The sequence below is a fragment of the Mauremys reevesii genome, linkage group 3 (genome assembly GCF_016161935.1).
Source record: "Mauremys reevesii isolate NIE-2019 linkage group 3, ASM1616193v1, whole genome shotgun sequence".
In the NCBI taxonomy this organism is placed as follows: domain Eukaryota; kingdom Metazoa; phylum Chordata; order Testudines; family Geoemydidae; genus Mauremys; species Mauremys reevesii.
In genome coordinates this window covers 63,125,045-63,413,402 of record NC_052625.1, presented here as the reverse complement: position 1 = coordinate 63,413,402, position 288,358 = coordinate 63,125,045, and the positions used below count along the sequence as shown (strand labels likewise).

At 48.4% G+C, this 288,358-nt stretch overlaps 1 protein-coding gene and 2 long non-coding RNA genes across 6 annotated transcripts; 2 read left to right on the top strand and 1 right to left on the bottom strand.

The window, feature by feature from the left end:
* Positions 1-58,210: 58,210 nt before the first annotated feature.
* MDGA1 (MAM domain containing glycosylphosphatidylinositol anchor 1) lies at positions 58,211-244,033 on the bottom strand. 4 transcript variants are annotated; one of them, XM_039531597.1, is made up of 18 exons: positions 243,147-243,668; positions 242,683-242,980; positions 179,452-179,591; positions 175,921-176,095; positions 170,864-171,060; positions 166,529-166,661; positions 158,561-158,830; positions 157,778-158,107; positions 151,736-152,029; positions 121,978-122,247; positions 117,377-117,528; positions 94,968-95,145; positions 93,792-93,815; positions 84,922-85,074; positions 83,805-83,939; positions 64,330-64,460; positions 62,505-62,613; positions 58,211-59,670 (listed from the first exon to the last, which is right to left on the bottom strand). In XM_039531597.1, the coding sequence occupies exons 2-18, from the start codon at positions 242,747-242,749 to the stop codon at positions 59,480-59,482; spliced, it is 2,949 nt and encodes a 982-aa protein (XP_039387531.1). In that variant the 5' UTR covers positions 242,750-242,980; positions 243,147-243,668; the 3' UTR covers positions 58,211-59,479. The 4 variants fall into 4 exon arrangements, with proteins under 4 accessions (XP_039387531.1, XP_039387532.1, XP_039387534.1 ...); XM_039531598.1 differs by lacking the exon at positions 243,147-243,668 and adding an exon at positions 243,713-244,033 and having other exon boundaries at positions 59,532-59,758; XM_039531600.1 differs by lacking the exon at positions 243,147-243,668 and adding an exon at positions 243,713-244,033 and having other exon boundaries at positions 59,532-59,755.
* Positions 243,864-248,556, top strand: LOC120401514. The gene is made up of 3 exons (XR_005596500.1): positions 243,864-244,715; positions 245,203-245,476; positions 246,304-248,556. It is a non-coding gene; the product is annotated as an uncharacterized LOC120401514 (long non-coding RNA).
* A 27,428-nt stretch (positions 248,557-275,984) lies between these two features.
* Positions 275,985-279,532, top strand: LOC120401516. Its single transcript, XR_005596503.1, has 3 exons — positions 275,985-276,234; positions 276,731-276,873; positions 278,966-279,532. It is a non-coding gene; the product is annotated as an uncharacterized LOC120401516 (long non-coding RNA).
* The last annotated feature ends 8,826 nt before the right edge of the window (positions 279,533-288,358 follow it).

The following is a 288,358-nucleotide window of genomic DNA, read 5'->3' as shown; positions in this document are numbered from 1 at the left end:
TGGGTACTCAGGTCTGCTCAGGGTCAGGCCTGCTCTCGTCTCAAGGCCGCTGCCCTTATGTTTAGCTCAGTTGCATGGGCACCAACTTATATGGGCTCGTGGAGCTAAAGCCCCAGGAATATTCACAATCAGGGGCTCTGCTCCACCAATATTTGGAGCTAGGTTTCGCCCCTTTAAATCCCAGCCGCGGCCGGGAGTCAGAGGGCTCTGGGCTGCCGGCAGCAGCGGGGAGCCCAGAGCCTTTTAAATCCCAGCCGTGGCCGGGAATCAGAGGGCTCTGGGCTGCCTGCAACCGTGGGGAGCCCAGAGCCCTTTAAATCCCAGCCGCGGCCGGGAATCAGAGGGCTCTGGACTGCCCGCTGCGGCAGGGAGCCCGGAGCCCTTTAAATCCCAGCCGCGGCCGGGAATCAGAGGGCTCTGGGCTGCCTGCAACCGCGGGGAGCCCAGAGCCCTTTAAATCCCAGCCGCGGCCGGGAATCAGAGGGCTCTGGGCTTCCTGCAGGCGTGGGGAGCCCAGAGCCCTTTAAATCCCAGCCACGGCCGGGAATCAGAGGGCTCTGGGCTGCCTGCAACCGCGGGGAGCCCAGAGCCCTTTAAATCCCAGCCATGGCCGGGAATCAGAGGGCTCTGGGCTGCCTGCAGGCGTGGGGAGCCCAGAGCCCTTTAAATCCCAGCCGCGGCCGGGAATCAGAGGGCTCTGGGCTGCCTGCAACCGCGGGGAGCCCAGAGCCCTTTAAATCCCAGCCGCGGCCGGGAATCAGAGGGCTCTGGGCTGCCCGCTGCGGCGGGGAGCCCAGAGCCCTTTAAATCCCAGCCGCGGCGGGGAATCAGAGGGCTCTGGGCTGCCCGCAGGGGCAGAGAGCCCAGAGCCCTTTGAATCCCAGCCGAGGCGGCTGGGATTTAAAGGGCTCAGGGCTCCCCGTGGCTGCCAGCAGCTCAGAGCCCTTTGAATCCCAGCCCCTGGCCGCTGATTGCCCGCACCACTGGTCCTTGGACTCCCATGCCTATCTCTGAACCTCTGCCCCCTGCCGCCTATGCTCAGTTGAGCAGCTGAACTTCCCCCAAGCAGGCAAGTCACTGTCCCTTCTTCCTCTCCCTTGGCAGCTGGCTTCCTGGGCTGGCTGGAGCCCTCTCCTTTGTGCACTCTAACTCCTCACCTTCTTCTCTTCAGTCTGCTTCCCTCTCCTCAGGCCAAGGGAGGTGAGCTGACAGCTTTCCAAGGAGCAGGGAGAGGGGGATGGGAGAAGAGAAGGGGATAGCAAGAGAGAAGTCATGCTCAGGTAGAACCAGCCCTGGGGATTCAGAGTATGGAGACCCAGGCTGCGAAGGACTCTCCCATGGTAAACTGAGTCATTCACATATTCCTTGCAAATTCCAGCACCAACATTGCTCCCAGGGAGGATAACACTAGTTTGCTGTCTTGCCATGGGCGGGGAGTGTATCGGTCCCCTATGTCCTCTTGATTTGCATACTAACTACATCAAAAACCTTTCGCCAACCCTCACCAATGTGCAGCTAATTCTGGGGTAGAACGTGGCAGCTGTTTAATAGCGAAATGACCCAAACTAGAATAGCCAGGATTTAAGGCTAACACCCTCCTCTTGCAAATGCGCCAAGGGAGTGGTTAATTATTTATATTGTAGATCACAGCACCATTAGCTCTTTGAGACAGGGTCTGAAATTTATTATGTGTTTGTACAGCACCTAGTACACTGGGGCCCAACTTACTTTGGCCTTTAGGCACTACTGCAATATAAAGGTTAAATAATAATAATGCTGCTAATAATTGTGCTAGGGACTGCACGTTCACATAGTAACAAACAAATTTTTCCCTGAAGTGCTTATAATTGGAAGCAGTAGAAATTTTTTGTTTGAAAACATTTTTTGGATGAAAAATTGCCTTTTTTTCCCCCAAAGCAAAAGTTTTTGCAAAAATTTTTCATTTCAGTCAAATTTTCTGGGTTTTGATGAAAAAAACCCACAAACATTTTTAGTCCTCTCTTTTTTTTCTTCTTGTCCTCCCTCCCCATCCCCATTTTCTGTTTTCTTATGGAAGGGGGAATAAAGGAGAGACAGGAAAAAACTGAGAAATATTTTGCTTTCTCTCTTTGTTGAAAAACTGAAAAGTTTACAGAGAAAATTTGGAAGAAAAATGCATTTCTTTTTGCAGTTTTCAGCAAAAAAAAAAAAAGATTACTATCTCTTGGCCAACTCTACTTACAATCTAAATGGATGACATGGGCAAAGCGCAGGAGAAAGGAAATACCATTATGTCTAGTTTACAGAAGCAAAGACTGAGGCGTAGAAAGATTAAGTGATTTGCGCCAGCAAGCCCACAGCAGAGCTGGGAGCTGAAGCCAGGCCACTGTCTTAATCACTTCGTAGATTCCCAGGCCAGAAGGGACCATTGTGATAATCTGGTCTGACCCCACCATACAGCACAGGCCAGACAACTGCTCCAGAATAATATAAAAAGCAGATCGTTCAGAAAAACATCTATTGCCAGTGATGGAGAATCCACCATGGCCCTTGGTAAATTGGTCCAATGGTTAATTACTCTCACTGTCAAAAATTTGCACCTTATTTCCAGTCTGAATTTGCCTTGCTTTGACTTCCAGCCATTGGATCGTGTTGTACCTTTCTCTGCTAGCTTGAAGAGCAGGGCCTCCCAGAGGGGGGAGGCAAGTGGGGCAATTTGCCCCAGGCCCCCACAAGAATATAGTATTCTATAGTATTGCAACTTTTTTTTATGGAAGGGGCCCTGAAATTGCTTTGCCCCAGGCCCCCTGAATCTCTGGGCGGCCCTGTCAAAGAGCCCATTATTAAAAGTTTGGTCCCCTTGTAGATACTTTCAGAGTGATCGTCACCCCCAACCCTTCTCTTTGTTAAACTAAACAGATTGAGCTCCTTGAGTCTATCTCTATAAGGCATGTTTTCTAATCCTTTAATCATACTCCTGGCTTTTCTCTGATCCCTCTCCAATTTATCAACATCCTTCTTGAATTGTGGGCACATGGACTGGACACACTATTCCGGCAGCGGTCACACCAGTGCCAAATACAGCGGTAAAATAACCTTTCTCCTCCTATTCGAGATTCCCATGTTTATATATCCAAGGATCATTTTAGCTCTTTTGGCCACAGCATTGGGAGCTCATCTTCAGCTGATTATCCATCATGACCCCCAAATGTGTTTCAGAGTCCCTGCTTCCCTGGATAGAGTCCCTCATCCTGTAGCTGTATTCTTTGTTACTAATGCATACGTTTACATTTAGCAGTAAAAAGCATATATTGTTTGCTTGCGCATAGTTTGCCTATTGATCCAGATTGCTCTGTATCAGTAACCTGTCCACTCTCCCAATTTACCAATCATCTGCAAACTTTATCAGTAATGATTTTATGTTCTCCTCCAGGTCACTGATAAAACTGTTAAATAGTGTAAGGCCAAGAACTGATCCTGTGGGACCCCACTGGAAATGCACTCGCTTGAAGATGATTCCCTGTTTACAATTACATTGTGAGATCTCATCAGTTAGCCAGTGTTTAATCGATTTCATATCTGCCATTTTAGTTTTGACCATTCCTCTTTCATAGTGACAAGATCTTCATAGCCTGCCAGCGAAATGAAGTGCTGGCACATGGGTGGGAAATCACCAATGTATGTCGGAGATTCTTGGAACATAGACTCATCGAAATTCAGGCCTGGAAGGGACCTCCAAAGGGCATCGAGTCCAATCCCCTGCACTGAGGCAGGAGTGCTATCAAATCTACAGCCACAAATTGGGAAGACAGGAGGTGACCTGTCCACTGTAGTTTTGCCTCTTTGCCCAGTGGTCCACTCACATCTCACTAGCTCAGCAGGGTGAGGCCTGGTCAGTGGTGCTGGTCAGCAGTAAGCTGGGCTCTTCTCTCTCTAAACCAGTGCCTAAGCATGTTGCTAGGGTGTGTTGTTCTTTGTTGAGTCAGAACCACTTGTGGTCAAAGAGTTGGTGGTGCTAGCCTGGGTGTTGTGGCTAAGTCTGATTTGGGTAGTTACATTCTTCCAATCTAAATTCCCTGTTGCTGTTTTTCAGCTAGATACAGTATTCCCTTCTCATCCTAAATTGCTGTGTGGCTGTTGAACAGCTCCCATGTTCCACCCTGGAAGTGGCTGCATTTCAGTGGTTGGGACAGAGACCCTTGTCTATGGTTTGTAATCAGTCAGTTGAATCTGTGGATCATTCTGGTGCTGTAGAAATACAAGATACTATTTCCATGGTGGTCTCCTGTCCCTTCCTCAGACACCCTACTCTCGTTCTCACCCCTTGGCTGGCATTTCACCCTCGTCCTAATCACTTCTTGCACTAGGGGGTGCTTGGGAGACTGGATAAGAGCAAAGATGAAAGGAAATGTCTGTAACTGGGTGAAAAATGTGGTTTAATTGCTGGAACTCGGAAAGGTTTCCAGAGCTTGTAACATGAACCTTATCAAACAAGGGAAGTTTTCAGCTTAATTGCTCTCCTGGGCAGGCTTGCTCCTTAATTAGAAAACATTTTAACCCTCTCCCACTCCACTCCCTGCTGATAAAAACACCCTGTAGTAGGAAATAGACAATAGCCATCTTCAGCGCCTTGTTCTATACACACACAGTGTCCCTCTCCCTTTGCATTGAGTCCATGTTCTTCTCTCTCTGACTCTTTTAGGATGCTGTATAGTCTGGAACAATAGACTTCTCCAGAGTCTGGAGGAGTGAGGAGGTTACCCCAAATTGACAGCATTTTTGGTGGGGGTCTCTTCTTTGCACTTCTGGTGCCCTGCCATTCCCTTCCAGCCAAATAGGTGGCAGCTGAAAACAAGATGTTTGTAGGGCTGAGAGGCTGGCTGAATTTGTAGGGCTCTCACAGAGAGAGGGGGGTGGAACCCTGGAGGGCTGCTGGGAGCAGGAGGGCAGGACGAGATTCTTGGCTAGAATGATTCCCTTTCCTCCCTTCGCCTTGCTGTCACAACCCACTCCGCTCTGGGACACGCACTTCCTGCAGGCTGTAATACTCGGGTCTCAGTTTGGTTGCTGGGTTTAGTGCAGGGGTGCTGGGTAGTGGTTTAGTGTGGGGGTGCTGGGTGGCCCTACCTTCTGGCTGCCAGTATTGCTCCCGTTCCCCCCAGATATGTACACTCCGTGTGGCCCTTCCCTACCCCCCAACTCTTTGCTGCTTGAAGCCCTCCCAGAGGACTAATGGCTTGAGGCTGTACTGGGTTAAATGTAAGACATGTCAAAGGGGCGGGGGAAAGAGGGGTAAATCTTATTCACTTTCCATGTTCCTGCCAAATCAATGTCTCTCCCTCTGGCTTTTTCTCTCGAGTCGGTGGAGACGTGTACACTACTGCTTCCTTGTGAAAGCAAAGCCAATGTAGCAGCTCCATTCGGCTGTCGGGAAGCCAAGTGCCCCTGGGCTGCCTTTTCCTGCCCCAGAATTTATCCCAGCACCTGCCTTTCCCTAGCCCAGCCGTGATTTTCCACTCGGCAAGCTCCACAAACATTTTAATTTCATGCCCGGTTGTCGTTGCTGGTTTGTAAAACATCTGAATTATATTAGCACTGTTTAAGAGTGTGTCAGGCAGAGAAGCTGCAGCCTCCAGTGGTTGCCTATTCCAGATGGTTAAGTGACAAATCTCACTTCTGATGTCTTAACTAAAGAGGTAAAGTAGGAAAAAAATAGCAAACAGCAAGCGGAAACCCACCAGATCTGAAACTGCGGCAGGCGGGGCAGGGACAAGATGGCGGTTAATCTAGACTGAAAGGAACACACAGCAGGTGTTGCTTTCTTCAGGGATGTCATGGGGCTTTTTCCCTCCCTGAGACCTGTTGAAAGGAATTGCTTTCTCTCAACGATGCACGAAGCAATAAACATCTAACACACATGCAGAGCCTGGTCCTGTGAGGTCTCATTGACCACAGAACTGTGCAGGATCAGGCCCCATTGTCTGTCTCCAGCAAGAACTGGGGTTTTCTGTTTGAACTTCCCTTTTGTTTGGGTTTTATTTTCAGTCACTATTTGTATTACAGTAGTGTCCAAAGGCCCCCATTGAGAGCCTTACCCAAGGTGCTGTACACACACATGCGGAGTGGAAAACAATCACGGGCCCAAAGAGCTTATCATTGAGATAGACAAGACAGACCAAGGGTGGGGAAGGGAAACTGAGGCACAGAGTAACATGACAAGCCCACGCTCACACAGCAGGTCTGTAGCAGAGCCACGAATAGAAACCAGTTGACTCCTAGCCATTGTCCCATTGACTGAACCACATTGCCTCACTAAGTACAACATTTTTTTGAAATATGACACTTGTGTCCTCGCTAGTGTTTTTGGTGCACTTACAGCACGATAACCTACTACTGCTGCCCACTGCTGAAGTTATTCCTTTAGCTCAACTGGGAAAGATGTGTCTAGTAATGATAAAAGTCCCGGGTTCAAACTCTGCTGCCAATCTATACTAGGAGTCTTTAGATGAGTACATCACAAAATAGTGTGTGTGTATAAAAGGATCCCTTTTTTAACTCTTGAGATGCAGCTGACTTTCAGTTGGAACATGGCAGTTGATTAAATAGCACACAGAGGTTTAGGACAGGAAGTGAAGAGAAATGCTGTGTGCAACTGATACTGCAGAGGGGAGGTAGGACCGGTACTTAATTTGTAATGAAAGAGGTCCCCGGGCTCAAGAAATTTTTTTACACTCATAACTGATGCAGGAAACCCAGAGGTGCCAGGGCTATGAACTGAGAAGCACAGAGGTGCTGCGGCTCAGCCCTGGTGCAAATTGAGCACTGGGTAGGGCCCACAGGGAGGCAGAAGGGAATTACACAGGCTGGAATTTGGTTAGGACACTGCGGGTAACAACCCAACTGTTATGAAAGTGCCATAGGACATGTAGTGATCACAAGCAGTTAGAACTTTGGGGTTGTGTCTGACCTGAAACCAGCAGCACGGTGCCCCCTGTGCTGACTCAGAGTCAAGAGCACTCCCAATGTGTAACCAACACTGCTTCCTGCAGCACCTGGGTTTTCATGAGTGTCCCATCCAGGGGCGGCTCTAGCCATTTCGCCGCCCCAAGCACGGCGGCACGCCGCGGGGGGCGCTCTGCCGGTCGCCGGTCCTGTGGCTCTGGTGGACCTCCCGCAGATGTGCCTGCGGAGGGTCCACTGGTCCCGTGGTTCTGGTGGACCTCCCGCGAAGCCGCGGGACCAGCGGACCCTCCGCAAGGACAACTGTGGGAGGTTCACCGGAGCTGCCTGCCGCCCTCCCGGTGACCAACAGAGCGCCCCCCATGGCATGCCGCCCCACGCACGCGCTTGGCGTGCTGGGGCCTGGAGCCGCCCCTGGTCCCATCCAGGCACTAGTCTGACCATGAGCTCTCACAGAGAGAGTGGCCCATCTCATGTCTCTAACAGCTGTATGGCAGACCCATTGAGAGAAATTTGGACCCCCGGTACATCACGTTCGCTGGGGCCCCACTCCCTCCCATTTCATCCCAGTTACAGATGTTTTGGGGGCCTGCCTGAGCTTGCGGCCCCAATATAATTGTCCGCCTTTCTTCCCTCTCATCAGCCCACAAAAGTGTTCCCGGGCCACAGGGCAGAAAATGCATGAGGTAAATGCCGAGAGCCCGTTTCCTTGTATCCTAACAATACCATTCCTCTTGCTATAGTTACAGTTGTCTGGGTCTGCAAGATAACCCCCCGCCACAAGTGAAATGTGTTTGGGAGGAGCTCAGTTTAAACCACAGTGGGTACTTGGCCACATCACAAAACAACCACGTGATCTGGCATCATTTAGCATGGTTAACAGCTGTTACTGTTCCGAGGGGTGCGGGGGCTAGAATAGCCAGGGGTCCTAAAATCGCCCCTAGAAACCTGCCTCCCCACCCCACACACATTCCCCAGGTACATGTTCAAACTCACCTGCTTCTGGGGGCAAAGGGTGCAGGGCCAGGGTTCTCCTGGACCAGTTGTGCTTTTGGTGTGGGTTGCGGCGCCTCTGGTGGCAGTTCCTCTTGCTTGCCCATGTTGGTGTAGTGGCCTAGGTGGGCTGACTGGCTCTGCTGGTAGCCAAGCGGGAGAGCTACCCACCCCTCCATCCTTAATCTTGTCTTTGCCTCCTGCCTAGAGATTAGGTCACAATCATCCCTGGTGTCACTCAGTGACATTGCGTTAGGGATGAATGTGGCCGATTGGGGTCCACCTTCCTCCAGTGCATCTCTGTCCCTAGCTAAATGGGACAGTTTAATGGCCTGTCAGGTTTTAAACACATAAAATTCCTAGAGCCCCAAGTTCAAATCCTGCCAGGGGCAGCACTGTCTTTCCTCCTGGAGGGGTGAAAAATTGGGTACTGGGTGGGTCTTTTAGATGAGATCTTACACTTCAAAGTCATAGTTGCTCTGAGTCCATGTCAAAGATCCCACAGCATTTATGGGAAGGCTAGTAGTGTTGCCTTAGCTTAAATGTCCTCTTCCCCCTCCCTGCTGCATGGTATGCTTAGTGCTTCATGTTAGAGATGGCTGCATTTCTCCAGAGCTGTATATGCAGCTTCTGAAGTGCTTTGGGATCCTTCAGGCTGAAAGCTGTTTTATAGACAAAATCTGAGCAGGAGCGTTGTTAGCTGTTGCTCTGCACAATGTTAGCTGTTAATTCAAAGGGCAAAGTGTTTCACAGTGAACCCACATGAACTAATTTGGAGCCCACACAAGTTGCTGTTCTCCTTTTGGCTAAACATACCTAGGAATAGTGACAGGTGAGTCACTGTTGCAGCCAATGCTCTGGTCTGCACCTGTGCTTAATGAATGATGGCTAGAGGCTGAGCTGTGAAAAAGAGCAGCTTGAGAGTGACTAGAAGCAGTGCTGGTTGCGAGGATCAGTGAGAGCTCTGTTATCTGCCTCTCTCTCAAATCTATAGTATCTGAGCACGTCCATTGCTTTCTAAAAGTTCCTTGGGTGTCTTGTTCTTAATAAGGTAATAATTGGAGATATATCAATCTCCTAGAACTGGAAGGGACCTTGAAAGGTCATTGAGTTCAGCCCCCTGCCTTCACTAGCAGGACCAATTTTTGCCCCAGATCCTTAAGTGGCCCCCTCAAGGATTGAACTCACAACCCTGGGTTTAGTAGGCCAATGCTCAAACCACTAAGCTATCCCTCCCCCCTTAAATAGAAAGGAGTGTGTTTTGTTAAGAAAATCCAGGTGGGTGCTTTGTGATTCTGCAACCCACAACAGGTGAAGATTGGTGACAAGGATTGGACTGGGCTAAGATCCAGCTATGATTGCTCTGGATGGGTGAGATGATTCCCAGTGTGAACATAAGAATGGCCATACTGGGTCAGATCAAAGGTCCATCTAGCCCAGTATCCTGTCTACCGACAGTGGTCAATGCCAGGTGCCCCAGAGGGAATGAACAGAACAGGTAATCATCAACTGATCCATCCTCTATCACCCATTCCCAGCTTCTGGCAAAACCGAGGCTAAGGATGCCACCCCTGCCCATCCTGGCTAATAGCCATTGATGGACCTCTCCTCCATGGATTTATCTAGTTCTTTTTTTAACCCTGTTATAGTCTTGGCCTTCACAACATCCTCTGGCAAGGAGTTTCACAGGTTGACTGTGCATTGTGTGGTCCCAGAAGAATCATAACAGAACAGATTACCAAGAGAAAACCCAGGAAGAGTCCAGCAAGAGCTCTTAAAATGCATGGGCCTGACTGTCCTTTCACCTATGCTGGTATAAACCCGGAGTATCTGCACTGAGCTTAGGGCAAGGCTACACTTAAAACACTGCACCGGTGCTTCAGTGAAGATGCTACTAAGCCGACTGGAGAGCTGGTGTCATTAATCCACCTCCCCGAGCGGCAGTAGTTATAGCGGTAGGAGAAGCTCTCCTGTTGACATAGCACTGTTCACACCGGGGGTTAGGTCAGTGTAACTTTGTTGCTCAGGGGTGTGGGTTTTTTACACCCCTGAGTGATGTAGTTCTACCAATGTAAGTTTATAGTGTAGACCCGGCCTCAGTACAGGTGGCGAGAGGCCAGTCACACCCTCTGCATTTGACATGGTTGAGCACCAAGCCCTGCAGCGAGAGGCAGCTGGCTACTAGCATCACATAGAAAAGCCTTGGAATTTTTGAAGCCACAAACCGAACTTGGAAGAGTGACGTTTGCAACCCGTTCTGTCAAAGAACAGCAGAGCCCCTTGGGAGAGCAAGGGAGGAAGGCGGCTTTGCCCCAGATGCCTGTCTTGGGAGCCCTGCAGTGGTTTGGGCCCTGTGAAAGACGAGGCTGCTGGAGCTGTGGATGTATGGGATGCACTGCCAGCACCTCCTGTGGAACGTGACCTGCCAACCAGCTGCCACGCTGGGGAGCTCAGAGGAAAAGGATCAGCAGAGCAAAGTACCTCCCTGCAGAACCTGGTGGCCTAGCAAAGACAGCAGTGAAGTTCCCAGCCAGAAGTAAATGTGCTGAGTGGTGCACAGCTTAATCTCCTTATTATGATAATAGGCTGATACCTTACTGTATAGTTAAAATGGAAATTGACAGTGGGGCTGCAGTTTCTCTAACTTCAGAGACTCTCTGTAGTAAACAATCTGGTGAAGCGGCTACGCTGCTTCTAAGTTACCTCTGTTCATGGGAAGCGGGAGGTGTGTGTGGGGGGAACAAAAGGAAACAGGATGAACTGCATGTATGATGGGAACAAAGAGGTGGGGTCGCTCGTTGACCTTGTGTGTCAGGTTTTGACTGGCTGGAGCAAAGCTTTCTGGGATTCATCACTGGTGCTGCAGGACAGTGGGGCAGGCAGGAAAGAGATGCTAGGGGTACAGAGCTCTGAGGACGTTGGTGGACACAGCTCCAGCACATGTCTGGGTCTGGTGCTTTGCAATAGATGGGACCACGTTTTTGTCCTCTTCACTCTGTTTTATTCTTTCTCAGCAGCATTTTTTTGCATCTCCTCCAGGACTCTGGAACGTGGAGTTCACCTCCTGCTACCCTCAGCCCTCTTTGCCCTCCCTTATATATGCCCCTTAATGGGATCATTTGAAGATTCCCTTGAACCCAGGGGTGAAAGTAACTTAAAGGACTTACCAGTATGCTGGAGTCCTGATTGGGGGCGTGGCCTCAACTGGAAGAGGCGTGGCCTCAACCAGAAGAGGTAGGGCCTTTCAAGATTTAAAGGCCCTGGGGCTCCAGCTATGGCTGGGAGTCCCAGGGCCTTTAAATCACCCTGGAGCTACCAGCTGCAGAGGCTGCTGGGAGCCCCGGGGCTCAGGGGTGAATTAAAGGGCCCAGGGCTCTGGCCACCGCAGAGCTCCGGGCCCTTTAAATCACCGCGGGAGCCCAGCTGCTGGAGCTCCAGTGGGGATTTAAAGGGCCTGGGGCTCCCCGAAGTGGGAGGAGCACCGGGCCCTTTAAATCCCTGCCCGAGCCTGGCTGCCGGAGCTCCAGCAGTGCTTTAAAGGGCCTGGGGCTCCCTGCAGCGGCTGGAGCCCTCGGCCCTTTAAATCACCGCTGTGGAAGCCAGTCCAGTCCAGCATGGCGTACTGGCTCTTGCTGGTACGCCGTGCCGTACCGGACTGGCTTACTTTCACCTCTGCTTGAACCTGAGGTGGGGCCGGAATGGCTCCTAAACAGACATGACAGAAAAGGGGCCAGTGGCTGGAGTGGAAGCAAAACACTGCACCTTAGCAGAGACTGGCTGGATGAGAGGATGGGAAATGGAGACTTCCCCCCTTAGTCACTGGTTCCAATCCAGTCCCAGATCAGTAATGGCTAGTGATCAGAAGTTATAACCCAATGACACAGAGGTGGCTGAACTATAGGGTGACAACCTGTCCCTTATTTTAAGGGACATCCTTTGACCATTTTAAACATTAAATTGAAGCTTGTGGTAATTGCATTGTATATTTGAGGGCAGTAGAAAAGTACACTTGATATGCTAAGGGAACTGGTATTTCCCTGAAATGTCCCTTAAAATATGTCCTCCATTTTTCATATGACTTTCCCTTATTTCCCTCCAACACCAGTGCTTGCCCTACTGAAATACGAATTGTTCCCCTCACCTCTTGCTGATGCTGGAGAAAAAACATTAACTTCTTCTTTAGGTTTCCATGCCGTTTCTGAGCTGGTGGGTCCCATCTGGAAGAGGGGACTCTGAAATAACCAGCCCAGCTTTGCCTGGCTGGATAGCTCAGAAAATTTGTCTAATCATTGGAATTCTGAGTCTCCTCTGAACTTCCACAGTATTTGGGAACTCAGCTCTGGTCCCTGATCTGACAGCTGTTCTCTTCTTTATAAGCTTTTATACCATCCTCATCACTGTAGTTTCTGAGCACCTTCCTGTGGTGACTAAAATCTGTCAGGTGTTTGTTCTCTCGTCCTCTCCCTCCCCAGTTCGGTGGCTCATGTGAAACGAGTTGTGTTGGTGTGTGGGGTCCCAGTTGTGTTCTTAGCAAACGCGATCTGAGGGATGAGAAGCCTGAAGGTGACAGGAGTGGGCTGTGAACCTGTCCCCGAAATGCTGCAGGAGAAAAGGAACGAGGCCCACTGCGTAGTCACCTGGCTGAGATTAGCTGTGGCACGCCAAGCTGTTGTGAGTCACTGTGGCACAGTTTGCTGTACCTGTACCTCTTCAATGACCCAGCGATCTCTGGATAATCTAAGCTTCCATTATACAAAGGAAGTTTCCAGCCTTTATGGCTGCAGAGAAAACCTTCGGACGATGCCCTGATATCATACTGTCTGCCTGAGTTTGCAGAGCAGCACCCTGAGACAGTAGACCTGCGTGGCATAGCTTCCCCACTTGATCTGAGTGGGGCACAAACTCTGATGACTAGCGATTGCTGTTACGCTGCTCATCGTCCAGCTATTCCGAGATGGTAGGTGGAGCCTGACCACAGCACTCCCCACATATGATTCCTCCCCAGCTGAGCACTGCTGCTCAGGCAGCGGTAGCTGCTCGTATGTTTCAGTTCCTCTTTTGGAGAAGAAGAATGTTGGTTTGGGTGAAAGGTATCTAGCTGGCAGTCCTGAAGCCTGAAGTCCTATTTCTTCACATAACAGATGCTGCATGGGCAGCAACAGGGCAAGCTTCTCTTCTCTTCTTCTCCAATCCCCTTCCTCCCCGCAAAATGCCTCTGCCCTACCCTGGAGCAACACCCTGCCTCGGCAGAAGGGAGTTGGGTCTCCATGGCTCATGCAATCTTTGGCTTCTCTTCCGAGGCTTCCAACAAGGGGGCGTGTCACTTCCAGTGGGGTTTTGTGAAACGCTACGAATGGAGCTGAGCTCTTCCCGTCTCATTACCTGCAGAGCCTGCCTCACTCCCACACACTGGGAAATCAGGCCCACCTTTGTCTTCGCTGCCCCAGGCCCTACAGAGCTCCTAATCTAGGAACTGAAAGGCTCTGCCTTCCACCCCCAGTAGCTGAACCAAACTCTTCCCCGCCCCCTCACGTACATCAAGAAAAAGCCATGGGCTTCTCAAAGGTTGTTTTTTTAATGATGGGTTAAATGCATCCATGGAGGGGAAAAAATAACCAACGGCATTCAAGGTCTTGGGCAGTAGCAATTTCCTCCCTTAAGCCGGCAGACATGGGGAAATGAGGGAAGGCCTATTGATTGATTTTTAACATGGCCCATTATATATCATGTGGATATTGAAATATTAATACCACTTTGCCATTAAGCAGGAGAGAGCCTGAATCCCCAGGGGCTGCTGTAATGGAGAGGGATGGACATAGTCTACAGGTGGCACTCAGCCCAGTAATGAGGAAAGACGATATCATTTCTACACACTGTAAGGAAGAGGCCGGTTGCACTGGGATGGTTACACCGATAGCTTGCTCTTCCCCAGAAAGGAGATTTACAAACCAAATCACTGAGTTGAAACGTTCTCAGGCTGGCTGTGGTGAAAGGATATTTATGCGCCTGGACTTTTTTCCGGCTCGGTCTGGGGAGAAGGGCTTCTCATAGTGTAGCGGAAAGGCAGTGTGGCCTAGTGGGTGGAATTCTGGTCTACAGGGAAGTCAACATACCACAATCACCCCATTCTTTGGGCTTGGATTTCTATGCCTTCTCTTTAGGAATAGGTGGTTTCCTGTGCATTATGGGAGGAGCATAGCCTCTACTTCTCCCTCCTCTAGAAAAGAGGAATTTCAAGATTCTCTTGCAGATGGTGTTCCCCAGAATTCCTAGGCACTCTCGATCCATATGTCTAGTTTCTCTTAGGGCTTGTCATAATAATATTTATTCCTAAGGTTAGCACAGGGGATTTTGCCTGTCACAGCATCATGAATGAGCCAGCTGTACTTGATTAAAGGGCAATAGTCATGTCAGAATCCTCTGGTACCTAAATCTCTAATGGTGCTTTGCAGATGGGAATGGAAATATTGGCTAACTGAATAGATTAGCAGTGGCTTTAGCTACACAGAACACATTACTGGACATCGGCAATACCAGGAGGGATAAGCTGGAGTGCCGGTCAGAAGGATAGTGGGGAAAGGAACTGAAATACTTCCCTCATGGATAGTATTTCTAAATGGACAACCTACCCTAAATTCTCAATTACTGAGGGACAATCTTCACTCATTGCCATATTTGCTTTCCACAACCAACTCTCTGTATAAACTTTTCATGAGCGATGTACCCGAATATTTGTCTGCTAATATCTAAACTGTATTCTTAAATCTATTCACCTTAATTTGGGTTATTGCTGATTATACAGAATATGTATTTTATGACTTTTAAAACAAACTTTGTATTTGTGGATAATCTAAGCACTATACTCAGATGTACAGACACTCTTTTCTTAACCCATGTACTAAACATTAGCTTTTAGTTTGGAGGTATGTAGAGGGCAGTGAGAGAAGAAGACGTAATGGGCATATTGTATCTTTGCTGGCTGTGCTGTATGAATGTTAGAAAGGAGACAGGTTCAAGGGGACCCCGCTGAGGTGTTCAGTATGACATGGAAACAGATCAGTGTCTCACATTCACCTTGTCCCTAAGTATCTTGAGTACAAGAAAAATTCTGGATGAAGTTAAAATAATTGATTTAGAACTAATCAAAGGCAATAATGCTTTACACAGTATGTGCTTAACCTGTGGAGCTCCCCGCAACAGGAAGTTATTGTCCACAGATCTGGATAATTTAATGCTTACTTATACTTGTAGCTAAATAAGCTAGAATAATACTAAGGGTAATAAAAACTTGTGCTCCAGCTTGTAAGCCAATGTCCATAGGACTTAGGAAGGCATTTCACTCCAGGTCTGAATATGACTTTATGTAGTAATTGTGCAGCGCACAAACAAGTTGATTGCCACCCTCTTCAGAGCTGGCTGCATTTCAGTGTTGCTTGCATAGATTATATAACTGTACAGCGCATTGGGGCCCTTCAGAATGAAAGGTGATCTATGAATTGAAGATATTATTTAAGCCTTTCTCTTTCTCATTAGCTTATGACTAACTCTCAGTGTGCAGAGCTCTGTGATGCTGTGTGTTGAGGATGCTAGAGAAAATCGAATGGATTGCATTGCTTTGCAGGTAGCAAGACACATATGGAGCCTTTGTAGCTGTCTTTGTTTGTTTGTTTTTGCTTTTTCATTTTAAATTGACATGCTAAAAGGGAACGAAAAAGTCTACTCAGAGATGGGAGCGCGCAGTCGGCTTAAATCATTTTTCAAGGGCAACAGGGAACAATGGAGAGTGGATGGCGATGGAACACCACAGCAGGAAAAGAGATTTGAAAGCACTTTTATTTCTGATGTTACGCGAAGGTTTTAAAAGAATGAGGATGAGGGAAGATGGAAAAGCAAGTGGCGACCAGAGCCCTGAGAGAGCCTCTGAAAATCAGGGTGCACTGGAGGCCCCAGCATATTTCAGACTGTGTAGCAAGGTTTAAAAATCACCCTTTTGGTGTATAACTTTGGAAGTGTGAACTTGATTGTGCCAACTCAAACTACTGGTTTAGCAAGCCCAGTATCCAGAGGCCAATATTCACTTCTTCAGAAGAACACCCGGAGTGCATTTGACCTCTTCTGCAATGCTCCACAGGCAGCATGGCCTACTGGAAGAAAGACACCAGAGTGAGGAGCTAGGACTCCTGGGTTCTTTTCCCAGCTCTGACACAGAAATGCTATGTGACATGAGGCTTAACCTCTCTATGTTTCAGTGTCCCCATCTGTCAGAATGATGAATGATCCTAACCAACCTTTGGAAAGCGCTTTTAAATCTACAGAAGGAAAAGTGATGAGAATTATTAGGGGTGGAGGGAATTCCTTCTTGACCTCTCTGGGTGATTATCTGATGCTCTGAAGCATGAGAGCTGATTCTTCCTATTTTAATGCATAACAAAATACATTACTGTTGGCCATACAATTTCCTACCCCTTTGAAACCTCAGTCCCATGTATGCCGCAGCAGAGCGTTCCACCTGTTGTGTGAGGATGTGTGTGCAGGCTGTCAATTTCATCCATCGTCCCCTTATTCTTGGATTATGTAATAGTGTAAAAAGTGGGGAGTCATCATTTTAAAATGTTTAGTAGATCCTTAAAATAATCTGAAATCTATCAGCCCCAATCCTTGTCCCCTGCAGCTGGGATTTCATCAGATCTCACGTACTAAACAGAGTCTTGCCTGGTTGTTACTTGGATGGGAAGACCCAAAGGAAAGCCCCAGGTGCTGTAGCACATAGTGTTGGTGACTGACTTTCCCCTGACTCAGCACTGACCCCAGTTCCTCAGTTTGATGCAAGGGACTCTGTGTAGCTGATTGTACCATCTTTCCGATAAGGCCGAAAACTCAGGTTCTGACCTCTTGTGGCCAATAAAGAACCTGTGGCGGTTTTTAGCCTTGGTGTCCTGATCGTATTCCAAAGTGAGTGACTAGGTTGTGTTGATCTAACCGTGCCCGGAAATTTCACCTCAATACAGTATTCTTCACTTCCTCCCCTAGAGGGTTGTAGCATTGCTGTGTGCTGGGTAAATGTGCTCCCGTCCCAAAGGTGGCTGCATTTCCGTGGCAAGGGAGGCAATTCCGGATACATGTCCTGTAAGGTGCTTGGCTTTTGTAAAGCACTCTGAGACGCACTGATGAAATGTGCATAGAAGTGCTAGGTAGTGTTACTTGGTAATCCTTTGGGATGGCAGGTGCTGTAGCAGTGCCTGATGGGGACATCGGGAAGGGGTTTCATGGAGACTGGCTGCCGTCTCTCCCATTTGAGCTATTCAGTACCATGTCTGGCACCGCACTTCGCTACTTGAGTGCAGATGCATTTTATTAAATAAAAATGTATTTAATTGAATGACGCTTTGATGCTGGCTGGATGCCAAAGGCAGGCCAGCAACTGCCTGCCCTCTCCCTCTGTTTTTCTTTCAGCTCTTTAAAACCCAGTGCCTCTCAAGTACTTTTGTTTACTTATTTTTTTTTATTGAGAGGCTGCTCCTAGAGCCAGCAGGTTTGAACTGCAAAGAGCCAGAGCTTTGACTAGCCTGTGGTGATGCCTTAGTAGATCTACTCCTACACTAACAGCTACCCCCTATGTGGGTGGGGAGGGAGGGCGGGCATGGGACGACAGATGGGGATTCTGCCAAAGAAGGGGGAACCCAACTGAAATTGAACAGGTGTTGGCCAGGGGATGTCCCTGGCATCCTTTGCTGGCCAGAGTTGTGGTGACAGGGAGGCAGCACATCTTGGAGAGATGCTGTGGGGGAGCATGCATGCCCCACCCCAAGTAACTGGGGGTCACGTGTTTAGTCATCATAAAATGCTACCCTTGTAATATGGGAGCCTAGGAAACGAGGGTCTAGCTCAGAGGTAGGCAACCTATGGCACATGTGCTGAAGGCGGCACGCGAGCTGATTTTCAGTGGCACTCACACTGCCTGGGTCCTGGCCACCGGTCTGGGGGGCTCTGCATTTTAATTTAATTTTAAATGAAGCTTCTTAAACATTTAAAAAACCTTATTTACTTTACATACAACAATAGTTTAGTTATATATTATAGACTTACAGAAAGAGACCTTCTAAAAACGTTGAAATTTATTACTGGCACACACAACCTTAAATCAGAGTGAATAAATGAAGACTCGGCACACACTTCTGAAAGGTTGCTGACCCCTGGTCTAGCTACAGGAGCTCGGCACCTCCAGCGACAAAGCACCCCTTCCTGCTGCCCTGGACCACTGGTGTCAATATTGATTCAGAAGGATACTGAGTCATCCACGTCTGTTCCTGGCACCAGAGTGCCCCCTCCCCCAGCACTGATTTTGAAGGAAGACCATAGACGATGCTACTTCCTGCAGCCCTTGGGTTTTCCCATCCCACTCCCACCAGCAAGGCACTTATCCCAATACCCCTGTGTCAGCATGGCTCTGTGTCCCCCATAGGGAGGAGTAGGGAGGGCACCCATGTTGTGGGGTTTCACATGGTTCAGTCTGACATTGCTCATGCTCAGCTGATTCCTGAACAGGTGACCCGTCCATTACAACTGAGGGAAAACTCCAGTGAGTATCCAAAGAGACAGCTAAGTCCCCGTAGCAGGTCAAGTTTGGTTCTGAGCATCTTCTCTATGGGAGCCAAAAAGGAGACTGCTCCTGGATAGACACTGGCTCCAGCACAGTTCCCCCCTTCCTCCTCCTCGGTTAGTTTGCCATATCCCCATCTCAGAGCTGCATGCATTTCCACTCATGCTTCACATGGGACGATCAGTCCCGAGTCCCCATCTACCCAAATTATAACACTGTGGCTATGTAACTGCTTCCTCAGTGGAGGAGGTGGAAACCTGCAAGGAAGAGAGCAATGCTGTTCTTACCAAGGCGGGCGGACTGGAGGGCCTGACAGAGCTCTCTTCTAATAACAGCCATGGTTCTTGTTGTGCCTTTTGCTCGTTGCCTAACAGGAAGGAACAACATAGGCACAGTGGGGTGTTTACTGATTATACACAACATGCAAAGCTTAGCTATATACATACACTGCTGCTGGCAGGGTTCTGGTGGCTTCTGGAACATAAAAGACAGTGAGGTCCATTTGAGGGCTCACAAACTATTCAAAGGGTACTACCCATTGTTGGGCAGTACATATGCCTCCCCCCTTAATGTGTAAAGGCATAATTTTAAAAAAGAGTTACCAATGCCTTACTGCCATTAAATAGACCAAGGTGCTCCACTTTCAATCTGAGAGCTGGATTATGGCTTCTCTCTGGAAAACATCTCTTTGGCATCACACCAGTGTCTGGAGCCATGTCTGCACTTTGTGGTGTAGCTGTATCAACAGCATCTTCCTGCTCTGTAGTATCAGGGTCCCTTTTAGTAGAAACAGGGACCTGAGGCTCACTGGTGCTATCACAAGGCACCAACTGCGGCTGTATTATTGGCTTATTTTCACTAGGCCTCCCCGGGATAGAACATCAGCTTGCAAGCACGCATTCACCAGGGCCTGTATGTCTTCTGCATGACATATTTGGTGCCACTTCTCCCTGCTAAGGCAGGGGTTTCGTCTGCAATGTAATTGCTCCAGGTTTCTATGAATTATCTCTAAAGTATCTTCATTTTCTCCAACATGGAAACTGCGCTCTCGGATGTGACTATTTGTGGCAATTCAATCAGGCTATTTCTGTGAATGTTCCCTTGTAGATCAGCCTTTAACAAGTTCAGGTGAGACCTTAAATTACAGCCGTAACCAACAGAACTGGTGTATAATTTGCAGCAGCATGTGCCGCATTCCTACAGGTGAAATAAAAATCTGTACTCTTGTGTTGTATACTATTTTTATCCGAAGCCAGAACATGAATCGCTGGTTTGAATGTGTGGATAAACCTTTCCGCTAATCCATTTGTGGCTGGATGGGAAGGTGCTGATGTGACGTTTGATACCATTTCTTTTGACAAACAATTGAAACTCTTCAGACATGAACTGAGTTTCATTGTCACTTACAATCTGTTCAGGAACTCCCATCTGTGAAAATAATAGTCTTAGCACTTCCACTGTCTTGCGCTCAATTAGTTGAACTCGTACTGAATACTTCAGGCTATCTAAAATGGGCATCTACTACAATCAAAAATATATGTCTTATTAATGGTCCAGTGTAATCCATGTGGATTTGCCAGCACAGAGCAGTTGGTTGCTCTCAAGGATTCCAAGGAACATGTGTGGGCACGTGTTGTGTTTTGTTGATGACCTTAACATTGTTTTGTCATTTCCTCTATTTGTGTATCAATCTGTGGCCACCACACAAAACTCCTGGCAAAGACTTTCATTTTTACAATTCCCAAATGGCCTTCATGTAATTCTTGGAGTACACATGACCTGAGCTCCATACGAATAACCAGGCTTGGGTCACACCTTGATATATACTCAACTGTGCTTTTCAGGCAGAGAAAGCTGGAAACTGTTGTTTGTGTGCATAAATCCATCCATTCGTAGTAATGTAGAATTTAGTGACTGTCACTGATTTCACTGCCTTCACCTTACTTGCCGCTTCCAATAGCAAATGTAACAAGCTATCCGCATTCACTTGTTGGTTGATGCTTTTGAACTCAGTATTAACAGTGAGTGCCCAGGAATATTGTCCATCCCCATAATTGTGCTGCAGCCATTACTTGTACTGTCATTGGGTTAAAAATTGCAACCAGAGGTGGTTGATGTGTAGCCAAGAATAAATGTTTCCGTGGCCTGGTGGTGGTTGTGCTTTTTGCATTGACCTGCACATGAAAATTTCTGTGTGTGACCCGATTTCTTGCAGTTTCTACAGGGCTTGTCCTTGAACCAACTATTATTTGCATTGTGCGACTCTTTCTCACAATGAAAGCATTTAGTCTTTGAGGGTTGTCCATGCTGTGCTTTCTGCTTGACCCCCCCAGTTAATTTGTTGCACAGATTACATGATGTTGTTTCAGTTCCCTGGCATCATTAGTAGCTGTTTCTATTGATACAGCAATTTTTAGAGCACGTTTGGGTGTCAAATGAGCCTCAGTCAATAACAATTTTGGGTTGTTTCATTTTGAATACCACGCACTAGCTGGTTCCTTAATGCATCATTTAAACGCTTTCCACACTGGCAATGCTCTGTTAATTTCTTTAATCCAGCCACATATTCAGAACTTGTTTCATTTTCTTATTGATTCCATTTCTAAAAGCAGAAGGGCTCTGCAATCACCAGTGGCTTTGGGGAGAGGTGATTTTGTAAAATTTTCCAGCAAACAATCTCAGCAAATGTTTTGTCTGCAGGTTTAATAGGAGCTGTTAGGCTACGTGGCGGGTTATAAATCTTAGCCCCCATTACGCTCAGTAAAACCACCACCATTTTCTCATCAGTTATACTATTAGCTATTATATACTGTTCTAGTCTCTCGATAGAGCTGGGCCAGTCCTCTACTGAGCTATCAAACGAGGCCATTTCCCTCCCCAAAACAGACAATTGTAGTCCTTTTTCAAATTATTTTTCTGTAAATGAGCAGGTTACTCACAGTCCCAGAGGCTGCAGACTAGAGTTTCCTCTTCATGTCCCCTTGGCTTCAGCAGTCACTTTCTAATTCACTGTGTTCCTGGCTCAGGAGCTCATCCGCCTCGCCAATGATTGTGTCTTTTGCTTTTTGCACAGCAAAAGTCACAGGAAGGAGCCAGAGGGCACAGTGGAGTCTAAAGCCCAACTCCAGTTGAAATCAGTGGGAGTTAGGTACCTGAATACCTTGAGCATCTGGGCCCAAATAACCATGTCTGCTAACTCTACACAACATGCAAGACCTAGCTACCTATAGGCACTGCTGCTGCTGCAGAGTCCTGGTGGCATCTCAAACACAGAAGGCTCTGAAGGCTACTAGAGGGGTGACAAACTATTTAAAAGGGTGCTACCCAATTCCTGTGCAAGGAGATTGGGGGCTTTGCAGGGAGCTGCACCAGAAGGGGCGGTGACGCTTCGCTCCCTATGGATTTGGGAGTATCGATGTGGCGCTCAGACAGTCATGTGGTGTCAAGTGTCAGGCAATGAACACCCCCCACATGGCACTAATGCCTGGAGTGGCTTGAGCACTTGCAGATGTTAGTGGCATCCAGCGGCTGAGCCTGCTTGGTCTCCTGGCCCATCCCATGCCCCTCGCCCCTCACATTAGCAACAGTCAGGAAGGGAAGAGATTCCTGTGGAGACGGGGAGGGCAGCAGTAACGTCACCTCGCTAGAAAGAAATGAAATCCTCGGCGGAGTTTCCAAGACAGGCAGGAGGAGGTGGACTGTGCAGCCCCTGAAGGGCTTGGTCTGAATGTGTCTCAATGGCCACCTGGCAACAAATCAAAGCTGCTGCACTTGTCACAGGGCCCGTGCTGTAGTGTCCCACTGAGGCAAGCAGTGGAGCCACCAAGAGGCCCATGCTGTCTGCATGGAATGACACAGGCTTAGTCCTCCTGTTCTGGGATTGCAGATCATGAAACTGCTACTGATGCTGCTTCCCTGCCCCGGGAGCACAGCGCTTGCTCCGAGGGGTTCAGGGCAATCCTTCTGTAGGCAGTGCCCAGGCACTACCAGCTCAGGCACCAGCTCCTGCTTTCACCAGAGGAGGATGCTGAGCACTGAGTCCGATCAGAGACTAGCTGAAGCCTGTGGAGTGCATTACCCTGGGGCAGGGACGGTCCCTTCCCAGCTCTAATCCTTTTAGGAAGGTGGGGGATTGGGTTTGCAAGGGAAGAGAGGGTGCTGAATACGTTTAAGAGGATTACACCCCTGCAGTGCCGATGACCCCCAGGTAGGTTGTCAGCAGTGAGGATCAATCTTGGCACCTCTGGATCTTAATGCATGAGCTTCTCCTGCCTGAGCTAAAAGACCCAGCTCTCAGCCGAGGCTGTAGCAAGCTCATCAGTCTCTAGGGATACGTCTATACTGCAAAGACAAGCCTGCCACACTGCATCCCAGAGCTGAGGTCAATTGACTCGGCTTGTGGGCCTCGGGCAGTGGGGCTAAAAATAGCGGTGTAGACGTTCCTGGTCAGGCTGGAGCCTCCCCCCTTGCCAGATTTCAGAGCCTGGGCTCCAGCCTGAGGGGGAACGTCTACACTGCTCTTTTTAGCCCCGTGAGCCCGAATCAATTGACCTGGGCTCTGAGACTCGGAGCCGCGGGTTTTTCTTTGCAGTGTTGACATACCCTAACCGCCGTCGGGGAGAGACAGGGTGCCACACAGCATGGGCATGGCTCTCACACCCATAACACATCCTCTTGGCCCATACCACAGAGACCAGCCTGGAAGTTAGGATCAAAAGAAACACAAGACGTGATAAGAGCAAAGCTTGCACCAACCCTGTTCCTGGAGATGAGAATGAAGTAGTCTCCGTATCTTCAGAGAGAGGGCGGGTTGCAGGGGCTGTGGCAGACAAGGTTTGGACTAGGTGAGACAATCTCATTGGGCCTAGTTCATCACTGCATTGCTCCAGTTCTACGTCTGAGTAACACAACATTGAATCAGGCCCCTCTCCCTTTAAATTCACCTTGAATAATCTTTTGAGTTATCAGAAGAGTCCTTGTGACACAGACTTAAAAGCCCAGCATTTGCTCAACGTTCTGGAGGCTCCAGGATTTCTGCAACAATAGGGATCGGAGACTTGCTTTATTGAAAGGAAAACGTCAATTAGCTGGCATGGGCCTGGTAGCACTTGCCAGAGCTCTCGGAGATGTTATTCGTGGATGCAGAGATCATTTCTAGAAATTGGAGAAGGACAGACCTAAGTCACAAAGGTCAGATCGGAAGCCAAAAGTTCCCAAAGTTCAGTGGGGTTCTGGTCTGGGGGGGTTGGGTCAGCTCCATCTTTGCTAATGACAGAAAACATCTGCTCTTCAGTTTGTCAAACATCACCCCGGGCAGCAGCTCTCAGTGAGGGCCAGTGCATAAACCACATGGGAAGGTTGTCTATAACGTTGTTTTGGGTGAGCAAATAAAAGCTAGCACAAGTTTTCATCCTTTCCAAACTCTCAAAATGGCTTGTCCCATTAACTGCAAATTTTCTAGACACCCACACAATCCACCTGTCTTCTGGACAGGAGAGAGCACAGGGAAAGGAGCTTTCAAGAAAGTTGCAGGGGAGAGTGTGCAAATCTTGGTTTATAATTGAAACCACCTACAGACTTAGCTGTAGAGTGACTTCAGAACATCCACCAGGCAGTTTTTTGTTCAGAGATATTGAACCAAACCACTTTCTGACTGGTCTGAACCTTTCTTATGCTAGAATCCTGCCAAAAGAGGAAGCCTCGTCTCTGGTGCCAAATGAAATGGCTCCCTCTTGATTTATGGATGGTCCCAGTTTAGAGTTGTGGGCATGGAGGAGGGAGAAAAGACTTGCACTGCAACAAAATCCACTCTTTCCTGTATTCTTCTCTCTCTCTCTCTCTGTGATTTAGAGTGCAGAGGTCCCCCTAAGGGTTTCACTGGGGAGATGGGCTCATCAAAGATCCAACCTTTCAGTTTTGCGTGTGATAGCTCATGGGACTGGAGCTGTTCATAAAATGCCTTCCCCTCCCCCAGACCCTGACGATTCTGTATAAGCGAGGCTGTACTAACACACAAGTTGACAGCTGCAGTTTCCTCTAGCTAGTGGCTCCAGCACCAAGTAATTTCTATTAATTTACCAGGGGGAAGATACAACTGGTACCAGTGGATGCTAGGGATTAGTGTCCAGATTTTTGTGTTTCTATCATGTAAATCTAGATGTACATTTGATGCAGTCCAGAGAGTCATAAGGCACAGAATTTAATATCCCTGGTGCTAATATTGCGTAACACACTAGCTTAATGCATGCAGTCATGTGCCTCTCTCTAGACACTGGCTGGCCTCGGTGATTATAGCAGCCTGCTAGCTATTCACATTTAATGGAGTTACTCTTTCAGCTCAAGTGGCAGGTGCCTGTGCCGAAGGTCTGAGGTTTGATACCTGCTGATGATGAATGTGTGGCCACAGTTTGATACAATTGCATAAAATAATGTAAAGCTGGGGGCTTTTAATGGAACACAGTTAGCAGTTTCCGCTATTCTGTGGGAAGTTGGATGCAGCTAAAGCTATTAGTGATGCAAGCTTCTGCTAGCATAATCCTGCCAAAGCTGCCAATTCGGGATGCTGCTGCTTCTGATACCAGCCTGATCAGATTGCAAACACCACTCAATGGAGGATAGGAAAGGGGCTGCTCTGACAGAATGGCTGGGGTTGGCTTAGCTTTTCTGATCATCCTCTTCCCAAGCCCTTCTACTCCTCAACAGATATTCCTTCTGTTCATGGAAGCAGGTGCTGTTGTTGATTTTCCCCCACTGACATGTGAGATAAAAAGACGCCAAATGCGAAATGCAGAAACAAGGAAAGAAGAAATTATTTTTTTTTATCATGTTTAAATCCTGAAGCAGATTTAGTTTGTGGCCAACATTAAAAACAACATTTTCATTATGTAGAAAAATTAATCTCGTCAGATTCTCAGCTTAATCTCCTCTGAATATTCATGTAATGGTCAGTCTGTGTGCTTTCTGATATTGACATGCCAGCCGCCCACAGCTGAACTCATCAACCCCTAGGATTAGGAGCAGAGGTGCAGAGAACAATGCTGCATTCTCTGTGTGGGAAGGCCAGATGCCCCAATAGATGGTCTCTCTTACCTAACCCTCAGCATTTCTAATATGGCCCATGGGCACCATCTTTAACTTCTCTGATTCTGTGACTGTGGCCCATCTAGTCTGGTATCCTGTCTCCAGCCGGGGCCAAGGCTGGATGCTTCTGAGGAAAAGGTAAAACCTGCAATGTTCCCTGCTTATGCCATCTCAAGGCTCTCTGCTGGGTGTGTCCGGGACAGAAGGACTTCAGCAGACTGTACAGGATAATGCTCTTTGGTTCTCTGCCTGCCGGTTAGTACAGGACTGACACGAGGTCACCTTGGGATTGAATCACCAGACATCAGGACGTGCCATTTGGTATTGAACAGTGCTGGGTGAATGGCAGAAATATAAGCCTGGTGCCAGAGCAAGATGTCTTCACCCCAGCTTCGGAGACTCCAGATTCGGCAGGCACAGCACCTACTAAGGGTTCTGCCCTCTGGATCTGCAGTCAATGAGTGTTCTTCTGATGTAATTTTTTCCCCTGGGGGTTGGCTGGTTGTGGCGTCACACAGTGTCCCTCTGCCATACTTTGAGCTGGTTTCTCTGGCTCAGAGAAAGCACCTGCCATCTTGCTCCTGGAGTTTAATTACATTTCTATTCCAGTTAGTATCTGGACTCAGAAATAGTAAGCTCCAATCACAGCAGTGACAGAAAGCAGCAGCTCAGTGCAAATGCCCTTACATTCCTGTGCCAGCACATAACTGACTAGTGCTCTGGGAGCCTGTTCCGGGAGCAGGCAGAGGAGTTATGGATTACATTGGTCAGTTGCCCAGTTCCCTTAGGTTTAGATGAATGAATAATCCTCACTTCATTCTATTGAGAGCCTCAGAAGATGTCATCACAGGCATGGGGTGAAATATGTCCTCCCCATGTCACTCCAATGAATTGTGATTGGCTGTCTGGTGTATGCCCCACTGCCCCCTACTGGGTAGATCCCACCAGAACGGCTCAAGTGTCTCTCCACTCCGCGTAGTGGCAGAACTAGCTGACTTTCCTCCCAGGTCCATGCGTTTTGGAGGTGAGGGCTGGGAGTTCCGTTCCTGCAGCGACATGTCTACAGTTCTAGGGACCATTCTGTCCGTGCAGCTTTTCAAAGGGGCGGCGCTGTCTACTGGCGAGGGCACTGGGCTGGGAATCAAGAGAGCTGGGTTGTAGTCCTGGCTCTGCCACAGCCCTGGCCACCTTTGTTTCCCCTGACACCCCTTTTCTGTCTTGTCTACTTACAATGCGAGCTCTTCCTAGCAGGGACTGTCTCTGGCTGTGTGTTTGTACAGCACCAATGGGACTCTGATCTCAGCTGGGGCATCTAGTCACTATGGGCTAGTCTACACTTACCAGCCAGGTCGACGCGGTGAGTTCGACTTCTCGGAGTTCGAACTATCGCGTCTAATCTGGACGCGATAGTTCGAACTCCGGAAGCGCCGCGGTCGACTCCGGTACTCCACCACTGCAAACGGCGGTGACAGAGTCGACCTTGGAGCCGTGGACTTTGATTCCGCAGCGTCTGCACGGGTGAGTAGTTCGAACTAGGGTACTTCGAATTCAGCTACGCTATTCACGTAGCTGAATTTGCGTACCCTAGTTCGACCCCGCTTCTTAGTGTGGACCAGCCCTTAGTAATACAAATGATTAATAAGCCGTTTGCAACCCCAGGTGATGCGCTATGGCTGATCACACATGGAATGGCTGAGAATACTTTGATTCTGGTTTTGTTTTAACCGGGGCATCTCAGATCTCCCCTTCAAATGGCTGGGTGCCTGCAAATCAAGGTTGGCCTCACCCACCGCACAGGGGGCAGTGGATATTAACCTTGCCCCTTTTGGCACCAGGGAAGGAAATGGGATCCTTAAAGTTCCTTACACGTGGCTGAGCCAAAGCGCCATGTGAATCTGGTTGTGCTGTAAGTCTTGCTGTCTCCAGCTGGGATCATGCTTTGGGCTCAGAGTTTACTATCTGAAAGCTTCCTTTTATGCCAGCCCTCTGGTCTGAGTAGGGGCCTTTGATCCTTCAGCTGGGTAGATCAAGCGTCTAGAAAAGCAGCCCGTCCATGCCCCATGTTGCTTTCCCCTGCACTTTCTTTCATAGATGGATTTCCCTGCCAGCCTGCTCTCCTCCCACTCCTCCCTCTTTCTGCAGCCTGTAACTATTTCACTAGGGGTGTGTGTGTGAGAGAGAGACACAGAGAGAGAAGCCTGAATGGAGGGGCCCTGGCTGCAAGACGTAGACCTGACTGGCTCAGCTAGGTGGTGGAGCCCATGTAGGACTGAAATCCCAGGCTAGTCAGTCGGCATAGCCCCAGTGCTGCACTTGCCGTACGGTGGTGCCCTGTGCAAAAGGGCCCGTTGCTCCAGAGACATGATGGGTTGGGGGGAGAATTCCCTCAGCTCAGGATCAGGGACTCGCTGAGGTGAGTCTCTTGAGGTTCACCAGTCTTTTGTCTCTGGTAATGTTCTGCCAGGTAAATACAGGTAGGGGTCCCATGTCCTGCCTATGCTGCCAGGTCCAGGTCCTCTCCCAGACCTGCACTAGAATAGCCCACACAGTCTCTGCTGTGCCAGCCCCGCAAGCCAGAGAGCTGTATGGAGACAGAATGAGGCAGAGCACAAATGAGTTGCTGGAGGCCCTGTATCTGTAATGCAGCCGAGTAGGGAGCCAGCCGCAAAAGCTGCTGAATGTTTTATGGTGTATTTAAGACCTGTGCAAAGTCTGGACACTGCTCTGTATATCTCTTTTACTAGACAATAACTCTTACGGGAGAGCTGCCGTGGTGAGGCACTAGGCGGGGGTGCCAGGGGAATGCGTGTGGGGGCGAAGGGGTGGAGATAGGTGAGGTGGAGCTCGGTCCTTGGCAGGATGGTGTGAGCAGGAATGGGAAAGTGGTGCTCACGGCCCAGAGGCGACTCGACAGTTGGCAGGGTTGAGGGATTGCGAGACACGGCGGCCAAGCATCACAACAAATGAGGATGTTGGATCGATGTGGGGGATATTGAGGCTCTCTCTTCGCTGCCCCAAACCACATGATGGTTCACACTGCAAATAAACACCTTTTCTGCACTGAAGACAAAGCCTGAGTCAGTATGCTGGAGGGGTGGTAAGGGTCTGTATTAGCCAGTTGGGGGACCATGTCAGTGGGATGGGGTGTTGCACTGGTGTGTGCAGGGGCACACAAAACCACACTTGTATGTAGGGAGGCTGTTGGTGTTCCAGGAGCTGCAGTGGAGGGGTTAGGTTGTGTTGGTATTACAGCAGTGCCTGGAGTGTGCTATGCCTTATACAGCTACATGGGGGAGACAGCACCTGCCCTGAGAAGCTCACAGTCTATGAAGACAAGCAGTAGAGGAAGGGTATGGGGGGAGGGATAAGGGAGGGCAGTGTTGTACCAGACAAGGCCAATGTTCATCTAGCTCCTTCTCTCATCCCCAACATTAGCGTATGTCTGATGCTGCAGAGAAAGGTCTGAAAAGATCCATCTGGCCACCTGTGCAATGATTTATCCTGGAGCGAAACTTCTCCCAGACCCACCCACTGATCAGCTTACACTTGGAACTCAGAGGATGGAGGGCTCTTGTCGGTTGTGTTCCAGCTGGTGCTGCTGCCAATACAATTCTCACTCGCGGACCTCTCTAGCCTCAGCTAGGCCCTTTTCACTCTGAATCATTCTACGCTGAGGTCAGGAGGGTGAGACTCATCTGTGTGTCATAGGGGCTGTACTGCTAACAGATTCTCCTTTGGGGCAAGCGCTAAGGGCCTATACTTTCATGGCAGGAGGATCTGAGCTCTAGTTCTATTGTCACTGTGGAGTCATGAGAGGCTGCAGTACCTGTGTGCAGCATGACAGATACGATAGCATAGAGAAGAAAGTGGCATAAATACCTGTACAGATAAAAATCCTGGGTCCTAGGTGTGCATGGATCTGTTACAATTTACTCACTGTCCTGTCAGCTTTGCATCTAATAAAGGCAGCTGTTACTTTTATGTCCTGCTCCAGCAAGGGCCAAATTTCAGGGTCCCAGCAAACCCTATGCAGAGCTGTGAGCCAGGGTAGCAGAGAACTCACCCTGTGCGAATCCCTGCGTGCTGCAACTAGATCAGCATCTCACAGAAAGAACTGACTGCTGAGTGGATTATAACAGATAACAAAATGTTAATAAAACTCCACTGCAAACAAAAGAGAGAGGCTCGTGGCCTCGATAGGTCTAATCAGAATGCAGAGAGTTGTGAAACCTCATCTAATACTGTCCAAAATGACCACACAGAAGAGGGCTGGATGGCAAATGTTTACTGGGAATAACTCTAGGCTGCATGTTGAGAGACCTGCTCCTACCAACTTCCCCACATACCTTTCTCCCTACAAAGAGGGAGAGGGCTGGATCAGAACATGTCTGATGTGATACATGCTTGTATTCCCAAGTGCCTTTTCAGGCACAGAATGAGAATGCGTCACTTCACCAGTAAGGCTCTCTTGGTTTCATTCAGAGTAGGACCCTTGCTAGAGCAACTGTACCAAGGACCCAGGGTGTCAGTGCAGTTTAGGACTAGAACTAGTGGGTGGAGAAGAAAAGTGTATCTAGCTCGTTTCCTGTGGGTAACCTGCTAGGCCTAGCTGGTGTGGCAGTGAGCAAGGAATAAGGATCAAAGGGGCTCCATGCAGGACAGCTCGGCATGGACTCCTACTTGCAGAGCAAGGTGCAACCCCCATTGTCCTGGGCCTGTAATAATAGTTGTGATGTCAGGGTTCTTGGGACAAAAACTGCTGTCTCCATCTGGAACAAACTAATCCTGCTCCAATAAGAGATGTCCTGAACCTTTGCCCCAAACCAGAGCCCCAGGCTTTCCTGAGGTTTGGAAAATGCTGGTTGACTTTTATAAAAGATGGGGAGTGGGGGTAGAGTTTAAATGTTTTCCTTTCCTACATTTTTCCATTTTGCAGGGTTGCCGACCTCAAGGTATTTCCAGCATCACTAGAAACAGGACCTCCTGGAGATCTCCCAGCAGAGCTGCAGGCCCCAAATGCTCTGATTGCTTGAGGATGAGTAACTGAACTTTGAGAGGCTTATCAGACAAAGCCTGCAAAGCTTTTGTTCCTGGAACAAATGTCTCAGGCCTGCCTCGCTGATGATATTGTCTGTTTCAAGAAAGCTGGAGGAAACTGCAGAATAGTGTCTGTTAGGTCAGTGAGGGGGAAGCAAATGAATTGGTTTCGTACAGTTTCTGTTGATGCTTCTCTTTGTCGTGAAGGTTACCTCCTGTGCAGACGGCCCCCGCAGGCCTGTGCACCACTTAAGCCCTGACTGAAGGGTGGAGTTTCACCCTACGACAACTATTTGCTTCCCACATCGGGGTGCGTGTGTGCCCTTTGCAATATTGTCCTAGGAAATCTGGTGGCAGATCAGTGACCCCTGCTTGGTGGGATCAACTTGGGTGGGTGGGGTCTCAATCCAGTTCCCAGGGGACAAGTGTTTCCTTCACAAATGTCCACCACCATTGCTGGCCTTCTTGGTGGCCTAAGGGGTAAGATGAAGGAGTGAATTGGGCTATGGAGACTGAGCTCCCCTCTCACTCTTAAAGGAGAAGGTCCCTCCAGTGATCTACGCAAAGCTTGTTACCAGTTCTGCAGATAAATGGGACTTCATTCTCCTGGGAAATTGGGCATAAATTTTTAACAGGGAAGGTAATTAACCACTGGGACAATGCACCAAGGATCATGGTGGATTCTCCATCACTGACAATTTTTAAATCAAAATTGGATGTTTTTCTAAAAAAATCTGCTGTAGGAATTGTTTTAGGGCAGTTCTCTGGCTTGTGCTATCCAGGAGGTCAGACTAGCGGGGTGATCACCGTGGGCCCTTTCAGCCTTAGAGTCGATAAATCTATGACAGTCATTCTAGCACCTTTCATTCAGGATAAATTTGGTGCTGGGGGAAAAAAATTAAAAACATATTTTTAAATTGGAACAAATTGTTTTAAAGCTCTGACGGGGATAAGTAACACTTAGAAAGTGCAGAGTGTTTCACACAGATAGAAATAATGCCCTAAATATACCCGCCTAATTAGATGTACTTTCTCTACAAAGACACAATTCTAATGTTCCTCTTCTCTCTGTAATTAAAGAAGCATTTACCACGCATTAGAACTTTTAATTAGGTCTAACATCTAATAAACTTGGAGTAAACTAAACAAATATGTTCTCCATCAGTGGATAGTTTTTAATCAGTGTTTGGGGGTGTTAAATTTCAAATAACAATCATCAGCCAGTGTCCTGAAGGAGTTGATGAATGATTTCAGTGTAGGCTATTAAGTACCTGGGAATTATTAGGATCAAACAGATTTGAAAATAAAAACCACCCTCCTAAGGGCATTAGTGGAGTACTAAGAAGGAAATCTGACCACCCCCCTCACTCCTTGGTAAAGGCATTTGTTTTAGTGCTAGAGGGTGAGGCTATTTTGCAGTCTTTATTGGAAAACTCCCATTGATTTCAATGGGAACAGGACCAAGCTCAAGTACACAGTAGGTAAACTTCTCCTAGGATGTGGAAATACAGCTGTGTTCTCCACAGGTGAAATTTGCTCCTTCACAGAGAAGCATCATGAGGTCTGTTTCTGAGCCGTCAGCATAGAAGGCCATCTCCCAGGGAAGGGGAGGCTGCAGAGGCTGGGGGCTGAGAGGTGAGGGTCCAGATTAGAATTCTTGCTGTCTGGACGAGAAAGAAGGTCACCTCTTGGAGAGGAGGAAGTCAGGAGTAGTGGCAGGATTTGGACACAGCCTGGGTGTGAGTGTTGAGGGAGATTGAAGAGTCAAAGGTGACTCCTAGGTTACAGGTCTGAGTGAGTGACAGGGAGGAGTATGTGTTCTTGGGCGACAGAGAATGGGAGGAATGGGGAGGGTTGGTAGCAAAGATCAGTTGTTCAGTTTCCACCAGGTTGAGGTCCAGCTGACAGTGAGACATTCAAGAAGAGATGTCAAAGAGGTCAAGTGGCATGATTGGATGGGAGGGACAGGACAGGCAGACCTGTGAGATGTAGGGTCTGATACTTGTGATCGCAGGTGTATGAGCAGATGAGATTGCCCAAAGAAAGGGTGTAGAAGGAGGAAAGGAGGGGGCCAAGGACAGAGCCCTGTGGGATCACCACAGAGAGAGGGGAAAAGAGGAGGAACTGCCAAAAGAGATACTGAAGGACCGACCAGAGAAGGCAAGAGACCCAGGAAAGGACATTGTGACAGCCCAGGGAGCACCATATGTTGAGAAGGAGAATGTGACTGAGCGTCAAATGCCATGGAGAAATCAGGGAGGATGAGGATGGGAGGTAGAGGCCTTTACAGCTGGCCAGAAAGATGATTAGAAACCTTGGTGAGAGCAGTTTTGGTGGAGTGGAGTGGAGAGGACAGACGGCTTCCAAGCTGGAGCTGGAGGAGAGAAACCTAAGGCAATGTCTAGGAAGAAGGTAGCGCCTCCTTTAGCATGAACAGCAGGTGCTTGTGTTTTTAGAACAAAAGGTCATAAGTTGTCTGTGAAGTCTCATTTGTCCAGGAAATAATCATCATATGACTTGAAGTTACACTAGGAGCAGACAATAAGAGTGAGTAGATGCCATTTATAATCATAATAATAAACCTTTGCATTTCTATAGCTCTCTCTAGCCAAAGATCTCAAAGCACTTTAAAGACATGACTACATTAAGGGTTACCACCCCACCCCTGAAGAGGTAGGGAAGTATAATGGGCACCCATTTTACAGATGGAGAAACTGAGGTTAAGTGACAGAGCTCAGACTAAATCCCAGATCTCCTGACTCCCAGTTGTGGGAACAGCCTTCCCTCCTCTCCTTATACAGCATCAACTTCCTGACTGCATCACTGTCCTGGAAGGTGTAGGGTGTTCAGCACCTTACAAGACAGGTGCCTTTGGATTGTAAGTTCTCTGCAGCAGGAGATCTGTCAGCTTATATCTTTGTAAATCATACGCTGTATAAAAAGGGCATGCACCTAGTCATGGTGGTTGGTAGCTCTTTCTGTGCTGTATATATCCCAAGGAGTGCTGAGCTGTGACATATGTTCACACGTGTGCTAACCTCTTCTCTGTGTGAAACTCATCAGCCATTAAACAGAGCAATGTCTTTGGTGCCACTGTTTCAAACCCTCTCATGAGGGGCCCATAGGGCAGGAGCCCTTTAAGAATACGCTGTCAAGCTTAACTGGGATCTGAGAAGTCCTTTCAGGAACGAATCACTAATAATCAATCTGCCGAGGAAAAGCAGGCAGCTGGATTTCCCTCCTCCAGTGCTGGCCAGTCCAAGGCCAGGAGAACAGAGTCTGAAATGTACAGCCATGCTCCTGCCTGAGGGGGCAGGGCTGTGGGAGAACATGGCAAACTCTATTTCCTTTACACGGGTACTCCAGGAGGACTGGCCTGGCTGGTTGCCCCTAGGCCACAGGTTCACATCTGACCCAGACTGGTGGTGACCATTTCAATCTGATGGCTGCTCAATGACAAGTGTGAAATGAGTTGTTTGGGCCTCAGTCCAATATCCCTATTGCTATCGTTGCCCATCTCATTGTGCACTAATGCCCAGATCCTTGGCAGTATTTAGACTTTCACTGATTTCCATGGAAGTTAGGAGCCTTTGAAGATCAGGACCCAACTGGACATGTTCGTGTTGGCAGTCCTGTCGTAGGCCAGGACTGAAGGGGCACGGCTCCCATCACCAGAGTATCTGAGCACCTCCCAGACGTTGATTAATGGCGTTGTCCCCACAACACACTGGTGAGGAATATTATCCCTGTTGTACGGCTGGAGAACTGAGGCAGAAGAGACACATATTTATAGTTCAGTGGGAGCAGGCCCTAAGCGGACAGCGCCTAATTCATGACTTCCCCTGGGCCACAGAGGAAGTCCATGGCAGAATAGGGAATTGAACTCAGATCTCCTGGGTCCTAGTCCAGTGCCTCAACAAGACCATCTCTCTTCTCCCAGCTGTGAGCCCTGAGCATGACATCTGAGCGCCCAGAGGTGTTGCCTTTAGAAGAAGGTTTGGAGGCACACCATGGGGGAGGGCGTGGAGAGGAAACGGTGCTGGGGGAAGCTTGCTCTGCCCTTGCCTAGGCTGTACCTGTTCAGTGTAGCTCAGTCTCCAGGGCTCTCCATCCAGCACCTCAGATCCATGCTAAAAAAATGAAGCCTGTGCCTCCTTCCTCTGGCCGGGGGAGGAGCTGGGGCAGCTGTTGCGACTGAGCTGGGAGTTATTGCTTTGGCATTCGTGGAGCATGTTGCTGCGAATCAATAGCTCACCGTAATTATCTCATTTGCCCGCGTTTTGAATTAGATAACAAGGTTGAATCCTCAACTAAACCATCCTTCATCCTTAGACTTTCCCCCTCTCCGGCAGGGGAGGGGGAGCCCCTGTCTCATTAACTAGCAGGGCTGAAGCGGGTAGGCTGTGTTAATGAAATCTTCCAGCACCGCTGCAGGAATGCCTGGGCATCTTCACGCTACCGTGGGGAGATGTGGGGAGGGACGCCAGGCTGGGGCTGCCCCCGTCACCCCAGCTCAGCAAGGGTAGGCGGCTGCTCGGCCTGGTGTGGCTGCTGTGTTGGGATCAGAGGCAAAGGAGAATGAGATCACACGCTGTTCAGACAGTGACATTTCCACGGGGCAGGGCTCATTCATCATGAAAGCGCTGCTGATGCTATTACTGAGTCAAGCTGTTAACTGCTTACAGCCTGCTGGCTTGTTTGCTGGCTCATTCTCCTGGCTCCTGCTCACTCCAGGAGTGCCAGCCTGGGCCCTCCTGAAGAGGGAATGCCCAAATGGTGCCCATGAGTGAGGCCCAGCTGAGAGCAGAGCCCTCTGGGAATGGCACGGGGCAGGTGTGAGCGGGAGCAGTTCCAGCTTCGTGGCGGCAGGGAGGGCAGGTGAACTGCTACATCTTGGGGTGCTGCTCTCAGCTGGCCTCAGACCCCAACCTTTGGAGGCTTGCCCATTGCTCGTGCAGGCACGTCTAAGTTGGTGCTTGTGTTGCACGTGTGCACGTGGGCTGGGCTGTGTCCGTGGAACACTTTCTCTGCGGGGGTGGAGAGTGTGCATTGATTGCCAGGCAGGCAGGAGACTACACATCTAGCCACTGTTCCATCCCCATCCCCAAAGGTGCCTGGGCTCAGCAGGCCCAGTGATGTTGTGCCAGGGAAGGTGGGGTTTTGTCCCCTCTCAGCACTAGGCAGATGCCTGTTTCACCTCCACTCTTGAATCCTTGTTTGGCAGCATGGCGAGGCAGTTCCAGGCTTCTGCTTCCTCCACCAAGATGCCCTGGCCAAGATCACTGGCGGGTGGGGCCCAGCGCCTCCCAGCACAGGAACAGGGCTCATTGGCAAAGATACTGAGGGGCCAGAAGTCCAGCTGAGGTCAATGGGAGCTGCAGGTGCTCAAAGTCGGGCCCACTCAGACCAGACATAATCCTTGCTTCCATCAAACCCCATGGGGATGTGGATGGCAGGAGGGGAACCTGCCCACACCCACCATTAACCCCACTGACACCACTTTCCCAGGCACTGGGAGCCCTGCCTAAGGCCTTGACTCCTTGATGAAGCTATTAAAGAGCATTAAAAGCAAAGCAAAGCAAATGGCCCCAGTTGAACAGCTCATGAGCTCCTGTTCCTCAGGGACTGGACAGGGTCCTGTGGGACTTTCCTATTCCCCTCTGTTTCCTTTCCTCCCCACTCCCCCATGGGTGCTGGAACTAGGGGTGCTGGGGGGGGGGCTGCAGCACCCTCTGACTTGAAGCGGTTTCCATTCTATCCAGGGTCCACAGTTTGGTTCAATGGCTCGCAGCACCCCCACTATACAAATTGTTCCAGCCCCTCTGCGCTCCCCCGCTGGGCTCAGCAAAGGCCTGCAGTCTGCCTTGGGCTCCTGGCAGCACAAGGTGAGACTCGCTTAGGAGCAGGATGTCAAGTGGCAGTCGGGCTGAGCTGGGGCCCTGAGCTGCAGCGTGGGGATGGCTGGCGTATCACGGACAGCAAAGGGAGCTGCTTAGTGTGGAGCTGGTGACAGGCTCATTGCCCCGCTCGCTGGCAAGCATGCAAAGCGCTTTGCCTCTGTGCTGAGGAGCAGAGCTCGGAAAGCAGCAGCCAGGCTCTTCAGAGACTAACTGGAGCCTGTCAGCTCCTTGCTGCAGCTTCTAAGTGACTCGCTTCACAGTGCAGATGGAAGCAAAGGGGCTAAGCCTGAGGAACAGGCACGAGGGAGGTGGGGAGACAGCTGGGCCTTAGGGGCATGCTGGAGGGGCGGGGACAGGCGAAGGGAGACTGCTGACAAAAGCCTCCCTTCCATGCCCCCTTTCTGCATTACCGGGGAAAGGCCAGTGGTAGGATGTTTCCTGCTGAGCATGGTGTTGGGGGCAGCCCGGGCATGTATGGAGCCTTAGACCCTGCCAGCCATGCGCCGGCCTGGGCTGCTGGTGAAGGCTGCGGTGTTATCTACCTGTTGCCGACCCAGAAATAGATGGTGGTGTGTGATGGGAAGCCATGGGTACAGTCAGCCAGGCTATGAAGTGGTTCCAAATGCCACTAGAGGTCATAGTCTGGGCAAGGACTCATTGGCTCAGACTAACCCTGCAGCTTCCACTTCCAGCTTCAGGGCCTCCCCCCTCATCTCCACCCAAGCCATGAGACTGGCTGCTCCTCACATTCACTTCTTCCACACCGGTCCCCTTGTGCCTGAAACCCGCTCCTGACCCCCATCTCCCTGGCCTTCACTTTCTTCTCACTCTAAAGGCCCTTCTGACAGCAAAGGGTCACCTAGTCAGATGGCCCAGTAGTCAAATTAACCCCCAAACCCAAGCTGAGCCTGGTGGTCCTGGGTCCCCTCAGCTGCTCCCCACTTCCCCCTGCCCATACACACAGTGTACCTGCCCAGCGTCTGTAAGGAGGTTCCATGACTGACTCATAAGAGACAGCAGGCCTTCTTCTGGCCCCTGGAGAGCTCCTGGGGGAAGATGGAGGGGAGGGTGTGGCTGGTGTCTCATGGGCCCATCTATGGGTGGTATGATGGGTGCCCCCAGGAAAGATGCAGAAGCCCACTCCCACCGAGGAAGGACATGGAAGATCCGTCTTCCAAGCCCAGCAAGGGGGATGGTCTGTCCAGAGAACCCTCCTGGGCAGAGGAGTAATGATGGGGTCATTCTGAAGCGCTGTTCTATGTTGCACTGGAGCACGCAACGTGATGCATTTGAGTGGTTGGCTCTGAGCCCCGGGGGTGCAGCTGGATTCAAGCTTGGTTATTAACACCATAAATCATGGAGACTGTCATGAAGAAGGCTGATGAGGCTGGTGCAGGCATCTAGGAACATTGGGAGGGAGAGGTGGTGGGCACTGGAGTTGCATGACTTCTCCGTGCTGCATGTTATTTTAAGAATCTTTCATTTTTACGGCTTTGCTGTCAGCTCCTTCGAAAAAAAGGACCAAATGGTTTCAGGCTCTTTGATTTCCTAACGGCCCAGGCATGAATGCCTAGCTGAGAGCTCTTGATGAAGATTGAGGGCCATTAGAAGAACTGGTGGGGTTGGGGTGGAACTGGAATAGCAGGGGGGGGGGGGGGCTGCAGGTCAGGGGCGAGGGGCACTGGCAGAGCTGTGTGTGGGGAGCGTAGGGCTGGGATAATGGTGAGGTGGGGGGGACTTCAGGTCAGGGGTGAGGGGCATGGGCAGAGTTGTGTGTGGGAAGCCCAGGGCTGGGATAGTGTGTGTGTGTGTGTGTGGGGGGGGGCGGGGGAGTGGCTGGCTGCAGGTCATGGGGGCAGGGCAGGGGCAGAGCTGTGTGTGGGGGCACTAAAATAACAGGGGTGGGTCTGTGAGTCGGGGTTGGGGTATTGGCAGAGCCAGGGAGTGCTGATAATAGGAATTGCTCTTTTCAGGCTTCTTTTTTTTTTTTTTTTGGTTTGTGTTTGTTGTTGTTCCCAAAAGCAAGAGGCAGTTTTCACTGACAGAACAAAGAAAAGATGGATATTAAGAGCGCAGCCCAGAGGATCTGAGTATGTGGAGGCTAAAAACGGGGCAATCCTTGCCCAATTCTGTGCAGCCCTCTCCGATCACACACCAGGCTCTCTCTGAAATGCTGCTGGCTAGCGGCTGGATGAGAGTCCTGGGGAATGCCGCCGTGCAGACAGAAGCCAGCTGTTTTGGTTTGCTTGCTGTCACTTCAAGCCTGCCTCTGACTGAGAGGCCCTGGCAGCTGCTCCCTCCGCCCCGCCCCATCTGGTGCCCCGTGTGGCTGCGCAGGGTGCGGTAGGTCACTGTGTTCCGAGGTAAGCGCCTGCGGCGTGAGGACTCTCGCCCTCCGTGGGAGGTGGCTCGCAGCATGAGGGCGAGGCCAGAGCAGAGCAGAGCCCTCCTGCCACCCGGGCAGGGCAGTGACCCTACACTGCAGGGAGGTAAATGGGCCTCCTTACTTGGGAGTGCAGGCCTCTGTGTCCTCTTCTTTCCTCGGGGGTAATGGCTGGTCTGATATTTCCTGGGGTCTCTGGAATGACCTTAGGCCCCGGTAGGGGGACCACACCCAGCACTACCCCATTGGTACCTACCATGGGTGCTAATGACCCCTGCTGTAATGCATGAGGCAGCAGAGCGCTCTCAGCCAGGGGCCACTAGCACTAAAGGCAACAGCTGGCAAGGGATTCACACACTGCACCTGGGCTTTGCGGGCAGACTGTGCACCCAGCAGGTGAAGCACTTGAACTGGATTTCCAGCATGCACGCTGGCAGCGCTCTCATTCTGTGCACCCCTGTCTGCACGCTAGGGTCCTGCTCATGGGGACTTAGTCCTGTTCAGCCTGAGATTGCAACGTAACCCTTTTGGGCCCAGCACTGAGGAAGAGCTTTTGGAGCCAATCAGTTGCAATAGTGCACACCCCTTAGGATGGAGCTAACCAAGGGGAGCTGTAGTTTGCCAGCTGCTTTTCCTGACAGCCGATGCTGCATCTGTTAGTTGTAATGCCTGATTGAAAATAGGCCAGAGAGAATGGTTTCCCTCCTCCTTTTTATTCTCTTCAAAGGCAGCCATGGCCCCATAGAGGCAGGGAGAGGTGTGGCTGCAGAGAACATTCAGGGGGGTGATAGATGGATATGGCCACCTTAGAAGCTAGTGTCTTTTGCATCCTAAAAGTCAGAGCAACACATTGGCTGTGGGTGAGGGCAGAGATGGAGCAGAGTGGCATGTGTGGCTAGGGCCGGCAGTTCTCCTTTCAGACACTAGGGGACTAACCCAACTCCCTCTGTTTTAGGAGATGCTGGTCATTTTCTGATAATCCATGGGCACCTGTGTAAGTGTAGGAGAGTGAATGTGTGAGAAGGAAGGAAGGTGGTGCCATCATTTTGGTCTCCTGGCTGGTTGTATTGGACCCAGCTTCTGTCTTATAATCAGCTGGCCAGGTGCCTTATCCCCCGATGCCCCATGCTTGCTTCTCCCTTCCCTAGGAAACGGGTTTTGGGACTTGCTGCCAGATTGGCCCAAAGTCCCTTCCTAGAGGTTCGGCTCCGCCTGTGGGCAGATCTGTGCTGCGCTGCTGCTCCACCGCTGTCATTGGCTCTGACAAGGCTCCGAAGGGGAACTTTGCTGGAAAACAGCATGGCGAGCTGAGCTGAGGAAGTAATGTCTGGAATCCTGGGGACAGATGGCAACAGACTGCCACAGCTGGGAGTCTGAACCCAGCTCCAGAGTACAAGGCAAAACATGTCCTACCGCTGGAGTGTTGCACTCCTGGCGCTATGTGCCCCTACTAGCTCTCCAGGGCTGGGTGTGCGGCTGGAGCTCAGGGATGTGGTTATTCCCTGCACTGTACTGCAGAGAGAGGCTCTGCTGTGTGGCAAACCAGTGACTATAAGGATGTGGGATGATCTTGTGTGAGTATTTGAAAAGCATGGACACCAAGAAGGGAGAGGCAGTGGCTGGTGTAGGCTGAGACGAACGGGATGAAACCGAGCAAAGGAAACCATGAGTTGCATTAGGATCCACTCCCAAGGGAAGTGGCTTGCAACAACTAAACCTTGACTAGCCAAAGCTGTGGGTGGGTCATCAGTAATGATTCCATGGTGACTGTTGTATGAGTCAAGGAGTTAGCCCTGCGTAAATTACAGTGCATTGCTAAATGCATCCCGCAGCTCCAATTCAATACAATAGGCTGTTTTACTTCCTGTCCTAAACTGTTACGTGGGATCGCTATGCCCCCTTCAAATCATCTACAGCTTGCTCCGCCCCAGAAGTGGCTGCATTGCAGTGGTGGACTGAGGGATTTGCATATCAGTCTAGGAAGCGCTGTGGGAGCCTTTGAACTTGCCAGTACACTAAGATGCTGGATTGCCAGATGCTTTTGCTTTTGCTAACGCTCCCCCCTCCCCGTAGCCCACCTGCCAGGATTTGCTGTTGAGCCACAGAGGTAACATAACTATTACCAGCGGCTGTGAGACATAGCAGATCGCCTCATCGGGGTGTACCCAGGATGCATGAATTTCTCGCTCTGATTGGAATTGGCATTGCCCTGTGCAGGATATTACTGCACACAGGCGCTTGCTCATGGATGAGGCTTAATAGATCTTTGTCAGTGCAAGGAGCCAAGTCCTCTCTGGCAGGGAGTTCCCCTGGAGCAGGGACAGGGATCACCAGCCTGCACCTGCACAGCCCTCCTAGGTGGCTCAATCCCTGCCAGGAATCTCCCTAACCCCTGCGGATTGGCCCCACTGCCTGAGGACACAGTGCGCAGACACAGCCCGCTCCATTCCCCCTCACAGCGGCTGTGCATTGGTGTCCCACGGCACAGCCCGGATTGTCATGCTTGCCATGCCTCACTTGCAACCAGATGAGATGCTGCTGCCCTTGGCTGAGATCAGCACCCTGGAGTGGGACACATGAACCTCCCTTAAGTTTCTGTGCCCTGCTGCTGTGGGCACATGGCTTCAGTGGGGGTGTACCTGGAGCACAGGTTGTGGAGTTCAGCCTCAGGCATGTGAAGGAGGTTGGGTGAGCCCTTTGTTGTGCTTCCCAAGGCAAATAAGGTTAGGCAAGAATCTGTTTGTCACCAGGCTGAGCACTCTTCACTCCCACTGTTCGTTCCACACTGGGCCTGTGTGACCGCCACCCTTGTGCCCTCACACCAGCAGGGGCGGCTCTAAGGATTTTGCCGCCCCAAGCACGGCAGGCAGGCTGCCTCCGGCGGTTTGCCTGTGGAGGGTCCGCTGGTCCCGTGGCTTCGGCGGACTCTCCGCAGGCAAACCGACAGAGGCAGCCTGCCTGCCGCCCTCGCAGCGCTGGCAGAGCGGCCCCCGTGGCTTGCGGCCCCAAGCATGCGCTTGGCGTGCTGGGGCCTGGAGCTGCCCCTGCACACCGGGGACTGAACTGGGGACCTGCTGACCAAAAAAAGCAACAACTGCTCCAGCTTGAGCTCAGGAACCAGTCCTCCCTGGCTGTCGGCTGTCACAGCTCATAGCCTCTGTAACGTACACTTGCCCATGGGTTACACGTGCTCCTCCCTGGCCCTGCTGGTGTCTTGTTTTCTCTCCCCCATTCCCTGTCCCAATGTCCTCACCTACCCCCAAGCCCAGCATGGCCCCATTGTATGACAGCAGCCGATGGTGACTCTTGCCTGAGACCTATAGGCTTTGCCTGGGGAAACTCCCAAGTAGAGAAGCTGTCTCTGCACCACCCGGGTCTTGACCTGCGTCTCTGCTGTGGCAGCTTGCAGGCCCCATACGCACATACCCAAGTCTGGCTGCTGTGTGGGGGATGCTGCTGCCTGGTCCTGCTAGCCTGGCAGAGAATCAGTATTTCTCATGTATGGTCCAGCTTCAAGGCACTAAGAGTAGCTGGTGCAGCCCCCCCCGTGCATTAGCCCCATGTTACAGCTGAGGCACAGGGATGGGCAGGGACTTGCCCTTAAGGGTGTGCAGTGAATGGGTGGCAGAGTCTGGAGTAGCGAACCCAGGTGTCCTGGTTTCTATTCCTGTGCTCAGTCCCCACCCCTTCTAGTCCAATGCACCACTCGAGGAAGGCAGGGCACCTGAAGGGGGGAGTAGGGATGCCAATTTTCTAATGGCAGAAAATGGAACACCCTTGCCCTGCCCTCTGCCCTGTCCCTTTTCCGAGGCCCTGTCCCTGCTCTCTCCATTCCCCCCTCCCGCCATAGCTCGCTTTCCCCCACCCTCTCTTACTCGCTCATTTTCACTAGGTTGGGGCAGGGGGTTGGCGTGTGGGAGGGTTCCAGCTGGGGTGTGTGTGTGCAGGCTCTGGGGATGAGGGGTTTGGGGTGCAGGAGGGGGCTCTGGGCTGGGGCAGAGGGTTGGAGTGCGGGGTGGGGGGAGGGTTCCAGCTCGTGGTGCAGGCTCTGGGGTGGAGCCAGAAATGAGGGGTTCAGGATGTGGGAGGGGGCTCTGGGTTAGGGGGCAGGAGTGGGTGAGGGCTCTGGTTGGGGGTCTGGGCTTTGGGGAGGGGCCAGGGATGAGGGGTTTGGGGTACACAAGGGGGTGTACGCTGGGGCAGGGGTTTGGGGTGCAGGAGGAGGTTTGGGGTGCACAGTCTGGGCAGCACTTACCTCAGGTGGCTCCCAGGAAGCGGCTGGCATTTCCCTCCAGAGCTGCAGCGCTGGTGCTCAGGGCAGGGGCAGCACTCAGAGCTGCCCCTATGCCTAGGAGCTGGAGGGACATGCCAGCCACTTCCGGGAGCCAGGTGGAGCTGGGTCAGGAGCTTGCCAACCCTGCGCCAACCGGAATTTTAATGGCTCGGTCAGTGGTGCTGACCAGTGCCGCCAAGTCCCTTTTCAAGCGGGTGTTTCAGTTGAAAACCGGACACCTGGCAACTGTAGGGGTGAGAGGTGAGGCACATGCCATACCTCCCCCGCCAGCATCTAGCACTGATTTGCTTGAAGCAGCTGGAAATATTTTCTCTGGTGAATTCCACCCCCACAGACCCACTCAACTTTCCTTCCACCTACATCAGGGTGGGGGAGAGACGGGCTGAGGCACCCGGAGCCCAAGTGAGGCTAGCTGAGCAGGGTGGCAGCATTGTAAAATCTGTGCCCATCCTGCGGCACCTGCACGCTCTGCGGGCCAGGCCTGTTTCCTGGCCATGCCATTTGATGCCTATAACAGGTTTGTCTGTCAGCTCACCTCTCGCTGCAGCCACCTGTGTTTCATGTGCCAGAAGGCATGAGGGCTCTCGAAACACCCCACCTGGTTGCTGGTGTGACAACCGTTGCCCAAAGCCCTCTCTGATGCCAGTGGGGCCTTCTTTACTGGGGAAGAGATTCAGGGAGTGTGAGGGGCCCCGACGTAAAAGAGGCACACACCAAGCTGCTTACAGATAAGAATGGCAGTCGCTCCTCTGATTCGGGGAGCTGGGTTGTAGGGCTGGACTGGGCTTTGCAGAAATGGACTCAGCCACCATTCCTTGGGGGCCAGAGCTCGTTTTACCTATTGTGAAGTGCTCTGTGCATCTGTGACACTGGAGCTCTGCCTTGCAGCCAAACAAAGCTACATTAAAGTGGCAAAATCAAGCACTCGAAAGTTAGGACATGCCTGAATTAAGGTGGCCTGGCCAACCTTAAAGCAGCCCATGCGTGCATATGCATTATGATACAATCTTTAATTACACAATCACCTACTGTTTTTTCTACTGGACCCCTCCATTCTCATTCAGTGCACAGCATGGATGTTACTCAATTAATGTCTAGTTAGTCAATATTTCTTTTTATCCTCATCGTTCAATGTCTGGCCCCAGGCCTTATTTACAGACACCATCCAATCCCTGCCCGGAAAACACACTTAGTAATATCATCGTGGACACTTCTCTGGTGCATTCACACTGTTCACAAACTTTAATGAAATTAACATCACAGCAGCTTTTCGGGGGAAGTGATATTATTAGTATCACCTCCATTTTACACACGCAGACCTGCGGCACAGCGAGATTAAGGCCAAAACTGTCAACGTGAGACGCCCAACATGAGACGCCTTGGCCCTACTGCAGGGGTTGGCAACCTTTCAGAAGTGCTGTGCCGAGTCTTCATTTATTCACTCTAATTTAAAGTTTCACGTGCCAGTAATACGTTAACGTTTTTAGAAGGTCTCTTTCTATAAGTCTATAATATATAACTAAACTATTGCTGTATGTAAAGTAAATAAGTTTTTAAAAATGTTTAAGAAACTTCATTTAAAATTAAATTAAAACTCAGAGCCCCCCAGACCGGTGGCCAGGACCCAGGCAGTGTAAGTGCCACTGAAAATCAGCTTGTGTGCTGCCTTCAGCACGTGTGCCATAGGTTGCCTACCCCGACCTACTGTTTCAGAATTCTTAGCAGTACATTGCAGGTTAGCTGTTCAAAGCACAGCTCCCACTGATTTCGGTTGCAGGTGGCTCAGCACTTCTGCAAATTGAGTTCCAGCTGTATCAAGTTGGATGCCTACCAAATGAGGAGCAAACAATTAGTGGCCACCTGTGAAAATTTTGGTTTAAGTGACTTGACCAGCAACACAGAGGAATTCTGTGGCAGAGGTAGAGAGACAATCCAGTTCGCGAGGGCAGCATTCAACTTCCTTCACCATGAGACCATCCTTTCTCTTCTTACAATCCCCTGCCTCATTCACTAAGCACCTTCCAACTGCTGCAGTGAAGGAGGCGGGGGGGGGGGGTCCTACCTACAACCGTTTCCTTCATTATCCACCCAATTCATCCCCAGAGCAGGTCCAGCCTGTGCGCTGAATGAGGCAGCAGTGGTCCTGTGGGGAAAAAAATAGTATATGATCATGTAATTAAAGATTTCAACTCTCTCTGCAGAGCATGGAGGGACTAGAGCTTCTCAACTAAGCAGCTGTAAGAATTTTTAACCTGGACAAAACAATGTTTTTTCCCTAGCCCCACTCTCAGAAACAGCTGAACTATTTGAGTTGAAATTAAAAAAAAAAAATCTGCCTGAAGCAGACACCCTGCATAAGAAATTTCAGCCTGCACAGTTAACATTTTGTAAAGTTATAGCCAGCTGAAAACAGGGCCTAAAAATGGAAAGTGTTAGACAACCTTAACTATAGGCATCGTGACCGGCTCCACCTCTAAAGATGTAAGTAGTTGGGGTGTGTGTGTGTGTGCATATTTACGCACACCCTGCTGCCCTCTGCTGGATGGAATTAGAACTGCTTAATTGCATATCATGTATCCTGTACTGATAAGAGCTAATGAAGATTTTCCTATGGCACACGTGCTAGTGGGGCTGTGCTTTTGAAGCGGGAGGGTCTGAGTTCTATTGGTGCCAGTAGCTGTGGTGTGTACTAGAGCAAAATCCCAGCTGGCATTGAGTTAATGCATCAATAATAGCAAAGGTAGTCAGCATGGCTATTGCTTAAATAGTCTGCTGGTCCCCAATTGGAGCAGAGATGCCCCTACTGTTTGCCATTAGTCTTGTGCTTGGGCACATTGCAATTAGCAGCTAGGGCTTTGCCATCTACTAAGCCCTGGGCCAGTACTTCCAGCTCCCACTAGCCCAGGGCGTGAGAACCTGAGCACAAGCATCAAGCCCAGGTCTCTTGGGTGGCAGAGTGGAGCTCTGTCCACAGTGCCATAATAAAGCAATGCACACAGAGACAGGCTGGAATAGCCCTGTACTTTTCCCTGGGAAGGGAACAGTCATCTCCCCCTGAGAATCCCTTTTGGGTGCTTGGGCAATGGGGGTGTAGCACCAGTTCCATACAGGTAGAACAAGGCCCAGTGCATATATGAACTGGTCCCTTGGCGGAACCTCCCTGCTGGGGATAGCGCTGCTATAAAGTCAGACAGCCCCATGCTTGTTTCCCAGACTAGACTTGTTTTCAAGCTGCTGCCCAGTCCCTGGTGGGAGAGGTCTGTGTGCAAGAAAGAAAGAGACCTGCTACTGCTTAGCAACAGCAGCAACCTCCGCAGCCTCTGGCTGGGCAGCTGGGGCAGGAGGTGGAGTTTTGGAAAAGAAAGCGCGTCAGCACAGTGTAGTACAAAAGTGTCAGTGATGTGAAGAAAAGGCCTCTGCATGGGGGACAACAGAGCCCCCCCCAATTTCAATGGGGTGACTCAGAGCTAAGCAATCCCCCATTAGCAACACCCCCTCACATTGCAGTGTGGCTCCAGAGCTAATACCCCCCCCCCCAAAACTTTGTGTCCCCCGAACCAAGCGCTCCCATGTGTTTGGAGGTATTAACCTCCACGCACACCCTGACAGACTGACACACATGCTCATTCATTTGAATACTGCAGCTTTATTTGAATGAAACAATCCACACTGAGAATCTATCGGTTACATGGAGGGGAAGAAGGGCGGGGGCGGGCGGGGGATTGTTTATAAAACATCTCACCCTGTTTCAAAGGTTCCTCCTTCGGTCCCTTTGTAATTTGTGCTTTTAGAATTGTGACCTTTGATGTTGCGGTAGGTGCTGGCGCCAGGCTCTGCATGACACCACCCCACGGAGGAGCAGAGTAGGAGCGTGGTCTGATGTGGCTAGGAGACGAATGGCGGTGAAGGGGGCCATTTTCCCAGGATCCACCCAGGACGCCAATGGGAAAAACAACAGACATCAAAGAACCTCCCTGGTGCCCACTGAAACCCCCAAATACACAGAGTCTGTTTGTGGCATCGTCACGGGTTTCTAATGCTTCGGTCAGGTCAACGTGTTCTTTCTACTGGCCGTGATGACCTTGAAGCAGAAGGGCGGGGGCGGCAGAGTCTCCCTGCTCCGAATCCCACTGAAGCGGCTCACGGTTTGGCCTGAGCTGATTCTGTCCGTCACTCCTGCAGTTGAGGACAGGATTTTGGTGTGATCCCCTTTGTGAGACGCAGCAGGGAAGTTTCCCCCGATCTCTCCGGACTGGAAATGAAATGGCTGGTGACACAAATTCAGGAGGAGGGAATGCGGAACGCTGGTTGGACCGTAACCCCACTGCAGTCAGTTCTCCATGGGACAATCGCTTGTTGGGTGACGGCTCTCTGATGCACCCTGCTCGGTGTGTTTGATAAATGGGCAAGGCAGTTCTGACTGGAAAAACAAAACTAACTCCACAGGGCCGATCTTCCTGACCTGAGTGGAGACATTTCTCAGATGCAAAAGCAGGCGGTTAACGTTGTCTAAGGATCATTTTGCCATTTTGGCTGCTGCTGCTGCTGCGGTGCTAGGGTGTGGTCGGGACTCACAATACAAAAAGGCCACGTTCCTGCAGCGTTTCTGGCCTGCACTGCAAATGGCATGAGAGAGCGCGAGTATGTACTGGGGAGAGCTCCCGCTTGGTTTTGCAAACCCCAGGGGTTACAAGAGCAGGGACTATAGGTCGAGCTAATCTAATTGAAAGCATTTCTGCTAGGCAACCTTAATATCAGCATTGCTACGGTTCCACCTATAAGGACACACCCAGGAGATGTGAGAAAAAACATCCAGGTTTGAGGGGAGTGGGGTTGGGGGTCGGGGGGGCAGGATTATCCCTAGTGAATGTTTGGAGATTCCTACTACTCTGTTTAGTAACAAAGTACCCATAAGGACAATCACAAAAATGCATGAGAAAGTTTTGGGACTCCCTGCTGTATGAACATTTCCCCCGGCATGAAAGGCCTTCTAACTCCAGCAGCTGAATGTCCCAAGGGAAATCTCTGGCTTTCTGATCATCTCTGCCTCAGTGGTGTATGCAGAAGATTTACAATATGACAGCTGGCCCGTGTTCACGGCGTTTAAAAGATACGGAAACTGATCGTGCTCTCCCACTAAAATGTGTGCACAGTCTGATGGGAATACTCTGCAGCACCGTCTGGTTTAGTGAGTGATGCAGTAGCGTCTCAGTGTTACTCAGTATACATCAAACAGACATGGCACTATAGTGGTTTCCTGCCACCGCTCTACGTGCCAGTGTTGGTAGGGCAGCTTTCTGTGACTGGTTCCCTACCCTAGTGCCCAGTCATGCAGCGTATTAAGTGCCCTCAGACGCAGTCTTGCCTGGTAAATTGGCACAGGGGCCCTGAATAGCTGCTGACAATGCTGCCTTCGGGTGCATCCTTTCAATCTGCTGCCTGCAGTCCCTCCCCAGTGCAGTGTTAGCAGCAGCTGTCTCCAGGAATGCGGAGACACCCTCCGTCAATTCCCAACCCTGACACCTTCGCATGCTGTTAACAACTCTTCCATCCCTTTACCCATCTAGCAGAAGCAATGGCAATACCTGCACCCAGCAGGTATGACACTGCCTGGGTTCCCAAGAGAAAACCAGGCAGGACTGATCAAGGTGAGTAGTGTTTGAGATGCAGGACAGGGGCAGAGGCTCTGTTCCTGGCTGCTTTGAAACCTGGTTTGTCAGCCTGACTAGACATTCATCTTTTCCTCTGAGAGCACAGAAGGCACCCCTCACCCTAAGGTCTGGCCCATTGCAGCTCCTACTCAGGGCCTGTTCCCCTAGCTTTGCTGAGCCCCATGGCAACAGACCCGGGCTCTAAGCTCCTGGCACCTATGGAAAACTCCCTCGTGTATCACCTAGCGCTGTAACACATCGCTGTTCTGCAAATAACAGCCACAATCACTGCTTGAATCACAGCCAGAGCTGGGAGCCACACTAGAACCCAGTTCTGTCAATTAAAGAACTCCTGGCAGCAGTAGGAGGTCCCTTATCTTCTCGGAAGGCCCAGCCATGAGAGGGTAACACCTCTCACACACACAACCTCAGCTGATGCAGCCCTGCCCTCTGCTCATTGCTTAAGCCAAAGAGTTGGCAGTTGCCACAGCCGGCTAAAGCAAATGATATGAAGGGCTGCAGGCCAGTTCCCTGTCTTGTGCTACCTTCTATGGACCATGCTGTGTCTCAGCCATCCTAGGGGAAGGATCATGCTGTACACTGGCTGCCAGGGAGAAATCCCCTAGCCTATGACTAGAACTTATGGTGAAATGAGGTTCCACCTCATCCCATGGGAGCAAGTGGCTCCTTAGCCAGCCCAAACCTAGCAGAACTGGCTAAGCCCGAGGCCTTCACAGCTCTGCCCTCAGAGCCAACCCCCCCTCCCCCATTGCCAGGCTCTCCATTCCTAACAGCCCTGGCCATACCCTGACTCTCGCTCTTCTGTCCCCCACACAGAAAATCCCCACCATGAAAGGAAGCAGGGTTAGTGAGAGCCTGCCTGTGCCTGGGAGCTCAGCTCGAACTCCCTCTGCAGCTGCACAGCCTTCCCCGAGGACTAGTCTGTACAGGCAGTACGCTGGCGCCACACGCTCGCAAAGGAACCACTGCACGGCTCGCTACCCGGCTGAGTGGGACTCGAGGAGGGGGTGGGTGGCTTATCCAGCAGGCAGTCCCCTGCTCCCTCCTGCGCACTGCCACCCCAGGGAGTGTGACTAGACAGGTGGCACGGGCCCCACTTGCTGCTACTCACTGACGTGAGGCCTGCAATTTGATTGGTAGCCAGCTTAGCACTTAACAGCTAGGCCTGAGCTGCAGACTTTGCTCAGAGCTCCTGCAAGGATGCGGAGTTTGGAGCTGGGAGTTCGGGCTGGCCCATTTTACCGAGAGGGGGCCAGCTGGGAAGTTCAGATTTCCTTGCTGTCCATTGCCTCTCTAATCTTAGAGCTTCACCATTACAAAGCACCTTACCAATGTTCCCTACTCCCGGCACACCCATGGGGGCAGCTACAATCCCCCCTTTTACCAGTGGGGAAACTGAGGCACCAAGCAATTAAGTGACTTGGCCAAGGCCATAGCAGGGGTCAAGATTTGAATGGAGATGTTCCTTGCCACCAGCCCCATTCTCAATCATTAGGTAGTTTAAATGACACCCTCAGGCCAACACAGGCTAAGGCAGGGCTAGGAGGTGAGGGGGAGCTTTCTTGACATGGGGGTCCCACACCAAATGAACACGCTGTATGTGGCTGCAAGCTCACACAGCCTGCGGCAAGGCTGGCAAGCAATCCCTCGCCTGGCTAAACTGCTCTTCCTCTCTCTGGCTTCTCTTCTCTATAAAGGATCTCTGCTGAAAAGGCACCTGCATGCTCAGGCTGTCTCCAGCCTCAGGGGGTGAGGATGGGGGAGCGCTGACTTCCTGCCATGCTGCAGCCCATCAGAGCTGGAGGGAGGTAACATCCAAGTTTAGGAGGGACCCAAAGGTTAAAGCAGGGTTCACTTTCAGATTACGCCCAACCCAGGGCTCTGTTGCTAAGTACTGGGATCCTCAGGGGTCACACCTAACTGGACGGAAACAGAGCAGATTGCTGCTGCTCTCGCAGGGAAGTGCGGCCCACAGAGACGACGGTTCCCAACATGCTACCTTCCTGAGCAGCCTGGAACACGGTTTCTGCAGGCCCCAAGGCTGTGTTAAAGAGGAATGCAGCTCGGGGGTGCCATATACCTCCAGAGGCCAGATATGGCGTTGGGGCCACTCTTGGCTGCTGCTGGGTTAAAGCAACACTGCCAGGCATTGAGTGGCCATTCATGGCCCCCAGAATCCCACTGCACTGAAACAAGGTGATGGACTGGCTGTGGCACATTTCCACTCTGATGGCTGGGTGCCGATTCACTGCACGCCCTTTGAGGGGGACTCAGCAGTACTCAAAGGCCCTTGCTCTCATCTCAGGGCTGCTGAGTGTATTGGTGCTATCAGTTTCCTGTTGCTAACCACCATCTCCTGGCTATTACTGTGGAGCGTAAATTGGGTCCTGTTAAAATGCAATTTCCAAAGCACCGTGGGACTTGTTTCTCTGCAAATGTCTTGCTCATTTATTTAGCATCATCCAAGGTTGAACAGGGCGAATGAAAAAACAATCGGACAAAGGTAAAACGACAAGAGTTGGCTGTTCCAGCCCTAACAGCACGTGCAGATTACCAGCTGCAACGTGCTCCGTGCTTCTGAGAGGCCGGGAGCACTGTATGCGTGGGGCACCTGAGAACAGTGACAGTGTGGTGCAGATAGGGATTGGGATCATGGAGAAGGGGTTCAGGGAGGGATATGGAGTGGGGGCAAGGCTGCTGGGTTGCTTGGGGAAATTGTTATTTAGCCTCCCACCATTGCCACCAAAAAGGCAGAAGAAAACTTCCAGGAACAGATCTCAGTTGCCTGGAGCTGTAATACCACTCCCCAGAGAACCCAGCCTCCAGTGGGAGAGTCAGCAGGGACCGGCATGCCCCATTCCTTCCCTGGCACTGGTGGCATGGGGATGCTGCAGTTTGGGGGCAGGATGGCTGTCTCTCATTGGCAGGGCTGCAGCATACAAAGGGGATCGAAATAACACCACTCTGAGCTCCTTGTTCAGCTCTGGGTAATCTCATCTGCAAACACAAATTCAACTGCCGGGTCCCTGCTGACAACTCTCAGATCTACCTCTGCTCCGAAGATGTCTTCTTCTGTCCATGCGAAAATCTTGACCTGTCCCTTGAACAGCTCCTCATGGATGTCTAGCCATCAGCTCAAGCTCAATGTGTGTAAAACACAGTTCTCAGTTCCCCCTCCTGATCTCGCCTTTCTTGATTGCTGTGAGCAGCACCACCATCATGCCGTTCACTCAGGCCTGTGAGGTGGGTGTCATCTTTAGCTCAGACCTCTCTCCAGGTTCTCACATCCAGGCTACGTCCCAATCTTGTAGATTCCCTTTGCACAGCATCCCTAAGGGCAAGTCTACGCTACAGCCGGGATCGATGCTCTGCGATCGATCCACTGGCGGTCGATTTAGCGGGTCTAGTGAAGGTCCACCAAATCGACAGCTGATTGCTCTCCAGTCAATCCCTGTACTCTGCGCCAGACAAGAAGAGTGAGGTAAGTCTCCCGTCGACCCCCCGTGGCAACTCGACCTAAGGTACATTGACTCTAGCTACATTATTCACACAGCTGGAGTTGCGTAGCGTAGGTCGACTTAACCGCGCTAGTGTAGACATAGCCTAAGATGCGGCTTTTCCTATCCATCCACACAGGTAAAACTCTCACCCAGGCTTCATCCTCTCATGTCTCAGTTACTGCAACATCCTTCTCTCTGGCCTTGACAACTGCTGGCGTGCCCTGCCTGGAGCCATTCAGAATGCTGCTGCACAGATCATTTCCCTAGCCCAGCCCTCTGACCACATCACTCCTCTCTTTGCATCCCTCCGACGGCTGCCCCTTCCCTGTCGTATCAAGCTGCCTGTTTTCACTTTCACGGCCCTTGTCCCACCCTCCCTATCCTCTCTCATTTACTACTGAGACGTCAACTCTTGCCTCTGACCAGCTCATGCTGCCAGCCTCCACCACCCACTTGTTCCATTTTCAGACAAGCCATCATGCTTCCTCCCATGCTGCCCCACATGCTTGGCAGGCTGCTGTCTTTAAACATCCACCCCTGTAGCCTCCTTCCAAACTCGCCTTTGCCAGGAGGCCTGCAAAGCACTTGCCAACGGCTAAGCTGCAGGTGTGCAGAGACCCTGCCTGTCATGCTGATCAATTCTGTTTCCTTGTACTCCCCCTGTTGGTCTGTTGGCAGCAGTTGTCTCTTGTCAAGAACACAGATTGGAAATTCTCAGGGTAGGGACCATCTTTTTGTTCTGTGTTTGTACAACGCCCAGCACCATGGGGGCCTGCTCCATGGCTGGGGCTCCTCGTTGCTACGGAAAAGGAAATAATAAATAATAATTAAGGCAAACGCCCCTCTCTGAGTGGGATGAGGCAGAGATCCATTCATGCCCTTCTACAAAGGGCCCTGGGGGCCACTGCTTTTGGCATCTGTCGATGCCGCTCTGCACAGGGGGTCACTCAGAGCAGCTGGAGGTGCCACCTTTCCCCCTTCACCAGTGCAGGCTCAACCTGCTGCCTCAAATTTGCTGGGAGTGTGGGAGAAACAAGCACTAGCACTCAGCCCCGGCCAATGACTGAAAACAGGGACTGATTCAAAGTGGAGACCCAGTGCTCAGTGGTGGATTTTCTAGCTATATGGCAACAGCCCAATGGACATCTTGGAACAGAACCTGGTCCATAATCGCTAGTGACCATCCCCTCTGCAGGCAGGGCCGGATTAACCTTTTGTGGGCCCAGTGCCAAACATATTTATGGGCCCCCATGGGGGCAATGGAGCATGGTGAGGGGAGATCAGTTCCTGGAGTGAGGGGCTGGCCAGGGGCATGACAGGGGCAGCCCCACTCCACCCAGCCCAGGGTGAGGGCACTATTTACAAACCAGCTATTGCCAGACAAACAGTGTCTTGCCCAGCCCTGTGCTGCCAGCATGCCCCTTCCCATTGGGGGTGGGCCCACGCCGCACCACACAGCTCCCCTGCCCCATCCGCCCCGACTCCCTATGTCCAGAGCCCCTCCCAGACCTTTCCACAAATGCACAGTGCCCTGCACACCACCCCTGCCCAGCGCCCCCCTGCCAACAGCCCCACCACAACTGCCCAGCACCTCAACACACACACCTTCCTCACCCCCTCACAGCCCAGCACCCTCCCCCCAAGAGCCCCCCTCAAGACCCACTCCCCCACGCCCTGCCTCCTGGCCACATTCACCAGCCCTGCTGGGAAGCAACTGTGTCTGCTGGGCTGAGCCGGCAGCGCAGCCACGGCTGGTTCCGGGATGGGGAATTGCTCCGGCCCCTCAGGAGTGGCTCGATCATCCAGGCCAGGGACTGCCCCGGCCAGGCTCCCTCAGGACCTACTTGCCTGGAGGGGCCCAGCCAAGCCCGCCACACTGTCCCCCACATCCCGGATGCCTGAGACTGGCCAGGCTTCTGCACCAGTCCCAGGTGGCTCAGCTCCGAGGAGACAGGTGGGGACCCACAGGTGGTGGGAAGCAGAGACTGCCTGGAGCTGAAGGTGCACTGGGGTCTGGCCAGGGGGCAGAGAGAAGTCCTTGGCAGGCAGGTCGAGAGGAGCAAGTGATGGGTCGGGGGGGAAGCCAGTGGCCTGGCAGGGTATCAGGGTGCAGTGCAAGTGGAGCAGGCCGAGGCCCCTTCTGAGCATGGGACCGGCTCCATGGCACCACTGGCGCCATTGTAAACCTGGTACTGTCTGCAGGCTGAGACGCACAAAAACCAGTCCAGAGGTATAGCAGCTCTCCTGATACTGCTGGCTTGCAGGGACTAAGAACAGACCAGGCTAGGAGGTGAACTACAGTGCTTGCTCTCTCACGGATACTGAAGACTCTTTGCAGCGTTTCTGAGTGGGCTGGGGCCCAAAGGGCCTAGTATACTACGAAGTTAGCATTTCAGTTGCCTTGAATAGCAGCTGAGAATGAAATGCCATTTGTAGCATGATCATTAATACATATACACACCATCAATCAGCCTTGCAAAACTGCCATGAAATGTATCCCAGGCTAAACCTGTGAACAAACATTTGTATTGTACTGCTTTCCCACTCCCCCACCCCCCGATAAAATTGCTTCCCCGGGGTAACATTTCTGCAAGGCTGATAATTAACTGGTGCATTGAGAGACGATACAGAGGTAGATTTGCACACGTGTCAAACAACGTTTTAAACGTCAGGTGTTTTTTTAACTTGTGTGTTAAAAAAAAAGTTTGAATAATTTTTTTAACAATGCAAAAAATACATATTTCTTTTCCTGCTCGCTTTCATTCCAAAGTGGCTGGAACGATTTTCCCTCAGACTTTCCAACGGACTTGCTCAAGACCTGAGATCAAATGTAACATGCCAGTTGTGTTGCCTTCTAGTGGCTGAGCCATATAAAAGGATAAAAGTCTACTACTGCACCAGCCGAAGAAGTTGCACCGGTACTGCAAGCAGTGGGAGTGCCTGCTTGCATAGCTGAAAATCCTAGGTTGGTGACCTGTGACTAGGGCTGTTACTCCAATGTGGGGAATAATAAAAAAGAAATATTTTTTCAGAATGCCCTGAGCGACTGCAGAGAGGTTTCAATAAAAGTTCCTTTGCAAGCCTAACTATACAGTATCACTCACTACATCTGATACCTGCAATCTATGCCTGTGCACGCACATTTTGTTTCATGTACTGAAAAAAAAGGGCTGAATATATATTGGATCACACCCACATAGCAATTGCCCTACTTCATCTCTACAACTACCTACCAAAGATCTCCCTGTGAATAAACACAGTCACTTACATAGATATAGCACCTGTTCTCCTGCAGGGAGTGCCAAACTATAGCGAGTAATAATCTGAAATGCAGCCACCTCTAGAGTGGAACAAAGCAGCTACTTAACAGTCACACAACAACAGTAAAGGTAAGGAAGTGAAGGCTAATGTATCTAATTGAAACTGCATCAGAGCCTGAAGGAAGCACACTGTAATGAAATGTAACGATTATAATTGGCCCAGAACACTGGGTTTAACACCAGTGTAAAGTGCCAGGGGATCTTTAATGACACGGGGTGCAGAATATACCTAGTTTTAGACCTCATCTGAAAGCACAGTGCAGAGGCTGGGGTTAGTACTGACCCCTACCCACAAATACTATTTCCTGCAGTACCTGGAGTTTCCTCAGAGACTCCCATCTATTTAACACCACATAACACAACCCAGCTTAGTTTCTGAGGTCCCCGTCCAAGGTGGCCAAGCCTCTAAGGAATAACAGCACGTCCCCACTCACATGTGCAGTCTCCATCCCCCTGAAGTGAGACATCCCCTTGCTGCTGAACAGGCTCCTTCCTCTGCTCCGCACACTCAGCACTGCTGACAGTGCAATGACTTCCTTCCTTTCATCCTTAATACTCTGACAAGCTGAGGCACTTGGGTTAATGAAGCTCCAGTAAACACAACACCAGCTGCTTTCAAGCCATAGATAAAGGGGAAGGGAATCTAGGAAGGGAGGGATGAACGGGGGCTCCCTGAGATTTATACAAGGGCAAACTGGCCAAAAAGCAGTGATCATTTGAGCCCAATGAATGGATAAGGCAATTGCTGTCTAAGGGAAAATCTACGCTGCTCTCCAGCCCCAATACCATGGACTGGACTGTGACCCCCAGCGTGGTGGGTCAGCTCAGTGGCTCTGGCACATTCCTGTGTGTGTGGTGAATGGGCCAGATGCTGCAGCAGAGCAGGGACCTGGGGGTCGCAGGTTTTCCTTTTTAGAATCAGTCCATTCTCCCTTGCCTCTGCTCAGGGATAATTCTTGCTCAAGACCTTGATCCTTCTCCTCCACCTCCCCTGCCAGCTGTGCAGCATGCCTCCTGTTCCTCCTCAGGGGAACGTAATCACAAGAGCTCACCCCACATTCCCCAAAAACTTCAAAAGGTGGAAATTCATGACCTGCCTCCTCCCCACCCCCACACTGAGAAGAAAATATGGGCTCTCCTGGCTAGCTCTTTTGGAAGGGGACATACTCCACCCCACCCCAAGGCCCACTGCAACATGATAGGGAACCTTGGCAGCTGACCCAAATCATTAGCACTAAACACCCAGGCCCCTGTGCTGCCTGTGGAAAGCACCAAGATCAGACCCCTTGGAAAGCATACAAGGAGGAAAGAAAGCTGCTTCCTGGAGAGACCCCAATTCCAGGGCATAGAATTGAAGGAGATTTTCTAAAATGCTGGGGATTGGTTGGTTGCATTTCCTGGTGTCTGCTGGCAGTGAGGAGAGGTTATCCTGCAAGGGCCCCACTGCAGTACCTGGCCAATGGCAAAGGTACCACGTTCCCCTACTAAATGTTCACTGAGACTAGGAACTGGGCTCAGAAGATGGAGGTGGAGGGACTAAGCAGATGACGAGGGCAGAGTTTTCAGTCCTGGAGAGGAGGAAAATCATCAATTGGAGTTTTGGAACCCCGTGGCTGGACCTTTCAATATCTTTTGGGAAGTCCTCTGTGAAGGATCACCTCAGCCCAACAGCCCAGCACCCTTTTTTTTGGCTGAGAATGACTGGATGGGACTCTCTCTGGAGCCCATCAGCACACCTCCTACTCTGGCCACGAGGGTCACTGCAGAATGACTCAAGATGCCATCTCCTAGAGGCCTGGGGAGTGAGTGGTTGGCTCGAGCACTGGAAGATGGGTCTCTTGGACAGGAAGGTAGAGCACTGAACACAGGCCTCCCCACCGGGTGTGAGGGGAAGCCAAGCCTCAGACATTTTGGGAAGCCAAGCATCGCAGAAGGCATTGGGCAGGTGATACACTGAGTTGATTTAGCTACACGCTATTGTCCAGAGAAGCCTAAATTTATGATAAAGTCATCAGAGAGGGTGGGGTGGGGGCATGTGTGCTGGCAACTCTACACCTGAGACAGGTCAGTGTACCTCTGCTGTGCTCTTGAAGTAGCAAGCAGACTGGGTGTGCCTCAGAGGAAAGAGTGTCACCTCACTGAATCTCCCCCCCTCCCACACAGGTACAGCTAACATTATTCTTCGGTGGGAGGGGTGAGAGCAAGGTAGGCCCAGAGCTGTTTCCAGCTGTAACAAGGTCAACATGGCTCCTACTTGGCTAGCCTAAGGGAGACCTTGCTCCTGGGTTCACCTGGTACAGCAGATGCCTACACACCACATCACCCCCAGGCCAAGCCATGGCTGCGGTAGGGAGCAGGATGGATCTGGCTGGAACAGGTTCAGAGCCAAGAGGCAACTCTCCTGAGACATTGGCTTTATTCCTTCACAGTGGCAGCATGAACTCCATGAAGAAGAAATCCCAACTTTCTCCCTATCTGCACCCTCTTCCCCAGCAGCCAACAGAAGTGAAAACCAGAATGATCCCCTCTTTGGGATCCAGCCACCTGCTTTGCCCAGTCACCCAGGAGCTTCAGGGCCCATTCCATCCCCTGGCTCCTCTGGTTGTTACTCTGGTGAAGGGAACCCAGCTGCCCCCCTGCACCTCCCTTGTGGCTAATACATCCTGGGAAACAAAAGTCCTTGGAGCTCAAGGCAGCAGCTGCAATTTCAGATCCATTCAGAGGGCACAAGGGTTGGAGACTAGGAGAGGCCTGTGGTTTGGGGTGGGGAAGTGTAAAGGGTGCAAATCCATGCCTCTCCCCACAGTCTGAAAGGAAATAGGAGCTTGGGGCAGGGAAGGCTAACAGTGGAATGAAGAAAGAAGTTAAGTTAGTTAACCAAAAAAATCTGAGAGGAGATCCTGGCCTCAAGGCTGCTGCAGCTCCCACTCCAATGTGCACTGACTGACAAGTGCTGTCCGCATGTCACCACCCTGCCAGCTCCATCCCACCGAGAGGCTTCTTTTGTTTGCAGCCTCAGCTCCATCATCAGAGTTTGTGCACCCAGTGGTGGGAAGTGAGAGATGCAGAGAGAGAAGCACCTGGGAGCATTCGGTGGCCGGTACTGCAGTTGGATCGACCCAGGGTTTTTCCACCACTCAGTACAATCCAGATGATGGGTCCACTCCGCTGTTGTCTTCTTTGGGCGGGGTGGGAGGACACAGCGAGTTGGGGAAGGAGTGCGATGTGGATTAAAGCAAATCACACATAGACAATTGAATATATGGAAGTTTGGAAGATGCGGATGGAGACACTGAAGCACATGCAGCATGGGGCGAGAGTCTATGGCCAACCAGCACACGGGAGGTGAGCTGCCCCAAATGGAGACAGGTGGGATGTTACTGTAGGGGTGCTGCAGCTGGTACACGGTAGCCAGAGCCAGCAGGATAAAGGTGGAACATGGAAAGCCAAAAGGGGAGCGCTGCAATACACGGTCTCCTAAGCTGTGGGCTCTGCAGTAAAGAAGGTAACAGTTCTGGTAGAAATTTGTGCTTTAATATATATATATATATTTGTTTAAAACAAAGTTCCCACTTCCCTGAGGAAGTCCTGTCAGATGTTCCCAAGGAAACACGGGGAGGGGGAGTTTCCTCCTTCATTTGTTCTTTACATTTTTGTCATTCCCATTTTTCTTCATTCCTTCTTGTGTGATTGTTTTCTTCCTTCCTCTCTCTCTCTCTCTCTCTCTCATTTTCTGTTTTTATTTTTTTATTTTTTAGACATTATGACTTTCTTGAGGAATCCACCAGGTTCTGAGCAGATCCCTTTGCGTGGTCATGCTTGTCAGTCTTTGGTAACGTATGGACACTTTGGTGTGCCAGTGAGGACGGGGAGGAAGAGGAGCAGAGGTGGCTGAGTAGGAAAGGAGCAGGAATGTCTTGGCCAGAAGACAGGAACGCTTGCTTGCCATCATCTGAGCAGCACATAAAGGAAAAAAGTCAGTGGCCCACCGAGAGAAGACCTGTGCAGGGTTGGGACGCCGCTCCCTGGAAGGGCGACTGCTGCAGGCCAAAGAGAGAGAGAGATTGGTTATGGAAAACAGACATACCCTGTAGAGCAAGTCAACCAACGTCAGTGCCAGCTGGCACCACAGGAAACTGCAAGCTCCACATACACTGGATACCTGCCGTCCCGCCCTCTTTCTTGGGGATCCAGTTGAGACCGTAGCTGGGATTAAGCTCGTGGGACACTAGCATTCGTGCTCAGGGACAGAAGTCAAGGAAAAACCAGCGTCCCTCTTTCCCAGTGCAATGTGGCATCAAACTGGCTATTATAGTACAGCCATGGCTTCACATCCTACAGCCAGGCGGGAAGGGTCCCTATTTAGACACCTTTCATGTCAGGAAGGTATTGTCAAACTGGAGAGGCTTAGCAAAGAGGACCACAAATGATCATGGGGCTAGAGGGGTTTATTTCTGAGTGAAGATGAAAGAACTAAATCTTTCTTGCCAAAACAATGACTGAGGGCGATCTGAGATCCACCTACGTGTATGTGAAAGGTGCATTTCCTAAGGAACGAGAGAGATTTTTCAGAGTGGGATGGTGAAACGAAGCCAAGTAAAACGTAGGCTGAATATCAGAACATATTTCCTGACTATAAGATTAATTAGGCTGGGGAACTGTCTCCCCAGGGAAAAGGCACATTGCTGAGGACATTTAGAATGAGACTGAACAAGCAACTCCAGCGTATACTCTAGGGGACAGTCCTGCCTGGGCCTCAGAGGTGGACTAAATAGGCCCCAATACAGCTACTTCTGTCCAATCTCAAAATTCTAGGGCTCTCGGGTTAGCTGGCACCCTCAGTTCTGATGCAGTCTGTCCCTCATTGGAGGACTTGAGCCTTAAAAGCTCAAAGAAGATCTACTCCCTTTCCAAGGCTACTCAAATGACTAGTGTTAGCCAGCTCCACTGGTACAGGATCTGTGATGCTTCATAAGCCTCTCCAGAAATAGTGATCTTGCAACTGCCCAATACCCTAGCCAAGACCTTGGCATATTAATACATAGTTCAGTGCCCAGTTGCAGGCTTCTGACCAGCTAGCAGATGCAGCGACACCATTGTAGCGGGGTGGTCACCTGCTCCTGGCCTGAAAGGGGTAAAAAGCCAGCCCTTGGAGAGGGTTGGGACTGGGAGCCTTAGGCTGGGCTGATTGGGGAAGTAGCCACAGCTGGGCCACGCCCCAGTCAGGTCACAGCTGGCCGTTATAAGAGGGCAGTGGACCGAGGAGCAGTCAGTCTCTCTCTGCTTTCAGAGAGAGAGAGAGAGAGAGAGAGAGATGGGGGCCTGGCTGCTGGGAAGCTCAGAGTACCTAGAGTGAGAGAGGGCTGGGGAAAGGCCAACGGGGCTGCTGGAGAGCTCCAGGCTGGCAACTCCCCAGGCTGCAGGGCCTTGTTCAAGGCCCCAGAGAGGTACTGGGTTGCAGAGGAAGGCAGCAGGTCCAAAACCCGCTTGCCTGTGATGAGTGGCTTATACTGCAGTCTGCCCCAGGGCCCGGGGGCTTGTTGGTGACTGGCAGTAGCCTACAACTGAGGCGAAGTGGGGATGGGGGAGTGGGGGTTCCCTGGGGAGGGGAGACCCTGAGAGTTAGGTGTTACTGCCAGGGGGCAGTACCTCAGATAACAGGGCACTAGAGTCCAGGGAGGGACATGGGGGCCAAGCGGCAGTGGGACCCCAGCCTGAAGAGGGCGCTCCGGAGGCTGGACGAGCTAATTCCGAGAAGAGGCCAGCAGAAGGTGCTGCGGGGATGAGTCCCACATCGCTACAACCATCCATATGGATTCTGCTTCATTCTTTAAGGTCACATTGATCCTGGACAGTTATTTGCCAGTTCAGGGGTTAGAGGTTCTGGAGCAACTGAACAGCAATGTCACGTGGACCATGAGAGATCTTGGTCCTACCCTGTCAGGGTTTTACCTGATCGGGCAGCTAAACACTCTTCCCCTTTCCTGTTGGAAGACTTTGCTTTAATAATGTGTCATCATACACTGAGCAGTAAGTGTATACTTCCCCATAAAACCCTCCACACCCTCCAACTCAACCCTCCCCAACAGACATCCAACACCCACCCTACACACCACCCACCCAACACAACCCCCCACAGATCCAACCAACATCCAATAGCCACCCTACACACCACCCACCCAAAGCAACCTCCCCCACACCCAACCAACATCCAACAGTTACCCTACACGCCATCCATCCAACAAAACCTCCTTTACACCCAACCAATACCTACCCTACACACTGTCCACCCAACACAAACACCCACACAGACCCAAATGACATCTAACACCCCTCCCAAAACCCACACAGATCTAGTTGATACCCAACACACCCCAACATACCAGACACTCAACTCTACATACCTCCCATTGCACCAGCGTCCACTCAGACCCACCTAACATCCAACACCCACCCTACACAGACCCAACCAACATACCCTCAACTCAAACACCCACACAGACCCCTTTGATAACCAACACCCACCCAACACACCACCCACCTCCCCAGCGCACACACAAACCCACCCACACCAAGCAACACTGATGTAAAAACACCACAGACACAAACATCCCGCTAATACTCACCCAGCGACACACACCGTGTACTTATACTTACACATGCTCCCTCTCTGTTCACCGATACATGCTCATACCAATGCATCAGATCCCCCCCACACCCATTCTTCCTCTAGCAGCCCCCCAGGTGCCCACTCACACTTATACTCAAGCCTGCTCACACACTCACCTTTATTTGGGCCAATCGACTTCCTCGGGCAGTCTCCCCTTTTCAGAGTGACGTCGTCAATGGCAATGTCCCCCTCATAGCTTGTGCCGCGGACGCCTTCAAAGATGATCTGCGGATGGAGACAATGAACAGTGAGGGGGGCTGCCCCAAGGCAGGGGAATGGCCTCACTGACGGGCCAGGCCCATATATACAGAACAGGTAGGACATAGGGTGCCACATCCACAGATGCCAACTGCCCAGCACAGGTGCCGTGACCGTAAGGGGGTTCCACCCCCAGCCCAGGGTCCCAGACTCCTGTGGCCCACTGGTCACCCCCCTGAACAGTCTATGTTCCCTACAGCCACTTGGCTGCCCCCTGGCTGAGCCCCCTGAGTGGGATTTGTTGCTCTCCCAGCCCTCTGGTCACTCCCCTGCAGCCCCTAGGCTGTTTCCCATGGGGCTCTTCTCCCTCTCCACCCCCCCGGCTGCCTGAGCGTGTGGTTCCTTGTGCTTATCACCTGCCACGCCTGCACTGTGCAGAGGGTCACTCTCCTGAGTGCCCTTGGGCAGGCCAGTGAGGGACCTACTGTCACCAAAGCACTGGGGTGAGAATAAGTTGAACTGGGGAAGCCCCTGCTCCCCACAGATAGGAGACAGCGATTCCCACTCCACCTCTGGGGCATCTCCTGCATCTCCATTTGGGAGCTGCAGGGCTCCCCTCCCTATGCCCCCCACCCTGGTCAGGAATCATGGAGAGACTGGCTCCTTCCTTCTCAGAGCCTGTCATTCATCAGCCTGAGCTCCCTCTTCTGTTCCCATGGTTACCAAACTCTGCCGGCAGCCCAGGGGCAGACACTCAATCACTACCTACTGGCGGCAGGGGGGGACACAATTAGTGCCAGCTCTCACTCACTGAGGAGAGGGGTAAAACCCAGCTTCTGGCTCATCCCTTCTTCCTCCCAACCACTACTAGTCCTGCATGGCCACTATAGTCCCTGCCCAGCTACCCTGGAAATAGGGTGACCAGATGTCCCAATTTTATAGGGACAGTCCCAATTTTGGGGGCTTTTTCTTATATAGGCACCTATTACCCCCCACCCCCTGTCCTGATTTTTTTACACTTGCTGTCTGGTCATCCTACCTGGAGAGAGGCCTGCTCACCACCCAGCACCGTGCTGCACTCAGACTCTTATTTGTGATTTTATAGCACCCCAAAGTATAGGCACTTCACGCCTATACAACAAATCAGTGCACGCAGACTCAGCACTCACATGCAACCCTACAACACCAACCCAGCATGCAGGGCATTGCGTTAAGCACCCTACAACAACGAATGGATGCACGCCCCTCCACTCACAAGCCCCAAAAGAGTGCCACGCCCAGTGCTCACAAGCAACCCTACAACAAGAAACCAGTGTGCATGGCTCCAGAGCTCACAACCCTGCCCCCAACAGCAAGCTCACAAGTGCTAGAGTAACAGCCCAGTGCACAGATCCAGCATTCACAAGCAACCCTGCAGTATCAGACCAGTTCCCAGGCCAGTGCTCGCCTCAACCGCAGATTGATAGTAACAAATCTGTGCTTGTGCATGATGGAATTAGGCAAGAGGTTTGCAGAGGCATGAAACCCCATTCTCCTTCCTCCCTAAAACTGGCTGTGACTTTCAGTACACTCCCTCCCCACAAGCTTGGGAGTGGGGAACTGCCCTGTGCCCTCCCATGTACCGTACATACCCTGTGTCCGTTCCCTGTTAGGGAACGCGTAAGCACAGGGCTGTTCTGGTGATGCTCTTCCTGGGCATAGCATGCACCCGAGGGGCGGGGGGCAGCTCTAGCACCTGCTTACCTGAAAGGGTCCTGGAGGGCTGATGGGGACGTGTGCTTGTTTCCACTCGTTTCCTTTGTTTTCGCTGAGCGACCAGACTTGGGTGTCGATGGCCCGTTTGTTCTGCACACGAACCAGAAGATTCAAGGAGCCTGCAAGAAAGAAACTGGACACTGGAGGCCTGGGTCAGGCTCCATCAACTTGCAGGTGTCCCAGAGAGTCCTGCTGAAACTGGGGCATTAAGGACCCTATGTCAATGGCCCAACAGAGCTGCCCATGATTTCAACAAGGGTTAGTTGCCTATATCTTTGAAGATCTGAGCCACAGAGATCACCTGGGACAGGACTATGTTCCTAGAGCAAGAGGACAGAAGGGGATGGGAACCAGAGAGGTCTTGAATAGAATCATGGCATCTCCAGCCCTCGCACTGAAGGGCTGAAGCCACTGCTGCTCTTCCGTGACTAAAAGATAAAAAACCAGCGTGTTTGTGGCCTCCATACCAGAGGTGTCATATCTGAGAGCAGGGAGGCGATAATACCCTCGCTCTATGTGCCTCTGGTCCGACTGCAGCTGGGCTGCTGTGTTCTGACCTGGGTACTTCACTCTCAGAGGCACCAGGCACAGGCTGTAAGGAGCTGAGCCTAGAACTGCTGGGTTGCTGCCCCGCCCTGATTGAGGGCCTGGGCTTAGCTCATTAACTTTGGGGTGCTCAGCCTGCAGGAAGGACCTGAGCCCCCCTGGACCCTTGTGTGCTGCCCGGCCCTGAGCTGGGGCTCGGGCTTGCTGACGTGGTGGCTGCTCCGCCCTGGCTGCGAGGACCGGAGCTGAGAGCCGGTTTGCCGCCCCGCCCTGACTGAGGGCCGGGGTTTATTGACTGTGTTACTGCTCAGCCTGCAGAAAGGACCTGAGCCTGGAACTAGTGTTTGCTGCCCCGCCCTGCCTGAGGGCCGGACCCCTTGCAGTGACCGTGTGCCTTCTGTTTCAGCCCCTGCCTGAGGGCGGGGCCCTGAGGCCTTCAGAACCCGAAGACTGATCCAGGCCGTGTAGTGAGGCGGCCTGGCTCCCGACGGCCCCGTACCGGACTATTACAGGGAGTCTCTGGCAAAAGACAGCTTTTAGCCACGGGCATCCTTATGTCCTCCCTGCCCGCTGGCCTCAGAAACTACCAGTGAAGGAATGTCTGATTGAAGAAGAATGAAGCTTGAATCTCATTGAGGCCGTAGGGTGAATTGATGGTCCAAGCAGGAACTAAATAACCCCATAGATCAATGTCAATGAGACTATGTTGAGCGCAGCTAATTACAGCCACCAGAGCTGGGAAGGTGAGAGGTGCAGAGAGAGGAAAGAATTAGCAGGAAGCTGCCAGTGAGCGAGGATTAAAAACAGCCACCCTCTATTCTAACCTCTTTCAGTGACTGATGCTAGGATCTGCCATGCAAGAGCCTGGCTGAGCAGCCAGAGGTGGGACAAATCGTTCAGTAAATGGACTTTGGTGCCCTAGGAAAAAAGAGAAGGCAAAACGGAAAGAGACTAAGAGGAGCATCTGGAATGTGAATTGGTGCCAGCTATGCACTGACTGTGAACTCCTGATCGAGGACCAAACCAATTCTGGGCACACCCTGGCTGTCAACTCCAGGCCTCTTTCTGCAGTATCAGAGGAAAAGGAGCCAGGCTCTTACCTTTTGCCCAGCAAAGATCTCTAGTAATAAAAATACTAATAAACTAAATATAATAAATAATACACACTTCCCAGGTGAGGATCTTGGAGCACTTTACAAACATCAACGAAGCCTCACAACACCCCTGAGAGGTGGGTCAGTATCACTAGCCCCAGTCTACAGAGGAGGAAACTGAGTCACAGAGAAGCTAAGTCACTTGCCCAAGATTACGTTACAAATCTGTGTTAGAGCTCTGAAGAGAACCCAGGTCTGCTGACTCCTAACCCTGTGCTCTAATTACTAACTCATGCTGCCTCTCTCAGCGTGCCTGGAAAGACATTCCCCTCGACGGTCTCTGTGACTATGGCCTTCTGTTTGCTACTCTGATGGATTCATAGGGCCACGTTCAGACATGGCAAAGAGTGCAAGCTCTTTGAAATCAACAGGGTGGCAGCTACTTATGCCAGCTCTTGATCTGGCTGAGAGCCAAAGAAATGGAAGATTTATGAGGCCTTAGAGTTCATTCCTTTGCTCAGTCAGTCCTGGTTTGTTTCCTATAATGGTCTCCAGGTCCAGCCTAGCTTAAATGCCTCGTGACGGGAGTACCTCCTCTTGGTAATAAACCCTTGGCTCTGGCCTCCAAATGGGACCATCTGGTATTGTTGGTCCTATGCTCTAAAAAGCAGTACAGCTTCCATTCCAATGTAACAGCTGGGAATACTTAGCTGGGAAGATAGGTGGCATGGTGGAGCTTCACTGGGATGACAGTGGTGCCTCCTGCTCCACCTCACCTTGTCTTCTGCTGGGGCAGCAGGGGTGGCATCACACACACACACACACACACACACACACACACACACACACACACACCCTTTGCTGGGATTGTGGGGGACTGAAGATTCTTTCTTCCCAGACCAGACCCCAGCTTACTTGAAGAGATGGAACAACAGGCTGAGAAGGTAGATCCCAGCCAGCCTGAAGATCAGCAAAGGCAGGCCGGCTCTATGCCACCCCAGCAGATAGGCTGTGAACATATGTGGCCTAATGCCAACAAGCTTCTGCCTAGCACCAGGAAGGCACCAGGAGAGGGCCCTGTGTCATGGTCCAGGCTGATCCTGCCCCGAGTGCTGGATGTGATCAATGGAGCCCATGGTGCATGGCCTCGTGCTTTCTAGGATATTCCTCTGAAAACAAACTCTGTGAGCAGGACCCAGCTGAGATCCACAAAGTCCTGACCAATGACCACATGCAGCTCTGGTGATTATACACCTCTGTGCAACAGGAGCCTTCTCTCATCCCTACTAATCCTCCTTGCTTCCTGAATGACTTTCAACTCCCTGATAAATATTTCAGATGGGTTCAGGTCAAGCCAAACACCTTATGCTTGTAAGGGGACCAATGTCCCTCTCCTAGAACAGAGGTTCCATGTCCAGCCAGTTGTTTATAAAGGCTGCCTAACAGCTCCAGGTGGGCATTCCCCAGTAGCAGACACTGTACAGTTCCTGGGGTAAGGAAGGATACGCTGGTGGTTACAGCACAGGACAGGGAATCAGGACTCCTGGGTTCCATTCCCAGCTCTATCCCTCTATGACTTGCTGTGTGATCTTGAGCAAGTTATTCCCTCTCGCTCTGTGCTTCAGTTTTTCCATCTGTGAAAGGGGGATAATGATATTAACTCACTTCACAGAGGAGGATTATGAGGATTAATTGATACTTTACAAATGCTTTGTGATCCTTGGATGGAAGATGCTAGTGAGTGGGAGAGTAGTAATTATACTGACTTTCCAATGGCTCCATGTAGGAGAAAAATCTAACTGGGAGATGCCTCCAGTCCTCAGCTCACAGCCATCAGAGATGGGCACGTTCTGTTCCATTCATTCCCTGGGAGCCAGTGCAGTATGGCTGCCTGCAGTTAGGGCAGGGCAGGAAACTTTTTTCCTATCCAATGAGAATTTTTGACATTTTCCCATCTCAAATTGGGATGCAAAGTTGAAATCTCGAAAATTTTCACAAACATAAAATCTGGAAAAAAATTTGATTCGGGACAATCAAAATGTTTAGATAATTTTGAAAGGTTATTTCGATTTTGACATTTTCCCTTTTTTTAAAGAGTAGATTTACTAATAGTTCCAAACAAAAAGTTGTTTCAACTCAAACCCCTCCCAACCCTTCTGGTTCAACAACCTCAAAATGATTTTAGTTACCAAAACTGCATTGAGTCGAGTGCTTCGCTGACTCTGACCCGGGTTCGCAAATTATGTTGGTCTCAGTGAATCAGCATTTTTCAGCAAAAAACGTTTTGCCGAAAAAATTCCCAACCAGCTGTACCTGCGATCTAGCCTCCAGCCTGGTTTTATCTGACGGTGATGTACAGTTTCTCATTTAGAAATCCACATCCTTACTGGTAGTTTTGCTGCCTCTTTTCATTCCCCCTCCTCCTCCCCATCTGACTGTGGTTTGACCTTTCCTCAAAACACCTGCTCGTGATACACAGCTAAGGGGAGGCCAGGTGTCTGTTGCTAGAGTGCTGCAGCAGGTCGGCGCCCACAGTGACAGAGCAGCACAGAGGAAATCCCTGGGCACTGCCAGTCTCATTGGTATCTCCCTCCAATGGGGCGATCTTGGTATTTTATTTGTTATCTGTATCATCTCATCTTTTCTAATCAGAGGGGAAAATAAAGGCCTGTAATATGTGAGGAGGAATCAATTACCGTGCGAGTAAGCTGTGCCTTCTGCTGGCTCCTTTAAGCCCAGAGCTGGCATTTCAGAAGAGTGGCGTGAACACAAAAGAGCACCAGCTGCGATGCCAGATACAGTAACCCAAGGGGATGCTGCTAAATGTTACCTGCTTGCAGGATGAAAAGGTCTTATTTCCGTTGCCATGGGATAGGAACTTCACTCTGTCGGAACTGCAACAAAAGTTAGGAACAGCTGGCACGGATGGGCCAGTGAGCCAGGGAACGGAGGCAGGCACAGCACCCGAGGACAAGCTCAACCCTGGGAACAACGGCAGCTTAAGCAGCAGTGTGGCATTTTCCACAGCGGTTTTAGGTAACACAGAGCCCTACAGTGAGACTAAGATACTGACCAAAGGGATGAGAGATCTAAAAAGTGTGGCTGGAAGGAAGCAAAGTAACTGAGGTTTGGCTAGGAAAAGGAGCGAGTGGAGCGATACCCACAGAGTAGTATGCATAATACTGTATCCCTCTAGTTTGATGGAGTGGAGCGTGAAGCCAGGTGGTGTTTGGGATCACAGCGCAGACCCGGATTAGCTGTAGGCGGGGGTACAGTTTTGGATTCAATGGTGCTGAAACTCAGAACAGATGTTCCTGTAATATTCCAGCCCCCAAAGGTGGAAATCTCATGAGATCAGCTGTTCACAAGCAATTTCGGCTGCAGCTAGAAGTTAGACTTGGGTCCAACTTCAAACCAATCAGGTCTGGGGATTCAAATCCAAAAACCACCCCAGAAATTCAAAAGGGGTTTGGATCCTAGGTTAGATTAAACAGAGATGGAGATAAGGGGGTGATCTACCATACAGTAGATGTACAGTGTAGAGACAGATACACTACAGCTTTGTAGAGCCAACTGTAAGCCTAACACGACGGTCCCAGCCCAGAGAGGCGAAGCCCTTCCTCCTGTAACCAGGCTTCTGACTGCGTCCCGGGCACGGCTGTTTATTTTAACCCAGCTGATCATAAAGCAAGCCCAAAGCTCCGAGCAGGCAAATCCCTGGAGCGAACTAAAGCCCTCAAAAGGAACCTATTACTGTTCATAATCCCGGGAACAAATACAGGCCTTTCTCTCGCTCATTTAAATGAATGATAATGAAAAGCAATCAGCGGCAGGCTTGTGTTCTCAATTATGGTGCTGTGGTGGAAAGTTACCACTCAGAGGTGAGACACAGAGTGGGGAAAACGATCATATTGGTGATGGAGGGAGAGAAATACCATCAAGCTGCACTGAGCTGTAATTTATAGGAATGTAATTTGTCTCTGTGCCATGATAAGAGGTATTTACTCTTCCATTGTCTCTAATGATGCTTTGTATAGCAACATATGTGTAATAAACACAATTACAGGCTCTCAACAGCCTCCCAAGCCTGCTTGCTCAACGCTTCATTTCACTCCTATTTTAATAGATGGGATGCCATCCAAGCTCTCTCAAGCCCTAGTCCTGTCTGTTGGATCCCTCACACCAAACTCAAGAGCTCATTGCAGACAGACACCCTTCTGCATAGTGAGACTCAGCAGTTTTACAGAGGGCAGGCTCAGTAGCCTAATGAATAGTGGTGCAACTAGATGCTGGCTACATGTGGGAGAGTGCTACCAGAGTCCATAGTCAGTCAGAGGAAAAACATGGCTCTCCAAGCACTTTGCATGCATTAATGAGTTAACCTCATGTGACAGGTACATATTGTAATGAACTGGCTAGTGTGTATACCCACCACTGCCCTCTGTGGAATGCAATCAGAACTGCTCAACTGTGTGTCGTAGGACCTATTCTGCTAGCGAGCAAGGAAGATTTTCCTTTCGCTCAGGGGGTAGGGGCCTGAGTTCTTGGAGTAAGAGGACCAGATTTTCCTTCTTGCTATTGCCATGACTTGCTAAATCAGTATCTAATGCAGTGTAAATGGCAACATGATGTGTTTAAATTGGCAATGTTCCCTCCATGGCAAACCTGTGAAAAATCAGTTACTTGTGTGTAGAGGCAATTTTGTGGGTTTTGCCAGGGATTAAAAATACCCAGTTGAGTATCTGCCTGAAGGAAGGGACAAAGCCTGGCAGGGTTCAAATCTGTACAGTCTCACTGTGGGCTACATCTTCCTGGGGCAGAAACGTGCAAAGGGAAAACAGAGTTGGATTTGCCCAGATCCATGGGAGTGTCTCTTCTCCCCCGCCCCCCCACCTCCCAGGCATACTTCATCTCGGCTGCAAATTGACATCAGTGGACTTGTAATGGAGCTACACGTGGGGGAATCTGGCTCATTCTATGGAAGCTGTAATTAGGGGTAGGCGCTGTGTGTACTCCAGCATAGAGAGCTGAACGACACGAGGCATTTATCAATTGTGCTAAAAATAACAGGCAAAATGCTGCAGTCGATCATGCAAAATGCCCATGAACCTTGTCTGATGTCAGTAGGAGTCCTTCCTGGGTGAGACCGACAGGATTTGACTCAAGGGATTTTTAAATTGTGTAATTTTAAACTAAGAATATTTACTGCTGTGTTTAAAGAGAGAGGCCCACTGAAAACACAGCCAAAACAAAAGAGTGGGAGGGGACATGGTCTAGTGGTTAAAGAACAGGAAGTCAGGACTCCTGGGTTCTATTCCCAGGTCTGTTTCTGATTTACTGTGGGGCCTTGGTTAAGTCATTTCCCCTCTCCCTGCCTCAGTCTTCTCATGTGTAAACAGAGGATAATCAGGGCAAAGGGGGAGAGAGAGAGGATTTGGGGTATGCAAGTTCCCCACAGGACAGGCTGACTAACTGAAAATCCCTAAGCTGATTCCCCTGCACTCAGCCTCCCTGCTACCTCACACATGGGAGTCAGTCGGCCAATTTGCAAAACTCAAACAGAGCTGGGTGAAGTGGGAACTAAATCTGCCTTGATAGCAGATTCCCATTTCCTGTCACCAGCTCAGTCCCATCCTTGGATGTCCTCAGAATAGTGATTTGGGCGTATGAGTCCGTCAGTCTCTCCTGGAGCTCCCCTCCCTGTCAGGGATAAGGAAGGCAAGAGAGGAGGACAGAGCCAGCCACACTCTCAGCTGGACACTTGATTATTTACAGCCCAGCAATGCGGAAAATAAAGAGCAACTTGAACTGAATGAGTCTTCAAACACCTGCATTCCCCCAGGCAGTGTGAGGAAGGGCTGGGAGAGCCTTGATTACAGCTCTGTATCTCAGCTGGCATCTGTGGAGACTGTACCTGCTCTCTACCTCTCTCAATAGGACTATCCTCTACCCCTGGCGAGTTGGAGGTGCTTCCTTCCCCTATGATAAGGAATTGAAGATCAGGGCCCACAGCTCACTCAGGCCTTTGCCCCTACATTTGCAATAAGGTCTCGGATTTGCCTTATGATCTCAATGTCATGATGAGCTGAGCCTCTCCTTACCTTCTCTGTGGACTGCTCTGTCCTGACACAGGCAGGTTGTGTCTCTGCTTTGACTTCTTATTTCCTTATGGACCCCACTTCACACCAGTTCCCCCTAGATGCTTCCAATCAGCTGATGGCAAGCTCAGGACTGGGTCCCAACTGCAGGGCTGCTGTTCTTTTAGTACTGAGCCTACTGGGAGACAGCATCCCTACTCAACAGGACTCACGATCGCCCTACAACCTTGTTGGCATGGTATTTTGGACATTGCTGATAGACCTGTTCCTTAAACATGGCTTTCCGCTATACATTGGACATATGATATTGTATAGCACCTATCTACTAAGAGCCTTATCCATGGTATCCATTACCCTTTTAGAAATGCCATAGTCAGGGAAGGGAAGGCATTTCCATTATAAGGAACTATTGTCCATACACTACAGTAAATAGCCTTTTGGTCTTGCTTGTCTTCAGCCCAGGTCAGTATCAAGGGTCTAGCTGTCACCTTCAGAGCTCTGATGAGGCTAAGGCCTAGCTACTTCAGGGACCACCCTCCTTCTGCATCCCCGCTCAACAATCTAGAGGGACATTGCTTCTGAAAGAGGCCAGGCTGGTATTTGGGCAGAAAGCCCTAGCCTGGAACTCCAGCTGTAAAGGTTGGGAGGAAAGGGCGTCACTTGGTTTAGGGCTTGATGCGATTCCTACTGAAGTCTATGGCAAAGCTCATCCAGCAGGATGAGGCCCTCACATCACAGAGCATCCTTTCCATCCCCCTTCCTCCCTCCCCGGCAGGCTACACAAAGCAAGTATGACTGTTCCTGTCCCTTCTCCATCTAAGCCACAGCCATACAACCTACCTGGGGTGGGGGTGGGGGAGAGCAGAGAAAATGGCCCTTCCCCACACAACGGGAGCTACTTCTCTTAATTACAGTATTGGGTGCCTAGATACCGCAGTGACAGACAAATTAGGCAGATGGTTCAAATTAAAATATTTTTTTTTAAAGGTAAAAGCCCTGGCGTGGACCCATAGTGAAATAAAATATACACCCGGGGGTGCAGACCGTCATGGGAAGCCTGATCATGGTACAGAAGGGAGAAATTGGATTTTACCATCAAAAAGGACAGAGAGGGGCCCATGTTTTAGTCTGCAATGCTATAGAGCCAGGGTGAGAGTCAAAGCGACCCAGTGAGTCTGTTTAGTTCAGATGCGCCTACATGTAGTGTACACACTGAAATAAACACCACTGCCTTCATTTCACTCTGAGTGCCACCAGAGAGGCACCTTTGTACGTCTTTAACAACGGAAAGTGATCAGCACCAGGCTTGTGTTCTCAATTACAGCACCGTGGTGAAGGCGGGCATGGCAGAGGAAGAGAAATCATTTCAAAACACCCTCTGCAGGGCACATATGGTGAATGCTGGGGGAGTGGAGCTGGCTGCCAGCACCATCTGCTAGATCCCCACACGGATAGGGAGTATACCCAGTCCCGGTGGGTTCTGCAGGAATTTCTGTATGGCCCCTGAGAAGATTCACAGGGTGGAGATTTGCATCCCGGACTCCAGTTCTGATCTGCATTTTATTACCCAGCCGGTCACCTTTCCCTGGGTCTAAAGTGTCTCTCCAATGGCACTGCCATCGAACCAATGTGGAGCTCAGCTTTCACAGCTTGTACAGGGTAGCTGGCCAGAACACCAGCTACTGGTAGGCACTACTTTGGTTTTCTCTTCACCCTTAGGCTACTTTTACCCCAGGAGCTGGGGATGCGACTCCCTGCTCATGTAGACGCACTCACGCTAGCTCTCTCATCTGCCGAGTGCTCTGAAAAGGGTAGCGTCACTGCAGTAGCATAGGCAGCAGTGGGCAGGAACCGGGCTGCTGTGGACACAGGGCAGCTAGCCTTGGCCACTGCTATTGATTAATCAGCTGGAGTACAGTATTTTAGGATCTCACCTAACTTGCTAGCTTCTGCTTTTCCAGTTAGGCAGCCCCTCTTTGCCCTGGCCTGGGATGCAGACTCCAGGCTTGCAGTCAAACTGCCTTGCTTTGCCCATCAGTCCTGGATCCAATCTTCCCCTGCACTGGGCAGCGTAGGATTCCTATTCCAGTCTGCTCACACCTGAGATACTTGTTTCCAGTTCAAATCACACAGCTTCCACATGTTCTCCTTCCCCGGCTGTCAGTTGTTAACAGTTAATGGCCAATCACTGGTCTTCCATTATATCTCCAAGGCAACTCCATTCATCTGCTGACAGCCCTCGATAGTTCATTCATACCAACACAGACTGCCTACATGACCAACATCCATCTCTTACGCCTCCACACCCAGTGGGTAACACCACAAAGTGAGTGGGTAAACGGAGTCACACATTGCTTCATAAAACAAATACAGACACGTCCCACCTTCTTCACAATGGGTAATCTGGTTCAGAAATCACAGGAGCCCTTCCCTCTCCCGCACTGGAAGCTTAGCCTAGTTCTAGAACCAGGCCCTCTGGAGGGTTCTGAAAGGTTTATCTTCTCCCCCACTTTGATTGTTCCTGTGTGTTGCACCTCTGCACCGGAAGGTCCCAGAAGTACTGGATACTAGCCGAGAGGAGAGATGTTGGGGCTGTTTCTGCCATGAGGGGAAATGGGCAGTACTATCCCTTTGCCACGAGGGAGCCTGTGCTCAGAGGTTGTCATGCTTTGCAGACTGAAGAGGCTGGGATAGAGCCAAAGGGGGAACGCTGACCCTTCTCAGGATTGCCAGTCGATTGCTCACCCGCTGTTTGTTCCATGACATGTTCAGCTGCCTCCAGGAGAATTCTCCTCGGTGGTGCAGTGCAACACAGAGCCCTCCCTTGCTGCTTTGATAGCCGCCCCTTTCATCTCTGCCATAGGAGATAGCCAGGCCCTCGCTCAGCTCCCTTGGCTAGAGCACTGTGCTGGGCTCGCTCTCAGTCGAGCTGAAACAGAAGTCTACTTCATTAAGATACAGAGGGTTCAAAAGAGCAGAGCAGTTGAAGACAGAGAGAGAGAGAGAGAGAGAGGGGCTTCGCTGCTTCACTTTCAGGCACTGCCTTAGCTGGGTCTTCAGTCACAGAGTCAGAGGGTAAAAAGCTTCCTGAAGCCCCCGATGAGCAGGCAGAGATGGAACTGGGAACATACCACAGACCAGGATGAAACTCACTGACGTTTCACTGGGGAGGATTTGCCCGTGCCTGTTCTCTGCCTGTCAGCATCCTCCTTCCGCCAGTTCCTCTAGGCCTGTGCTATGGGTCACCTAATCGCATGGAGCTCCTGGCACACTCCACCTTGCTTTGTGGGTAGCAGCTCCCTTCATCTTCTGCCACTCAGCCAGCCACTCAGTTGATGCACAATTTACACACTGCTTGGGCTCCCTGTGGTCTCTCAACCCCAAGACCAGAGACCAAGTGCAGGGCAGTTGCTGGGCCCCACGTCTGTAGCAGCTGGTGCATGGCAGACTGCTGGGATGGCTCAGTGCAATGCCCTGGCAGGCAAATAGCAGGGAAGAGCAGGTGAAAGAGAAGCAGAAGGGAGCGCCTATCTTTGCTGTGGAACTGAAGGTGCTGCTCCAAATCCTTTCTGTCCTCCCACTCACTCCCCACCCTCAGCAGCCCATCGGAGGTGAGCCTTGCCAAAGGACTGCATGCTGGAGAGGGTAGCAGCCTCATGGTTCAGTCCAAGGAGGATGTTTTAACATGTTCCAACTTGTTCTACTTCTGATTTTCTGCCAGGATCAGATTATGGAAAAACAGACCCTTCCCATTCTGGGCTGCGACCGGAAATTCTGCAGGAGACTGGCTGTTCTGATGGATTCCCACCCTGCTCCTGCAACCTCAAAAGGTGTTAGGGTGCCTCTCCAACCTCTCAAAGCCTTTTACTATCTGGGCAGCCACGACTGGAAGCGATGGCAGTAGCTGCACCTGCATCAACAGGTTCATGTATTTTAGGATTTTTCATGTAAAAAAAAATGCTAATTCCCAATGCACAATTGTGCCTCCCTAAGGCCTTCTGGAAGAGGCAGGATAACTGGATTTTAGCCTCAGCAGCCAAAAGGCAGTATTGTACTTTGATATGCTGGGGACATCCAGCTGGTGTTCTCCTAAGATGCAGCAGGAATGAACACTAGCACATATGGCTGTTCTGCTGAAAGGTACCTGGATCAACTAACTACAGGATAGATGCAATCTTCATTGACATACCTATGTTGCTGGGCAGTGGCGAAGCAATTAAAGCTCCACTTAGAGAACAGAAAGGTGGCCTAGCAATACATAAGGTGGCCTAGCAATACATAAGGAGAATGCGGCTGTGTAGGTAGATCTCCCTCCCACTTTCTCGTTATTTCTCTTAAGTGCCTGATAAGTTTTGATTTCAGGGTTTGAATAATTGATCAAAACACCTTGTGCCCTGGAGAGGTGGTTGGGCTGCAGTTCTAAACAGCTGCTCAACCAGGTGCAAAAGTTCTGTAATCCTAAACCAGAAGGGAGTGGGGAGACAGAGTGGGGTCTCCTCTGAGCAACTGGGGGTGACTGGGTTAAGCTGCTTCCCACGAGGACACCCTTCATGGCAACTCGAAATGAGCGAACAGTGCCAAAGGTTATCTGCACATATTCACTGGCGTCTGTAGGTGAATCTGTGTTGCCTGTTTCTACCCATTGAAGATTCATTTCCCACTGACGTTCCTGTAAGCGAATTCCCCGTCAGGATGGAATGCTGCCAGACAGTGAATTGTAAGCAAACATGAGAGCATGTTTGAAGAATACAAATGCTGAATGTGTATTTGTATTTGCACTGGAAACTTGACGCTGTGGGACCAGGGGCAGCTCTAGGAATTTGGCCGCCCCAAGCAGTCATGCCTGCGGGACGTGCACCGGAGCCGCGGGACCAGCGGACCCTCCGCAGTCATGACTGCGGGACGTGCACCGGAGCCGCGGGACCAGCGGACCCTCCGCAGTCATGACTGCGGAAGGTCCGCCAGACCCGCCTACCGCCCTGCCGGCAAAATGCCGCCCCAAGCGCGTGCTTGGCGCGCTGGGGTCTGGAGCCGGCCCTGTGTGGGACACACTTTCAGTGTGGGGGAGCACAGGGGAGCGCGCGGGTCAGGGCAGATGGATTTATGATCAAAAGAGGGAGGGGAGAAGGGGTTTTAGTCACAGAATTAAACATCAAGTGAATCTTTTCTTTGTCCATGACGTGTTCTTTAGTTTTTAAATTCTAAGCCCTCGGGGCAGGCGACAGTTTTGTTTTACATCTGTAAAGTGTCAGGCACACTTTAGGTGCTGTATGCAAATAAATAACAATAAGAATCAAGCTCATCCAATCAGAGGATAGACACATACTAGTTATTGGACTCAAGTCGGAGTAACCAGATTTCTCAGTCTGTGACATAAAGGAGGTCAGACAAGATGATCTTTTGGTCCCTCCTGGTTTTAATAATCTATGGTCCTAATTCAAAACTCATTGAAATCCACGGAAAAACTCAGATTGACTTCAATGAAATTTGGGTCAGCCCCTATGTATTCAATCAAGAGAGTATGAACAACATAGTACAAATATATGGTTATCTTGCCAGGTTTTTATAACCCTGCTTCTCATCATGGCAGTTGAGCAACTTCCAAAAAATAAAATATACAAGTAAACAGCTGCTATCAGAGTACACTGAAGTATAGCAGAGGACTGAATGCTCCTCGCCCACAGCAAACAACCCATGAACTGATATTTGTTTGCATAAAATAGTCAAATACATTTTGAACAACAAAAAAAATCAGGAAAAGCCAGAGTGTATTTAGGGATGATTCATGAACAAAAAAAGGGTTAAATGTACTGAATAAATTATTCATTGCAAATTGTTCACTCAGCTCCTATTGCAACTTATTTCCCAAGAGCCTCGAGGGATGTGAATCATGCCCATTTGGAGAAATATGCCTCCTCTACTTCATCTCAATGACATAATCTTACATGATACAGTGCTGTGCCCTCTGGAGGCAATTCAACATGTTTTATAAAGATGTGTTATAGAGTGGGACCTCTCTTCACCCACTACTAAAAAACAGCCACCTGCAGGGTGGAAAGTAGCAGCTGTTTTTAACAGTGCTCAGTAACACTACACAACACAGGAAGTGATGAACACACAGGTTTACGGGATGCATTTATCCACCCTGCAGGCTGGTCAGGAGCCTGGAGGCTAACATCCTGAATCTTGTGACAAGTGCCCTGGGATCATTAATGCCTGCAAATATCAGGGCCTCTGTTTCATCTGAAAGCTGGCACCTCTGTCTACCTAGGTACCTCTCTGCCCCTCATCCCCATACCAGTTTCAGTACTGACTCAAAAAGAACATCTCCATCTGAATCACCAGCATCACTTCACGTTTCCCTGGGAGGCATCCCATCCAGCTAATGGCCAGGCTGGACCCCATTTAACTTGGTGACCAGACAGGCTCACAGTCAGAGGTGGATTGGAATAACAGTGCCTGTAATACTCGTCAGCTGAGTTTGAGAGATGTTGGACAGACCCACGATAATAAACCTGTTCCCTGAACTTCAGGATTGGAGGAGGGGTAGTTCCCAACCTCCCTCTCTGAGGCCACATCCCCCCACTAGCCTGGATGCAGACCTCACATGGCAGTGACTAGTACTGGTAGTAAATGTACCAAAAAACCTGAACATTTTGACCCAGGCTAGCAGTGACATCATGAATCCGAAGGCAGGGGAAAAAATTCCCTTTCACTGATTGGATGAAAGTAGTCACATGACTGGCTATTCAGCCCCCAAGTACCTCCAATTTGTGCACAGTTACTGCTTTAGGAGAGAGGAAGCATTCTGGGGAGGAGTCTGGGACCTTGATTGTGCTAATGAAGCCATCTAGCATGGTGGCCACACATATTAAGGCGCTATGTCTGAGAGGAGCCAAATCCCCTGCTCTGATAGACCCCCAACCCATTCACCATCTGGGACTGCAATCGACAACACAAGTAAATGAAGGCGGCATCCCAATCTCCACTGCAAGCTCTGTGTGCATGGGTGTGTCTGGCAGGGGAGAAGATCTGGTGCTGCCCTGGAACAGCGGATCATTTGCACAGCATTGCAACTGCTATTACGGCAAGAAGCACCATAGATAAATAGCTGTGAATCTTGATATGAGTAGTCATGGTAAGAGACACTGCTTCAGCTCCAGCAATTAATCTCTTATGCTAGTATCCTGCAGGGAGGGAGCTTAATGGTTAAACTCACGGTCAAGACTCCTGGGTTCTAGTCCCAGCTGTGGCACTGACTTATTGTGATACTTCAGACAAGACTCTTCTCTGGGTCTCAGCTTCCTCTGTTGTTAACTAGGGTTAATGGTACTGAACCCCCTCATGGGGTGTGTGAATTCATTCATTCATTCATGTGGGTGAAGTGAAATGTAAAGGGATCCTTGAATGGAGACACACCAAAGAAGGGCTAAAGACAATTGTTTTCTAGATTTCCTTCTACTGCAAACAAGATGCTCTGCCGCCCTGCATTGTAGAAAGGGGATTCCCCACCTCTAGGTTCCTCAGGGCATCTCAAGGTCATCTAATTCTGAGGGTGTGTGTGTGGAAGAAGCAACAGCCAAATAACTCAAGGGGAATGGGAGAGCTCCAGAGAGCTCCCCTCCATCCCGTTCTCGGCTCAGCTGAGAGACGTTCAACATTGCCCTGCTCTGTTAGTCACTGAATATTTTATACCCTGGCTACAAACGCTCCATTTGTACTCGGTTTCTCTCTTTCGTCATATCTATTATAAACGAGCAGGGGCTGGGAACTCTCCGAGGGAAGATTTGCCTGGATGGCTATGGATATTTTATAGTCAAATCGTGAGAGTAAAGCAGCTTCCAAGTCATGGTGGTGGTGGTGGTTGTGGTGGGGGGAGAATAAAAGGTAATAAACTAGTTATTAAAAAGAAATAAATGTTGACTTTTACACTGCTTCTTTCCATGGTGGCAGAGGGCTGCATGGCGCCGTGGTGGAGGGCCAGCTGCCGGGAGAGGCTGGGACTCATCTGCATGCTGGCCCCGGGGCCTGCTGATGTTCTTCGGGTCATGCAAACGGGACACAGGCTGGCACTGGTGCGATGGGCCTGTGCTAGCACTCGGTCTGGTCCAGCTGTGCTGGCCAAGATATAAACACTAGTGTGCGCGGTGCACGTGGGAATGGACAGCTTAGGGAGAGTGAAAGGAAAGTGGCTCAGATGTGCAGTGGCTAAGTTATCGCCATCAGACTGTCAGGTGTGAAGCGTGGCTGGGTGGGAGTTCTCAGTCCAGTTCCTCATTTGGCACAACAGGTCCTAGTGAAGAGGCCAACGACTGAATGAACCGGAGAGCTGGAGCCCTGAGTGGAATGGACCTGCTCTGTGGCTGGATGACTTCAGCCTCAAGGGACAGCTGTTTGGCACCCTTCAGCAGTACTAAAGCTGCGGGGCCTGGTCCCACTTGATCCCCTGATCATGCAAGCAAAACTGTTCTTAGAGCAAGAAATACCGACTGGAAATCAAGATCTAACCACAGAGCCTTCTGGAGGGAACACAGTGTGTCCTTAATGGGGGAGATTAGCTACTGCCCAGAGAGCCCTCAGGCTGGAGAACTGCTGAAGGCAGGAGCATCTAGGGAAGGACCAGGTCCAAGAAATGTGGTGGATGCTAGTGGAGATCCCCAATGCTGGGTCAGAGTCCAGAGGGATGAGAAGAGGAGCTGGTGACATGCCAGCACTGGAAGACTAGTCAGCTTCATGCAAGCAGTAGGGAAATTGACCCCAAAGTGCAGGCTTTAGCAGTAGGTCACCTTACAGAACAAGATTTGGTGAGACAGGCAGTGTTAGGGTTACTGGTTGCTCTGATTTACTGGGAACATACTGATTTTGCCCTGGTGTCCCAGCAAATTATACTGAAGCCAGACTGATTCGAGACCACAGCGATGGGCACTGCTCTAAAACAGAGAGAAGGTAAGTATGTGAACTCAGATTTATGGAAGGATGCATTGTTGGGCCACAGCTCCAACAGGCAGAGGGAGAAGCATTCCCTCTCCCCTGTGACTCTATCCGGTCAGTCTGCATTTTAAAGAATTCATTCACCCTCAGCTCAAGCAGCACCAAACCTGAGAAATCATCAGATGCCATTAACATTAACTTTGTGCGAGATGGCTGGATTGTTTAACAGCCCCTTTGGGTGGCAAGAGGGGAGCGGGGACCAGACAGGGAGGATCATATTAAGTCTGAATGGAGAAATGAACAGAAGCTGAAAGATTCCTGAGGCTGGGGCATGGAAATGGAACCCAGCGGTTGTCCCAAGTCTCTGGAGTCACTGAGACTTTCTGGCTTCTTAACAGCTGGAGTCAACGCAGAAAGGGTTAAAATGCCAATGAGCAAAAGAACTCCAGTGCATTCGTTCCCCTCTGCATCCATTTCATCCTCCCTCCAAACCAAACCCAGACCACCATGTTACATGTGGGTGCTGAAAGGTTCCGACGGGAAGAGGGTCTTTGTCTGTCCTGCAGAAGGGGTTTCTCGTAGTGCCCTGTATGAGGTACACTGCCCTATGCCCAAACTAAGCAAGGCTGGAGGAGCTCTCTTTTCCCCTGCCACTCCTCCTTCCGCCACTGGTCTGTCTCACTCTGCGCTGGACTGATGAAGGGGGAAAGCCTTCTAAGATGTCTGGAGAAGGGCTGGGTAAAAACATACACTGGTCAGTCCACAGCAAAAGCTTCTGATTCACTCCACAGGCAATTGTGGCTGACCTGGCCAGAGGAGGTCAGGAGAGTCCATGCACAAAGCCATGCGAGTACTTTGTTGTGACCCAAGCTCTGCTGAGCGATTGGATGAGTCCAGCAGGCACAGAAAATCCCGGTGTGAAGTGGGTCTGACAAGGGTCTAAATTCTGCACAACCTACCCCTGAGAGCACCAACACAGCCCGGCCCACTCATACAGCAAGTATGAGCATATTGAGATCCCGCTGAATTGTCACGACATTGAGAGTGCGGGGCAAAATCATAGACTCGTAGGACTGGAAGGGACCTCAAGAGGTCATCTAGTCCAGTCCCCTGCACTCCTGGCAGGACTAAGTATTATCTAGACCAGTGGCTCTCAACCTTGCCAGACTACTGGACCCCTTTCAGAAGGCTGATTTGTCTTGCGATCCCCAACTTTCACCTCATTTAAAAACTACTTGCTTACAAAATCAGACATAAAAATACAGAAGTGTCCCAGCACACTAGTACTGAAAAATGGCTTACTTTCTCATTGTTACCATATCGTTATAAAATAAATTGACTGGAATATAAATATTGTACTTACATTCCAGTGTATAGTATATAGAGCAACATTAACAAGTCATTGTCAGTATGAAATTTTAGTTTGCACTGACTTCACTAGTGCTTTTTGTATAGCCTGTTATAAAACTAGACAAATATCTAGATGAGTTGATGAACCCCCTGGAAGATCTCTGCATACCCCCCAGGGGTACATGTACTGCTGGTTGAGAACCACTGATTTAGACGGTCCCTAAGTCCTCATTGAAGGTCTAGGGGTGGACACCTAAGTGACCGCTAGGACAACCTTCACCTCCTCATTGCTGGGAAGCAGTCCACAGCCACATAACCAGAATAGTCCAAGCCAGGCAGGAAGTGCCCAGATTCTGGACCCCAGCCTCTTCTGCCTTGCTACACACAGGAGTCATGGTGTAAGGGACTGGTCCCTGGAGTACATTCCATGCCATTGACCTCAATGGCATTGAGGCAGAGCTGTTAATTAACCCCATTTACCAGAAGGCGGCCACACTCCTGTCTGGGCCGTGATTTTTTCAGTCAGACTCCAGTCCAGCAGGAGATTAATAACCCAGTGCACTGTGGGAAAAGTGCATCTATTATTCAAATTAATGAAATTATAATCAAGAGGTGACAAATTAGCAATTACTCCATGACTGTATATGGAAACTCATTAGTGTGCCAGGCTCTTCCATGGTGCTTGCTAAGCACATGGGCTCCTGCTCCTCTGACTGCTGAGTTGGGTGGGAGGAGATGCCCCCTCAGAACAGCTTTGCCTCAGGATACAACCCCCCTCCCCACAGATCTGTCATCCTGGCTTCCACCCCAAAACCACTTCAGCAACCACGGAGTCCCATTTTTCCCTTATGTCCCACAAAGGGACAATACCCCCCCTGATACAATTCCCTCTGCACCCCTCCAGGCCCACAGTCTCTCCTGTGATATCACACCCTGCTGTCTCAAGGGGAGAGACGGGAACACTCACAGCTGGCCGAGGAGGGAATGAGGGGGATTGTGGGATGGCTGCGGTGTGGCGAGAGAACGAGAGATCAGATGCAAGGGCGTGATGTTATGCTACAGTGCAGGGGATAGAAGAGCAGGGGTGAGGGGCTGCTGCAGGGGATGGTGATGGGGAGCAGGTGTTCTACAGGAAGGAGATGATGAAAGGAGCACAGCCCTGTTTCATGGAGGACCGCGGCATGGTGCTGGTGTGGTAGGGAGGCAGAGGCTCAGGGGCTGAAGGGCTACTGCCAGGTGCAGGGCAGGCACTGCAGGGAACTGGTGCCCTTGTCAGAGAAGGCTTTAAATGCAGGGCTCACAGCCTCATTCAGCTCTGCACTGGGGCAGTGAAAAAGGACTATTTGAGGATAACAGAGGATCACAGAGCAGACATGGCTGGAAGACCGTCCCCCATGGGGGATTCCCACCCCAGGCCAGTGTTGCCCCTTCTCGGGTGACTCACCAATGTGCTTCCCGTACATGTGGTAGAAGAAGGAGACGCAGAAGTACTTGCCGGTGATGTTGTACAGGGGGCTGATGAGCCGGGCCTTGTCTCCTTGCACCCGGGGCCGGGAGGCCTCAATGAACATGTAATAACCTACAGACCAAGAGGGAAAGGGGGGGAAAGGCAATGCACCAGGTCTCCCTCCCTGCAGCTCAAAGGAGATGCTGACAGCTTAGAACCAACATCTAGGGCAGGCTCTGACATGGAAAGAAATGCTGGGAGAAGGAGTCAGGCTTGCTCTTCTTACCCCTGGCTGAGCAGCCTTTGCTTTGAAAACACCCAACCATGTTCTTGGCCAGTTGTGCCCTGCTGATCCTGCTCAGGTTTTTTCACCTGCCACTGGCGTATACTGAGGAGTGGCAGCAGGCAGTTTGAGCTGGCATGGCAGAGGTCATGCTTTTCAAATTTTGGGATATGGGCGATGGGTGGGGGGGATTAAGTCCTTCCCCTGCAGCACTGGGAATCCCAAATCTGACTGCTTTGTGCAGGAGGAGAACTGGGGAGTGAAATGGATGAGAGAGGAAAGTGGAACTGATCACTCTAATTTCACTGTGCCAAGTTGAGTGAGAAGCTCCAACAAATTTGCCCTGGATGGCAAGATCTTTAAATAACAATATCAGAGGGGAGATTTGGTGGGCTGGTGGCCTCACTGGGATCCCTCCTTAAGATAACATCTGGTTGGAACCAACTTGGACATTCCTCAGTTTCCTACTTGCTTCTCCTTCTGTGACTTCAAAACAAGCATCAGATGGGACAAGGGCATTTGGCAGCAGGCAATTAGCTGGTAACGAGCTCTCACTATTTCTTTAAACAAAGTTGTGGGCGTTTTAATTGTGTATTTAATGCCAATCAGTAGCATGCAAATTAACCGCCTGCTCCCTGCGCCCCATGCAGAGCAGACGTGTGTGCCTGGAAAGCAGATCAGCACTCCATCCTCGGGATCTTGGGGGTGGAGGGGCAGCGGGCTGAGGGCTAAGGAGCCCCTGACAGGGCTTTGGCAAGACACAGTACAATGGCTCTTCATGCTCTCAACATGCACAGAGCTGAGCAACAGGAAAACTGGAAGCCTGCGTACCTTCTTCTGTGCCACTGATATCTGTGGATGGCCCTGTGTTGACCGTGCGCTTGGGGTTCTGAGTCAAGGCATTCTGACGGGTCCAGTCAAAGTTGTCCATCTTGTCTTGTGTGAAGCCACAGATCTTCTCGTCCTCAAAGTGGCAGGTGTTATCTGTGGGCAGAAAAGGGGCTGATCAGTTACTGAGCTTCACCATACCTCAAACCTGCTGGTTTGGCTTTTTCACTCGGGGGGAATGCGCGAGTCTGTAATGCTGCGTCAGTGCAGAAGGAATCCATGTCACCACAGGGATAGGTGGGAAGGGAACTAACCAGGGAGGAAAACTTAATCAGCTTAAAAAACCCAAGGAGTCCTTGTGGCACCTTAGATACATCTAGCTTGGGTAGAGGATGTGATTGTCTACAACAGTGGAATAAGGGTACTAAGACCAAGGAGAAAGGAGAATCAGTAGGGTGCTCCATGGGGGCAGAGCTATAGAAGGGTAAAAGGAGCATTCAAGCTAAATATACCAGAAAAGTTTTCTGAAAGTGATATCTGCTAGATCAGGGGTCGGCAGCCTTTCAGAAGTGCTGTGACGAGTCTTCATTTATTCACTCTCATTTAAGGTTTCGTGTGCCGGAAATACATTTTAACTTTTAGAAGGTCTCTTTCTACAAGTCTATAATATATAACTAAACTATTGTTGTATGTAAAATAAACAAGGTTTTTAAAATGTTTAAGAAGCTTCATTTAAAATTAAATTAAAATGCAGATCCCTCCAGACTGGTGGCCAGGACCTGTGCAGTGTGAGTGCCACTGAATATCAGCTTGCGTGCCGCCTTTGGCACATGTGCCATACGTTGCCTACCCCTGTGCTAGATTGTGGAATCATCTCCCGGTAGAAGCCTCATCGCCAGGATATTTGAAACCAGACTGGACCAAGCATGAGCAAATGCACTGTAGGCAAGAATCTGAGGCCAGGTCTACTCTAGAACAGGTTTGCAGTAATAGATATAACAGCAAAGCCCCCTAGTGGAGAGACAACTTATATTGACAAAGGAGTTCCTTTGCTTGTGTATCAAACCACTTCCCTGAATGACATAAAAGCTACATCGGCCAAAGGACTCTTTTGCTGATATAAGCTGCATCTACACAGGGGATTTTGCCAGCACAGCTGTGTTGGCTGGAGAGTGATTTTTTTCCCCCTCACTCCTAACTGATACTTTTAGGCAGCAAATCTTTGTAGAGTAGACCTGGTGTGAAACAAGCTATACCAGCAAAAGCACTTTTATGCTAATGTAACTGCCTGGACACTTTTGCTGGTACAGAATTTTTTTTTTTTAAGTCATCTTCCTCCCCCAACTGACAATACTATTCCGCAAAAGCTTCTAGCGTTGACCTGACGTTACATTGGCTCCCAGAGAGTGGACCAAATGGACCTGACAAGGCTTCTCCACCTTTAACTTTTATGATAAAAGACAGGTCCCAGGTCAAGAAGATCAAGGCCCAACCACTGACCTTGGATGCCTGCACTAGGATTCTGTGGAGCTGTATGTAGGAAAGCAATAGAGAAGAAATAGAACAAGGTCCAGTGATGGCAGGTGAAAATGCTTGGAGGCTGGAGACCGCGCTCCATAGGTTAGGAACCTGGATAAGACTGGGACTGCTCAGTTTAGAGAGGAAGCAAATTGGAGGGAACACAAGTGAGGTATAAAAACTCACACACCAGTGGATTGTGCAGCGAAAGTAAATCAGGATTGTGACCCTGACAGACCAGGTGCCAGCTCATGCCAATGTCCCCATGTTTCCACTGAATGCTGACAATTACATTGCTAGAATCAGCCTGGCTCACCTGTGTCTTAGTATTGTTAAAATAGGTATTAGAAGAAGAAGAGTGTGTTTAGGATTTAAACATTATCTCACTTATAACATTAGTATCCCATATTGCACAGTGATGTTTGAGCATTTGTACTGTAAGCCTCTAACTGTGTAAATACCAGACAGGAGAGAGACATTAACTAGTGTGAAACACAAGCATCCAACAGAGGCTGTTATGTCCTGCCCAACAAGGAAGGCCCATCAGCACCAGAAGGACTAGAGTGGAACATTAAAGAGGACAAAAGACTTTGCTGTTTACTCTCCCCCGCCCACCCCACAAAGATGAGTCATGCAAGTGAATTCCTCCCATGAGCTGAGTTTGCAGCTCAAAGCAGATGGGGGGAAGGGAATAAAACTCCCTAACATGGAGGAGCAATGTCTCATTGCTGCCTGGACTCCGGGGAACGAGGGGAAATGGGGGGGGGGGGTTTCTAGGCACAAGCAAGGGATCCCCAGCTGCTTAGCTTCGGTTAGACCTAAAGGACACATAGAACTTGTTTATTATAGAAACTTCTGTTACCTTTTGAATTTTAAGATTGTAACTCATTTGTGTACACATGTTCACTGGCTTTAACCTTATAAATAACTCCCATTTCCTTTCCCTAGTTAATAAATCTTTAGATAGTTTAGTATAGGATTGGCTACAAACATAGTCTTTGGCATGCAAACTAAAGTGCAACTGACCTGGAGTAAGTGACCAATTCTTTGAGATTGGGAATAACCTGAATATTTGTGTGATTCATGGTGTAAGGGATCATCTATCACAAAGGCAGGCTTACCTGGAGTACCCAAGGGGACTGTCTGGGACTCCATGTTAAGTTATAGTGCCTGAGGCGTTTACACTTGATAATTGTCTGGTGAAATCTAAGTATAGCACTTGCAGCCAATTAGGGGTTTGTGCCCTGGTTCTTAACAGTCTGCCCTGAGCCCCTGCAGGACAGCTCAACCAGGAGCTCCTCTCTACAAGGGGCAACCAATGAAACTGGGAAGCAACACGTTTAAAAGGAGAAACTGACAGGGGCTAGCAATCCCCCTGCCTTGGGACACAAGCCGAGCACTAAGCACCAGCAACACATTTCCCCTATGGGCATGTGAAAGCACAACTCTCATTTACATCAGTTCCTATGTTTCCAAATTCCTGTAGCCCCAATAAGTCTGATTCTGGATGTGGCTTGCTTCAGAAACTGGCTGGGAGAGAGCCCGGGGTCACATGGAATTCAGTGGCTCAGTCAGGGTCTCTGGAGACCTTATCTGGAGTATAGAACTTGGGGCTTTAAACTGTTGTCCCCTCTTTCTACTGCATGCCTATCTCTCCTTGATGGCACATCGCTATGGGGACTGGATAGCCCCCACCATGTTAGACTTGGGAGGGTGAAAAGGAAGAGAAATGGACTCTTCTGAGATCCACTCGTATCCACACACAGCCCTCACTATCACCTGCGCCTTATGCTCTGTCCATGAGGGACTCAACCACAATGGTTCACTGACCAAGGCAGCTGGGTTTTGCTGCTGAATGCAGGCCCCTGGAGCTCGGCAGGAATGCAGTCATAGGGAGCTCCGCTGCCCATTTAACTGCTGATTAACCCTGGCTAAGTGCTCTCCATTCAGTCCATTCATTTCTAATTAGCATCTTAATCCAAATTAGCTATTGCTTTGTAGTGCTGAGCGCAGGGGCTGCTCTGCAGCTGAAGCTGGAAGAGGAGGAGGGAGAAGTGGGGACTGGCCCTGGCAAGAGCCTGGGAGATTGGAGGCCTGGGGATCATGGTCATATGTTCTCCATGGCTGGTTTGTCTCCAGCTCCGAAAGGCAGGGGAAGAAGCGAGACCGCAGCTGCGCCGTGTCCTTTCCAGCGGGTTATGTGAATAAGGTGGCTGAGATCCAGGCCTGTTGTGCTGCTGGATGTGCTGAGACCTTCAGATCACGACAGGGGAGGCTGGTATTCACCAGCCTCCAATCTGTTTAGGTTGTACCAACAAGCCTGGCTTCACCTCCACCAGGCCCAGCTCCTGTACCAGCACAACCAGCCCTGCCAGAGTGAAATACTCGCCATGGTTTAGCCCCTGGGTAATCCCAACTACAGTTCACGGGCTGTTGGTTGTGGTTCGCTGAATGCATGGTGTGCTCATTTGCGTGTCATTACCCAAAATGCACTTCCCACTCAGAGTGACTGAGCAGGCAGGCTGGTGTGTGACACACTGAAAACAAGGGAAGGAACAGCATTTGAATTGTGGGGACACCCTGCGGGACTTGGGGGTGCTGGTGAGGACACAACTATGTCCACCGTAGGAGGAGAGATTAAAAAGACTGGGACTGTTCAACTTAGAAAACAGACAACTAAGGGGGGTGGGGGATCCAAGTCTATAAAATGGTGTGGAGAAAGTGAATAAGGAAGTGTTATTTACTCCTTCGCATAAGACAAGAACTAGGGGTCACCCAATGAAATGAATAGACAGCAGGTTTAAAACAAACATAAGGAAGTACTTCTTCACACAACGCACAGTCAACCTGTGGAACTCATTGCCAGGGGATGTTGTGAAGGCCAAAACTATAACGTGGTTCAAAAAAGAACGAGATAAGTTCATGGAGGATAGGTGTCTCGATGGCTATTAGCCAAGATGGTCAAGGATAAAAATCCCATAATCTGGGTGTCCCTAAGTCTCTGACTGCCAGAAGCTGGGAGTGGACAACAGGGGAAGGATCATTCAAAACTGTCTTGTTCTGTTCATTCCCTCTGAAGCATCTGGCCCTGGCCACTATCAGAGAGAGGATAGTGGGCTAGATGGATCATTGGTCTGACCTAGTAAGGCCGTTTTTATGTTCTTATGCAACAATACTTGTAATGATCCCCTGCATCGCTGAGAATACACCAGTAACCTGACGGCTGCCCCGGCAGTGTGATGCAAACCCTGCCTCAGATTCCATCCACCTGGCTGGGATCCTGGTTCAGCAACAAGAAAAGCAAAGGAACCTCCTTGTTTAAATATTAGACCGTTGGGTTAAATATTGAACACAGAAGCTTTTCTCTGGGTTGTCAGAGCCAAGGTGGAGCAGGATTCCCAAAGGCAGCTCTTCCTTCACCTGGCAGAGTACCTCAATGTGCTTTGCAGTGGTTGCAGCTGAAAGTGCCCTGGTATTTAACCCTGGTCACAGCCACCTCCCTGAACTCACCCAGGAGTGATCCTCTGCCATGGCTCTTAGCATTTCTAGGCTTTTCCCCTTTTAGAAAAATGGAACAGAGGTTTTCACATCAGGCATGGGGGAGCCAGTCCCAGCCCGGATATTCAGGCTGCTGTGGTGCACGTAAAGAAGGAAGCTATTCCCAGTTACAGACTATGGGAGCCAAATAGTGATTGTTAGGGGTACCTGCACTTGTTATTATTGTGGTTTGATGGCTAAGACATGGAACTGGGTTACAGGAGAGTTGGGTTTTATCCCCACTCTGCCACTGACTTCCTGTGTGACTATGGGCAAGTCACTTCCCCTTGGTGTGTCAGTTTCCCCAGCTGTACAGTGAGGACAGTGATGCTTAATCACCTTTTGTAAAGTGCTTTGGGATGCAAGGATGAAGAGTGCTATATAAGAGTGTTCAGTATTATTAGATCCATAATGCATTCCACCTAAGGATCTCAAAGTGCTTTATAAACATTCATTCACTGAGCTTCAGAACACCCCGGGGAGATACGTAATCATTATCCCCATAGTACAGGTGGGGAAATTAAGACCGAGCACGACATACAGCCTGATTTGCACTCATTGCACAAACAGCCAATGACTGAGCAGGGAATAGAAACAGGAATCTCCAACTTCAGTCCAGTGCTCGAGCCACTAGGCACACATACTCCTTTCCCAGGGCTGGGTATAGAACTCGAGAATCCTGAATCTCAGAGCCATGCTCTAACCACTCAACTCATTTCTCACTCCCGCACATTCACAGTAGGGGAGGAGGTTCAACTTTCTCTGGAGCATCTGCCATTGACCATTGTCAGAGGCAGGGCTAGACGCACTAGGCGCAAGCAATGGACTGGATGAATCTCCTTAGGTCTATTCAGGCATGGTAAATCCCATGGGCTGATCACCCTCTATCGCATGCAATAGATGACCGATCACGTTAGCATGACGTGCAGTGAGACGGGAACACTGCTCCTGCTCAGGAAGGGAATGACCTGTGGCAGAGAAAACACTAATCTCTTATATTTCACTACGCATCATTTCCAAGGATGTCAGAATGCTAGACTGGACATACGGGGAAATCATTTCACCCACCACTTCTGGAGTGGAACACGGCAGCTGTTTGACTGCACACACAAGTTCTGCACACGAGTTTAGTATAGGAAATGAAGATTGTAAGCAACTGAACCAGCAGGGGGAGTTCTGGGAGAAAGAACAGACTCACCCGAGCTGGAATTTGGCCCTGGGTTAACACTTTTACTCTTGCAGTAAGTGCCAGGAGATCTTTACTGACCACAAGGAGTCAGGGATCCCGTAAAACAACAGAAGGTATCACTTAACTTCTTAGAGTTGGATATATTTTTATTGGTTATTGTCACTCCTGTCTTTAACCTCAAAGTGCATGAAAGTTAAGCACCCAGTCCCCTCCCTTTGGATTGCTGCTGCACTTGCGTCTGTAACCATGCCACAAGCATGCATGGCCCAACATCATTAACATCTTATTAGGCCAGAAGAGAATATGCATGAAGAAATAATTATATTAAGCAACACTCCGAGTCTGTAAATTAATCACCATTATGTGTGCCCTGGATCAGGCTGCCATGGGCATTAATCATCTCATCTTTGCCTTTTGCTCCAGAGAGCTGGGCATTCGGGAGGGAATTCAAAGTGGAAGGAAGGAGAGTTAAGGACAGAGAGAGACACTCTGATGACCTGTGGAGCCAGCAGCTCCAAAGCAGGGCCGGCTCCAGACCCCAGCGTGCCAAGCGCACGCTTGGGGCGGCATTTTGCCGGGAGGGCGGCAGGCGGCTCCAGCGGACCTTCCGCAGTCATGCCTGCAGGAGGTCCACTGGTCCCGCGGCTCCAGTGGACCTCCCGCAGGCATGACTGCGGAGGGTCCGCTGGTCCCGCGGCTCCGGTGGACCTCCCGCAGGCACGTCTGCAAGAGGTCCCCCGGAGCCGCGGGACCGGCGACCGCCAGCGCGCCCCCCGCGGCGTGCCGCCGTGCTTGGGGCAGCCAAATTCCTAGAGCCGCCCCTGCTCCAAAGGGTGGGGTGCCATTCTGGGTTATTAACTTTGCAGCATGGACACAAAGCCAGCAGCCTTCGTGACCATGTCTCACTGGCCAGCAGGTCTGAAGGGAAGGGGCGTTGCTATAAAGCGGGGATGGTCAAAGCAACGACAATGCAGTTGTTCTCACACCTTTCATGCGGTGGGCACGACCCACAAGGAGCAGCACATAGCTCCCAGCATTCAGTGCAGCTTGCCTCAAGATGGAGCACAACATGTGGGACCTGTAACTGTTCCCCTGTATCGAAATGTAAGGGGGGCTGCAACCGTACCCATTTGCATCAGTGTTGTTTTAGTCTTGTGGCCCTTGTCAAGCAGCCAAAATGTCAGATTTTGGAGGCCCCACTTCTCAAGTGCCCAAGGACATGGTCACTCATGAGATAGGGGTCCCCACAGGATTTCCTGAGAGTTATGTGGAAATGAAAAGAAGCGGCAAAAGGAAAGATTTCTCCTATTCACTGAGATGGGATCTCTCCCCAGGCCAGGTGCAGAAGGGAACGTGTTCTGGACGCACAGAATACAGGACCCTGGCAATTTGTTTAATGTTTCCCAGTGGGTCTTCACCAGAGAAGGCACAGAGCTGGGAGAAGGGGCCAAGGTGCAGCCCTCACCTCAAGAGATGTGGGAATCGGAGGCACATGGGACACTTGAGGTACCGCACTGCAGCGTGGGGGAAGGGACATGTTAGTAGGAGGGAATCATACGAATTACAGACAGAGAAGCCTCATGACTAGATAGGAAGCTATTGTCCCTAGCTAGAGCAGAACCTTTTCCTACAGCAAACTCCCTAGCGCAGGGGTTCAAAAACCTCTTCAGAGTGTGGACCACACCTTGTTTGAGAGAATGTGTCCTGTCTGCCTCCCGTCCCAGCTGCCATTGCCTAGACCCCTCCCTCTCCTCCCAGCCACCATCACAGCACCCCTGTAGCAGCTACAGGACTTGCTTACATGGAAAAGGAACATTAGGAAAATACTGAATATATGTTTTCAAATTTGTTTCATTCAGTTTGGCAGCTGGAAACAAGGAGGAGGAGCCAACACTATGGGACCAGCCTGCTCTCTGTGGATCAACAGTCAGTGCTCTGTCAACATGGGAACCTCTGCCCTATTTACCTTGCCAAGTTTCCCCATGATTCAGCCAGTGGGGCTTCCACCCTCACCCAGAGGAGATGATTCCACCACTAGTTCTAACCCTCTGGGGCCACCCTAAACAATCCTCTCTCAAGAACTCTGGGCACCATCCTATTCCTGTTAAACACCCAGGGCCTGATTATTCAGAGATGCTGAGGACTCTCAGCTCAGAGTCAAAGGGAGCTATGGGTGCTCAGTACCTAAGAAAAATCAGGCCCTGCAGCCAGCTCCTAAAGCTTTGGGCTGGAAGTGCATCCCTCAGAGGGAATAACTGGAAGAGCAATGACTGGGCGAAAGAACAATGCTGGGAAAGGAGACTAAGGAACGGGGTGTGGGTGTTTGCAGGGAAAGAAGAGCCATGCTGGAAAACATTCTCCAACATCCCGCAGGAGTACCAGGCAGCTCCCTTCCCAAGTCAGACCAGGCGGGTTATTTTGAAAAAGCCGACATTTGAAAAAGGGACAATGCTGAGTTGCTGATTCCCCCCTTGATAGGAGCATGTTGCAAAGCCACCTGTGCCACCCAGCACCCCTGGCATGGCTGCACCTCCCCATTCTCTCTGGCAAGTCTGGTAATTGCCTGTGGCTGCCCAGGCAGGTATCGCTCAGTATAGTCAAAAATAAAACCGGAGGCCTCGTTGCTTACCTGCCAGGTTGGGATAGTTAATCGCTGGGAAAGGAAACAGAAAACAAACGGGTTTAGAACAGCATTTGTTTCCCAAGGAAAAAAATCAAAATCTGAACAAAAAAGAAACACTTTGAGAAATGCGACTAATGCCCAAATCACCCACAGCCACCCAACAGCCCCTGAGTTCCAAATGAGAGAATCCCTGTGTTTGGGACACACCAGCGTCCTGAGTTTGTGGGTTCACAGTTCTATTTTCAAAATGCAGCCAGAACCCCAAATGCAAACCTTTTGTTCAGCACAAGTCCCTGGATCTAGTGGCTATGCAGGGCTACCCAAGCAGATTCTTTCATGGAATCCATTGGGAATGGGAAGGCTGGTATCCAGCAGGGAAATCCAGACAGCTTCAGACCTGGTGGACAACTGAGGTAGCCGTTAGAATAGGGTCTGTCACCCTGCAGGAAATCAATAGGGTCTAGGTGCTGGTGTGCAGCTAAAGGGGACTGGAATCCCTGGGGAAACCGAGGCACAATTATACCCCATGGGAATGGAGGGTTGTGCAAAATCACATGGAAATGGAATAGGTGGGTCTTACATGCTGAACTGGTGGGGCCCAAACTCCTGAGTGAAACTGAGAGGGCAACTATCTGACAGCATATCAAAGCAGCTCAGTGTCCTGCAGGAATGTGGTGTGGGAGCAGGGAGCTGGGTGTATATCCAGTGATCTGCAGGATCAGGGAGAGGGCCCTGCACTCCACAGGAGTTAGAACACAGCTACAACACATTGGCTTAGCTATGAAAAGAGCTGTGGAATGAACTGCTCCAAGGCCCCCCAAATTCTCTCCCCTTTGTGGTCAGTCCGGCTACAACACAATGCCTATGGCTTGTGCCCTAACATGAACGGAGGAGCCTAATATCATCCAGCAGCAAAGGGGCCATGTAGCGTGGCTGGGAACACTGGCAAGCAAAGAACATAACATTATGTAAAATGAATTTGGCCCCCTACCCAAAGTCTTTGCATGGGGTCCCATGGTGAGGAAGGCTGCAGAGCCCTGGCCAAAGGGCAGTGATGGCACTGCGTCACCACAACACTGCATCACCCTGAGACTCCCTCCTGTAATCACAACCCAACAACCCAACGCTGAGGGGGACCCTGCCCCTGCTCTCTTGGGTGGGATGTAGGGGGAAGATACCTACGTTCCATGTACCGGATGATGCGGGCAGCCATATCACCAGCCCCAAAGTTGGTGATGGGCGTCAGGCGAACCTCATAGCTCTGAGGAACCTTCAAGTTGCGCAAGATGTGCTCCAGCAGCAGGCCTTTCTCCATCTTCTTCACAGGAATTAACGTTTGGACAGTGTTCCTCTGATTCAGCTGCAAGGAAAAAAAATTAAATCCCATGGAATCAGTGTTAGCGGCCTGAAAATGAGACTCTGAAAGGCTCTGTGGGCCATCCAGACCAGGTCTCCGTTCCCTCACAGCCAGGCAGGAATGGTCTTTATAGTCAAGGCCCCCTGTAATCTACTGCCATGAAATTGGCTGTAGAAGTCACTCCTTGTCATAGAACTGTGCTCCAGAATCTCAGCTTTCATTTAAAAGAAACAAAACTTGTAGCCCTTATGGGTGGGAAGATAACCTCGAAAATGTGACAGAAAACCTGAAACAATGGTTCTGAGGAGAATTGCCCCATTTTTCTCAGTCAGGGCCCATAGACTCCATAACTCCATGCACATGGAATATGGCCTTTCCACAACGTAGCACAGAACTCAGCATTTTTGCTGCACATTCCAATTAAGTTGCTGCAGCCAGGCGCATTGGGCATCAGTTCACATGAGCATTTCTAGTGGACAAGCAGTACAGGTCAGCTGTTCAAGCCCCACACCCTGGGTTTGCAATAAGAGTTTCCCTTCTTCCTCCATAAAGGAGAAAGAAAAAGTTGTAGAGACACATAGGAAAAGGAGAAAGCACCTGGACCAAATGAAGTCTGGATGTGCTGAAGTCACTGGGCAGGGATGGCTTCAAGGATTTTACAAGTCCGTTCCATGATATTCTTGAGAAAATGCTGGATGAATGATGTAAAACCTTTGTGGTGCCCATGTTTAAAAATAAAGGCGATATTACAGTGTGTGTCAATTATCACCCATTTAAGTGGACATCACCTGCTATGAAGGTGTGGGATAAGATTACTGAAAAGCATCCATGAGGAACAGTTGAAATTTGGAAGGATCAGCACGGCTTTATGATGGAAAGGAGCACAGTTGATGCCATATTTGCTCTACGAATCCCAATGGAGAAGGTCAGAGAAAAGAGATGGCAACTGGGCCTGGTTTGCGTGGACTTGGAGAAGGGGTATGATCATATACTAAAAGAATTAGTTTGTGATGGAGAGGTGTACTGGAAGGATATGTCCATCTTATACAGGATACGTATGCTGGAGTGAGTACTGTAGTCAAAAACCAAATGGAGCGACGGGAGAGAATTTCCAGTAAACGTTGGCCTGCACCCAGGGTCTACGTTGAGTCCTTTTTTGTTTGCAGCTCTCCTGGCTGAGATAAGTGAGAATCCCGGAAGGGAACTGCCTTGGAAAATGCTATTCGCTGATAACTTAGTGATATGTGCAGAAGACTGAGACCCTGCAAACCAACACTGAACAGTGGCAACACAGTTTTCAGTAGGCCGGTCAAATAGTTGGATGCTCTGTGATAAGAAATGAAATGAGGTTGGGAGGGGCCTAATCCAGGTTGGCCCAGCTGCAGAGAAGTTGGGTGAGGCTAGGCTACGTTGGTATGGACATGTCCAGCAGAGACCTGAGAGTCATATTGGTAGGATGGTCCCTGCAACGATCATGGACGGGAGACTAAATCAGGCTGTCTAGACAACATCATGACTGCGGAGGGCGGCCCAGAGTGCTGGGCTCTCTGGAGAAATGAGCAAAAAAGTCCATTGTCAAAAATGCCTGTTGCTGAAAAGGATCACTGGTGAATGATCTATCATTGAGTGTTTGCAATGATGAGTCATAGAGGTGTGTGTTTGGGTGTCAGAGGGGTGGGAATGGAGGGTATGTCATGGAACTACATTACATTGCTCAGCAAGGTTAGTGAATTTAGGGATTCTTGCTGCAGAATTTGGGGGGCCCTTGGCCACAATATTTGGTCCCATTGTGCTGCAGAGAACATGGGGCCCTGCTTAGTCTCTTCAACACTGCCTTGCCCAGCCTGGCGTTCAATGTCCCAAGCAATGGAGCTTCCTCCACTTCCTTTGATTGACTATTCTGCAACCTGATATTCAGCCTACCTATTCAGCTTTAATTTTGAATTGATTGGACTGGAATAGCAGAGGGGTGGAGATGGGTAGGGTAGGCTGGGGCCAAAATATATGGGCAAAGCACCCAGCTTAGAAGGTCAGGGGAGAGAATGGGGACCCATGGGTCAGGATTGAGGGGCAGGACAAGATTAACAGGTAGGCAAACAAGGCACATGCCTAAGGCCCCGATTATTTTTTTTAAAACCAATGTGGGTTTGCCCCTGACCTGAAACAACTTCATCTACTTGAGTGAATGGTATTGCGAGCTGGAGCACGGGGTCACACCACCACTCAAATCTGGCCTGGACGTTCCTCCATCATGACAAGGGGCTAGCCAGGCCAAAGCTGAGCGGCATTGTGACCCCGTGCTTCAGGCTGCAACACCACTCACTTTAAGTTCTCCAGGGGCTGGGCTGGCAGAGGAAGTCCCAACACCCAGCTGAACCACACTGTGCCATGCCCAAAGGAGCCAAGGACAGAGGAGGGCACTGGGTAAACAAACTGCTGCTTTCTCCAACAAGGTAGGGGCCCAGAAGTGAATGTTTGCCTAGGGCCCAGTAATGGGTTACTCTGGCCCTGCTGAGGGGCTGCGGCAGAGCTGTGTGTCTGGGATCCAGCACTGGAACCACAAAGGGGGCTGCTGGTGAGGATTGCATTAGCAGAGCTGTTGGGAGAGACAGCATACACACTCCCTTCTCTATCAGGTTTCAGCCCCTCACTGACAGACACTGAATGCACTCATAGAACGCAAAACAGTGGCTACCACCAGAGTGCCAGAGCCCGGTGCCTTATGCCAGAGCCCGGTGCACTCCTGGGGTAGCAAAGACCTAGTTCCTTCACCCCAGGTTGTTTGGCCACAGCTCCCAAATGACCATTTGGAAGACTGGTCATTGCACAATCCTGCTAACCTGCTGGAATTGTTGCAGGTACAAGCCCCATTTTGATTCCCTCGCGTGTAAGGCTCCTCTTGTGTAAGACTGGGGTACAGGGGCGGCTCTAGGAATTTGGCCGCTCCAAGCAGGGTGGCACGCCGCAGGGGGCATGCTGCCGGTCGCCGGTCCCGCGGCTCCGGGGGACCTCTTGCAGACGTGCCTGCGGAGGATGCGCTGCTCCCGGGGCTCCGGTGGACCTCCCACAGGCATGACTGCGGAAGGTCCGCCGGAGCCGCCTGCCGCCCTGCTGGCAAAATGCTGCCCCACGGGCGCGCTTGGCACGCTGGGGTCTGGAGCCGGCCCTGCTGGGGTAGCCTCTCTTGGAATAGAGCGTGACCTGGATGCTGTCAGGATCCGTTTGCATTAGTAGTGGCACATCTGCACATGAACACATTGGGGGCTGATCCAGCTGGCATCCCTACAGCTCAGCCCGCCCGTCTGTCAGCACCTCTCACGTGTGCTCTGCCAGGCTGGAGAGTACCCAGCTCCCTGCGGCAGCGACCCCATGTGCCCTGGTTAGTGCCCCACCAGCAATTCCATGGAAGCAAGGGCAGCTCATGAGCCAGAGGCAGGGGAAAGGATAATGCCAAAATGGAAAGATAATTACAGTCCTGAGCTGGGGCTCTTTGATAGGGGTAGCCTGATCCAAAGGCTAGGGCCAACCCCTCCTTTAAGGCTGATGTATTCACCTGCCTCAGTCCCTGAGCACTGGGCAGACACAGCAGCCAGGAGACGGTGGTCAGGAGCCAGGGATCATTTCCCTGTTCTAGCCATTCCCCTTGGTAGAGAAACAAATAGAAAGGCAGGCCTGGAGAGAAGCCTAAAGCCAAAGCCAGGAAAACACCAGGGCACTTTGGCTGGTCAGTGGGTGGGGTCGGAACTGCATGGCTCTCCACTGGGCTAGGCATTGACTTGCAGTGGAGCCCACTCCCTACTAAAAATCACCAGCACCACTTCCTGCAGCACCCAGGCTGTCCTTGAGGGGTTCATATCCATGGGCAGAACCAGTCCTGCCTTGCTCAGCTTGTGAGGCCTGGTGCAATCAAAGCACAGTGGAGGGATAGCTCAGTGGTTTGAGCATTGGTCTGCTAAACCCAGGGTTGTGAGTTCAATCCTTAAGGGGGCCATTTGGGGAACTGGGGTAAAAATCTGGGGATTGGTCCTGCTTTGAGCAGAGGGTTGGACTAGATGACCTCCTGAGGTCCCTTTCAACCCTAATATTCTATGGTGACATCTGGGGTGTTCAGAGATCTTCACTTTTCCCTAGACATGAGAGGGAAGGAAGGCAAACAGGGGCCCGTTTGCTTTACTCAGTTGTTTGAAATGCACTTAAAAATACTTTCTCTTTCCCCACACTGCCCCACCAACATGCCCGGGACCTGGAGGGGCCCTCGCCAAGGGGTGCTGAGAGCCACTGAACCAAAGTGTAAACCCTGTATAGGATGGAAACCGCTTCAAGCCAGGGGTTGCAGCAGCCCCCCCCCAGCACCCCTAGTTCCAGCACCTATGGCCCTCGCTAGGCATCAGAGGGGAACTCACACTCCATGGCCCATTTGGACTTTGGTTGAGACTGTCCACAGTGGGGCCCACTAGTGCCAAAATTTGGTGGCAGTTTTTGGAAATATGGGTGTCTATGCGTCAGTGGCAGCACAAACCCAAATTTGCTACAAAGGAGGGGAGGGGCCATGGCCACCGATAAAGGCACAATTTAGAGAGTGTGAAATAGCAGCATGAGCAAGATCAAGGGCTGGTTCCAGGCAGCCTCAACCACCTATTTGCTCTGTAAGCCAGGAGCAGATGCCTGGTAGCAATGACCAGCTCAGGCCCAGCAGACAATAGTAGGGCTGAGGCCAGATCCAGCTCTCAGGAGTGCTTCCACCCGGGATTGACAGCAGCAGTTCTGTGCAGAGCAGGTTACAGCTGCACACAGCAATCTGGGAGTAGTTTCTGTTATTCTTGCATTGCAATGCCATGCTGCCAGCTCCATTCTCCCCTAAATCTGTGCTCCACTCCGTGCTGCTCTGGCTCTCTCTCCCTTCCACTCTCTTTTCTCCTCCTGCTCATGCTGCCCCAGCGCTGCGGCCTAATATCACTCTGTGCCGCTAACAACACACACGCACCAGCATGGCGGCTGGCCCCTTCATTAGAAATTCCCAAGCCTCGGTGGAGGGGTGCACGCAAGACTCAGCAATGAGCTCATTCATCACCGGGCGCGGGAAGCTGCCAGTGGAGCCAGAGCAACGCACAGTCTCATCTCTGCCTTCACCTCCTTCCATTTACAATAAGGAGAGAGAGGAAAAAACATACCGTTCCCATCAGCCTCCAAGTGCCTGCTGCAGACATTATGCAGGCTGTGGTGGGCGGGGAGAGCACATGTGGAGAATGGTTTACCAAAGTGCTAGGGAAGGGTGAAGTCACCCCCACAAGCAACATGTGTGTACTCACAAACAGGTGCACACACTTATACACATTCCTGCATTCATATACACGTGGACGCACACACACAGCCATGAATACCCCGCAAGCACATGAATGCCCGGTGATGCTGGCAGACCAGATGCCAGCTCATGCCAAGGTCTCCCTGTCTCCCCTGAACACTGACAAATACGTCGCTGGAAGCAGTCTGGCTCAACTGTGTCTCAGTATTGTTGAAAGAGATATGAGAAGTAGAAGAATGTGTTTAGACTTTATTGAACGCTTGCGAGTTGCTGGATGAATTAATCTCACTTCTAACATCTGCATTCCATATTGTAAGGTAATATTTGAGCAGTTGTGTTGTGAGGCGCTGTGACCGTGTAAATCACCAGACAAGGGAGTGACACTAACTAGCAGGAAGTGCTGGTCTGCAACAGGAAGTGTTATATCCTGCCCAACACAAAAAGTCTATCAACACCAGACAGATGATTGTGGGATGTGAAAGAGGACAAAAGATGTTGGTTGTTCGGCCCTCCCTGCTTTGAAGACAAGTCATGCAAGAAGATTCCTCCCATCAGCTGAATTCACAGCTCAGAGCACAAGGGAGGAGGGAATAAAAACCCTTAACAAGAAGGAATTGCATCTCTGTGCTGCTTGAACTTGGGGGGTGGCAGGAGAGTGCAAGGTTTACTATGCATAAACAAGAGACCCTCCGTGCTCAGCCTGGGTTAGCACAAAGGGACATATAGAGCTGGCTTATTATAGAAGCAGCTATTACTTTTTGAAACACAAGACTGTAACACATTTGTGCGTGTATGTTTATCTGCTTTCACCTTATAAATAACTCTCTGGTTTCTTTTCCTACTTGGTACTCATGCTCTTGAGCCATTGCAGGCAGCTTTACATACCCAAACCCCACCCCTCCAGACACACACACAGACTGACAGCTGCCTGCACAAGAGCATCCAGGACCGTGTCTCCTAGTTCTAATCCTTCACCATCACACACTGCCAGCAGGTCCCTCAGGCTTAGCCTCTGCTAAGTCCTGTCCCTTGACCTAGTACCTTTGGCATTTACAAGGTGCTGCTTCCAGCATGGCCATTGGGCAGGCTGACTGAGAGGACAGACTCTATACCTGGCTATTTCTTCTGCTTGCAAAGCCCATGGCATTGTGGAATAGGGGCTTTTCTTTTCAAATCAAATTATGCTTTAATCATCATAAATAAATAAAGTGCCTGCCAATAACTAAGTGCTACAAATGATCCTACAACAAGAAAATGGCGTTCCTGGCCAACACCAAAAGCCCTACAATAATACACCCGTTTCTGTGCAGCACGGCACTTCTGAAGAACCTTGCTAAAACACACGAGTGCATTCAGCCTAGCAGTCACAAGCAATCCTATCACAAGTCAGTGAGTCATCCCGATATTCTTGCACGGCTCTGTAATAACAAACACCAGAGCGCACTGGACAGCCATCACGAGCAACCCTACAATAACAAATCAGCATTTGCATGGGTTCAGGATTCACGAGCAACCCTACACAAACAAAGTAGGGTGCGCACCAATACAGCAAGCCATACAACATGCAGTGTTTGCATGCAATCCTACAATAACATAGCCGTCCTAGTGCTGGTATATGCAGCCTCACAAGCAATCTTCTCTTAAGAAACCAGCAGTGTGTGTGTGATGGAGAAGCAAGCAAGCAGTAAGGAAACCAGTTTCAGTCCCAAGCCTCAGAGGGATTATCACAACCGACGAGAAAAAAAAAAAGTATATTAAAATTTTGCAGAATACAAGACAAGCAGATTAGAGCAAAGGGACACAAACAACCACGAGCATCATGGTTCCCAGAGTCATTACTCATTCCTGCCACACTCTGTCCTTATTTGTCCCAGCTCCCTGCTACGTCTCAGCTTGGAGCGTGAGCACTAGCCCTGCTCTCCTATATCTCCTCTCGCAACTCTTTATCTCTTGCCTCTGTTCTTTAAATCATTCTAATTCTCCTGGACGTTCCTTCCTAGACAGCAAATGAGGAGAGGGTGGCTGCATGCACACGATCATCGGCTGAGCACATAGCCAGGGTATTGGGAAAAGATCTCCCAACTCCCATCTGCAATCACACGGGCCCCTGTGCAGGGAACGAAGGGAGAGAAGATAGATGTGTAAACATAAGCTGGTGCAAAACCACCGGTATACAAACACCATTCAGTCTCGTTCCCTCTCCCACCCAGTCTCAGTCTCTCTCTCTCTCTCTCTCTCTCTCACACACACACACAGCGCCATGTAGACAAACCGTCTCTCTCAGGCATACGCACACGTGTGTGATGTGGTAAGCTGCCCACCTCTCCCCACTGGATTGTCAGGAGCCAGCAGCCTTTGGAGCTGCCCTGCTGGTAATGATCCTGTTAGGAGTAGGCAGTTGGGCTCTCCTGAGCTGATCTCTATCGAGCACAGACAGGAATGATGATAGAGCTGGGGCCAGGAGAGTGTGAGGCCTGTAATTCCTCCTGCCTGCTGGGGAACAGGCTGCTCAAAAGGGGCTTGGAAGAAAAAAAAAAAAAAAAAAAAAGCATCAGCAACAGCGCTGAGTAAATAACCTCCAGCAGCCAGCACTGCCTCTGCGACGGCCTCTTTGTAACGGTAGCCAATTAAGAACTGCTTCAAACGCAACAACTCTGGCAGCGATGGGTCTGGTTTGTCTCTCCCGCATACCCACTAGTGCTGCACAGCCTCAGCCAAGCAGCCTATTTATGTCCAGTCCAGGAGTAGCCATGCTGGTGCTTGGGCTGTGATTGAGAACAAGGTGATGGCAGCAAAGAGAGACTGTTACTCTGAAAGGCTGCACAAATCCAGTTCAGCATCCAGCATGTCTGAGAGGAGCAGGAGAAGGACCCATATCATGTGAGCTCCTTCCCCTAGGGCTGTGATCTCACAGACATTCCCGCAAACCTTGCCTTTGGCTGGGAGTTTAAACAGAACAAGCCCAGTGAGTTCCAAGTGGTTCCCCATACATAAAACCAAAAATGCTGTAATGAACTGCATCATGGCCTTCTACAGGAGAGAATCAGACCCACCCAGCCATGTGTCATCAGCCCTCTGCTGCTAACAGTTGATGGAGAGTCTCCTTTGGCTTGTGGTAGAGGCCTCTGTTTTGGGATGGGGAGGATGCGAGCTCCGTTATTAATCATGTTTATTACAGTAGTGCCTAGGAACCAGTGAAGGACAGGGCTCCATTGTGCAAGGCACTGAACACACAGAGTAGACAGTCCCTGGCCTGAAGTTCTATTCCTGCTGCTGCTGTGAAGCTGCAAGAAGCCCTGTAGAGGCAACTGTGAAGCTCCCAGGTGTTCATGGCCTTGTTAAAATAAAAGTAAGGAATTTGTACAGCTTTACATCTTCAAGGAGGTGTTCACACTAAGCAAGCCTCAGCATTCTTTATGACAAGGGCCCGCATCCACATTTCCTAGATGGGGAAACTGAGGCCCTGAGCGGGTAAGCGACTTGCCTACAACCACATACAGGGTTTAAGTGATTATTGCTACTTATTAGTGGTAGGGCCCATAATGTGCTGGCCACTCTCCAGACACTTCTATATAAATCAACTAGATTCATTGTAGGCAGCATGGCAGAAGCGGGATTTTAAGGGACTTAAGCATGGCCAGGTTAGGGGCTTTGCTGAGGAGCTTGGAGAAGTTGTACCAGGCATAAGGGATCATCTGGAAAAAGGCCTGGAGGCACTGTGCAAGAAGCTGACAAGCAGAGGACGCTGGTGGAGTAGAGGGTGACAAGCTCAGCAAGAGAAGATACGTATTTGGGGCAGAGTGCTATAGAGCTTTGAAGGTGACAAGAAGCAGCATAAATATGTCCTGATGGTGGATGGGGAGCCAGTGTAGGGATTCAAAGAGTGGAGAGACATGATCATATTGATGGGCAAAGAGGAGGAGTTTGGGCAGCTGCATTCTGTATGGACTGACTTGTTAAAGATTCACACAATGAATCAATGGCAAAGCTGGGAGTAGCACAGTTTTGCTCCAGACTGAGCCTTGATTCATCTGAAAGGTTCATAAATCTGAGAAAACGTTTTGACTGGAGCTGGGAGCAAACCAAAACTGGATTTAAACCCTCCCCCTCACCCCCAAGCCTACTGCACTAGTGGCACTGATGGGCTTATGCTGCAGAGAGATTTGGCAGCCAAAGTCCCATTTATTCCACTCCGAAGAATCTGTGGAGAGTTTTTTAAGCAGTCACACAGGCAGCTCTCTCCTGGCAGGGCATCCTGCCAAGATCCATATACTTCTGCAATTCCCCTCCTCACTGTCCAATGCCAAGCCTCCATCTCAGAGCACAGCCAATATCAGTTGGGATCAGGACCAGGGAGCATGGTGTTTCACTTGCCCCGGGCCTGCCGTACAAGGGCTCATTTCTAAGCCGGTAGTACCTTTCATTGGATTTTGTCAAGATCTCCCCCTTCACCCAGGGAATTTAATCCATTTTCTCTTCTGCTAGAGTTTGGATTCTAGAACACTGAACAATAACAAAAACAGGAACATGAGCACAAGGAGTGGAAACAGAACCAGGGGGAAACAGGCTGATGGTGAATTAACAGAAGCTCAGACAAACTGGGGGGCCAAGTTCAGAGAATTTTGGGGACTCCTTCAGAGCATGGCCTTCAATATTTTCCACAGTGCTGCAAAATTTTGCAGCAGCTTCCTTCCCATACATAAAGAAGTGGATGTGCGTGCCTGTGTTTATGCTTCTCTAGGACTCCAATTATTATGCCATGGGGTGAGGCTTCAGAAGAAAGTTGGTTTGTTGTCTAGAGCTTTGACCCTATTTATTTTTAGGCATTCCACCCATTCCAGCCCAGTTCCTGTTCCCTGAGCATTCAGAGAAAGAAAAAACACAACCACATTCTGCAACAAAGAGCTTCCCTGGGGATTAGGAACAACCGCGATTTCTTTGACTGGTATCTGGCCATGTTGAAGCTCTGAAGATGGGTGCTTGGGTGATTGTGTTTAGATACGAAACCAACAGCTGAGATATTTCTCTGAGCTTTGGTCAAACCTCTTGTGTCTTGGGTTATTTCCTACACTCAGTCTGGATGGACATCTGTCAAGAGAAGACGTCCCAGGACTGGGGGAAATTTCTCAACTGGTTTTGTTTCCACTTCCCGCACTGGATTAGCACGATTCAAATTCTAGGCATCCAGGGGGAAAGAATCATTGCTTACAGATATAAAATCCACTTTGCAAAGACGGGTAAACTAAAAATTCATGTCTTTCTGTTTTGTGAGCTCTTGATCTAGTCAAATACGATGGTTCAAATGTCGCTGGTAAGCGAGCACGACATCCAAAGCAAATTCATTATTAAAGCCAAATGAATGGTCCCGAAACATATTTCAGCTAGCAGTAAACTGTTATTAGGAGAGTTATTCCCCTCCTGGGCTGAGCGGAAAAGAAATCCCAGCTCCAAATGGAAAAGCCATTGCGATCTTCAGCTGGGCTGCAGGGGAGGGCCTGAGCCAGCGAAGGCAGGAGACAGTTTCTCTCCTGCTCTCTCACCCACACGATCAGCTGCCCATCCTCATTAGGTGCCAAGAACAGCAGTTTACAGCTTCCCAGAGAAGCCAAATTGGTGCTGTCATGAATTACTGTAACGGCTTGTTCCACACTCTTCAATGATGTCTTTCATTAGGGGCTGATGAGAAAGCAATATGTATTTTATTAACATATGTCCCCCATGTAAGAAGAACAGACCTAATCTTCACTTCATCAGGAAGAGAATCAAGTGAAATGTTCAGCCAAGCTAAAGGATGCCTGGCAGCTGTCTGAGCCCTGGGCCTTACAGAGGCTGTACCACACCATCGATCCTGCGGTGAGGGGGAGCCTTATGCTGGGATAAAGGTATCTGGCCAGATATCGGGAGGGGAAGCCGTGGGCTCCTGCTCCTTTCCCCCTTGAATTTAAATGGATTTAGTGCTAGTGAAAGCCAGGTGTGAACCAAGCCTGAGTGGGACCAAACTCAACCAGAATGTTGGTGCCCCCCAAAATACTCCCCCTCCCCATCACAGAAACACTTCCTTTCAGCTTGATCCTCCTACCCCTGTGCTCCAACAGGCTCTTCCTCCTCATTTCTCCCTACGCTCCATTATCTTTCCCTCTCAGTCCCTCAGGTGCACAGGGCCCTGCTGTTTGGGCTAGGGCTCTCAGACCACAAGGCCAAGATCACAAGATCCTGACTTCATCTGCCCATGCTGGGAAGCACCTGAATTCACACCACACAGCCTGAAGTTCTCGCTTTATCTCCAGCACAGGCAGAGCCTGGGCCAGGAACAATGCTGCACCAACGGACCCCACTCCTGCCAAGGAGACACGACATCTAGGAGTCAGAAGGGAATGCCATCGCCACAGCCTGCCTGCTTGGCCTCCCTGCCGACGACAGAACCCATTGTGGGAGAGTTGGCAAGGAGACATTTATTTTAAAACAAAACAAAGTGCAAAACTGTTTATTATTCGAGCTGAGCTTCCCCTAAATGGAACCTACTGGCACCGTCTCTGGCACACCACCCACGGCCTAATGAAACCACTTACCCAAGTCAATCCTACAGCAGAGCACCCTGGCAAACGGCTGGGCACCCAAGGGCCATCCCTAATTTCCTCGCAATTGCCCTCACCTTTAGTACAAAGGGAGAATACAGAGTCCAGCACAGAATCCTTCTCGAGCCAAGCCACCTGCCCATTTGGATCAAGATAGAGCTTTGCATGCTGGGATTGTTGTCCCCATGGGCCTAACCTGGATATGAAAGGTGGATGGCCTGAGGTTGCATTATTGAGCTCTGTGAGCCGCACTTTGGCAACCCCTGGGCTATAGAAGCTTTTTAGTGTTTTATTTGATGGGAAAAGGTCATTGTACATAATTGCAAACAGTTACAGAAAGCAATTTCTAGCAGTGACTATAACCCTGCTTCTGAGCTGTGGAAATCCAGCTGCCCAGCCTGCAACCATCTAGACTAGCTCTAGAGGGGAGGTTTTTCCCCCTCTTTTTGACAAGATAATGTGGTCTTCCAACAAATCACAGCCACAGAATATGGCACTCACCTCTCTCTCTTACAAAGGGAGCCCTGACCAAGGGAAACACCCCATGCACCGAGGGGAGTACGCACCTGGCTAGTTGATACTTGCTACGGGAGAGATTGCAAACCTCAACGTGCACTCCCCCTGCTTTGGCTCTGATTCCTCTCTCTCCTCCACATCCACACACAGGCAGCTTTCATGAATGAACCGGGGGAGCGAAAGAGAACAAAAACAAAAGGAAAGAAAGTGAGGGGAGGAGAGGGCAAATATAGATGAAAAAGGCCGAGGAGAGTGGGGGAGCAGTGGAGGTAAGCTATTGAAAATGGTAAATGAAGTAAAGAAAGGAAGCCCCAAGCAGCATCCCAACCTTCCAATAGGGACTCTCAGAAAGACCTAGTAACTAGCACGTACTCCTTAAAGGCACCAAAGGGAGGGGGGATAAGAGAGAGGCACAAAAGGCTCTCTTGCTTTTCTCTTTGATGCCTGGCTTGCATTTCTCTTCCTGTGCTCAGCTCTGTACAATAGCGGCTGACTATGTGAACAGCCAGCTGGACAGGAACAGGCAAGGTGGAGTGAACTCAACATCTCACACCTGTAAGGCTGGCATAGGGATACAACGCAGGTGCTCTTCTCTCCCCTCCTTTCCTGAATTAGCATGAGCCAAAGCCTCAGCAGGGAAAGAACATAAGAACGGCCATAGGGGGGCAGACCAAAGGTCCATCTAGCCCAGTATCCCATCTTCCAACAGTCGCCAGTGCCAGGTGTTTCAGAGGGGATGAACAGAACAGGCAGTCGAGTGATCCATCCCGTCATCCACTCCCAGCTTCGGGCACTTGGAGGTGTTATGCTGCTGGAGTTAGACAGGTAGACAAGGCCCTGCAGTTAGCAGTCACTGGAGATCATATGGCCCTTTTATAAAAGTTAAAGTATTAGTTCTACTGTCCTAGTGGAGCTAACGATGGAAAAAATTGTCCCTAATTATTTGTTTGTATTAGAAAGTTAACCCACTTTCTGCGTTCTCTCTCGGACCACCAAACACTTCAGTTTTACTAGCACAAATACTCATGAAAAGTGAATTTTAAGATCAAATTTTCACTGAAAAGTAAATTCTGAATTGCTGGTTGGATTGTAACACTCACACGTCACTCTCTAGGCTGTGTAGATTAGTTATGGAAATCAGCTAATCAGAGAACAGAAACACCACGGAACTGATATATCTAACCTGCACAGCTGAAATTGCCAGTGTTCCCAACTAAGCACTTGCAAATGAGCTGCAGACCAAGGATTACTGGCTGCGTACCTTCCTGAATCACAGTCAATAACGAATAAATCTGACCGTTTAATGATTGTTCATGAGCAATTTGTGATTAAAACAAGTCAAAATTAATCAAATTATTTGTTGTGAATCATTTGCTGAACTCCTCCTGGGTGCACTAAACCAGAGTCTCACTAGCAGAGCTGACAGATTTCAGGCTGGTCTAATGTGGGATTTATCTTCCCCTGGCTCATCCAATAGGAACCAAGCTGAACTGCTATCAGCTTGGAGACACTGCTGGCATACAGGATTCTGCAGGAATCACTCTGAGCCTCTCCCTGGCAGAGCCAGTTGGAACCATACTGCATGATCTAGCAAACACCCTCCTGCCCGCATCACGGGGCTGCAGTGAGCCAGCCCCAGGTGGGAGGAGTCACCTCCCCTGGCCCCACTGTGCTGGTCCCAAATGGAAGCAATCCTTTGTGGATTTAGTTAGCACGGAAATTGGTCTGCATAGCATATATATTTTTGAAACTAAAAGGGAGCTCCCTCCTCTCCCAACCGCAAAATATCCAACTAGTTTGGAGTCTTTCCAACCCTTCAGACCTAGCAGAGAAGCCCGCATGCTAGCGGCTGCCCTCACAAACACATCCCACTGACAAACATCCAGAGTGGAAAGCAGAGAAGACTAAACACTTGTCAGCAAAAGTGACTGCAGCTGTGTGAACAATACTGAGCAGTGGTGGGAGCAGATGGAGCATGATCCTGCCTCCTCTGTTCCCAAATATTAATGGGGATGCTGCTGCTTTTCCCGGGGCCTGACACACAAATCTTATTATGCTTCAGGAGGAGTCTTGTCCATCATGCGCTATTGATCTCTGCCTACAGTTCCCCTTTCACCTAGCAAAGCTGTCACTCAATTTTACTGAACATCCCAAGCCACTCTTCCTCTCACTGACCTTAAAGACACAGTCACCTCCTTCCTGCTTTTTCTGCCTCACGGCCGCTTGAACCAAGAACTTCAAACCACTCCACCTGCTGTTTACACTCCTCCAATGGCCTCTGCCTCATTAAGGGCTCTGTCCCGCACACCCTTACTTATGCCCATAGTCTAGTGTCACTGGCTGAGTAAAAAGTAAACAAATTGCATCAATGGTGGAAAGTAAATTAGATCCGAGAACCTTCTCCAGGTGTTACTCATCTGACATGTTACGCACTCCAGGGGAGGACATTTTTGTAGCCAATTCAATTTTTACTTTGCTCATGAAGTGCTGCTATAATAGGACACCATCAGATACCAGCCTGGTGGCTAGGGAAGGCAAAAAGGAGGTTGATAAAAAAAAAACAACCTTTCCAGAGTCATAAGCCATCTCAACCTGGGAGGATCATCCCAAATATGAGACATCTTTATGAAACTCAATCTGGTGCCTGCACTTGGCACTTTGTGGCCAGGTATCTGCAGTTCCCAGTCCTCACAACAGCTGTATGGGCAAGGGAGGTACTGGCAAGCTGATGAAACTGACTCTCTCAATCTCACTTGTTGGAGCTGCTCCACTTTGTATGAATGAATATTCATTGTACACGAGAGAAGTCTAACTCTACAATCTGGTGGTTAGGGCACTCCGCTGGGGTGTGGGAGGAGACCCAGGTTAATGTCCTTGCTCAGCCCAATTCAGAGCAGGAGTTTGTATCTGGGTCTTCCACATCCCAGGTGAGCATTGGCTATTCTGGGGCTAGTCTGGGTCTCTCTCTCTGGTTTTGACCAGTAAGTCTATCCCTGGATCTGAGATACCTAGATGAAAATTCAGTCAAAACTTAAATTTAAAAGGTTTGATGGAAAATTATTTCATTGAATTTTTTTTTATCAGCTCTAGAAATGACCTTCTCATCCCACAAAGCAATGAATTTATGCCCTGAGCTGCTATTACCTTATTTTAGTCCATAACTACAATTACTGGTCACAAAGGGTACGTCTGCATGGCAGCGACAGGTGTGATTGCAGTACGTCTAGACCAGGGGTAGGCAACCTATGGCATGGGTGCCGAAGGCGGCACGCGAACTGATTTTCAGTGGCACTCACACCGCCTGGGTCCTGGCCACTGGTCTGGGGGGGCTCTGCATTTTAATTTAATTTTAAATGAAGCTTCTTAAACATTTTAAAAACCTTATTTACTTTACATACAACAATAGTTTAGTTATATATTATAGACTTACAGAAAGAGACCTTCTAAAGACGTTAAAATGTATTATTGGCACACGAAACTTTAAATTAAAGTGAATAAATGAAGACTTGGCACACCACTTCTGAAAGGTTGCTGACCCCTGGTCTAGACATACCCAAGCTAGCTTTGCTCTAGCTAGCTCAAACAGCAGCAGTGAAGCCAAAGCAGCAGCACGGGCTGTATAAGCCTACCTGGGAGTGTACTCAAGTGGCTAGCTCGTGCTGCCACAGCTTCACTGCTAATTATTATTGGAGCTAGCCAGATCGAAGTTAGCTGGGGTGTGTTTACATGTGCTGTGATCATAGCTCTGACTGCAGTGTAGACATACCCAAAGCTATGCAGCCTCTTGGTGTGGGACTCAACCATTTCCAGAAGTAATTCTACAGGCAGACAACCCACCGTGGGCCATACCCATTCCACGTGCAACTCTAAGTCAGCTTAATTCATTCCTATGTGTAGAACAGTATTTCCTTTTACTTGTGTCAATGTAAATTTACCAGCCATTGGTAAATCCTCTGACCTCTTGTTCTAACATTCTAGGATACTGTTAGACAAAAGGACTGATCGGTTTTCACTAAATCCTACTTAAATTTAAGAACTTCAGCTCAGTTCCTCTGACTCTGCTCCCTTCCAGGATAGCTCCTGCAGGGTCTTCTGAGGTGAAAATCTTGTCAGACACCAGTGTGTGGGACAGCAGACTCTGGCCCAATATGTGCACAGGCAACGAACCTCAGGATAATTATGTTGTGGACATAGGCCTATCATCACAGCCCCATGTGGTGTCGTTTCCTTGGTGATGATCATGGTGTTGCCTAGACAGCACATAATCCCCATGAGCTGGCAAAACGTTCGCCTGTTTTTGTAAAGCGAGTTCAGACACCTGAGTCTGTCTTAGGAGGAGTTTCAGTTTCTGTAGCCCCAAGGTAACCCTTCCTCTTCCTTCCCCTGCGAGACATCTCTGTACCATTTCCAGAGCCGTTTCGCCTGAAGCAGCGACCATGTCTGGAGAAGGTGCTTGGTTCATCTCCCAGCATAGGGTGCCGAACGCTAGGAGAGGCACCCACCAGCATGTTTTCCTTCTTCACTGGTTCAGAACCCTTCCTAAAGCATGAGCTCTGACCCGAGCCCTGGTTTATTATTGCTTGTGAGTGCTGGGCTGGGTTGTTATCGTTGGGTTGTCTGTACCTGCTGGGACACACACATTAGCTGGTTAGTGCCGGGACATTTATGTTTGTTAGGGTTCGGTTGCTCATGAGCACAGGGTTGCGTACATGAGCTTGTCGCTTAGAGGTTGCTCCTGAATGGGGAAATACACACACTGGTGTATTACTACAGGCTGGCTTGTGTGCTGAGCTGAGAACACTGGCTTTGAAGATGAAAGCAAACAGCAGGGAGGGCTGGTGACACCTCGCTTTGGAGCTCCAGTGCCACTGCTTCAGTCAGCCAGCAGGAGGAACTAGAGAGCACAGGTAAGGGATCCCCTCCAGCCCCTGTGCCCTCTCCTCTGCGGGGCTTTTGGCTTTCTGCACTAACAAGACAGAGCAACATCTAGAGACACCGATCGAGTGGGGTTGGAGGAGGGTAAAAACATGTTAGAGGCAAGAAAGAAAGACACAATTTTATGGCAAATGGACCTCAGCATAAAACAGCTCCTGCTGCGCTGCAATGGCCATCAGCAGAGTTAACCTTCCACTCTAATCTCCATCATTAAATCCCTGCTATCGCCCCTGTCCTGAGTATGGCCAAGCAGCTCTGTTATATGTCACCTCCAATGTGGTGAGCCTGGCTCCCCACCGCCTTAGCCCTCATTAACGCCCTCTGGCTGGCTGATGGGGTGAGCAGCAGCCGGCTCCCAAGCCCAGCTCAGTTTTGTAGATAGCAGAGGATGTTTATCAAACAGGGAGAGGATGAAAGCACCAACAAAGAGAGAGAGAGTCTCTCTCTCTCCCCCTCCAATCACTCTGATATTGCACAGGGCCGATCTCATTAAAGACTCGCTGGGCTCCCTGGCAGGAATTAATCGGAGATGGCCACCTGGTTAGCTAATTTAGCGAGTGGGTCCAGGAGGGGAGCGCTCTTTGCAGTTAATGGGGAAGCGAGAAGCCTGCACCGCAGATGGTTGGCTGGTGCAGGTTGCTGAGGGGGTCTGAGGAACACTTCGCCAGGCAAATCCGAGTCTGTTCCAATCAGAGGAATGGCAGGAATGTGTTAACCTGGCCCGGTTTTGGTTGGAGGCCACACATCAGAATTTAAGGAGGAAACGTTAGCCTCAGGTCCCCCTGAGGGGCAGCGTGAAGATTAAACGTTCCTTCTGCACCGGTACCTTCTCCTGCCTCTTTCTCCCTCAGCCTCGGGTCACAGATGGGTTCCGTCTCATTGAGCACACAGTAATTCTGCCACTGTCCCCTGTAACCACCAGCTCAGCTCAGATCCTTCCTCCAGGATGCAACCTGCACACAATATTAAAAGGCTTTTTATTTCCCTTTAATATTAGAGCAGAGCTCTGGGAGGGCATAAACCACACACAAAGAAACAAGCAACTGAAAGGATATTTTATTTTTTAAGCCAGGGTTTGGTTTGAGTGGGCTGCTCTGAATCCCCAAGCGATGCAGGAAGCTTTCAGAGCGTGCCTGGTGCCTTTCCATGCTACAGGAATATCTGTGCTTGGAAGAAAAATAACCCTAGGCCTTACAATCTGCCCACAGTCAAACCACCTGAGGCTGCAAAAACTCACTAGACTTCATAAGCAGGATCGACCCTGGTCAGCACTGCAAGGGGATACCTCCTGGAGCAAGAAATAAAAAAAGCAGGGCTTTGCAGAGTCTTTGGTGCAGAACAAGCTTCCCTCCAAAGCACTAACGAAGCCAGTGCTGCTGCACGGTGCAATTCGGTGGCCTGCTGCTGGATGTGTGGTCCTTCAGGTGAGAGATAAAACTAAGGCTTTTCAAGAGGCTTGAACTGCTACTGCCGGTGCTGTCCCTGGGGGTAGCTCCAAGCTATCAGGCTATTTTTTAAGTTTAGGTTAATTTGTATCCAAATGGAACTGGTTTGTCTGTCGTCATAATCATCATCAGCAGTGCCCTGAATGATCAAATCCCATCTGAAAATGCACAGGCCTCCCCTGTTGGGAGTCCCCGTGCAGGAAACGCCAGCATCTCTGAAGTACTCGATTTTCTTAGATCCGTCACCCTGGAATGCGCAGCCCCATCTAACCCTATTGTCTGTCCAGAGGTGCTGAACAGGAAGAGACAGAAGGTTAGGAGCCACTTTGCCAGTTGAACAATAAGCAACGCTTCTACTTCCACCCAACACAGGTTTCAACAGCTGCAGTAGGCAATTTCAATTCAAGGGTTCCCTGGGGTCCTGCAGAGCATGCAGCTGTTTAGGGATCTTTGCATTATATATACACACACCAAGAGCCCTTAAACCAAACTGAGGAGACTGAAATGAGATCCAGCAAAGATCATTACATTTACTCCTCCTGTAATTCCAGCTCAGCAAGAGTTAGTCATCACCTGGCTGCCCCTCACCAGTCAGCACCCAAGAATCCCCTGTCTTGGCTCAGACGTGTTCAGGGGGTGTAATGGTGCTGAGGAATGAATTCTGACAGGCCAGTGAGCCTGAGCAGCTCTAAGAATGCTGATGAATTGATGAATTCCAGCTGGCTGGTAAATTAGGATCTCTCTAACACTGGGAATGGCTGACTGATGAGTACCTTTTTCTTAGACCTGAAAAAGAGCTTTGTGAAGCTCAAAAGCATGTCTCTTGCACCAACAGAAGTGGGTCCAATAAAAGATATTGAATCATAGAATATCAGGGTTGGAAGGGACCTCAAGAGATCATCTAGTCCAACCCCCTGCTCAAAGCAGGACCAATTCCCAGACAGTTTTTTTTTAACCTCACCCACCTTGTTTCTCATGTCCTGGGACCAACACTGCACACGACTGATCAAGAGGCATATTTTCTCTGAGCAGAATATTCCATCACAATGGGGGAGGAGGGAAATCCTTACTCTCAGACTTCCCATAATAGAACTTTCATTCCACCATAGGTAGCACCTTGAAGCTAGGAAGTATCCAGTGAGAAGAGTTCACAGACAAACACACTCTTATCATTTATCCAGACAAATTTTCTTCCCTTAAGGGCTCTTCACATGAAAGCACTTTTTTTTCCAGCTAAGCTTTTCAGCACCTTTTTTGCTTTTCACAGTTGTATTCACCAGCATCCTCATGTTCTCCACTAGGCGAGGAACCCAGGAGATTAAACAACAAGGCAAAAGGTTGTTCATGTATCCTGCCATGCCCCCTTGGGGAAAATAGCATAAAAGGTAAGGAGTCGAAGATGGCACTCCCTACTTACAGGCCCAAGTGACAAGGAGGAGCATGGTGTTGCAGTGACATAAGAACTGGAAGATGGGCAGGGCTTCGGAGGACAGACCAGAAGCTCTGTTTTGGCCACGTTTAGTGTTAGCTGATGACGAGACATCTGGGGAAAATGCCAGAGACAGGCTGAGATGCATGGACTGGATGCAGAGAGACAAGTCAGGAGTGCAGAGAGAGATCTGAGAGTCACCAGCATGAAAATGAGCATTGAGAGCACGAGAGTGGATGAGATCACCCAGAAAGAGGGTGGAAAGCGAGGGGAGGAATGCAAAGGTGAACCCCACTATGGAAAGTGGAGGAGGAACACACTCACTGAGCAAGAACACCGATCAACACTGTAGGAGGAGAACCAGACCAGCTCAGTATCGTGGAAACATATTGCCTTCTACTCTGTCTGCATGTGTCCAAGCACTGTCTTGAGTGGGGAATGAACTGTCTATCTTTTCCGCTTTTCCCCCCATGCCTTATTCAGTGCCAAACCTTCTCCCCTATGCACCTCCCCCCATGGGAGCTTTAGCATGTCATAGGAGAATGGCTGGGTATGAGATTAATATACCTTACTATGGCCCCACTTGACATCATACTCTATTGATGCAGCATTCAGCAAGTAATAAATTTATGCAAACATGTTTAGATTGCAAATGCAGGAAAATCTTCATTATAAGAATGTAATGATGCCAGTAAAGAGAAACAGATAATGCCAACAGCGATATATTGTGAAATGCAGACAAAGACAATAGGACTAATTCTCCTTTCCACAAAGGCCTTTCTACCACTCCGGTAGCGTAAATGTCATTTCCCTCCTCTTCAAGGCCCATTTACAAAGGTGTAAGGGGGCCTCCCTGTAAATGAGAATCAGATCTGAGACTACATATACTCACCTTATAGATGGAGAGGAATGTGGTTGAGGGTGAAAAAGAATGAAAATCCTAAATTATTTCAGAGAGTTGCAAAGGCGGAAATGGCAATTCTGGTTACAGTGAATCCCATTTTACAGTGAAGTTGTTCGGTGATAAAGTGACTTCATTATAAAAAGCTCCCCTGTGTCCTATATTGTGGTGATTATTTGTTAAGCACTGACAATGTGCTCTGCGCTGTACGAGAAACAAATATAAGAAGTCCCTCCCCTGGAGAGCTCACAATCAAACAAAGACATAAAGATGAGATACACTATGTGACCCAAAGGAGGGAGGCACTTGGATTCTTTTTTAATTATTTTGTTTTGTATATACAGTAAATAATCTTTTGCTCCCAAACATCACACAAACACATTAACTACCAGACCCCAAGAAGCACCAATCTTAAAAACCTGGAGAAATCTGGGCATTTTGCCCCAGATAAGGAGGCAAAACCTGGGTGGGAGTGTCCTGTGATACTTGGTTAGGTTACCACACTCTTAAAAGTGTCAGACTGTGATTCTCTCTAGCCAGTGCCCTCTCCTATTTTCCCCTGATCCTCTCTGGCCCTCCATAATTCCCCTTCAGCCTGTACAGAACTAGAAACAGAAACCCTTGCTCCTGCAGAGTTTATATAATTCCAATGACTTCACGACTGTGACAGTATGAAAGACCTTCCGTAACACAAACAATGACTTTTCCCTGCAGGTCCAGCCCAGAGAGCTTGTCACTTTATTCCCTTTATTTTAATGAGTGAAGAGGCTGAAATTCCACTTGCCTGAGTCTCCAACCTACAGAGTGACTTGGGGGGGGGGGGGGAGAAGGGCATTCATATTAAAACCGCACTCAGAAGATGGAGCATGAAAAGTCCAAGGAGTGAGGCCTTTTAGTGCCTCAATCCTCCCCTACAACAGACTTGAACATAAACACTGACCTGCACAATTGGCTTTCCTCTTCAATTCCTTGGAGGGAAAGAGTGGCCAGACCCTCAGTTTCTGGCTACTCTGCTAAGAGCAGCTCCCAATCTGCGGGTAGTATCTGAGGTAAGCTCCTCCCAGCTCTCACTGAAAGCTGGTCTTCCCAAATATGGGCACGGTGCTGGAGAAGAGCGATTAGGGATCTTACCTGCCGGACATCCAGCCGGTACTTGAGAATGGGATCCACTGCGTCGGGTTCCTTCTGTGTCCACTGCAAGACATAAGAGTAGTTCTTGGATTGCTTCTGGCTGAGTGTGGGGTTGGGAGTGTCGTAGTAAAACTCTGGGTTGTAAGCTTTGGCTGGGAAAGAAAAAGAAAGAAGAGAAAGGGGATGGGTGGGGGAGTGGGAACTTAAGTTACAAAGTGAGATGGCGAGGGTGGTGAGACTTCACTGCCCATCTCATCAGCCCAACTGCAGCTGAGGTGGTCCTCTGTACCCAGGGGCATAGGCTGGCATCATGCTAAACACCTCATTTACATTTTAAAAGCCATTCAAACTATATGTTTCTATGCTCCCATTTCCACTGGCTAAGCTACTGGGGGAAGGTAACAACCTAGTGACCCCCAGCACACCATGACAGTGCACCGGTGAAGGCGGCAATGGGTTTAGTTCTGTGGTTGAACTAACACTGGTCTCCCTTCTGTCTGCAGTTTAGATTGAGGCAACTTTAAAGTGGTATTTTTGTTTCTCCTGTTTCATCGGCTGCTTCATAGAGCCTCCTGCTAACAATCCCTAGGGAAAGAACCTTTTGGCAAATAGACCATATTTGTATTTTAAGGGGGAAAAGATCTGGTTTCTGAGCCAATGTCTCCTCCTAGAAATGAAGAGCTGCACCAGAAGAGAGAGACAGAGGAAAATATGCTCTAGAAAGAAGATAGATGGGTGGTGGTAGAAGGATTTTCCATGGGGCAGCAGAAGCCCTTTTTCTGCCTCTGCCTCCACAGATGACAGGACCCCAGGGCCAGAATCTGATTTGGGGGACACAGATTCCAAGGCCAGAAAGGACCATTGTGATTCTCTAGTCTGACCTCCTGTAAAGCACAGGCCATAGAACTCCCCCAAAATCATTCATAGAGGAGATCTGTTAGAAAAATATCCAATCTCAATTCATAAAAAATGTCAGTGATGGAGAATCCACCAGAACCCTTGGTAAATTGTTCCAGTGGTTACAAATTTACACCTTATTTCCAGTCTGAGTTTGTCTAGTTTCAACTTCCAGCCATTAGATAATTTTACACTTTTCTCTGTTAGACTGAAGAGCCCATTGTTAAACATCTGTTCCACAGGTAGGTATTCATAAACTGGAATCAAGTCACTGCTTAACCTTCTCTTTGCTAAGCTAAATAGATTGAGCTCCTTGAGTCTATCACTATGAGGCACGTTTTTGAATCCTTTAATCATTCTCATGGCTCTTCTCTGAAGCCGCTCCAATTTATCAACTTCCTTCTTGAATTGTGGGCACCAGAACTGAACACAGTATTCCAGCAGTGGTTGCACCTGTGCCAAATAGAGAGTTAAAATAACTGCTCTTCTCCTATTCGAGATCCCCCTGTTTGTGTATCCCAGGATTGCATTTGTTCTTTTGGCCACAGCGTTGCACCAGGAGCTTGCATTCAGCTGATTATCCACCACAACCCCCAAATCAATTTAGGGTCATTGCTTCCAAGGATAGATTACCCCATCCTCTAAGGACGCCCTACATTCTTTGTTCCTAGATGTAGACATTTACAGTTAGCCACATTAAAACACACATTGTTCGCTTGCACCCAGGTTACCATGCTATCCAGATCACTCTGAATCAGTGACCTGTCCTCTTCATTATTTACCAGTCCCTCATTTTGTGTGTCATCTGCAAACTTTTTCAATGATGATTTTACATTTTCTTCCAGGTCATTGATAAAAAAGTTAATAGAGTCGCTGCACCTGGCTTAATGGAGTAGCTCCAGATTTACACTGTTGTGACTGAGCTCAAAATCTGTCCCCAAGAGTGAAAAGGGGCAAGGCAAGAGATGGGCTTGAATCAGAACTCTCCCTGGACTTTGGGGGAGTCCAGATGCAGATGTGAATTTCCCAGACTGGGGCCATCTCTAAATAGCACGGATTGCTGGAGTGCAGAGCATAAATATCATCACCCCCAACCACTCCCATTGGCAGAACACACTCCAGTCACTTTCCACTCGAAGCATAGGCCCTCTCATTCTATGGAGGTGTAATCAGTCTTAGAAGGATTCAGGATTAGGATTAGGATTTGGGGGAGGGATAGCTCAGTGGCTTGAGCATTGGTCTGCTAAACCCAGGGTTGTGAGTTCAGTCTTTGAGGGGGCCACTTAGGGATCTGGGGCAAAAATCAGTACTTGGCCCTGCTAGTGAAGGCAGGGGACTGGACTTGATGACATTTCAAGGTCCCTTCCAGTTCTATGAGATAGGTATAGCTCCATATATTAGGGTTTGTTTTCTGTGAACTCTGAGGGAGAATATAAATGTTTATGGCCATGTCTTTTTTTCTTATTATTTTTATCGACTTAAATTTTTGCACAAGCAAGAAGTTCAGAACCACCTCAGAGATTAATTACTGCTTATTCAACTTGTATTGACTGTAGAAGTCAAGTTCATAATAGATTCCAAAATGATGGTAATTACCATCTTGCATAACATTAATTCCTTATTAATTGACTCCGAAATGGAAGTGGCAGCAAGCGGGGTGTGGGGGGAAGAAGCCCTTTAATAATGACTACGGCATATCAGATACTTTTAAAACTTCACTTCTGGAAAGTTGAACTGTTGCTGGACTTTTTTCCAACTGTTTGGGGTGAAAGGAGAACCAGATGGTTACACATTCAAATCATATTTTTGGACCTTATATGTAGGTGAAGCTGGAGAGTGGATTAGCACTGACCAGACCATAGGCGTGTGATGGCAGCGCTGCTAGCAAGGTGTGTGTGGAATCGGTGCGGGACAGCTACAAGTCACATGTGCCTGTAACAAATTAATTTATCTGTTGAAGAAGCTAGCACCCCCATACACCCATCCATTTTAGGTACTTACATGGCCCCCATATCTGAGCACCTCACAATCTTTAAATGAATCACAACACCCTGTAAAGTAGAACAGTACTATTATCCTCATTTTACAGATGGGGAACTGAAGCACAGAGGGGCTAAGTGATTTGCCCAAGGTCATGCTAGAAGTCTGTGGCAGAGCAGAGAATAGACCCCAAGTGGCCCAAGTCCCAGACTCATGCCCTAATCGCTGGGCTATCCTTCCTCTCAGATATATGCGCTAAGAAAGAATTCAAAAGTTTCATGCAGCTGTATGAGTGCCGAGGTTTTCCCTTGACCTGTAGATGTTTGGTCATAAGAATGGGCAGAGAAGCATGGAATCCGAAAGCTAGCACTGGAAAGCTATGCCCTGGCTCTTGAGAAAGGCTGGAGCAGAAGGAACACGCAGGCTGCTAAGGGGATCCTGTCTCATGGGACTGAGCACCACAAACTGAATGGCATTAATCCATGAATTACCAGCTCCAGGAAGGAATCCATGTGCTGGAAGCATTTCCAAGTCCACTAGAAATGAGTAAGCTTGCTAGAGTCAGAGCTTGGTTTGACAGAGCACAATGGATTTCATTTCGCAGTGATGGCATAAGTGCTGGCTGCAGGTGAGTGAGGAAAGTGGCGTAAGTTACGGAAAGAAACCTAATGCCACACAAATGCACAGAGGTCTGAAGGGATAGGGGAGGGGTCACTGTAGTTGGTCAAAATAGGATGTTCCGGGAGTGTATCAAGGGAAAAGACTAAGGCCAGCATGGTACCAGTGCCTGAGAAATGACTAAGTGGAAGGTGTGAAATGAAATAGATCCCACCAACCTTCCAACCGCTCCCTGCCACCACACCCCCCCACACCCACGCCGAAGGAGTAAGGGCTTGTCTGTACAAATACTTAATCTGTCGCAAGACGGGGTGTAAATCTACCTCTGTAGAAACTGGGGCCCAAGTCAAACCTCAGGTCAAGGGAAAAACTGCTTTAACGATCAGCAGAAGTGGCTGGGTCAGACATTTGGTTTGAGCTCAAGCGCCGCTGCCCCTTTTTGCTGCCCATGGAGTTGGAAAGGATTTTACTCAGTGTACATGCTGGATTTGCACAAATCCCAGCAGCAAATCCACTGGGTAACAGCATCAGACCATGCCTAGTTTTAATCTAAGCAGATGTCGCTGCACAAAGAATGGGAGAAACCAGAAGGATACACACTAAAGGAAGGGTTTTGTTTTAAAAGAAGGGACTGGAGGTCTTCCAGGGCTGATGTGGGATGCGGAGTCTTACACGCCTGCTTGGTCAACATTTAAATCCGATTCAGGTTGTCTGTAGCTGAGAGTGGATACCAACAGACAGCTGTACAGTGGCCTATGTGAAATGAGTTTGGTGTGTGTCACTCCTGTTCCTTTAGAGCAAGTGTTCACACCACAAAAATGCACCAACCCAATTGGCACTAACTAGCCCCCTTCTAGGCAGTGGCAGCAGAGGCACCAAGGACTGCATGAGCCGTGGAGGCCAAGCTCCCTACTCAGCCCTAGAGGGAGTCCTCCTGGAACACAACTGAAGCACCCTGGTGGGGAGAGTGCATGGAGGCAGCTTGCCTATACTGTACCCACTCTATGAAGAGAAGGCGTCTGTCTCCAGGGCTTGCCAGCCACCAAACTCACTATAAGCAAGTCAATTAAAACCATAATAAGGAGGAGGCAATTTGTGAGACTTACCAGACACCTGGAAGAAGCAGGTGGAGACCCCCACATCGTTGGAGATGCTGCACTCGTAGCTACCACTGGTCTCCCGGTTCACGCTGTCCACCTTCAGCTCTGAGTAGTCCTGCTGCTCTGTGGGGGGCAGGGTCAAGAGGTTCCCATTGAAGCGCCAGACGGCTGTGGCTACCTTCATGGGGCTCCCCTTCAGCATGGTGCATCGCAGGGTGACGCTGCGGCCCATGCCCTGGCGGACGTCCTGAGAAGTTGGTTCTACCACTGGGGGGACTGGAAATCATAATGACAAGAACAGGAAGAAAACCCGTCATTGGAGCAGCAATCTGTCTCCTGAGCTAGACCCTCACTGGCTGCCACATCATCTCCCGGTACTCACGCCCCTGCTACATTTGACTGCATATTGCTCCCCCTTGCCAGGGTGTGTCCAATGAACAGCTGCATCAGCCACTTCCCAGCAACTCAGGGCTGGGCTGGAGCAGGCTGCAGACACCCTCATCTCCCATGGAGAGCACAGGTCCCAGAATACAATACTTCATCCACATCCCCACTGCCAAGGTGGGACATTGTATGCAGAGTCCTGGCTTATCACCAGGCGGCACCTTTGTATTAAATGTACAGCTCACATTGTCAAGCTCCACAGCTGGCATTTGCCCCGCAAGCCCTAAATCAGAACAAGAGCAGTAGTAATTTCTCCAAGCCAGGGTAATCTGCATCATAAAGCACAGCGAAGTAGCTCCCAAACACTGAAATTGGTTTTCTCCTGTGCAACTTAGTGCAGAGGAGGGTTAAAAATGTATCAGCTATATAGAATCCTGGTTCCTTGTTAGGATACAACCTGTCCACCCTCACAGAACACAGACCCCTTGGGAGAGCCGTGGGGCATTAGAGGGCTATAACGGAGGCAAGAAGCCAGAGATATACATGACAATGCTGTCTAGCGGTTAGATCAGTGGACTGGCTGTCAGGACTTCGGGTTCTGTTTTCATGTTTACCACTGACTGACTGACCTTGGAAGGCAAATCACTTCCCCTCTCCATGCCTCAGTCTCCTTATCAGTCACAAGGGGCTAACAACATTTATTTGCCTTCCTGGGGGTAAGAAGGCTTTGCAAATCCATTAGTGTCTGTAACACTCTGAGACCTCCGGAATGCATGAGTGAGGCATGCAGATGGGACCCAGCATGGGGTAGTGTGAATCACCACTGCGGGGGCTGTACCTATTTTATGTATTAACAGAGGACTTCAGTCGCCAGGGCTATCAATCCAGCTCCTTCCACCAGCACACAACTTTTGATTAAGAATAAGAAAAAGTGGGAAAAAACAAAAGCTCTCTTGCTAAAACGAGTGGGGCTTCCCCAGCGTAAGTGAGGGCAGAATCTGGCTCTTGGACGGCCCGAGCTCCAAATGAGAAAGCAGAGATGTCCTTATGTAGGTCTAGTACAATAACTACTCTTCCTCCATGAGCCTGGTAACATCTACAGTCTTGTGGGCAACATTGACCCTTACATGTCTAATGTGAAAAAATCTCCTCTGCCATGGGGCGCAAGAGCGTCTCCAGGTCTGGTACAACAGGGCCTCCTCTGCCAAGTCGCCCTTGCTCGACAGTAACCATCTTATTTTCCAGGTACCTGGCCCAACTCTCAGCCTTCTGGTCCTTCTCTGCAGTTAAATGGATTAAAAACAGCTCTGGACTGAGCGTGCCTTGCCGTGTGTTGAGTGGCATGGTCAGCTTATTACAGATGGCTTGCTAGCGGTGTGTCTCAGCAGGCGCTCTGAGCACCGACTTGCCTTTGGCTCACACGTCTCCCACCTCACAGAGTTATAATGTGAGAAGTTGTTTGATTAGACCAAGTGTCATCTTCATCCCCAGCTGCTATCCCATTTCTTGGGTCACATCTGCTCCTTAGTTGAAGCCGGCAGGGCCTCGTGTTCTAATTGAGACTGTCTGGGGAAGTGAAAAAGAGAAGGCTTCAAAAGTGACGTGGCGGCGACAGACACACTCAGCCAAAGCAAACGAGCTAGCAGGGGGAGCCGCCATTTCATAGCACTAGGCAGGCCATGGAGGTCCGTGAGATCTGCAGCAGCAGTGTAGGTCATTATGCTGGAGAGCGGGGCCTGGAGCTAGACAAAAGGTCCCCTTGCTGGCTCCAGGGACACCCTGCCTGTGCCCTAGTAAATAGGGACTGGATGAGGGCAGAAGAGGGACAAGAAGGGAGCAGGGGCAGGGCTGGTAGAACCCAGCTCTTTCCTCAGGGGCTACTGCAGCTCTGAATGTGCAGATGCTCTGGGGCTCTGCCACCATTCTGCAGCATGGGGATGGGAATGAAGATTCCCTACTCAGACTGCACGGCAACCAGGATATGTGACCATCACTCTCTTGTGTGTGCGCTGGGGGAAAATAAACGGTCGCCTCTGATTGCCTTTCTCGCTGGATGGAGATGCCCTCCTCCGCAAACACAAGGCAGCACCTCACAAACTGTAATGCATGGGGCTGGGGGAGCTGTCCTGCTAGAACTACCATAAAGCCAACGTCCTGGCTGCTTGTGGCCATTCAGGTCCCATTCAGGTCCCATGACATGCTTTAGGGAGTTAGGGAGCTAGTTTCCTGGTCAAATTCCAACATGGGCAATTACTTACAGGTTCCCCAAACTCCCTTCCATTTCTCCCCTAAAGCCTCTTGTGTAGCGCTGGTGTGTGCTGTAAAGCACCGGCTATGTTCCACCCCAGGGGTGGCTGCATTCAGCCCTGGGTGAGCAATCTCTGCATACACAGCATTCCAGAATACTTCTGCATGAAACGTGCTATGCAAATGTATAAGGACTATTGTTTTCCTCCGGTGCCAAATAAACCAGAGAACAGCAACATGGCAAGAAGTGTTATGAAAGGGGTGAAGAGGGCAGAGCATTACCCTGTCAGCCAGCGTTAAAGCAGCAATACTTCTCCAGCAGGCTTGTTCAGATAATGCTGCTGTGAAAACACAGGGCAAGACAGCCCGCCTTAGCCACAAAATTATTGTGCAACAGTCAAAAGCATAATCACTCACCTGCTCGTTAGGAACAAATAAAACCAACCCAATTAGGATGGCTTCACTCGGTCAACCCAGGGATCTGAAAGCCAAGAGAGACGCCAGGCAGCATCCTCACAGCAGCCAGTCCGGGAGCTTTGCAGCAAATGGGGCTGCCGGGGTAGCAGGGCTATTTTTAGGAGAAGTCCCAGGGCGCTCGTGGCAAAAAAGAGCAGGAGTCAGGGAAGTAGAGTGAAGAAATGTCCAGTGTCCGGGGTGGAGTTTTGGGCCCCAATCACGATCTGATTTTCTTTGTTTCCTGGAAGTTAGTCGAACCATGCTTGTGCTGCCGCACCAGAGGGGAGAGCAATGGTTGCTGGCCCAAAGCCAACCTTTAAGAACTCATTTTAAAGTCTTTTTATTTTAGCTGCAAAGAAGGGAGGAGCCTCATTCCACACAAAGGAGTCAAAGTTCCCAGGTGAGAAATCCAGTCCACAGTCTCCCTGGCCTGTCACTGTGCAACCTCCCAGGCTGCGCCAGATGGTGATGCCCAAAGTTCTCAGTGAAATGTGTTAGTCTCGGGTCCACCTGCCCTGCAGGAACATCCACAAATGTCGAGGAAACTTCCTCCCAGCCCCAGGAAAGTCACGGGCTCCACAAGTCACATGACAGCAACACAGCTAAATCCTGCCCCTGTGCACAAAGCCTGAGAAAACTGGTTTTGATAATATGGAGGAGGTCTCGCCGCGTAACCCGGGGCAGGGCACAGATTAGCGGCACAGTCCCTGCGTGGCCCTCAACTCAAAGCTGCAAAGGTGGCAGTGGTATCGGTGATTGGACACGGAGGACTGCTGACTGCTCCATGACTTGGAGACAGCCCACCTCCCCTTCACATCCAACCTGCACCTGTAGCAGACAGTCACGCAGTCACTGGAAGCTGGTACCTATCTCGGTGTGTGGCCAGTCATCCCATTCTCCACTCCACGCAGCCCACTGGGAGCTGCCACATGTGTTCTTCTCCATGGATTCACATCACTGTAGACTCTCCTGTCACTGCCTCCCTACATCCCACTGCCACGGTGAGTGCCTTGCCAAACAGCGCCCTCCTGGCATGGTGGGGATGTGGGGCGAGTCCATGGCTGGGTGGCCCCTTCCCATCTTTCCCTGGTTGGGGCCACAGATCCTTGGTACCGGGATCATTATTTATACCATGCTGGATTTGTTGCTTTACAACAGGTGAAAAATGTGATGCAGGTCCCTGCCTGGAGCTCATAGGCCAAAGGCATGAATGTGATTTCTGGGTGACAGGTGGAATTTGAAAGAAAAATGGGCAGAGGACTCAGCGTGCATTAGCTGAGAGGCTCCTACCTGGAGCCTAAAGGAGGAAGGCACAAAGTGAGGAATGGCAGAAGAGAAGGGAGAGAAGCCTGGTCAGGACAGAGGGAGAGAGAGGGAGCCTGAGCTGGAGATGCAGGTGAGAGCGATGCTAGTGAGCCGTGGAGGGGGAGGGAGGAGCTTAAGCTGCATGGGGAAGGTGATGGACAAGCCAGCGCCCAGAAGGGTCAAGTTAACTACAGTTAGAAGAACCGACTCCAACAGCAGCACCAGCATGGGCCTGAACCCTAAATTCAAACCCAATCTCCTCCACAAACAGCTGGAATCTGGTCTGTGCAGGCTGAAAAAAGATGAACTCTAGCTTGCTTTTTCCAAGAATGTCCATGGCCCGGTTCTAGTCAGGACCAAGCTCAGACACACCCACGTGTATTAAGCAACTAATACTCTGCAGATCTCAAAGCACTTTACTAACACTAAGGAATTCTCAACCGGGCAGCCTCAGAGCTGGTATTCTCACTCTTTTACAGATAGGGAAACTGAGGCACAGGGCAGGGAACTGACTTGCCCACGGTCACACAGTCAGCAGCAGAGCTGGGAATAGAGCCCTGGAGTCCCACCACCTAGTCCTGTGCTTTAACCATCACCCCAAGCTTCATCTCCTGTCACAGAGTACCCATTTGGAGCCTCTTGGGGTATGTCTACACTGCAATACACTGCAATAAAACATCCACGGCTGGCCCGTTTCAGCCGACTCGGGCTCATGGAGCTACAAAACTGCAGTATAGATGTTTGGGCTCAGGCTGGAGCCCAGGCTCTGAGATCCTCCCCTTTCCGGGTCCCAGAGCCCTGGCTCCAGCCCAAACCCGAATGTCTACGCTGCTATTTTACAGCCCCGCGGCCCGAGCCCCATGAGCCTGAATGAGCTGAAAGGGGCCAGCCCTGGCTGTTTTATCGCCTTGTAGCCATATGTTTAGAAAATTCTTAGTTTTTATTCAAAACATACGAAAATAAATTCCAGCTGCGAGTGATAGAAATAACAAAGTCTCTCTAGATTAGAGAGCAGTTTTATTCTCCGCAGCCCTCAGACTGCTCTGCTGCACAACTCTCCCTCCAAACTTAGACACAAACTTAAAATGCGAGCTGTAACTCTCTACCCCAGACGCTTACAGCCGATAAGAACAGAGCAACTCCTGCAGATTCCATTTTATCCCACGGGCATGAGCTGGGATAACCCAGGAACTAAGGGGTCAGTTAACACTGCAAAAGAACAAACCTAACCAAGAGCAGAATTACCATTAAACACACCATGCAGTGGCACGGGCCCCCCAACGACAGGGGTCAGGCAGGCAGGTTGCCTGCATGCCATGGCTGGTGGCCCCGCACCGCTCCCGGAAGCGGATGGCTGCTGGAACATCTCTGCACGCCCCTGGGGGGGGGTAGCTCCACATGTTGCCCCCACCCTGGGCAGTGCACGGAGACCTGCTGCTCCCTTCCCCCAATGGGGTGTGCAGAGATGTGCCAGCAGCAGGGCTAAGGCAGCTCCCTGCCCACTCTGCCTCCCTCCCTCCGCGCCGTTCCTGGAAGCGGCTGGCATGTCCCTGCAGTCCCTAGGGTGGGGGTGTCTCCACGCATTGCTCCCACCCCGAGCACCGACTCCGCAGCTCCCATTGGCTGGGAACTGCAGCCAATGGGAGCTGTGGGGGCGGCGCCTGCGGGCAGCGACACGCAGAGAACCCCTGCCCCCGCTGCCTAAGAGGCGCTGCCGGAAGGGTGTGTGCGCTGGTCACTTTGGGAGCCACACCACCTCGGGTAAGCACCGTCCCTCTGCCCCCCTCCTGCACCCCAATCCCCTACCCCAGCCCAGAGTCTGCACCCCGCACCCAAACTTCCTCCCAGAGCCTGCACCACTCACTCCTCCTCCCACGCCCCAACCCCCTGCCCCAACCCAGAGCCCGCACCCTGCACCCAAACTCCCTTCCAGAGCCCTCATCCCTCACCCCCTCCTGCACCCCAAGCCCCGCCCCAATCAAGGTACCTCACTTTGTTTTCATTTACTTCCTATTACTTATAATATAGGAGGAGGATGAAGAAAAAAAAGACTGAAAAACGGGGGTTTTGGGGGGGAGGTAAGAGAGAATGTTCTTTTTCTTGGCTGGGTCCCAAGGGGGGGGAGGGCAGGAAAATGAAGCTGCGCACAGGGCCCCACTAAACTCTAAATCCGCCACTGAACCTAACCCCCACGCTCCTGTGAGAAAGACGTCCCTTTCTGGGAAGGGATTGTTATTAACTGGGTTTTGTATTACACACGTTATCCCAAGTGGCTGTAAAAATCTATGAATGGAACTTCTAATCATGGCAGGGAAACCAGCATGTGCCAGTCTCAGGGCCTTATTAGACACACCTGACCCCATCCATTTCTCTCCTAACTTGGGAGAGGGAGCTGCCAACTGCCTGGCACTCATTACATGCACACACTGGCTGCCTCCTCATTCTCTTTCCGCTGAGGTTCAGCATTAACACCACCACCCCGTTAAAGGTTGCTGGGGCCTACCAGCTGGCCTGCAGCACAGCATACCAAGCAGTGAAATCAAGCAGGAATCCCCTCTTCTATCAGTAGCACCAGATCACAGGAAGGCAGAGAAGCCAGGGCCCTGGGGAAGATGGAAGTGAATCTATGATGATACTGCTCCTGTTGCTGTGGCTACTGCTATATGTGCATATTGGGCCCTAGGATACATGGAGCTCTAGGTAACTGCTCACAGCTGTCCTATCCCACACCATATTGTAACAAATCCACAGCCATCTAAGGCGTCCTGGCCATCACAACACTGTACACCAGGGAGCAGCAGGGATAGGACTCATTCTCCTGTTCCAAAAGCACAGACCCCGACCCACCTGAGCTAAAGGGGGCTTGGGCCCTGTATTGCTGTAACACAGAGCTGAGCCATTTGGCTGCCATCCAGTAGCGCACACACGCATATAAGGTAGTTGAAGGACTTGTTCTCAGCACGCTAGTCAGGCACACTGGGTCCCAACCAAAGCAGTTTTCCATATGGAAACATCTAGGCTAGGGACATTTACAGCCTCAATCTCACACGCTTGTTTAGCAAAATAGGATATGGTACGGCCTACTGGTTAGAGCAGGGGAGCCTCGATAAAGCGCTCTCAGTTCTAATCTCAGCTCCAACACAGATGCTCTCTGTGGTTTTGCAAAAGGCACTTCCCCGCTCTGCGACTCAGTTTCCCCATCTGTAAAATGGAGGTGATGATAATAATACCCACCCCACTCACATAGTGGAGTCCTAAGGACTGTGTGTCCATAAAATGCTTTGAAGCCAAGCTCTAAGAGTTGCCATTCTTACTAACCCAACAAATCTGTCTAAGCACACTCTGTTTGGAACTGAGAGGAGAGGGGAGGCTGGGGTTTGGAGGAGAGCAGGGTTGTCCTAATGCCAGTCACATACTTTTATGTTTTTAAAAGAGAAGCAAGTTAAAACGTAGGCACACGCAGGCAGAATCTCAGCTTTCCAGCTCTCTTCTTCTACAAACTGCCGAAGCCAATTAACTCAACTAGTCAAACCTTATTGTAGTAAAGATTTTGTTTAGTGATTTACTCTGTGAGTAGCTGCAGCACTTAGTATATTACACCACTGTTTCCCACAGCAGGCGTTGGAATAGAGTCCATTCTGGGTGGGAATCTCCAGGCCTTTTGCCACACATACGCTCCTCCTAAAAGCAGACCTAGTCCAGACATTCTGGAACTCTGCTTAGAATGAGTGTCCAATTAATTCATGGTAACGAGACACTACACAGACAAGTACTCCCCTGCAGTGTAAAGCCACATCGTTCCCATGGCTCTGTTACCTTGAAGTGCTAGGTTTCACCACACTTGGTTTCCTTAATTGAAAGAAGAAAAAAAAAGGAGTTGAAAAAGATGGAGCAGGCACAGAACACACACACACACACACACACACACACACAGTAATGTATACAAATAACTCCCACCCATCACCAGATCAGACAGGGCATGTATGCAAGAGATTAAAATAATGAATATACCCATTTTAGAACAGGACGCAGCATGCTAGTGTCTTAGTTACTAGCACATCAATGGCATAGAGCAAATCAAAGATTTTAGCACAAATAGAGAGAGAAATGCTGTAACCAAGCCATGGTCAATTAGGGCTTCACTATTTTGTTAAATGCAGCAACATGGAACTTCATGGCAACAGCCAAGATAGAGCTCCAATTCGTCTACCCTGAAAAACACCCACCTTTGCAACTTTAGCAAAAGACTCTCCCTTGGCTGTTAGCAATATAGGACCTATGACACACAGTTGAGGTTCTGTTTCCTTCTCTAGGAGACATTGGTGTACACACACACACACACACACACAGGTATTCAAATTTATTTCTAATGACACACCAGGACGGTGACAACCTTCAACTCCTATCAGTCTATGTGGTGTTTCTATCCAACCACTCATTAAACATCAGCCAATTATATTGTACCCAAAATGTTTTCCGAATGGGTCTCCCTCTCTCTAGATTAAGACAGGAAACACTTCATCCTGCTTTTTAATGGTGCACAGGAAAGCTACATGACCAGCTAGGGTCAGGAAGTAAAGAATCCCAGTCCCAGCTGAAACTGCAGGGGGAATTCAGGGAGGCAAATGGGATCCCCCAGACTAGAATCTGGCAAGACGCCAGGCCAGACATGTCTATGAAAGCGTCCCAATGTTAACATCCAGTCTTATGCACAGCAAGAAGTTCCAAAGGCCAGCGCCTTCCAAACAGCCTGGATGAACACCTCTGTGGCCCAGCAAACCCAGGCCAGCAGGCGTTGTGGTTCCTATGGAAGAACTGAAAAGCAGCAGCCCCCGCTGCATTCACAAGAAGCACCCGGAGAAGCTCTCGGCCACATTTCACTCTGACTATCCAAGCCCTTGACAAGGTCACTCTGGCATTTATTCTAACTCTTTACATTTCCTCTTTCCCTCCTCCTCCCACTCTGATCGTCACCAGCCAGGAGCACAGCTTTATTGTATATTCCGGCTTAATTCTCTCTGGGGACAAACGGGGCCTCGGAGTTTTAAATGCCAGCAGAGTCACATACAAGGGAAAAAGAGAAAAGAAAGAAAATTGAATGCGCTGCTCTGTCTGACTCTTCTGAGCATCGCAGAGGGCTGCAGGGAACCAGCACTCAATGGCTGCCAGAGACAGATGCACAAGCCCCAGCAATAAGGGCAAGGGTAGAGGGCAGCTGGTACCATTTCCACCCTCGGAGAAGAATCACAGACAGGGAGTATTTTATGCTGCAAGGGGGAAAACTAAGCCCCCAGAATTAGCGTGAAAGTGAAAGTAGACCCTTTAGTGTCTAGTGCGTGGATCCAAGGACAAGCCCCTCCAGATTCCCAAGCAGGACTTTGGAACAATCAGAGAAGAAACTGGCTAATCTTCCCAGGTTTTATACTGAGCCCAGTGCTTGCTGAGACAGGGGACTTTGGGCATTTAGTGAATGCTGTCGGGATACCCATGCAACACACACCTGATCAATAAAGCTCATACTTATGCACCTCCCTGTAGAGTTTCAGCACCTCACTTCAAGGAATTCCCCAGTAAAATGGGACATAACTGGAGTCTGAAGCTCAGGCAATGCTTCCTGCTGTTGGGGACCATAGGAGCAGGCCTTCTGTATGCTAGTCTCCTTGCACCCAAGACATCACCTTTAAAAAGTCATAACAAAAGGCACAGATGGAGACGGACATGCATATTTTCATCCAAACCAAACAACATATCTTTGGCTTTCACAGTCTGCTCAACAAGCAGCCAATTAGCACCATCTGTGGGTTTGATTTCTGTGGTCTATTGCTGCCTACTAGGAACTACTGAATTCACACGGACCTCAGAACAGCCATTAGCTAGGAATGGCTCTTAGTCATTGCTGGCTGGATTGGTGGCTACTCCCACCTTTTCATGTTCTCTGTATGTATAAATATCTCCTCACTATATGTTCCATTCTATGCGTCCGATGAAGTGGGCTGTAGCCCATGAAAGTTTATGCTCAAATATGCCACAAGTACTTCTGTTCTTTTTGCGGATATAGACTAACACGGCTGCTACTCTGAAACCTGGATTCAAAGTAGCACTCTGAAAGGGAAAGGTTCTGTATCCCATTACCAGCTGCCAGGAATTCCAGTCCCCTGTATGTTTGGGCCTTTTAATAAAACTCACTGAAAGTTAAAAACAGTGAAACTGCAGGTAAAGTGCTGCTGAAAACAGCAAACATCATAAGGGAGGAGAAGAATTACTGCTATAAAATGCAATGATCCTCAAAGCCATGGGTGGTCAGAGCCTTTTGCTTACAGCTGGGCTATACCTTTACCTTGCCTTCTGTTTTGAGTCTACATACTAAGTTGGGAGCACTAGACACTCTCTAGCTGCTTCCAAAACAGACAGAGGAAGTGAGGGGAGAGCAGCCAGAGACAGAAATAGTTATTACAAACCAGAGTTGCGTCAACACAAAGGGCAGGGCCTAAAGTATGAAGGGGAGGAGTCCCAAGCCAGGCAGAGTCTGGTGGGGAAGGAAAGCAGTCTAAGGCAATTATAATGGCAAAATATTGACTATTAATCATTAATATGTTTAATTTGAATTCTTAACCATTACCTATTGTACAGACAAGATGTAGAGGCAGGGTGCTAAGGGTTAGACAACAACAGTCCTATTCACCTACAGAACAGGGTCAGAGCAAGCTTCCCCCAGACCCCACCTCTCTCCTCAGATTGGCTTTCAGCCCCTCGTCTGGATCTTGAGGGAATAGGGAAGTTCAGTCTCCATGGCCCTTTCAGTCCTCGCGCTCTTTGTTGAGGCTTCCAGGAAAAAACGCTAATCAATGCCAGTCCTGGAAGTGATGTTTGTCCTGTGGATCTGTCCCCATGGAAATGCAGGGAGATGTTCGACTTGGTTCTCATCAGCCATTAGATGGTAACAGCTTTTGGACATTACTAGTGTGGGAAGAATTGTGAGCCAGGGTATTACCAGCATCACTTAGCAGGTGGGGACAGATTACGATTTGTTTAGGGTCACACAAGGAGTCAGTGGCAGAATTTGGAATAGAATCCAGGAGCCCTGACTCCAGGTCTAACTGCCTGACCCTACTTTCTGGGCTCTCAACAGGAGTCAGTGTCACTGCTGGGATCAGAACTCAGGAGGTTCCTGGCTCTCAGTCTTGTGCTCAAACTACTAGCAAATGCCGCCTGTCTCAGAGAGGCGCAATGAGCCATGGGATGGGGACTCTCTTGCCAAAGCTGTGACACTTGACATATTCTCTCCCTATTACCACTCTTGGACACTGTGTTTCTACAGGGGAGGAACATCCCAAACCCACTAGCGAAACTCTGGAGCACCTTACAGCAACTGGCTTTAGCTGCGGTATTCAGAGCTCTGTGGTTTCTGACAGCTGCAGGCATTGTGCATTCATAGAAATTACTCTTCTGAATTCAGGGTGCTTTCTGCAGCAGAGGGCACCGGAAGGAGACCGGTGACAGAACTGGCATCCACTCAAGGACAGCTGCCTGCTGCCCACCCCCGGTGCCTGCTTCCCTCGCCCTCCCCATCTGGCCAACAGCTCTGTCTCATCTCATCTGGACTCAGACCCGGAGAGAGATTTATTTGTTAGCCCACTCACCAGATAAACACGTTTTGACATTTGATTTGCCAGACTCCTTCAGTGACAGACTTCAAACTGGGCTGGCATCAAAGGAGCATCTCGGAGGAGCTGAGTCCACTTATCGCAGAGGCAGCAGCACCTCACAGAGTCATCCTTTTAATATCAACTGGAGGGGATTTAATCTGCGGCAGAGGGGAGCTTGCAAGGCAAGGGGCAGGAAGTACATTTCCCAACGACAGCCTGGAGTGCTCTCTGGTTGCTTTTCTCTCCCCACTCTATCATAGCAGGATGGATTTTATTCCAGGAAGGCAATGATGGGGGTCCATTCTACAAAGAATCAGTCACTCCCATTCCTGGCTCTTCTGATTACACCAACAAGAATTGCAATACAACCCCCCATTCTCATCCAGGGCATCAAAACTCAGGATTGGGTTCCAGATTTGAACCAGTTCTTCAGCAGTTCTTGGCTGGAGGGTTGCAGTTACCATGCACTCTGTAATGTGGCATCCAGCTTTCTGAAACTTCTTTGTGATGCCCCTCCTTGATTGGGGCACCTCTAGCACTCAAAGCACTCAGCAGTGACACTGGCATTTTTATGAGTTTGGGTAACACATGTCGATTGCTGAGCCATCCCATCAAGGAAGGGATAAACCGTCTCTACACATGTCTGGGGAGAACCATTGGGATATTGCACTCAGATCTGGGAACCTTGGTCTCAGAGGATCATGTCCCAGATCAGAGTGTGGAGAGCCTTCTCTATACAGCTCTCGGGAAACTCCAGCTGTCTGTTCTGAGCACTTCATTACTATAAAGATAGTGACAAAGTGATGTGAGTTCAGAAAAGAGCAGAAAAATGATCAAAGAGGTGGAGGGACTTACTTACGGGAAAAGATTAAGAGATTTAAATATATTTAGCCTGGCTAAGCTACAGCTGGGGGAAGGGAGGGAGAAGTTAACATCGTCTGCAAATATCTGAAGGATATAAACACTAAGGATAGAGAGTAATTTAGCATGGACCAACGGAGAGTAACTAGGACTAATAGGGTCAACTTAAGAAAAGAAAAATTTAGGCTGAATGTCAGGAAATCTTTTAATTCTTTACTGATTTGGGCAAAATTATGGAAAAACCAATATGGGATGCAGTTAGTAAAGATGACAGCATAATTAATGTCAAACTTGGTTTTATGGAAAAAATCACTCGTCAAATACATTTTATATTGTTTTTTGAGAAGATCACAAGTTTGCTTGAAAAAAGGGAAGATGTTGACATAACACCCTTAGATTTCCATAAGACAGTTGACGTAGTCCCGCATGACATTCTGATTTAAAAAACATTAGCACTATAGAAAAATCTATATAGCCCATGTTAAATGGATTAAAAAAGTGGCTAACTAAGAGAATGCAAAAAGTAATAGTAAATGAGGAATGTTTCTAATGCGGTCCCACAGGGATCTCTTCTCAGCCCAATGCTGTTCAATATCAGTGCTATCAATATCTTTGCAAATTTTACGGGCAATGATTTTATATTATCTTCCAGTTAATTGGTAGAGCACACTAAAAATAGTGGAGTGGTAAATAACGATGTGGACAGGTCAGTAATACAGACTAACCTGGATTGCTTGGTAAGGTGGGTTCATTTGAACAATAGTGTGTTTTAAACACAGCCAAATGCAAGGTCGTGTGTCTGGGAACAAAGAATGTAAAGTCACACATGAAAGAGCTATCCTGGAAACCTGTATCTGAGAAGGACGTAGGGGTCATGATAACTAACTGAACATAAGCTCTCAATGCAATGCTGTAGCTAAGAAGTTGAATGCAATCCTTGGCTCTATAAGCAAGGGAATATCGAGCAGGGAGACGGTATTACCTCTGCATTGAGACTATTAGTGGAGTACTGTGTCCAATAATGGTGTCCACACTTCCAAAAGGATGTTGACAAATTGGACAGGATTCAGAAGAAATACAAGAATGATTAGAGGACTGGAAAACCTACATTATAGTGAAAAACTAAAGCAGCTCAATCTATTTACTGTGTTAAAGAGAACGTTAGATGATTTGATCACAGTCTAGAAGACCTACATGGGAAAGAGATTTTTAATAGAAAATGGCTCTTTAATCTAGCAGAAAAAGACATAATGAGCTCCAATGATTGGAAGCTGAAGCTAGACAAATTTAGACTAGAAATAAATCACAAAATTTTAATGGGGAGGGTAACAAATCACTGGAACAACTTACCTCAGGACATGGGTACAGATCCTCAAAGGTATTTGGGTGCCTAGCTCTTGGGCCATGGTGGATTCACGCTCACTTGCAGTCTAAGTCAAGACTGGGTGTCTTTCTAAAAGATACACAACAGCCCCTGGCTGCACAGTGCCATTTCAAATGAGGGGGACCACACAAGGGGGCGTCCTGCCCCTGGAGAGGCACTAGAGAGCAAGCCTGCACCACTACTTACCCCACAGTGGCTCCCGTCCTGGCTCCTTGCTCTGCCTCATTGGCTCTCACCAAAGCTTGCAGGCAGGGCTGTCCCCCATGATGCCCTGACCTGCCTCTTTCCTGGTCCTTGAACCACTGGGTCACCTGCCCCAAGCTGGGCTGCTGTGGGCCAAAAAGTGATTGGGCAATGGCCTGTGTGACCCCCCACCTCTGCATCCTATGGCTATATCTCAAACAGAAGTGATGGCTTTGATGCAGCGATTACTGGGTGTGGGTCTTTAGCTTGAGCTACGCGGGAGGTCAGATTAGATCATAATGGTCCCTTATGGCATTAAACAAAATTATGAATCTATAAGATCCATTAGTAAAGAAAAAGCTATTCTTGGCAATTAAATAATTTTTCCACCTGTGCAGACAGCAAAAAAAACCTCAAGGTGAGAACAAAATCTTTTGCTTTCTCACAATTCTGTGGAAGGTGGGCTTCCACCCCACTCTTTGCCTGTGAGGAGAATTTGGGAGGCACAACTTTAGCCATAAGGAAACCCACATTTCTAATGGGTTTCCAACAAAATAGCAAATAGCTTCATTTGTGTGCACAAAATACTTTTCATGTGCACATGCAAAGTCAGTGGTGGGTGCCTATGCACCAAACTAAAATGCACAACTGCTTGTTTCTAAATACAAATGCAGGTTTTGCATGCACAAACAAGTGCAAAGCAAAAAATGAGGCAAATCACTACTGGAGGCCTAACGAAAATTGGCCCCCGCATGTCCCTGTATTTTCCTCAGACCCAACTAGCTGTTTCTATTGTCTCATCTCTTCAAATTCTCCTTTATCTTGTCCCCAGCAAAACATCTTACATTGAGTGCCACTTCCTATCCCTTCTTTGCCAAAGCCCCAGTCTCCCATTTCACAGCACAGCAAGTAATTGGCCAGGAGGCCACGTATTATGCAATTGCATATGCTATGAACTATTAAGGAAATCCCAGCAGGATCATCACTTTTAAGCCCATTTATATTGCATTAAGCTGCTATTAGCTACTATATTCTGGCTCACAATTAGGATGGCAAAATGTCTCGTCACTATAAACACTAAGTAAGGAAATCCCTGATCAGTGCAAATGCCGTTTTCATTTATTGTCCCTTGAGCTAGCCCATAGCCACTCTCTGGAAACAGCATTAGTTTTGGCATGACAGCCAACTCCTGCTATCAGTTGTGCCCAGAATACTTGGGCCCACGTCTCGGCACATTTGCAATGGGTGAGATTTATGGAGCTCATCGGATCTGAAGCAGAAATAGGTTGCAGCAACCTTGGGCTACAGATGACTGGCTGGAATCACTCACCACTGCCACTCCACATTCAGCCACACAGGTCACTGTGAAGCAATGCAAAATTTTCCCGTCCCATTCTAAGCGGAGTTTTCAACCCTCCCCAACTATCTTCCCTCCCCGCACCCCAGGAGCTCAGAAGAGAAGAATCCAGGCTTAGAGACAGAATTCCACACAGTCAGTTGCAATGAGAGGTTTCCTAGGTTTTCTAAGGTCGGTTGTGACCAGAGCTGTGTGAAAGACTCACAGTCAAGCCTGAAACCATATGAAATGCAATGGGTCTGCATAGGAACATAAGACTCAGGCCCTGTCTGTCAATCTCTGGACCCAATGAGGGATCTGTAGTGAACTCATGCAAGATATGCAGCCTCACTTGGGGCTCATCAAGTTACTTACCAACTTTATCTGATTTTTGGAGACCATTTAAACCCAAAAATCACAGCTAAAATTTGAGGATAGGAAGAAGAGGAGACTGTGCAGTGGGGAAGTGGGGGTAGGGGTGGACATTAGAATTCACGTGAGCAGAAACAGGAAAATGTCCAATCTCAGTGCAAAGAGAAAAGGCTGGCATTGACTGAGAGGAATTTCTGCTTCAGTCAGAGATTGGCACATCCAGAAAAGTACAGATCAGAATATGAACAGTGTCTTCCTATAAGGAGCTTTAAAAGATGACATTTCTAGAGAGCTGAGGTCCTAGCTTCCCCAGCATAACAGTCCTGGCACAGGTTGGGAGTGGAGAGAATACCATACCTGTCAAGGAATCCCTGGATACCTCTGGGTATTTACTTTGCATGGAAACATTTTCCCTTTGGGCAAATGGAGTTGGTGCTGTTTCAAAGTTTAGGTCAGGAATGGTGGGGGCTGATTCGAATGCAGAAGCCCTCTCTGGATGCTTAGCTTCCTAGTAGGGTTTCTGTTCACACTGGGAGTGTCTCAGGGACGTCCCCTCTGTATTAAATCCCCTCAAACCTCCCTCACCCCAGAAGTGGTATTATATTCTGCAGACTCCCTTCAGCTGCTGGCTGGAGTCCTCCGCAGGTTCTGGGGGAAACAGTTCTGCTCCAGTGACAGCGTCCCTTCCTCCCACAGGACTCAGAAGGAAGTGAAGGAGTGTCATTCAAGTGTCCTCCAAGTGCAGCCTGCCCTAAGATACAGCCTGCAGCTGGGACAAGGACAAAGCTACAGACATACTCAAACTGTGAACTCCAGCAACAAGCAGTTACCACTCCTCCCTTAGGGAAATGCAGGTGTTTGGGATGGCTGGGTTTCAGCTGTCAATGTCACAAAGTCCCAGTGCCCCTTCTTCCCTGGTTTAGCTCCTAAGGGCTTGGGTAGGGACTGACCTGCCACGCTCATCATGATTCAGTAGTGCTGTCTGCACCGTGCCTGAGGCATTGGGCAGAGCTTGATGGTTAGTATTGGGAGGGGACTTCTTTTGGAGACTCCCACATTTTCCTTTCATCTCCCCCATGATCTCCTTTTCCTCTGCTCCCCCAACACTTCCTGAATTGTGGTGGCTCTTCCTCCAGATGGGGAGGACTCAGCGTGGCTCTCTCCAGGGTGTTGAGAATTAGCTGGGGTGCATGCAGCATTCAGCAATGGAAAAACATACACCCCTTTCCCCTGCCTTGCTCCCAGCCCTAGCGAATGAGGATCTAAGAGCAGCCTCCCAACACTCTTCTTCGGCATCCCAGTGATGTTAGTGCTACAGATCAGACCACAACACGGGAGATAACCCGAGCCCAGCAGGCCCTGAGAACTGGGCAAAATGGTGGTTCCTTCCATGGGGGAGCTCATCAGAGTGTTGGATGTGTTACAAATGGGCTAGGGAGCCTTTCCATCCTGGGAACATTCACATAGATTAGAGATGGGTGCCAGCTGTGTAGTCCCTATTTAGACCAGAACTGAACATCCACAAACCTCAGGGGAGTTGATTTCAGATTCCAGATTGGGGGCAAAGCTTCAGGGAGGATCCAGGGGCTTATTTTAATGCAGCTGGCTCAGCTACAGCCAAGGGAAGAGAGCTACTGGAGCATGAATCCCAATAGGGCTATCTGACACGCTGGAGTACTATTAGCATCACGGCAGCACCTAGGAGACCTCCACCACGTGAGGGCCCTGTTGTGCTAGGCACAGTATGAACAGAGAAAATGACAGTCACCGCCCCAACCCAATAGCTTCAGGATGCTCTCTCTCATATGAAATTACATCCTTTTCTGCTGGAGAGTCTGGCCAAAAATTAGGATCGAGGCAGTTTATAGAAAAGTGTATTCGTCCCCCTCCCCCACTAACCAAGAAATAGATCAACAGATTTACACCAGTTCTCATCTGGAACCGAACTAATACAATCTCTCAGCACCAGAAATGTATACACCAAGTTTCGCCTCAGTTCCTCATTACAACCACAAAGATATTTCTGGGCTGAACAACAGTCTGCGTAAGGGCTCGAATGAAAGCACTGGCAGGATGCTAGCCGAGGAGCAGTCGTGTGTCCTATCCCAGGGACATTTCCCCCTGCCCCCCCTGCTGGCATCCAGATATAGATCCAGGGCTGCCATCTGGTGTCTTGTACCCACCCCAGCTAGGATATGTGGGCAGGGGCAGCACTAATCTACACAGAGCCCTGACTTGTATCAGGAGCAACTAAGAAACTTCTTCCCTCACAGTCACCAATCAGCCGCTCAGCCAGGAACAGCAGTGACAGTCCCTTTACCTCTCTGAGTATAACGTATCTGGTGCTTAGCTTGGCAAAGCTGGCATGTTCCAACCTGCTTACAGAGGCTCCCTCTCTCCACTGCTTGTGTGTGCCCCCTTTAGGCCATTTGGATACCCCCTTCCTCACCTTGCCCCATGTCTGGTGACCCCTGGCCATAGCCCTGTCCAGATGAGCTTTGCTGGGTCAATTTCAACAACCTAAATAAAACCAAGAGAGCGCTCACTGCACAAAGGAGGCTTCCCAAGAAAATTCCTGTTAATGGTAGGGTGCGTGAAGCTTTCCATGAAGCAACAAGCAGAGAAGAGAGAGACTGAAATGCCCCTCAGAGAGTTCTAACAATTACACACCAAAGAGAGACATAATTAAATAAGTCTAAATCCTCCCCATTCTTAAGCTGCAAAACTCAGAACAAACTGCCTCCAAAGACCAACCCCCTGGCACAGCTTAGCACAGCACTGACTGCCAGAGACTGGGAACTGGCTACTCTGGGGATCCTCTGGTTTAGACCTGCAAAGGCTATGACTGCAAACACCATAGATGTCAGGAACAGAGCTTCTTTCATTGCAGAAGGGGCAACAGAGTGTGGAGCGCAGTGTGCTGAACACCCTCTCCAATGCCACGAGGCTGGCAGGAGGGTAAGGCTGACGATGCTTTATAGCCAGCAGGAGTTATAGCCACATCAGTCACCCAACTCCCAGATTTGACACAATCCATTTCTAAAATGGAATCCAAAATGCCAATGGAGCAGCTGTCAAGATCTCGGTCACCTATGCCACAGGGCTGCTGGAGAGTACACACCTTCCCTGAGTAGCATAACAAACCCATGGTCACCTATGTTTTCATGGCTGTCACTATACTTTGCACCATGGCCATCCGGAACATCATTGCAGTAGCAGGGATGGACTGAGCCCTACTGGAGCAGGGCAAGCCACTACAACTAGAGCTAAAGGAGAGTCTCTGTTAGCTACTAGCAACATACGGCCCATGGCACACAGCTGTGCAGTCCTAATTCTGTTCAGCAAAGGGCAGTGGTACATGCATGTGCATGTGTGCACACAGACTCTGGGCAGTGTATTCCCAGGCACAGAAACTGGGTGTTGATCACAGCATGTTTAGTCAGAAGCAGAGGGGATGAACATGGGGAGGTGTTCATCACAAAGTGGGACTGGATCACAGAATCAGACTTTACATCTGTTGTGACTAGCTGCCATTCTGTTTAAAGAGTACCCATCCGAGGGCATGCATGTGACCATAATTAATTTTCTCCTTTGCACTAATAAAGCCCCCTGGGGTTGCAAACACTTTGGAGGCATATGAGGCAGGATTTCCTCAAGACTTTGAGGAAAGATCTCACTTCCCAGAACCTCAGCTGGTCTTTAATCATATGGATGCTAAAAAAAACCCAACCACCCCAGAGTTTTGGGCAGGGGTCGAGGCTCTCAGACCATCCAGGGTCTCTCTCAGGGACAGTGAGCATCCCAGGATGTGGAGCAGGTACGGAAGAGGGAGAAGGGCTCTGACCTCCCAAAGGGAGAAGAAGCCATCTTCTGACCCTCGTTAACTACCTACACACCACAATTTCCGGCGGTATAAGTTGTCTTGCTCAGGGTGTGAAGAAGCCACCCCCCTGAGCGAGGTAAGTTACACCAACCTAAACACCAGCATGGACAACACTACATCAGTGGGAGAACTTCTCCCAGCAGCATAGCTACCGCTGCTCCTGGGGGGCTGGAGTAGTTAAGTCGACAGGAGAGTTCTCTCCCATTGACTTAGAGAGTCTGCACTAGGAGCGCTAGAGTGGCATCAGTGCAGCTGCACCACTGTAAGGTCTGTAGCGTAGCCATAGCCCCACGAGAAAGGTCAGCAGGAGAACTGCTTTGCTGCAGCAGACTACAGACAAAGGGAATTAAAAGGACAATACAACAAATAAAACAACCCCAGGCTAAAATTCTTAGCAGGTGGTTCCAAACTCCAGCTCAGATGGCCAAATCTAGTAAGATGGAGACAGCAGCCCTGAGTTGAAGGTATGGGTCACCTCACCAGCAGTCATGCATCCCAGATCTGGTACATGGCTTCATGCCTGTGCAGCTAGCTGCACATCAACTATCACAAAAAGCTGTTGGAAGTTCATGGGAGCCAACAGCCCAGTTCTAGCCACCCCCCAGGATAGGCTCCATGCCAGGAAGCCTTGAAAGCATTTTAATAGAGCAGTGAATAGCCAAGCTTGTGGTTTAGTGGAGGTAGGGCACCAGCAAAAAGCTCTGTCATTGAGGGCTGACTTCCACAGCTGATCGAAACAGAGTTTAATGCATTTCCATTTCCAGTTGTGTATATCCACTGATTTTTTTTTTTTACTTATTTACTGTATTGCCCCCTTCTTCCCCTTGTGCGCTTCTGTTAGCGCCACAGATAACGGTAAAATTGATGCAGGCTATTAGTTGCCTGATGTACAGCACTGCAGACTGCTTAGCAGGATTCTAAAGAGGGATGAAGCAACTGTGTCTCACCAGGAATAACATTTACAGGTGTTTGAGCTAGAAGAGGAAAATTTATCTGTGCATAACTGAAAATTTCCTTTGAGTAATAAGATCCACAGACAGTTACAATGGGCACTTCAGCCTGCTTGCAGGTTGGGGGCAGAACCAGACCTAAGTATCTTTGTTACTTAACTGGCCCTCTCTGTAATAGCTGTAGTATCTGGCCCCACTGTAGTAGCTGGGTGCCTCAAAATCTCTAATGTATGTATCCTCACACCACCACTAGTGAGGTAGAGCAGAGCTATTTGGGAACTGAGGCACAGAGAAGCTAAATTACTTGCTCATGTTCACACTAAGTATGTTGCAGAGCAGAGACTCAAACCTGGGTCTCCTAAATGCTAAGCTATTATCCTAACCACCAGGTAATCCTTCCTTTTAGCTGTTAGCACCAGGAAAATGCTCCACCTCTCTTCTAGTTGAGATAACTTCTACTACCAGGCTAATTCAAATCTACTTTAAGTTACACATTGGGTTTGACTTGGGTTGAGGGAAAGCAATGGCTCCTGCTGCAGAGCATAGTAAATTCTCCCCAACAATAAACAACCCAACCCTTGGATGTTACTTTCCATTTCTATTCTTGATGATCCATCTGTCTCCCAGATGGGCCAGATCTCTGGACCTTATTATTCAAAGAAAGGAAATTCTCAGGTAAGCATGGATAAATGTTTTTGTTCTCCCTCATACTAAGCTCCACAAATCCATTATAATGGGATTTTCATAGTGGTGTGCCTCTGGGGTGGGAAGCAGGATTATCCTTTAAATATTGACGTCCAAAACAAGGTAGATGATGTATAAATAATGATTCCACGTCCCCTGGGCACTAAGGCATGGAGAAGAACTCTGCCAAAAGAAAGGAAAAGGCATCGGCTAAGACTGGGTGACCAATATGCAAAATGTGGTGAACTAATGGCCATCTAATAGGTCTCAATGCAGCAGATAGGACTGCTCTGCCCTGAGACTGTCAGTGTTCCTAAGGACTGGACTTCGATGCTTAACTGCAGGAGAAGTATTTCTTGAATTTACTTCAGGAATGAATGCTGTGACAGCTGAGAGGACTACCAGCCTGAATTCAAAATACAACTCTGAGGAGGCAGGGGTTAGGAGAACCTCACAATTTAGCAGCCTACTCTAGTGGATAGGAAGTACCAACACCTCCTGTAGGGGTTCCATCTGGGTAGTGCTGCATACAGGTTCCAAGTCTGGTCTCTATGAGCACACAGGGTTGTGAATAAGGTGGATGCACTAAGGGAGCATTTAATGGAGAGATTTGCACAAACTGTCCTTGCTTGGGCATGTTGAGAGCATTATACAACAGAGACTTGACCTTTTCGCCTGGACGCTATTATACACCCACAAAAAACGCCCTCCTGGGCTATGGCGACACAAGGCTTTGCTTCACTGGTTTAACAATGGACGTTTCATCAGCCAGTAAAGTAAGTTCTATTTGTTGACTTCTTTCTAGTGGGCCATGAGACCAATAATCAGTTCATCCAAATCTTCATCTTCAATCCTTCCTGCCTCCTTTCCTCCTGGGGGCAGGTGAGGGGCCAAGGCAACCTCCACCCAGTCAGTGCTGCATCTTGCCCAGCAGAGCGCGCCTCTCCAGTTTAGCATGGCTCCTCTCCTGCCTGGGGAAGGGGAACCAAGGTGACCCCACCCAGGGTCATGGGCCATGGTAGGAAAACTGTGGCCTGCCCAGAAAGCGAGCCAACCTCCCTAATGAGAAAGTTGATAAAGGAGTGAAGCAGGAGACACGGCCCCTTCCCCTCTGGCTTTTCTCAGCTCGCTCCAGCCACTGCAGACGCCTCCAAGGGGAAGCAGAGCTGAGGGGACAATCCCCCCAAAAGGTAAATGCAGCCCTGGGACACAGCTGGGAATTAGACAGACACATTATTGAGCCAAACTGATAGTCTAAACATTGGATATAAAGTTTGGAATTTCCCTCAGAAAAGTGCTGCAACAGGGAGGCCTGGCTGAGCCACCAGCTGCTGTGAAGGCAGAAAAAAATGGAAGGAACTTCAGGAGATGGGGTATTTCCCTGCTGCCAGGGACTGAGCAGTCTGGTTCCACCCCCAAGCTGCAGGTAGGCTGAAGTACCCATTGTAACAGATCTGCGAACCTTAGCATGAAAAAGAATGACAATTTACAGTATAAGGGACAGTAGTTCTCATGCATAAGCCGTTGACCGGTGGGGTCCAGAAGGGAATCCCCAGACACATGGTCAGTTGTATTGTAGGGTGTGATGGGGCATCCGCCCACACTGGCATGCCAGGGAGGGCCTTAGGGAAGCTGCACAAGCAGCAGCCAATAGTAGAAGGGCTGTGAGGAACAGCCAATCAGAGCTCAGCAGGCCATCTAAGAAGAGCTGCAGGGCAGAGCAGGGTCAGTTGCTCTCTGGAACTGAAGGAGGGAGGACTAGGTGCCTGGCAGGAAGAAGGAAGCTAGCATCCTGGACAGAGCAGTGTTGCTAGCAGGGACTAGGAGAGCTAGAGAAGAGATCCTGACTGACTGCTGGGATTTACAGGCTAAGGCCCTGAGGCAAGGGCAAAGAGGGTACTGGAGCCACAGGGAAGTGGCCAGACAACTGGCTGCAGTCACCACTGGGGAACTGGTGAGATAGTTGGATTGCAAAACTCACCCTTGAAAGGGGGGAGCACAGATTGTGACCTGGCCGGAGGGCTGTGTCATGAAGAGGATGCCACGGACCTTGGAGTGATGGGGGTCTGGGAGCAGAAGTGACAGCGGGTAAAGCATTACCAGGAATAGGCGTACCAACCTGCACAGCTAATCAAGACAACCAGCAGGAGGCACCAGCACGGTAAGTGAAGCCCCGGCACATAGGGCAGTATATCTTGCTCTGAAGTGCCAAGTGTAGACCACCCCCAGGGGCAGTTGGATTAGATGGACAACTGATCTTATCCAGTGTATTAGCAGAACACATTCTGGAACAGATGTTCTGGTGTCGTGTAGCACGTGGGTGGAAACTGGAATAGGTGGATTCCAATTGTGACAGAGCTGTCCTACATCTTACAGACTAGGCTTGGCTTTCAGGGCTGGAAAAATCTTTCAGGCTGACGTAATATTATCCTGGCAGGATACTGCACCCAGGATATAACATCATACAGTTTGCTTCATTACATCTTGATGCTACACCACAATATCTAACAAAATGTCGTGTCAGCGTGATAAGACAACTCTCTCAAAGGACAATAGTTTCAAAGAGGTTAGAACTTAAATCAACCTCTGCCATTTTCAGTAACTGTAAAGACTCTGTCTTGCTTTTAGGATACTTAAAATCCAGAGGGGTCAAATCATTTTCATGATTAGTTACTATGTTATGGCTGGCTTTGGGATGCATGGTTGAGACCAGATCCCATTTAGATTCCAAACACCACTGAACTTTGCAACGGTACCAAGCCAGGCCCACAATCTGCAGATCAGCCCCACCTCTATCTGAACCTGGTTGTCTGTCCCTCATTTTAATATGCATCTATGACATATACTGTGCTTTTTCTGAAAGTGACTATCTAGCCTTGAGACAAGCCTGCTAAACAGTTTTATATTTATTATAATAATAATACCTGGTCCTTCTATAGCCCCTTTTATTTAAGAATCTTAAAGTGCTTTGTGGCATTAACTCTCACCTGGTGAGGTAGGTCACTTTCATCCCCTTTTCAAAGAGATGTGAAGTGATTTAGTCACACCAAGCTGTGACCTGAACCCTGGGAGTCTTGACTCTCCTACTCCCTTGCTTTCACCACTACACCATATTTCCTCATCCTAGCCTTAGAGATGAAAGCCAGGGAGCACTCTTGTAAACCTATTATTCCACCAGAGCTGCAGAGTTCAGGAAACAGACTGTGTGGCCTGTCACAGAGCTGCCCTTAGCCAATTCCGGCATGTAACATGAAAGGAGAGCCACTTTTCCCACTTTCACAATATATAAATAATAAAAGGAATCAAAACACCACTTTTTTTGGCAGCTGATTGGTTTGTTCCCATCCCTTTTTCTCTCCCCCATATTGCAGCACTGCTAGCAAAGCTCATTTCTGGGCTGTTTGTCACAATACAGAACTATATGGGTAAAAAAAAGAAGAAAAAAGAAACAGAGAAACAGGTTCTGACATCTAATCAGATCTGCCATATTGATTTTGCAACTTTAGCTTTAGAACAAATCAGCAAAACAACCACATTATCACCCACAATTCACTCTCCTCTGTGTAAGCTGGTTCAAAAGGAGCTCACACAAACACCCCCCGCCCCACCTGAGTGGATTCTCAGATGGAAGGAGCAGGCTGGGGGCGGGGGGGGGGAAGCATGCTCATCATAGAGGCTTCAGAAGCCACACGATTCCCATTTCCGACAAGATTAGAATTCCAGAGCAAGCCACAACACTAATGAGCTGCCCGCACTGGAGAACAGCATTTCAATTAACCAGAGCAAGCCCCTGCTGGGGCACCCGGCTCTTTCCACAAAAAGGGAGCTGGATAAACAGATGGGTTGTTTGTTTAGCCAGGGGGCAGGGGTGACTCTAGACCTTGCTCCACTTTCCAGTTGCAGAGGTTTGTTTTTCGTGAATTTCATGCTGGTAAAAGGAGCCAGATGGACAGCACCGGAGATTGAAGTCCACTGCTTAGGCACAAAATAGACAGCCAGGTAGTGGCATTGCAAACTTCTGCCATGCTGCTCTGCCTTGGAGGAACCAAGCTGTAGGTGGGAATGGTGAGTTCAGTCCCTGTGACCCATTCACTATTTGACCAAGACTGCAGTCTTGAAGAAGTGGAGGCGGTTAATTTCTAGGATCATGCATGGCTTCCAGAATCCAAACAAAATTCAATGTTGCTTGTCCTTAGGTGGAGGTGATGGGAGATGCCAACAGCAAGAAATGGAATGTGCGTGTCTGCTCAGCTTCGTCCAGGTTATCAGAGTAGGTTTTATCCCTCTTCTAGCAGTGACGGATGGAGGATGGGGGAAGAGGAGGTTGGCGTCTAATGAATTACTCTGTGCTACGCACTTAGGCGCTTTAGTCACAGCCCATGGATGGTGCAGGCTAGTGCAAATTAACCTTCTCTCCACCAATCCCATGCTTGCCACATCCTCAAGAGGACTTCACAGGAGTTCAGTACTGAATCTTTCCTGATGAGACTAGCTCTGTGGTCAGGGTTACCACCTTGGCCTCAGCCCTCCACCCTACTCAATATTATTCAGCACAGTCTTCAGTTTAATCTGGGAAGTGAAAGGAGCTAGGCTTGGAGTCTCCTTATCTGAATTCTACCCAGTGCAGCACTTGACTGACTGAAGATACTATTACTAAGAAGGGAGCACAGATTATCCCAGACCCCTACCTGCTCCACACATCAGAACATGACCAATAACTTCTAAACACTCCAGCCTGGGATATGAATAGCCTCATTCTTCTGCCAGGGGAGGTATCACTGAGCAACAAGGCATCCAAATAGAATGGCATGACATGCGCACCAGCAAGGATGGCAGTACAGAGCAACATCCACTCAGTGGTCTCCTGCTGCCTGTTTATGTGTATGTGTGTGTATATATATTATAGGTGGGGTTGGTAGCACAGCCCGTTAAGGCCTGGTCTACACGGGAGGGGTGGGGGGAAATCAATCTAAGATACACCGACTTCAGCTACGCTATTCTCGTAGCTGAAGTTGCGTATATTAGATCGACTTAGAATTACTTACTTCACGTCCTCGCGGCGTGGGATCGACAGCCATGACTCCCCCATTGACTTTGCTTCCGCCTCTCGCCGAGCTGGAGTTCAGCAGTCGACGGGAGAGCAATCGGGGATCGATTTATCGCATCTACACTACATGCGATAAATCAATCCCCGATAGATCGATCGCTACCCGCCGATCTGGTGGGTAGTGTAGACATACCTTAAGATTACCTGAACTTTTCTATTTTCAGTTACTTGCAACTTTGCCAAACTTTAACCATCTAAGATGAAATATTCCATACCAGTGCCCTCCCTCAGGCTGATTTGTGGGGGGGAATTCCAGCCAAAATGGATCTGCCACATCCAAGAACCAGGCTTGGAATAATACATTGTTTTGCCCATGTTAAGTTCTGGCAACCTTTCTTTCAGAAGCTTTAGCACCCCCTATGCTTTGGAGCAGGGACTTCAAATTTGGCAGGGAATGACCTTTTAAATCAAAGATGTGCCTTCCAATGTCCCCATGAAAATCTGCCCAAATTTGGCCAAGATATAAGCCTGGGTGGGGAGAGAGGTCACACTCTGCACATGCTCAGTAAAGACAGAGTTTTGGCAGCTAGATTTCCTGAAGATTCCATCTACGCCGTGCATGTTCATTGCAGGTCTGAGTAGGACTTTTCCTGCAGTTGCAGCTCTGGACGGCTGCAGGCCATACCAGGTCCAGGCACCTGAACAAAGAGAGCAGGGAGCCTCTAGCTCATCTGCTCTCAGTGGTCCCCCTGCTAGGCCCAGGCAGTCTGGAGGAGCAAACTGCCTGATTCAAATGCAGAGTAAACCAGAGCTGGATCTGATAGGGCAGGTGGGAGAACATTAGGACAAGACGACAGGGTGGGGATAGAATTTGGGACTGGAGGCTGGTGCAGGCAAGAGGGGAAACTGGAAGATGAGATGGGGGAGACTGGTATTGGCTGGGGGACTGGGAGCCAGCAGGTTGGGGAAAACAGATACTGGCTGAGGAACCAGGAGGTGGGAGGGACTGGCTAAGCATGGAGACTGGAGAATCAGTAGGGTTGAAGGGAAGAATTAAAGGGTGAGGCATACAGATCTGACAAGGTTCTAAGGTTTTGAGGGAGAACTGGGACTGGCTGGGCAAGGAGACAGGGATAAGGGGTGGAGATTGGAACTGGCTAGGTGAGGAGAATGGGCACTGGGACAAGGAGCCAGGAGTGGAAGAGATGGGACTGGTGCAGAAATAGGTTGAATGGGATGGAGCAGAAGGGTGTCATGCTTGGAGGGAATGGGGGAAGAGGACTCCGTGTTCACTAGAGCACACTCCCTTCTACAGCCTAGAATAGGAACTCAGGATTCCAGAGTCTCGCCATTCCTCTGCTGTCAACAAATATCTGTGAAACCCTCTGGCAATGTTTCCCATCCTCCTCTAGTGCTGGACCACAGAGAGGATGACAACCTACTACTGCTATCAGTTACTCTATTAGCTTATGTGGTGAAGGCCTATATGGTGGATCTAAAGGTTAAAACCCTGTTGATGACCCATGTGGGTGTCAATATGATGCCACATGATGGAATTTCCTTTTTTTTTTTTTTTTGGAGAAGGTTGCTCTTTTAAAAGCTAGGAAATTAACATCGTTTTGTGTGTGTAAAAGAACAGTATTAAGGTCGCAAACTCAAGCATTCAAAATTTGAAAATGCTGGTATTAAGGCTGCCTGTGCAAGCTTAATTTGACCCTCTTGTCCACATGGGTTATGATACAATCTTTAATTACATGACCACATACTATTTTTTCCCCTGCCTCATTTGGTGTGCAGAATGGACAGCACTCACTTCATGAGCATCTATTCAATGTTTTGTTTTCTCCTCATTGTTCAGTGTGTGGTCCCAGACCTTATTTGCTGCACACTATTCAAACCCTGCTCTGAAGACAAATTTCCTCATTGGTTTTCCGATGGGGCTCATCACTGTAGTAACCATGTGTTTCACAGATATTAATTAATTTCATTTCACAACACCCCTGTGAGGCAAGTGGGTGGCATGGTCCCCATTTTAGAGTCGGGGAACTGGGTCAGCGAGATTAAGGGCAAAAGTATTCACTAATTTGGGATGCCAAATTTGAGACACCTAGGACCTGATTTTTAAGAGTATGTAGCACTATATAGCAGTTTATATGTTCAAATCACAGTTCCCATTGACTTCAGCTGCAGCTGTGTGTGTTCAGCACTTCTGCAAATCAGACCATAAGATGTCAAGTCAAATGAGGAACAAACCATTAGCGACCACCTCTGAAAAGTTTGGTTTAAGTGACTTGACTAGCATCACATAGTAATCCTGTGGCAGAGCCAGGGATAAAATCCAGTTCTCCAGGGCAGCATTCAACCGTCTTAACCATGAGACTGTACTTTCTCTTCCTGCAGTCCCCTGCCTCATTCACTACACACTTTCCAACTTCTGCACCAAAAGAGGCAGGGGTCCTACCTACAACCGTTTCCTTCATTACACAACCCTGATTCATCCCCAGAGCAGGCCCATCCTGAATGGGGCAGGAGGGGTCCTATAGAAAAAAATAATGTGTGATCATGTAATTAAAGACTGTATCATAATGCAGATGTACAAGAGGGCTGAATCAAGGTTGAACAGGCAACCTTAATTCTGGCATTTCCTAGCTTCTGAGTGCTTGTCTTTGCAACCCTAATGTTTTTTTAATGCAATTTTTGTGTGGGTAAGATATATGCGCACACACACACACACACACACGCGCGCGCGCGCGCAGAGGCAACTGCTACATGAACAAGTGAGGTGACCCAACCAACAGCGGATCAACAGGTCCCCACAGTTGGCTGGAATACATTGTTGGTTGGCTGGCATGTCTGCTCGTGTGTGAACGTCAGGTAAATAAACCCTTCAAAGTCTACCAGATGAAACACTCACTCCAACCCTATTTGAAAGCAACGCAATAAGCATCACCTGCCCAGACTTTAGCAAGGTACCAGTGCATGCTGGCACAGAGGTAGGAGCTACAGAATCATGCTGTTATACTCACACTGTACGTTGAGCTGTACCAGAGCTTCCCGGGGTCTGATGTTAAAGCCATTGTACCTGGCTGTCTGACACTTATAGGTCCCACTCATTTCTCGGCTAACGCTCTCCAGGTGCAGCTTCCCATCGTAAGTCTCCACTGTCATGGCACCTGAGGGCATGGGGGCCTCCTTGTCTACCCGGGACCAGATGATGGGCGGCTTGGGCTTCCCTCGAACCTCGCACTGCAGCTCGGCCATGGAGCCCTCCCGAACGGTGATGGTGGACTGGCCCTTGGGGACACTGATGGTTGGAGGCACTAAAAAGAAGATGATAAAAAGGGACTGTTTGTTCGTCAAGGTAACATCCTTCCAGCAGAGCATGAGGGAAACCTTTGAAGGATGGTTGCACTTGTGGGGAAGGATGTCATACTGGCAGCCCTCCAATCAAGAATGGCAATGGTAATGCCAGAGCAAAGCTTCCCACACTCTGCCCCAGCCAATGTCAGCCACCCCATGGAGGTTCCATCTCTAGGTGGGGAGGAGTGTTTCATCCCCATGGCCTCTGAGTGTGCCAGCACCAACAGAAAGTGCCAGCTCAACTCACTTCATGTACATCAGTGAACTATTGTCAAACACTTTCAGTCACTATCAGCCTAAACCAGGCTAGAACTGATAATCTAGAGGTGAAAGACCCCACATCCTAGTCTCTATCTTGTTAGCCATTTAATTCCCCAACTGTAGCCCAGAAGTGAGAGGCCAAATCCAATCTCCTTACATGGGCTGGATTGGAGACAGTGGCCTATGGGCGCATGCTTCATATATTCCACTCCCCGCCTCCATAGACATCCAGGAGGAAGGGCCTTTGTCAATTTCTAAACCACAGACACAAGTTAGATTTGTTAAATACCTTCACTTATTCTACTGTAGAATTCACTGTGAATCCTCGCCAAGATGTGCAAAAAAACTACCTCAGAGAAGTACAACTCAATGTAGCTATCGCTGGCTCACCCAGAGGAGAGGCAACTCCCAGCTGAGACCAGCTCAGTACAGCCCCACGTAAGTGACAGCAAACCAGTAGAACTGCTGCCTAGTTCTCGTTAGAACAGTGGTGGGCAAACTGCAGCCCGGGGGCCACATCAGGCCTTCCAGACATATTAATCTGGACCTCGAATTCCCACCAGGGAATGGGGTCTGGGGCTTGTTCTGCTCCAGCTGGGGAGTGGGGTCAGGGTCTTGCCCCACTCCGCATGGCTCCTACGCGTAGGGGCAGCCAGAGGGCTCCACATACTGCTCCTGCAGCTCCCATTGGCTGGGAACTGCAAACGATGGGAGCTGCAGGGCCGGTGCCTGTGAACAAGGCAGCACACAGAGCCGCCTGGCTGTACCTCTCCATAGGAGCCAGAGCGGGGACATGCTGCTGTTTCTGGGAGCTACTTGAGGTAAGTGCTGCCCGGAGCCTGCCCCTCTGAGTCCCTTCCACACCCCAACCCCCTGTCCCAGCCCTAATCCCCCTCCTGCCCTCCAAACCCCTGGGTCCCAGCCTGGATTACCCTCCTGCACCCCCAACCCCTCATTGCCAGCCCCACCCAAGAGCCCGCACAACCAGCCAGAGCCCTCCCACCCTTCAACCCCCAATTTCATGAGCATTCATGGCCCGCCATACAATTTCCATACCCAGATGTGGCCCTTGGGCCACAAAGTTTGCCTACCCCTGGGTTAGAACCTGAGCTACAATAATGTACAGAACTTGCACAAAGCAAATCCAGTTCCTGGACAGGGGACCTTACTGATTGGGAAAAAATGGTGCTTCTGCTCTAGATAGAACCATTTTTGCCAAAAATGCAGATTCAGTCGAGCAGAACATTTCACGAATCTGTGTAAAAATTTGCCATTTTGTTTCGAAAACAAAATATTTGGAGTCATTTTGAATTTTACTTTAATTTTAATTAAAAAAAAAGTTAAACCCCTAAACATTTACTGTGACTCAAAATGATCTATTTTGACTTTTTTTTATGCTTTTCTGAAAAATTCAAAAAGTGTTTGTTTTTGGTGGACCTAAAATAAAAGTTGGGTATTTGAGTCGGGGGTGGGGTTCAGCCACCAAACTAAAAAAACTCAGGTTACTCACACAGCTCTAGTGACACCCGCTCCAGTGTCCAGCCATTATTGTCAGCCAAAGTTCATAAGGAGCCTAAGAAAGATGTCTACACTGTGATAAACCCGTGGCACAGAGTCTCAGAGCCTGGGTCCAGGTGATTGGGCTGCAGGGCTAGAAACTGCAGTGTAGATGTTCAGACTTAGGCTGCGGCCCAGTCCCTAAGACTCTGCGAGGGAGATGGGTCTCAGAGCCCAGGCTCTAGCCCAAGTCTGAATGTCTAACACTGAAATTTTATAGCCCCGCAGTCCAAGCCCTGCAAGCCCAGGTCAGGTGACTAGGGCCAGACACAGCTGTGTTGTGGGTCTTTTATAACAGTGTAGACATACCCTAAGATCTCCAGTTGATATGAACATGGAGTTGACTTGGACAGGACTCTTTGTTCATGCTCCAGGCTCCACCAAGAACCCACCCAGATGTAGATGGTTTTTGCAGGAACATCTATCATAATGTTGACATTGCATTGTCATCATTAGGTTTCAGAGTTAACATCCCATTGAGATAAATGTGACTGTTCTCACCTCTCAGAAAGCTCTTGTTTCAGGCTGTCTCTCTACAGCCAGCACTGCACAGGGATGACGTTTGGACTGATACTTTCACAAACGGAAGGGCTAGATATTTTTTCTTTTTAAATGAAAGCTTAAAATTCCAGGGGCCACCTCAATCCAAACTGGCCACTATTCACTCAATTTACCCTCTGCCGATAAGAGAGAGTGTGCTGGGATTATTTTCACACACATACAACACATAACTGCATTAAGAGCATATTTAAGATGGCTCTGGCCTCAGTCTCCTTTGGTAGCGACCTCTCTATGCAACAGAGAAGTTGAGTTTTCAATTTACAGGTCCCCTGTGGGCTGTGGAATCTCATCAGATGCTCTCCTGTTTGGTGTGAAGAGAGCGCTGCCCCCTGTCCCCTCGCCAGTCAGCGCTGCCAGCAGACGCTCACCTGGCGAGAGGCAATTTTCACCACAGGGAAAAACTGCAAATTGTATTTGGAGATTTTTTTAATTAAAGCTATCTCTTCCGAGCCTCCCACTGGAGACGGCCATCTCAGCGAATCGGGGGCTGTTTTACTGGGCGGCAGCAGATGGCCAGGGAATGCAGAGTAGTTTCCACCTTGCTGCTTCGATACCATGGCTCCGGGGAAAAACTCAACAGGTTCAAACCAAACACAAAGGGTGGGGTCTTTATTGCTCCTTAAATGCACACAGAGGGCCAGATGTCCCAGCATGGACAAACACCCCCGTTACCCAGTGTGTGCAGGGTGTGTGTGGGGAATTCAGCCTGAAGGGAGGCAGGTGATGGTGCTGCTGCCTGCCCTCTCTTGGGGTTCTGGCTGGAGACAGCAGCTTTAATTTCACTGGCTCCAGAGGAACCCAGCTGGCAGTGACCCTCGATGGGATGCTCCAGACTGCCACATTACTCAATCAGCCTCAGCATGTTCTCGGCCAGCCAACCCCCTATGTCCTGTGCTGGCCCTTTCAGCTCCTGCTGGTGGAAGGGGGGTGGTTGTAGCAACTTTGGCCCACCACAGCCACCTCCTTGTAGATTCTTTAACTCCTGAGCCCTGTACCTACATTTGGGCCAGCAAATAATATCCAGCCCTTGTAGTGGGGACAGATTCTGTGATCATACAGACCTTTGCCATCTTACTCCTGCGACCTTATATCTATTACATTCTATTAGCTATTGGGATTTTTTTGGGAAGTGGGGTGGGGTGGGGAGAAGTATGCTCTAAACTCCATTGCTACAGCCAGATCTGGCTTACATTCCCAGCTCTGCCACTGACTCACCATGGGATTTGGGGCAAGTCATGTCATTTTGTGACTCAGTTTCCCCAATGGTAAAAAGGGGAGAAGCAGCATTCCCCTACCTTCCATGGCTGTTAGGAGTATGAATGAATGAATGAATGAATTTATTTTTTGTTGAAAAGCCAGTACACAGTAAGTGATCAGTATCCCATTATCACAAAAGCATTGGGGGACATTCTCTTTGGAGCAGATTGCTACAGATTTTTGCTGAGAGTAGGGGAGGTTTTCCGAAAAACAAGAACCAATTCCAACACTTTCTGCTAAGGGCACAGACAGGACAGGAAATCAGATTGGTCATGGACAGCACTGGGACCAGCCAGGGCTGGTGCAAGGATGTTTCGCGCCCTAGGCGAAACTTCTATCTTGCACCCTCCCCCGTCCCCGAGCCTCCGCCCTGAGGCGCTCCCCCTGCGGCAGCTCCCCACCCCCCACCCTCCACCCTGAGGCATTCCCCCTGCCCCAGCTCACCCCTGCTCCACTTCCACCCCAAGCACGCTGTCGCTGCTTCACTTTCCCGCCTCCCAGGCTTGTGGTGCCAATCAGCTTAGTCGCCACAAGCCTGGGAGGCGGGAGAAGTGAAGCAGCTCACCCCTGCTCTGCCTCCGCCCTGAGCACGCCGTCGCTGCTTCACTTCTCCCGCCTCCCAGGCTTGTGGCACCAATCAGCTTAGGCGCTGCAAGCCTGGGAGGCGGGAGAAGTGAAGCGGTGATGGTATGCTTGGGGAGGAGGCGGGGCAGGGGTGAGTTGGGGCGGGGAGTTCCCCTGCGGTCTGCCCCCCCCTTACTTGCTGCAGGCGGCCCTCCCCGCACTCCTCTGCCCCAGGTCCCTCCACCTAAATGCCTGCGGCAACCGGGGCAGCTGAAGATCCAGCCGGTGCGGTCGCTGCCGAAGAAAATGCCGTCCCCCAAACCCTAGCGCCCTAGGCGACCGCCTTGGTCGCCTAAATGGTTGCACCAGCCCTGGGACCAGCCAAAGCTGGTTAACATCACTATGAATAAGGAAACTTTCTGAAGCAGTTTGTAAAATCAGGACAGATTCTGCAGCCAGTTGACTTCCCTCAGGCTCGCTCACCATTTATCTACAAGTAGGTGCAGCTTTGCTCTCAGTCACACCTGAGCAATCCCAGGGAAGGCAGGGGGACTGCATGGGCATATCTGAGAACAGAATCTGATCTGATGTTTTGCTAGCACAGATTTGGGGCTCCCGCTGAAGCAAATAAGAGAGTTTTGCCATTGATTCTACTGGGAGAAGGATGGGGACCTTTATGAAGGGAAAAGAGGGCGAGATTTATAGGGTCTGGGCTCCTGCAGAAAGTATTCAAGAGCTGTCCTGAGGATTAGAATTAGGACACTAAACATTAAAGCTGTTCATGGAATGAGAGTTTATGAGAGACATCACACAGCTCCCACCGTACATGGCCATGGACACAAGCCAGGTCCTGCCATCTCAGTCTCTGGAAAAATATCAGAGGGAGTGTCTCTTTTAAGTCACACCAAAGAAGTGAAAGAACACTACCTCCTTCCCCACAACCACCAGCCTTGGAACATTTGGTAAAATCCCATTCCCTCGCTGTTCCTTCATGATAAGCCCTTCTTCTTCAACCTTCCTAGGTTGGCTTGGGCTGCAATCTGGGCCTTCCTAATCCGTAATCAGACATCCTCAGTCATGTTGTGCCTCAGGTCACTAGAAGCCTGAAACTAACCCATTAAGACTCCATATTAAAGGAAGGAACTAGCTACTTTAGAACCCACCTATCCCCACTGGGTCACTGGCCACTCACGAGACATGCCCACAGCATCCAGCCCAGCACACACTGGTTTCCGTATAAAATGTAGCATGCTGGGGCTGCTCTCTTTGGTTTAGTCCAACCTCCTCATCAGGCACAAGAGGGATCATCTCAGGATACTACAAGGCACGCAGCATAGCTGTCATCCCAAGCGGAAGGAACAAGAGCTCGTACACTTGAAATCAAGGCTCATTTGAGGGCCTTCAAGAGCTCAGGCTGGAAAGAATATGTTGGTTTCACGATTCTAATTCATACTGTGCCCCTTGACCCAACTCCCTCAAAGCCCCAGGCCTCCACGGTGGAGGCTCACCTGTTTCTGAAGAGATGTTCACCTCAACACTGAGGTCAGGGATGGGGGCCCCCTGGAAGGACGCAATGCACAGATATGTGCCATAATCACTGAAGCGCAGGTCAATGATCTCCAGGCTGCTGGTCACTGGTGGGAGCTCAGGGTCGTTCCTGGAAATGAGCAGTCGGTCTGAGACCCTGGCCGGTTTCCCATTCTTGTACCAGAAGTAGACGACCTTCTCCTGGGGGACGGCATCCACATGGCATGAGAGCTTCAGGTCCTGCCCTAGTTGGATGCTCTCACTCTCTTTGATCACGTCAGGGGTGATCTGGAAGGTGACGTTCTTCATGGCTGGGATGAACACAGGTGCAAAGCCAGTTAGTGAAGACAAAATGCCCTGTGCCCAATGGGGATACCCGTGTGAGACATCTACCCTTTGCCCGATGGGAGGCAATGGCTCCACACACTCTGGGTCAAGGGATCCCCCAGCCCTATGCCCAAATGAGATCCCCATGTGAGGCAATGGCTCCACACCCCCAAGGCCTGCTGTGGTGCTGCAGGTCAGGATCAGGAAGCATCTCCAGAGCCGTGGAAGGACAGGACTGGAATAACTGTGGGTGCTGTGAGTCAGGAATGAGGTGCATCAGCAGAGCTGTAGGTGTGAAAGCTTGCACAGCACCTTCTCCCGCCAGTGCTACCAGTCCCTTGCTGGAGTAGCACCTTTACCCCCTATTTAAATGAACAATGATGTGTGCTGGAAACCCAGAGTCACACCCCAAAAGCGCATGCAGTGGAAGGACGTACATCGCACCAGGAGATTCACTGTCTTCTTAGCTGGGTTCCCCACATTGTTGATGGCCGTGCAATTGTAGTAGCCTGAATCTTCCATGCGGATCCCCCATATGGTGAGGTTACCCTCTTGAATAAGGCTATTGTGAGGCATAGGGCTGGGTGAGTGAGACCAGACCACCTCAGGCAGTGGGTCACCGCCTATCAGGGAGCACTGCATGGTGACATTATCTCCTGGGTTCACCACCAGGGTCTCATTGACAGACAGCTTCAGAGCGGGTGGGGCTGGAAGAGAAAAATGGGAACACTAGTGAGCTCTGAGGAAACTCACACCAGCCTGGACTTAACTCAATTCTATCTGAATGGAGAGACTCTCAGTTTGTTTTTGGGAAAGGGCAGGTCCAGCTGAGCGAGTGTGGGCTGGCCATGAGTTCATTAAAAACATGATGTGTGTGAATCTAGGGCCCCATCAACACTGCATCTCTAGCCAAGGCAGGGGACCTGGCCACAACAGGGTTAAAAGGCATAGTGTAGACAGGACCTCACAGAGACCCAAAACTGAGGACACATCTAGACTGCAGCTGGTGTAGACACACCCGAGCTAGCTTGAATCTAGCTAGCTCCTGGTCCCAGAGCAGCGAAGCTGCAGCAGCGCATGCTTCAACTCCATGAATAATTACCCAGGGTTCCAGGTGGACTGAAGCACGCACTGCTGCAGCTTCCCTGCTCCGGGACTGAGCTAGGGTGATTAACAACTTGCTTGGGTACGTCTACAAGAGCTGCAATGACACCTTGTGATTGCAGCGTAAACCCTGAACAGTCCAAGCTTTAGGAGCATGGTTAGGTCCCATCTACACTGAACATAGATGTACGGCCCAATTCTTCACTCCAAATCAGAACAGTAGTATTTTACACCCATTTTGCATAAGTACGACTGGCAACACAGAAGCAGTGGAGAATCTGGCCCTAAGGCTTGCTGATTTTTGCCCCCAGTTCAAGTAACTGTGGCTGCAGATGGACATTACCCGCCAAGATGACAGAGAAATGGGGAATCAATGCCAAGTTTATTTTCACAACAGCAATATCAAAATCCCCTGCACACAGGTTAATTTATATTGCTCTTTCTGTATCAGTTCCCCCTGTCTTTAAATGGGGCCTGCAGACGCGGAGATGGAATAAAAGCTCAGTTACTTGCATTGTGGCTCCTCTCTAAGCCTCTGCATACCCCCTGCTGAAAATGTTGTGTAAGTCACTGCAAATATCTCTATGTCTCCTACAGAAATAGCACACAGGAGACTGAGTGGAAGGAGTGGTGGCAGGGAAAGATATGAAAATAAGAGATTCATTGAAATAGGTCGTATTAACTTTCTACCAGCTCACCATGGGTTGGGCTCAATGACTCAGGGCCCGATCCAAAGCCCACTGAAGCCAAAAGAAAGATTTCTATAGACTTCATTGGGCTTTGGATCAATCTCTAGGCACTGAAGTGGAGAATACAGACAATTATTCCCACACTGTCCCAAAAGCAGACGTCCCTTTCACATGTAACAAGTTACCAAATACAGTAGTCACCCTTCTGTTCAAACCAGTGATACTGACATAACCCCTCCAAGCCTCAGGTGTTAAAGGGACACACACCCGGAATGGCGTACACATCCATGCCCGTTCTTACAGAGGCTGTGTCTTAACTAGATGAAGGGTTGGGTTAGTTAACACATGCCAGTTAAGCCTAACCTCACCCTTTTTTAAATCTAGCTAAAGGTGTTACTCTGCATGTAGACTAGTCAAAATATTGAAGTTAGGTCAGACTTAGCTAGCATGCCAAATGCCAAACCTGCTTTAATCGCTTGGACACCAGGACACATTCTCTGCTCCTCTCCAGCAATGCACCTCCACCAGTTGTGCAGCAGGGCTCAATCAAAGTATTGGCACCTCTGATACCATCACAAGGGTATCCTTAATTTAACATACAAACTTAGAGACCTCCAAGTTGAGGTGCTGCTCTGAACTCTCTCAATCTTTCATCTCTGCATAACAGAGCCAGAAATCTCATGAGACTAGGCTCTCAGATCATGAGATTTCTGGCACCCCATGCATTCAGTCTGGTAGGAATACCAAGGGAACCAGCCAAACACGGAAGAGCAGAAGTGCATGGAAAGAGGGTTCTTCTTTCCTCCCACACTGGGTCACTCAGTGCAACTTTGAACAGCTGAGAGATTTCAGAAGCCACTTTGCCCTGCTGGGGACCAGTTCAGGGCAGTGCAGAGGGCAGCTCAGTTTAAAAACAGAAGGATCCAAGAGGGAGTAATGGGTCCCGCCAGTGGCAGAGAAGGGCAAAAGGCCTCCAAGTCAAGAGGCCTGGGGGGGGGGGGGGAAAGGAGGGGGAAGGAGAGAAAACAGAACTAACCTTGCAATCTTCCACAAGCCAAAGCCTATAGCTAGGGAGAAGGCGGCAAAGAGGGCTACAGGGCTGCCCCAGCTACACAGAGAGGTGAGGAATGGCTAGAGAGAGGGAGACTTTGGTGGTTTGGGTTTGGATTCAGCTCTCAGACCAGTTCACCCCTCCACAGTTACCAGCCTGAGAAGGAGCTTTGGAGCACATCTGTATTAAGTACATATCCCAAACAACCCACATCATGAGACTCCACTCCATTTCGCAGAACAGACTCCTGGTACAGACAGAACTTCCCTTGAGGCAAGCACTCTACCTTCCTTCTGACTGCTATGGCCCTGCTGGCTCAGCCCCAGGGGATGGAAGAACAGAACTTGTCTGGATCATGAGTTCCCAAAGTGTGGTACATGTGCCACTGGTGGTACAGGAGCTTGTTGAAAGTGGTACGCTGTAAAAAGGTGGTCTTGTCCCCTTTAAAGGGGAGTGGGGCCCAGGACCAGCCAAGCCCTGTTTCAGGATATGGCCCCTTTAAGGAAGCAGGTATTCAAGAGAGGAGCAGAATAGGGGCAGGTGTTAAGAAAGCAGCTACCTCCTTAAAAGTTAGGTGAGTCCCAGGAGTAGTAGAGGGCAGAGAGCCTGGATAGAAGAATTGCAGGGGAGCACTGAGTTAAGAAAGAGGCTCACCAGAGTGAGAGCCAGAGGGAGATTGGTGGACCAGGAAAGCCTGCCTGAATCAGAACCCGGCCCTAAGAAGGAGGGCTGCGGGGAGGCCTGAAAGCAAGGGGAAGAAGTGTGCGAGTCCAAGGACCAAGGGAGGCTCTGTGGAGTGAGGCTAGAATCTGGATACTGGTGGGCTGGAGAAGCCTGCTTGAATCATGGCACAGCTGTGTAGTTCCTTACATAGAGGGCAAGAGTTGGGTCCAGAGCAGGAGGAAATCTGTGTGAAAGGTTCTTCAGAGAGGCCAAGGGCTGCAGTGAGACTGGCACAGTTCCCTGGTTCAGCGGGAACTGGAGGGGAGCTGGGAACCTGAAGCATTGGAACAAGAGTGAATTGGAGCTGAAGCTGCCTGGTGTCCAGGCGAGGATCAGGGACCTATTGTCAATTGAAGATGACACCTTTGTGTTATGTTCAGCAATAATCCTAGTAAGAATTAGCAGAAACTTTGAACTTAAATGAGACAAATTAAACCATCAAGCCACCGGCTTAGTTTAGCAGCATACCAAAATATATCAAGTCACTTGACAAATGTTTTGTGTTATTCAATTACAAGGAAGACATAATAATTCATGATTTTTTTTATTCACTGTCTAAAAACTTGAGTTGTTTAAAAAAATTCTATAATCTAACACTTCAGACATCAGTAGGAATCTATTTTACTACGAGTCCAGAAATGCTTACACCTATTAAGGCCTAAAAGAAGTGGGCACTAAAAGAAGAAATTTGCTCATGATACTTCAAATATCACTAAAGAAGGCTGTACATAAGCCAACTAAGTTTGGGAACTGCTGGTCTAGATCATTCATGGTCCTGTATCCCAACCACCAGCTGGTGCTAAACACTGTAGCTCCCTCCTGGTTCTCTGCATGTGTCAAATACATGGTTCTACACACTTGGGGTACAACCCAGATGGCTCCCCGTTTATGGCACAGGTTGGGCAGATTCAAAGTGCACATGCAGCGTCTCGTCTTCTGGATGCTCACATCCTTGTGTTTGGTTTCTTTCATTCCTGCCCTCCCCAGGAACTGATCTCAAAAGCTTTCCTCTGCCTTCTCCACTTCATCTCACAAAAGGCCCTTTAACGGTCCTTGTCAGCTCCATCACTGGCTCCAGACAGAGCTCAGAAAGCAACCGGCGACAGCACAAAGGCTGAGAGTGCGTTTTAAGTAACGGCCATAATAATGCAAAATAAGACGTCGTTACATATTCATGAAGCCTGATTTAACAGCATCATTATTTCTGCCTCTCCTCTCCCCGGACCCTGCGTTAATGAGCTGTGCTGGATCTCTGAATTACGGTTCATACAAACAAGGCTAGGACGGCTGCTCTCTCCTCCGTGCAGGCAGCATAAGTTAGCAGCGTAACTGCAGCCAGAAAGCTCCGAGCACTGCAGCCTGGTGTCCTGTCTCTAGCAGTGGCCAATGTCCCCCTTGTCAAATGCACAGGGAGCACCCGGCCCACTGTGCAAGTGCTGTATATTTGAGGGGGCGGGGGAGAGGGATGGGGTTGCCATCTTTTGCTGCCAACCATAAGGATCAGTTTGAGGCACACCATTTAACTCCTTTGATTTCTCGGGGCCACAGCTGAAGGTCAGGTCCCTTGAGGGTCCCTCAACCTGGAGTTTTGGAAAATAAACATCAAATCCAGTGTATAATAGGGAGCAAAAATGATTTGTGTATTTGCCAGTGGTTACTTTAGGCTCTGAGGGGGCTTCACAAATCCAAAGAGGCCCCTAATAGGGTGGCCTGGCTCATCCTGGATGGACAAACCCCCACAATCTATGCAGACACGACACAGAGTACAAGACCATCCCTAAGGCAGTTGCTCTGAGCCAAGAGACCTTCGGTCTCGTCCAGCTGATACTGAATAGTAGTCACCTCCCCTGACACTGAGCCGGTCTTGGCTGGGAGTTGCTTCTCCTTGGCCAAGCTGGTAGAAACTGTACTCATGGTCTTGGTAGGGAGTATCTTCCTCCCGGCAGACCTGGAAGGTGTCAGAGATCGATTTCTTTGGAGGGGGTTTGGTGAGGGGAGGGTAGGAAGGCAGCAGTGAAGCATGAGTCAGATCTCGTTCTGGTTCTGGTAAAGATTTTGGGCTATTCTTTTAGTTTACTGAACTTGTTTGCCCAGCCCTAACTGCTAGAATCCTGTTGAGTGAGGACATGTTCTGTGCAGGGTAACTCAGAAAACGTGACCTCACTGGGCAGCTGCTTCCTCAGGGCAGGTAGTTGGTGTGTGTAACCAGGAGAGGAGGAACCTGTGAAATGTCCACCTGCACATCTCAAGGCAATGCTTCTCCAGCTAGACGGCCTGAACCCAGCCCCTACTCTGGGAGCTGAGATTGGATCACATCCTCCTCTAGTCAGCGGATGGAGGGTAACAAGATGCAGCCATTGTTATGCAGGAGATGAATCTCATTTATTTGTAACCCGTGGCGATTCCTTTTGTTCTCGGCTCAGAAAACCTGCTGGCAGAGTCTGCTGTGGAGCGAGGGGACCATTAAAAACAAAGAGTCGCTTTCAATTCCCTTTGAAGTCCAATTTGCTGCAGTAAAACTGCAGGAGAATTAACCAGCTGGGCTGCTTAACTTTGCAGAAATCAAGGGAGAAAATGTCAGCCATTCCCCAACCACAGCTGGATCCCAACACTCAGGCTGCAACAAACCGGCCCTGAGACAGGACTGGGTTCTGCAACCAGACCCACTGGGTCAGCCTCAGAGCTCTAGAACCAAAAAGCATCATCAGGAAGGAGGAGGAGGAGGCGGCGGCGGCAGAAAACTCCTGCAGGGGGAGGATGCACATAGAGAACAGGAATCGAAACTGGTGCTGCAGACATTTGTGCTGCAACCACAACACTCAGCTGCTGCCCAAGATAATCGAAGAGCCAAGCCGGGGTGGAGGAACCCATCAGGCCCAAGCTCTGGACTCCCGGGCAGGGAGAAGCACAGATCTGCACCACAGTCAGTCAGTAGCAAGGGGCCCCTGATGAATCATAGGAGCCACTTTTATAGCCAAATGGCAGAGGAGCAGCAAACAAGCTGGGGAAAGAAGATTCTCTGACCTGACCCATCACTTCCCCTCAAAGGTCCATACTATTTGGGTCTATAAATACTTAAAGATTTATTTCCACGCACCTCTGTGCTCCCTGAGTTTTTCTCCAGGTGCAGAAGCAAAGACATCATGAGTAAGGCTGTTCAGAATTCTGGACACAGCCAATGCTACAAGGAAGTTACTAATGCATGAGCAGAAGAGGGGAGGAAGAGATTTATGCAAGATCAGAGAGAATCTAAAAAATTATTCACACATATACAGAGAAAGACTTTATATTTGTGTGTGTATAAATATGAATACATATCTATATATAGCAAGAGAGCTACACACATCTGCTGTATGGGCCAAATGTTGATCTGGTGCAAGTGGCTAAGAAGTTGAGTCAATTTAGCCATGTACTGCACATGTCCTGGTACCAGATCTGATCAGCCTGAAAACCCTGCTTCCTTGTTCACTCAATAAAGGGGCTGAAATGAAAAGAAGGATGCTTGCTTTGCATTTATCTGGGGAGCGTGGTTCTGAAGGGGAATTAGATTCTATAAATCTACAAACATATCGTCTCAGAAGTCAGAGCTAGAAAAGCTGTTTGAGGCCCCATTCCCCTTGACTAGGGCAGGATTGTGCCTTATAATGAATACTCTACTGTTCTGTCCACTCTAGTTTGAAAGGACTCAAGTGATGCTGCTTCCACCTTTTGAGACAGTTGCAGAGTTCTCACTGTTAGGAGCATTTCTCCCTAATATTTAACCTAGGTTTCTCTTTTCTTAAGGTATTTAATTATTTATACATAAAAACATGTTCACTGTCTCAGCCCCTTGACTCAGTTAGATCAATACACATAATTTTCTACAGTATTAACTATTTCTCATCAACAGTTGGCACCATCAAGAGTTCTGCCTTCGTTGTACAGAGATGACACAAGGGATGTAAACTACTTTGTATTATATTAAAGCTAGGTGAATAATTCAAACAAGCACATTACATGACATCACATCACATTACAGAAATGAGTTCAGCCTCTTCTTTGATCACAGAATATCCCAAAGCAAAAAAAGCAATTTTCTCATATTTATTCATTATTTAAAATATTTGACAATTTTTTGCTTTTTGGGGCTTTTTTTAATCTATGGGTTGTGAACAGCTATCTGCAAGGATTTGATATACGATATTCAGTTGTTAATTAGTCAGGACTTCTCTGAATGATCACGTTATATTTTTTCTGTTCCTTGACTGGATGATCACTCAAGCATTCCTGTCATGAACATTTGTGCATGTGATTGTGAAATTTGTTTTGATATCTGCTTTCCACAGACATCCGTGCCAGTAGAACTTGATGGCTTGAATGCTTTCAGAAAACAGCCACACGAGGGGTGTGAATCAGGGTGGAGCAAAGTCATCCAAATATTGTACGGAGTATTTGTGGGAAAGTTTGTGCAGCATTTTCCCAGATATCAACTGTACAAAAAGCAAATCAGGAAAGTTGCTTTTATTTTTGTAAAAAGTTGGCTAGTTAAAAATCTACGTAGTTCCCTCAACACCTAAACAGAGTCTGTTCTCATGACATCCCACCAGCCACGGCAGCTGAGAGCTCACAAGAATGCCCAGGGCTGCTGGACACTTGCTGCTCCAACTCTTTGTTTGGTTCATGCTAAGTTTTGTATTGTGGACTTGATCCCATGCCTACTGAAGTCAGTGGGAGTCTAGCCACTAACTTTAATAGGTATTGGATTGGATCCCACTTCACCAGACCTTGGAAGGAGGACAGCTGTTCAGCAAGCAAGAGGTGCTCAGGGCCCAAAGGCATTTCTGTTGCTGCTCTCTTACCTGTTGTGTTAGTGAGCTGGAAAGTGATAGTCTTGTCAAGGATGCCGCAGACATTCCGGACGGATACCTGACACGTGTAACTGGCATAATCTTGTGGCCTCAGGTTTTTCAGCTTTAGAACTTTGGTTTCACCCTGGGAGTTTGGAAAGAAGGGAAACAGAGTAACTGAATGACAGATGTACAACGAACAGCTTTCAGCTACAAATCTGTGATCTGATTCTGAGAAGTGCTGATCAATGGGAGTTGTGAGCGCTCAGGACCTCTCTGGATCAGCCCCTCGTTCCTTTGTAAAAGAAGCAATAAAATGTGTGTGGTGATAATTCCAACCCAAGTCATTCTCTAAATAAATTAAATAAACAAACAGAATCAGCAGAACTACCATGTAACCTGGAAGCATTACTGAGCAGCTTTAGAGATCATCTCTTGTCAATTGCTGTCAGGATCATCTTGCAGGATTGAAAGGCTCTTAACTACTTAGAGCTAGATTCTGATCTCACACGGGGATATCCAGCAGTAGCTCTAGTCAGTGGAGTCACAATGTCATAAAACCAGGGTAACCAAGATCAGATTCCAGCCCTTAGTCTTTTAATACTTGGCTAAATATATGCTCAACAGTTAAACTGTAAACATTTGCAGTAGAGGAAAAAAGAGTAATTAAGAGAAATATTAAAAGAAATGATCAAACCTTTCTTTTCCCTTTGCTCAAGATTCTAATCTCATTTACACTGATATATTTCCAGAGTAATGACACTGTCTTTAATGGAGTTGCCCTGGATTTTTCATAGAAGTGTAACTAAAATCAGATTCTGGCACTGTCAGTCATTGGCACACAGCAGAACCAGAATAACTTGTTAAATTCACATGATAAGGGTTCTGTATATTCACATTTATGAGAAACACTTATGGGAAGTTCTGAGATGCACCCCATGGTTTGTACCCTCTAACTCATATGCCTTTATGACAGTTTGCCTTTGTCCTTTTATTTGTGAACATCCCTTTTTACAGATTTTTATTTAAAAAAATCTGTAAATGTGAAACGATATCAGCTTGACAAATCCTCCTGAAATGACTGCATGGGACAGGACATGGAGCTCACAAACATTATTATACATTGAACATGTAGTATCTGACCTGAGTGAATTAGCAGATAAATTCCTAGGAGACCAATACCCAAGTGAGAAACACTTCCCTGGAGATCCGTTGCTATGCTGCATGAACAAGGGCATTTACAATGTGCATGTCAACTAGTGATTTACACATGGCTCATATGCATCCAGTTTATTGATCAGTAGACATAGGGTCGGGTAAACGTATATAAACCTAGATTGTAAATCAGTTTACAAAAGCACAAACTGTTAAGCTGTTAGCTCATTTGTAAAATGTCAGCCATCTAAACCTTATACTGACACCAGTGTATCTGGCCTGACTGGCTGAGAATACAACAGTACAAGAGTAACTGAATTGTGATTTGTTAAACATGAGGCTTCTGAGTGACAAGACTGATTCTGCTATCACACCAGTTCTATATCCATGTAACTTTGCTAACTTCAATTTCTGGCTTAAGCCAGTAGAAAGAAGAGGAGAATCAGGGCACCTCTGCATAAACAGGGCAACCCTACACCACTTTCCCTCTAGCTGGCATTTGTAGGAATGACCCATGCTGGCAGGGACGTCCCTTGACAGGAAACCACAGATGGAACACAGAAGAGAATTTCTTTGAGCTGTGAGGGCACTATTCCACAGCCTAAGATTTCACCATTATCCAGTTTCTACAGATAGTCAGCCTCAGACTCCCTGAAAAGGGAAAGCCAGAGGAGGAGGTGATGTTCTAATGCCTGGAATTTCCTTACTGGACATTATACAGCACTGGACTAGACAGAAAATCCCCTCAAGACCAAAGTAGTAGCACTGACCTACAGCATTTTTTAAAAATCTATCACAGATCCACAGTGCTGTGCTCTTTCTGTCCCCATCTCTCTTTTGGTTTTTCTTCCAACTCCATGGCATGCAGGGAAGGCTTGTTTAAAAAAAACTATGAACAATGCCTCAATAACGGAGAGGTTGCCTGGGGCATGGCTCAAATAAAAAATAAAAACTGGCCAGAATCTGCTCTGGGCCCAGTTGCAGGGGGTTTGGGTTGGCAGAGAGATGTGAGGGATGAAACTGTCCTCTCAAGAACTACCCTTTCACCCTCTCCTCCTCATTGCTTTGTGGCATCGTTCTGCTTCATTAACCAACTTCAACAGTGTCAGCAAGGCAGTCACTGAGGGGCACTGAAATCCATAGCAGACTTTAGGGCACCATTTCCCAGAATGCTTTGGAATGCAGGCTACCCAAGAGCATTCCCTTCCACCACCACTACAGTTGCAGAGAAGAAAAACACTGGGACTTGATGGGGCTATGTGTGGAGGGGGCAGGAAACAAGCATAAGAAAGCATGAGGATTTTGACCTGCACATTAAGGTGGGGGGTGGGGAAGAGAGAGAAACAGACAGAGAGGAAGAGTACATGTGTATTTGGGATGCACATACTGCCATTCGGAAAAGCTCTTCATTATTAGCACTGTCAGTTCCAGCAATTACAAACACCCATGCATATTTCCAAACCAAAACACTCTTCATAAATAGGTTTCAGAGTGGTAGCCGTGTTAGTCTGTATCAACAAAAAGAACAAGGAGTACTTGTGGCACCTTAGAGACTAACAAATTTATTTGGGCATAAGCTTTCATGGGCTAAAAACCACTTCATCAGATGCATGGAGTGGAAAATACAGTAGGAAGATAGATAGATATATACACACACACACACACACACACACAGAGAACATGAAAAAATGGGGGTTGCCATACCAACTCTAACGAGACAAATCAATTAAGGTGGGCTATTATCAGGAGAAAAAAAACTTTTGTAGTGATAATCAGGATGGCCCATTTCAAACAGTTGACAAGAAGGTGTGAGTAGGGGGAAGAAATAGCATGGGGAAATAGTTTTTAGTTTGTGTAATGACCCATCCATTCCCAGTCTTTATTCAAGACTAATTTAATGGTGTCCAGTTTGCAAATTAATCCCAGTTCTGCAGTTTCTCGTTGGAATCTGTTTTGAAATTTTTTTGTTGAAGAATTGTGACTTTTAGGTCTGTAATTGAGTGTCCAGGGAGGTTGAAGTGTTCTCCGACTGGTTTTTGAATGTTATAATTCTTGACATCTGATTTGTGTCCATTTATTCTTTTGTGTAGCGACTGTACATTTTGGCCAATGTACATTGATTTGTCTCGTTAGAATTGGTATGGCAACCCCCATCTTTTCATGTTCTCTGTATGTGTATATATATATATATATATATCTTCCTACTGTATTTTTCACCCATGCATCTGATGAAGTGGGTTTTAGCCCACGAAAGCTTATGCCCAAATAAATTTGTTAGTCTCTAAAATGCCACAAGTAATCCTCGTTCTTTCTTCATAAATAGGAAGTGTATGGTATCCAATTAGGAACAGAAACAGTGCCATGTGACTTAGGGAACCAATCACATGGCTTGCTCAGTGAATCATCTCAACCATTCAAATTAATTTCCACAAACTCCTCATTTAATGTTAGGAGTAACTGACACAAACATGAAAACCTTGGCCTGCTCACAGGCAGTTTGCCAAAAGGAAAAAGGGCTAAAAATCCATTGGCTGTGAACAGCACACACGGCTCTAGGAGCGAACCTGATGAACAGAGAAGAGGTATTGCCATCAGCATGTGCGTAGCAATGGGAGGCTAGGGGATATGCAGCTGGAGAGATGGGAGGACAGGGGAAGAGTACCAGGGGCCTAGGGACTGGATTCCATTTCCTTCTTTAAGGAACATAACCAAACAGAATAACCTGGCCTGAATTCCTGAGGTTTCCTGCCTAACCATCCCTGGCTCCATCCCCAAAGAGGCCGCAGTGGCCCTTGGGCACAGGCGTCATTCTGATGGTAGGACAAGAAATTCCCAGCTACGATCCTCCCTCGTGCTCCACTCTTCTCCCTTTGTCTACATCAAACACTTTTGGGGAAGGCCTGCAGGCAGAGGAGTCCTCTTGACCCATCACCGTCCTCTGTATTGGGAGTGCTTCTTGCAATCCACACTTCTCCTACCACCCTCTCCTAGTATAGAGAAGCATCACCCACAGACAATAAACTTTGCAGGGATCCTGGATTATTGGGGAACCTGGGGGGGGTGCCAGGAGGAGGACAACATTTCCCCTCCTGGCATGGTAGGGATGGACCCATGATGATCTTCAGGCCCTGGTGGGTGATTTGCCAACACAAGCCAGTGGTGAGGTTTGGGGGTGGGTGATGTCTTTCTCACCTGTGTGTAGAGTGGCTCATAGATATCCACTCCATTATCCTGGCTGTGGGAGAGTGTCTCAGCACCCCGTTTCCAGATGAAGCGAGCGGGAGGGTTAGAGTTGACTGTGCACCGGAGGAAGACCGTCTTCTCCTGGTAGAAGCTGCCACGTACATCGCTGATGGTTTGGTGGACGGTGAGAATGGGCTCGTCTAGATCTGGAAGGGAGGGGGTAGGGAAGGTCCGCGGGGGCTATTAGCAAGGTTCAGGCCAGGGTACACACAGCCTCGTGAGCAGACAAAGCTCCAGGAGGGAAGAGAAGAGGGGAACCCCTCCACACATATACACACACACACGTGATGTGCACACACACACACACACTCAGTCAATGAAAACACTAAGCTAGAAGCAGACCTGACTCAACACATGGCACCTGAAGGGAATTGATGGGAGACACCAACCTTCTCCAGTCCACTACACAACATTCCAGGAGCAGGAAATAAGCTCTGATTTGCAGCCTCCAGCTGGCAGTAAGATTAATTGACTGGCTATCTGACAGGACCACAATGTCATCATTCCAGCTCCCAGATCACCTCCCCTCTGCTCCCTGATCTCAATCCTCTGTTCTAGCTGATAGGCAAAGGGCTCCAAACCCCAGGAACTCTCCTCCCCCACCCTTGTTCCCCTCTGCTCTCACCCTTCACTTCCGTGGCCTCTGTCTCTGAATGGGAAGGGATTTCTTCTGGGAAGTTGGGGCTATACCCTTCTCTTGGACATGGCCAGACAATGGAAAAAAACATGAAAACCCCTAAAGCTGAAGAGAAAATGGGAACAACAGATGGAGATTCATCTCACAGACAGGAAAGAGTCTAGCGGAATGTCAACCATGGGAACATGGGATGTAAGAACACAGGAACATCTGGATGCAGCCTCTTCTCTCCCATTAAAAAAGTGCACCCCAAACCCTTCTTCCTATTACCATGTGCACGGATCCTATCTCCCCTCCACCATCCCCTCTGCCCCTATTAAAAAAAGCACTGTAAATATCTTCCTCCCCTACCTCAAAACTATCCATTAGACTGTCCACTTCTCTCTCCTCTCCCTAGAAAAACCACCCTTCCAAGGCCTCTCTCACTTCCCCTGCACCAAAATCATGTTCGTCCCGGCCCTCTCAGTGATAGGATTAACCTTTAATTTGAGAGGATCTGAAAAAGAGTCCTGCAGAGAGTCCCATTTGGGGAGCTCGCCATGCTGGCAGACTTCGCCCACTGCAACCTTCCTGCTAGAAAGGGGCTTCTCAGACTGTGCCCCTGTGCTGTGAGGGGCTGGTGTGGGAGGAAAAAGGGGAGATGGGTCTCCCTCAGACAAAGGGGCTCCCAGACTCCAACAGCTGGAGAACGCCTGGACTGGAGCATCAGACAGCATCACTGTTGAGATCAATTGACATTCAGGCCCTGTTTAAAGTTGTACTAATTTGGGGAGATGGGGCCAAACTGGACTCCTGACTCTGACATGCCCCCAACCCCTCTCACACACACCTCTACATTTTGAGGGGAGGGTGGCCACTGAGCTTAGTGAAGAGACTCTGGATATTCCCCCCATCACCAAGCTCAGAATCAGGCCCCGACTTGACTGTGAATGCTACATCTGAGGTAACTATCAGTAAAACTCATGCACGCTGCCTTCATTTGTGCCTCCCTGCGACCCCTTCTGCCCCAGAGCCTATGAAGGGAAAGGCTGCATTCCCATCACTCCTTGTTCTTACATGTCACTGGATTTTAAAATATTGGTTCAGATGTTTGCAAGTTTGGAAATCTGGCTACAGAGGGAAAAGATTAATCGCTGTTAATGCGCTCTCTGGCTAGCATGCCTTCCCCACAGAGATGTGCGCATGGACCAGTCTATTTACATATTTTAATGAGGCGTGTGTTCTGAAGACAGCATTTATAATGGAAGCCAAGATTTGTTAGCCTGACAGCACCATGGCTCAGAGACATAAGCAGAACTGTTAGCTGAATGACAGAAAGAGAGAGAAGAAAAACAGAGAAGAGACCCTTCTCTACACGTGTTGTTAACAGGAGAGCTAACTGAATTTTATACTATCCTTCCCCTTCATCCATGACCCTGGGCAGAGCCTACCACCACCCCACTCCTCCATTTTCTTCCTTTATCCCTCAAGACATTAGAAGACTTGAGTTACAGCTAACATCCTTCCAGCCTGCCAATGCTTAGTCAACTGGAAGCAAGAGGATCACTATTACGATAGGAGATTTCCCTCCAACCCCCATGGACAGAGCACACCAGCTCCCCAGAACTCCCAGCCCCTGTCCATTTGTGCTCTCTCCATGGTAGCGCAGAGCGCTATCTTTCTTTATATTCCTAGATTTCCTCCTTCAAATCCTCTTTTAATAGCTGCCAGCCCTTGGCCCAGCCCTCCTGAGAGAAGCTACAATAAGAATCAAGGAAACACATATGTACAGTAACTCCTCTGAAGTCAATGGAGTTGCACTAGGGATACATTTAGCACTGACCCAACAGCATGGAATGCTTCAGTAACAGCATCTTCCTCTTTCCATTCGTCTTCCCTTTCCCCAGCATGGAACCACTCCAGGCAGCAGCATCCCTGCCTAGTGCAGCGAGACCTAGGAACTTTCTGCTGGCAACTGCAGCTTCCTAGATCCCCCTGCCCAGAAGGCTGGTTGGCAGCCGTTGATACTCAGCTGCATACTGCCTTGCTTTCTCCTTAGAGGAAGACTTGCTTTAGTGAAAATCAAAGGATAGGGAGCTCTGGAAGATCTGGGTGCATAAATGACAACCTACACCCTGCATCCATGAGACTCGGCCTCTATAGGGCTTCAGTCTCCAGATCAGTTTAGAGCTTTCTTCTTGTGAAAGCAAATTGCCCTCAGAACCAGCACAGGCACATACTAAGCATGACAAGGCCAAATCCATGCCTGGTGCAACTCCCTGACTTCAGGAGAGCGACACTAAGAGTGGATGTGGCCCAGAGTGTGCTTGTGTTTTGCTCTTCCCATAATCCACTTGATCTTGACCCAAGAGAGACTGACACCCCCCAGCCCCACCAAACCAGGACAAGGAGCAGTCAGCCTTCTGATTCTGGCCCAAGGCAGTGGGATCATTCACAGCAGGCTACTGTACCCTCCTTGGAACCATCTGCATGTGCCTAATGGAGCTTCCCAGGCAATCTGCAATACATCCTACTGAATGTTCCAGAGTGCACCAGTGAGCACCAGGGCTGGTCACTGAAGACACTAAAACTAAGGGCAGCATTGAGATTATGGGGACTGTTCCCAAGTATGTATTAGAGGGAGGGAAAGAAGGGTATGGTTTGAAATTCTGGCTCAGCCGGCTAAAGGCTGGCCCTGGTGATCCCTCAGCCGACTACCTGATCTTTCCTAACTGCTCCCTTTTATATACAGCAAATACTGAAAGAAAGCAGACTCTTCTCCCAGAAAACACACAAACAGAAGAGACGCATTACCAAGTCCATGTGCAGAGTAGATGTTAGTATCAGAAAGCCCTTGGCCACCCCATTGGCCCCACAGTTCTAAAGGTCAGAGATGCATGAGGAACCACAGGACTCTACATCACCCTACTTCCAAACTGCACCCCAGATGCAAAGGGACCTCCCACAACTTACAATGCTCATATCAAGAGTCTTTCCACAATCCCATTCCTAAAGACACAGAGGCCTGGACAAGCTGCTATGCCATGGTCTGAGAAAACCAAAGTTCCCTTTGTAGGGGAGCAATTACATGCCTGAACGGTAGAGGTGAAAGTGGAAGGGTGGACAAGCCAAGAGTTCCTAGGTGGTTTGGGAACTTCTCAGAGCAAAGACAGCTGGAATCCATGGAGAAATAGTGACCCCATCCACAGCAGCATTAGCTGCAGGAGGAGTTACATGTGTCCCCTGCCTAAGTAGTAGGATGGTACTCACCCAACACTGCCCCAGTGGGGTAAAGGAGTGGGGCAAGGTAAGGGAGGAGAGAAACTCAAACCAAAGCAGAAGGCAACAGTCAAAGCTGATTTAAAATAGGAACCTGCCCAGGCTGCAAGACACAGTTCTGGATCCTGACTCTCCCAAAGTTGTGGGGGTGCTCAGGCCAATCGCTAATGTAAACCTTTACTTAATGTTTAATTAGACCCTCAGAACTGAGGTCAGTGAGGACCTTGGTTTGGTGCCACCAAGATTTGAAGGGAACTGCATCAGTTGATGGCCCCAGGCAATGAGCAGAATTCCCACCACACAAGGAAGCAGCTTGATGGGAGTCTGTGCTGTACTGTGCCTGCTTATCCTCCGCAAAGCAGAAAGTGTCTGCCTAGTAAAGTTCCCTCAAAATCGTGCTTGGTTCCAGGTCTTTGGTCTCTCCCACAAGGGGGTATCTACCCAACAGCAACACAACCCCATTCTAACCTTCATCACAGCTGGCCACAACAGCCCACGTATAAATGCTGCCCCCCACAAGGCGTAATAAGTGGAATCTCCAAGGTGAGAGAGACCCAGGTAGAGCAGTAAAAGGCCAGAGGAATTTCAGATCAGCTCTCTTCCTTTTTAGCTTAAATTGAGGGATTCTTGGCTTTCCTCCTATGCTCACCCCTTATTTAGCCATTCACAATTCAGCCTCCTCAGGAGCATCCCACTGTTCCGACAGTGCTTCAGATGAGGCATAGTAGGAATCAGTGCAATGGTTTCTGGGGTGTTCCAGGCATCTACGATGGATCTATTTTGGAGTGGGGAGCAAGTCAATGTTGAAAAGGAGAAAAACAAAAGGGAACAGAAGCCAAACACCCTCACCAGCCCAGATAACCATTGGGGACCCTTGCAGGGGATCATGGTCCCTGGGCTGAGAGAGGTTGGTTTAGACAGAAAGTCATCCTGCCTCACAAAGGGTCTAACATCCCAGGGGGAAGTGGGTTCCGGAGGTATCACTTTGGTCCCTTTGTCCCTTAGGGGGGAGCATGGTTCTAGGTTTATGTAGAGTCCTGCTGGCCACACAGTTAGTTATAGACACACATTAGAGCTGTGGGATGCTCTGGGCTGCCGCTAAACGACTTACACTGCACATCTACTCGAATGGACTTGATGGCAGGGACCCCAACCCCATTCTCTGCTTTACAGTAATAGCGGCCTCCCTGCAGCCTCTGGATCTTCTCAATCCGAAGGGTCTCATTAAACACCGATGTCTCCTGGAATTTGTCCGAGGCACTGCCAGCAGTTTTGGTCCACCTCACCTGCAGGGGAATAGGAGAGGGAGGGAGGCAAACACAGCAAAAAGCCACACGAATGGACTCAGAGCTGTGGACACAGCTCTAAGGCCTCAGATTACAGCAGCACTCACCTTTGTGCCCCTCATCTGAGAAGGCAACATTCCCCACCTTATGCCCACAGAGTCAGGCACAGCCATGTTCACTGGAGCCTAGGCAGGTTTAGCAGCTGATCCCAAAATGTCCCTGCCAAATGGCTGCACCTGCCCATCCCCAACCCACTAGTGCCCCGCAGTGACCCCCAAATGTAACAGCTCCTCCCATCTTGCTGTGTGTTCCCCTGCCATTAAACTCCCCCTACTATTCGCAAATGTGCATTACACTTGCTCACTCCTGATCAGTTCAATTAGCCAGCACAAAACCTTTGCCAAACCCGGTTTGCTTAGTGCTGGCACACACAGGGCTTTCCGTGCCGATCCTTGGAGGGCAGAAGCTGGCTAGCAAGCCAAGCATGCATGGCCAGGAGGGGTGGGACCTTGCAGGTAACTAGCTCATGGCTACAAAGCTATTATCACCACTTCTCTTGGCACCTTTACCATCATTCTCCAGGCAATGGAGAATAAACAAACACACAGAACATATAGCAAATCTCCAGAACACAAAGACCAGGTAGTTATGGGGGACTTTCACTACCCAGACATCCCTTGGAAAAGTAATACAGCAGAACACATTTCCAGTAACTTTTTGGAATGTACTGAGGACTACTGTTTGTTTCAGAAAGTGGAGGAAGTAACCAGGGGGATGGCCAGTTTAGCCTTGATGCACTCTAACAAGGAAGAATTGGTTGCGAATCTGAAGGCAATCTGAATGAAAGTGATCATGGAATGACTGATTGCATGACTCTAACAAAAGAAAGGCGTGAACAAAACAATGGACTTCAAAAAAGCAAATTTTAACAAACTCAAAAACTGGAAGTAAGGTCCCATGGGAAGAAAATCTAAGGAATAAAGGAATTCAGGAGAGCTGGCAGTTTCCCCTGGAGACAATATTAAAAGGCACAACTGCAAGCTATTCTGATGCAAAGGAAAGATCAGAAGACTAGTAGGAGGCCAATATGGCTCCATCAGAAGCTCTTTAATTACCTGAAAAATCATAAAGGAATCCTACAAAAAGTGGAAACATAGATGAATTGCTGGGAGGAGTGCAAAAGGACAGCGCAAGCAAGTAGGGACAAAATCAGAAAGGCTAAAGGGCTTGTCTACACATGAAATGCTGCAACTGTGCCACTGTAACAGCAACACTGTTTAAGCACTTCCGTGTGGACACTACCTAATTCTTCCATCAAACTAGCACTGTCTACACTGGGGTTAGGTCAGATTAACTATGTATCTCACGAGTGTGGATTTTTCACACCCCATATCGATGTAGCTGGGTCATCCTAATTTTTTATTGCAGACCAGGTCTCAGGCACAAAATGAGTTACACCTGGCAAGGGACATAAAAGACAATATAAAGAGGTTCTTTAAATAGATTAAAAGCAAGAGAAAGACTAAGGCCTGGTCTACACTATGGGGTCAGCCACATTAGGTCGATTTAAAATTGAATGCGTCCACACAACCAACCACATTCCATCGACCTAAAGGGCTCTTAAAATTGACTTCTGTACTCCTTCTCGGCGAGGAGAGTAGCGCTAAAATCGACTTTGCTGGGTCAAATTTGGGGTAGTGCGGACACAAATCGACGGTATTGGCCTCCAGGAGCTATCCCAGAGTGCTCCATTGCCTGCCCTCTTTGGACATACACGCCAGTGTCCCATATGCACATCTGGGCTCTGCATGTGCTAGTGTTACACACAAACAGGTTCTGGGGATGCCACAGCTTCTTGTGCAGCAGCGTTCTGCACAAGGGGTACACCAATGTTCTCTAGTCCTGCCAGGCTCAGAGTGCCCATGAGCTTCACATTGCCTGCATGCTCTGCATGCTCCCAGGCAGCATGGGCATCAGTTCTCTCCATGCCTCTATTCTGCACACCCAGGATCTGCCCACTGTGCACAGGATCAGTGTGCCCAAGTGCCTAGGGTAGGTAATCCTCCACAATGACACACGAGAGGCTCTGTTGAGTGGCCAGCTGCCCAACATCCTGGCTCAGACTGTCACCATCTTTTTGTTTCTTAAAAGACATTCTGTTGGCTAATTCTAACTTGGATTCTCTGGCCGAGCTGCTCTCTCTCCTTTGTCATTTCCTACCAGCCAAGGCCCAAGAGACAAGTAGCGCCTGGTCAGTTAGTGCAGGGAAGGGGTGACCGGCACACACAGAGCTTCAGGTTATCAGCATCAGTGCCTACAGCTGGCAAGGCTGCTGCAAGGGCAGCAGGAACCGCTGAGCTTCTCACCAACCCTCTTATAACCCTCCCCCGGACAGCTTCATTCACAGTGTAACTCACTCCCCAGGGTTTATTCTGGCCCTGAAGGCCCAAGCTTAGCCACAGTTTTACCCATGCTCTGGGGTCATTTACACACATCAGCTGCTATGTAAGAATTTCTCTGCAGTCCTCTCACCTCTATGGTATGGGTCTGAATCCAGCTTTGGACAGTAGCAATCAAAAATTACCACCACTGGCAGCTGCTTGGTGTCCACTGTATGAAATGAGTTGATGGGTCCCAGTCCAGCTCATCATGGACAAGTGTCCATATCAGAAAAACGCCCTCTCCCCCAGTGTTCCCCTAACTGAGTGATCCCTTTTGCAGGCCTGGTCCAAGAGGCCAAGGCTGAACAGACCTCAGAGGTTCGACTCCGCTCTTACGTTGGTGAGGTGTGAAGGGGAAGCTTGCACTATTCCTGTCCAAGCTGTGCCTGTCCTGTGGAGGGAGGATTGGAGTCTCTAGTGTTACCTACACAGCCCTGAATTCAACACAGCCCATGTTTTTAGTTCATTCTGGCCTGTTAGAAGGATAGACGCTCTGGAGAGAGCCTTGTGCTACCAATATACAGCACACGGGCAGAACTGGGCAATATTTCACCTCAGGCCCTGTTGCATCCAAAACACGGTTCTCACTAGTACTCGAGCCACAGGGGAATCTCCATATGCTGTACTGTGGTAGGACTTCTGGCCTTGTTGTAGGCCACAGCCCTAGCTCCAGAGGACACTCACTCATCCAGTGTCTCTGCTCCTCAGCCCTTTCTTTCTTTTATTGCAGCTACTGCCCAGGAAGCCAGGGGAGAAAGAGAGGAGAGGAACCTACCTTCAAAAAGGTAGAAGAGTGAAGGTAGTGGGGAAAGGGGTCCTCCAACCACCCCCAATGTCTCCTCTACAAGGCGAGATTAGAGTGAACCCAACGGAGAAGCAAAGGGGTGCGGGTGACTGGCATTACAGAAAGGTTACCTGCGGCCGTGGGTGTCCCGTGACCAGACACTGCAGCACCAGAATGTTGCCCTCCCGGATAGTGTACACTCGTTCACTGATGTTAGCTTCCTTCACAACACAGGCCTGCCCCGCATGGATGATCTGGGCCTGAGCTGGAGCTGGGAAAGAGAGAACTAATTAGAACAGGGAATGCCAGCAACGTATAGGTGGAATCCAAGTCCTCACAAAGCTGTTGGAATTGCCACACTTCGCCCCGGGAGCCACGCAGCCTCTGCTGGGCTGCAGAAGGTGAAAGCAAGACTAAGGTCAGTACTGGAGAGGCAAGGGCAGCATTGTTCTGAAAACTGGGGAATTTCCTCCCTCCCCTGGCATCAGTGAATTTAATCTGGGGGAAAGAAACTGGGATTAGCAGCTGTGGAGACTGAAGACTAGAGTACACTGAGAGATAGTGTAAGCCAGTGATCAATAGGAGCCAGGAACTTCTGAACTCTATTCCTAGCTCTGAGAAGGAGTGTTGTCTGGGACTGGCTGTGTGACCTGGTCAAATCAGGAGTGCTCTGTGCCTGTAGAAGAGGGATTATGATGGAGATTTACCTTGCAGTGGGGTTAGGAGAGTTAATCAGCCAGTCACTCCAAAGGGCTCTGCAGAGATGTATAAGCACTGGCTATTCATACTTATCCCCAGAACAGGTTACAGCACAGGCCACGGTAGGTACAAGTCTTCCCCATGCTGTCAAATCAACATGCCTCAGCCTTGTGCTAGAAGGATCCTCCTCTAGCGGTGAGAGAGGACTTCATTCTCTGTGGCTCCTTAAATCCCTGAGATTTCCACTGAGACTCCAACAAGGGCCAATTTGTGGCAACACTAGGAACTGAACTGAGACCACCAATGCTTTTCACGGAGGCCAATGCAGCAGCATCCAAAAGGAAAGATTTTTGGTTCCCCCCCAAAGAGGGAAGTGAAGGTGAAAGGCTCCATATCCCATTACCAATTCCTTAAACCAACCAATGCCTCACCTCAAACCCTACTAGTCAGTCCTGATCAACAGGAATAGGAGCCGTTTCTACAAGTAGTAAGGGGGAATATATAAAAAGATCTGGCTTGAGAGGACCTGCATCAACAGTCATCTGGTCCATATGCTGAGAGCGCTCATGATCACTGCAGCAGCTGGGGAGCGTTGTATGTGACTGTGCGCATCCCCATGGGACACCAGTGCTTGGCCAGGCAGAAAACTGCAGCCTAACTTTAAGGAATGGATAAACCTGCAGATGTTACTAGTTCAGTGGGGCATGTGTTTCCTTCTTGCTGTAGCACTTCCATGTGGATTCAGCTCCTCAGCCCTATCACCCCCAGTGTAATTCAATACAGGACAACTTGGAGAGGGAAATGAAGAAAGGGCTTAAAGCAAAGAGTTTTATAAAAACTCTCTAAACTGAGCACAGGGTTTGCAAGGAAACCCCGTTACGCTGGCAGAGTTAAATACCAGCTTTGGCACAAAGTTTGCCGAGGTGCAGGGACTTTTGGAGTAAGCCACAGATCCCGTCACCATGCAGCCACCAAGGATGAAAAAAATCAAAATATTGTTAGCCAGTGCGAAATGAAAGCAGTGCTTTGTGCAGCTCTAAACAGTCAGCTCTGCATTCACTAGCCGCACAGGCCCAGGCCAGGCTGGGTTGGACAGTGGAAAAGGGGGTTTGCAGTTGTCAGGGGCAGCTCCAGGCACCAGCACGCCAAGCACGTGCTTGTGGCAGCAAGCCGCGGGGGGCGCTCTGTCGGTCGCCGCGAGGGCGGCAGGCAGGCTGCCTTCAGTGGCATGCCTGCGGAGGGTCCACTGGTCCCGCGGCTTCCTGTCTACCGTGCTTGGGGCGGCAAAATACCTAGAGCCACCCCTGGCAGTTGTGTTACTCAGACCAACGCCCTGATCCTCAGTTGGTGTAAGTTGGGGCAGCTCCATTGCCGTTAGCCAAACTAGGCTAATTTAAAATAGCGGAGGCTTTCACCCCCAACTGGGAAGGAGGGTCGCATTTCAATGACTGGTTACCCTGTTCCAAGAGCTGACCATTTATAAAACACATCAAAGGTGCAAGCTGTAGTGCTACACAGGGTCTGTGTGCTAGGTGATCACGCCCCCTCTATCACCTTGTCTCCTCTCTCGTTCCAATTCAATGGCAATTTATTGGCAGGATCATCAGATAAGTATTGTCCACACAACTGTGAGCTAATAGAATCAATGCATTTATTGGAACGATATTATAGCAAATATATGGACACTCATCTCTGCCGCTCCTTCCCTCTCCTGCCTATAGCGTCTGGAGAGATCTCCTGGGATAGCTCTCACAAGAGTCTTGTCATTAAAAACTAAAACACTGAAACCAGGACGCAAAGCTACATTGATATGACTGAGCAGATGAGAGATTTGCCTTTCCCAAGAGGATGGGGGGATTATTGTTTGCTAACCATGTCAGTAGAGGGAGAAAGTGGAAGCACTTTAAGAAACAGAAAGGGCTTGGTAGCTCTATGGCTAGTGCGGAGCAAGAGGAGGTGGTGCAATCCTCTCATACACAGCTCTGCCATGTCCCCTCAGTGTTGACCTGACGTCCTTTGCTCTGCTCTTCCAGTCCTGGGCTCCCATCCCCAGTCCCAGACCTGCCAGGGCACCTCAATCCTGAGTCTGCAGCACCAACTATCAGTCACGCTGATTGCACCCAATTCTGGATTTGTGAGGAATCTGCACTGCGGATTAAAACAGACACCCTCCGTCCCAATCTCATCCTGAGTTCTCTCCTTGAAGCGGGGCTGCCTGCATTCCAACAGACCCTTCCTGTCTCAGAGCTCTTTCACTTGTGGTAACAGCTCAGCTTCTGTCGCTTTAACTTAAATGTTTCCCTAAATTCCTCTGTGCACCCTGCTTACTGTACAGTCCAGCTCATTTTAGATCTTCTAATTTCGGTGGCTGTCTTCCCTCTGGTCAATGCCCCACTGAAGTCTCTGCTTTTTTTTGCTCCTCTCCTCTGATTAGCCATTTCCTGCCTGCCAGCCTTATCTCCAAGACAGTCCCTACAGGCTAGACTACATGGGGGATTTTATCAGCACAGTTATACCGGTATAACTCCCCACGTGGACACACTTATTCTGGAATAAAAGTGCCTTTTTCAGTTTAGTTTATGTTGCTTTGGAAGTGGTGTAAGCTAAATCAGAAAAAGGCTCTCATATTCTGGAACAGAGTGCCCACAGGGGAGTTATACTGGTAACTATACTGGTATAATTATGCTGGTACATTTCCATGTGTACATGGTCCCTAAGAGATGTTCTCTGTCCTCTCTTGCTCTGCCGCTCTACAGAGCTCTCTCTAGTCCAGTGGATTTCCATATTGCTCAGAAGCAAGACTATATTTCTAGCTTTACTGGTAAGTATCAATAACTTGGTTGAGCCCTGGGGTGCTGGTGCTGGGGGCAGAGGACCATGGTTCTCCCACTTTTTACCAGCCATAAGGAAGTGCAACGGGGTGCGGGGGGAGAAGGAGGGGCAGGGCCTCAGGGAGAAGTGGCGGTATGGGAGGAGCACTGTTGAGGCACCAGTGTCCCCCCCCCCCACACACACACTGTTAGGAAGCTTCCCCTGCCTGATCCTCTTTGCAGCAGGACCCCTTCTCCTGATTACAGAGAGAGGCCCTTGGGAGAGTGAACCACTGCTGCTCATCAATCCTTGTCCAAACAAAGTAGTAGACTCTCTCCTGCAGTAACAGCACTGAGTCTCCAGCAACAAGAAGAAGTCATTTCATCTGTCCTCTAAACCCAGTTTGGGGCCAGGTCTCTGAATGGAGAGTTCAGAAAACCTGCTGTACCATCTGCAGATGGCTTGTGAAACCACTTGGCTACCACGTAATGGGAGTCTGATCAGAGAAAAAACTTCATCGTCAGTTATGTTTACTTCAGTGAGACAACAGGGAGATAGCCAAGGGCAAACTCTACCCTCAGTGTTCTGCAGGAAAGATATCCTAGTGGTTAAATCACAGAATTAGCAGCTGTAAGATCTGGGTTCTGATCTCAACTCTGCTGGGATGTGCTGTATGGTCCTGGGAAAGTCAATTTGTCCCTTTGTAAAATGGTCGGATGAGGATTAATTACAGTCGCAGGGTGTTCATGTGGAAGGAATATTATTATTTCCCATCATCCTGGGTCCCATGGAGTTTTTAGCACACAGAAAGGTTATAGGTCTCCAGTGCAGTAGACAGCATTACCTCCCTCCCCAGGTGGTGGGACTGCATCTGTCACAATAAACAAGGCTTTGTGGAAGCCACTTTCTCCTGGGAGGAACAGGAAGATCAGACTGAGGCAAGGGGATTGGTGCTTGGGGAGTGAAGCAGTCATCTCCATCATTCCCTGTGCGAGTCCCATAAAGTATGAGCCCTGAGGAGACATTTCCATGTGTTTTGGTGGGTTTCCCTAAACCTGGATGCCTCTCTGAGTGTGCAAAACCCAAAGAACCACAAGAGGCAGAAAAGGAAGTGCTCCAATGCGCGCTGGAGGCTGGGGCAGGATTGTGTCCCTGGTCTTTTCTCCAAGGCTTCAATCCACTTTTCAGCAACCGAAGCAAAGCTGCTTCAGAACTTCCATTCCTCCCGGACAGAAATCCACCACAGAGAAGCCCAACACAAGGGGCTTTGCTCCAGACAAAGCAAACAGTCCAAGACACTCACAGCTGCTTTCAGGGAAAGATGCAGCCTTTGAAAACCTACCTATCTCACAGCACATCCTAATATTTCCCACTCTGGAAAGGTCTGGCCCACAGGGAGCTTGGCCTCTGCACTGAGATTTCTAACTAGCCTTTCACTTGATATATTTACACACTAAAGTGAAAGGAAATTGGAGAGGATAAAATAACTTTATGCCAGTGCAATGTACTGTACAATGTTATCACCATCATGTGGGAAGCTTACGAGACACCTGCTCTTTAGAGGTCAATCGTGTTAATAACAAGTAGCAGAGGAGAGAGAAATGGTCTTGTAGGGAAGGCGGCAGACTGGGATTCAGGAGAGCTGGGTCCCATTCTCTGCTCTGCCACACTGCTTGTGTAACTTCGGGCAAGGGATTTAATCTCTCAGTGCCCTGCATCCCCAGCTATAAAAAGGGGATGACGTTGCTTCCTTATTTCACAAGGGGGGTTGTGGGGATCAATCCATTTACATTTACAAGGCTCAGACAGGAGCAGCAAAGAGTCCTGTGGCACCTTATAGACTAACAGACATATTGGAGCATGAGCTTTCGTGGGTGAATACCCACGTCGTCGGATGCAGGCTCAGATAGTACAACAATGGAGGCAACAGAGCAGTGAGGGCTGGGGCAAAGAAAGAAAGATATCCAGGGTACTACTCAGACCATACAACTTCATGGGAAGAATGCCAAACTTCTTCATATTAGGTCAACATTTTCCCTCCAGATACTATTTCATGACAGGGCCCTAAAACCAACCTGGGGCGAGTCACACGGAGGAGAGAACCTGCTGGGTCAGCTGGCTGGGGTCCAGACACTGAAGAGGCTGAAGTTTTATCCAAGTCCTTCATCTTGTACCAGACAAGCTAGTGGGGCCCCACAGCTAAGCTCCAAACAGAAATCGGAGCCGGGCCCAAGGACAGCAGTTCTGCCAGCTGTACCAAAAGGGAGCCTCCCCCGGAAGGAGCTGCTTTGAGCTGGGAGTCTTCTCCCACTGGGCTGAGTTTATAACAAAGCCAGCTCAGCATGCCAGGAGATGACTCTCCGCTAAGACCTGCTCAGAATGGCTCCCAATGGTTTGGCCCACAGCCAGGCAACTCCCAGCTGAGAGCAGTTCAGTGTAGTATCAGCCTGGAGTCAGCTCCCCTGGAGCTGAGTTTGTCAGGCCTGCTGTGCTCTGAGCGAGGCTTACGTTATAAGCCGTTCTTCACAGATTTTACACAAAATCCCCCCAGGCTCTTAGTGACATCAGCCAGGTCAGCAAATGCAACCTGCCCTTTTGTTTTCTCATAACCATGGGCTATTGCTGGGTGCACTTCTCTCTGCAGTCTGCTCCTCAGACCCAGATGTTCAATATTCTTGTTCTCAAAAGGATAGAAAAATCCATACGAGCAGCCTTAGCCTCAGGAGCAAGCCTAACAGCAGCAAGCCTGCATCCATCCACCCTGGATAGCTGTTCAGGCCAGAGAAAATGGATACGTCACACGCTCCTTTGTCTCGGAGTAGGCGACCACGAGTGTCATCAGCTCAGCACGCCGTCCACTCCTAAACACAGATCCCAGGAAAGATCTGAGGGTGCTTCACGGGGGACTGGGAGGACAACTCATCCTTACACACAGTGTTGCCCTGCCCCCACCTTCGCTGTACCTGTTCTGGGGTTGCCTCCCTGGATAAAGAACTTCAGCCCCCAAAGCTGTTAATGCAGCACCAAAAATCCACATACCAAGTACAGCTTCCAGTCCCATCCCCCTCTGGCGTGAAGCGGGTTGTTTGGTCCTCCCTGCTGCCCCTTGTAGGCTAGAGCCTCCTGCTCCTCATTGACACGGTTCATCAGAACTACTCAAGACACCAGTTTTGCCAGTCACGTGACTCTCTATGTACCCGGTGCGATTATAAAGCATCCTCTTCTGCAAGTAGGTCAAACTAGGAAGGCAGAGCCCTTTCCCTGCCTTGTTGATCTGTCTCCTTGGAGTTACAGCGAACACGGGAGTGGGGAGAGGGCAGTGCTGAACACTCACTTCTAGTCTGATTGACACCATCTGCTCAAGCCCTGAAGAGCCAGGCAGCTGGCTGCCAATCATATTCTCTCACATCTCCTGTCTCGCACAAGAGGCAGCTAGTGGATGAGCTTTGCAGCTGGTGCCAAGAAAGAAGCAGAAAATCCTACAATATGTTGCATCAAATGGAGGGTACAGGGGTTTATTGGAATTAAATTATAAATCATTCAATTTTTCTTGCTGAGATAGTATTGTGATCAGCTACCTAGAGTTTAAGTATCACCACCTTCTCCGGGATGGAATCACAACTGCTCCACTGTGTGTCATAAGTCCTATACTGCTAACAGCTAAGGAAGATTCTCAAGTGGTAGGAGCCTCTACTTTGGCAGCAAAAGGCAGAGTCTGACCCCAATTTTTCTATAGAGTTCAGAGCAACCACAGAGACCTTTGCACACATGGCACAGTGACATACCCAAAGACCTAGGTAACATGCTGTGGTGTTACTGTGGCTTTAATTATATCTAATTAAAGGGTGTGGGAGAGGACAGTGGGAAAAGGCTGCTGGTTTTAGGTTAGACTGATACATACAGAGCATTTTAACTCAACTCAATCAATGTTAACTATGTATCTAATAAAGATTTATTAAATTATTAGCTATGAATTATTATTATTAAGACTAGTGGATTACTTGGCCATAAAAGAATACATGGCAAAAGGAGTGAAGGAAGTGATAAAAAACTGGAAGAAGTTAAAAAAAAACAACTGAGGTAAGAGTTACTCAGAAGTGAAAACAAATTTGAACGAAATAAGATGGATAAATGAAGAGTTCTCACATTTCTCAAAATGTCAAGCAATGCTGCAGAAAAATTGGAAAAGGTTTACACAAGAATTTGATGCATTTTTTAGGGCAATCAGCTCTACTCATAAGGAAGATGAGCAAAAGATTGTTATATTGTTATCTTTGTGAATACTGCAGGTACAAAAGCAATTTCATTATCCAATTCATTTGAGCTTAATGCTAGAGAAGGAGCCGACTAGGAGTTTGTTTTAAAAATATTTGAGGAATACTGTTTACCAAAAAGAAATGAAACATTTGAAAGATTTCAGTTTCACTCAAGGAATCAAAGGGAGGAAGAGACTTTTGAATAATTTTTAAACGGAACTAAAAGGTAAGAAGTCAGACATGTAATTTCCCCAGAATCTGAATCCATGATAAGGAATCAAATGACGATGGGTATAAAAAGGTATCTCGGTAACAAAAGAGACTGTTTGAGCAAGATCTAAATCTAGAAAAAGCAGTGAGAATTTGCCAAACTGCTGAATTTAATTAACAACGATTGCACATTTTAGAAAGAAAACAAATTGATGTGAATATAGACTTGCTAAGGAAAAGGAAACAAACAAGTCTATAGAGTGTTAAAGTTAAAACATATGAGCATATGAAGGAACGTTCTAGATGTGGTTGGAGGCACTAACCTAGACAATGTCCAGCATATGGTCAGACCTGTCAGATCTGCAGGAAACAGAATCATTTCACAGAAGTTTGTAAACAGAAAAGTCTGAAAAAAACGTAGATATTTACATTTAGTTCAAAATTCAAAAGTATCAGAGAAGATATCAAGTAAGAAATACGGAACTAACATTACAGATGAAGAAAACTGGTTTCTGGGTATTCTGAAACCAAGTCGCTCTGTAAATTACAAGGAGAATTGAGCCCTTACACTATCTTCTAATGGAACATTTATTTTGTATGCAATAGATACAGGTGCACAAGCTACTGTCATTTCAGAAGAAATTATAGGAGGTCTAAAGTAAAACCTGTAGAAAGAACAAATCATATTAATTTACAATCTTTCACTGGTAAAAAAAATTCAAGCTATGGGGTATTAGTGAATTACAGGTCTTAGTTAAAGGCAATTTAGAAAGCATAAGATCTGTAGTAGTTAAGGGACAAGATATTTCTATTTTAGGTTTAGAAACACGTTTCTCTCTAGATCTAACCGGTAGAACTCAGACTATTCAAAATTCCGAAACACTGGAACTAGAACATCAATTTACAGAACTATTTTTTGGCATTGGTAAATTGGATACGATGTATAAAACAGAGTTAAATGAAACAAAGAAACAAGTTATACATGCAACTAGAAAAATATCCTTAGCTTTAAGAAGTAGGGTACAAAAGGAATCGGAAAGGTCAGGTAATTTAGATATAATTAAAAGAGTGGAAGAACCAACTGAGTGGGTGAATTCATTAGCAATAGTAGAAAAGAAAGATGGATACTTACATTTATATTTAGATCCAGAAGACTTAACTAAGTATGTTAAAAGGGAACATTTTAAAATACCTACCAGGGAAGAAATATTTGGACAACTGTCACAAGCAAAATACTTTTCTTCTTTAGATGCTTCAAATGGATTTTGGCAAATATCACTGGAGCAAGAAAGCCAATTGCTATGTGCATTTAACACACCTTTTTGGACATTACTGTTTTAAAAAGATTACCTTCTGGCTTATGTTCAGCTCAGACATATTTCATAGAGCAATAAAAAGATTTTTGAAAAGATAGGTAGCACACAAGTGTACATAGATGACATAAGAATATGGGGAAGAACTTTAAAAGAGTAGGATATAAGATTAACTAAAGCATTATCTAAAGCAAAAGAAGCAGGATTGAAGCTTAACACAAATGTAAAGTGCTAGAATTAATGCTTCTAGGAGACACACTTACTAATCAGGGATTACAGATTGATTCACAAAGAATACACAAAGCCATTGATAATATCAAAAATATAGATGTATTCAGTCTAAACAACCTCTGACATTTATTCAAGAAAACTCAAGACCTTGGTCTAAAGTAGATTTAGATCTATTTGAATATAAAGGATATGCATATGTTATAGTTCTTGATTATTTTTCACAGTTTCCTGAAATATCTATACTAGAAAACACATGTGCCAAACAAGTCATTAATAAAATTAAAATCAATTTTTGCAATGCATGGTATTCCCAATAGGGCAATGATTGCAAATGGACCTCAATTTCATAGTCAAGAGAGTTTAAAAGTTTTGCATCGCATATATTTCAGACATATTACATCAAGTCCATGTTACCCACAATCTAATGGACAAGTTGAAAATGGTGTTAAAATAATAAAAAAAGATTACTAATAAAAGCTGAAGAAATCAATACTGATTTAAATTAAATTATAGAACATGGCCATTATGACAAGGTTTAGCACCTGCACAGTTGTTATGTAACAGGAAATTACCTATGCTTTTTCAAAAAGGATAGAAGGAAAGGAATAAGTATAAATATCAGCCAAGTTTGTATCAAAAGAATTATTATGATTGAGGATTGCCTAAGCTACCTTATTTGAAACCAAATGATTGAGTACATATCTATAATGGTAGAAATTGGGCTCAGAAAGCCACTGTAACAAAAGAGGTAGCACCTCAATCTTATGATATCATGGCTAATAATGGCCAAGCGTATAGATGAAATTGGAGACATTTGCAATTGTTACCTGCAAGATCAGACTTGGCTGAAAGAAAAAAATGATACAGTGCAGCAACAAGAGCAGCAAGAACAAGAAAATGACACAATTCCTCTAAGTCATAAGAGCCAGCGAAGATAGAAGTTGGATGGTCATTGGTTCAAGGGAGACCTGATAAAGGACTTATAGAAAGCAGTTAAGATAATTCTGATATACACAGTCAAATAAATTTGTGCTAAAAAATGTTAAAGATGGGAGATGCGGTGCTACTGTGGCTTTAATAAAGTGAATAGAAACAACACGCAGAGTTTGCGCTAATATTATAGGAAATGCAAGTATTTCAGGACAGCGAGCAGATACAAACATGGAGCAGGGGTGTCTAGCACAAAGGGGCAGTTTTGTATAGTCATGAAAACGTGCCTGCAAGAACAAGCCCTGGGAAGGGATGGCAAATGCTGTGAAGGAACGTTGTGGGGGGCAGGGAGGCATTCTCTCATTATTCAGCGGGTGTCATTGATTAAGCTATTAATGATAGAAACCAGAGGCTCCACTGAAACTTTAAACAAAACAAATAATCAGGCCGGCTCCTTCCCCGGAAGGCCAGAAAGCTGGGCACAATATCGATGGAGCATTTGCAGAGGAAAATTCACTCCAGCTTGAGGCTGATTATGGAAATAATAATACACGATCAGTGTCCATTAACACTGTCATGAGGGCTGCGAATCAATAGTGTATTAATGGCTGGAGAAAGACTGGGCTGTGTCTGTCAGAATTAACTCTGCAATGCAAATAGAAGAAAGGGAGGAGCCAGCAGGTGATATCTAATTGAAGCCAGGTGGCTGATGTCTTCATGTCACCTCTTAATGGTGGAGTCTGGTTGGTCAGCACTCCCACCACTGCCTTGTGAACAAGTCCTGGGTGTCTGGTGCCTCCTCTGCATCTCTGCCCCAGTGACACCCTTAGGAGGAGATCCCTGCCAAACCAGACAGTGAGTTAAATCCTAACGGGGGTGTGACGTTACACTCCATATGTTTATGGAAATATGCTTATGAGTGTAAATATAATGTAACTGAAATATGCTTTATGAAAAAGGTCTCTTGAAAAGGTTTAATTACAAAGCTTATAATCTACTGAGTGTGTTCTTCCTATTTGTATGAATCATTCTCGTATCTGAAGCTAGATATATGAAACATTACTCTGAAGTCCTATTGTAACTATGCAAAGTGTGGGCTATTAATGGTGGTTTAGAATCTTGACGGCTCCCATTAACCAAGACAATTGGTTGCAAATGGCTCTGTTTACTTGTAAGCCTTCCTGTCTTCATGTGAGTCAGGCTGGAAAGAATGGAGCTTGGGGTCTCACAGGACATGTGACCATGTCACCTGGTACTGGAATCCATCTTAAACCTGGAGTTTTTCCATTTAGAAGGAGGGTGGGAACCCTGAGAAACAAAAGATTCCTGCCTTATGCCAAAGCCATAAAAGGGGGTGGAACAGAACAAAGGGGGTTGCCACTCATTAGAAATCCTCTAGTTACCACCTGAGCTGAAACTAACAAGAACTGTACCAGGGGAAAGGATTGGGCCTAGACTAAGAAGGAGACTAGTCTGTGAAAGAAGCTTATTGGAACATCTCTGAGGGTGAGATTTACCTGTATTCAGTTTCTTAATGTATTAGGCTTAGACTTACGTGTTTTGTTTTATTTTGCTTGGTAACTTACTTTGTTCTGTCTGCTATTACTTAAAACCACTTAAATCCTACTTTTTATACTTAATAAAATCACTTTTGTTTATTAATTAACCCAGAGTAAGTGATTAATACCTGGGGGAGCAAACAGCTGTGCATCTCTCTCTATCAGTGTTATAGAGGGCGGACAATTTATGAGTTTACCCTGTATAAGTTGTATACAGAGTAAAACTGATTTATTTGGGGTTTGGATCCCACTAGGCGCTGGGAGCCAGGTAACCTGCTGAGCTGCTTTTAGGTAAAGTCTGCTGCTTTGGGGGCATGGACTAAACTGGGGTCTGTGTGGCAGCAGACTAGTGTCTCTGGCTTAACAGGGCAGGGTTCTGGAGTCCCAAGCTGGCAGGGAAAATGGGCTCAGAGGTAATTCCAGCACGTCAGGTGACAGCCTCAAGGGGGTCTCTGTGACCGAACTCGTCACAGTGGGTTTTCAGAGTGCCAGCCAGGAGTAGCTTTGAGTTGAGGCAGTCGGGTACTTCCGAGTCTAGCTGGTCTCAGAACCTTAACACCAAGAGAGCTGGGTTACTCTCAGGAGTTGGGGGAAAAGAGGTTCACTGACCAGACGCTAAGAGCGGGAGTTCTGGAGATATAAGAGTTTCAGGGTCTTCATGCTCCCTCCCACTCATTGCTCTGGACCTTCTTTCACATCTCCCTCTCTGCCTGGAAAACCACTGCCTCTTGGGGACCTAGTGGCCTTGCTCTCCTCTGTGTAAAGTGTGCCAGACTACAACAGCTGGCAGACTTGCAAATAAAATTTCTGAGAAGCACATTTCAGACCTGCCTCGGGGGAAACTTCCTCTGACTGGCCACTTCCCCTCCACTGGAGGTCTAAAGAGCCAACCAGGAAGCAGGCAAGGATCTCTACCCCTCCCATCAGGATCTGTTCTCAGGACAGAGGGAGGAGAGAACAGAAAGAGTCCAGCTACTTAGAGCAGCTCCACGCCCTCCTCCCCTCCTGTGAGCAACAGGGACCATTCCTCTGCTTCTCTCCCCTCCCCTCCTGTGAGCAACAGGGACCACCATTCCTCTGTTCCCCTCCCTGCAACACCGGGGCTGGGAAGGGGCAGGGTAGGGCTGCCACCTGGCCAAATTTTTTTGGCCTGGCTTGGCAGTTGCTGGCAAAAATATTTAATGTGCCAAGTTCTTCTCTACTTGTGACCAGCCTTCCCTGAAATTTGTGCGCACATGCAACAATCCTGTAACTACTGTGCAGCTGGCACCTGCTCTGCACACCAGGCCCTCAACCCATCAAAACCATGGTTGCTCCTCTCAGCACTGAGGGCCAGGAAGTGAGATGGACACAAGGCTCACCAGTGGGGAGGGGTGAGGAGAAGGATGAGGGATGCAGGGGCTCCTGGGAGGGGATGAGATAGGGGCTCATGACTGGGAGTGGGGGGAAGAAGAGAATCAGCTGTAGTTGGCACTGGGACCCTTTCTGTGGGTGGGTAGCCAGCCAGTGGCTGGGTTTTTTTCCTGCATCTCAGAGGTGGACAACCTTAGCAGAAGGGGTAAAGAGCCCCTGGAGCTGCTCCCCTGTCTAGGAGGGGGAGAAAGACCCTCCACCCCCATTGCAACCTCCCCATCCTGGGAGAGGGGATGAAGAGCCCCTGGAGTTGCAAGCGGAGCAGAGGTGAGGCGGGGGGGGGGGAACAGATGTGGAGGGGCAGCATTAATGTGGAAGAGAACAGATTGGGGCTGGGTGGGAGTGGGGGACAGGCAGATGTGGTGTCACTCGTTTCTGTAGAAAATGATAGACCCTCCACTTTTTCCATGTCTTTAAGCACTGACCAAGCCACTTCCCTAAATTCCTTTTAGCTACCCTTCCAGCACTACTCTGACTCTGGTGCTCTGCATGGCTGGCCCCACTCAGGAGAGGATCACAAAACAAAGCCACCATGACACTAATCTAACATGATAACGCTAACGATCACAACCCAAAGGGTGTGCAAAACAAAGCAAATCTCTGCTGAGCACGTCTCTTTTCCCAGCATGCCAGCCATCTTAACCCACCCTGAACCCCTTGTGCTAGTGCCAGCTTTGCTCTTTGGATTGCCTGCTTATATTCAATTACAAATACAGTACCTTGAGGGCAGGAAACTTGCTTTACTTCATCTGGAAAGTGCCAGATGCCTCTGCGGCATTTACATAAATACACAGGAATCATTCCACCCACCACAGAAACTTAGCTGTCACGGAGGTGCACAAAGCAACGTTTGCGTGACACTCCAGAACACTACATAACAAGTGAAGAATATTGTTTCTAATGGAAACTGCGTGGAGGAATTTTAGGGATTAGAATGGAATCACCCAGGAGGCAAGCTAGCCACTTATAATAAGTGGCATGGGCTCTTTAACTCAGAAGTGGTCAGAACCTTAGCTTTACATCGCCAAACAATGGCACCGCCAGCAAAACATCGCCCCAGCGGCATGCTGGGAGAACCCTCCACTGAATCACCAGTGACTCTTCCAGCAACATTTAGATATTGCTTTTTTAAAAAAAAACAAAACAAACAAATAGGGGGAAAAAAACAGCAGGAGCTGCAGAACATATGCCCCAGAGAGGGTGGCTGATGCACCAGAAGGCTTGGCTCAATTTTGGGGCAATGGCATTAGATTTGTTTTACAAGGAAGGATATTGTGAGCTTCAGTGAAATATTTAACCACCAAAGCAAGACCATCCCTTCCCTTTGGCCTGCAGCAGCTCGATATTTAGATCCCTAGTGCAATTCTCTAGGTCGGGGAAATGACTTGCTTTCTCTTGCATTAAATACTGTTTGCAGAGGTTAGCTATATTCGGATCCTGTTACGCAGCAACATTATACTCAGACTCCAAATAACGGGAGGAAAAGAAGAATGTCTCATCCTCTGAGCCCAGCCATGGAAAGGATTCAGTCCTCCTTCACTACCTGGGCCTTGCTTTCCTGTCTGCAGAAGCAAAGCTTTGCCGTATCCCTGTATCTCGCTGTAGCAGCCACAAGGTAAAAGGGATGCAGCGGAGGATGTGCCGCGTCCCAGCTGGGTTCCACTCCAGCTGCGTTCCACTCCAGCTGCAATTACAAGCCAATTTTTTTAACTTTTTTAAACATTTCAATTAGCTGCAGCACTGGTGAAGGGTTCGAGCCTGGGGATTTCTCTTTACACAAAGGCCAGGAACAGCATGGACAGTGGAAGTTCGCACTCCGTCGCTCATCCATCCATCCTGCGTATGTGCTTCATCCTCCACAGGAATCTCCTCTAGTGAGGAAAGGGGGAGTCCAATCTCCATGTCCTATTCAATCCTTGGCTTCTCTATGGAGACTGCCAACGGGGGGAGGGGAGAAGGGCAATTAATGCCAGTAGTGATGGTGGTTTGTGATGGGCACCACTGCCCAGTAGGAGCTGGGCTGAGACTCAACTATTCATTTCACATAGGCACCTCCACACAAGCCCTGAATGATAACAGTCAGAAAGCCTCTCAAAGATCCTTCATTTCATGAGCCGTCCCGCTCTTAGGCTGCTGTCTGCATCTCAACATACTGCCACTGTATCCCATGGCAAGCAAGCAGGTCCATTCTGCTCCCACTGACCACCAGGCTGCAAACGATCCAACAGCAACAGTTGTGCCTGGGGAGCCGGCAGGGCCAAACCCAGAGGGCCTGAACAGAACTCAGCCAGAAGCCAGCTGCTCTGTGCAAATCTCATGCCCTCTGCTTTCCTGTCTTCCTTCTCCTTCCCCTCCCAATGGTGGCGACTGATACATGCTGCAAGTCTTGAGTCAGCCAGGAGCACTGCAACTGAACAATGCAGGTAGTGGAGTTTAGTAGATGAATGTCCTAAGGAAAACTGTTACTTGTTGCTAATAACCTCTGTAGGAAAGTGTGTTTTGCTTTAACCATCCCAAGGGTTTTGCCTCTCTCCCATCATCCCTGCATTTGAGATCAGCTCATTCCCAAGGTCATTGCTAGTGCTGTTTGTTTTATCTCCTCTCTTCTTCTTTTTTCCCTTTTTAAAAAAAAAAAACAAAAACACCCCACACGCTTTGGTACAACAACTGCGAGGTTTCAACAAAGACATCTGCGGCTACGGATCCAAAAAACAGAGCACTTTGAAACGCCGGCTGCTGCTTTACTGCTGGACCATTTAACAGAGATGAAAGGCAAGCACACACATGCAGCCTTCAGCCCTTCAAAAGGGAAAGGAAAATGTCAATTTGCTAATCATCTGTCGACTGGATTAGCAGCAAAGGTGCATGTGACCTGATCAATGAGGGAGTATGGGCTCCTTTTCATATAAAAAGTCATCAGGGGGCAACAGCTGTGACTCCCAAGTTGGAAAGAGAACAAAAAGGCGGAGAGAGAACAGTACCATACATGGTTCCCTGGCAAGCAGCACTGAGAACATTTGGGGACAAGTGCAAACTTTGACCACCACAGTCACATGTGCACACCCAAAACACAGACATACACAGGTACAGACTCAACCAGCCGGTTTATTTTTTAAAATAACAAGGTCAAAATAAAGGAGACTCAAACCATAGGTTTTGTTTATGAATAAGGAAAGGAGGCTTCAGAAAAACAAATCAAGATTTGTTGGGTTTCTAAAAGATATGCTCTAGTTCAAACAGAAATTAATTCCGGAAAGCCCTACAGCCTGTGTTATGCAGGAGGTCAGACTAGATTATCACAGTGGTCCATCTGGCATTTTTAATCTATGAATTCCCTAAATTGAATAGGAATACAAAAGTTTTCATGCAAATCAAGCAATGTCCTTCAAAGTGAGAGATAATAAAGGACCAGCATCTTCCAGCTAGGTGGAGATTGGGGTCCAGAAGAAATGTAAGAAGTGGATAGCAGATGGAAGGGAAGAGAGAAGGAGAAGGGAATTGTCAGAAGAAAGCGAGGGACCTTCTGCGGAGAGAGCTGGAGGACACTCATTTTCTACATTTCCTAGTATATTCAGTGGCAGCTCTGAGACTGTGTGACTGTCTCAGAAGGAGAGGTACAGATAAACGAGGCATGGGAAGGAGGGGACTCCTAGGTATTGAAAGTGTGCCACACAGGTTCACCTGCAATTTACAGCTAAAAGGGAAAGATTCAACATGTGGGCCTATTTACCCACTGCTGGACCATACCTTATCTGAAAGTCAGAAGCCATTTAACCCCCTGCAATGGAAGGCAGGGGATGGAGGAGGGGGAGAGTGGGAGATTCCAACCAGAATTTGTTTAAACCCTCTATTTTTTCCTCACTAGGGCCTGAAATAGCTGGACCAAAAACGTTACCTTAAATGCAAGTATTTCCAATCAGGGTTTTCTGCAGCAGAACGGTATTCGGCAAGAACAGAGCATTTCACTCTGTCCGGCGCAGTGTATACAGAGGATCTAAGCACACTGGTACTAGGTCTGAATTCAGCCCAGGTCAATAGTGACTGAATTGTTGCTATCTGATGAGTGTTTTGCGGCTTGGGTGAGGAAAGCTGGTTGATCTCAAACCAGCTCTCAGGGGACCAGTGTTCACATCACAAACCCAACACAACTGGCATTAACCAGTCCTTTTGCTGGCAGCACTAGCAGAGAAGTCAAGAAGAGAGTAGGCAAAAGAGAATGAACCCCCCTGTGATGTCTAGATGCTGTCCCTTCAGGGCAGGATTACCGAGGCACATTTGGGGATGGTGCAGGGAAAGCCTGCTCTGCCTCTGCCCATGCTCTACCCATTCTGTGGAAACAGAATGATCTATCTGCTCAGACAGCCCCTGTCTCTGTACTACCCGAGCGCCTCACAAAACCTGGATGCATTTATCCTGAGATTGCTGCTGCTGCCGCCAAGTTGGGAAGTATCATTGCCACCCTTTGCCAGGTGGGGAAACTGTGCTACAAAGAGATTAAATGACTTGCACAAGGTCACACTGAAACTCTGTGACAGAGCAGGGAACTGAATACACCTCTCCCCATTCCAGCCCAATGTTTTAATGGCCAAACCTGCCTTAAGTCTCCAGGGGTGTTTAATTCAGCACTAAACTCATAGTCACAAACAGAAAAATGTTGTCATAGAGTTTCAGGAATTGTTTTTTTATTAAACAAAAACTGGTGTTTTCAGTGGTGTTTTCCCCACCCACCCACCCAGCCCATGAAACTCCAACCCAAAAGCAACTATCAGCAGTGAAATTAGTAAAAACCAGAAAGACACACACCACAGCCCAGTTTCACCATGTAAATGGAGTGGAAGTGCAGAAAGGAAAAGCTGGTCAATTTTCCAGAGAGGCTGACAGGGCTGTGGATGCTCAGCACCCCTGGAAACCAAGCCAAATAGTTTTCATCTTGATAGCACCCCTTTAAATCCCTGCAAAGCCTTTGGTGTGAAGAGTCCCGTGCAGTCCCCAGTTCCTTCCCTCTCATGTGCCAATAATGAATAACCACAGCCCGACAGGCAAGGGAGCGATTCCCTCCCGTTCCGATAAGAGGAGCTGACATCTCTCTAACCTCAGCCAAGTCCATTGTTTTATTCTCTTTGTTTATTGATCCTTTTATGCACATAATGCAAATTGACATTTAATAATTCAGCCAAGTTAATGGTGCTTAAATATTAAAAGGCTTTTCTCTTTTAAATAGCAATAGCAAAAAAGTCAAAGGAGTGCGAGACAGAGATCTGTTTAAAGGGCTCTCGTCTGAGTTCTCTTGGGCCTTTTGGCCAAGGGGGTTGAAGCTGAAACTGTACAAGTCTCCTGCTGCCTTTCCAGAGGCTTTGATTCACAATCTCAGGGAGTTTATTCATCTTTGTCCATTATTTATTTTCTCCCCACCTCCCCTCTTCTCTAAATAAAGATGGGGGGAGGAGGGGAGAAAACTTCCCCCTACGCTAGTGAGGATTTGGGATGCCCACAATGCAAAGCGGCGCAGTCAGCTTTTTAATACTGTACTCCAGGACAAGAGCCAGTGTTTAAAAGGTGTTAATCTTGAAGGTACACAAGTAAATTAAGGGTTAAAAGAAGTACAGGACAGCTGTAATTATCCCTAAAGCAAACATTACACACCCAGGAAATTCAGTTACACTTAAAGAAAGCCAGACATATCAGGTTACAGAAATGCACACTTATGTCTGCCCTATAGTGATGCCATGAGTCAAGAAACATATGGAAGAGAAATAGCATCTTTAAAAATCAATTTTAATCTCATCTGGGACAACAAGCACTAATATCCCTCAATCATAATGGCAAGGTTATGATATAGCAGTAAGAGAGGGCAGAGATAAGGCTGTTTGGGGGTTTTAACTGTGCGTATCCATACTCTAACTAGTTTGGATTTCTTTTAAGTGTAATCTTAACTCTGAATTTCCTGGTTTTGTAATGCTTCGTTTTGGAAATTACAACATCCCTGAGCTATTGACCTGACCCTGTCTGTATCCCATACACTCAGAACAATTAGATAAACTAAGTTATTAACAATTATTGTAATTATAACCTACTTTCTTCAAACATAATCCAGGCAGAAGATTTAATGAATTTTAATTATATGTAACGTTTGAATAGTCTGTGCTATTCCATTATTAAGATCATTCAGGACAAAGACAAGACTGACAAATGTTAAATTTCTTAAAAGGATCGTTTTAAAATTAATCTGAACTCAAATTAATTAATGGATTTACTTGTAAGTGCTCAGTAAATTCATTCTGTGCTCAAAGAGTAAGTGCTGTAATTCTTGAGAGAGTATGCTGCATTTTTCATACATAACAAAGAGAGAAAACAGGGATTTAATGTGCAAGGTCAAACTCAACCTTAACGATGGAGCTGCAACCAGCATCTCCATAATGCACACAAGTTAATGCAACTCATATGTCCCTGGCCACCACAGTGCCACACCACAACAGGGTGGCTTTTCACAGCCAAGATGCCCAGGGCTAGCCAGCCCTGCTTCATTAGCCCCACCCTGCCACACCTGTGACGGCCTGGGTATAGGACTTAAAAGATGAAGCCCAGCAGTTCTGGACAGGCTGTAGAGGAGACCAGCTGATCTGGGTTGTGGCTGAAGAGCGAACAAGGGGTCAGACTCCAGGGAGGCAGTCCCGGGGCCAATGTATTTGAAAATCTAACGAGGGGTGGCAGGGAGAAGCCTTGGAACCCTGCTGCTCTGTGAAAGGCTGATGTGATTCTCTTTGCTTTGGAAGGACTTTCCTCCTGGCCAGGAGGAACTGGGCAAAGAGAATCTAAAGAGGTCTGCTGGGAGAAGCCAACCTGGTGTCTGTTCAGTTACAGCTGGACTTGGATGCCCTGGAAGAAGATTGAACTTTTAAGTAACCTGGCCGGAGGGCTAGGCCATGGAAGACCCAGACAGAGGCAACAACCCAGGAGAAGGCCCAGCAACAAGACACCCACAAGGAGGCACCAGCCAGCAAGATGCTTCTGTGGCACATGAGGCTCACTTGGGATGGGACATACAAACATACGTGCTACGGACATTCAGGGACTTATGATCATTAGTGGGGACAGAACGCAGGTCCTTCTGCTCCAAAAGCATAGCCCCTTCCCTGGGTCATGAACTAATGGAGGCTATCCCTTTAAGTGGAGCAGCAAACGGTTTATGAGACACACTTGTGCATGTCTAGCATTCCACCCAGTAGAGGAACAGGGATGCATGCCCAAAAGCTAGCATGTTACAGTTTTAAAGTTGAGATTTTATATTTCACAAGAGTCACAAATTCAGAGTTGAGGCTCCTATCTTAATCTCCCTTTTGCACCCTTTTGTACAATCCTAGGAATGGGATGTTTCTTTACCTGATCACAAACTCTGGCCATCAGGGCTGGCTCCAGGCACCAGCTTATCAAGCAGGTGCTGGGGCGGCAACTCGGGAGTGGGGCGGCACTTTCAGGGATTCGGCAGCAATTCGGCGGAGGGTTCCTCACTCTCGCTTGGAGCGAAGGATTTCCCGCTGAACTGCCGTGATCATGGCTTTTTTTTTGGGGGGGCTGCTTGGGGCGGCAAAACCCCTGGAGCCAGCCCTGCTGGACATCATTCCATACCATTCAGCATATTATAAAAGAATACAGAAGGAGCTGATTTCTCCCTGCCCCCCCCCCACCCGCCCCATGCAGCTATCTGTACACATGTAGCATTTTGCATCACTTCACATCTGCTGTGTGATCGTGCAATGAAATATCCTTGACACCATAACAAACTGTTTGTATTGTGTCCCGACTCCAATTAATAGATTTTCCATACGTTCCCATGCAGCTGTGCACAACAGCTGGCCATGCTGCTTTCACTGTGCAGATGCCAGTCATGCCTGTATTTCTGCTTGTCATTGCTCAGCCCTGGGGGAGGAAGGAATGCTCTGTGGGCGAGCAGCTCTCCCAAGAGATGTCAGAAGTGATGAAATCCTGGCCAGTTTTTGGTTTCTTAAAGACCTATTTATCCGCTTTGGCCTTCTGCAGTCATCACTGTACCTGGGGCTATTGCTCAGTACAACTGCAGTCACAGTCTGTGTATATTCTGTTAACTATCAAAATATTGCAGTATTTGTTCTGTCCCTGGGAATGGCTTTGGACCACTCTCGGTTGTGAAGAGCTCGCTCCAAACTGAATTTCCAGCTGGTGCTTTCTGTAGCTTACCAAACTCCTGCAACACATGAGCAGTCGGCAATTCTGAGAGAGCACATCAGCTCCACACCAAATCTGAGCCTCTCCCACCACTATTCATTGGTGTGTCCAGCTGTAACTGTCCATCATGAAACATTTGATACATATTTTCCCACAATTCCCCATTTTTCAGTAACACCTTTACAATGGAGACCAAAAGGGATGGCGTGCTGGTTGACACTGACACAGCCCCCCCTCCTCATGGGAGACCCATGCAAATGGGCTTTGGAGCAATAGATATACAAAGCAAAGTTATGAATTTATTACTTGATACCTGTGCAGAGCAAAAGATCATTTGAAACGCTAGGGCCTCCAAGAGGAAACTGGGAAGGTGTAATGTGTGCGTGGGGCGTTTAAAAACAAGAGTATTTGTCAACTGGCTTATTGCACTGGGAAGAGGGACAGAAATTAATTTGCTTCCCGAGATACCGTTTCCACAAGCTCACCATTCTCAAGTGGCTCATACAACAGATGACTCTGGGACTCACCTGGTGGCATCAAAGAAGCCAGAGGATAGATGACAAGTCATCAAAGTTAGGAAGATGATCTCTGACACTAAAGAAATGGAGCTCAGCACGACTGAAATACTGACAGGCAGAGCCTTGAGAGGCAAGCGACGGAAACACAGGGTTTCTTAAGACAAAGGCTTTTAGTCTTCTACTCTCGTGTCTGTAACTGAAAAGGGTTTGGCTTAGTTAGGCAAGTCCAGGGGCAGGCTAAGACCTAGGGATATTTTAATACCATTTTTCTCGAGTTTCATTGGATAGTCTTATACATTTGGGATTTTCATACTTCATAATGCAATGATAATACGCAGCATGCTGACTGCCTAGAAAAGGAATTCACTGACCCATGCATTGCAATGACTGACCTTTCACCCTTCTACCCCGTATGATCATGTCCCACAATCCCCCTCCTTTTTAAAAAAAAAAAAAAGGATAGAAAAGTTTAGTCATCGGTCAACTTTTCTACCTTGCTTTTTCTTTTGATCTCAAATGCTAACAGGAAAACAATTGGGAAACCCAGTAAATTACAAGTTAAATGGATTCATGTTGTCTTGAAATGGCAAAAATATTCCAACTAAGTCACCCTTTGATACCATCTAGCACCAAGGACAATCGATTACCCAAATGAAGGACCTTTTATTGGCCAAGAAGCTGGGTATACCAAACTACTCAACAAAAAGTTCAGAAGTGGAATCCAGTATTATGCTCAATTACAGATTGTGTCCTGCTAGTGAATGTGTAGTTGCCATTATCTATGCCACCCTGAGACGTCATCATTCAGACCCAACTCAAGGAATGGCAGGCAGCCTTGTAACTAAAGCCAGGAATTTAGAGTCGCACCCCCTGGGCTCTATTTCTGACCATCACTGACTTGATGAATAACTCTGGCCAAGACACTTCACCTCTTTGTGTCTCAGTTTTCTCACGTGTGTAACAAGAATGACAATAATTACTGCCATTCATTCAATTTTAAAGCTTATTGTTTGTACATCCAAAGCCCAGTGTAAGTGCTAAGTATTATTGCAGTTATTACCTTCCTCAGAGGGGGGTTATGCAGTTTCATAATTAATGTTTGTAAAACAATCCTAGATCACCAGATGAAATGTGCTTGAGATATGCAAAAGATTAAAATGCTCCATAATCTGATCGGGGCTTTATTGTTCTGTGCAACACATGATTTAATAAAACTGAAAGTTGAAAAGCAAGTCTCAGCTGTTGCCAATAAGAAGGATGCGTGGATGGCTAGCTCAGCACTGGGTGTTAATTAAGGCGGATACCATCAATTTATAAGATTGTACAAAGTACTTGCTTGCTTCTGCAATGAACATGCATTAACCCTAAAACGGATTTTGGGTAACTGGAACATGCAAGTGCCCCAAAAAGAATCACTTCACAATTAAGAATACAGAACAAGGCACGGGAAGAACAGTTCAGAGCCTCACACCCCCTTTAAACAGCAAACACTGCCTGAGGAATTAAATGGAGGGAGACACAGCTGTATGTCAGGGGACCATGAAGCTCCCAGTTGTTTCAGATCTGGAAGACACCGAAGACTCAGAGCAACCTGTGCTACTTTCACCGTGCTCCAAGTTCCCAGCGTCCAACTGCCAGCCCATTGACGTGGAGTAGTGTGAGGACAGCAAAGAAATCTCACTCACACTGCAGAGCGTGAGCCAAGTCTCCTGTGTGGAATGAAGCTTCTTGTCCTAGACTTCAACAGCTGCTAGCTTTTTAGCTTAATATAATGCACGAAGCCAACTTTAGAGACACATATTTACTATGTGAGACAACTACCCAGCCTACTGACCAGTACTGTCTCATTGGTTCCTTCTATTCCTCCTGCATCTACTAGTTGCCTCTTGTCTTATGCTTAGATTATAAACAGGGCCCATCTTGTTCTGGTTTTGTACAGCACTTCGCACAATGGGGTCCTGGTCCATCACTGCAGCGCTTAGACGCTACAGCAATACAAGTAATAAATATCTATATTTAAGCAAAAGGCATTCAGTGAATCCTCTGAGTGACTCAGTGGGTTGAAAATGAGCAATGGAGGCATTTCATTTCTAGGACACAGTCTCCAGTCCAGGCTTAGGGCAGGTCAATTGGTTTGCTCAAAGGATTGGGATAAGGAATCTGTCATCCCAAGGTTGGTGGTTCAAATAGGGCCCAGATCAACAGTCCTCAAAAGATGTCATGCTCTGATAGTTCTTCCAGGGAGTACTTGAATGCATTGTATGCAAAGCAAGTTGGCAGACTTGGTGCCTGTATGTTCGGAATTCTCTCAAGGAAGGTCTGAGTAGAGAGGCCAATGGTTACCCCTCTAGCTCAAGAAGTGAGGAGTGTAGATAAAGCTAGAAGTCCCCAGGCTGCTCCCTGGGGACACTGCTGAAAGGAACAGGGGTATAATTAAAGTGCTGCTGAGTTGACAGACACCAAACTCCAACATGAACCAGGCTGTCACCATTCCAGCTTTCCACTAATTCCCACAGAGGTGGATGCTGAAACTGCTACGCAGCAAAGCCAACAGCTTACAAACTGCACGGGAAGTCAGGAGCCTTCAGAGATCTTCTTGGAGAATTATTCTCACCAAAGAAAAGAGATCAGTGGCAATTTCATTAGCTGCTTGAGTACCAGCTGCCTCCTGAACACAGCAGATGCTGAAAGGCTGAGTGGCCCCAGAATACACACTAAACAAAATAGCCCTCTGGATGCTCAGTGCTGCGATTTATTTCCCATTTCTAATGCCCCCCTCCCCGTGCTGGGTGGAAGGGGATGTGCGCGCTGTTCCGTGTCTGCAACTCCAGGTGTAGCAATGACAACTCCCAGGCACAGCCACGAATCCACAGGACAGCCAAATGAAGCTGTTTAAAAAATTATTATTAATCCCTCTTTCACTGGAGTTCCATTGGGTCACATGGGGCTTTCTGGTGCCAGCTGTCTCTGGTTCGCCACCAACGAGATCAAAATGAGACCAGAGTTGGTGGGTGGGTGTTTCAATGGGTTAACTGGTGAAGCTCAGATAGGCTAGAGGGGCAGTTCTGAGGAGGAGTCACACAGGCCCTTTGCACCTACCCATCTCCACAGATTGTTTCCCCACAGCATGTTGCCTAGTATTTTGTCCAGTCTAGTTTTAAATGTTGCAGACAAGGGGACTCCCAGCTTCCCTGGGGAGACAGTTCTACAGCTTCAGAGAGCTCAGCAATTGGAAACTATTTACTGATACTCAGCTAAACTGCCCTCATTGCTTGGGTGTACAAAACCAGGAAGGAAAGCTAATGCAAAGAGCTTCCATCTTGTGCAAGGTTTATTTATCCTCTCTGGGGTGGGGATTGTTTTTTCAGCTGCCATCATAAAACACCCAGCAACAGGGTCCCAACCCTGGCTGAGGCTTTCGGATACTACCATAATAGACATCATTAATAAATAATAATAATAATTAATATTAAATTATTATTCCAGCTTCCGGTTGGGCTAAAGATGCCAGCAAAACAGGACTGTGCCTTTAACAGGACTCTGAACGCTGGCCAGCAACATGATCAAAAAAAAAAAAAAACCACAATGAAAGCGACGTAGACCCATTAGGAGTCCACAAGGGGCCATGCAAAACTAAATGAGGATCCTTCGTAATGTAACAGGCACCGTCTGACACTCACTTCTCAGTCAGAAGATACATTGCTCCTTACAGTAACTTCAATTCAAGAGAAATACCCAGGCAACATCCCGCCTGTTTGCAATCTAGTTCCCAGCCCAGACTACACGGTCCAACCCCAACCATTCACCCAGGACACAAGAACCTCTGCCATCTGCACTTCCCAGACCCCTCCTCTTTGGGGGAAAATGCTTCCTTAGAGGACACGCTTATAATCACTGTTACGTGAGCCTGATAAGGGCAAAGGATTAGCATCACCAGCTGCTGCGTGGAGAAGTACAGCCTGGAGAATTGGATGCATATATGCAGTGATGGAGCCATTAGGCAGAATCATACTCCCACACCCCCTCCCCATATCACAGATCATAATTTCCAACTGTCACACCTGGTGCACTCCCCTTCCCAACACAGCCCTTATCTCTTTCCTTCTTTGCAGCCTGTTACTCCAAGCGACACTCACACTGCTGAAATACAAGAGATGCCCCTTCTCTGTATGTGCTTTTGCGAATCTTTTTCCTGTTATCAGAAGCATCCAGGGGGGCTGGTGCATGTTATGGGAAGGGTGGCATATTCAGCCCCTTCTGCACATCTCCCTTAACAGAGAGTTTAGAAACCAAATAGCCCAAAACTAGAGAAATAATGCTGCCTCACGCTTCTCTAGCCTCTTTCATGCCAAAAGAGCTTTACAAGCTACACCCAGGGATCACTTCAAGTCAGCACTGAAATGCAGCTGCCTCTGGGGTGGTACACGGCATCTGTTTCACAGTACACAACATTATCCGATGGTTTAGGACATAAAGGGAAAGAGGATCCTGAATTTGAAGGAACACAGGGAATTATGGAGGCAAAATGTAATTACCCAAGTTGGAATTTGGCCAGTACTCTTGCAAGAAGAGCCACTGGCCCTTTAGTGCCCACAAGTGATCAAGATCTCAGTTGTGCATTTCATCCAAAAGACATTGGGCCAGATTCTGATCTCATCTACACAATGTGTATCTTTAACTTGCATCCTTCAAGTCAATAAAGTCCCACTGGATTTACACATGTGATCAGGATATTAAGGGCTGTATCAATAATGCACATGCAGATGGAGTCGAATTAAGGTTGCACTGGCCCCTTTAATTGTGGCATTTCCTGACTTTTGGGTGCTTGACTTTGCAACCTTAACACACTCTCCAGTGTAGGATTTTTATTGTGATATTTATATACGTTTTGTGGGGGAAGGGGATTTTAATCAAATAAATGCACATTCAGCTACACCCAGCTGACTCTCAGCCAGTCCTTAATCAGTTAGTTCTGGAGGCCTTTTGTAAAGCACTAGTGAGGGGACATTAGCTCTTCTCCAGCCTCTCTCACTCTCCATGCTCAGTCTCACAGCCCTCTGCAGTCTAGGATGCCTGATTCCCATGGCATGTCACTGGGATGTGCCTGAACAGTCCATAACCACCTGCCTCAGGTGTCTGCTTATCCTTTGGAGGTCTCTCCTTCTCTCTCTTATTCCTGCTGAACATGGGTGACTGGCTGGGAAATGCTGGCTTTTGGAACCAGTGGGTGACCGATTGTAGAATGGGAAGGGACCTTGATAGGTCATTTAGTCCAGTCTCCTGCCTTTTCACCTCTGTCCTCGTACATTAACTACTTCAGTGCTGGACCATGAGTGGGCTTTGTCCAGCAAAGATGCCTGCTCCATGCTGCTTTTTATTCATCTGAACATCACTGTACAGGGGGTGAGAGCTGGTCTGAGGAGACAGCACAGCAGTGTAACTGCATGCAGGAGGTGCGGGGGAGCTTGCAGAGGGGGGCACGCACAAGTGGGTGCACAAGTGAGTGACTGAGGGGGGGGCAAGTGGGCGAGTGTGTGTAAATATAGGTGCCTACACACAACAGGGCATAGATCTGCAAGTGCATGTACAGAGAGGAGTATGCCTGGGTAAGGGTTGCAAGCGTATATGGAGCATTTGTGCACACAGAGTTGTAATGTGCAAGCACAGTGGGCATGTTCAGGACCATGTACCTTTGTGCAAGTGCCTGTGGTGTAGGTGTATAAGTGTGTAATTACATGTGTTCATGGGGAGAAGGGAAGTGCTATAGCGTGCAGTGATAGAGTATTTAGCAGAGAGAAAAGAGGCACTGCTCCAACTCCCTCCAGGCCAGTCTGCCTCTTTATTCAACAGCTATTTACAATCAGGGCACATGGTGAGGGTTCCTGGAAACATCACTCTGCTGAGCTTTCTAGGGAGTCAAGCAGTATGGGAAGAAGAGCCACTGTGACGAAGAGCCGATGCGGGAAAGCGGCTGTCTGAGGTCTGAAAATCAACAGGGTAAGGAGCAGGAGGGCTGTTTTCACAGCCTAGGTGGAAAGAGCTTACGTTCCACCTTCTCAGGTGCACACCTGACATCTCCCACTCTGCCTGTAATGGTGTCTTCTCCAGTTACAGCCCAATTCTAACGGATCCACAGTGGAGTTCAACAGCATGGTTTCACCAGTATTTCCATTTGAAAAAGTCTGCAGTACGTGGTAGATGGAAAATTCCCCAAATATTCCATGTGCTGTGTCCCTGCTGGGCCCAAAGGATCAGCAAAATACACAAGAGGCTGTGACTTAAAAGAGAACAACCCAAGAACCAACTTGTCTCCTGCTCACCTGCTTCCCCAGCAGAATGGTCACATACACATTTGGGGACTCTGTTGCAGGCAGTTACCTGGACTGGCTGAGTATGGCCCACATTGCAGCGGTATGGTGACAGATAGGAAAGGATTCTGCTCCACCCAGAGTCATGTACACTTATGCCCACACATTCATAGATGTGTAGTGTCAGCAAGGCCAGAAGGGACCATTGTGATCATCTAGTCTGACCTCCTGTATAGAACAGGCCAGAGAACTGCCCTCAAATAATTCCTAGAGCAGAACTTTTAGAAAAACATCCAATCCTGATGGAGAATCCACCACACCCCTCGTTAAGTTGTTCCAATGGTTAATTTTTCTCACTGTTATTTCCAGCCTGAATTTGTCTAGCTTCAACTTCCAGCCACGGGAATCAAATCAGTACCTTTCTCTGCTAGACTGAAGAGCCCATTATTAACTATTTGTTCCCCATATCGATACTTATAGGTTGGCATCAAGTCATCCCTTAACCTTCTCTTTGCTAAGCTAAACGGACTGAGCTCTTTGAATCTATCACTATAAGGCCTGTTTTTGAATCCTTCAATGATTCTCGTGGCTCTTCCCCTAGCTCTCTCCAATTTATCTACATCCTTCTTGAACTATGGGCACCAGAACAGGACACAGTGTGCCAGCAGCAGTCACACCAGTGCCAAATACAGAGGTAAAATAACCTCTCCCCGCCTACTCAAGATTCTCCTGTTTATGCATCCAAGGATCACATTAGTCCTTTTGGCCACAGCATCACACTGGGAGTTCACATTCAGCTAATTATCCACCATCACCCCCAAATCTTTTTCAGAGTCACTGCTTCCCTGGATAGAGTCCTCCATCCTGTCAGTATCACCTGCATTCTTTGCACACCAGCACATTCAAATATGTTACAGACATGACACTCAAACAGTTCTCATCTGCACGCAAACAGAGCCGTGCTCAGACACCCTAGTGAGAGACACATTATAAGTAGGCAGCCAGACACATCCAGACCCTTTAGTTTTGTGCCGGAAGGGGGATTAAATGTTTCCACTTCCCCTTTGAACACTGGCTCAGGGACACAGGGGGATCAACGGCCTTAGATCTTCTCCCATCCTCAGCACTGGACTCTTCTGCACCCTGTTGTCTCATACATGGAGATCAGGCTCTCTACCCAATCACAGCCCAGCAGAGTGAGTGAGAGAGATGGTTCTGATTGGGGTGCCAGACCCGGGGGGGAAGGGACCCTGCCGTCAGACCTCCTGGAAGATATGGGCCTGCCATTCGAAACAGACCAGTTGGCAGGGTACCAACATTATCACAGTGAGTCTGACTAATACCCCAGAGCCCAGGCTATCCCCCTTATCCCTGCTGTGATATACAGTTTGTGAGGATACACAGCATGTATCATAACAACAGCTGTACTGCCTCCTCCGGCTCCCAGTCATTCCTGGAGAGCTTGTCAGGAAACATCTGTATTCCTTCCTTCCTATCCCTTCTCTAGATGCGGGCTAGGTGCTGCACTGCTGGGGCGCCACGCCATGCCACCTAAGCCATGCTGTGCTTCCAAGCCCATCCAAGCGCACCCCTCCCCCAAGGATGGGAGCTTTCAGGTGGACCATTCCAGGATAAGAGGAGCCCTATAGCTTATCCCACTGCAGCTGCTCATTTGGATTCTCCCGACACAGCCCAGTCCCATTAGGGAAGGTGCTTTGACCAGAACGAAGGCAGCACTACCCAGCAAACTCTTGGGAACAGCAAACTGGGGGTAACAACCTCACAGGGGGGTCGAGGAGCAAAACATTAAAAGATCCTGAAGCACTTTGAGATCTACTGCTGGAAAGTGCTATCCAGGAAATAGTAATAGAATTATTATTAGTCATCATGCCCCAGGCCAGCAAGGTACATGAGTAACTTTAAGCACATGCTTCAGTGCTTTGCTGAACTGGGGCCTGAAGGAGCCGACGGGTGGGAGATTCCCTCCTACCATAAGGAATTAGCTATTGCAGAAGATACATTTTTAAAAAATCACTGACTATTATTTGGTACAAATCATTCACTCGGCTCCAGTTAATAATATTGTTGCTTTGTTTTGTAATAAGGAGTGTGGGTGGGTGGAGGGAGGGGGCTGAAGGGCTTTTAGTGAGGCCTGGGGATCTCTTTTACTAGGCAATGCATTGAACAGACTCAGTATCTGGTGCAATCTGGTGCAGTTCAAAAGGCAAAACGATGAGCTGTTCCCAGGTATTTTTCCTGAGCCAGGGATAAGTCATGTAGCAGCAGCAGCCAGAGAGAAGAGGCAGTGACCTCACCCCAAACGTTGCTGCTGTTTTATTTCAGACTTCAGGAAGAGGCTCTCTAGAACACATCACGGAGCGAGAGGGAGAGAGCTCTAGTTCAGACAAGACTGGATAAAGCCCTGTCAACAGACACTAGGGAAGAATTTCCCAGTGGTCTTAGAGAGGGATCACAGGAGACCTACGAGTTTTCTGTTTCTGATACATATGGATCCAATTCTGTCCTCGGTTACACAATTTTAGCTCTCACCAAGGGGGATGCGAATTACACCCATTTAACAGAGGGCAGAATCAATGTTATGACTGCGCGAGTCCAATCCGACAGGATTTCCAGCACACATAACTTCAGATAAAGATCCAACCTACACTGAGCTAGTGAATCTGAGATTCCCCTACCACCACCTACTTGGGAAGCATCCACGGTGGCCATAGCTCAGCGCAGGTGAGATCTTTCAGACATCATTGTGGGTTGGAAATTTTGTAGATCAGGAGATTTCCAGACTCTCCTGGTTCCAGTCAGGCCAGAAATGCCGTGAGAACAACTGCCAGGGGGACGTTTTGGTGGTGGTGTTTTTTTCTTTTTCTCCTGGCCAAAATATAAAAAAACCTGGTAAGGCAAGTGGAATACACACACCATACAAAGGGGTTTTAAACCAACCTTGCCTGACCTTCGAGAGACTCAGATCTGAGCTGGGATACGAGTCATTTCTTATTTTATTCAGAATGGGTCACTTGTCACAGTGCAAACCCAATGATATGTTTAAAAAGATACTGTTACCAGAGAGAGAGAGAGAGAAAGAGAAACACAGCAGGAGTGGCTGTCACCTGCTGAGACAAGACTCTGAGAGTCTAGTCAGTGCCATGCAGATGCCCAGGCAATTTCTGACATAAGCAATAAAGGTCAGAGCTACATACCTTCCTATCAAGTCTCAGCACCATGAGCCAAGGAGTCTCTGGTAACTGGGGACGCGACCCATCGCTGCACTTTTCCCTTCCCCTTAACTAAGCCGCAGAGTGGCTCATACAGGTCCAAGAGCAGGAGACTAAGTAGATAGTGTGTGTCTATGGGGTGGAGGAAGGAATGGGGGTCAAGATCTGACACAAGTGGGGCCCAGTAGCTCTGAAGCCCTTTGCAAGGGCTATTTGCAGAAAACAACGGATCCTTTTCAGCGGCTGCTCAGGCACTCCTGAGAACCGGGCCAGGTCCTATGGCTCCAGAGCAGCCCTGAGGAGGGGAAATGGAGTTGAGAAATGGGGTGGGAGCTGCAGAACAATCAGCTGTAACGAAGCCCAGTCACCTCGCTAAGCATCCTCTACAGCCAGGCAGACCCTGGAGCACCAAGCTGACCGAGAATTCGGGAGATGAATTAAGCGAGATTCTACCTGTAATTCATGTCCCTCCTTACAGGACTCAGCCTCTGCTCCCCCTCTCCCCGGAGAGTGCTGAGTGAATGTTATTGCATTCAATTCAGCATCCCTTCTCTGCTGACTAACAGTAACTCAATATCACTGGGCCCTGCGGACCCACATGATGCATTGTTCTCACTGTGCACAGATTACATTGTTTAGTGGACACGTTAGCCACAAACAGCATAATTTTATTAGCTGTCAGCAACAATGATGGCCGTCTGTCAGGAGCCGGGAGAGAAGATTTTCAGAGCAATGCCCGTGCATTGATGCACTGAATGTCTCTCTATGCAAGGGCAGTTGGGGGTACCCAGGTGGAAGGAGGTCTCTGGAGGCTTAGATAATAGAGGACGCCTCTCCCCCTTCATTCTCATTATCCCCTTACTCTTGCTTTCTGCGTAAATTGCATCTACTCTGGTCTGGTGTGGGGTCCCTCTGGGAATCGGCTCCAGACCGAGTATAAAGAAAGTGATCACATCTGTTTCCCCAGAAGAAAGGGCCCTGCCCTGTTCCCCTTCTGCTACAGAGAAGGGCACACACGTAACACTCAATCACATGCTAGAGAGGGGCCTGAGCCACGAAGGCCAGCTCTACATTTAAGCCAATCTGCATTTTACGGAGAGATCGGAGGGCGGGGGTTGGATCCAGGTTTTGGTTCAATCCCTCTCCTCCCAGTACTGATGCAGGCCTTTGATCTGCAAAGGGCTGTTCAAAAACCCTAACCCTAATCCTTATGTCCCTCCTTGGCGGTAGGTCAGTATCGGTATCCACATTTTACAGGTGGGGAACTGGGGCACAGAGAGATTAAGGAATTTCCCAAGGCACAGAAGGAGTCGGTGTCAGAGTCAGGAGCTCTTGATGTTCAACCCATAGCTCTCTGTCCCTGTCTGCTCCTGAAGATGGTTCTAGCTATTAGTGGCGGTAGGAAGGGGAATAGTCTCCAGTGGTCTGTCTCTGTTATTTATGTTCCAGCAGCTCGGCCACAAGTCTGCCAATCTGTCCTTAGATGGAATCAGCCTGGCAGTCTGTTGGGATCCTGGAGATGGGCGGACACTGCTAAAGGACCTCCCCCAACCTAAGGGGAGGATCCACAAGGTCCGGGATCTCAATTAAGTACGGGGGAGAACTAAAGATCTAACAGGGATGGGAGTGAGGTCCCAGGGCTAAACAAAGGGAACTGGATGGGGACACCGAGCGGAGAACCCCGGACAGCGCCCACTGCTCCTCGAAGGCATCAAGGGAGCCAGCGGACACTGCCCAGAGGAACTCTGCCCAGATGCGAGAGAGGGAGGAAACCAGGGAAGAGCAAAAGTAGGCCCCACAGTCACAGAGCACCCCCTCGTCTACCATCCTCTTCAGCCCGGCAGAGAGAGCAAGTGCCTTCTGCTGTAGAGTAGGCAGGCTGCATTAACATCAGCTGCCTGACATTTGTGATGAGGCGCATGTCCCACACTGACAAGTAAAGGGTTAATACGGCATCTGAGGGCCCATCCTGTGGCACCTGGAGGGGAGACAGCTAATGAAGGATTAGACCCAGCAGAGGGGAACCAGACTGGGTGGTTCCTATACAGGAAGGACTGCAGGGCCAGTGAGGGAGAACGGAGAGGTGAGCTCATACCCTGAGATTGGCCTTAAAGGCAGAAAACAGCAAAAGTGATGAATTCCAGGCAGCTGCCAGAGAAACCAGGCGCCATCCAGGGAAAGCTGCTTAGCAACAGCCTGGGAAACGCTGCAACTGGGGAACAAAACTTCAGGGAAAGCAGTCTGGAGAGTGCAGCTCCATATATACCTGCAAGCTGGCAAAGGCAGGAAGCAGCTCAGGGAACCAGCAAGGGATCATAAGAAACAGAGCAGAGCTGCTGATCAAAAAGGCCCTAGGCTGAGATCCAGAGAAGAGAGTGGGCTTGGGATCCCTACCACTTCCTTGCAGGAGGGGCAGTGTAAGCCTCAGGAGAGGGGCATGGACTATTGAGCCCAGACAGGGGCTGAAGGCCTGCTACATGGTCACTAAGGCTTTCCATTTTCATTTGCACTTCTTGGTTACCCCAGAGGAACGGCGCTGAAAGGTGGCCTGGCCAGAGGGCTCAGACCAAGAAGACGTAGAGTGTGGCAGAAATAGAATGGTGGGAATAGGAGCACTAGAGGCAAAGGACCCTGCACCATCATGACATGACAGCAGGGGGCACTATGGATATTGAGCAACTGCTTACAGCGGAGTCTCAGCCCCCCCCCCCCCCCACACACACACACCCCCGCACACACACCGTCCTGCAGAACACTCAGATCTCTGGAAGGAAGGTGCCGCAAGTGCAAGGCATTCTTTTCCATCTTCAGCTACCCTCTTTGGTGATGGACAGATATGGCCCTAGTGGAATAACAGGCAGAAGAAGAGAGCCACACAAGCAATACCAGAGCAAGCCTTCTTAGGAACTGTTAACACAGGCAGTCACTCCTCCTCAGTCTGAGGTCACGGTAGCACTCAAGCTGTAAAACAGCACCTACAGGCAGGAGCCTACACCAAAGCTATTGAATCTTTCAAGAGAAAAGCGTTAGTGCTGAGTTAGGCACACAAGCAGTATGTGACTTGTCTCACAGGGGCCTCTGATCACACTCCTGTCTGGCTCTCTCTTTGTGCCAGATGGCTCCCTTCCGAGCTGTGGGCCTCTCGTTTCCAGTCTGTCTCCTTGTATGAGCATGCTCCTTAGGAATCGCCAACCTCCTCCTGGAGACCCAGCCATACACCCGGCAGGCTCTGGCATTCATCTATTAGCAGCAAAATCACATTGGCTGCTAAAAGTGACACCAGCTTGGATCATGGGAGTCAGCTGGAAACTGGGGGAGCCGTGCCCCAAAACCAACCACCTGTGCAGCCCTCCCTGTTATCCCAGCAGCATAGTTCAGAGTTGACCCAGGCAAGACACAAGGTCCGTTTCAACAGGAAGTGCCCAGCTATTAAACACGCACCTGACATCTGGCCTGGGTTGCTGGTGTAGCCCAGAGCCCCTCAAATGAGGGGCACCAAAGCCTCTCGCACAACTCCTTCCTCCCTCATAACCGGAAATGCAGAGACGGTTTCATGGGCCATCAACACAAATTGTTTCACGCACCCCTCCCCACACACCCACGGAAATGCATTCACATCAGGGCAGAGCACAGCCACTGTTTAATGGTGCACCACACCCTTAGACAATACTTAATTAGGACAGGAAGTGAAAAAAATACCTCGCCTATTGTTTAATATGATCAGTACCAAAAATGAAGCTCCTCCATTCCCCAGTCAGGTTAAAATCAAGCAAAGGTTTCTTTCTGTCCCATCACATCTCCTTTGCGCAGTGGCCCCAGATGACAGGACATCAGGACCATCAATCAAGAGATATTTGGGGTTTCTCTAGCGCTTGTCATAGTCTCAGTGTTCTCAAGTGCTGTACAAAGTCATGAGTCAGCCACCAGCAGCAACTGTGCAAGGCAATATAGCATCTGTACTGCACTCAGCAGCCCTCACACACAGACTGGGGCAGCATAAGGGGGTTGCCATCAGCTTTATAGGTAAAGAGCCCTTCCACCATGACAGCCCATTAGAGATGGGCAGAAACGGACTCCTCAGCTGAAGAATAGAATCCAGAGCAATAACCCACCAGTGTAACAGAGATCTCTCTCGGTATCCAGGTGCGTCAGGCCATTAGTGTACTGCCTGCAGCTTTATAGGTGCACTACTCTACCAGGAAAGCGTGTACTCAGCACATCCCCTTGGCTGAACACTCCTTCCACTCCTGGAGAAGCTCCTAGTTGCTGCTGAGTGGAAGAGTTCACAGAAACGCTATATCCGGTGCTTCTGCACAGCCTGCACACCAGAGCTCAGCGAGACTTCCCAGAAGTACACAGCTGCGTGCAGTCCGTGGAGGCTACAGAAGCTGGGGTTAAAGATGGGCAGATGGAATGGCACGTGAGCAAAGCACACTTAGCATGCACAGGGCTGGTGGGAAGTGTGTTATTCCCACTCCCAGATAAAAGATGTGAATGATAGAATACCCATAAAAGGCAGCTTTCAAGCAACTGCATGAAACAGTGTCCTGCCCTCAGTTCGCGCTGATGAGGTCAGGCTGGTATTTCATTGGTTGAGCATGCGATATGCAATACCCTGCAGGAGTGGGTAGATGGGCTCCCCATAAAATAGCCCAGAACTGCCTCCATTGTCATGCTCTTCCATTAACCTTCTGGAAACTGGCTAACCCTATCACGAATGCACATGGGTGCCAGGATACTTTGGGAGGTCACCTGAGACCAGCTAGTCTTTAAGGGTTTTGAATGGCCACCAAGGGCACTATGACAGGGAGGGTTTCTAACCTTAAGCAGGCAAAGTCAGGTTGGAACGCTAAAGTCCTGCTGGGGCCACCACCCACACATGCTCCCTTTCCTCTCCCAGCACTCACCGCCTCCCCGTGGCCAAACCCAGCCTTAAGCCAGGAGTGGTGGGGGTTCACTCTGACAATACAGGATAAGGAAGTACAGTTAAGGAGCCTGGAATGGCTGCTTGCAGGGAAGTGGGGTTATTGTCGGAGAGGAAGCAGGGGGCTTTAGGCCTGCTTAGGGGAGGGGATTTCTTACACTTGGCTGGGGGCCGGGAGAGCAGTTATTTTGTTCAGAGGAGGGAGACAGAGGGATAAGTGATGGGGAGAGAGCAGAGCTTCTGTTGTGGGGAGCTAGAGGGGCTGATTTCATTCTAGAGTGAGACTCTGCCTCAGGTTTCTTTTGGTTTTGGCTATTTTTCAGAATCTCCTCCTGACTATGGCTGTAAACCCAATACAAGTCATGGATCGGGGAGCAGACAAGTTTGTAGCCCAAGAGATTCAATCTCTTGCAACACAGAGCAACCCTGGGGGCAGAGCCTCAGAGGAGCTTGGAGATGGCCCCAAATGCTCCTGCTTGGCTAAGTTGCTTTCCTTTTTCTTCCCAGTTTTCTTTCCTTCTCTGCTTTACACACAAATTCAGAACTTAGCCCAGAGAGAGACAGAAAGGGTCTCAGTCAGCTAAGGACAGTCAATACCCTCTCATGGCCAGTGGGAAAGTCAGTTGGTGGCTCTAATCTAGTGCCCAGATGCCTACAGTATAAACTGCCCCCATTTTGTGACCGACTGCCCCTCTTGGTGGGGATCGCTGCACCATAGCATGGAATCGGAACTCTCTCGCATTCCTAGAGGTCCACATCTTGGGTGACAGGGGAGAGACAATGGAAAGGGAGAGTGTAGGAAGCTTGCCCCGCTGTTGGTTGTGCTGGGGATAAAGGGAGGACATCAGTGTCTGGCACCTGACTGCACATACTTATGAAGCATAGGATTTTGAGTTGGAAGAGACTTGGGATCAACTAGCTCATTCCCTTCTTATGCAGCCTGATTTCCTCCACAATGTGGTTGGGCAGGCACGTGTAAACAGGAGTCTGGGAGTTAAAGCCTATGAAGAACAGGCGACCTTTGACATTTCAAGGAATCTAACCCCTCTGCCAGCCCTGCTACCTCACAACAATATATTGTACAAAATGTTGTTGTTTTTTTAAAGGAAATACATTGGAATGGGTGGGTCCACAGAAGCCATGGAAAGAAATGGGGGCTGCTGTCCTTGGTACTGAACTAGATGGGACATGGAACAGTCCTGAGAAGAAATGGGATGATTATTCACTAACCTTGAGCTCTTACAGAGCCACATGAGCCCAGAGGCTAGTATTCTACAGAACTTCCCCAGGCTCCGATACGTAACTTATTAGGTTTTCTACAGATAACCCATATGTTTTTCCAGAGTGCTCCTACAGAAAGTGTTCTATAACCAAGGTACAATTTGCTGGTTGCAGACTCTTCAGCAGAGGAAACCATTGCACTCAATTCATGTGAGGATCTGAGGAGACTGTTACCTCAAGTCTTTTCTTTCCAAAGGAAATCAGCTCAACTCCCTTAACTTTTCACTAAGATTAGTTCTCAAGACAGTGCATCTTGTTTGCCTCCTGGTACCCTCTCACCAAGGCACTTTCTTGCCTGTGGAATGGTCCTCTGACCTGCCCACAGAATCCCAGAGGGGAATCACACCAGGGCATTATGCAATCATAGCAGCATCTTCTCCAGAACAACAACCTGCTTCCTGTGTTGCGGGACTGGCACTGCAGCCAGTAGTCAAAGTGTTAAGAACCCAGTGAAAAACTGTTCAGTTCTCCTTGGGGCCAATCTCACAACCTAAGAACAAAGAGACAATGGAATTAAAGGGCAGCAGGCTCAGAATGATGAAGAGGACAGGGGAGGATGTAAAATAAATGTACTGCATTACATGAGTCATTCCACCTTCCTCTAAAGCCTCAGGGACTGGCCATGCCCAAAGCAAGATACTAGAATTACTGGACCAATTATCTGGTGTGAAACTCAAGTGCCTGTTCCTGATGGGACCTAATCATTGGTGTACATCAAGCAAGTATCACCTTGGATTTTAATTGCCTTCCTTTGCTTTGACTGTGTAGCACCCACGCTGCCTACTGCCCTGAAGCCATGTGCTCAGCTGATGAGATCAGGATCTCCCTCAAACGTAGGGAACAGGCAGATAACAAGAGCTGGCTCGGGTTCTTTGCACTCAGTGTCCCTCCTGGCTGGACAGAAGGGATGCAGCCTCTTTTAGGAATTCTCTCTCTCCCCTCAGTACATTAATGAGCATTCTACTCCCTATAGAAGCAGCAGGTCCCAGTTTACCCCTGACACTGTTAAATAATCCCCTAAATATTACAAAATACTGGATCCCCCCTTCCCTCATGTCAGCTCCTACAGGGACCTCTGCTTGACTGCTTTAAAAAGCTCATAAACTTGCACACTCTTTCTTGAAGCTGGAGTTACAGCTCTCCCTGGAATCCAGGCTGGTTCCCTGAAAGTTATGACCAAGTCAAGAATAAACTTGTGGTTTAAAATTGAATGGACTTAAGATTTAAAGCTCTGATTTATTTTCCCCTCCCGACCCTACCCCTACTCTCGTTCTCGCTGCATAAGTCCAGCTGTCTCAATGACTGGCACTAAACTAAAGCCAAAAGCAGCAAAGGCCAAGCAAGCCCTAGTCAATTTCCAAAATTTGAAAAGCTAATGGGTGTGTTAACCCAACCCTATCTCCCCTAGTCCCCTTGCCTGTTCTTCCACCCCTCTCCTCTTCCTCTCCTTTAAATACAAGTTGCCTAAGGACTTTCCACACTGAAATCCCAGAACTCTCCCACTTGGGCCGCATGCAGCCGAGATGTACTAGATGTTGACATCAGTCCATACTGAAGCCTAATGGCCTACTAAGAATTAGGGATTTATTCATTTTAGAACATACAGGCAGCCTCAAAAGGTGCCCTCCAATTCCCAGTGCCCCCTCGTGTTTGGGAGGTTATCAGAGTCACTGGAGAGTCCAAATCTTTTGGGGATTCCCAGAGTCACCATACACACACCCCTCTGTACAAACAGGGAGCTTTTTGGGCCAACTCTCAGCCTTTTGTACCATGATCCCACATTTAACTAGTCCCTCTGTGACGTTATTGATATAAATTGGGACCATATAGAACATGGGTTGCAACCAAGGTCCTGTAGTGGCACCAAATCTTAGGTAAAGGGGGTCATATAAGGTGTCTAAGACCAGGTTATAGGTTGCTGGTTATGATTATGCTGTCTGTGTGCATGTATCATTTTTAGTTGAAGTTATGAATATTGGCTCTATACTGTCTGTATTTCAAGTTGGTGCTGTGCTTCTGGGAAACATCCCAGACAAGTTGGTGTTAGCTCTGCCTAGCCTGCTTGATGGCCCATTAAGGACCATCAGCTACACAATTGACCCATGGAGAGAAGGCAGACACACCTTGTGACTCAGCCAAGTATTCAGGGACTGGCCCATGTGACTCCAGCCTCCATTTTGCTGTAATTTTCCACAGTAAGGACAAAGAGGTTCCTACACCTGGAAAAGCCTATATAAGGCTGATGCCTCATTTCCATTAGGTCTTCAATCCTGCTTCTTACCTCTGGATGGACTTTGCTACAAACTGAAGCTCTGCACAAAGGACTGAATGACCCATCCCAGTGGGGAATGTTCCAGAGACTTGATTTGAACCTGCAGTTTATGCCATCACTGCTGCAAGCCTGAACTAAGAACTTTGCCATTACTGTATGTAATTGATTCCATTTAACCAATTCTAGCTCTCATCTCTACCTTTTTCCCTTTATGAATAAACCTTTAGATTCTAAAGGATTGGCAACAGCGTGATTTGTGGGTAAGATCTGATGTGTATATTGACCTGGGTCTGGGGCTTGGTCCTTTGGGATTGAGAGAACCTTTTTCTTTTATTGGGGTGTTGGTTTTCATAACCATTCATCCCCAGGACGAGTGGGACTGGTGGTGATACTGGGAGACTGGAGTGTCTAAGGAAATTGCTTGAGTGACTTGTGGTTAGCCAGTGGGGTGTAACCAAAGTCCTTTTTGTCTGGCTAGTTTGGCTTGCCTTAGAGGTGGAAAAACCCTGGCCTAGGGCTGTGACTGCCCTGTTTGAGCAATTGGTCCTGAATTGGCACTCTCAGTTGGGTCACACCCTCCAATACACCCCAGAGACTTTTGGACTAATTCCTAGACAGGGACAGTCACAGCAATCCACACAATGGGATTCAGGGAGCTTCTGGCATCTGACCTAGTCAATCCACTTCAGTAGGAGACCGGAGACAGAACTGGAGCTGCTTGTGACCTCTCCAGACAGCGGCTGCCAACCCCATGCACTCCCATGTTATTTTCCACTGCTCTGGTGCTTTCCCCTCTGAGAATCTCAAAGTGCTCTACAAAATTTCCCCAAGAATAAGAATACAGGCTGCCAAGGAAATGATCTTTCACTCAAGTTACCCCTGAAGAAGTGCCTTCACTGGAAACCAGCAGCTCAGGGGAATGAGAGGGGGGGCTTTTCATCCTTAAGACACTGGTTCAGATCCATCCCCGGAGGACAGTGACTGAAATTTACCAGATGGCTGTTTGGCAGCCCACATGAAAGGGGTTGGTGGGTTTCAGTTGAGCTCCTAATAGAAAAGGGCCCGCCACACAAGCACCATTACCATTAGCACCTTTGTGTGCGCGGTCAAACAGAAAAGGCAAAGAACTAACCAGCAGAGAGCCTGAACTGAAGCATATTGGTAGCAGGCTCTGGGTGCATTCAAGGGAAGTTTAAACTACCACTGCTCATGCTGGGTGGGACGGGGTGCATAGGAAGCTTGTACTGCCTGCATTTGTACAGTCCTGGCTACTTAAAAGGCAGGACAGGAAGCATGTCAATGTTCTTCACTTTAATTCAGTCTTCAGGGCAGGTAGATTCAAGTGGCCAGGACCGCAATATAGATGACTTCAATCTTCAGAGCTGCTGTCAAACTGGTACCTTAGACCAGCACTAAATTCAGCAAGAAGTGGCGGAGTGTCTGTGCATGTGCCACTAACAACACAGCTATTCCTCTTTGATAAACAGTTCTCTTCAGAGGCGCCTCCTCGCCCACTGCTGGCAGCATTGACAGGACGCAGCCCTACATCCTCCCACTGCCGGCAGGGCACAAAGGGCCAGGATGCTCCCCTGGGAGACAGACGCTTACCGGTTACAGGGGCAGATACTGAGGCTGGCTAATGAAGAGAGAGACAGGTGGAGGGTGGCTCTGGGTATTAACCAGGCTTTCTTCAGCTGGCTGGAGCCTGACTCCCACTTGACAAGCACCATCCGGCAAACCCCCAGGAAGGGGCCCCCTCTGTACATGGTGCAAATTGGAATACAAATCAGAAGGAAAAGCTTTCCTCTGTTTGAACAAATTGCTATAGATTCACCCCCGTCTCAGGTCAGAGCCCCCAATGGGAAATATTTTCACTGGCTGACTGCTAATAGACTCCAGAGCAGCCACGAGATCAATAGCTGAATAAGAAAATTAGCCAAAGCGCACAATCTGATTTTGCCTTGCTCTGAATTACAGCAGGCTCGTGTGTTTATTTCGCTCCCTCGCCCCTCCTCGTTCCCTGTTTACCCATCTATCAAACGTAGTCATGTTTGTGGGAATGTAACAAAGTCCATGCAGAAAGAGGTAATGCCTTTTGAAAAATGTTTACATGCATTAATATTTGCCAGTGAAACGGCAAGGCTGCCATTTCCCTGTGAGGAGAGAGCTCTGGAGTAGCAGTGGGATACACACTCACTCTCTCTCACACACACACAGCACACAACAGGAGCAGGGACTGGATTCCCATTAGCCTGTCAGAAAACTCAAGGGTACGGCAATGAGGTTTCAAGCATCACAAATAAAACTGGTCAGTTGGCTTAGGTACATGTAATGGTGTGTCGTTATGCAGGGGCTGGATTTCAGAGACACTTGGGGTACGTCTACACAGCAATTCAACATCCGTCAGCTGACTCGGGCTCGTGAGACTCCTGCTGCAGGGCTGCAAAACTGTAGTGTACGCATTCAGGCTCAGGCTGGAGCCCGTGCTCTGAAACCCCAGGAGGGAGGCGGGAAAGAGATCAGAGACCATCTCTGCCCTTTAAAAGATCACCTGACAGTCAACAAGTAAGAAAGTGGCAGAGTGGAGGTGAAGAGGGAGAAGTTATGTACAGTTTCTCACTGGCTCTTGATTAGCAGACCAAAAGGGTCTTGCATCAGACCCCTCAATCTTGCCACCCCTTCCTCACAACCCAGACATCTGCATGCAGGTTCTACCTCATTTTAATCTGGAGCTGTCCATGATCAAAAGCCTGGATGCACCTTTTAAAAAATATTGTTTAAAAAGTGCTCAAATTTCCCAAATAGATCTGAGGATGGGAGTAAAATAACCCCCTCAAATCCATCCCCCAGCATCCCACAAAATCCCCCCAGCACCACCACCACCACATACAACCAGACCAACATAAAGTGAGGCGAGTTACTGAGCCTCAGGCTCCGATACTTTGCACTATAGTGCAAAGCTGCCAACTGGGTCTATACAGAGAACTTGAAACTTAAAGCAGCCCCAGCACACACAACATGAGTCTGGGCCCTTTTTGCTTATTAGCCATACAAAGCTGCTGAGGCCTCATGGGGCTGAGCAGCTCCTGATGCTCCCTCTGCAGTGCGTCCCCCTACGAAACGGAGCTAAAGATCCACAACATGCCCATTCCATTGTCCCCAAGCTACCATCTACCCCTCCATAGAGAGGGCTTGGCCACCTTCTGTTAGTAGGTGCATCGTTCAGAGCTTCTATAGGACCCCTGGCTGATTTCTGATACACGAAGTGCAGTCATAGCCAGGAGTCCTCTCCCCACACTTCCCACCTTCTCCTGGCCAGGAGGTTGCAACCTTTCCTCTAGGATTTGGCATCTCCCCACCCTGATCCAGGCTTCTGCAAAAGACAGCTGCCCACTTAGGGGTATTCCTTGTAGGGAGCACATTCCGCTGGCAGTCCACTTATCGCACTGGCTTCTCATTCATAGCCCAGCGCAACTCAGTGTGTTGTCCTTGACTTACAATGGTCTTTAGGTTTGAGTCCTCTCTGCCTTAGAGCAAGAGCAGAGGGGCCTGTCTCTAGCCTAACACCACTAGTATTAATAATGTGTCTCTAGATTTCCATACCAGTGGGCTGCTGGCGGGGCATTTTCAATTAAAGGCTTGATCCAAACCTGGTTCACACTTTGGTTTGGAGGATCCCAAATCTGCTGACACTTTTGTTGAAAATCCATCTATTTACACAGGCCCTGGCCTGTGGGGGAACATGCAATGAGTAGGAATTTCACTCAGCCCATTCATTGGGTTCCTGGTCGAATCTTTATATGGACTTTAGTTCTATTTATTATATATTTTAATCCCCAAGTCCTGGGATCCCAGAAACCGAGGCTCAGACGGACCAAGCACCACTGATTTCAGTCAAATTCAGCTCTGAGGAAACAGAATATTTTCTCCTAAAAGGCATTGATTTTCAAAATTATCCAGTAGCAACACTGTTTCCCCTGGGAGTACTGTAAGGGAAAAGGCCAAAATACACACACACCAATCCAGAAGCAGCTCCTTTCCCCAGGCAGGGATTCCAATGGACTCCAACAGATTATTAGGGAAGAAAAAAGAAAAATCCTCCCAAAACTTCTCCAAACTGCAGTCTTATTATTCTATACGTTCATTCTTTGGCACTTAACTGCTGTAGTGTGTGGGCACTGATACTTCAAGGAGCCATACTAGGGAGCAATGGAGAAAAGTCAGACACAGGAGAGGATGGGAGAGATTTGCGGAGGGGGGTTGCACTTGTCCCTGGGGCTGGTTAGGCTGAATGGGGTCATGACAAGTAATTAAACTGGAGCAGCCTCTGAAGTTATGGGGCCTGATTTGCTGTGAAGAGAAGTGACACTTCAACAACAGGAAGGACGAGTTATCCAAAATATCTCACCCCTTCGAACCAGAGCTCTCTTCATCCAAGCAGTCGCATGAGAGCCTCTACACCAGACGGCCTCAGGATAAACCCACAGCTTCTGGCCACATAAAATTCTGTCACCTGGCCAAATCCCACCTGTAAACCTTCATTTATTCCAGCCTTATTCTAGGGGGTAACTGGAGGCACAATCCAGTCCAGAGCCTCAATAAGAAACCTACAGTTTTGCTGGAAGCAGAAGTAAATAACTAAATTCCTCTCTGCCAATAGCTTAGTCTTTACATCCTTAAGCATCATTTTATCTCCCTCATCATCATTTTCAAAGCAGGTGCCTGGTCGAGTCAGGACACGATCTTCAGAGCTATTCCCACACTAGGGTTTGGGCCAAATTGAATCAAGATGGAGCATCACATATTGGGAACTTCAGCATCTATGGGCTGCATCATAGTGTATCAAAGATGTGTGCAGCTTGGCTGCCTTGGAAAACTCTGCACTTGGCCTACAGGACATGAACTGGCCACGTCTGACCAAGTTTTCTTGCAGCATGAAATTGATCAGGGTATCTCAGAGGCTCAGTGACATGGCAAAGCACTACCAGGCAGGCTAGAATTAGATTTTGACTAGTCCCACATTTCCCACTGACATGGGCTGTTCTACACACAGGGCCCAATTCTTCTCTTGTACATGGGTGCAAGTCAGGAGTAAGTCTGCAGCATAAAACCAATGTAAGCCAGATCAGACAGTCACGGAAAGCCCTTTGACTATGTAGGATTCAAGGGTGTCTGTCCTGCCAAACCCGTTGGAGGGTGAGAGGCAAACAGAAGCAAGATGCAAGTCAAAAGCAAGAATAAAAGGAGGAGAGGATAAAATTGGAGCTGGAAAAGGGAGGAGAGAAACAGCCAGTGAGAGATCCTGCTTTTCAGGAATCTAGGGAGAACCTAGGCAAAGAAGTCCGAGTTAGTTTGTGCGCAGGAAGGGCGAAGGAGGAGGAGGAAGCTGAGAGAATGGCCAGAAAAGCAGAGTCAGCAAGGACTGGAGGCAGAAGAGGCTGTTAGAGAGGAGAGAGAAAGCTGTTTAGAACCAAGCACAGCTGAGAGAACGCTGGACTTGCCCCACAAGTGCTCAGTGGTGAAAGGACAGGAGCAGAAGTAACAAGTGTGTTTGTGGGAGAAGCCAAGGTGTATATTATAAAAACAGATGGTCAAGTCACTTTGCCTCAGTTTACCCAAGGTCTCACACAATTGACCGACCTAGGAAGAGCTGACTCCCAGTTCCCCTGCTAACCACCACACCTCATTCTCCTCCCAAAGAGAGGATATTTTGGAAGAGTCGGATAGTGATTTTGATCAACTCAGATTTGTGTGAACTGATGCAGGTGGACTGACAGGGAAAGGGAGGCACAGCCAGAAGACACGTGTATTCGGAATAATTAGCAGCAGAGTTTGGAGATACAGCATCCCCAAGCTCTTCTCAGACAATCAGAGGTAGCTCTTTCGCAGCCTCTGCATCTGCTTGTTTCTTCACCTGGGATAACTACAGGCCTATCTGTAGAAGACAGGAGCAGCCCAGATCCCCAAGTCAGCAGCAACATCCAAGGCTTGGATGCACCTGTGCATCTTTCCCAGCATGCTGAGTGCTCAGAAAATGCAGGACAAAACAAAGAAGCGACCTGTGCCCCCAGAAGCTGTGGAACATCCGCCGGGGCCACCATGAACAAACAGGAGGAGGAGTTGGTTCTGCCTCCCTAATGGTAATCCCTGGGGAAAGGAGAAGAGCAGAAAGCCTCCTCAAATGGGAGACGGACTCAGGGACCGTCTCTTCCCCTCTCACACTGTCACTCACTAGCAGTTTGTGACCAACCTTTTGAAAACAACTGTCCAGATAAAAATCACATGGTTCAGCCTAGCAAGGTGCTGAGCAACATCAGCTCCCATGGAGCCAGGGCTGGAAGATGCTCCCCTGTACTTCCATTTATCTTTATGCTTCTTACTGTACCTTATAACCCACTCCAAGGAGGGCAGGGAGCAGTTCAAGGTGATCCAGAGATGCCCAGGGAGCAGATATAAGTAAGAGTAATAATGTAATAAAACAAAGAAAAGGAAAGTCTCTTAATACTCCAGCACAGCAGCAGTATAAGCTGTTGTGCAAGAAAGCAAAGGTTGGACAGCAAACTCCTGCCCCCTACCCAGACCCATGGAAACTGCGTACCATGGCAATTACAGTCCCATGGTCTCCAGGAAGGGGTGGGTACTGCCACCACCAGCTTCTTCTGCTGTGGGGCAGAGGTTCTCAAACGGGGTGTGTGGGTGTGCACGTGCGCGCAGAATGCATTCTGGTGGGCCGGGGTGCACCGCCTTCAGAGCTGGGCACCTGGCCAGCAGCCACTGCTCTCTGGCCGCACAGTTCTGAAGGCAGCGCTGCCACCAGCAGCAGCGGAGAAGTAAGGGTGGCATGCTATGGCATTGCCAACCCAGGTCAGAATTGCTCTGCTCCAAAAACCAGGTGCACTCATCGCACTAGTAGCAACAGTGTGATGCCAATAATCAATAGCTCGCTTTAAATGTGCATTACTATAGTATTAAATGGCTGTTTGAATCAATGCCATCCTGTTTTTAATATTTAGTGAGAGTTGTATCCTGATTTTTTTTTTAAATTGGTATATGTTCTTGTGTGGTGAGAGGGGGCAGTAATCTACTACAGACACAAAGAAGGAGGGTGTGATCAAAGAAGTTTGGGAACCGCTGCTGGTTCAGAGAGAGATATAGAGACAGAGACACCCTTTGCCCCTTTACTCCAGGCTGGCCGCAGATAATGGTGTCGATGGGAGAGGGGGAAAAGGAAGAGAAGCCAGCCACAATCAGTGACCAATGGAGTCCTGAAGCCAGAGTGGTCACTGGATCTTTAGTACCTAGGGAAACAAAGAAACCCCTTACAGACCATCTTCTTCGGGCAACAGATCCTGAAAAGCAAAGTACAGAGCTTGGCATTTCTAGGAGCATTACCCAGCTCATCAGAACTCCTCAATAACTGTGCCCCAGACAACACATTCAGTCCCAACAGGGCATCTGCTCTATTGTGACCATGCACAGTCACTGCTCTAGCCAACTGGCATGCAGAAAAGAACAATTCTCAAGCTGAGGTACATGTACCATTGGGTACATGCAGGCTGCAATCAAGCTGATACACGGATTGGTTCAAAGTATAGAACCAGGATAAGAATCCGTTATAACTGCATTGATTAAAAACTACAAATATTTTTCATCAAGATTCTGAGTTTTACATGTAGCACAGCAGATCTTAAAGCTGAAAACTGCTTCCCAGAACCTGTGGCTACAGGACTTCTAAACATATTCTGGCTCACTTTTCCTCTAATGTTAAAACACACCCCCACACACACCCTTTGCTTCCAGATAACAGGAGGTGGTTACAGTAGCTTCCGGAAAACCTGAGAAGCTTCCAGAAGAGTCTCGATGGACCAACACCTAACAGCTACCAAAGTCTCTGTCAAAGTCAAACACTTTTCCATAAAACCATTAAGGCTGTGACACCCCCACATCCAAAATCCAAGCTTGCCTGTCCATGTACTTACATTGCTCCCATCACAATAGCATCTGATCCCCTCAAACACATTGATGGATTTATCTACTACTCATCCTACTCCATTCTTGGACTCAGCCTACAACTGCTTCCAAACAACAGCTTTTCTAACTATGCCACATGATGTTCCAGACCTTTACATATTTATTTTATATTATATATGTGTGTGTATATATATATAGTGACAAAGTTCCTCCTCTACCTTGGTAGGTCCTGTGCTTATTGGCAGATTTGCTCACCTCAGAGATCTCCCCTCTGGTGGAACCCACAGTCCGGGTCAACTCCTCCTGTGTCTGATCAGGAGTTGCGAGGTTTGGGGGGAACCCGGGCCCACCCTCTACTCCAGGTTCCAGCCCAGGGCCCTGTGGATTGCAGCTGTCTCTAGTGCCTCCTGTAACAGCTGCATGACAGCTACAACTCCCTGGGCTTCTTCCCCATGGCCTCCTCCAAACACCTTCTTTAGCCTCACCACAGGACCTTCCTCCTGGTGTCTGATAACACTTATACTCCTCAGTCCTCCAGCAGCACTCACTCTCACTCTCAGCTCCTTGCGCCTCTTGAAGTGAGCTCCTTTTTAAACCCAGGTGCCCTGATTAGCCTGCCCTGATTGGCTGCAGGTGATCTAATCTGCCTGCCTGCCTGAATTGGTTCTAGCAGGTTCCTGATTATTCTAGTGCAGCCCCTGCTCTGGTCACTCAGGGAACAGAAAACTACTCATCCAGTGACCAGTATATTTGCCCTCTACCAGACTCCTGTACCCCACTGGTATGGGTCTGTCACTATATATATATATATTACACACACACGCACACAGGAACCACACACAATCCTCATGGTTCATATTCTTAAGAACTCCAGACTCCTCCTGTGTAATATTCACATTACAAAGATCATCTTTTGGGAGCTCCGAGATTCTGCTTTGGCAAGACTTGCATGTCAGGGAGAGCTGTTGTCACTTGCTCTTCCAGTTCCTTGTTTTCAACCGTAACAATATCATTGGTATCATCACCAGGCCAGTGAAAGAGAGAGAAACACAAACGTTCTCACTTTTAGAAAAGGAATTGATGTTGCTGGTGACCCTGTAATTACTATTTTTTATCTAGTAACAGCTAGACAACATGTTTCTTCATCATTTCTCTATATACCTCCCCAAGCATGTCACTAGCCCTAATGCTTTTCTTACAGCACCTTTCCCTGGTTTGGTTTTCCTCTGTAATTTAAAACTGATGCTCTTTGGTTTACACACAAAAGTCTGGGAGGCTTGTATCGTGGGTTTCTTCCTCTGCGCTGTTTATTCTCCTTTCTTTTGCTAGATTTGCTTCAACAAATTTAAATTATTACCTGATGTTTATTAGTAGTTAGCACAGCTGGAATTTCCTGGGCTGGGGTCTGTAGTGCTGAGCTATGCAACCAAGCAAAGTCTGCAGTGCAACGTTGCAGGACTCTGCCTTCCTTTCTCTCTATTGCCCTTTTAAGTGTCCACACAAAAACACCCCACTGACCTACTTGAAGCCGAGAGATAAAACTGATTAAGTGCGATTTACTGAATGTCTCGTCTTTTTAGACAAACCATATGATGCTAACATAGTCTGCAATGGCTGAGCAGCAAAAGCATTTGCAATATAGTACAAGTTACTGCCGACCACCTGGAAGAAGCATCAGCTACAAGTACGTGCATATGCTTACACTGATCTGGGGAGAAATACATTAGTGCGTTGTCTTCACCAAGGCCTAATACCTCACTGCCATGAAACAATTTCTGGCACATTCCAGAGTTCACACTGGCTAATTTCTTCTGCTATGTCTCAGTTTAAGTCTGACCACCACACTTCTCATTTTCACTTTGCCTTGGTGATGTTCATGTAATTTTAGCATGTGTGCTTTATGGTATTAATCTTATAACCGATAGTAAACAATAATTCTCTGCTGTCAACTCCATTTTTCTACAGGAATAAGGATGACATTTCTCACATTCTATATGATTTGGCCAACCAGAAAAACTACACCACATTATCTTACCCAAAGAAGGATCTTATTTCTATGGGTAACGTTTTCAAAAGCATCTAAGTCCCATTTTCAAAAGTGACTTAGGCATCTAAATCTCTTTGAAAGTCAATGGGAATTAGGAGCCTATGTTCCAGATCCTCAAAAGGTAGTTAGGTGTCTAATTCTCATTTCTCAGGTCCCTAACTACCTTTGAGGATCTATACCTCCAACCACTTCTCAAAGTAGGATTATGGACTTGTCTACATGAATATTTAGTTTGTGGCAAACTGGGGTGTGAATCTGCTCTGAGCTAGCCTGCTGGACCCCACTGATGTGCACTTTAACCCGCTTTGAAATGGGATTAGATCAAAGCACCCTAAGCTGTTAGTACACGTCAGCAGAATGCACACAGCGCACAGCAGGCTAGGGTGAGGTAGATTCACACCCCCTGCTTGCTGCAAACTAAGTATTTGTGTAGACAAGCCCTTTGGCTCCTAACCAATTTAGATGTTTGAGAAAAATGTAACTTCTTTCTCAAGCAGTAATGGGAAGAGTCTATATCCTGATTCTGCTTCCAGCTGTGTCCCTACTTCTAGAGGTAACTGAGAGAGCAAGTTTCATTCAGGCTTGTACTGGGTAGAACATGGATATGCAGCTAAGATTAAAGCCCACCTCTGAATCCTAGCTTTTGCGATAGGTGGAATACTTTCTTTGCGGCCTTTTTAACTCAAGGTTTTTGATCAATGATCAAGGTAGATTTCTTTTCAAATGTGTATTTGTGAATTTTAATTGCTCCAAAAATACCTCAGTTGAGAAGGCAGCACAGGGTCTAATTCACTGCAGCCTTCGTTAAGCATTTGTGAAGCAAATGTTATGGCTTTCTCTTTTCCATCTTTACACATGTAAACAATTACAGCTCCTGCACATAATGAAGAGTGTCACCTGCTCATAGTAATAAACTCTGGACTAAAATGTACCCGAATGGTAGAATTTCTCAGATTTGCTTTTCAGTCTTCAAAACCTTTGCCTTTCTTTTCCATCCAAACCTATTTTACATTCATCACCCCCAGTCTCAATTCCTGTGAGCGCCTCACCCCTGGCTTCCCCGACACTCACGTTGTCACCCTCTGATCTGTACAGAATATTGTTCCCAAGACGCTTCTCCTTGTTCATCTTCTGACCAAGTCATCCCCAACTCTGAATCCTCCCCCTTCCCCTGGCTTCCACTCCTCTATAGCATCAAATTCAAGTTTCTTGTCTTTGCCTTCAGGGCCTTGCAAAACTCTGCTTTCCTCCTTTATCTGTCTGTCTCTTTTATCACACCTTGCAATGCCAGCACTTCATAGCATAATCATTCCTTACTTGTTTGCTTTGACCATCAGTGAAATAGTTAACAAAACTGAAATAGTTAATAACACTGCTATCATCAAGGGCTTTAGAATCAACACCCCATTGTGATGAACAGGGCCATTTACACATTTTGCAGAGCTGTATTTCAGCCTGTCTGCAGACTCAGGCAAACACTACTGCAACAGTTTGCAAACGGTTCATATTTGGAGGGGTTACTTCTCCCTAAAGGCTGCTACAGACTTCAATTGTTTGTTGTAAAGGAAAGTTCAGACTCTGGCCCGCTGCCAGAAGGCAGCTTCCAAAATAAATGCCAATTTGCCGAGCCATCAGGAGCCAGCTGAATTCAACCCTTTGATTTATTAGTGTAGACAAATTTGGAATGAATCTTCCATAGTAGTTTAATATAACTTTAAAAAGTTATCGTAATGCTGAAATGTTTTTGGTTTACAGTCAGAGTCTCAATGGCTTTTTCTTCCTATGAAAGGATGGATCACTCAGAATCTGTGCTATGCCCTAAACAAACAACTTAGTTCTGGAAGAAAGCACATTTCTCTTTCAATCCTCATTCTAGATTTTTGTAACCATTTTAGAACCTTCAAGGTTTCTCCACAGTTTCCCTATATTAATACTTTTTAAAAAAAATGTCCTCTAAACTAACAGACAAAATTTAAACTTTGGAGAATTCAATCAATTATTCATTGGGCTACAGCAGGGATATTAATTATGCCATGTGGTACTCTTTCAAAAATTGGAAAGATGGTTAAGGCACTAGATTAGATTAAGACTTGGGAATTGAGCTCAAATCTACCAACTCTGCCATATATTCATGGTGGGACTGTGGGCAAAAATCACTTAATCTCTCTCTCTCTCAGTTCCCGAACTTTAAAATGGGGTAACACTACCAAAGGAGAGGCATTGTAAGGTAGCTTTGTTAAAGATTTGTGAAACGATCAAACACTACAGTGATGGAGGCCATAAGTCCTTAAATAGCCATAGATGTGCACTCAGTGATAGAGCCAGATACTTAAAAAAAAAATCCTCTTTACACAATCAGTGGAAGTGCTTGGGCCAGGTCACGTTTTATCAACTTCACTCCTCCTGGCAAGTTAACAAATACATCTGATGGTTTTGGAACTAGTCACTGAACTATCTCAAGCAGGAGTTTGATGACAACTTTATAGGTGTCACAAAAATCTTTATCCTGCCATCAGTTTTAGGAAAACACACCCCCTCCCTCCCTCTCTCTCTCACACATACACCCCCCTGCCAGCCCCCAGTGCAGCCCGTTCACTAAACTCAACAGCAAAAATCATTCTTTGCTTCTGTAATTCCTCAAACTGCTTTCCTGCAGGTTCTTGAAAAAACACAAAGCACAGACTGAGTATTAAAAATGTCATTCCACATTCTCTTAAGTCCAAGTCATTTTGCCATTATGCTTTCTCGGTGAGCCCTTGTCTGAATCAAAAATAGATTCTGGTGATAAAATTCACTGTATTCCAATCCAGATTTATCTTGTTAAGCCAATTTCTGCCAATTAGCAAAGGCCCATTTCTTTAGTAACAAACAGTAACAGCAAACAACTATCCCTGTTTTTTATGCTCACCCGCAGACATCCAAAACCTTTATCCTGCAGCTTGACTTTAATTTTCAATATGCTGTCAGTTTCTCTCAGTGTAACATTTGCAAATTTTCTCTACAGAAATTACAGAGATAACACCTGTGACAATTTCCATCCTCATCCTGACATTCTTTCCATTTACAGTACCCCAACAGGAGCACTTCAATCCCGTTTACCCTATACTATGAATAGTTCCAAAGAGTGGTTTAAATCACAAGCCATTTTATCCTGGCTAGACACAGATTTTCACACATACAATGGTCACCAAGTGAGCTCTGTGGGACCTTCCATATGTAAGATGATAGTTAGTTTGTGGGATAGACTACCAAGGGCAACAAGACACACTGCATCTCTGAGTGTATTGCAAAATGAGAGAGAGGCACAAGGAAACATAACAATGGCCAGATCCATACAGGCCACTTGGGTAATATTTCAGAGCACAAAGAATCCATCTATTGTCTGGAGCTTTGCATTCAAGTGCTACAGAGCAGTGACCTGGCCGTCTGGGGACCTCAGCCATTCTAAGGGGGATTTTATTCTTAGCAAAGGCAAGTATGACAGGCCTCTCAGGATCCACTGTAATTCCCTGATGGTCCACCTCTCCTTACATCTAAGCGCCACTAAAATGATATCACCACATGTCTACAGTCTTTTATTATTAATAGAACACCAAGAATGTGCATGGTACTTCACAGACAAGCACAAAGGTCCCCGCTCAGAGGAATTTAAAAGTCCCTGAAAACCCCAGAGAGATTTAGACTAATGATGTATCCCCTCACAAAACACTGTTGTTAAAGTTGCTAGACTGCATAGCCCACAACGGCAAGGTGGGAAAGGCATGGAAATAAGTAGTTCAGTTTTCAGCTCCCATTTGCACTCCATTCATCCATTCCCCTGCTCAGCCTTAACTACTTCCCTTCTCCAGCCACAGCCCAAGTTTAAAAGCTAATGGTGGTAAAGCAGGGACCTGGAATGAAGTGGATCCAATGTACTCGGGCACAAAGACCTCCCCTGGCACGTTAAGGTGGCAGCAGAGCTATGGGAAGCACACCGAGCCACTCAGCCTCACTGAATGGTGTTCCAGAGAGCCAAAGTAGCAGCGCCAAATTAGCCAAGTGTCTCTGTGCTGACACATTGGCACATGAAGATCTCTCCATGGCACTGCAGCCCCAGTGCACCAGAGACACAGGGCAAAGATACTAGGCTTCCTGCCCAACCAGGGCCCCTACCACAACCACCCCCTCCCCTGTAGACTAGCCTCTTCTCCCAAAAATACCACATTAAAATCCCTCCTCCCCTCATCTCTGCTCATCTCCCAGAGCCTACCTCCATATTCCCCACTGCTCAACCTGCCTGCCTGACCAAGGATCTGTGCAGAGGAAAGGAAGGATGGTCCACTGGTTCAGGCACTAACCCAGGCCTTGGTAACCCAGGCCTACATTCAAGTCCTTGCTGTACCACAGATTCCCTACCTCGGTAGGTCACTCAGGGTATGTCTACACTGCAATTAAAAACCCATGTCTGGCCCTCACCAGCTCACTCTGGCTCACAGGCCTCGGACTAAGGGGCTGTTTAATTGTGATGCAGACATTTGCGCTCAGGCTGGAGCCTGGGCTCCAGGACCCTGCAAGGTGGGAGGGTCGCAGAAAGACAAAACATCTACCCCAAAATTAAACAGCCCCTAAGCCCAAGCCCTGCAATCCCAAATCAGCTGGCCTGGGCGTCTAATTGCAGCATAGACATAGTCTAACTCTCTCTGTGCCTTAGTTCCCCATCTGTAAAATGGGGGTAATAACATCGCTGTGGGGTAGGACAGTGTTAGGATGATAAATATGTTGAAGAGAAGGCTCTCGGATACTATGCTAGCTGGGGCCATATACGTATCTAAAGACTAGACAGACAGATAGTCAAGAAGCAGCCATCACTGGGCAGTCAGCACTGGAAAATGGAAGTAGCTGTTGGATGGGAGTAACTCCTTTGGCTAATCTTGGTGTAGCTCCATTAGTTTATCCTGAATATGGGGAATAACTCGATGGGCCTGATTTTCCACTGTACCATGGTCTGCACAGGCACTTTGGAGAAGGTAGCTAACACAGGGGGAACTGTCCAGCAGCAGTCTCTAACTGCTTTCAGTTCACTTTGTACTCTGTACCTAGCACTACAGGAAAGGGACAAAAGTGGGCTACATCTACGATACATCAGAACAGGACTCTGTGAAATTTAGAGGTTGTGGGAGTTTGGCCAGAGGAACCCGAAGAAAGAGGAGAACAGAACAAGCTTTTTAAAAGGAGCTATTTTAAAATTATTCTTTCACAAATTAGCAAGTAGTTTATGAAGGAGGTTACAGAGAAAATTCAGTTGTCCTCAGAGGCCAATACTGGGCCAAACATGGAGGCTAAGTTCAATCATTCAAGTATGAAACAAATTTTAGTCTTGCTTCAAGTGCACGTTTCAGTGCAACCTTAGCTCCAAACACAAAGGACAACTTAAAGGGCCTCCCCTCCACATACACACAAACACATGCACCAGCTTCCCCATAGGTAGAGAGCCACTATCACTAATAGCACCATTTGCACTCTTCAGTAAAATAAAACAAATCTCTTTTCATCGTTTTTCACTGAGTTCACTATCATCAGTTTTATGAGTGTATTTACACACACACTTGTGAGCATGTGTGTGTATGAGTGGGAATGTGGCACAAGTGACAATGATTCAGATAACCTCTACTAGAATGGAAAACAGCAATCGCAAGTTCATCTGATCCCTGGGGAGCTCAGGTTTTAGGACAGATACACAGACACACACCTTTAGAAACTACAAGTAAGGAATGCTGTAGGCAAGAGCTCCCCCTGCTGGTCAGATGTGAATCAACAACACTGACTCCCTAGCCCGTTGTGCACCCACCCACCTGTGGCCAGTGAAAAAACCTGAGTGGACAGAGGTGAGACAGGCCAGGCCAGAACAAGGGCTGGAAAAGCTCAAGGAAGCAGGATCCATAGCAGACGTTCATACAGAACTGTATACTGCAGTGGAATTGATGCTGATGGACACTTCGCCACTCTACAGATTGAGTGAAACAGCAGTGGCTGCCGCTCATTTGTAGCCTTATTCACCTTTCACTCACACTGGTGTAAAATCAACAATAGCACAACTGATGTCAATGGTATAAAACTGGAGTGAGCAAAAGGAGAATCAGGGCCCTTGTTTCTTGGAACACACAATGCTGGGCAAGAAAGGTCACTGCTTCAGAACAAGTCCTGCCAGGCTATGCTCAGCAAGACTCCCAAGTAACCCATTACCCCTTTGGTAGCGCTCCTTCTCTAGCTTAATTCTTTTATTGAGCCAGGACAAGCGGGTTCCCCTTCCCTTGCTCCAACTATTGATTCCCTTCATCATTAATGTATGCTGTGGTTTTGATCTCCTCCATGGAGTAACAAGCATTTTTAGAAGCGGTTTTATTGCTAAGCTAATTCTCGGCTCAAAAACAAACCTCTGAGTCTCTTAAATGAAAGGGAGGATTAAAGCAGTTTTAAAAAATTAAACAAATACTTTAGATCCTGACTGGGTAGATCTCTCTAATTAAACACTGGTGTGCACAAGTGTGCACACAAAAAAGCCACACCCATATTCTCCCTCCCCGCACTCCTTACCATGTATCATTCTCTCCTGGTGGATCCGCCAGATCTGCATTCTGCTGCCTGGTGTCAGCTCCACATCCCCCAAGCCTGGAGGATATTGGCACGGTTCAGAATGAAACAACTTGCTAATGCAGCACTGGCAGCCACCACCTGGAAAAGGGTGACTGAGTTGGGGCTCTTGCACTCCAGGCCTAGAACATTCTGGAGTGGAAAGTTTGGAAGGCTCTTCTCAGTAAGCCTAGTCTCACTCAGCTTTGGTGAACATGCTAAACACTCAACAGGGAGACGATACACACGCCAAGGTATTTTTAGGTGAATGCACCTGCTGTGTTTCTAACAAGAAACAACATTGTACAATGCCTTTCATCTGGAAAAAGAAAAGCGCATTACAAACAGTATACTCATTCACCCAGAACTGATAAGCAGTCACGTCTGGGGATGGCTCCCAGCAACCATTTTGCACCAGTAACACTAATGCCTTGTCTACACTAGAAAGTCTTCGCGGGTAGAGCTGGGTAAAATTGGAGATAAATAGTTTATTTGCCAAAAAAAAAAAAGGCAGTTTCAGCCCACCCAAAACCATTAGGGGATTTAACACAAATTCACCAAATAGTTTCAGCCAAACCATTTTTGCAGGACTTAGGCACCAGTCACAAAACTGGGGGAGGAGAAAGCTGGCTCCTTTATAACCGTTAGCCTAGTAGCTAAGGCACTCCCTTGGGATGTGGGAAACCCAAGTTCAGTTCCTCCCTCTGCCTAACGTGGAGCCAGGTTTTGAACATGAGCCTCCCACATGCCAACACAGCATCCTAGACATTGGAATATGGGGTTGCCTCAGGCAAGTCTCTCGCAATCCCACCTCTTGACACTGGCCCACGGGGTATAAATTATAAAATAGCCATCGGAGCAGGGATTTGAACTTGGGATTTGAAGCATACAAACATAGTTGTGCTGGCAAAACCTGTAAGTGTAGACCAGGCATAGCTAATTAGAGTGGTGTGGAGGGTTTTGTTGTTGTTGTCGTTGTGGTTTGAAATACTTTTTTCAGTGGGGGAAACAGAAGGTGCAGTGTGGGGCAGAGAGAGATATAAAAGTATGAAAAATAATTTCTGTAGTTGAAACTGCAGAATGAATTAAGGTAAGTGAAATGGAATTATGCAAAGTGAGATCGGTATAGGGCACTAGGGCCAATGCTCTGGCTTTCAGGAAGTGTCATAGGATCGTTAATAGCTACGTAGCAGTGGCCCCAGCAGCACCGTGCCTCGTCACCACTGCTGATGTACCTCTTTGGTAGAAGAGACTCACAGGGAAGAGCACCACCTGCCTTTGCCTGCAGCACCATGGCTTTTCCTTTGGAGCTGCTTATTGTATCCACACACCCTTCTGTCGTACTCTTTTCAAGTCATCTGAAATATGTATTTCCACAAAATCCGACAAAAACCTGACATGGTGATAATTTTATAAGCTATGTTGCTCATGTCAAATTATTCAACATCTGTCTTCGAGTTCCCACAAAAATTAGCATAGGATAGTGGTTTCTGATGACACCTATAGTGAAATATTTTGACTTCTACCAGTAAGTTGCAAACAACCTGTCAGGAGGATAATGTCAGTTGCCGAGTACTGCATATTAAAATAATCCCAGGGTTTGTTTGGAGCACAGTTCCACTGACCTAAAACAAGGCTCTGGCTACGCGAAGAGAAGGAACCAACAGGCTGTACAACAGGAGGAGGGCAGGATGAGTCAAGCTGGATTTGTAGAGTGGTGCTGAGAATACTTAGCTCACTGATATTAAGGAGTTGCTGGAGATGCTCAGGAAGTGTTGGCCCAACCTGCATGCTGTGGGAGATGATGTTTATATAGCACCAGAGACATAAATGGCAATTTATAGATATAAGACAAAGGTCTTGTGCTGAAGGGTATTTATGATCTAAATCCAATGGCTAACAAGGAAGCCTGACTCACCACAGGGGAAGGGACACATTGGGTGGAGCCAAGAGAGCCACTGTATTTATACAAACTACCTACAACACACCTTCCAAAATAAAAATCAGCCAAGAAGCAGCTTACAGACGCAACCCTGCTGCCAGTTAAGCCTACGGTCAAACTCATCAACTTCAGTGTAAGCAGGATCGGGTCTTAAAGAAGCAACCCCGAAGGGAGGGATGGGTGGAATGGCAAGAGGCTGCAAAGCAGGCCATCTGGCACTGTGGCTCAGCTGGTGGAACATCTGGACAAAGGAAGCAGAGGGAGAGGAGCTGTTGGTTCAGATCAGCTGGCTAGAGATTAATATTACAGTGTATCTGCGTGCATTCACAGCCCAACACTGAAACACACAGAGCTTGCAAGAAATGAGGAGAAGTCCTGCTTGGGTGAAGGTGATGTAGAAGCTCTAGGAGCAGAGGATTGGCCTTAGAGACAAGGGTTCAGGAACCAGAAAACAAACGCCATGCTTGTGTGTGTTAAATGAACGAGACTGAGGGTTTGTGCGCTAGCCTAGGACATGTTTCCCCAAAGCACTCATATGACAGAAGCAAGGAAAGATTCCTCCTGTAGATTTTTATGCTGCCTTCAGCCCACCCCATTAGACTGGAAAATCTACAGCTGACTTTCAGGGTCATGGAGTCTTAAGAGAGAGATTTTCTGATCTTTTAGTCCCATTCTCAGAGGCCGAGACAGGATTGCTCCATATTGCAAGCACTATGCCTGGTCAGATTTATATGACCCAAATGACAGGTCTCTTCCAGCCCCTCTGGTTAGGAGGCCATCACATCTCACATTCAGGACATTTGCCCTGATATTCAGGCTAAAAATCTTTTTCATCCCATTAGCATGTTGCTATAGCCCCTGCCTCTATCCTAAAACACTCCTGAAAGGTAGTTCTCTCTCGTTTTCTACAGCTGGAGGGTTTTGGAGGGTTGGGGTGGAATGGACAGCAACCCACCATCTTTGACTCAGCTCAAAAGCAGTACGTTAACATTGAGAAGCTGACAGTGTATTAATAAAAACACTCCATCAATGCTGTATGTGGAGTAAGCAGAGCAGCAGCAGCCTAAGACAAAGCTGGAGAAGATTCTGAAGTCCACAGGGCCAACTTTATTTAAAGTGATGGGAAAAGGGCATGCCCCTCCCCCCTGCCCCATCCCCCTTCAAAAATTCCAACGAGTTATTTGTAGAGGAATAGCTGGAGAGAATCCTCCCTGCTCCACATTTTGGTTCCTTTGTTCTAAACATTCAGAGCTTCCCAGCCAGGGGAGGCATTTCCGCCTGTCTGTTTTTCTGCATTTTGGAGCATCATTTGCTAAGTGTATCACAACCTGCTGCTTGCCTCAGCATGTGGCTTGGAGGCCTGAGTGTGGCTAGCCCTCAGGAAACACACCCGTCATTTGGGGATAGGACTATCACACAGTCAGCAGTGGGCTAGCGGGCGTTGTCTCTTGGCAGCCCACTGAACTGCCATACTATAGGAACTGATCTGACTAGCCTCATCATGCCCTTTTAGCAAACAGGGTTGAATAGATGGAATCAGCTAATGAGGAGAGGGAAGATTATTGGGTTTCAGACACGCTTCAGTCATTATAACAAACACCAATTTGTGTAACAAGCCTCTTCAGGTAACAGGCTAAAAGTACCTTGACTCCTAATTAAATTGAGTCTCCTTTGTAGGCACTTCTTCCCCTCCAAAGCCTCACACACATTTAATTTATACCATCCATCTCAATAAACCTCTCCAACAACTCCGCTCTCCTAGACAGAGGTCTTTTGTGCACATCCACGGGGCGGTATTATTTAAAGGGTACATCACATGGATATTTTATCTGGTTTAATCTGATTTAATCGCACTAGATTTACTCTAATAAAATATATTTATAGTCCTCATACAAATGCCTCTCCTCCGCTCCCATCTCCGCCATTAGGATATTTCAAAAGAAGGAAAATGTTCTGAAACAAGATTCTTGAAATCCCAAATGAAGTGCCACATGAGACAAGCATTTCAACCACAAAATACTCCAACTATATTTAGCTTGGGGCTATAGCTAGAGATTAACATTTAGGACAAAAGTAAGGGAAGCAGGCGTTTCTAATCCAGTTTTAGATATTCTTGCAAATATAATGGCCTCACTTGAGCACCGGGTGAGCCAGCAATAACAGCAATTTCACATCTAAACAAACAGCTCTGGCTGGAGATTGTACAGAGCGAGTGTTAGGAGAGAGACTGGAGGAAGGATCAGAAAAGAGGATATGAAACTATTAGTCACCATAAAAGTTTGTGGTGTGCTGACTGCAGCATCCAATGTTCTGAGTTGCACTCACAGAGACAGCTCTATATTAAAAACCCTGATTCTCTAGACAGATAGCGTAAGGAGGAGGGCGGGGAAGGAGGCTGGGTTTTTCCTTTATTTGTGCAGTTGAAATAGCAAAATAAATATGAGTAGTGTACAGTTCTGACTTTAAAGGATGCCTTCATCTTAGTCTCTCTCTCTCTTTCTGAAAAAACATCAGGAAGATATTCTGAAGATCTAGTTTTGCAGCATCTCTGCTAAAATATGAATTCCCTGGCCGGATAAACAGTATAATAAACCACATTCAAAGGAAGGTGTATACAAAACAGGAGTGTGACAAGAGCGAGAGAGCTTAAAACTGATTGAAGAGGCCTTTTAAAGCAAAGTAAACTAGTAATAGTTGGACAGCAGCCGTCCTACTAATTAAAAGTAGAAGTTTGTCTAGGAGCACAATACCCATCCTCAGGGATTAAAAAACCCTGCACAGACCATGTTTCTGTTGCCATAAATACATTAGACTCCCCATCTCACTGCTCTTGGGCGCTTCCTCCAATTTCCCTCTGAGCCTGCAGTCCCTCCTCTACCCACACACACTGCAACAAAAAAGTAAAGCCTCTACTTAAAGTAGTTATTGTACAAAACCGATCTAAACTCAAATTAACATCCCAGCCCTGAGGGGGAGAGGAAGAATCGTTCCCCATCAAAGAAATACATCATTAAAAAGTGACCTACAAAGACTTAGCCACAGTCAGTGAGACTGAACTCAGCATTACCAGAGCTCACACAAGAGATTAGCTACGTGCTCTTCAAAAAACACATAAAGATTGGGAGCCCTCTCGCTGGAGGTCTATGCTCAGAGAGCTCTCCTTGTTAGAGGAAAAGGCGTATCTTCAAGAGGGACTTTATAGCAAGGCACAATGGAGATGCAAGCCAAGATAAAGCAGGCTTGTTGTCAGAGGCATGTCGTGGGGGGGAGTTTATTTGTTGGAAATGCAGTTCTCCTTGTAAAGCAAAAAATGTGAGAGTCAGTAGGGGGGCGGGCGGCTGTATTTTGGAACTGCAGTGCTTGCCAAAGCAAATCCTGGGTGTACGATCAACTTGGAGCCTGTCTTCAGGACAGAGGACTGTTCTCATCAGCATGTGTTGCTGGTCAGCCCTGCTGCCCTCCTGGAAGCTGAAGGGATAAATAATCTATGTCTGTGAGAACCGTACCACGCCGGGTGTCATCTGCGCTTGCAGTTTGCTAGCTGCCTGCATTCATTTGCAAATGGGCAACAACAACAAAAAGCAGCTAAACCTGAGCTCTGCCAAGGAAATAATTTTAAAGAATGACAGCAAAGTAACACAGCTCAGTAGGATTTAAAGGCAAAGTCGCCCCCACAGCCCTTTTCAGTTAGATCTGTACAGTCCCTGGGGATTTGAGGAGATATTTTCTTAACCCAGCCAGGCGCAGCCAGTCTACACCTTGATCGCTGCCCCCCGAGCATCTCTCTTATCTAGCTCCTAATAGCCTCAGCGCACGTGCGCTGACTCTTGCAGCAATTACCCTGGACCCGCTTGCTTTCAAAACCCCCAGCGCGGCGAGGACTGACATCCACCCTCCCACACCCCCTTCCAAACAGGCGCTTTTATTGAATTTGTATCTCTAGTTTATTGTATTACTGCTCTCCCTGCAGCAGGTGACAGAGGGAGCTCCCAGTGCAGCGGCCCTTTGTCAATTCAGCACGGTGATAAAAGCCAGACCGGTTAGGAGACTATCCAAACACCCAACCCGCACACCCCAACCGAGCCTTTTCCACACACCGCCTCAGCAAAGGAAGCCCAGCAGCGGCAGCAGTAAAGAGCCGACAGACGTGGTGTCCCCGCACGAGGGAAACAAGACAGCACAGAGGCAAACAAACCCCACAGGGAAGCGTGCAACTTTGAGCTCGTGTTGCAACTGTCAGTACAAGAGTGACACTGGGCTTTGCAGCCGAGCCTCTGCCCTAGAACGTCTCTTCCTTCTTGAGCAAGTTTGGGAGGGGGAGACCTGGTGGGGCTGATCCGTGTGACACAAATTGCCGCTTTCTCCCTTAAAAAGCATCAACCCAGAGAGACTCGGAAAGGGTCGCGCGGTGCAATCTCCCCGCTCTCGTACATTTCAGGCAGGAATTGTGAAGTAGCGACAGGGTCTGGGGAAGCCCGATTGCTGCATCAGTCTCCTCGCTCGGGCTGCCACTAGCTGTGCCAGCGTCATTTACTTTCTCCTGCAGGTGCTTTTTTAACTTGGACCTGACAGCGTGGTCCGCACTCCACCCCCACCCGCCCCTCCCAACCCGGGATAGAACAATAACGTCTCTTACCATAAACCCCGTCGCCCTGGATGTACACCGGCACCACCGCCAGCAAGAAAAAACAAATAATCTCCATCTTCAAGGCAGATCCCTCATCGCCGGCGAAGAAAAGCAGCCCAAAAGGCCAGGCAGCATCCGGCGGGGGGGGGGGGACGAGAAACAGGCGAAAGCTACTTCATCCCCAGCACTTCCACCGCCTCTGAGCAGGGAGGGATCCAGGAGAGGCTTGCCCGGGCGCAGAGCGCCTCAGCCCGGCCAGCGAAGTCAGCCAGCGCCGCCTGGAAGTCGCCGATCTCTGCACAGTCAACTTAGACGAAAGAAAAAAATACCCCGAAATAGGAGCAACAGTTAAAAATAAACGGGGGGCGGGAGGGGGAGAAGAGAGAGGGAAGGTGGAAAAAACAAACCAGGGCCCCTCTTCCCTCCCAGGCTCCTTAGGAGCTCCAGGAAGATCAACACAACCTCACACTCACACACACAATGAAACCGGAGCCCAGAAGACACGGATCCAGCGGGGAGCAGAATCCAGACAAACTCCAGCTGCTTCTCCCTCCGCTCTGCCCCGCTCCTGTCACCTGGGGGGGGAAGGGAGGGAGGGGGCCACAAGGAGACGCCAAACGCTTCCTGAACTCCCGGGCTTCCCAAACTGGCTGCCAACTGGGGCCAACTGGAGAGTCCTCGGCCGGCCGCCCGCCCGCTAAGGAGGCGCTGGCTGAAGGCACAAGGGGAAGTGAGGGAGGAGGAGAAAGGGGTGGGGGAGGGGATAGGTGACTCTCTTTTAGTCTCCAGCTCTTTTGGGGAAGGGGCGGTGTTGTCATTCATTAAATCCAGGGAGGGGGTTGGGGTTCGTTTAACGGCAGCTCCCAATAGCTCCCCCAGCTGCTGAGCTTCGGTCCCCAGCCTGATGTTGCCCAGGTGCATCACCCCCGCGAGCCTGGGGTGAGCGAGGAATCGCTGCAACACACGCACCCTGCTTAGTGGTTTGCAGCTCAGCTTGGCTCTTCTCCCCTCCCCCTCTCGCTCCCTTCCCCCAGCCAACCTGGCAGATCTTTCTGGCTTCCGAAGTTTCCCTGAGGTCGGGTTGGCTGGTTGCGATGGGGGCTTTTAATGTGGTTCCCCCCTTCCCCACTAGCAAGTGGCTAAGAGTGGCAAAGCCAGCTAAGGCTTTAGGGGGCTGGAGAAAGTTGGATTCTTCTTGAAGGAGGCTTTGGAGACACGGGTCCTGGCCCCGCCCCTTCCTCCCAAAGTGTGAAAGTCCTGGGGGGGGGGTTGATTCCCTTCTTCCTTCGCCCCCACCCCCAAGATCTTGGATCCGCAGTTTCAAGCCAGTTGAGGAATCCGAGGCTCGCTCTGGGTGGACTGTGCAATCCAGTGCCTGGATCCGGCTTTACTTCGCCCCTTCGACTAGCATTCGCCCGGGCAGAGACCCCTGCGAGCTCGGCGCCTCTGGCCGACACCTTCTCTGGCCTCTTCGCTCCTGCCTCGGGCTGACCCGAGGAGTGAGATGTCCCGAGCCCCTGTGCAGATCGGGAGTGACGGTGCCTCTCCTGTTAGCTGCGCCTCTGCCCCGAATTGAATCTATAATCCTCCAAGACCCGGCTGCAAGTTCTGCCTCTTTTCCCCCCTTGGGCTTTTCATTTTTTTTCACTCCTCTCCACTATTTGGTGTGTCACCCCCCACCCCTCCGGTTAAAGGTGGGGGTGGGGAAGAGCCAATTAAATCAGCTGTGCTTGAAGACAGCCCTGCCTCCTGCCCAATTCCCCGGCCTCCCTCAGGACAAATTAGAGAAAAGAAAACAGGGCTGGGCAAAAAACCGAATCTGCGCGGCTTTTCTTTCGCCTCCTTTCTCCCTCCCCTGCAGAGAAATGCCAGAAACCAGGCAAGGATCCATTCAGCCTGAAGGGGAACACGCGGATTCGGCGCCCCATTCCTAAGAGGCCAGAGGAGACTGGAGGAGTTGGTGGTGCACACGCTTGGCGCAATGAGCGTGGGGATGGGTGCGACACAGACAAGTTGGACCGTGTTCGTAGTGTAGCATTGTGGTACGTGTCCGTGATGTGCAGTAAGCGTGTGTGCACGCAGGGTGCCTAGGTGGGTAACGTACGGGGTGTGTCTGTTGGTGCACCGGGGTGTTGGATGTGTTGCACGGCCTGCACGCTTATAGTTCCTGGGTTGCAGGGGTGTGTGCTTGTGTAGTGTATATGTTTCTGCACACTTGTCCCTGCATGGTTGTGTTCCACGGGTGCGCAGTTGCATATGGTCCGAGCGCGCCGGATGCTCGTGCACAGGTGTGGTTGTGTAGGATGGGTCTGGACTGCACGTTTGCTGGCGTTGCACGGGCGTGCATTGTCCGTGTGTGTGTAAGGCGGCTGGTGCGCGAGGCTCCCTTTACCCACCCTTCGCGTTGGGGGTCGGCCGCGAACGCAGCTCGGTGGAGGAGCAATGAGTCCTCTCCACCAGGCTGCCTTCTGCTTCTTAATACGTTCGCTGCAATCATCCAGACGCCTGGCGCGTTTGTTCTCCTCGCAGGGCAATGGGAAAGACAACCTCCCGCGGCAGAGTTTGGAGCACGGCTGAGAGCAATCCGGAGACTAAAAAAAAAAACCACACCATCCCCCTAGAATAATAATAATCCAATTGCTGCAGGTCCTTGTAGAGCCCCGGTGGCAGAACTCCGCTTTTCTTGTAAAGTCTCTGCCTGGTTACGCGGAAAGAAGGCGCTTCTCCTCTGACCCAGTGAATGAGATGCTCCAGCTGTCCCCTCTGCTCCTAGGTGGTGGAGCAAACGTCTTACTTCTGTTCAGTAGGTCAAGAAGCTTCTTTTTCCTCCATAAACTCCATGTGAAAGACATCCCCCCCAACACACACACACATCCGTGGGGGGGGGAGGGGGAGTCTTAAATCAAAGTTGCTCCGAGAATCAAATCTACCCCCCCCCATTGTTAAAAATGATTGGTTGTGGGGCTGGAGGTAAGATGTGGCGAGAATGTTGAAGAAGCTGTTGCAATATTAATCAGAGAGTGCACAGGAGCTGCTGGGAGCGGAGTTCTGTTGAGTTTTGCTTCCAGTGAGACACAAAATATGTCTAATGAACTACCGAGCCCCCTTGCCCGAGTTCCCGTGGAAAGACTCCGCTCTTTATTCTTCGCAACCAGATTGTGCATTAAACAGATTCGCAAACGCGCTTCAAGGTGCGGGGTGTTTTAGCAGGGAACCTTGGGGGGATACTGCAAGTGCACTGACGTTTTGCAGGAGAGAAACCCACTAATATTGTTCTCATTGCGCACACAACTGAGGTTTCGGAGGAGCTGTATTCGAGATAGCAGTAGAATTGATCAGCTCTCTTTGCAGTGGTTTTGTAAACATGCGAAGACGAATCAGGAATTCCAAGATCTCTGGATTATTGGGGGAGGCAGGGAAGGGGAGGTTAAAGGGATCTGTGCTCCCCCTTCCTCTGTGTCTCATTACCCCTGCTTTATCTGCCATTGTTATTTATCTCTGCGTGTGGGCATGGCTTGGATAGCCACCGGTAAGATCGTTCAGGACCAGGGGGGGTTATACTAAACCCTAACAGGGGAGGGAATTTAAGCCTCTCTGCGTGTCTCCAGCCTCTCCCCTTTCCCTTTGCAGCCTGCCTAGCTATTCACTGCTTCATGGACTCCCTCCAACGCATCAGAACGCTAATACCACAGTGCCCCCCCGCGCCCCCGACAGAGCCGGGGGCGCAGGGAATCAGCAAACGCAGAACTTAGGAGCCGCCAGCGAAGTTGTCCCTGGCACGTCTAAATAGGGGAGTTTCCATTTCCCGAGGTCTCTGGCATAGCCGGCTGTTTCCTTCAGGCTCAGGCGCCGAGGGCTGTTCTAGAGCTATAAAGCCAGATCTCTAGAAACCTCTATTCGTGGGTATGATTGTTCCGCTAGGAATATTCTCTCGGGGGATCATTCAGCTCTCGAGCCCTATTTTTTTTAAGTGACCCAATCAAGAGTCCGCCTGAAGGTAAGGTATTGAGACATATCCAGTCTTCTCCAGGGCAGGAACCAGCTGGAGATTTCCTCGTATCTTGGCCCCAAATATGCTTCTAGACCATCGGTGCTGTAGTTATCCGCGATTTTAGAAGACACTTTGTGATAGACCATTAAGGAAAGTAGCTGCCTTTGCTAATGACACTCCTTGGTACAGTGAACCCCCGGCGGAGGTGATACTCATCCCTCTGTCCCTGGGGTCGCTGAATCGGAACCTGTGCCGCCACGGAGATAGAGAGAGAGGTGTTACACCGAAAGGAAAAACCACTTGTAAAAGGCGCCCTGGCAGGGATTGATTAATCGTGTGAACAAGAATCATACCCAGGGTTAAACACACACGAAAGAAAGAGTGATCGCCCAGAGAACGGCTGCTTACTAATTCATGCTCTAACAAATAAGCAATTAACAGCTAGAACAGCTAATTAGTGAGCAGGTATTTCTATTGTAAACTGTGTTCAACCACGGAGAGGAGCAATAATGTACAGCAGTCACGGAGGCAGCAGGAGCAGCCAGACTAGCTGGACTATAAGTACCAGTTTCCTATTAATGGAGCAGAGAAGGCTGATAGGGTTTATAATAGGCCCATATTCTTCCCCAAATCAGGATCAGGAGTTTTGCAAAGATGGGTTAAAGGAGCACTCGTCAGTAGTTGTAGGTTTCAACCCTATTGGTTTTCGACAGCTGGGGGGAAGGGGGAGATTCCAAACTTCCATACGAGTAGAAATGTCTTCTTGACTTCTAAGAAGTTTCAATACACCCTGTTTTGGGAGGGATTTAAATCCAGCTCCTTGCAGCCGGCTGCTACCCTAAAGAGGGCCACAGGAGACAGCTCCAGAGAGACACAGAAAGTCAAAGTGAGCAACTTTATGCTAGTGCAGGTGGAGAGCAGGGAAGTGAAACCGCCTAGAGACAGAACGTGGAATTGATCAAAACTGAGTGAAGCACAAAAAGGAAACAAATAGTGAGAAGTGTCAGATGTTTACAGGTTTTCAGATTTAATGCACTTCGTTGTTATCAGTAACATGGGGAAATACATTTTAAAATGATTACTGGGATAAGCATAAGTATGGTATAGTTTGTAACCTGTGAACCCCTTTGCAGGGTTTTTAATTTAGTTATTAACCCCTGTTAAGGATTTGTACAGAGCTATCTGAATGGTGCACAGATCCAGCAATATTCACTCAGAGTTTTACATTAATTTGCTTCCGGCATATTCATACCCCTTTATGTTAACTTTCTGCGAACATTCGCATGCTCCTATCTCACTGAGCAAGTGATCATGGAAAATGCGTGCCAAAGTATTTACAGCCACCAAATTTTAAATGAGCACACCCAAGCATTTGTGCCAGAAGTACCTGTGAAGTCATCCAATTAGGGAACAGAAAGAAATATCGCAATTAACTGACTAATCAGAGCTCGAACAATGCAGCTTGAATAGCAAATGTGGTATTCTTGCAGCGAACAGGCTGAGATCAGTCTACGGAGTTAAGAAAAGTAATTGACTAATGAGTAATTGGAAGAAACGGATCTGTTCGTGGGTATTCTGGGAGCAATAAGAGACGACGGTTGTTTAATTTTTTATGAATGATTTGCTCAGGTCTAACCAGGTAACATTTTAAAAATATTAATTTTCAGTGTTTCCAATGGGAAACACAAGACAAAAACCATCTACACTTCCCAGCACTGTATATCTGCCATCGAACTACAAGGGAACCAGAACCTCCAGGGTTTCCATTTGTCAAAAAGATGGATAAGGGTTGGTGCCCCCTCCCCAAATAGTTTATAGAGAACACATTAGTCCCATCCTCACAACTAAGTGCCTTTGGTCTCTTTGTCAGTCCCCGCTTGTCAAATAAGCCCTGCCCGTCTGAAATATTTATACACACTCCGGCACATATTTCAGGGAGACATGAAGAGGCAGACAGCCTCTGGAGCAGCCGGGGTGTTCAAAGAGAGGCAGTCATATATATAGCACAGCGGCCCCGGGCTAGAGACGATTGATGAAGTGGGCGAGGCCAAGGTCCAGTTACTAAAACATTCATCCTCCCTGTGTCAATGTTTTCGTGCTGCAGCCCAGCGCACTCCATCACTTCGCCCCTTTCCTGGGGACGCTCTGCTGAAGCTGCTGTCCCTGGGCACCGATCCGCTTCTGGTGTCTGGCATTTCCCTCCCCTCCGCCCCACTCCCCAGTTCTATCACGTAACCCCGAGGGTTGGGTTTTATTTATTTCCGCTACACAGGGGAGTGAGCACAGGCACAGGCACAAGCACAGTGCGCGGGTTTGCTGAGCCACTGTCCCGCTGTTACGGTTTAACCTGAGAAGTGACAGAAAGGGGGGCGGGGGAGGGAACCCCTGTAAAGTGCCGGCTGAGGCCAGGAGACGGGGAAGGAGGGTGACTAATGCTGCAGCACCGGTAAGAGCTGGGGGACGTGCGGAAGCGCGAGGTCTCCGGTAACCGCGCAGCACCGCTCTCAGCCCGGGAGATGGGAAAACAGGGCAGTGATAACAATGCAGCGTGGGGCTGGGGACGCAGGGCGACTCCTAACGCTGCGGCGCTGGTGGGAGCGGCGATCCATAGGAAAGGGGGCGGACGGACGCCTGTGGCTGCAGCAGTGGGGAGCTGGGAAAGCAGGGGGACACCTGTCAGGTTGCAGCACATAAGCAGTACCCCCCCCCGCCTCCAACACCATCCTGTTCTTCAGTTCCTAGGAGCTCCCGCTCCCCCCGAATGCTATGTCAAGGTGGGGGCCCCTGCCGGCTCCATCTGAGCGCGCTGCTCCCCCTGCCAAGGTGGTGGCAATGTGGGCTGATGCACGCGAGACGCTCTGCTTTGCTCTCAGCGGTTATCAGGCCTCCTCTGGGGGATACACCCCCAGGCTGTGTTTGCTTCCTTCCCAGATTCATTTTACAGTATTAATAGCGCCTGGGAACCTCTTGAGTATTCTCTGCCCTTTTGATTAACTTCCTTCCTTACAGCGAATGTTCGGTACAGAAATAAATGAGGAGTGAATCCGGTTCTGTTTCTCTAACTTAATATTCATGCCCCCTCCCACCAACTCTGATGCAGCTGTTCTGCGACAGGCTGGTATTTGTTGCAGTTGGTACTGTTCTGTTGGGGTTTCCTTTTCCTGCTTTCACCTGTTTTCTACTTGGGGGGGGGGAGGCTTACATTTCATTGATAAGATTTTTGGGACACCTTCTATTGCCATTGTGAGCCCTCAGCACTTTGGTCAGTGCATTTAGCTGCTCTTCTACCCTGGGCACCCGCGCTCTACCCCTGGTGCTCTAAAACTGGAGACGTTGGGCCCTACATTCCCCTCTCCCCTCTGGCACTGCTTTTACCTGAGGGTTTGTCATACATGCTGCTGATCTGTTGCTTCTCTGCTGCAGCTCAGAGGAGGGCTGAAGTCAATACGCAAAGGGTTGGTACCCTACCACTGCCATGTAGCATCTTTCTCTTAGTTTTCTTCCCTCCTATTCCTTTCTCTCCCTCCCTCTGCCTCCTTCTATATTCATGCTTTCTTCCTCTCTCCTCCCCTCCCTCTTAGAACAAACAAAATAAACCCCACACAAACTGGTGCTAGTTAAAGAAACTCATGCTCCCTTTGTCTCTCTCTTCCCTCCTCATCACCCCAGCCACCTATTTTCAACACACACCTCTGTGAATGCTAAGTCAAAGTGATGCAAAAAAAAAAAAAAGTCTCATACAAAGGGAACCAGAACCATCCAGGTCTCAATTCTCCCCTTCTCCTCTGCTCCACCATAATCAGTAGATGTCATATTGATTGCTAATCCTTTTGGTGCCAATGAATGATCTGAGACCACTGAGCTCTGCCTTGGGAATGGTACAAAACTGCTGGAAAGGGTGAGAGAGTGGCTCCAGAAACAGATGTTGTCAGCCTCAGGTGTAAGCTCTAGCTGGTGTTGTCACTGCAAGGAGACTGCACCGTTTGAGCTGCTTGTTGTAAAGCATTTTAAATCCACCTCACCGCAGGAAACAGGTTGGCATGAGTCTGTGTAAAATCTGCAAAGAGTCATTCCCAGCAGAGGCCAGTTTAGCACAGCCCCTGCCTGCTCAGCCCCAGGGGGAGGAAACGCCCAGCCAGGACCAGCTTAGTATGGCTTCCATACCCTTGGGTTCACCTTGTAGACCCATTTTTTTTAAAGGATCCATTTGAGACTGGGCTGTAATAGTGTGCCAGATGCACACACACCCTAAGACCAGCTTCTGGAGAGGAGACTGTCCTCATTGGTTACATCCCTCTGAGTGTGGGGTCACTAGAATCTATTTTTGGGGATCCTCTTTAAATACACAGGAAGCTGATCTGTCAACATTGCATGGGTTTGAAACTGAGCATGTGAGGGCCCATGGTCTCTGTATGCCCCCAGAAAAGAAGGTCCTCATGGGACAAGGAAGAGTAGCTATCAAGGACATGGAAGAGAGGAACATGCAAGCCAGACACTCTAGAATCTCCCCCACTATTGATCATAGACTGCAAATAGCCACGAGAAGCAGCTACACAGAGGAGCCATTCCAATAACGATGCAGAGTTATTGCAGTGATACCATGAAATTCTGTGACAAAACTGATCCAGATCTGTATCTAATCTAAGTATCTATACTGTGCTCATCAGTGGGGTATCTGATTGCATCTCCAGCCAGGACTTCTGTAACATCAAGAGTGAAGAGACACCAGAGGAGTTTTAAATAGAAGAGTGAATAGGGCCCCTGTGCACTGCCCCCACGCAGATAACAATAATCATGACACAAACAGGAGGCGCTCCACCTTGACTACCTGCTGCGTTAATTCAGTGTTCATTAGCCAGCACAATTCATCAGGAGCCTGACAGACCCTCACCTCTGCTCTCTCACTGGCTGTTCACCATTTCCCACATCGCCAGCAGAGACAGGCACTTGTAGTAGGATGTGGTTGTTCACCTATTTAATTTTAAAATGCTACTTTTGCCCAGGTTTTCAAAAGACAGCTATACCCAGCGTGCTGAGAAATTTTGACTATCTGCTTTTATTCAGGGGGAATTATAAATGGGAATTGAGCATCCCTGAGATGTGGAGGGTTTTCAGAGCCAGAGAGGGGAGATACATTACTGCTTTGCTGAACACTACAAATTTCCAATTTACTGGGCTTTTCTTGCTTTTGGTTTGCAGTCGTCTCGCCCCCTAGTGGTCAGAGGCCTGAAGGGATAGTGTAAGGTGCTGCAACTGCTACCAGTTAAGGCAGGGGTTGGGGTGGCTCCAGGCACCAGTACAGCAAGCGCGTGCCTGGGGTGGGAAGCCACAGGGGGCGGCATGCCGGTCGCCGTGAGGGCGGCAGTCAGGCAGCCTTTGGCAGCATGCCTGTGGGAGGTCCGCTGGTCCCGCGGCTTCGGCGGTAATTCGGTGGCAGGTACGCCGAAGGCTCGGGACTGGCAGATCACCCGCAGAAATGCCGCTGAATCTGCATGACAAGCAAACTGCCTGCAGGCATGCCACCGAACGCTGCCTGACTGCCATGCTTGGGGTGGCAAAAAACATAGAGCTGACCCTGGCAGGGGTGGGCAAACTTTTTGGCCCGATGGCACATCTGGGTATGGAAATTGTATGGCAGATCATGAATGCTCATGACATTGGGGGTTGGGGTACAGGATCCAGCTGGGGGTGCAGGCTCTGGGGTGTGGCCAGAAATGAAGAGTTCAGGGTGCGGGACGGGGCTCCAGGCTTGGACTGAGGGGTTCGGAGGGTGGGAGGGGGATCAGGGCTGGGGCAGGGGGTAGGGGCATGGGAAGGGGTCAGGAGTGCAGGATCTGGGCAGCGCATACCTCAAGCAGCTCCCAGAAGCAGCGGCATGTCCCCGCTCCAGCTCCTTCATGGAGGCGTGGCCAGGTGGCTCTGCGCACTGCCCTGTCCACAGGCACTGCCCCTGCAGCTCCCATTGGCCATGGTTCATTGGCACTTGGGGTGGGGGCAGCATGCAGAACCCACTGGCTGCCCCTGCATGTAGGAGCCAGAGGGGGACATGCTGCTGCTTCCGGGAGCCACATGGAGTGGGGCAAGCCCCTGATCCCACTCCCTGGCGGGAGCTCAAGAGCCAGATTAAAACGTCTGGAAGGCCGGATGCAGCTCCTGGGCCAAAGTTTGCCCACCTCTGAGTTAAGGGATATTTTCCTTGAGCTCATATACCAGAGCTGCTTTTTGGGTCTCAAAGTCCATATTTCCATTTCCCAGCAGTTTCCTCACAAGTGCCACATGTGTTTACTTACCACTTCTTTCAGCTAAACTGATTGCTTATAGCTTGGCATATATTGGACATTAAAAGTCAAAATGTCCAAGGCCTGGTCTACACTGGGGGGTGGGTCGAACTAAGGTACGCAACTTCAGCTACGCAAATAGCATAGCTGAAGTCGAACTACCTTAGTTCGAGTTACTTACCCGTCCTGACGGCGCAGGATCGAAGTCCAGGGCTCCCCCGTTGACTCCACCACCGCCGTTCGCGGTGGTGGAGTTCCGGAGTCAATGGGACCGCATTCGGAGTTCGATATATCGCGTCTAGATGAGACGCGATATATCGAACTCCGAGAATTCGATTGCTACCCGCCGATCCGGCGGGTAGTGAAGACGTACCCCAAGAGAAGCATGGAAGACACCACTAAGGGTTCTTGAGACCTCTTACCGATACTTTATGTAGATGCCATTGTCTAGCTGTTCCCCAAATCCAGGCACTGCACAGAACCAGCTCACAACGCGTTCAGCTCAAATGACTTAGATTCTTCAGGGCAAGACTCAGGTCAACCGTAGAGCCTTGGAAGGATCACACATAGAATGACCTTTGTAGGATGCCGTAAATAGGCTGCGCCTACATTTGAAGGGAGTTTAGGCTATTTACTTTCAGATTTCATTGGCCTTCATGGGAAGTCTCTAGGCTCAAGGGCCTAATGATATATGCCTTTACACAGAGATATGCGCACACACCTTCCGCTCCTGTCCAGAAAAAAGTTACAAGTACACTTTAAATTAATCACATTGGCCAAGTCAGAGAATATTTTAATATATTTTTATAGATGTACACAAAGCCAAGAATGCCAAGAAACACGGAAGTGAGTAAAATATTTGGAACTACTTCCATTTAAGCTACAGATCCCCAGAAGGACTACAGCTCCTTCCACATCTTTTGGGCGAGCTGTCAACTGAATTCCACATGCTTGTCCCTTACATGCTTTAAGTGTATTGTTGGCCCTTATGGTGCACACTCACCAACAGAGCACCCGGTTGGTTTAGGACCCAGCATTGCAGGGGTTCCTCCACTCCAGAACCCCTTGTTCCGAGCAGTCTGCTACTTCCATGGCCTAGCCCATCAATCAAGTCACCTGTCAGTCCAGTTCCCTTCTAGAGATAACATCCAAAAGAGAAGAGCACAAAGCCTACTGCCCTCTATGCCAGGTCCTCAGCCCTATCTGGAAGCCCCCATTCTCAGCCTCTCTCAGTCTTGAAGCCTGTACTTCCCTTCTTGGTCTGGGGGAAGAGATAGTGGAACCCAGACTCACCCTCTCACCTGGGTTCCAGCCCAGGGACCCTGCTTTAGGTAGCTAAAGACTCTTCCTTCAATCCCTTGCCACTTCCCTGGGCTTCTTCTACTTTTGCCCAGTTTGCCAGTGTCTTCACCAGGTCTGCAGACTGCTATTCCCACATTGGATTTGTGGCTTCTCACAGCCTCTTCCCAGCTATCTACTGAGGAGCTTCCACAAAGCTGCGCTCAGTCTCTCTGGCAGCAGCTGGTCTCTATTTTGAACAGTCTCTCTCCTTAAGACAGGAAGGCCCTCCTCCCAGTTCTCCTCCTTGGAGCTGATGGTGCAGTTTAGGCCAGCTGTAGGGCCTTAACTAGCTTCTCCTTCAGCTACCCCTCTTCCCCAAGTATTGCCTCGCAAACCAGCCTTTTCCTTCTTATGTCTGTCCTACTACAAGGGAGGAAGCAGCATATATGCTGGTCACCTTCCTAAAGCTCATCCCAGTTGGCTGGTGCAGAGGGGAGCCTTGTCCCTCCCACTCGGCGAGGCTCCTGGTCCCAGGGTCTTAAAGAAACAGCAACAGGATTTCCTCCCAGGACTGCTTACTTTCTCCCAATATATCCTAGGTTCTGGTATACATCAGACCTCCCAAAATCTTAAAGGGCCATGCCACATTACAGGGTGGGCCAATCCCTAGCCAGCACTGCCCTTGCAGGGACAGACTGCTCCGTCACATAATACAATAGAAAAGCCCTACATCCTTGAATCCTAGTGGAAGCAGACTGTTCAGTTTTTCACCCCAAAACTTTTATTGTGCAAAACTTTAGAAAACAAGCTGTCCCGATTTACATGGTTATTTTTATAGCGCATTCCTATACAGATTCCATATAAAAAGAGGAAGTCGTTACTGTAAATCCAAGTAATGTTAGACTGTGTCTAAAACAAACTAAAGTGAGAAATCCTAGTGTGAGGCGATTACAGAAATAACAATCACATTTGTGCCTTTCTCATTCCTCTGAGGGTCTCTAATCACTTTACACACATAAATTCTTAACCCCTCTTGTGAGGTAGGGAAAAATGAGAGACATGTTCAGAAAGCAAATCAGAGGCAAAGTCAGAGCTACAATCCCAGACTCCAGGGGCCTAGTCCCCTGCCCTAATCATTAGGCAGCACTGCCACATTCCCGAGTGCAAGTGCAGCCAAACCCCTTTTCCACTGGCCAGTTACTTTGCCACTGTATAATTACTTCCTGTATTAACTGTACATCATGCCAATCTTCTTAGCATATGTGCAACATGCCTCAGGTGGCACGTGACCAGGATTCATTACCAAATTGGTCCACCGGTTGGATTATTAGCTTCCCCATCTTGGGTCGCGTACTGACGGGGAGTGCCCCGTGAATGTTGATCCATGCCCCCTAGTGAAGTTAGTGAAAATGCAAAGGAGACGCACCTCTTCTTTCCCTGCACTTCCTACCCTTCTCTGGAATAAACATACCACCCCTCCCCAGTGGCAGCTTCAACCTTCTCCACCTCTCACAGCCTCCAAAGGGTTGAAGTTTGATCTTTCAGTTGCAAACAAAAATAGCATGATCACACTAGCTGATACTAGCTCACACCACTTGAATCATGTCACCACGTACTACAGCGATCATGGAGATTACCATCTTCAGAATGAAATGTAAGACTCTTGTTTCTGCATTAGTGTCCCTACAATAAGTCCCCTGGAGACAACAAAACAAACCAACTTTATGACACACACTTTCTCAGCATTTCACAAGGCAAGGGGGATGCTGGGAAGAATATAGACAGCTTGAGATGATAGTGGCTCCATGCATTTCTGTCATCTGGCTTCCAAGATGGGCCTCAGTTTACTTGTTGTATGTGAGGCTTTTTCTAGCTTGAACGTGTCCTGTGATCTGCCCTAGTCTCTCTGGAAGGTCTGTTGTTCACATATTACAGATTTGTTTTTCTAGCTGGTAATTGCCTTCTGTACACAATGTAGCTGTCTTCCTGGATGGCAATCCTGTGAGACACTGAAATAAGCTATTTAACAATAATCATAATATCTTCATAAACAGAAGCATGCATTCCCCTGAAACACTATCACGTCTCCCCAAGGAACAACAACATTAGCCCTGGTGCCCATTGTGCTGAGCAAAATTCCTTCGTTAGTTTCCAGCAGCTGAAGTATTTTTCATTCGCTTCCCATCCTGTCCTAAACTCTTGCATGTTGTGGCAACGTGTTTTTAAACAGTGGCTCCATCCTATCCCAAAGGAGGCTACGTTTCAGTGGAGGATGAAGTGATTCCTACTGCAAAACCAAACAAATCTTCACTTCAAAATCCAATTATGGTTGCTGAGTGACAACAGCGACTTCCCTAGTGTATCATTTACCAATCTCAAGCACTTAAAGGCAAGGAAATGAATAGTTAAAAGATACTGTAAATTTTACACCACCCACATAATAAACCAATTATTCTTATCAACCATAAAGTAATGCATATTGCTCCACAACACAATAACCTGATCTCTAAGAGAATGGTATTCAGCTGGGATCAGAGTTAAGGCTGTTGTGTTGTGATGAACTGTACAGATAAGCACAGAAATGTGCATTGCTGCCAAGTTTGTGCAGCTCCGTGAGTGACATTTCTCAATGGTGTGAAAAAGTCTCTGATTTCTCCCTCTCACTCCCCTCAATCAGGGGCAGTAGGTGTGTGTTGGGAGAGGGGAGGAAACCTACTCCCCCCGCATCCCAGAAGCAAGGCAGGTTTGGAGGGAACCAAGGGCAACCAGGAGTGATGGGGACCATGGGATGGGAAGGAGTCAGAGGTTACATGGGGGAAAGGGGAGGTTGGTGAGGGGGAAGGTCCGGAAGAAAGATGGCGGAGGCGGGGGGAAGAGGCTGAAGGGTTACTGGGGTGGGGCAGTGTGGCTAGGAGGTCAGTAGGAGCATGGGGCCGGGGAAGACGTTGGGGATGTGGGTAGCCCTGGGCCTCCTCCTGCCCCTCTCCTCACTAGCCTCCCCAATCTTCCCCCACTTCTCCTCCTCCCTCCCCTTGTCCCCTTCCCCCATTGCTCCCATCACCTGCCTACCAGCTGCCCCAGGCACCATCTCCTCCCTAGAGGCAGAGAGGAGATGAAGAAAGGCCAGCTGGCTGCCTGAACCCCCAGTGGCCAGGAGAAACAACTGCAGCTGTACTCCCAAAACACAGCCGAATGTAAGGAGATGGGACAGGGCAAAGTGGGACAGGGTTGCCAAATGTGCAAGTGTCATATCAAATGCATGACACTTGGCAACATGGAGTTGGAGCAATTGGCACCGGAGGCAATGAGGTTTAGTGGATAAAATATAGCTCTAGCAACTCAGGGTATGTCTACACTATGAAATTAGGTCAATTTTATAGAAGTCGATTTTTATACAGTCGATTGCGTATGTCCACACTAAGCGGAGTGCGTCCTCACTACCGTGGCTAGCATCGACTTACGGAGCAGTGCACTGTGGGTAGCTATCCCGCCGCCCATTGGAATTCTGGGTTAAGCGCCCAATGCCTGATAGGACAAAAAACATTGTTGCGGGTGGATTTGGGTACATGTCATCAGTCGCCCCTCCCTCTGTGAAAGCAACCGCTGACAATCATTTTGCGCCTTTTTTCCATGCAGATGTCATACCACGGCAAGCATGGAGCCCACCCAGCTCAGCTCACCATCACCGCTGCCGTTGTGTCCTGGGTGCAGCTGTCAGCTAACTGTGCAGTAGGACTGCTAACCATCATCACCCACTGCTTCCGCTGCAACTCTGCTACCCTGGTGCCATGAATCCACCTCGCAGGTCCTCTCAACATTCTGTATAAATATCTATTCTCGTGGCATCCATCGTCATCCTCCGCTTCTGCTGCAACTCTGCTCTCCTGCTCTCCTGGTGCCATGAATCCACCTCTCAGGTCCTCTCATTGTTCTATATAAATATCTATTCTCGTTGCATCCGTCATCATCCACCACTTCCACTGCAACTCTGCTCTCCTGCCGATGCCATACCACGGCAAGCATGGAGCCCACTCAGCTCACCACTGCTGCTGTGAGCATTGTAAACACCTCACACATTATCCTGCAGTATGTGCAGAACCTGCAGAAGCAGGTGAGGAGGCAACGACAGCGCAATCACGATAGTGATGAGGACATGGACACAGACTTCTCTCAAAGCACGGGCCCTGGCAATTTGGACATCATGGTGGCAATGAGGCAGGGTCCTGCTGTGGAACACCGATTTTGGGCCCAGGAAACAAGCACAGACTGGGGGGACCACATAGTGTTGCAGGTCTGGGATGATTCCCAGTGGCTACGAAACTTTCGCATGCGTAAGGGCACTTTCATGGAACTTTGTGACTTGCTTTCCCTTGCCCTGAAGCGCAAGAATACCAAGATGAGAGCAGCCCTCACAGTTCACAAGCAAGTGGCGATAGCCCTCTGGAAGCTTGCAACGCCAGACAGCTACTGGTCAGTCGGGAATCAATTTGGACTGGGTAAATCTACTGTGGGGGCTGCCGTGATCCAAGTAGCCAAGGCAATCACTGAGCTGCTGCTATCAAAGGTAGTGACTCTGGGAAATGTGCAGGTCATAGTGGATGGCTTTGCTGCAATGGGGTTCCCTAACTGTGGTGGGGCGATAGACAGAACACATATCCCTATCTTGGGACTGGACCACCTTGGCAGCCAGTACATAAACCGCCAGGGGTACTTTTCAATGGTGCTGCAAGCACTGGTAGATCACAAGTGACGTTTCACCGACATCAGTGTGGGATGGCTGGGAAAGGTGCATGATGCTCGCATCTTCAGGAACTCTGGTCTGTTTGAAGAACTGCAGGAAGGAACTTACTTCCCAGACCATAAAATTACCGCTGGGGATGTTGAAATGCCTATAGTTATCCTGGGGGACCCAGCCTACCCCTTGATGCCATGGCTCATGAAGCCATACATAGGCAGCCTGGTCAGTAGTAAGGAGCAGGTCAACTATAGGCTGAGCAAGTGCAGAATGATGGTAGAATTAAACATCCAAATGCACAAAGCGCGCTGGCACAGTTTACTGACTAGGTTAGACGTCAGCAAAACCAATATTCCCATCGTTATTGCTGCTTGCTGTGCGCTTCACAATATCTGTGAGAGTAAGGGGCATGGTAAAGTGTCCTACCATGGAGGACGGAATAAGGCTGCCCTCCCCAGAAACCTTCTGCAAAGGCTTTTAGAGTATCTCCAGGAGAGCTTCATGGAGATGTCCCTGGAAGATTTCCACTCCATCCCCAGACACATTAACAGACTTTTCCAGTAGCTGTACTGGCCGCGAATGCATCCCAAGTCTCCAGGACAAACTAATAATTAAACATGCTTGCTTTTAAACCCTGTATTATATTTACAAAGGTACACTCACCAGAGGTGCCTTCTCTGGCTTCATGGTCTGGGAGCCCACCTTGGGAGGGTATTGGCTCCAGGGTGATGAACAGTTCCTGGCTGTCAGGGAGAAAGGATTCTCTGCTTGCCTGCTGTGCACTATCCTCAACCACCTCCTCCTCCTCATCTTCCTCATCCACAAAATCCTCATCTCTGTTGTGTGAGACCCCCCCCCTTGCAGGTGTCCACGGACAGTGGTGGGGTAGTGGTAGGGCCCCCCTTAAAATTGCATGCAGCTTATCATAGAAGCAGCATGTATGGGGCTCTGATCCGGAATGACTGTTTGCCTCCTTTGTTTTTTGATAGGCTTGCCTGAGCTGCTGTGTGTCCCTGTTGTAGCATCTGTCCATCATGCCCTTGGAGATTTTGGCAAATATATTGGCATTTCATCTTTTGGAACGGAGTTCTGCCTGCATGGATTCTTTTCCACATACAGTGATCAGATCCAGTACCTCCCGTTTGATCCATGCTGGAGCTCTTTTGCGATTCTGGGACTACATGGTCATCTGTGCTGATGAGCTTTGCATGGTCACCTGTGCTGATCAGCTCACCACGCTGGCCAAACAGGAAATGAAATTCAAAAGTTCTTGGGGCTTTTCCTGTCTACCTGGCCAGTGCATCTGAGTTGAGAGTGTTGTCCAGAGCGGTCACAATGGAGCACTCTGGTGTAGCTCCCAGAGGCTAAAACCATTGAATTGCATCCACACTACCCCAAATTTGACCCAGCATGGTCGATTTTACTGCTAAACCCCTCACCGGGGAGGAATACAGAAATCGATTTTAAGAGCCCTTTAAGTTGACAAAACAGGCTTGGTCGTGTGGACGGGTCCAGGGTTAAATCAACCTAATGCTGCTAAATTCGACCTAAACTCACAGTGTAGACCAGGGCTCAAAGAGCAGGTTCTGTTTCCCCCTCTGACCTAAAATGTCCTATTAAGCTTTCTCAAGTTAAGCTTTCTGTCCCTCATTTGCCAGCTCTTGAAAAATGGAACTCTGAACTTTGTCCTAGATCAAGAGGGCATGTTAGTGGGAAATGCAAGAGAAAGAATCATTTTACTAGAGCCTAGAGCAGGGGTAGGCAACCTATGGCATGGGTGCCGAAGGCGGCACGCGAGCTGATTTTCAGTGGCACTCATACTGTCCAGGTCCTGACCACCAGTCCAGGGGGCTCTGCATTTTAATTTAATTTTAAATGAAGCTTCTTAAACATTTTAAAAACCTTATTTACTTTACCTACAACAATAGTTTAGTTATATATTATAGACTTATAGAAAGAGACCTTCTAAAAACGTTAAAATGTATTACTGGCACGTGGAACTTTAAATTAGAGTGAATAAATGAAGACTCAGCACACCACTTCTGAAAGGTTGCCGACCCCTGGCCTAGAGTTTCCTCTCTCTTTTGAAAAGGAGTCTGGGCTGGTTCAGACACCACCAACAAAAATATTCACCATTAATACTTGATTCTTCTTTGGCTTTATTGATGAAGAATCGTGTCTAGCTTTCAAATAAAAGCAATTTATTAAACATTTACTATTCCGGACCATGTAAATTGCCTCTTGCAGAAGCCATTGTAAAAATCTACCTATATTGAACATTGTGTGATATAATGCAGTTTAACTGGGCAGGGAGAAATAGTAGGCACTTTGCACACATTTTTAAAAGGCGACCATTTTAAAGTATTTTAATTTCAAAATGCATCAATTCAATTCATTTAAAATTTTCAGAAAATATTCTTTTGCCAACGAAACTTAATTGTAGAAATGCGCAAGTGTGAGGAATTTTATTTTCTTCCTTCTTTTTCTTACAAAGAGGATCAAGAGCAACCTCATAATGGCCCCGTAGCTGTAACCTTAACTCTGAGGAGGTTGCTACCTTGCTGTGACAAGCCACATATACACTTGAGAAGCTGGGTCTAGAATTCTTATCCTACAGCGGCAAGCAGACAGAACCTACCTCTCAAAGCTAAAGGAGGTGTGTAATTTCACTATCTCATACAGAACAGACCTTTATGTCCTTTCTCACCAACAACCCACCAGCCAACAGTGGTTTGGAACAAAACCACTGCGCCCGTCAAGAGGGAAGGGTGCCGTGGAGGAACGTTGCTTACCCAAGCCACAGAGAGGAGGGGTAGCACCCCCTTTGCTTTTAGTTTAAATCCTATAGTTAACCAGCTGAATAGAGGGCAATACATTCACACACATATAATGCCCACTCATGCTCCCTCTGAAATCAGTGGCAAACTTCTATTGACAACAGTGGGAATAGAATCAGGCAATTTCCACTGAAATCAATGGGAGCAGTATAGGGCACCAACAAAATAATTAATAACGTTGCTTATTTACTTCATATAATCTATTTTCTATATATATAGCTAGTTCATGAGCTTCCAACAAGCTTTCACTGTACGGGAAGTTTGAAGACTAATAAACAAGATATTTTTGAGCTAGAGGGGTCTATGCAAAAGGGAAAATGTCAGAGATTACACTTTTAATTAACTGTAACTCACAAATCTTTTGAAACTTTTCTTCAAATATTGCATATACACACACACACATTTTATATATTATATATATGCACACACACACACACACACACACACTCACTCCCCCTTGGTTTCAGAGTCGAGCTGGTCATTTTCAAGCCAAAATTTCCCAAAAGTTCAAAGGTGTCCCATAAATTAGGCTTTCACATACATTTAAAAAAAATGTATGTAAGATTGTAAATTCCTGAGGGAAGGGACCTTGTCCACTCCTTATACAACACTGAGCACATTGTATTCTTATGTTGAGTGTTCACACACACAGGTTAGTGTTGATTTAAAAATATTTTGTATTGCACAAGGAGCACAAAAATATTGTCAGCAGAGTTGTTGGAAGTCAGTAAAATGTAATGGAACATTCATGGCCGTAGGCATATTAGTGCAGAATTTAATCTGCACTAATCTGCCCGAGCCTAGGGAAACACTATGTGCAGCATTTACTCATTTTATAGTCATTTATCAAGTGCTTGGGGATGAGAAGTGCTACAGCCCATAAGTGTATAAGAGATTATTAAACATTATAGATAATAATGTATGTTAAAAAGGCATATTTGCAAAGTCAAGAGATAGACGTGTCTTCTGAGAGTCCGCTGAGGCCTGATTTCACATCTCAGGGACACTATTCGTTAGCTTTAGACTTGCCAAGAGTGAATCAAAATGCAGAATTCTAATCCCCCCTCAAGACTCAGAGACCATCAATCACCAGTGAAGGGGAAATACTGAACTTCCAGCATCTTGCCTTCTCCAGGAAAACCCGACTGCTGTGTTTGCACACTAATCTCTTCTGAGACTCTGCATTTTGTCTCCTGCCCCCAACTCTCTCTCACACACAGCCCACATCTATACATATGGATGGCTATTTGTGGAAAATAGCTGATGTGGAGATTAAGTCTGGGAATTGAGGGGGAGGGGTAGTTTTTGATTCTCTTTATAAACTACAGTTGAAATTGGACCAGAACTGCCAGAAATAAAACAATGCACAAAGAATACAACCCAGGGCATGGTTTTAATTGGCTAGGAGGCAAAACAGCTGTGAATTGTGGCAGAGAGCAGTGATGAAAGCACACGAAGAGGACAAGGTGCTGCTGCTACTGTATTCTCTGCTGTAACTGTCACAGCTCAGCTCTTTCCATCTGACAGAAGAGCCTCTTGGCAGCCGGAGATGAGTCAGTTTCATGTGCATTGCCTGGGAGTCTCTGGAGAACCCCAGTTGCTCCCTTTGTGTGTCTGTCATGCTGCCTGTGGGTTTGAGGCAAGCAGCACAACTCCATAGACCACTAGTTCCAGCTGCAGCTCACAAGCACCCCTCCCACTCTCCCCACATCTTCCACAGCAGCTGAGTTGCAGATGGAAGCCAGAAGAAGTCAGTGCCAGGGCTGCCCAGAAGGGGGGGGGGGGGAAATGGGGCAATTTGCCCCAGGCCCCGCAGGGCCCCCCACGAGAATATAGTATTCTATAGTATTGCAACCTTTTTTTATGGAAGGGCCCCCCGAACTTGCTTTGCTCCAGGCCCCCTGAATCCTCTGGGCAGCCCTGGTCAGCGCAGCTTCAAACTCTTTACCATAAGGAAGGGGATGCCCAACTGTCCAGCTAAGGGCTGCACTAGCCACCTGCCAGAGGTCTGAGGGCTGCATCAAATATGCATAAACTAGAGCCAGGTGAATATTATGGTGGCAACCTGCCATATTGTAAAACGCCATGAGCTATCTTTAGCTAGCAGACCTATTGGAAACTCCAGTAGACTCAACAAGGATCCTTCAGCTGGTCTCTACTGGTTTTTATTGGAGTCTCAGGAACTGGAAGACCAATACAGCAGTTGCTCATGTTCCAAATCCTAGTTGCTAGCTGGAACCAGTAGGAACCAACTGGTAATTTTAAACTGAAATTTGCAATGGGGTGGGAAGTTGCCTACCCCTCTTACAAGGGAAGCCACTGAGAGTCTGTAAAAAACAAACCAGGGTCAAGTGTTAAATATGGTCATAGAAGGAAAAGTCTGCCTTAAAATTGTTGTGATGGCAGCAGCGATCAGGAATTTGGCTTTGTGGAGAAGGACTTTGCTGCTGACCTGCAGCTGGTGAGCAGTCTCTTATTCTTGAAAGAGCTGTTTTAAAGTTCCAAATGAAGATGAGTAAACAGGTTCCATAGATACCAAACAGCAATAGACAATCCAATCTCCCCTTTCCCCCAATCTCTTTACATAAAGGTTCTGCATATGGAGAAAAAAAGTTCTCAGAAGTGAAATCAGACATTTCCTCTGCTATCAAGCCCTTCCAAGATCTGAGATTCTTCATTGTGTGCAGCATGCAAAGGGGTGAGGAAGAAGGACTGGCAGATGTCAGGCATGGTGGCCTAGTGTGAATGCTATGCCTGACTACATAGGAGAGCACAGGCTGACATGTACATTGGACGTGAGGCGATAGTGTGGGAGAAGTGTCCAGGTCGAAATGGTGGCAACCTTCTGGGAATCCATAGTTATTCCCCAGGGAGAAATATAACCTAGGAACTCAATCATATTCTGATCAAATTCACACTTTTCTAATTTTGCGCAAAGACGGTTCAGGCAAAGCCTTTCCAGGATTGTGTGGACACACTGATCACAAAGAGTCTGGACTTCAGAAAAGATGAGGCTATTGTCAAAGTATATCACCACAAACTGCACTAGCATGTCCCTAGAGATACTGGTTATAAAACGTCATAAGGTCGCTGGGGCATTGCACAGCCCGAAGGGCATCACCCGATATTCGAAATAGCTATACCAGATGCAGAAAGCAGTCTTTCACGTGACTCCTTTCTGAATCTTAGCCAACTTATAGGCCTAGTTTGATAAAGACCCTGGGGGAGCGAAGCCTCGCAAAGAGTTCATTCATAGGCAACAGGGAGTACTGATTCTGGATGGTTATTTTATTCAGCACCCAGTAATCTAAATGGAGCACAGAGAGCCATCTTTCTTAACCCAGCTGGGAATGTGGAAGAGTGGATGAAACCCTTTTCCAAGTTCTCTGGGAAATAGTGTGAGTGCCTGTAGTTACAGTTCAGTGAGAGAGTGGATACACCCAAAGGAAACCTGGGCTTCAGGTTGGAGGTCTATAGCAAGATGTTAAGCCTTCTTCCTATCAAAGTCCTGGTATTTGGCTGGTACCCCCAAAGGCTGTTAGAGTGGTTGTTGGGGCCAGTAGGGATCCCTTCAAACTGGGTCCCCATGTTCTGAAGTCATAAGAACATATGAATGGCCATACTGGGTCAGACCAAAGGTTCATCGAGCCCAGAATCCTGTCTTCTGGCAGTGGCCAATGCCAGGTGCCCCAGAGGGAATGAACAGAACAAGTAATTATCAAGCAATCCATCCCCTGTTGCCCATTGTCAGCTTCTGGTAAGCAGAGGCTAGCGACACCATCCTTGCCCATCCTGGCTAATAGCCATTGATGGACATAACCTCCAGGAATTTAGCTAGTTCTTTTTTGAACCTTGTTATAGTCTTGGCCTTCACAACATCCTCTGGCAAAGTGTTCCACAGGTTGATTGTGCATTGTGTGAAGAAATACTTCCTTTTGTTTGTTTTAAACCTGTTGCCTATTAATTTCATTGGGTGATCCCTAGTTCTTGTGTTATGAGAAGGGGTAAATAACACTTCTTTATTTACTTTCTCCACACCAGTCATGATTTTATAGACTTCTATCATATCCCCCCCCCTTAGTCATCTTTTTTTTCAAGCTCAAAAGTCACAGACTTAATCTTTTTCTCATATGGCAGCCATTCCATACCCCTAATCATTTTTATTGCCCTTTTCTGAACCTTTTCCAATTCCAACATATCTTTTTTGAGAGCTCACATCTTCACACAGTATTCAAGATGTCTGTCTTAGGCATAGTTCGATAAGGGCATCCCAATCAGTCAGAGCTTCCACCTCCACCAGCTCATCTTTGATCATGTTGTTCAGACCAACCCAAAAATGGTACCACTGCACAACTTTGTTCCACTTGGTATGAGTTATCAGGCACCAAAAGTCTGTGGTGTAGTTGGTAGCCCGTCGGCATCCCTCAGGGCCTGGAGCGTGGCTGCCACTACGTGCGCTTAATTTGGGTCATTGAAAATTACCTCCATAGCACAGACAAAATTCTTGAACTGGTCCAGGAGGGGGCTAGATTTCTCCAGTACTAGAGAGGCCCAGACCAGCAGCTTGCTGGTCAGCAAGCTGATGATGAGCCTCACCCTGGACCACCCTGGTTTGTAGGTATAATAAGAACAGGAACAGACACTGGTTCAGGAAGCCATGGCTCTTTCTGCGATCCCTGTCAAGCTTGCCCGGTAAAGGAAGCTTCAGTTCTCCATAGACCTGGGGCAAGCTTGGGTCTGGAAAGCAGAGTTCTGCACATGCAGGGCACTAATCTGGGTTTGTAAATTCTGCAGGGGTCTCCCAACCCCAACAAGGGGATGTTAGGCTCCATAGGATTCATCCTGAAAGCTACCCCCTTTTATTTGGGCTGCTCAAACTGTCACAGACCAAGGCATGGGCAGTCATGCCTAGTGGTCGAAGCTAGAGTCAGGAACGGAGTCAGGAACTGGGCAGGGGAGTAAAGCTGGAGCAGGACAAGAGCCAGGCAGAATTTGGACCGGTCCAAGCCTGGGAACAAGGCGAAGCTAGCTGGTCCCAGGCTCAGTTGCAAGCCCTAATTTCTGACAGCACCTATGGTTACTACCTTCAGGGGAAAAAAATAGGGATGCTTAATTGCTGGCATGCAAATATCATATGAAAAATACTTGATTAGCATAATTTGCATATTCATAAATAAAGTGCATATGACTATATCCTTTCATTTTAATTTTTTTCTTGTAGAGTTAATGCTAGTGAAATATGTCACATTGATAGCCCTGGTGAATGAATGCCAGCAGCAGGACAAGCTTCCCCCCCATACTGAGGCATGATGGCAGATGTGGGGAGAGCAGTCTTTGGCCTCCACTGCATCTGCCAGTTAGTGCAAAGCATGATGGGGACTTTGTGATGTGGAAGCCAGAACTGAGGCCCACCAAATTCATCTCCTATATAGGCCACCAAAAAATCAATTTGATGGGAACAACTTTCAGGCCCTACTGTGGTGGGCTGGTGACTTACAGGTGTAAGGCTCCAATACCTATGAGCAATGCTCAGAGGTCTCCACTATCCCACTTAGCACTACTGATGAGGAGGGCATGTATTCACCACCACCACCACAGGGACCATCAGCACATTTTGACTGTGGGCCCTTCAGGCACCCAGTAGAGATCTCTACCACTTGTGCTCAAGGAGGAACTGGTAGCAGTGGCAAGTTTTGATTCTCTGTGGAACAGCCACTAAAGAGATATGTGACACACACTTTGCCAATGGGTTACACAGGTATTTCCTTGAGACCAGCACAATATTGGGAATCAGGATTCCTGGCTCTGGGAAGGGAATGTGCTGTATTAGTTGGTGCAATTACAGTCAGGGGACCAGATCCTCAGCTGGTGTAAATCAGTATAATTCCACTGAAGTCAAGGATTAGACAACATTTTACTCCATCTGAGGATTTAGCTTATGATACTCAAATTCACAGAGTTGTTAGATACTTTTAGGCTGACCAGCTAGCAAGTGTGAAAAATCAGGACGGAGGTGGGGGGTGGGAATAAAAGCCTATATAAGAAAAAGCCCCAAATATTGGGACTGTCCCCATAAAACCTAGTCACCCTAGATACTTTCTCAAAGACACAGTGGCTAAGTGGTTGATACCTGGGTCCTATTCCTAGTTCTGTAACATGTGGCCTTGTGCAGCTTCGCCATTACCTCACCTATAACATGGACGATATTTTCTTGCCTACTAGGGTAGAGGCAGGAGGCCTTGCTCAGCATGAGGGCTCTTGAAGTGCCCAGAAATATTAACACTAGTAACAGGAAGAGCTGAGACTTCAACTCATGGCATCCTAGCTCAGCACATGTTCCATTAAGCCTGAGGGCAGGTTTCAGTTCTGGTCTCTGTCTGGACTTTAGCAGTCACAGTACTGCGGGATGTCGGATAGTCCTCTAGATTTCAGGATGCGACACAACCCTAGCTATATTTTTCTCCTAAGAGTCCTAAGAGTTCAGATGAAGATTAGTACCACAGACCTATTGCTCTTTATATAGCCTGCATGGCCTGACCCATGTGCACCCACAAATCATTCCTGCTCAGTAGGATAATCAAGGAGATGCTCTTTCACTGAACACCACTGCTGCTGCATAAGGACAACAGCTGAGTGATCCCACCACAGGAGTTTTAAAAAGTGGTGCTAACTAGGGGTGGGAACTAGTTGATTGAGAACTTTGGGCCTGACCTGGGAGGTAGCTGAGCACCATTAAAGCCATGTGAATTCAACAAGGGCACTCAGCACATTGCAGAATCAGCCCCTTCGCTCTGCGGTTGGGTGAGGCTGAATGGGGGTGATTTCCCTCTGATGAAAATATCCTTCTTCATCCCTGTGCCTACTGTTTGCTCATCTCCTCTCTGATCTCATTCCCCCGCCCCCAGACCCCTCTCTGCAAAGCCAGTTCCAGGTTGAGGAGGCAAGGGTGTGTGCTGGGTAAATAAAGTTTGTTGTTTTCCATTGAAGTATCAAGGAAGGATCTGAAAACCCGGCTGCAGCTGTTCCCAATAATCTCAACTTTCTGCTCTATTTCTCTGGTTAACCTTGCTGACTCAAAACAGCAACAAACACAGCCTGGAGGAAATAATGCTCAGTGTGGTTTCCCCTCCCCTCCCCCACTTTACAATGGCATTTTACTGGAGTGGGTTTGCGGGGGGGGGTTGTTTTTTTAATATCTGTGATATCCATTGCTCTCTCTGTGTGGATTCCCATAAAGACTGAATGGCTCTTACCAGCAAGTTTCCCCAGGCATAGGGCAGAAAGCATGACTGCCTTCCCCCGGCCTGTAATGACGAGAGAGGAGGTGAGGGGGCTGCTGAGATATCAACAGAAAACAAGTCTTTTGATTTTCCTCCTAGAGGGATGATGGGAGTGAGTGTTTCTTCCACATCCCTCTTTCTATTGCTAGACTAATAGGCACCCTATTTCTGCCACCATCCTTCCAGCCCAGGAAGGTTGAATAGGTCTCCTTTTTAGACACTGTTAATGCTGCTTTGTAGTCAGCTAATGGGGTTGCTATTGAACCAGAAAGATGCTCCCTCCACCCCATCAGACAAGCACTCTGCTTTCATGAGCCTGTTGGCTGACACACCAAGAGATGAAGACTGAGAATCAAATCCAACCTCCTGCCAGGCAGTACCAGGACACCTAGAGGGTGACTTGCTGATGAGATCACTTTGATGAGGATACACATTCTCCCTCACGTCCTGCTTCCTATATTACTTTTGGCCAGAAGTCTCTCCCTCTCTCACCAGGGCATCTTCACGTGCCCCATGCAGACTCTGGGCTTGCTTGTCTACATGGTGTTTTGGTCCAGACCAGAGATGTGTAAATTTTTAACCACAATGGTGTGTTGTACACTAACTGGCCTGTGTGACACACACTTAAAAATCCTTAGTGTGCATTCATGTAGGACTGTTCAAAACAGGATGACAATAACACGCAGTAGGGAACTTTTAGTGCAAGCCCATGGGATCCACACAGGCCGGTTAGTGTGTGACATGCTAGTGAGGACTAAAATTTACACCCCCTCCATGTGAAACTCCGAGAACAGCTCCATAGTGATCAGCTGCCCTGAGATGCCATGCAATATCCAGTGCAGCCTATAGGGCTCTGACCCACATTGCCTGTCCTGGGATTCAAACCCAGAACCTGGAAAGAGAGAGAACAGGGAAGAAAATCTGCTGTTCTCCTGCACTCCATGCCTGTTGGTGTCCACTATACAACCAAATAATGTAGCAAGACCGAGATGGGGCAGGAGCCAAGGATGGAGCAACTGCCCTCTGAAACTCTTTGCTAAGAGGCTGCCCTGAGAGAAGGCTCCTGTGCTCAGCCACTGAACCCCATGCAGAGCCATTATCCACTCCCTCAGTACATGTACCTGGAATCGACACACAGGATGCCTGATACCCAAGATGGACTGGATGGACAAAGAACAGCCTAAGTGCAGGCAGGCAGGAGAATTGAGATGGGTTATTTGGGGTCCTGGCTCTGTGTTCAGAGAAGCCAAACTCAAGAGGCAGGCAGAGCAAACTCAGCAGTGAGGCAGGCAGAAGAGATGTTCACAGCTGATTGCTCTTAGCCACCTGCAGGGGTGAGTTGGGATGCTGTAACTGGAAACAGCCCCTCACGCAGTATTTCCCCTCATGCCCCCTCTCTGTAAGAGCCTCTCTCAGGTTATTTCCTCTACCAACCCCTGATGAAAGCAGAAAGCTCAGAGGCAGGCAGACACTAGCAGCATTTTAATTGGAATGTTAATCAGACCGTTTTAAACTTCATAAAAGGTTCTGTTTGTGTGCTGAGCCGTTCTTCCCACATCAGATGCAGTTCATTGCTCTCCAGTGCCGTGCAGCCCAGCCCCGTCAGCGTAGACACACTAAACAAGAACCGAGAGGAGCAACTACGCAAACAGGTCCCATGGAAATAATTGCAGAACTAAACCTCATTTGGCTTGTCTTTACAACGGACCATAGCTGGGCACCAGACTTCCCCAACATATAAAGATGAATAATTACAGAATGAGGTTAAAATGTTCATTAAGCTAATTGCATGTTAATTAAGTAGAGGATGCTATTAATGATCTGTTGATTTCCATCTGTGTGTGCAAACAGGAGTGAAAATAATGGCACCAGAAAGCAAGGGAGAGAGACAGTGACAGCTCTTGAGGCTAGAGCATGGGAGTCCTGAGTGTAACTGTTGTTACTGCTGTCTTCTAATCACAGTTCTGGGATGGAGTGTGGTCTAGTGTAGAGATCGGGGGGGCAGTCAGTGCTTTAAGGTTATATTCCCAGCTCTGAGTCTCTGCATGAACTTGGGCCTCGGTTTCTCCATATGTAAAATTGGGATAATAGGATTTCTCTCCAAGGAACTGAGCAACGTTTAATTCAAGTTTGTAAAGTGTTTTGATATCACCTAAGTGACCGGTGCTAACACAGGGCAAAGTCTTATTATTGCGGAGAAAAGATAGTCAAAAAGTAGGGACTGAACCTGTCACCCTTAGTCTCTCATGAATAGCCATGGTGATTTCAGTGGAACTACTTGGAAGGGTAAAGATTAATCACACAAGTAAGGGTTGTATGATCAGGGCCAACAGATTGTTAGGAACTGGAAGGGTCATTTTTTGAAAAAAGCATATTACCAAAAGGGCTAAAAATAAGGAGGCACAAATTACTATTTCATTTAAATATCCAACGTCAGGGCCACAGAGGATGGTTTCTACTAAATACTTCTTCAGAAAAGGAGAAAATTCCATCTGACATAATTATGGCCCGTGCTACATAAAGCAGAACAGGGGAAGTGCCTAAATATTTTATGTTGAAATTCATCAATAATGGAAGACAAAGACTAAATTGCATAACTGCCACCTTGAAGTTAAATAATATTTTCAGCTAAGGGAAAGGAATATGGGACAAGTCCACAACCAATAAATTTATTTCAACACATGAATAATTTAGGCCAACAATACAACAGCATTTAAAGGCGGAGAAGTCTCAATAAGGAGCCAGAGGAATTTGGATGAGAAAGAATTTACTCTGCAGTTGGAATCCGGTGTGATTTTTGAAACTGGGAGAATATTCATAAATTGGTTATCTGATTAATTTCATCTCTCTTCTGGCTATGTATGGACAAATTGCACTTTTCTCAGCGTATTTGTTATTTGAAATGATTTGAATAAAGTCTGGCAAATAATTCTCAGTTAGTGGCTAGTTTGTTGCAAATATTTGCTGTGCAAAATTGGAGCTGTTTTGATGGGGATTATAGGTCACCTGGTGTGTTTCTGGTCTCTGACTGGATGAGTAAACTCTTAGAATATTCACCACTATGAATCTGAAATGTGCTTTTCATGCTCATTCTCCAATAATCGCTTAAAATTCACTGTTTCTGTAAATGGTCCTGCCAGCAAACCCATCCGCGACAACATTTGGAGAAACGGGAGGGCAGAGGCAGCATGAACACAGGTGAAGAAAACTCACTTTAAAAATTCAAACAGTTATTCATGAAAAAATGAGTTTGCAGTGTTAGCTTGTCTCCAGCGATGCTGGCACTGTTCCTAACCATCCTTCTGAGGAGTGGGAAGGAGAAGAGTCTGCTAATCCATAAATAATTCTCTAAAGGCGCTGGCAGATGAAGCTTTATTCTGAAGTTGATTATTGTCACGGGTGGAGCTCATAATATTTGTAGGTTCAGTTAAGCACCCAGAAGTGTGCATGCTTCCCTGCCCTATCAGGGTCTCTAGAACACATTCCTGCTTCTGGCTCCGGCCCCAGCCTCTCTCACAAGGTCCCAGATGGAACTACAAGGCATGAAAATTAAAATAGGAGCAAAAGTTAACCAGACTTCAAGCCACTAGAGAAAGAGTTCAGGGCAGGTCTGGGGACGAAAAGGGATGTTGGATTATATCAGAGTGCCTGCCTCCCAGGAGCAGTCTTGAGAGTCACCCAAGAGCGAGCAGGAATCTACAATCATGACCAACTCACAGCTATTCAACAGCCTGTGAATAATGATTTTGGCTGGGTGCCAGGAAGTTAATTTGGTGTTAATTGCCCACCAAGTTGGAAGTCTCAGGGGACAGACCAAGGACTGAGTTCAAGTCACTGTGGCCCATATTCCCTTTTCAACCCAAGAGGTGGTCCCTCTACATCAGAAGGAAGGGGCAGTGGAGGAGAAGCAGGAACATCCACTGCATCTGTTGTGTGGACGGACAAGGGCTCCAGTCTCCAAGGATTTTAGTGAGCCCAGCACTTCGAAGAAAAAGAGATTTTTTTAAAAAATCTGAAAATATTTGACATGAGTTTGAGGTGGAGGAAAGAGAGAAGAGTGTGTCAGAGAGATTGACAGCAGCAGTGAGCAGGACTATGTTATTTTATCTGAACTGGTGTATGGGCAAGATGGCCTAATAAATCGTTTCTATCTCTAACTTCTCCACTTTACCTGTCCCTAGTTTATCATTAAGGAATCACTTATGCAAATTCAATTAAGTATTTAACATTTTCCTTCCTGTAGCTCTCTGCCTCATCGACTCTCCATCTCATCTCAAATTACATCTCTTACCTCTCTGGCTCTTGTTTCGCGCTTCTGCTATTATCTCAGCAATAGTGTAATTTAATTCTCTACAATGGTCTGGGCTTCACTTTGTAGGAGAGACACAAAATAAAGCTGTATTGCACTGTATTGGCACATCCCTTCTCACGGCTGCTTGGCATTCAGCTACATGCTGCAGCGAATTAGTGATGTGGCCTTACAGCTTGGGAGCCCTGAGTTCAAATCCCACATTTGGTCAACAACAAAAGTGAGATTCTTAAGTATTCTTCATGCTCACTTAGAGGTAATATGCAAAAATGCTGTTGAGTTTAGCACAAGGTGATCATGAGAATCCTAGAACTGGAACAAGAGGGGGACTGCAGCTGAGGAGCATGGGCAGAGCTGTGTGTGGGGAGCCCAGGGCTGGGACAGCAGGGGGGGCTGCAGGTCAGGAGTGAGGTATAGCGCAGTGCTAGGTGAAGCTTGCTCAGTGTCTGGCTATAGCTACTGCAATCCCAGACTTTTATAAGTAAATTCCAACCATTCAGTGCCCCAGATTTTATCCTCAACTTCTCTCTACCATTGGTAACGGCATTTTAGATATGTATTTCTCACACACACAGTTGTGTGTAAACTTCCCAAGTTGTACAGCAAACGCAACATTCTGGAAAGGGCACAGGAGTGAGTCTCCGCTAAGTGCATAATTATACAGTACTTGGGGTAATTTTCCTTTTCCTCTGAAAATGCACATTGGCTCTGATTTTTCTATCTGCAGATTGTAAGCTCATAATTAGTAGCAAATTACTCACACAAGTGACAAATTTTGTGCTTTCAAGTAAACAGACAAAATACCCGCAGTTCACAAATTGCTTCTCGGTGCTGCAGACACCTGGCTCTTTCCGGTCCCATCCAGCCCACGTGTGTGTGTGTGTGTGTGTGTGGTGGGGGGCGGGGAGACAAAGAAGAAAACCTCTTTCCTCAGGGAGCTTGGATGGCAATGTTCATTACTGAGTTACCACAAAATTCTGCAAAGGAGTTCAAGTACTGCAAAATAGATGCCAGAGAGTCCCTCAGAATCACCAGCAAGTCAGATCAGTGCAGCCAGGTCATCCGTTGAGGACTGCTGGTAGAATAGACACGGGAGCAGAGAGTCCCAATGTGTTCAAGCAGCATGGAAAGTACCTCAAGTCCTACTATTTGGGACACTTGAAAACTAGACTAGATAAAGCCCTGAAAAAGAGAATTTAGGGGACAAATTTGTCCTGGTCAGGAAGAGAAAGTGGGGGGGGAGGGGGATGAAATGCATGATCTAACAGGTATTCTTTTATCTCTAATTTCTATATTGCTGGAGAGCTCTGGAGTAAAGCAGGTTTGATGTTTGGGAGTGAAACAATGATGTAACAGTGCAGCTTTCCACAAGCCTGGAATTCTCTTACTAAAGGCCAGATTCTGATCTCAGTTACATCAGCAAACAGTACATTTGAAGTAATGCCATTGACTTCAATGGGTGTTGTGGATCCTTGCTTCTGAGTACAGTTAAACACATTAACTACAGTTTTAAGTTACACTGGTGCAAACACCCACTCAAATGTCCCATTAATGTAAGGCCTAGGCTGAGGGTACGTCTACACAGCAGCTAGGAGGTGCTTTCAAGCATGGGTACACAGACATGGCAGCATGGATGGCGGGCTCAGGCTACCTGCCCAAGTACAACCCCACCTGACTCTCTGGCCAGCCTGAGCCATTGCAGCAGTGGCCACACTGCTACTGGTAGCATGCTAGCTTGAGCAGAGCTAGCATATCTGTCTATCCATGCTGGGAACAGGGGCGGCTCCAGGCCCCAGCACGCAAGCCGCAGGGGGCACTCTGCCAGTCGCTGCGAGGGCGGCAGGCAGGCTGCCTTCGGCAACTTGCCTGCGGAGGGTCTGCTTCGGGGGCCTCAGACCCTTCGCAGGCAAGCCGCTGAAGGCAGCCTGCCTGCCGTGCTTGGGGCGGCAAAATGCCTAGAGCCGCCCCTGGCTGGGAAGTGCCCTCCTCACTGCTATATAGATATACCTTCCTAACTCTGGTCACTCAGGGAGAAGGTAGCACAGATTAACCTATATTATGCAGCTTTGAAAGTCATCAGCTGGAGAATCTGCCAGCATAGAGCCCTAAAGGTGGGTGGAGCCAGCTGTGAAAATCCTATATCCAGACTGGCCATCTCCTGCTTGATGAACAAGCAACAGGAACACTCATTCATCTGTATCCGTGTTCTCACACCACAGAAAACAATTAACAGGTAATATGCTTCTTAGGATAGTAAATATCACTTCTGGACAGGGAGGTAGTTCAGAGAAAAGCAACAAAAATTATCACGAGGCTAGAGATTTATACGAGAAAAGATTTTAAAAAACTGCTAAACCTGTAGTTTGTCTAAGAGACAACTAAAGGGGGCACTTGGTAACAGTCTGAAAATACTTAACACACTGTAGTGAGGCGGCCTGGCTCCTAGCCGCCCTGGAGAGGGACGAGCCCTTACGGACGCCAAAGTGGGCGGAGCCGCAGGAGCCAGTGCCCGCCCCCCAGAGGTCAAGGCGTAAGACAGGAAGTATAAAAGCCCAGCCTCAGGGCTCAGAAGCTGCCTGGCTGCCGGAGAGACCAGATGCTGGTGCCCTAGCTCCCGCTGGGGAGACTCCCGCCGCCTGCGACTGACCCGAGGACTGGCCATACCTGCAGAGCCTGGACGCCGACCGGGTGCTGGAAGAGCCCCTAGGCTGGCTGGTACAAAGGGACCCTGAGGAGCTGCCCAGTTTACCCCTTGCTCAGTATCCCAAGGAGCTGCCCAGTTTACCTCTCGCTCAGTATCCTGAGGAGCCCATGGTGTGGGACGCTGCGGAAGATGCCGCCGAGACAGAGGTACCAGTAGAGGGGGAGGTCGGAAGTAGCTCGGGGGCAGTCGACCCTAGTCTGGCTGCAGCACACCCAGAGCCGATGCCAGTGTGTTGCGGCCAGGATCCCCACTGACGCAGCAGCAGGCTGCCTGCCACTGTTAGGGCCCCGGGCTGGGACGCAGAGGAGTGGGTGGGCCTGTGTCCCCCCTGTCACCCCACTCCCGGGTGGCAGTCTCCCCCTCACCCCGACGCTCAGGCCCAGGAGCCTGGGCTTCTTAAACTACTGAACTATTTGCCCAGCCCCTGCCTGAGGCTCTGAGCCCTAAACTATTGTTTGCTGCCCTGCCCTAGGGCCTGGGCTTAATTTACTGAACTATTTGCCCAGCCCCTGCCTGAGGGTCTGAGCCCTGAACTATTGTTTGCTGCCCCGCCCTGACCTAGGGCCTGGGCTTAGATACTGAACTACTTTGCTCAGCCCCGGCCTGAGGGCCTTGGCTCCTGACTGTTTCCTGCCTCACCAGGCTAATTCATCAGCTCACCAGACTCGTGTAGTGAGGAGGCCTGGCTCCCAGCCGCCCCAGAGAGGGGCGAACCCCAACAGCGGACGTTTACACACACAAAGGAGGGAGAGGAATTATTGCAGGTGATACAATTAGGAATAAAGGTAAGATACAAAGGGAATATGTTAGAAGGAAGTTCATCCTAACTGAGATTTGTTAGGGTGTGGACTAATCTGCTAAGGGAAGTCTGGTTTCACAGTAGTACAGCAATCCCAGTTCCCAGAGTTGTGACTATGTTATGAAGGCTGCTGTGCAAATAAACAGAAGCAAAAGTCATGTCATATGTTCAGCTTCACTAGAAACGCAGGAGGGGAAAAATATATGATCTATTTGGCAAGTGGAAAAGGACAAAAGCAGTAGGCAAAGAAACATTTTAAAGCTGGAATTGCAAAAATGGAGATGGCATGAAAAAATGTTAACTAAAGGTTGCAGTTGGCATGGCATCATAATCCTTTCATTGTCACACATTAATATGTAAGGGATGTTTGCAGGAAAAAGACAGGATAAAACAATTAGTCTAGAGCACCCATCCAAAGGGAGGCAATTCTTTCCCATGTGCACTACCATGTGAATACATCAGAAACAGGGCAGATGACAGAAACAATGTATATAGAATTCAATTACATTTTTAAAAGGCGAACTGAAATGCTTTATATTATAACTATCTAAGGTCTTAAATAACAATACTTGGCATTTTTGTAGCAACTTCTGTCTGAAGAACTCAAAGCACTTTACAAATATGAACAAACACTCAATACACTGTGAGGGAGAGGAGTTTAATTTACCTCATTTTCCAAATGAGAACTGCAACCCAGAGCAGTTAAGCCATTTGACTGAGGCCACATCATGAATCAGTGAAAGCCAGGAATAGGAACTGAGGGGAGGAATTTAAGAATGAAGCAGCTGAGCCGCTACCAAAAGGATCCAGTCTCATTTATATCAACTACTCTACTAGAGGGGTGGAGTGCAGCTAGGGTGACCAGATAGCAAGTATGAAAAATCGGGACAGGGGGTGGAGGGTAATAGGTGCCTATATAAGAGAAAGCTCCAAATATCGGGACTGTCTCTATAAAATCAGAACATCTGGTCACCCTAAGTGCAGCAAACTCATCTTCAAAAAGAGTGCTGAGAGTGATCCGGGGAATAACAGAGCTAGTGAGCCTTGCTTCCATACTAGGAAAACTGGCTGAAGTGATAATAGAATTATAAAATATCTAGATGAGGATATGGTAGGGACTAACCAATACAGCTGCTGCAAAAGAAAACCATGCCTCTCTAATCTACTAGAATTCTTTAAACATGTCAGCAAATAGCAGGTAAAGGAAAACTGGTTGATATAGTTTATTTGGACACTTAATGTCTTTGACAAGGCCCTCACAAGAGACAATTAAGTTAAGTAGATCTGGAGTGAAAGTTCTGTCATGGATTCAAAACTGGCTAAGAGACAGAAAAAAATAAATTGAGGAATAAATGCTCAATTTTCAACATGGCAAAAGGTTAGCAGTGGAGTGCCTCAAGGTTCAATGCAGGGATTGGTGGTTTTTTTCCTATATTTATTATCTAGCTGGAAAAGGGGAATGAACAGTGAGTGGCAAAATTTGCCTGCAATACAATATTATTTAAGTCAAGACTAGAGAAGACTACGAAGAAGTAGCCAAACTAGGGAAATGGGCAACACAATGGCAGACTACATTTATTGTTAACAAATGCACACTGGAAGGAATAAGCATTTGAACTACATACATGTTGCTAGTTCTAAATAAAACCAACTATTCAGGAAAAAGAACTGGGCGTTCTTGTAGAAGACTCAGTGGAAACATCAGTTCAGTGTTCATTTTTGGTCAATAAAGCAAACAAAAAATTGGCATATATAAGAGGATTAGGCTAGAAAATGCCCAAATATTGTGATACTATTATCTAAGTCCATGGTGCACCCTCACCTGGAACACTGTCAAACTCTGGTCATTCTCTCAAAAAATGATATAGCAAAAAGGGAAAGGCTCCAGAGATAGGCAATAAAAATATTAGAGGCATGGAGAGACTGCCAACATTTCAGTGTCTTCCCATACGGGACTATTTACTTTATAATGGTTATTGTGCCCCCTTTTAATCATAAAGGTGTGCAATAAATGCTAGCAAAAGGTACATTGGATGCTCCTATTTACCCTCTTTCATGGAATATCCCTTTGTCCTTAGATTATGAAAGTGAGAGACTACAGATTTAAAAATGATAAAAGGAAATGCCTTCTTACACAACACCATTAACTTGTGGAACTCACTGCCAGAATATTTCATTAAGGCCAAGAGCTTAGCAGAATTCAAGAAAGGACAAGACACATGTGGATAATGAGAAGAGACACAACTGTGGATAATGACAACATTCACTTTTATATTAGAAACAATTCTATATTACATATGTAAAATTGCATGATACAGGGGATAAGCCAACCACTAACTGACAGAAGTTAGGAAGAAACTTCCCCTGTGGACAGGTTATTCCATAACTGTGCCCTGCAAGGTCTCTTGCACCTTTCTCTGTAGCTTCTGGTACTGGCCACTCCGACAGAGTACTAGACTGGATGGACCACTGGCCTGATCTCAGATGGCACTTCCTATGTCCCTGCATCTCCCAACTCCCAATCCAGTCTTTTTCCCACAAAGCCACCCTTCCCCTCATGTAAAGTGCATGTAGGAACCCCACAAATGACTGAATATTTCAATCAGCATTTTCTTCGCTCTATTAAGCAATTGAACTTGTGTTGCCCAGCATGAGGCGTGCTGCCAATTTTTATTTGCCCTGCTCACGATTTTGTGAGCCCCATTGGTGCCAGAGCTATGGCTGGAATGGAAATTTTAATGATGTTAATAAATAAAAATCTAAGCTGTGCTTCCTGCACCTGGACAGCTAAAAGTGCATAGTTAATTACTTGCCAACATGCCTCTTGGCTTCATTCTATTTGCCCCAGGCAAGCAGTTAACTAAGATTTTTCTCCTTTCATGAAGATTATTTTTGAGTGAATTTTGTGCTGGGAAAGGTATTGGATTGACAGCTCTGAAGACAGAAGTCCTCTATTATGTGATAGATTTTGAAAAAAGTCTCTAACGGTTTTTATTAGGTCACCTCGTTCATCCTTCTGACAATGCAGGATTGTTCTCTATAAAATATTCTTGAGTGATTTCCCCCCCACACCTTGCTTTGCAATATAAATCCCCAGGTCTCTCTCATTTCTAAATTATATGGTTCTCATCCTCATCTTCCACTTCTATCCTGAAATGACAGGGAAACTGTGTGAATGTTTCCCCATCACCGGAGGAAATGATCAGAGAAGGAGAGGGTGATGCTGGAATCTGGAGTCAGCAGGGAAGTTATATTTCATATTTTCACAGTTCAGCTTCAGACACTTTGTGGGCCATGCTTTTTTTTGGGGTGACATTCTAACTTGGTCCGAAGTCTCCCTCCAAAGTGCTCTTTTCTAGTTTGAACTCTAACACATTCTATGCATTGATGATGGGCTTTTCTCTGACCACCATCTTCGTATCCGAGCACTTCGTGAATTTAGCATCACACCACTCTTGTGGACAGTAAATATCATTACCTCTGTTTTAGAGATGGAGAACTGATGTGCAGCAAGATAAGTGACTTATCCAAGGTCACACAGCAAATCTGTGGTAGAACCAGGAAAAAATCCACATCTGATGCTTCCCAGTCCAGTTACCTTAACCACAAGACCATCCATCCTCTAGGGGATGGCACATCCAAATTCAAACACTAGCGAGTCTCGGGGGAGAGGGGTGTACCCAAAGGGTAGCTGAAGTTGTTGACCAAGAAGATCCCTGAGCTCCAAGACCTCCATGAAATGTGAGGAGAAGGCCAGACACTCCTCCACTTAGCCTGTCAGCTGAGTCTAGGAATGGGCTCCTGGAACTCTGAGGTCCTCTTAGCTCTTTCCCCTTCCACCTATCCCCAGAGTGTAAGTTCTTCTGTGATGACATCCTAACAATGTTTTCTCTGGAATGGGGTTCACCTTCATGTTGAAGTTTAATACAGAATTTGGGGTCCACTTGTCCCTAATTCTAGGAATAATCTGAAGGCCATTGCAAGTTAGCATATGAATAAGAATGCAAGCAGAGAAACTACACTAGAAATAAACAGGGTGCATTTTTATCCACACTGTTAAGACCAGTATTGTCTGCCTTATTCTGACTGCCTGAATGAGTTGCCCTGCATGCTCGTCCTCCTGTTTTCCCTATCTTCTTTGCTACTCATTCATATACTATTATGGAAGTGGACTACAGAGCTCCCCACCCAAAGCGGTGACCAGCATGGCATGCAGCATCCAAAGGGTTCCTATCACTAGGAAATACAGCTACAACTATGCAGAGTGTTACAGTTATAAGTCTGATTCAGGTTTGGGTGTCTGATATTTAACTCCATGTGCTGCATTTGTAAGGGGGTTTTGGCTGGCCGTTGAAAATTATGAGCCAAGTGTGCTCCCCAGGGGAATCCTAGTTCATCTATCCCATACTCTCTGGTAGTGCCTGTGCGCAGATTCTTTGCAGAGTATTCAAAACACAAGACTATATGCTGCTCTCAGTTACACCAGTGTACATTCAGAGTCATTCACTGAAATCAGTAGTGTTACTCCAGATTTACCCCCCTTGTAATGGAGCAACATTTGGCTATTGTTTACAAAGGAGAAGGCAGTTATGAGAGGACTGGATAGACAATCTTGACAGTTCCAAAAGAAAGCATTTGAGAGAGAAACAGGCTCAAGAACAAGAGAGCATGAATGGAGGCTAAGAAAGGAGTCAGGTACTGAAGCAATTCTCAGGAGTGCCATTATGCAAGAAGATGAAGGCTGTGTGGGGTAGATTCAGAAGCCAGGACAAAAATATAAGCTGTGTCAGGTGGATGGACCAAGCCCAGCCACACGGCCTCCTTCTGTCTGATATTGTTACTCTGTGATTAACGAGACACAGCTTGGCTAGCCGCAGATACCAGGAGACTGTCCAGGCCTGGAATTCTTTTAATCTCCACATTACATAGCAGCCTAGGAGAGGAGATGGGGAGCCCACCTGGGGTCCCAGATCCACATCATACGCACGACGCTAGATCATGCACCCATTGCATTGCAACTTGGCACATTTCATACAGTTTCTAAGTGAATGATTTCCAGTGAAGTAACACAAATGATTCATTCCATCTGACAGTCTTTTGCATGTAAATATTTTATATTCCTATTGAATATTTTTGGATGATTATGAATTCTTGATGTGATGAGGGCCTTGCTATGTATGAGATGCAGGCAGCAGCAAGGACTCAGCAAGGAGGAAAGGCATCCAAGAATAAGAAATATGATATCATTTCAAAGTACAGATGAAAAGGAGCTTGGGTGAAAATGCAGCACTCCCTTGCTCTCCATTTCCCCTCTCCTTAACAACTGAGCTTCAACTCTTGTGGACTCTGGCTGGAGCACATGGGAAGCAGCTTTGGACATGGATGGAATTAAAGCTGTCCTATGGGTCAATGGACTCTCCGAAATGGCCAACCCATGCTAGGAAGTGGACTGAAATGGGTTGGCCATTTCAGAGAGTCCATTGACCCACAAGCTAAATGTTAATGACTGTGGTGACCTCTGTGTTGGGCCGGATTTAGACTTGTTGGCCTAGATCCGAAAGGCTGTATCTATCCCATTCCCAATCCCCTGCACATCCAGTCCCCAGGTCTGAGTTTCTGGTGCCCCAAGCAAGACTGAGAGGTATGTGCATTATAGCGGAGTCTTTATAGCTCTGGTTGTCCCTTGCACCTGGTCAGAGCAACCTGTAGCCTTAGAGGTGAAGTGGCACTGGAGCCATGCTCCTACCCAGACTAGCAAAATCCCCAGACATCCCTAGAGACCAGGGATCTCTTAGGCCCTGCTCATAATGTGGCAGAAACCAAGCTAGCACCACATATATGCAAGACAGTCATCTCATTTGAACAGGGTCTAAACCAACACAGGTTACACAGAAAATACAACTGCCCAGCTGCTTAGGTGAGTTCCAGCTGACTTCATGTAAAATTTGCAAGCCCCTCACTCACTTCCAGGGTAAGACACGAACATCCCCACTCTGCTTCTTTAGTCCACTTTTTAAATTGGCAGTGTACCTTGGAGAAACAGCTAAATTGTTGCTGCTACTCCAAATCAAAGCTTTGGAGGATAGATTCACCCACCACCACCACTCAAAGAGCACCGAGAGCCAAGCCAGTGTCCATGGAGTACCCCCAATAATAACAATCTTTATCCAGCAGCCTGTACTTCAAAGGCAAGACATCACACTGCACACCTGGGATACATGGGCCAGCAGCATTCAATGGGGAGCTCTAATATCACCATCACAGCTGAATGGGGCCAGATAAGGATAGCATAGGGGACTCTTGCTAACTTGCATCCATAATGTTGGCATCAACCCCCTGCACAGAACACTAAGCCTTCAGTGTGTCTCCAGGGTGCAGTACAGTGACTTTGAAATTTAAGGCTGATGAATTCACAGGTTATAAATCAATTGCCAGAATCGGGCTGCCCCCCTTGATGACGGCTATTAACATAATGAAACTGAAGGGCTGTGAAGTCAGATAACAGACATCTGAGTCTTTATTTACCTAGAGATTTAAGGAGACCTTTCTTAGCTGATCTATGACTTTTTGTTCTGAGGTGTGTAAATAACACCCAGCAGCACCTCATAATAACAGGCATGCCTCCTGGCAAAGCCCAGTGGGCATTATTTCCTTTCACATGCACTCAGACATGTTGCACAGTAGCACAAGCGGAAAGGCTTCTTTTAAAAATAGAGATTATATTTAAACAGTTCTCAGGGCAAACACACACCTCAAGCCAGACCCCTAAAATGCAGTCACAACGTAAGTTGGACACTTCTGAAAGGATTTCCCGCAAGTCACTGGTAGGACCGGGAACAGGACTTCAGATTGCCTCGGTTCAGCAGTTAGACAACACAGCTTCTCAACAACCACTTCAAAGGGACCAGGTAGAACAGTTCTCCAGCCATACAATATGGGATTTATTTGTTATCCCCTCCTCTGGGGGTTAATTCATGTGGGGTACAACTTTTTATTCCAGGGATAAATGTTGTCCATCTCAACTACTATCTGAAGTAGTTCCACTAATAAACTCAGACCTTATGTTTCCTGCCTTTCCATCTGCTTAAATACAGTTAAAGTGACAGGCGACGTTGTTCTAATGCTCCAGTGGCTGCATAGAAGGCAGCAGGGGACTGGCCATCTGGCCTACTGCTTTAGTGCTTTCAAGAGCAAACAGAGTGTGTCAGAGTTAGAGACCAGCACACTGGGGCTACTACAACCCCCAGACCCTCTATCACATAGGCGCAGTTTCACAGTCCCATTGTACATTGCTCCAGTGCCACTGGCAACACCAGTTAGAAATCAAAGATGATAGAGAAATGGGTGGAAGGCAACAATGCAAGTCAGCCAAACCCCAGCTCCCCACAGCCAGTTCTAAGAGAGAAGCACTAGGAAATAAAGCTGCATGAGCTCAGAGATACTGATTGTACTGCACCCAGGTGACTCTGTGCGGAGATCCAGACAGATCTCATGAGCCAAGCACATTTGGGGCTTGGATTGGAGAACTTGAAAAACAAAAAACAAGAACAGGTACTGCAGGAGAGGACCAGGGACAGGTTATGTCATACTTTCCCAAGATGCCCAGACACTCAGGACATTTAAAACTGCACTGTTAGGCAAAATCTCGCATGGACCACCAAGGGGTGTATTTGATGACTGAATTGTTCTCCTCTATCTCTAACTTTTAGTATAGTTTCTGGTTATATATGCTTTGCATATAAACACCACTTCATGTACAAAATAAGGGAATATGACAAGCTCTTTGGAGACCGCACTCCCCTGGGAAGGTGTATCACTAAGCAAAGAATGCTAGCAAGTCACCGAGGTACCTTGGGTATATATGCTGCAGGGCTCCTTCCAACATTAAATAGAAAGATTCTCAGACACATGAGAACAGAGGATTTAAGTGTCAAAATAATAGAGGGATATTAGGGAATTTACTTTGGGCTGGATGCCACATGTTTCATTTTGCATGAGGCTCAGGAATATTCCATTTAAGCTCTTACACAGATTGTTTTTACTCCACTCCACCTAGATACAGCCAACTTTGTAGATTCCCCTCTCTGTGGGGTGGGAATGCACCGGGAGGCCATTTCCTGAAATTGACCCTCCATTTAGCTCTCTTGGAAAGAAAAAGCAGCTAAGATTGCTCTTTTTAAACATTTCTCCCAATGTTCTGCTCTTATCAATATTTCATGTCATGTCTTTCTAAGTCTCTCATGCACTATTTGTTGTTTGAAGCAGGAGAACTCCGTCTACCATCTGTGAAAAGTTGGGGCCAAGTTATTTCTGGTACTTACTGTGTGGCCGCTGAACTTTCTGCCAAAGATTCATAGGTTCATACACTTTAAAGCTAGGAAAGACCACTATGATCATCTAGTCTGACCTCCTGCCCAACACAGCCCACAGAATTTCACCCAGTAATTCACTCTTCCCTACTATACATATCCTGAAGTCCAAACACAAAGATGTGGACAGTTCTTTTAGCTCTTATTTCTATATTGCTGCTGTCTACAAAAGTTCTGATGGGGTTTTGAGCTAACTAAACTAGTCATCTATGCTGCAATGGCTGGGACTGGCTGTCTGGATTGTGAGGTTCTAGTCTTAACTTGTTGAATGAGTGGTCTCAGGCAAATTACTAACTTCCATTGAAATCAGTGGAAGTTAAGAGCCTAAATACCTTTGAAGGTTTGGACTTAGTCTTTGTGCTTCATTTTGGCCATCTGTAAAGGGAGGATGACAATGCTTACAGACCTTTATCAAACACTGAGGAAGAGGAAAAACACTAGATAAAAAGACCCAAATTCTCAGCTGTGGCATAGAAAACTGGTTACAGGCTGCCTGATTCTTGAGCCCGTTCTTCGCTGGCCTAAGGCATGATTCTAGCAGAAGTCAGAGTAACCTGGGTACTATTCTGATCAGTGCTAGCTGGCAGTGGCCCTCATGAGACTGTCTGCCATCTGGGGAGAGCCAAAGCACAGTGTGGTTCATTCACACCTCCCTGCATGCACCCCACATGCCCAGTATGCCAGGGATGGGATGGGTGATGGCTATGTGCCAACTGAATACTGGGGAGTCCTCAGCAGGGGAGATCTGGCCAGTTTCCATCCCTTTTGCACAGCCAGATAGGTACAAAGAGGATAGAGAAGGGTTGAGAATCTGTCCTAGTAGTAGTAATATCCTTTCATTTACCTGTGTGCCATTTTACTGTCACCCTTTGCTAGGTCTGCTTCATAATTAATCCAGATCCTCCCCACAGACCCCTGGGAAAGTGGCCTACAATTGGACAGTGATAAACCCCTAGAAGGGGAAATGAACTGTTAAGAGGCTCAGCTGGAGAGCTGGGGCCAGAACAGACCAGAGTGGGTGAAGAGTCAGGGCGGAAGCCTTGGAGTTACGACTCCCTACTAGCACCAGGAGCACTTAAAGACTTTGTTGGACTAATGGCCCAGAAGGGGTCTGTTTGACTTGTGTTCCATACTGACCGTGTGTGACTTGGCCAGAGGGCTGTGTCCCTAGAAACCACCAGAGAAACTGCCAGAAGGGGTCACCACAGACTGAAAGAGGTGCAGACACACACGTGAACAACGAGGCACTCGCTAGAGGTGGGTACCACCCCATTACAGATGGACACAGTGATTTCATACAGTGTTTATTAAATGAGAAGTAAAGGTTCCAAAAGGACTGTAGTCCCAAGGTACATTGTCATGACAGAGTTCCATAGACTTTTCTCACAGAGCGTATGGTGGTGGAGAAGAAGAATATTGTTATGAAACGAAGTGATTGATCTGCTTGCTGTTATGGAATGTGTGGATTATGGTGGGGAAGGGGTATATTGTTTGTGAGTATCCCTGTTGTTTTAATAAGGATTAGATCATAGAATCATAGACTTTAAGGTCAGAAGGGACCATTATGATCATCTAGTCTGACCTCTTGCACAACGCAGGCCACAGACTCTCACCCACCCACTCCTGTTTAAATCAGGTTGCTTTATGAGGTCTGCAAGAGAGGAACCCTGCACTGAGCAATCTTGTGAGGCCCACCTAATCAGAGCTCCCTCCTGCAGACATGATGGAGGGAGTTCAGTTATGCCTCAGTGGGCGTTAGGTAAAGTTGTAGATGGAGGAGACTGAGCAAGGATAGAATGGAGGTTTTTAGTCCACATAGATATTTATCCCTCTGATATATTTATAAAGAGCAATCATATCTCCCCTCAGTCTTCTTTTGGTTAGGCTAAACAAGCCAAGCTCTTTGAGTCTCCTTTCATACGACAGGTTTTCCATTCCTCGGATCATCCTAGTAGCCCGTCTCTGAACCTGTTCCCAGGGCCGCCCAGAGGATTCAGGGGGCCTGGGGCAAAGCAATTTCAGGGGCCTCTTCCATAAAAAAAGTTGCAATACTATAGAATACGATATTCTCGTGGGGGCCCCTGCAGGTCCCGGGATAAATTGCCCCACTTGCCCCCCTCCCCGGGTGGCCCTGCCTGTTCCAGTTTGAATTCATCCTTCTTAAACATGGGAGACCAGAACTGCACACAATATTCCAGATGAGGTCTCACCAGTGCCTTGTATAACGGTACTAACACCTCCTTATCTTTACTGGAAATACCTCACCTGATGCATCCCAAGACCGCATTAGCTTTTTTAATGGCGATATCACATTGGCGGCTCATAGTCATCCTGTGATCAACCAATACTGAGGTCCTTCTCCTCCTCTGTTACTTCCAACTGATGTGTCCCCAATTTATAACCAAAATTCTTGTTATTAATCCCTAAATGCATGACCTTGCACTTTTCACTATTAAATTTCATCCTATTACTATTACTCCAGTTTACAAGGTCATCCAGATCTTCCTGAATGATATCCCGGTCCTTCTCTGTAATAGCAATACCTCCCAGCTTTGTGTCATCCGCAAACTTTATTAGCACATTCCCATTTTTTGTGCCAAGGTCAGTAATAAAAAGATTAAATAAGATCTTTGGGATCAGTCCCAAAACCAATCCTTGAGGAACTCCACTAGTAACCTCCTTCCAGCCTGACAGTTCACCTTTCAGTATGTCCCGTTGTAGTCTCCCCTTTAACCAGTTCCTTATGCAACTTTCAATTTTCATATTGATCCCCATCTTTTCCAATTTAGCTAATAATTTCCCATGTGGAACCGTATCAAATGCCTTACTGAAATTGAGGTAAATTAGATCCACTGCATTTCCTTTGTCTAAAAAAATCTGTTACCTTCTCAAAGAAGAAGATCAGGTTGGTTTGGCACAGTCTACCTTTTGTAAAACCATATTGTATTTTGTCCCAATTACCATTGACCTCAATGTCCTTAACTACTTTCTCCTTCAAAAAATTTTCCATGACCTTACATACTACAGATGTCAAACTAACAGGCCTATAGTTACTCGGATCACTTTTTTCCCCTTTTTTAAAAATATGTTAGCAATTCTCCA

Coding starts and splice junctions, on each gene's coding strand:
- MDGA1 (XM_039531597.1), bottom strand. CDS start 242,749: ATGGAGATTATTTGTTTTTTCTTGCTGGCGGTGGTGCCGGTGTACATC. Junction 179,592..242,682: donor CCAGGGCGACGGGGTTTATG/GTAAGAGACGTT, acceptor TCTCTTTCCCAG/CTCCAGCTCAGGCCCAGATC. Junction 59,671..62,504: donor GTCGATTGGCCCAAATAAAG/GTGAGTGTGTGA, acceptor TGTGCTGCTCAG/ATGATGGCAAGCAAGCGTTC.